General features: G+C 36.2%; 26 protein-coding genes and 1 non-coding gene across 37 annotated transcripts; 14 read left to right on the forward strand and 13 right to left on the reverse strand.

Moving 5' to 3' along the window:
• Positions 1 to 14,194: 14,194 nt before the first annotated feature.
• On the forward strand, positions 14,195 to 17,663 carry LOC140776125 (alanine--glyoxylate aminotransferase 2 homolog 3, mitochondrial-like). Its single transcript, XM_073119708.1, has 9 exons — positions 14,195 to 14,459; positions 14,972 to 15,202; positions 15,301 to 15,471; positions 15,764 to 15,907; positions 16,108 to 16,287; positions 16,440 to 16,665; positions 16,856 to 16,969; positions 17,152 to 17,238; positions 17,321 to 17,663. Exons 1-9 carry the CDS (start codon positions 14,265 to 14,267, stop codon positions 17,362 to 17,364), a joined length of 1,392 nt encoding a protein of 463 aa, XP_072975809.1. The 5' UTR covers positions 14,195 to 14,264; the 3' UTR covers positions 17,365 to 17,663.
• Positions 17,664 to 20,642: 2,979 nt separating this feature from the next.
• On the forward strand, positions 20,643 to 29,234 carry LOC140776755 (protein NRT1/ PTR FAMILY 2.3-like). Of its 2 annotated transcripts, XM_073120595.1 has the most exons (6): positions 20,643 to 20,831; positions 20,920 to 21,137; positions 23,008 to 23,231; positions 23,388 to 23,558; positions 27,832 to 28,087; positions 28,539 to 29,234. In XM_073120595.1, exons 1-6 carry the CDS (start codon positions 20,738 to 20,740, stop codon positions 29,118 to 29,120), a joined length of 1,545 nt encoding a protein of 514 aa, XP_072976696.1. In that variant the 5' UTR covers positions 20,643 to 20,737; the 3' UTR covers positions 29,121 to 29,234. The 2 variants fall into 2 exon arrangements, with proteins under 2 accessions (XP_072976696.1, XP_072976695.1); XM_073120594.1 differs by having other exon boundaries at positions 20,644 to 20,831; positions 23,008 to 23,558.
• A 7,978-nt stretch (positions 29,235 to 37,212) lies between these two features.
• Positions 37,213 to 77,891, forward strand: LOC140775324 (uncharacterized). 6 transcript variants are annotated; one of them, XR_012106733.1, is made up of 25 exons: positions 37,213 to 37,658; positions 38,065 to 38,136; positions 39,607 to 39,650; positions 39,737 to 39,848; positions 40,160 to 40,231; positions 43,494 to 43,556; positions 45,082 to 45,159; positions 45,257 to 45,349; positions 45,440 to 45,559; positions 49,693 to 49,776; positions 51,302 to 51,514; positions 51,643 to 51,690; positions 53,153 to 53,407; positions 54,468 to 54,571; positions 55,117 to 55,361; positions 55,957 to 56,025; positions 56,108 to 56,172; positions 62,936 to 63,105; positions 63,220 to 63,298; positions 64,625 to 64,880; positions 65,694 to 65,739; positions 76,554 to 76,662; positions 76,925 to 77,154; positions 77,428 to 77,490; positions 77,580 to 77,655. XR_012106733.1 is itself a non-coding variant. In XM_073118544.1 (24 exons), exons 1-24 carry the CDS (start codon positions 37,335 to 37,337, stop codon positions 77,655 to 77,657), a joined length of 2,862 nt encoding a protein of 953 aa, XP_072974645.1. In that variant the 5' UTR covers positions 37,213 to 37,334; the 3' UTR covers positions 77,658 to 77,891. The 6 variants fall into 6 exon arrangements, 5 of the variants coding, with proteins under 5 accessions (XP_072974645.1, XP_072974647.1, XP_072974650.1 ...); XM_073118544.1 differs by lacking the exon at positions 76,925 to 77,154 and having other exon boundaries at positions 77,580 to 77,891; XM_073118547.1 differs by lacking the exon at positions 76,925 to 77,154 and having other exon boundaries at positions 37,518 to 37,658; positions 39,775 to 39,848; positions 77,580 to 77,891.
• Positions 77,892 to 88,674: 10,783 nt separating this feature from the next.
• On the forward strand, positions 88,675 to 91,559 carry LOC140776285 (uncharacterized). The gene is made up of 2 exons (XM_073119944.1): positions 88,675 to 88,783; positions 89,826 to 91,559. Exon 2 carries the CDS (start codon positions 89,935 to 89,937, stop codon positions 91,342 to 91,344), a length of 1,410 nt encoding a protein of 469 aa, XP_072976045.1. The 5' UTR covers positions 88,675 to 88,783; positions 89,826 to 89,934; the 3' UTR covers positions 91,345 to 91,559.
• A 9,124-nt stretch (positions 91,560 to 100,683) lies between these two features.
• Positions 100,684 to 103,214, forward strand: LOC140776765 (uncharacterized). Of its 2 annotated transcripts, none has more exons than XM_073120613.1 (2): positions 100,684 to 100,842; positions 101,392 to 103,213. In XM_073120613.1, exon 2 carries the CDS (start codon positions 101,503 to 101,505, stop codon positions 102,913 to 102,915), a length of 1,413 nt encoding a protein of 470 aa, XP_072976714.1. In that variant the 5' UTR covers positions 100,684 to 100,842; positions 101,392 to 101,502; the 3' UTR covers positions 102,916 to 103,213. The 2 variants fall into 2 exon arrangements, with proteins under 2 accessions (XP_072976714.1, XP_072976715.1); XM_073120614.1 differs by having other exon boundaries at positions 100,686 to 100,842; positions 101,503 to 103,214.
• A 7,613-nt stretch (positions 103,215 to 110,827) lies between these two features.
• LOC140775654 (senescence associated gene 20) lies at positions 110,828 to 111,280 on the reverse strand. Its single transcript, XM_073119041.1, has one exon. The coding sequence runs from the start codon at positions 111,278 to 111,280 to the stop codon at positions 110,828 to 110,830; it is 453 nt and encodes a 150-aa protein (XP_072975142.1).
• Positions 111,281 to 113,913: 2,633 nt separating this feature from the next.
• Positions 113,914 to 119,136, forward strand: LOC140775330 (U2 small nuclear ribonucleoprotein B''). The gene is made up of 5 exons (XM_073118561.1): positions 113,914 to 114,072; positions 115,355 to 115,527; positions 115,833 to 115,926; positions 116,459 to 116,547; positions 118,624 to 119,136. The coding sequence occupies exons 1-5, from the start codon at positions 114,000 to 114,002 to the stop codon at positions 118,909 to 118,911; spliced, it is 717 nt and encodes a 238-aa protein (XP_072974662.1). The 5' UTR covers positions 113,914 to 113,999; the 3' UTR covers positions 118,912 to 119,136.
• A 974-nt stretch (positions 119,137 to 120,110) lies between these two features.
• Positions 120,111 to 127,293, forward strand: LOC140776185 (uncharacterized). The gene is made up of 9 exons (XM_073119804.1): positions 120,111 to 120,383; positions 121,334 to 121,494; positions 121,970 to 122,093; positions 122,166 to 122,295; positions 122,630 to 122,697; positions 122,800 to 126,364; positions 126,444 to 126,530; positions 126,616 to 126,723; positions 126,838 to 127,293. The coding sequence occupies exons 1-9, from the start codon at positions 120,229 to 120,231 to the stop codon at positions 126,883 to 126,885; spliced, it is 4,446 nt and encodes a 1,481-aa protein (XP_072975905.1). The 5' UTR covers positions 120,111 to 120,228; the 3' UTR covers positions 126,886 to 127,293.
• Positions 127,294 to 130,024: 2,731 nt separating this feature from the next.
• Positions 130,025 to 133,753, forward strand: LOC140775352 (uncharacterized). The gene is made up of 4 exons (XM_073118594.1): positions 130,025 to 130,325; positions 131,644 to 131,713; positions 131,903 to 131,991; positions 133,502 to 133,753. Exons 1-3 carry the CDS (start codon positions 130,170 to 130,172, stop codon positions 131,953 to 131,955), a joined length of 279 nt encoding a protein of 92 aa, XP_072974695.1. The 5' UTR covers positions 130,025 to 130,169; the 3' UTR covers positions 131,956 to 131,991; positions 133,502 to 133,753.
• A 7,608-nt stretch (positions 133,754 to 141,361) lies between these two features.
• Positions 141,362 to 143,703, forward strand: LOC140776248 (probable WRKY transcription factor 26). Its single transcript, XM_073119886.1, has 5 exons — positions 141,362 to 141,828; positions 141,939 to 142,103; positions 142,191 to 142,669; positions 142,771 to 142,935; positions 143,028 to 143,703. Exons 1-5 carry the CDS (start codon positions 141,544 to 141,546, stop codon positions 143,536 to 143,538), a joined length of 1,605 nt encoding a protein of 534 aa, XP_072975987.1. The 5' UTR covers positions 141,362 to 141,543; the 3' UTR covers positions 143,539 to 143,703.
• Positions 143,704 to 148,739: 5,036 nt separating this feature from the next.
• Positions 148,740 to 149,877, reverse strand: LOC140775339 (protein EARLY RESPONSIVE TO DEHYDRATION 15-like). The gene is made up of 2 exons (XM_073118571.1): positions 149,579 to 149,877; positions 148,740 to 149,110 (listed from the first exon to the last, which is right to left on the reverse strand). Exons 1-2 carry the CDS (start codon positions 149,817 to 149,819, stop codon positions 148,944 to 148,946), a joined length of 408 nt encoding a protein of 135 aa, XP_072974672.1. The 5' UTR covers positions 149,820 to 149,877; the 3' UTR covers positions 148,740 to 148,943.
• A 1,335-nt stretch (positions 149,878 to 151,212) lies between these two features.
• Positions 151,213 to 153,331, reverse strand: LOC140775338 (CASP-like protein 4B2). Its single transcript, XM_073118570.1, has 3 exons — positions 153,039 to 153,331; positions 152,825 to 152,960; positions 151,213 to 151,686 (listed from the first exon to the last, which is right to left on the reverse strand). Exons 1-3 carry the CDS (start codon positions 153,329 to 153,331, stop codon positions 151,495 to 151,497), a joined length of 621 nt encoding a protein of 206 aa, XP_072974671.1. The 3' UTR covers positions 151,213 to 151,494.
• An 891-nt stretch (positions 153,332 to 154,222) lies between these two features.
• Positions 154,223 to 155,834, forward strand: LOC140775337 (uncharacterized). Its single transcript, XM_073118569.1, has one exon. It carries the CDS (start codon positions 154,223 to 154,225, stop codon positions 155,699 to 155,701), a length of 1,479 nt encoding a protein of 492 aa, XP_072974670.1. The 3' UTR covers positions 155,702 to 155,834.
• Positions 155,835 to 155,902: 68 nt separating this feature from the next.
• LOC140775336 (laccase-3-like) lies at positions 155,903 to 158,824 on the reverse strand. The gene is made up of 5 exons (XM_073118568.1): positions 158,666 to 158,824; positions 158,196 to 158,347; positions 157,861 to 158,105; positions 157,609 to 157,737; positions 155,903 to 157,174 (listed from the first exon to the last, which is right to left on the reverse strand). The coding sequence occupies exons 1-5, from the start codon at positions 158,774 to 158,776 to the stop codon at positions 156,093 to 156,095; spliced, it is 1,719 nt and encodes a 572-aa protein (XP_072974669.1). The 5' UTR covers positions 158,777 to 158,824; the 3' UTR covers positions 155,903 to 156,092.
• Positions 158,825 to 159,733: 909 nt separating this feature from the next.
• LOC140776576 (dehydration-responsive element-binding protein 2B-like) lies at positions 159,734 to 162,963 on the reverse strand. The gene is made up of 2 exons (XM_073120317.1): positions 162,790 to 162,963; positions 159,734 to 160,943 (listed from the first exon to the last, which is right to left on the reverse strand). Exons 1-2 carry the CDS (start codon positions 162,840 to 162,842, stop codon positions 160,052 to 160,054), a joined length of 945 nt encoding a protein of 314 aa, XP_072976418.1. The 5' UTR covers positions 162,843 to 162,963; the 3' UTR covers positions 159,734 to 160,051.
• Positions 162,964 to 167,965: 5,002 nt separating this feature from the next.
• LOC140776558 (protein trichome birefringence-like 35) lies at positions 167,966 to 170,965 on the reverse strand. Of its 2 annotated transcripts, none has more exons than XM_073120297.1 (6): positions 170,702 to 170,965; positions 170,170 to 170,449; positions 169,426 to 169,525; positions 168,828 to 169,027; positions 168,585 to 168,734; positions 167,966 to 168,384 (listed from the first exon to the last, which is right to left on the reverse strand). In XM_073120297.1, the coding sequence occupies exons 1-6, from the start codon at positions 170,919 to 170,921 to the stop codon at positions 168,054 to 168,056; spliced, it is 1,281 nt and encodes a 426-aa protein (XP_072976398.1). In that variant the 5' UTR covers positions 170,922 to 170,965; the 3' UTR covers positions 167,966 to 168,053. The 2 variants fall into 2 exon arrangements, with proteins under 2 accessions (XP_072976398.1, XP_072976397.1); XM_073120296.1 differs by having other exon boundaries at positions 169,426 to 169,597.
• Positions 170,966 to 173,719: 2,754 nt separating this feature from the next.
• LOC140775966 (abscisic acid receptor PYL4-like) lies at positions 173,720 to 174,701 on the forward strand. Its single transcript, XM_073119476.1, has one exon. The coding sequence runs from the start codon at positions 173,828 to 173,830 to the stop codon at positions 174,437 to 174,439; it is 612 nt and encodes a 203-aa protein (XP_072975577.1). The 5' UTR covers positions 173,720 to 173,827; the 3' UTR covers positions 174,440 to 174,701.
• A 9,722-nt stretch (positions 174,702 to 184,423) lies between these two features.
• LOC140776811 (uncharacterized) lies at positions 184,424 to 189,578 on the forward strand. Its single transcript, XM_073120674.1, has 10 exons — positions 184,424 to 184,773; positions 186,065 to 186,150; positions 186,263 to 186,329; positions 186,778 to 186,920; positions 187,080 to 187,128; positions 187,219 to 187,356; positions 187,436 to 187,516; positions 188,698 to 188,874; positions 188,956 to 189,042; positions 189,202 to 189,578. The coding sequence occupies exons 1-10, from the start codon at positions 184,489 to 184,491 to the stop codon at positions 189,262 to 189,264; spliced, it is 1,176 nt and encodes a 391-aa protein (XP_072976775.1). The 5' UTR covers positions 184,424 to 184,488; the 3' UTR covers positions 189,265 to 189,578.
• Positions 189,579 to 189,966: 388 nt separating this feature from the next.
• LOC140775986 (small ribosomal subunit protein eS7-like) lies at positions 189,967 to 192,843 on the reverse strand. The gene is made up of 6 exons (XM_073119508.1): positions 192,703 to 192,843; positions 191,596 to 191,694; positions 191,450 to 191,523; positions 191,245 to 191,368; positions 190,516 to 190,698; positions 189,967 to 190,285 (listed from the first exon to the last, which is right to left on the reverse strand). Exons 2-6 carry the CDS (start codon positions 191,668 to 191,670, stop codon positions 190,163 to 190,165), a joined length of 579 nt encoding a protein of 192 aa, XP_072975609.1. The 5' UTR covers positions 191,671 to 191,694; positions 192,703 to 192,843; the 3' UTR covers positions 189,967 to 190,162.
• Positions 192,844 to 194,318: 1,475 nt separating this feature from the next.
• Positions 194,319 to 198,274, reverse strand: LOC140776078 (uncharacterized). 2 transcript variants are annotated; one of them, XM_073119637.1, is made up of 3 exons: positions 198,134 to 198,274; positions 194,625 to 194,781; positions 194,319 to 194,535 (listed from the first exon to the last, which is right to left on the reverse strand). In XM_073119637.1, the coding sequence occupies exons 2-3, from the start codon at positions 194,778 to 194,780 to the stop codon at positions 194,488 to 194,490; spliced, it is 204 nt and encodes a 67-aa protein (XP_072975738.1). In that variant the 5' UTR covers position 194,781; positions 198,134 to 198,274; the 3' UTR covers positions 194,319 to 194,487. The 2 variants fall into 2 exon arrangements, with proteins under 2 accessions (XP_072975738.1, XP_072975739.1); XM_073119638.1 differs by having other exon boundaries at positions 198,048 to 198,193.
• A 1,756-nt stretch (positions 198,275 to 200,030) lies between these two features.
• LOC140776028 (uncharacterized protein At5g01610-like) lies at positions 200,031 to 202,050 on the forward strand. Its single transcript, XM_073119569.1, has 3 exons — positions 200,031 to 200,299; positions 200,865 to 200,919; positions 201,418 to 202,050. The coding sequence occupies exons 1-3, from the start codon at positions 200,213 to 200,215 to the stop codon at positions 201,786 to 201,788; spliced, it is 513 nt and encodes a 170-aa protein (XP_072975670.1). The 5' UTR covers positions 200,031 to 200,212; the 3' UTR covers positions 201,789 to 202,050.
• Positions 202,051 to 203,059: 1,009 nt separating this feature from the next.
• LOC140776181 (uncharacterized) lies at positions 203,060 to 203,933 on the reverse strand. Its single transcript, XM_073119799.1, has 2 exons — positions 203,778 to 203,933; positions 203,060 to 203,688 (listed from the first exon to the last, which is right to left on the reverse strand). The coding sequence occupies exons 1-2, from the start codon at positions 203,806 to 203,808 to the stop codon at positions 203,237 to 203,239; spliced, it is 483 nt and encodes a 160-aa protein (XP_072975900.1). The 5' UTR covers positions 203,809 to 203,933; the 3' UTR covers positions 203,060 to 203,236.
• Positions 203,934 to 204,115: 182 nt separating this feature from the next.
• TRNAG-GCC (transfer RNA glycine (anticodon GCC)) lies at positions 204,116 to 204,186 on the reverse strand. Its single transcript has one exon. It is a non-coding gene; the product is annotated as a tRNA-Gly (tRNA).
• Positions 204,187 to 208,487: 4,301 nt separating this feature from the next.
• LOC140776717 (uncharacterized) lies at positions 208,488 to 212,330 on the reverse strand. The gene is made up of 2 exons (XM_073120534.1): positions 211,366 to 212,330; positions 208,488 to 209,005 (listed from the first exon to the last, which is right to left on the reverse strand). Exons 1-2 carry the CDS (start codon positions 212,131 to 212,133, stop codon positions 208,799 to 208,801), a joined length of 975 nt encoding a protein of 324 aa, XP_072976635.1. The 5' UTR covers positions 212,134 to 212,330; the 3' UTR covers positions 208,488 to 208,798.
• Positions 212,331 to 214,095: 1,765 nt separating this feature from the next.
• LOC140776174 (uncharacterized) lies at positions 214,096 to 220,955 on the reverse strand. 2 transcript variants are annotated; one of them, XM_073119786.1, is made up of 11 exons: positions 220,681 to 220,953; positions 219,896 to 219,938; positions 219,648 to 219,701; positions 218,289 to 218,352; positions 217,269 to 217,325; positions 216,348 to 216,454; positions 216,219 to 216,257; positions 215,351 to 215,439; positions 215,092 to 215,170; positions 214,776 to 214,823; positions 214,096 to 214,594 (listed from the first exon to the last, which is right to left on the reverse strand). In XM_073119786.1, exons 1-11 carry the CDS (start codon positions 220,866 to 220,868, stop codon positions 214,514 to 214,516), a joined length of 849 nt encoding a protein of 282 aa, XP_072975887.1. In that variant the 5' UTR covers positions 220,869 to 220,953; the 3' UTR covers positions 214,096 to 214,513. The 2 variants fall into 2 exon arrangements, with proteins under 2 accessions (XP_072975887.1, XP_072975888.1); XM_073119787.1 differs by lacking the exon at positions 219,648 to 219,701 and having other exon boundaries at positions 220,681 to 220,955.
• Positions 220,956 to 225,340: 4,385 nt separating this feature from the next.
• On the forward strand, positions 225,341 to 239,353 carry LOC140776549 (DEAD-box ATP-dependent RNA helicase 18). The gene is made up of 11 exons (XM_073120286.1): positions 225,341 to 225,688; positions 227,374 to 227,610; positions 233,913 to 234,170; positions 234,773 to 234,852; positions 234,971 to 235,076; positions 235,192 to 235,305; positions 236,351 to 236,449; positions 236,531 to 236,620; positions 237,882 to 237,988; positions 238,053 to 238,196; positions 238,385 to 239,353. Exons 1-11 carry the CDS (start codon positions 225,419 to 225,421, stop codon positions 238,824 to 238,826), a joined length of 1,947 nt encoding a protein of 648 aa, XP_072976387.1. The 5' UTR covers positions 225,341 to 225,418; the 3' UTR covers positions 238,827 to 239,353.
• A 2,122-nt stretch (positions 239,354 to 241,475) lies between these two features.
• On the reverse strand, positions 241,476 to 242,514 carry LOC140776501 (LOB domain-containing protein 12-like). The gene is made up of 2 exons (XM_073120230.1): positions 242,235 to 242,514; positions 241,476 to 242,012 (listed from the first exon to the last, which is right to left on the reverse strand). Exons 1-2 carry the CDS (start codon positions 242,388 to 242,390, stop codon positions 241,665 to 241,667), a joined length of 504 nt encoding a protein of 167 aa, XP_072976331.1. The 5' UTR covers positions 242,391 to 242,514; the 3' UTR covers positions 241,476 to 241,664.
• Between the last annotated feature and the right edge of the window lie 5,789 nt (positions 242,515 to 248,303).

Below are 248,303 nucleotides of genomic sequence, written 5' to 3' on the forward strand. Positions count from 1 at the left end.
GAAAGAATCTGCTCGTGAAGGGGCCAGAGGCAGCATAGAAAGCAGCGAAGGCGTCAAAAGGAGGGGTTGTTTGGGTGTTGGCTTATCATGCAGATAGTTGTGAATGCCACCAAATGCTCCTCACGGGATGAAGTCTTTTTCTTTCTTTCTTTCTTTCTTTCTTCTTTCTTTTTCCATTACCTGTCTAATATCCCATTGGCCTATACATGCATAGCATCCAAGAACACACGCGCCAACCAACACATGCATGCATGCATGGCTTAATATTAATTTCTTAAAAACAACTTACATACACTTCCACATTAATCATTTTGTCCTCAAAATATAATAAGTTTTTTATTTTTTTATTTTGCAGTATCCTTTTTTTTCTCTTTTTTACTTTGCAGAACAACTACTTGCTGACTTTCTATAGATGACGTAGATCGTATATTGTTAGAGAACAGTGGTTTCTATTGAGGTTAAATAAGAACTTGGCGATCCAACAAAATAGAAAAGCACTTTGAATTTTCCAAGACAATGACCCAAATGCTTTTCTTGTTTCAATATATATATTAAAGAATGCGTGCATTTAGAATACTTCTTTCTTATGAGGAGCCTATTGCAAGTATGGCAAGAGGAGAAGTATCAAAAACAAAACTAACATGCATGCCATGATCTGCAAGAGGAAAACTAAACATTTAAATGCCATGATCGCAGGTCACTGAAAAAGACCCAATAAAGAACGATGGTTTTATTCCTTTATGTTGTAACACAAATAAAGAGACCTAAACATTTAAATGTGCTAACTTACAATGTGCAGTGTACATAATCCAAAAGAAACAAGAATAAATTCGTAAATAAAATGAGAGTAAGAGAGAGAGAGAGAGAATGATACGCAGAGAAGCATATCAGAAAGGGGCCCATGATGAAGTACAGTTATAAGACGTTCAGGTTGGTGGCCAATAAAATATAAACGAGTGTCTAAAATTTTAGTATCGTCCACGAAGACTAGAATAAGCTCTTAGCTTCTCTCCTCTCTCTGCAATAATATTAATTAATTGCCATCTCGTGACCCAGACTTTGAACCCTAGCTGGCTCTCTCTATGCCTTGTACTATTACTACGTACTACTACTGCTACTACTCGTGATCGAGTTCCTCTTCCAGATGGGGTTTGGGCTTGGTGTTTGGATCAAACCAACCAATAGCTTCGTGCGACGTGGATTGTCTCTATTCCACGTAGACAAATCACGTATCACATGTATGGACAATTAATTGGCTAACACCTCCACTTCCAAATCTAGCTGATCACAACCCAACAATTGCATTTTTATTTTTACTTTTATTTTTTTCTAGAATAGTTTGCTCGTGTCTTGGCTTTGTCTCTTGTTACCTATGCCTTTCCTCTTTCCATTTGATTTGACTAGTTAAATTTCAAGCATCCTAGGATAAAATGGATGAAAACTAAAATAACTTCAGCGGATTGCAGTTTATTATTCTATATTTTAAATTTAAGCACTTAATCTATCGGTTATCATCGGTGAATTAACAATTATCTTGGTGTAGATCACTCACGGATTAACTGTTTTGTTTGAAGTGCATGAGAGTAAGTTAAAATCACGGCAAACAATATAGAGTAAACTATAATTTCAACTATTTTATTTTCCTTTCACTTTTCGAATCATTGAGTTTGTTTGCAGTCTATTCCCCTTGAGAAGGTAATTTATCGAGGATTGGGATGTTTTTCCACTTAATTATCTTCTATTATTTAGCCTTAAAATTAGTTATCTAACAGCTTTTCGAGCTGAATTTGTTCCTACCTCTTTACTTAGCTTATCGTATAGGAATACACTAGGTTTTCTCTCCAAAATATGAGGTAATATATTGTATTTTCTTATTCAAAAAGGAAAATTATTAGGATAAACTCTAAAGATGAAAAACAATACTACATTATATGTATATAATATATATGTACATGGTTGAGGTTAAAACTTATTATTTGATTAATTTAAAGTATGTTACTTTTAACTGACGTGGATGCCATGTCGGATTAGTTAATATAAACGTCTAATGGAGTTAGATATTTAAGCTAGCAAAAGTCACTAACATGATTAGTAATTTTGAGTATACTTAGAGAAATGTCACATATCTTCGATTATAAGTACCAAGAATCACTCACTCTACATGAATGGAAGTCGAGTAACAATATATATATATATATTTAAGTATTTAAGTATTTGGGATGCCACTTTGGCCCTACAAGAGTAACAATTGAGTTATCATGGACAATACATATAAAAGATAAAGTTTACAAAGACAACTATGTTACACAAATTTCCATGCAACTAAAAGGCAAAATCACACTTGCAACTCGTGATATTTGTCTTCCAACTGACATGAGTCATAATGTTACACATACTCAAACATATCCAAAAGATATCCACGAGGAAGAGAAAACTATTTGTTGTCTTATATTCTACTATCATAATTGCTACTGGAATTATTGAGCCAAATATAACCAAATTTAAATTAGTTGAACTTGCATTATGAAAAGATCATTTCAATGCTGTATAAATTGTTTAATAAATTATCAGATGTTATTCAATATCACAGTAAAAGAAAAAAAAAACCTATTGTTTCTGCAAGAAAAAATAGTGATAAATATAGTAGCAGTTTAAGGTTTGAAAAAGAAGAGTATTTTAATGATTTTTATGTGTTTATTAATTTTAACAACCATATATTAGGAATTTCTTTATAGATAATAATAATTATGATATTTTAAAGAATGTAGCACCAGTTATGATATTGTAAATGCTTTCAATGGTAAGTATGTAAGAACCCTATTTACATTTTTGGAATTATAAAAATATGGGATAATTATTTTATAAAATTGTGGGATAATTTTATCTATAGATTCTTGAACTGTTATTCCTTTCCACCTAGATTTACTTCATTATGTAAAACCTTCAAGATACCTCTTCCATTAGTTTGATAGATTTTTCTATTAAAAATTATTCCTAACATATTATTATTAAAACTAATAAACACATGTAACTGACTAAAATATCCCCTTTTTAAGTTTATAGTATAAAATATTTATCAACAATTTTTATACCACCTAAAATAAGATATATTTCATATATTGGATAGCTTTTAAACTATATATAATGGCCAAATAGTCTTTTTTTTAGATCTAAGTTATGTTTATATCATGATTAGTTAACTTAACTAATAGAACAATATTTTCAAAATAGCACAATAATTTTTGTGACAGTTATGATATTTTAAAAGTGTTTAGTTGGCACCTAAAAAAATATCATGTCATTGACGCCTACTTAGTTCTTTCCGATATCAATTTTACTCTTATTTTAGAAGAAAAAAAAAGAAAATAATAATAATTGAAGGTAAGATAGTCATTTGATATTGTTTACTTGCATGGTCAAAAAGACAGAGAAAAATAGTACGTAGTAAAGAAACAAACGTCGCAACAAATAAATAAATAAATAAAAATATCTATATATAAATATATATATATATTATATATATGATTCACGGGGGTCAGTTCTGGAGTAATTAACCCTAAAAAACGGTAGACAAGGAGAGGGTACAAGACCAAAAGAGATGACTCACGCGAGAATGTCTTTTTTAATGACACCCATCAAAACTTGACAGTTTATTTGGCTACTTCCCTCAGTGTTTTGCTCTTGGTCTCAGAAGCTAGACTACTCCTCACTTGCCTCCACCACATTCGACATGAATGACTACAGTCATCAGATTTGCTAGCTGTTGGATTCCAATTGTTATACGACAACTTGCCACTACTTCTTGTTGTCTTTCCATCAATCATCATCATCATCACAAGGGAAATTATCCTTCTTCTTTTTTTTCTTCTTTTTTTTTTCTTTTTTCTTCTTCAAAAAGAGATGCTAAATAGAAAGAATACCGCCAAATACATGAATAAAATCGTGGAAGCATGCGATTAACGTACTACCTGGCACTTAAATTGATCTGGATGATCAATTTGATTACACCTTTATATTGACAAGTATGCCTTGACTTCCAACAAAGACATCTAATGAGAAATATGGTGGTTCATTAGCATGCATAATTAGTTGCAAATATGTAGGAGCTCGAGAAGATTCTTTTGTGCCATGACTTGACTGATGGCCTTCCCTCACATGTTTTGAAGAATGATGAGAATTTAATTGCAGTGCAAAGTTGTGTAGTCTAATCCCTCCTTGCAACACAACACACACACACACACACACACACACACACATATATACATCATCTCATCTATCATTTCTATGACCTTTAGCTTTTAACCTTTTTGTCTTCAACATTCCTTACAGCCCCTATTATACTGGAAAAAACAATAAACCATTCTCTCTCTCTCTCTCTCTCTCTCTCTCTCTCTCTCTGAGAAGATAGAAATGTTACTGAGATGGTACTCATTTTTATCCTATTCTTTTTCTCGTAGCTTTAATAATCCTTTTATGATGCAATTTGAGGAGCCCCATATTTGGCTGCATGTATTTTGACAAACTTCTCGTGAACCCTCTCCTTGTTGTAAACTTTGTTCTTTTTAGAAGGCATCAGTACTCTTTCATATATAGGCCTGTACCCATATAATGAGTTGCCTTTGTCTCACGATTATGTTATTAAGTAACAGTAGTTAGTGCTATAATCCCCATTTTGTTATCTTCATTGTAGTTGTAAGACAAATCCCGATGAGATTAATTGCGTTAGTTATTTAAGCAGTGTTTAGGACCTTTTGGTACTCTTTTGACATAAGTAAAACCTCGTATAGCAAGTTGTTAGATTAGGAATATATAATATTGATCATTAGGGTTTAGGTTTATTTTAGTTATTGCAAGTAACTCACAATTGTTATAGATCTTCTTTCCATCAAGTTGCCATGTCACATGCATATAAATCATATATTATATATATATTAGAAAGATTTAAGCTGGTATCATATCAAAATTAATAAGCAATTATAATTAGGTAATATTTACCCTCCTGTGGTTCATTGATCGTATTATCTCCATCGTCCTCAAATTATATTTTACTTATACAGAATAATTAAGTCTTTTCACATCTATCGTTAACAACTAACAAACGACCACAACTTTGGCGTGTCCGCATAAGGATTAATCGCTAATTTGAAGTATATGAGACAAAATCAAACATCAAAAGAGGGTAAACTGTAATTTATCCCTAAATAATTAATAAGACTAACACTAATTAACTAACACCAACATTTGTTCTTTTGGAAGTAGAAGGATAATAATTTTCAAATATTTCACTAATCATTTTAAATTTTCTCTTGAGAGAAAAAAAAGAAGATTATCTATGTTTATGGCCAGAAATTTGAATATATTATGTGGATCCTTGTGAAATACTACCAAAGGTCACGTGAGGGGATCACTTTGGGAAGTACATTCACATGCAATCGTAACAATAAAAACAAAACCAGTCAAGGTATAAAGTGGCAAGATATATATATATATATATATATATATATATATATATATATATATATATATATATATAAGTTTGCAAAGTTGGACAGAGAAGAAGAGAGGGGTGAAAGGGGAAGGAAATATCCACAGTATATATAATAATAATAATAATAATAATAATAATAATAATAAACATCTTGAAAGAATGATCATCATCTACAGAGAAAGGACACGACATTTTGGTTGGGTATCTGCCTACATAAACCATGGAAGTACTGCATGCTTTGGCTTTTAGTAGAAAGAATTTAATGAATGGCATGCAAGAATTTTGCCTCTTAATTAATTAAACTAGTTGGAGGGGTCATGGCAAAATACCCAATCCAAGTTGTATTTAGAATTAAATAATCATATTAATTTCCCTTCCCTTTTATTCTAGGGAATTTTTTATTTTTTTAACTATGAATTGTTAGATCTATTTCATCTCGTTTTAAAAGGTTAGTTTTACTTAGATTCTCATGAACTATGTTATATTTATATACTTTCTAAACATTCTTTCACTGCATGCACTCACATAAACTAAATTTTTAATTTTTATTTAGAGGTTCATATGTTTACTTTTTTTTCTCTATTAAAAAAAATATATGTAGATATTTATTTTAGTTTGAAAAATATACGCGGGTACCAAAAAAACTCATAGAGTGAAAACCAATAATAATTCAAGAAGTCTAAGTATAATTATTTGTAAGTTATAGTAGAATGATAATAAATTTTGATAATAGCAGCAGATTGGTCAAAAACTTGCTCAAAGTGGATCTAACTTTTTTTTTAGCAAATTAGTATAAATTATAACAGAAAATTGGCATCTTCCAATTAAATTGGTTATGAAATTAGAATTATATTTTAATTTTAGAGGTTAAGTTTTAAAGAACTCCCATTTGAAACCCTATATAGAGTTAGGTTCCCATATGGGCCTAAACTTTTATTCATAAGGCCCCAGTTTCTACTAAGATTGGCCCAGTTCATCATACTCTTCTCCTCTCTCAGTGTCTCTTGCAGGGCAGGGACGAAAAGAAAAACGTCCTTTTCCCGCCAAAAGATCTCAAAGTTCTCCATTTCTTCCTCCTCTTCTCGCTCTTCCTCTGCGAAGGAGATGATGGTTGGGGGATGAGCGCGAGAGACTCGTCATGGCCGTCGATCGGTGAGTTATTCTTGAACTTTCTGGAAGAAAATTTGGGGATTTTAGATGGATTTCTCCAATTCCTGTAAGGGGTTTTTTTTTATTCTTTTCAATTTCGTGACATAAGGAATCCGTAGGTTCATCAATTGAAATTCATAGGGATAATTTGTTTTCCTGGGTAGAAGGAAATAATCTGTAACCTTTTTGAGTGTAATGAATGATAAAGCCAGATTGCACTATTTTGTAGGAAAGAGTAAGATGTTAGTTTTATTGAATACTATGTCTATTAGAAATTTAGTAGATTTGAAGCTAAGTAATTCTTTCAACGATCTTTTGTATTACTTGGGTGCCATTTACCTTGTTGGGTAAATATAACATGAAGTAGGATTCATCGAACCTAAGGATCTTCTTGGTGGTGTTGTTAAGAAATCAATGGGTAGGGAAGTGGAAGCAATCCCTAACCCAATACAAGAGCAAATAGAATAACATTGGATGGTATTAACCAAATATTAGCAAAGCTAATAGTAACACCAATTTAAGAAAACTCAATCATAATGTTAGAAGTAGAGATCAATAATCATACAAGACAATCACAAGCGTGAATCTCAAATATATGCAAACCACAAAGAAGAGAAAATAAAAGATAAGATTTACATGGTTTGGTAATGTGCCTACATCCACGAGCAATCCAAATCTTCAATCCACTAGTAGAGATGCAAAATACAATTATTTTCCAGCCTTCAATCTCTCCAAATACAATAGGTATGTTCTCTCTCAAAAGCTCCTTGGTTAGTTTGCCCTAAACCCATCTTAAAGTTATTTATAGGACTGACTTACGAAGGAAAAACTCTGTGGAGCATTTGAACAGCTGGCCGAGTGTGTTTGAACGCCCTTTTGCAAGTCTCGGTAAATGCGACCGCTTATTAGGCGTTTGAACGTCTTATTTGAACGCCATTCGAATGTCTTGTAGAAGTGAGCCAAAAACAACAATTCTCCACCTTGGCAAAAATTCCAAGACTTCAACCAAATTCCTCTCTACCAATGCAAAGTGACTACAAATCCTCAAATGCACCACCTACAAATTCGCATTGAATGATGCCAAATCCAAAACAATCAAATATTGCTAAATTTCAAAGAACTTCAGATGGTCTTTATCATTGCAAAGTGTGTATGCACCACCCTAAATATGAAGTAATCAACTATGGTGAGACTTCAAAGAGGCCAAACAAACTGTCTCTACCAATGCATTGAATGTTTATGCTAGACAATGCACCCCATTTGCTAAATTTTTTAGTTTTCAATTTACCACCCAGTGCCAAAGCTTCAGATAGAGAGTCTGCATGAATCTACTTATTCATCTTGCAATATTCATTATTTATTAAAGCATTTGCAATATCATCATAATAAATAGATTTTTTTTATATATATAGTAAGGTAGTAGTCAAATGATCATGTACATCGTGTAAATGATTCAATAACACCAAAGCTTTTTTTTTTCATCCAATATTTTCACATTCAAATTTTATAAATTCGTAAGTAACTTGTTGAAGGCATTCAAATGCTCAATCATAGGTGTCCCAATCTTATACTGAAATTGAAAGAACATTTTCAAAAGAGCCGATTCTCAATGCTCTCGGTCATGAACTTGTTCTCTAATTTCTTTCACAAGCTTCTACCAAGGTCTCCTTCATCACAAAATACTTTTGATCCTTCGCAAGACAAAGCCAAATTTTGTTATAAGTTTGCTGGTTCAGTTTCTCTCAATTCTTATTTGTGATTTCTTCAGGCTTATTTTCCAATATAATGTCTAAATTTTGTTGAAACAAGATATTCATTACTTTACATTGTTACATCCCAAAATAATTGGTGCCATCAAACTTCTCTATTTCAAATTCTATTTTTGAGACAATTTTCCTGATTTGGATAATCCCAACATATTTACAAATCAATATATCAAATCTAATGTTATCCCCAAATACGAAAGACCTAGGTTTGAACCTTCAGCTCTGATACTACTTGTTAAACTTCAATGAGTAGGGAAGTGGAAGTAATACCTAACCTAATATGAGAATAAATAGAATAGCAATGGATGGTATTAACAAAATATTAGCAAAACTGATTATAACACTAATTTAAAAAAAAAAATTCAATCATGATGTTAGAAGTAGAGAGCAATAATCATCCAAGACAATCACAAGCAAGAATTCCAAATATGTTCAAACCAACAAAAAAAGAAAATAAGATATAGGATTTACGTGGTTCGATGATGTGCCTACATCCATGGGCGATACGAGTCTTCAATCAATTAGTAGAGATTCAAAATATAATTGTTTTCAAGGCTCCAATCTCTCCAAATACAATAGGTATGTTCTATCTCAAAAGCCCATTGATTAGTTTACCCAAAACTCATCTTAATGGTATTTATAGGACTGACTTATGAAGTAAAACTTTGTGGGGGCATTCAAACAATTGCCTGAGTGTGTTCGAACACCCTTTTGCAAGTCTCGATAAATGCAAACACTCCTCAAGTGGTTCGAATGCCCCGTTCGAACGCACTTCGGATGTCCTTCAAATGCCTTGTAGAATTGGGCCAAAAACAACTATTGTCTGGTGTCTCATTTCTGCCAACATTGAGAAACTGAAACAAATTGGAAACGTGGAGCAGTAGGAGATGTGGAGCAGCAGGATTACGTGAGGGAGTTGGAGACCATCTTGAGTGCAAGAGATGAGTTGTTGTTACACACAAGTATGTGCTGGGGTTCCTAGTTGAAAGCAGACTCTGTTTTGGCATTCTGTTTTTCCTATAACTACTAAAAGAAATCCACGTTCTAGTGAGTAATAGAAAAAGCTTTCTAAAGTTGTAAGGTGCTTTGTTTTGAGTGACCCCAAGAGAAAACTTGAGAGCTGTAATCCTTATTGTTAATAGTAAATTTTTCTCTTCTCTCCTCATAGAGATAGGCAGTCGTCGAACCACGTCAATTTCCTTGTGTTCTTGAGATCTTTCTCTTTGTCTTTGGTTGATTGATCTAACTAGTTTGCTGTATAACGCTTGGAATTGTTTTTGTCATTATCTTATTTGGTGTACTCAGATTAACGTAATGTGGGCTAGCTAAATAACATATTTGGATGTCCCATGGCTTCAAACAAATAAGTTTTGCTTTATTAGATAACTAAGGATATACATGGCATCTCACAAAATCCATAAATTCTTGTTGATATTGGATGAGCTTGTCATGATTAATGCATGAAAGAAGTAGAAATTATATTTAAGTTTTTCGATGATGTGATTTGTGTATTTAAAGAATTGATGATTTTCCAGTTGCTTATGGCTTCCTTGTTGATAAATTTCTTTGTAAGATGTCAATCCTTTGGTGTCAACAATGCTGTCGTATTCACTTTTACATAGTTTGGATGCAGATAGAAAGGGGAATACTAGTTTGGAGGATTATATGTGTTTCCTTGTATTGATGGTCTGGAATGTGGGCATGGACTAACTGTGATAAAGACTAAGAATTTATAAACTACGAGATAATAATGGTGAGATTAGATTATCAAACACATCTATCACCTTAGAAGAGCCAATCACCATACCTGTTAGGATTTATAATTGCAAATTAGTAACTAAACAAAGTTAATCATAATATACTTATTCTAGTTTTTACTATATAAGTTATGGCATAATATCCTATGGAGTTTAAAAGATAAATGAAGCAGGTGCAGCAAATATTGAAGTCCGTTTGAAATTTGTTTGAAACTTATTTAAAACTTGTTCGGAAAGTTGCGCAGGAGCTCCAAAAGGTTTTACCCTTAGTTGATAAGAAATTTTTTCACACATTAAAGTTTGGAAACTTGCCCGAGAGCTCCAAAAGTCAAGACGGACAAGTTGAACTATAATTAACACAGGTCTTTTAAATCTGCCCTTTTTCTGCAAGATTGCTCCCTTTATTTACCTTTTCAATGCCAAATGAATAGAGTTCTAGAACCTGACCCTTACTTTAGCACTGATCTTCAAAGTACTTTAACCTTCATGCAGTAAAATTAATTGGCTCGAGAATCTTGTGATTTGTAGTTTTCAGGTAAACTCTCTGAAATGTTCTTATTGGTAGAAGGGATACAACAGTTGCCACAGTATATAGATTCTTTTATTACCTGTTATCAACGTCACAGAACAAACGATACACCGGATCATATTGAAACGATCTCATGATGGAGGGTTCTACTCGTGTCCTACTTCCAATGGTTACCTGTAAAGGGGTAGGACCGAAGTCCCCAGAGTCATCATAGACTTAATTTGCGACAAAGAATCTTGGCTTGACCTAAAAAATCCTGCCGGGGTGGGTTAAGATATTCTTAGTGTCATCCTACTCATCAGATAAGGGTTGCTCATATAGTGTGTTTAATTCTTGTCCAGTATGTACCTTTTTCATTATTTGTTTAGTTTCAAATGATCATTGAGTTAGAGCTTTATCGTTTTATAATGACATGCATAGCTGATTGAAATGTGATGTATTGAGGGTCCAAGTGAGAAAAAATAGCGGATGCCACGTCTTAGTTAGAGAGTAGCACTCATACATTACTTCTTTGATCAGTACAACTCTTGCGTGGCGTTTTGATATAAGAATAATTTAATTTGAGCACCAGATCAAACTGTCCACATCCAATGAACCTTGTGTCACTGCCCGCATTCAGTGGACCTCCCCTCTCTCTAAAGGAATCTCCATTTGGTTTTTGTACTGAAGGTCTCAAGCAGCACAAGTTAAATCTATGCCTTTCCTTCTTTGTCTCCATTGCTGAATCCTTTATGCATCAAAATGTACTGAATGCCTTATGTTCAACAGCTTTCTTGATTATTTCCCATGGTATTGCACTTTTGTTGGCAAAATAAGCAGGTCCAATGGTTGATCTATATATTGTTGTGTATTGGGTGTGGCAAGAAGGAAGGCAGTAGCCATCTTTTGCATGGTGTCAAAGGTTTGGAGGTGTCCTATATGTTAACTACTTCGGAAAATAAAAAAATCTGCCCATGTTAAAGTTTGAGAAATTGGCATTATCGCCTAGGGATAAAAGTACTATGTGGGCCATTGCAGATACTAATCATTCTTGTATAAAGTTGCAATGTTGCATGTTTAATTGGTATCTATCTAATGTGGCTTGATATGTTAATTGAAGTTTAAGGTCTTCTCTTTCCATGGGCTCTTCTGGTTCTAGTCTGCAATTAGATAAGATCAAGGGAGAAAAATAAATGAAAGTGTGATGTGGATCCAACTGGTCTTTGATTCCTGAACCAACAGTGTGTGATTCTCGAGCTAATGGACACTGGGATTTGAAAGGTGCTTGTTCTTTGATATGTTGTTTATGAATGGAGAATAAAGGAGAAGCATTTGGGTATATACATATAGAGGGATAAATTTCCTACTACTAATGTTGTGCTTAACAAAAATAGGACAGAGTCTTACTTAATGTCTCAAAGATGTTATCAAGTTTTTAAGGTTTGGGTTATGAAGAGTATACTCCTAGTTGCTCTCCCTGAATTATTAATTCCCACTTAGGTAAAAGTTTGTTCCTAGTTGCTGTCTCAGACACTAAATCCCACTCACAGATATGCTTTGGGTTTTTGTAGGGAAGTGCTGCTAGCTAAACTTAATGATAAGTGATTGCGTGATCGCATACATCATCTTTAAGGTGGACGAACGTAATAAATTAGCAAGTTAGGTAAATGAAAGACTACAACAAACGTTCTCCTTTTTTTTTTTTTCAAAATAATTGATGGTGATGTTCTGCAAAATAATGGCCACCAACTTGTTGATCACAATGTTTAGATCATCGCATTGCTCAGCATTACAACCTAGTTGTCTGCAAAGAGAAAATAGAACTAAAGCTTGTGATTCCGAAAACTATTTAGAAAATTACTATTGTTTTCTTTAGCTCAACTCTATGGCATTAAGCTTAATATGAAGGAACTGACAGGGGTATATGAAATGCTTTTGTGTGACAATGGCTTGCCATTTATTAAGTGTTAAGCGCAAGCTTAGTGTTAGAAATGCAGTTGTTCTGGTAAATGCCGGAAAGTTAGAGGGTAATACACAGAAGGGCATCAAGTTAGTGATGTGGAAGTATTACAACATTGCAGATATGTTTTATTATTGCTTGCACGTCACTTGACAACTTGGTAGTATAACATTATTTATTTGCACTAGAAGCATAGTGAACTGAAATACTATATCAATATAATCTTGCTCTTATATCGATGAATGCCTAGTGAATCTTGTTCTTATGTAAGAAGGAAAAAAATATTGATGTATTTAAACAAAGTTCCTGTAGATTTGCTTGCCATTTTCCTCTTGGCAAATGAAGGTTTATAGTTGTTATTAACCATCAATTATTTGAATGCTCAAAAATTACTTAGATTTTATTAACACTCGTGACTTGTGAGTGCAATTTGGGTGGCTCTAGCTGATCATGGAATGGTTGTTGGAATGTGCAATTGGAAATTTATTAGAAACACATAGCATGACCATGAATTGCTGTTCTCTTCTCTAGGTTGATGCGGATAACAGTAAAATCTCCTCTGCTTACCATAACACATTTGGGTATTGTGGAGTGGATCTTTGAAAGATATTAGGGATTTATCTGGGTAATTATCAATTAATATTAAAGATTAATTATTCTTAGTGTAAGATATTATAATATGATTTACGATCGAGGCATTATGTATAATTAAGACATTGCTGGAACATAACATTGTGCGAAGAAATCTAGCAAAAGTTTAAAGAAAAGCAAACTTAGCATGCAAGTATTAAAGCCCATTTCAAATGGAGCAAATGGCATTGGACATCAGCGTATGAAAGTTTAAGAAACGACATTTGAAAGGTGTCGGGATGATATGCACAGATTTGAGAATGAAAGTTCATATTCGATTTCAGATTTGGAATATCTATGATTCTTTTAGTAATATCGTAGATGTTCCTCACCTCTATTTAAAGGGGCTAGACACAAAACAAAAGTATCCATCCCATCTAAAGGAACCATAATCTGAAGGAACTTCCCTTTCTATCACGGAGTAAAATTTTTATCTATTGTGATGAGAGTTAGTATTATATGTTTTGAGTGCTTGTGCTACATCAGAGGATACTAAAGTACCTGATGGGTGTTCCGTAGTGACATACTGGGAATAAAACATAGAGGCAATCTAATCATAGAATAGAATAGTTAACTGGAAGGGATTTTAACTGTAGGGATCATTGGTATGTTTTGTTTATATCCTCACTACTCTAAACAGTCTAACTCGGCTATGTTCTGGGGAACATTCTTAGTGGATAAAAACTCTCTTATCGGTGGATAACAAAACTTTTATCCATACTTCCACTGCTTACTTAAAATAGTGTCACGCAATACCAGGGGCATCATCTATATAAAATTCCTTTTTACCGGCCATGTTCAACGTACTAGTGAGTTAACTTCGTAAATTAGGCAACACCCAAGGGCTAAACTTGTCATTTTAGTTCCCTAAACACCCCTTCTTCTCTTCCTATATATAAAACCTCTTCCCTCCCTCTCGCTTCCTCGTACGAGAGAGAGAGAGAGAGAGAGAGAGAAGTTTGGCTGTTTTTCCCACCAAGGGCTCGTCTTTTTCGTTCTTTGAACAATGAAGAGGCTTCTCGTGAGGAGGCTCTCCAAATTGGCCGACGCCATTCCACGAGAGAGAAACAATCCCCCCCTTCCCAGAATGCCCCCCTTCGATCACAAACCTCTTCCCTACGAGGGCCCCACGGCTGCTGAGATCTTAAAGAAGCGTGCCGAGTTCTTGAGCCCTTCTATGTTCTGCTTCTATAAGAAGCCCGTAAGTTGCTTCTAATTCTAACATTAATTATGCTTCCTAACTCTCGAAGTTTAAGGTGAATTTTTTTTTAGGAGTTTTCTCATTATATGATGGTTGTCGACTTTGGCACTTATCAGTTTCTCGATTGGTAGTTACTTCTTTATGTAATATCTCATAATGCAGCAAAAGTTGCCACGAACTTAATCACTTTATAGATATTGTGAGTTTGGTTGTCCTTTTCTTTTCTTTAATAATCAGAATCGGTTACCATTTCATTTCTTCAATTAATGTATGACACTCTTTGTTCTAAAGAAGAGAAAGAGATTAAGAGAAGTATGTATTCTCTGCTTCATCAAAAGAAAGGCTTTAATGAAATGGGCTCTAAAAATGATATGATCCTTATGCCTTGAAGTTATTGAAAACAAAGAGTCCAACGCTGCATACTCCGGATATGTTCATAGTGGTTAAGAGATTGAGATATCTATGATCGATGCGTAATTAGAAATTATATTGAAAATGTGTTTGTTCTACAGTTGAATATAGTTGAAGGGAAAATGCAGTACCTGTTTGATGAGGATGGGCGTAGGTACCTCGACGCTTTTGCCGGTATAGCCACTATATGTTGTGGCCATTGCCATCCTAAAGTTGTCAAAGCCATCACCAGCCAAACGAAATGTCTTCAGCATTCTACTATTGTATACCTGAATCATGCCATTACTGATTTTGCCGAGGCATTAGCTTCTAAGATGCCTGGTGATCTCAAGGTATCATGATTTACTTCTGTATCATTCATTCGTCATGCCTTTGTTGTTTTTCTCTCTCCCTCACTTCTCTTTTCTTATTCCCTTGCCATTCTTTATAGGTAGTTTTCTTCACAAATTCTGGTACAGAAGCAAATGAACTTGCCATCATGATGGCTCGCCTCTATACTGGTTGCCATGATATCATATCAGTTAGAAATGCATATCATGGCAATGCAGCTGGAACAATGGGTGCAACAGCTCAAAATAACTGGAAGTTCAATTTGATGCAGGTAACTTTAGCTCTAGATGATGTGATATTGTTTCTGTCATGTATGTTCTTTTTGCATGTTGGTTCTATAATTTGTTTTTAGTTTTTTTTATCATAATTAACATGTTAATTCAGTCAGAGAAGCTGTATATGTGTTTGGCTGTACAATTGTTGGGAAGATGTGGAGGTTGGATAATAAATATGGTAGTCCAAGGTTGAGAAAATGTTAAAATGTTAATCTTTCTTATGGTTGATTTATCAATCAACATATAGCTAATAGCTCCTAATTTCTGATTATGGTCTGCTGCTAGCAGAGTGGAGTGCACCATGCAGTGAATCCAGATCCATATAGAGGTCTTTTTGGTTCAGACGGAGAAAAATATGCTAGAGATGTGCAAGAAATCATCAACTTTGGAACTTCCGGTCAGATTGCAGGTTTCATATCTGAAGCCATACAGGTATGCAGTTTACATCAACCCCATCATTCTATTTCATCTTACTATTGCCAAAATAGTACAATACTTATCAGTTAAAGCTGCTCAACTCGAGAAGGCCCTTTGTGAGATTAACAATAAATACTCGGTTATAATTTCATATCTTCAGATTTGTTGAAACATTTTCTTTTCTTCAGTGAACGAATTGCTTGTCTTTCTAACAGGGAGTAGGTGGAATTATTGAATTAGCTCCAGGTTACTTGCCTGCAGTGTATAAAACCATTAAGAAGGCTGGAGGCCTTTGTATAGCAGATGAGGTTCAATCAGGATTTGCACGCCTTGGAAGCCACTTCTGGGGATTTGAGGCCCATGGTGTGGTACCTGACATAGTTACTATGGCAAAGGTGAATAGTTATTTTGCTTTCACATTACAGATATTGCTTGGCTCCTGTTTATATTCAACTCTCTCTTAGCAAATACTTTTTGAGTTACATGACTTATTGTCTTCAATTCGAGTGAACTTCTTCATCTGTAAGTGCTCCTTTCAATTTCCCAGGGTATTGGTAACGGAATCCCTCTTGGTGCAGTGGTGACAACTCCAGAGATTGCGCAAGTCCTGACTCGACGCAGTTATTTCAATACATTTGGCGGTAATCCTGTCTGTACTGCCGGAGGGCTTGCGGTTCTTAGAGTTCTCGAGGAAGAAAAGCTTCAAGAAAATGCATATATTGTTGGCTCTTACATGAAAGATCGCATCAGAACCCTTCAGGAAAAGCATAATAGTAAGCTTAGTTCCCTGCCATAAGTGTTTACTGTGTGCCTTGCTAATTAATCTTACTATCATGCTTTATATGGATCAGTATAAGTTTGCATGCAATGTAATGAAACTTGCTAGTTATACGGTATTGAGCTATTTGCACATCCAGGATGGAATCGTTCATTGACTAATTAAAATTTAACTGGTTTGCATAGTCATTGGTGATGTTAGGGGAAGAGGCTTGATGCTTGGAGTCGAATTAGTCACTGATCACCAACAGAAAATCCCAGCCAAAACAGAAATTTTGCATGTCATGGACCACATGAAAGGTTCTCTCTCTCTCTCTCTCAAAAACATCAGAACATCTTGTATGTTATTGGCGCGGAAAATGAATTATATCTTCTTAGGTTGCAAAATCTGGCACGTTTGATCTTTAACATCTGCAGCCTGATTAAGCACTAATTCTGATTGAGTTTATCACTTGCTAATTTCGATGTTATCACTTCCATAGAGATGGGCGTATTGGTTGGGAAAGGTGGCTTCCACGGGAATGTTTTCAGAATTACTCCTCCACTCTGCTTCACTAAGGAAGATGCTGGTATGCAGTTGTTTCATCTCCTCTTATTCATCTATATTGCAATTGCTTTACTGATTCCTCACCATGACTGTGCTTGTTTCAGACTTCTTTGTTGATGTCATGGACATTGCACTATCAAAGCTTTGAAGCTTCTCTCGCAGCTAGACAGACAAATAGAGAAAGGTGAGCCTGGATCACCTCTGTGCATCTCTGGTGTCAGTTTGAAGATTTGTAGCATTACAGAGCATGCATTTGCACAGAAGAAAGAATCCGAATTAGAACACAAGATAACCTCTCTTCCTGCCTTTCTTGTCTCATCCTGATTCCTGTGTATATATATATATACATTTCTTTTCTTCCAAAGACTTGCTGTACAATGAGATTAGTAATGGCAGCAGAAATGTTATCCAATGAAGTCATATATATGAATATAGTTTTTTTTATCACACCTTGCATTATGCCTCCTTTTACTTGTGGAATAAGAATAGCCTTATTCTAAAATAAGCCTCCTTACTTGGTACAGTAACTAAACAACATCTTATTTTATTCTGGTATAGTAATTTATTATTCTCTTTCATCTTATTTAATACATCTTTTAAAAAATTATTTAATAGTAATCTATAATTACTATAATACTCTAAATTAAACATCATTTAATTATACATCACTTTAGCTACAGTTGAGATTTTTTTTCTCTTCTTTTTGAAAAATAATCATGTCACTTAATTATTAGTACCATCACGTATTGTTACTGCATAGTCACGCATTGTTACGCACTGCAATATACTGTCATGCACTACAATATATTACCACAAACTGCAACACATTCCAAGTTTAATTAACAGATTTAACATTAGGGTATTTATGCACATGTTCACTAAATTATAGGGCCCAAGTTGCAAATTATGAAATATATGGTGTAAAATATAATTTCGCTAAAAGACAAAATGTTATATATAAATATTTCTAAAAAAATAATATTTACTACTGCTACTTTAATATATACTCAATAATATTTTCGTCATTTGGTTTAAAGCATTTCCCGATACAATTTTATTACTTTTTAATACTTTAATAGCAACTTTACATCAAATATAATTATTACTTCTTATATTAGTATTGAACTAAACAATAGAATATCTAATACTAGCCGCTCTCTTAATCTGATATTAAAAATTAGAATATACATATTCCACCCTTATTCCACGGCTATGTGTTTTTTCTTTATTTCATTTATAGTCTTAATGTTATTACTTTCATTCATAATTTACTTTTTATTAAAACTAATAACAGTTTTCCAGATAAAAGGGTATTTGCATCCTTACTCTTTAAATAAAATAAAATAAAATAAATCTAAAAGTTGCAATCTAGCATAGTGACAAAAGAAAAGGGTAAACTACAAACTACCCCTCTCTATATACTCATGCCTAAAATTAATTAAAATTTTCATTTATATTAATCTGCCTAATATAGTTTAGACTAATGTGAATATTAATTTTTCGAGCCTGAGAGTCGTTGGAAATGGTGACTTAGTCGGATGTAGTTAGATGTCATCTCGTGCTTTGCTTTCCAAAGATTAAGGATAAACAATCAATCATTTCCCAAATCTCCCAAGCCTGCAATTGTTCATGCTGTCACAAAAAATAGAGGAAAAAAAAAGAGAGAAAAAGACATAAATTAGAAAGTTATAGGCATGATGAGGACCTCACTCACATAACATCTCTAATAAAGATAATCCCACTTCTAGGTGTTGTGTTGGTGACAACAACATAAATTATAGGATAAGAAATATAAGCTCATGTTTGGTTTGAGGAGTTAGTCGCTAAACTTGGTTTAACCATGTTTATGTTTAGTATCAAAATATTATTAAGTTCACTAAAAACAAAGGAGAAAGAGAGTTAAAAATGAGTTTAAATCAAATCACATTACAAATTTAAACATAAAATCTCCTCATATTCAAGTCAAATATAAAAATATAATTTTGATTATGACCAAGATTTCGTCGGCAATTTATTGATTGTGACCAAAAAATTTAATTTCTTAATGTTAGAATATAAAATATACTAAATGGTTTAAGTTTTTGGATCAACTAGTTATTTGACATGATATTAGAGTAGGGGTCCTGAAATTGAATTCTCCCCGATTTATCTGTCATTTAAATATAAAATCTCCACATATTCAAATTAAAAATTTATTTCTTCGGTCTATCAAAATATCTAAATCCAGAAGTAAGAGAGAGTATTAGAAGTTATAATTATACAAAATTGATATTATCTAGTAGCTTAGGTCAACGAGTTATCTAATCTTTTTTTTTCTATTTTTCCCTTATTTATTTATTATTGTTATTAAATATATATATATATATAGACAAATGATTTTAGTAAGTATCCTAAGTAAAAAAACGGCAATAATTACTTACGCTGTCTAGTAAAACATCGGTTAATCTAAAAGATTAAAACTGTTTAATAATTAATTGATGCTATACATCATATTTTTAATATGGTTCTTAGATACTTCTCCAACCTTTCACATTCAACTAGTGGGTGGAAGCATTCAATATCCACTTCCTGTTAAGTAATTTTCTTGCCAAAGTAAGTATGAGTGCTCTGAGGTCAGGTGGGTGGTATAATGATGCAGAAATATATAAAAGTATAGTTATAGTTAGAACATAAAAGATAAAAATAAATTTTCTGTAATAATATATAAGTTTTTTTTTTGTTGAAATAGTTAGTGTGCTAATATGATATTTTAAAGTAGAAGTTCCAATCCTTGTCAAAGACCTGCTTGTGAGTTAAAATATCAAGTCTCCACCAAAGTCTATTGAGTTTTGCTCATCAATATCTCACTTCAGAAGGGAGGGGGGGATCACTGCTAGATTCTTTTTTTATGACACCTTAAACTTTCAGACAAGTTACTGAGTTATAATGGTAGATTTCTTTTTTCAAGAAATGCTTACATTTATAATAATAATAATAATAATAATAATCATTTTATCTCATTTAAATTAAAGGTTTGGGGAGCCATAGAGATACTCTTTTGTGTTTGATTGATGAGAAAACAAGAGACAAAAAATGATAGTTTTGTTTTGAAAGTTCACTACTTTTAATATTGTTTGAATTAAAGAAAGTGAAGAGTATTCACTTTCCTAAAGTCATCAATTTTTTCTATTTCACTTCCTCTTTTAAAGAGCTATAGAGTGACACTTTTCACTCTTTTTATATAATATAAAACATATTATAATTTACCCATCATCAAACACTATTATATATTGACCAATGACTAAAAGTAACTTCAACATAATTTGTATAGAAACTTAACTTCAACCTGTCTTCATCTCCACTCTCTTTTTATCATCCCCACTCTCATCTCTAAACAGGTGAGACGACTCTTGACAAGATAGCCACATGCATCAATGAACTAAGTGTCCACCAGCCCCATCTATAAGTCTCATGCCAAGTGCTCTTCCAGTCTGAGGAACACAACCCACATAGATAGACAGAGACAGAGAGAGTGAGTGATCATGGAAGACAAAAAAGCATCTCAAGAAGACAATGCTAATGAAGCCCAAATGGTTCACAAACAAGGAGGATGGATCACCTTCCCCTTCATCACAGGTCTCTCTCTCTCTCTCTGTGTGTGTGTGTGTGTGTGTGTGTAGAAATTTGAATGGAGATAATTAAAGCATATTAATGGTGGTCTCAGGGAGTATGTTGGGTTTGTCACTAGCCATAAGTGGAGTACTAAGCAACTTCATAGTGTACCTAATCGAGGAGTATAACGTGAAGAGCATCGACGCCGCACAAATCTCGAACATCATCGGCGGCTGCACGGGCCTTGCACCCGTCGTCGGAGCCGTCGCCGCCGATGCTTATTTTGGATGCTTCCCCGTTGTTGCCTTCTCCAGTGTTGTCTCTGTGCTGGTGAGATATAACTTATTTTTATTTATTCTTAATTAATATCCTCTGTGATCACTTAATATCTAAACGTTAAGTACATCTTATTACAAATAATGTCACTAATTTTGTTCACTATGGTTCTCAATTAACAATATAAAATTATTTAAGAAAAATTACAATTTTTATTAAAAAGTAGAGTTTTTGACTTATTTTAAGTTTGCCCTCTAATTAATTATTTTTACATATCTAATTTATTTTGAAAATTAAATAAGAGACTATCTAGGTTTGAAAATTACTAACCCAAGTAGCGATCTCAAGATATAAATCTCTGACTCAATTTGTGGTTTATATGAAAATTTTAATTCCTCTAAAAATAATTTGTTAAGTTGTAAGGAGAAAATTCTATATACCGATTCAATGAGTTTTAAATAAGTCGCTAACTGAATAAGTAACTTATATATTAAAAAAAAAATTAAAAGAATTTAAAATTTTTATATAAATTATTAATTAATTAGTTACTTATATTTGAAAAGTCGTGGAAAATTATATAAGTTATATCTTCAATTTTTAAACACATAAAGTCTTGTATTTAAGTTTTAAGAGTTAAATATATTTTATTATCCTATACTTATGGGCACTTTAACCATATGGAATTAAAAAAATTCCAAACCATGATTAAATGAGATCATTTATATTAACTGAAACGACGCTTAAATAATTAAAATACTCACACCGTGTTTGTTTAGACAAGACGCGCAAATTTTAAGATAATGCTGCTAAATGACTAAAAGAGCCATAATGCTCCGTTAAATTTGAAAGCGATAAAATAAGTAATTTTTATAAATGACACCCTATATTTTATCTCGTCTTTAAGATTTTGTAACCCTATTCCTCTTTTTCCCCTATAATTCTTATTTAACACCCTTGACATTATTTTGACTAATTAATATCGACCAAATTATTAAAATATTCCCATTATTCCCTCTCATTTTCTATATTTCTCCACCATCTTCCCCAAACCTCCACCACCGCATCACCGCCACTGCCTATTCATCTTCCCCTCTTCCCCGTCCTCTTTCTCCTTTTCTTCTTCTTCTTCTTTTTAGGGAGAGAAAAATATGATGAAAAAGATAAAGGATAATTTAGCTATTTATAAATTATTTTTATATTATAATAGAATATTTATTTTTTAGTACCATCTAAGTTAACACAGAGTGTTAAAGAAGAATTATAGGAGAGAAAGGCGTTACAAAATCCCCAAAGACGGCATGTGAATCACAAAATAGGTAAAATATAAGGTGTGATTTGTAAATATTTTTAAAATATATTTAATCCAAAGTTTTAAAAAGTTGTAGACGCGTAAAATAAATACTTAAATATAATAGTTTAGTTAAAAACTCCAAAAAGTAGAGCACTAAGTTGTTTTAGTTATCTTTTTTTTATCAATTGTCAGAGTAAACCTCGCTAGATATATTCGATATTTGTTATTAAGTAAAATTTTCGAATAACACTCTAAATTTACATCATTCTTTTAGCTAAAATCTTCTCTTTGAGAAGTTTGTAACTCAACCTCTCTTTACTATCATTATAACGAGTCTATAATTTATATAACTCTACTAATTAAATTATTAAAATACTTTTAAAAATTCTAGCATAGACCCACATTCCAAACAATTTTTTTCCCTCTAATAGCAAATTATGACTCCAACTCTTAGAGTAAACATAAGATATTTTGTGTACTAAGGAGAAATAGAATTATAAATACGTATATGATAGGGCATTAATGATAATAAATATAAAATAAAATTAGGTTGCTCCTTATATATTTTCCAATCTTTTATTTCTCACAATGCCTCCTAATAAAAACACAATGCACTGTAACTATATATTGCAGTCCTTAATCCTCTTTACCCTAAGCGCCACCATCCGATCGCTCCGGCCCGTCCCATGCACGTCAACCGTTGCCCTATGCAAGCCATCATCCACCGACAATTTTGCCATTCTCTATGCCGCTGTTGCCCTACTAGTCCTCGGCGTAGGCGGATCCCAGGTCAACATAGTAACAATGGGGGCTAACCAGTTTGACAAGGTCAAGGACCAAGACATCTTCTTCAATTGGTACTACATACTTCTCTACCTTGCAACCATCATAGGAGCAACTATTATTGTCTACATCCAAGATAATGTTAGCTGGGGTCTGGGCTTTGGTTTGTGCACTGCTTCTAATGCTGTGAGCTTGCTTGTTCTACTGCTTGGGGGTAAATATTATGCAAGGCCAGTTGCCCAAGGAAGCCCATTTTCCAGTTTAGCCCAAGTTGTTATGGCTGCAATAAGGAAAAGGAAGGTTGTGGAATTGTCAGGAGGAGAGGGAGTTGACCATTACCATGGGAGGAGTGGTGATGGGGCCAAATTATCATCTCATGTTGCTCCTTCTCAAAGTTTTAGGTACAAAACTTTTTACCAATTCTTCTCCTTCTTTTTTATTTTTTACCTTCTGTTTTGCTACTTCACAAACTTTTTTATTTTTTATTTTAAGAAGACTGAGATGAAGAGAGAATACTAAAAGAAAGAAATGAATAAAAATTAGACGAAAGGAAAACTATTACATGTGAACTTATTTGGTAATAAGATAGACTACCCTTTTATATATTGTTAAATATTAAGGTGGGGTGAGTTAAAATTAAATCTAGGTGTTATTCTCAAAAAAAAAATTAAAATCAAAGTGCCAAATAGATATATTTTTTTTCTAGAAAATAGAGACTCTTTTTAGAAAAGAATATGGATAATTTTTAATTTTACCTTCTTAAACTGTTACCGGTTTCTACCGTAACCTCTTAAAATATTAAAAATCTCACACCCTTGTAATGTTGTAAACGAGATCAAAAAAATAATCAAATTGCTCTTTCATTTTGATCAACATAAAATTTTCTTTTCAGTTGTATATAATTTGCATGTGCATATGAGGTTACATGACTATCGCATAATAACTTATGAATGAAAATAGTTAATATAAATTTTAAAAAGTAGTTTAAGATTCATTATGAAAAACGGTGATGATTTTTGGGTGAAAAATAAATTATTCTGAAAAGTAAATATCGAATTTCTTTTGTTTGTTTGCTAAAAGTGCTGTTGGTAATTTCATGTATTTGACATGAATTTTTTTATTAACTTTAAGCTAAGTTTTAAGTGGGGCCCACACATTATTGATGATAGTTTAACGGTGGAAGTAATTTAGCTCAAAGTGTACTTTATTGTCAAATATTCACTTAGTCAAATCCGTAAAGAGAAGTGAATAAAAATTGGCTCTAAAGTGGGTATCATGGCAATAGAAAATAAGGAAAAATGAGTTTAATACCATATTGGATATTCGAGAAATGTTAGTATGATATTTAAGTAACAAACTTCTTATGAGCTTTGGGCCCCAAAAGAGATACATATTTTGTGGGTAAAGGTTACTATGCAACTTAACTCACACACGCGCGCGTTGCTCCGCTCGGTTCGCACGCACGGGTCAAGTCCAATTTTAATTTTTTGCCTGATATTTGATTCGGGGTCGAAGTGGTGTTTCAATAAACAGTTAATCACTTAGTTCGTTAAACCCGACTCGAATGGTGCATCCATTCGGTGACCTTTTGCATCTTTTCGTCGAGCTTGTTTAATTCTATAAATAGGCTGTCAATCTACATAATTTAATATAGAAAAAACTTGGTTCATTCCTTTCTTTCTAGAGTCGAGTCTTTAAATTTGAGTCTGCATTTGAGAGAGAGTACAACACGGTTCAGATTCAATCAAGACATTAGAAAGCTGCTTCCTTTCCAGTGCAAGGCAGTCGTTGTATCCTAGGAGACCGACGTCCACTGTTCCAGAAGCAATCGGTAGAGGGCGAATTAGTCTTAAGGAGATAGTGTCCAACACTAGACTCGACTATTCAGTAATCTGTAAGTTTATTTAAATTATTTTGATCAAATTTTTTGTGACTCTTTAGAATCAGATTGTTACCGCCAACAAGTGCTTTCTTCATCTCTCCTCTTCTTTAAAGGTTTTTTATGTGTATACCCTTAAAGGTCCTATGCTTATCGCTCAGCTCGGTTTGGTTCACACGCACGGGTCAAGTCCAATTTTAATTTTTTACCTGCACGGGTTCAAATCTGATTTGATTCGGGGTCGAAGTGGTGTGTCCCTTCGATAAACAATTAATTAGTTAGTTCGTTAAACTTGACCCGAAATGGTGCATCCATTCGGTGACCTTTTGCATCTTTTCGTCGAGCTTGTTTAATTCTATAAATAGGTTGTCAATCTGCATAATTTAATATAGAAAAAACTTGGTTCATTCCTTTCCTTCTAGAGTCGAGTCTTTAAATTTGAGTCTGCATTTGAGAGAAAGTACAACACGGTTCAAGTTTAATCAAGGCATTAAAAAACTGCTTTCTTTTCAGTGCAAGATAGTCGTTGTATCCTGGGAGACCGACGTCCATTGTTCCAAAAGCAATTGGTAGAGGGCGAATTGGTCTTAAGGAGATAGTGTCCAACACTAGATTCAACTATTCAATAATCTGTAAGTTTATTTAAATTATATTGATCGAATTTTTTGTGACTCTTTGGAATCAGATTGTTACCGCCAACAAGTGCTTTCTTCATCTCTCCTCTTCTTTAAGGGTTTTTTATGTGTATACCCTTAAAGGTCCTGTGCTTATCGCTCAGCTCGGTTCGGTTTACACGCACGGGTCAAGTCCAATTTTAATTTTTTACCTGCACGGGTTCAAATCTGATTTGATTCGGGGTCGAAGTGGTGTGTCCCTTCGATAAACAATTAATTAGTTAGTTCGTTAAACTTGACCCGAAATGATGCATCCATTCGGTGACCTTTTGCATCTTTTCGTCGAGCCTGTTTAATTCTATAAATAGGTTGTCAATCTGCATAATTTAATTTAGAAAAAACTTGGTTCATTCCTTTCCTTCTAGAGTCGAGTCTTTAAATTTGAGTCTGCATTTGAGAGAGAGTACAACACGGTTCAAGTTTAATCAAGGCATTAAAAAACTGCTTCCTTTTCAGTGCAAGATAGTCGTTGTATCCTGGGAGACCGACGTCCATTGTTCCAAAAGCAATTGGTAGAGGGCAAATTGGTCTTAAGGAGATAGTGTCCAACACTAGATTCGACTATTCAATAATCTGTAAGTTTATTTAAATTATATTGATCGAATTTTTTGTGACTCTTTGGAATCAGATTGTTACCGCCAACAAGTGCTTTCTTCATCTCTCCTCTTCTTTAAGGGTCTTTTTATGTGTATACCCATAAAGGTCCCGTGCTTAATCATATGGCTATATAATTATATATATATATATATATATTATATTTGGGGGTCGGTCAGGGCTGAGTTGGCCTATCATGTTGGGTTCGGGCCAAGTCAATAGGGATGGCATTGTGTTTGCCAACCCGCTCACGCATGAGTCGAGTCAGGTCGGGTTTGGGCTGGGCTAGAATAGTCTATCAGTTTGTCGGCCTATGAGAGACCAGGTTGATCGAGCTTAAAGCTTAATTGGGCGGGTGGGTGAGATGCTAAATGAGTCATCCTCATTCCTCCATGGCTCCATCTTCGCCACTAAGAACAAGCATCAAAATGGGCTAGGCGATGATGGTGGTGGAGCCCATGTGGTCGCAACTAGCCGATGGTCGAACGTCACACCGGTGGTTTGGGGCGATTGTCATTGGTGGAGATAAGAAATTGGGAAGTAGTAGAGAGAGAGAGAATAGGGAAAGAGTAAGGAGCTGTGAGTAATCTCTAGAGCAACAGAGGTAGATGTGCTTTGTTGTCGCGGTGTTCACCCTCGTGTTTTGCTCACTTCTAGTCCCCATTGCTGGCTTCTCGTGATATGTGGCGGGACCTTGTAAAGATTTGAAGAGATCTATGAGGAATCATTGATGTTTTTGGGTTTTGGAGTTATTGTTTATGGAGATTTGTGAGCATGTCAGGTGAGAATAGAATTATTGTTAGTGATATTGGAGAATGATTTGGTCCGAAAGAAGAAGAGGAGGATTTTCTCTTCTATTTTTGTTTTTCTTTTCTATTTAAGCCCTTTGCATCAAAACTTATTCGAGCCGAATTGGGCAAGCAAAGACCCATGCCGAACATTGACAATTCAAGCTCGAGCAAGATTAAACATAGCTGAGTTGGGTCATATGATCACCTCTGTGCTATGCAAAGCTGGGAGATTTTTCCCAATAAATCAAACATGTAGCTACTGGGTGGTGGTCCAAAATTTATTGTAGACATTAGGCTTCCCTTGAAGGAATTCGGCGTCAATGCATTAAAATTCACCAACCCCATGGGTGTTTCACTTTGTTAGGTCTAATGTCTTTTCCAAAGCACTGTATCATTTAAATAACAGCATGTATTTTAATTAAAAAAATATATGTAAATCAGTGTTTGAGGTATCTAATTTAATTAAGTCTGTGTCAGTTATCTTATTATATATTAAAAAGAAGACACGAAAATTATTAGCATTTTTTAGATAAAATGTTAATAAATTTAGTATTTTACTAACAACTACAGTAAAACATACATCTTTTAGTATTAATTTTTAAAGTGCAATCTATTTTAATATATAAAATTTTGATGCTAATAGAGTAGTTGTATGCTTACTTTCTTCTTGATCAAATAAGAAGAGGGTATATTCTTGATTTGTTTTTAATATTTCTTATGCATTTTCCATTCGCAGGTTCTTGAACTGTGCTGCAGTGATCACCCCAGAAGACATTGATTCACATAATAATAGCAATAATAATCCATGGAAACTTTGCAGTGTTGAACAAGTAGAAGATCTTAAGAAACTAATTCGACTAATTCCACTCTGGACATCCACCATTTTTGTCAGCATCTCCGTTGGCATCCAGAGCAGCTTCACCGTCCTCCAAGCCCTCACGATGAACCGCTCGCTTGGCCCCCACTTCACTATCCCTGCGGGATCAATTGGGGTTGTTAATTCACCAATTTCTCTATAAGCTTTTTATTATCATTTTAATATTGATATTTATGTTTTGACTTAAAAATTTTATATTCCCAAAATATGTTTTATGTTTTAGAAAATGATTTATATGAAACCCTAAATTGAAAAGAATTTGCGGTTCGAACCCTAAGTTTTTACTTTGAAAATTGTTCTTATATTCCAATACAGTTTTTTTTAACATAATTACCACTAAAACCTTTTGGAATATTATAATTTCTATTATATTATGTTAATGATTATAATCTTCACTAAAATCTTTTACATATTTTTAGAATTGTTATCATGGTTAGCTTTCGACTGAATATTACTGACACTTATGATTTTGTAAAACTCACTTTAATATATCATTATTCATCGTCTTTTTCTAAAGTCAAAGCTTATAAAGAACAATTATTTTAATCTTTAATATTCTAATGCAGGTCTCTGTCCTTGCCACCGTCGTTGTAACCCTCACCATCCTCGACCGTCTTATCTTCCCCTTGTGCCACAACTTCACTCTCCGCACCCCGACAACTCTCCAACGCATTGGAGCAGGGTTTGCTTTCAACATTGTCGCCACTATGGCCTCTGCACTCGTCGAACGAACGCGCATAAATATCGTTTGGGAGCACCACAAGGAGAAATCACCTATGTGGATCGTGCCAATGTCTGCGATGTGGCTTCTGCTACCGTTGGCGGTGACCGGGTTTGCCGAGGCATTGCACTTCCCCGGTCAGGTGGCATTCTACTACCAAGAGTTCCCTAAGAAGCTCAAGAGCACTGCTACAGGGATGGTGGCATTGTTCATAGCTCTAGGGTTTTACCTCAGCACTGCAGTGGTTGACTTGGTCAGGAAGGCAACGGATTGGCTGCCTGATAACATTAATGGGTCAAAGTTGGAGAATGTCTACTGGATGTTGACTGTGGTGGGGGTGGTCAACTTTGGATATTACTTGATGTGTGCTAGACTTTATGTAAGTCAGAGTACTGTTGATGAGAAAGTTGAAGCTGGTGCAAGTTAGATTGGGCTCTTGGCTAGTTAAAGTGGGACTATTAATAAATATCTATGTACTGAAACTTATTTGGGAATAACCAATAAACCTAATAAATGAACTGCTGGAAGGGTTGGGTGATCACATGAGTTATTAGTATAAAATGCATGTGAAAAGTTATGCATTTAGAATTGGTAGATAATGTTGAAGGCATAATATATATATTATATATATTGTTAGTCTATTATAAGATAGTTTAATATGAGTTCGAACTTCAATAGCCTACTTCAATTATATTATTTATTATTTGTTTATATGCGTCATTAGGGACGTATGTAAGAGGATGCGTTAAAAATTTGCATATTATTAGTCAGAATAGATAATAATTTAAAAGTATAATTCTTTTTTCACTTCTTGAACTATCACGTATTTCCATAATGATTCTAGAATCTTTTTAGTACACACTGACCCCCCTAAAATATAAAAAATATCTCATTTGATCTTTTTCGTTAGGGTTTTGTTATTTATTTTTGTTCATAAATTGTCATATGAGAATCACACGATAATAATATGATCAAAATACCATTATATGCATGTGATAGTTTAAGATGGGTTTTTACGCTCGCTACTACGTCGTCTCTCCACCTCGATAATCCTTCTCAACTCCTCCGACTTTTTCATTTCCTAACCTCAACGACTAGGAGGACGGGTGAAGGCAAAATCGGCATAGACTTCGGGTAGAGTTAGCACACCATCTTCTTCTATCACTGACTTTCGGAGCCACTCCTCCAACTCTCCATATTTAAATTGGATGGTTCCACCTTCGGTGTGGACATGGGGGTGGAGGGAGTCACACATAGGTTGTTGTTGGCGACAATGACAAGAAGTTGATGGAGGAGATGGTGTTGGTGGTATGAGAGAGAGAAAGAGGAGAGAAAGAGAAGTGGAGGGACACTGGGGCAATGAAGTAATTTTATCAAAATTAAAATATTTAATACTAGCTAAGTCACTTAACTTTTATTAATGTGTACTAAAAAGAATTTCATAGGTTATTATAAACATGCGTGATAGTTTGAGAGTGAAAAGAGAATTATCTCTAATTAAAAAATTTTGGGGACAACTTGTTATAACAAATAAATACTCATCATATTGTAACTACCATATTGCTCAAAGGATTCCGGGTTGGTACATATTAGCATTATTTATTGTGTGTATTTGACAATTTCGATCTCATTAGTTATTTAATTATTCGGGTTAGTCTAGCCTTATCATCAAATGCACATTAGCAAGTCAGATTACAGAATAGCCCACATGATTAAGGAGAGTATAATTTGTAGGATAAAATGTAGATCAACATGTGTACAAAATCTAAAATACAGATTAAAATAAGAATCACACATGCATGATTTATCTTTCTGATCTTCAAATAAAATAGATGACTAGATAGGTCTTTCTCTCTTTCTCCTGTTCAACTGGTGGCTTTCATTGGCGCAAGCAAATTAAGGTTATATAATAGAGTGGGGACCTAATTATTATATATATAATAAACTAATGAGCTCACCAATTATGGGCTTGCATTAGATCCAATAAGATCTACACCGAGTTGCCCATCCACATTATAGAATAATAAGTGCACATAAACCCAATTAAAAATTACTTAATAATACGACTTAACCGTATGTCTCTAAAATCAATTTATCTTCAGCCCAATTTTTCAAACATATATTTAAATTAATTAAGGGAAACTCAAATTTTATGAAATTCTACCCTGATCACCTCAAACAGTATTATTCCCAGCTTATCTCAATCACCGTTTGGATAAAGCCTATCTACGAAACTAAAACCTCTGTTTGAAGCTTTCCACCACATGAATCGGCACAGTAGCATTACAGTAGATAGAACTTTGTAATCCATTTGTCCCTCTGTTTCAAACAAAGTTGATGTAATAAATAAAGGTGAAGCTATTTTGATAACAACTGGAACAAATTTTATTTCGTTTGGTACTTACAATATAATATAAAAGATTCATCTACATAAAGATAGTGGCAAGATAGCGAGTCCATTGTCCAAATATTGGATTGGAGTACAAATCTCAGAAGGACTTAACAATCGGCAGTACAATAGATCCAGGACCACTAGGCTCACAATAAATTTGTTTACTATTGCAATATAAATAAGAAGAAGAAAATAGAATGAAAAAGAAATATATCATTTAAAGAATAAGATAAATTACACATATTTTTTGCTATAAGTAAGTTTCTTAGTAACCAAACTATCTCTATTATTCTCAAATTACCGTTTTTAACGATTGAATCTTTTTTAAGTTTAGATTAACGGTTGACTAATAATTGTAACTTGGTATGGATCATAGATTAGAGGGTTAAATTGAAAGTAAACTTACAATGTTTAAGCTTTCCATGCCAATCGATTCCTATAAATTCAATTTGCTTCATGAACTTGCCATGATCTGTTGAATGACAACATAATGGAAGAAGGACACAATATGCTTGTAGTTTCTATAGTTCACGTGCATGATCAATTATAAGATAAGCTCATTCAAAGAACTAGAAAGAAAGAAGAGATAAGAAAACTATTTCTTCTACTAGAGTTTTAGATACCATGGCATGAGATGAGCCTCTCATAAGAGAAAGAGATCAAAGGCTTAGTGTTTTTTTTTTTTTTTTTGGTTTTCTTTTGAAGAACTCACCTGGAAGAAGAGAGAGCTTGATCGTCCATCCATGGTGGTGTTTCGCCATTAATTAGATAGGCTTGAGCTCGGTGGAGAAGATGGGCACATGAAGAACTATCCAACTCCTATATGCGAGGATGAAGATGACGCATATGAATTAGAAAGCAATGCACGTGCCCTGCTTCTCCACCCTGCACAACCCACCTCCTCCCCAAAAATAAATTAAGATGCCATCCACTCTCCCATTTATAAGCTCTCCTTGTGTCTCTCACACTTAAATCATTTTAACTTCCAAAAGGGCATCCAAGAAATGAAGAAAATACCTAAATACATACTTTTGTCGATTAACATGGTATTAGAGTTTAAAATACTTATTTTGCGCTCCATCTCAGAGCTCAGAATTGAGAATAATGTTAGAATATAAGATATAAAAATCATCGTTCTCTAATAGTTTACGCCTTTTTTTTTTAGATGATCGACGCATGTTATTGGATTCTTGCCGGCCCAATTTACAACAGCTTACATGAGGAGGCGTGTGGAATTAGAGTGATAAGATTCATGCACTCAAATTATATATATTTTTACCATAATCAACAACACTCTCAGATTACTCCTAACCTCTTTAGGAAGGTAGGGACAATTCCAACAAAGTGTGTTAAGGACCTCGGTGACAACTGTAGGGTTCTTAGCCACTCCAAAAATGAGAACAGATGCTATTTAATGATAACAGTCAAGAGGGTATGGGAGCTGTCGGTTTGTGAGGCACCAACTTTGCAAGGCATTGGTAGGTCCAAGATAGCAAATATGTGTACCATTCTCTCAATCCATTCAGGACCATCTTAGTCTTTTGTGGTCATCATCATCTTCTTCTTCTTCTTTGTTCTAGGTGGCATGCCCTAAAACTAATGAAGGGATGTGTTGGTGACTAAGCTTGCAGTTGCAGGAGAACTCTTGGTTCCTACTTTTCATATGATAACAAAAATATGTGGAAAAACTATATGGTGAGATGTAGAATCAGTGTGGACATTATTTTCCAAAGAGAACATCTTTTACTTTTACGTCAGCATCAAATGGAATTTAGTCTACCTTGCCATCTATTCTTCCTGCATCTTTCAACAAAGTGAGATGCTGATAAGAACAGGAGAGCCCTGGAAGATCAAGTGACTTTGCTTTCATTTCTGGGTGTGGATTAGGGGGTATGGTTAATGTTTGTTGCTTGACAAAAGGGAGTACGTCAGAGTCTAAAACTGGTGAAAAACAATAAGAGAAAAAGGTGGAGTGCACAGGAGATCTAGGAGTCATCAGTAGAGAGGAAATTAATAAGAAAGACAGGTTAGTGATCCAGCCAATTCTTTGGACCACACCAGCACAAGGTGGTCCTGAATTGCCTCTATCCTAAGGTGTACTTTTCCTGTTTTGAATGCTAGCTCAAGGGCTTCAATTCAATTCACATCACTGTAGTATATATTCTTGCAATTTAGTTGTGACTGTTGTGAAACATGAGGTATGGATAGTGACAAACACTGAGTGGGATTTGATGCTTGGCATGGATTGTGAAGTCTCTGGCCTTATTAGTTGAAATCCAATTATTGCAAGAAGATGAAGGTCCTTGAATCAATCATAAAAAGGCAGTCTGGACTACAGTAATTTGCTAAGACCACATTGTTAGCAGCCATGGATTGGCATTCTGAATATTTGAAACAAATTGGCAGCCTGTTTGCCGAGTACCTGAAATGTAGAAAATTCATGTATAATTAGGATCTTAAATATCCTAGAAAGATCATTGTTAAAGCCATGAGTTACAACATCAACTTCTTATCTAACAATTTAAGTTTTTGGATCAATTGGTTATTTAACATGGTATTAAAGCTAACTTTTTTAGAGATTGCGGACATATTCAAAGTTTTGATTCGATTTCAACTTCATTGAAAAAATGAAATTATTTTATTGATTTTGGTCTGTTTCAATTCTACTTTGATTACTTTAATGTAGGTTGATATTGGGTTAGGTATAAGTTGGATTCAAGTTATTCTAATTTAGAATCTAAAACATACTTATAAAGAGAATTAGAGAATCAAAAGATTCAATGTTTTACTTCTATTATTATTTACACCATACCTTATAGTTATTTATTATTTAACCACTATATTTGGGTTTAATGCCTCAAAGAATACTGCAAGTTATATTTAACCTAACAACAATAGATGGAATACAGAATATTCAGTTCTCTCTTTCCTCCTTCCCCACCCTCTTTAAATACATTTTTTCCCTCTCTCTTTATGCATCTCATCCATTCTTCCTCCCACCCATCTAAATTTTTGGGTATCAGAAGCCTTGCCGAAAAGAATTCTCTGGAGAGGTTACTCTTACTTATGAGTTGAGGTGAGCTAGGGAGAGATAAGGAATGGCTAAAAGGAAAAAAAAGAGAAGTTGTAAGGTAATAAATGAATGAGGGAAGAGATTAGGTAGTGTTAAAGGAAAAAGATATGTGAGGTGGCTTATGAGATATAATGCGACATGTGACTTAACTTATATTAATTGCTTAATTAGAGATATTAATATTATTTTATACGTATAGTTAAGTTAACTAGTGTATATAGTTACTTTCGGTTAAGAGAACTAACGTCAGGGTGTTTTTGAGGCATTAAACCCGAAGGGTTGAGATAATAATAAAAGTAAAATATTAGATTTTTTAATCAATTTCTCTCAAATAGGATGGATTTAAAACCTCATTAACCTATTTTTATTCTCTTGTTTTTAGTATTATTGTATAATTATCTATCAGATGTCTACATAATATTAGGGGCCTCATATATTGTTGATTCATTACATTAACAGTTTATGCTTTTAGCTCAATGGATATCTAATATACATATTAGGCAACAAAGAATAGTTGTTAGTGATTTGGGGATGAGTAGATCTCCAAGTGATAGATCCTCATCATTGCAAGAAGATTTCCATAATGGTGACATCCATGCAGTCTACTTGTTGACAGAAAGAATTCTCTGAACTAAATCCAAGATTAGGCAACAAAAAGCGGCATTGTTTCCAGTAAGTACAGGATAAAGTTAAATCTGAAATGGATTAACACTAGCAGGATGATGATTACTAACACTAGTGGTCTCCACAAGTTGAGATGGGTGGTGCTGGGAGCAAAACATTCAGACTTAAATTAAGGTGAACACTGATTGGATTCAGTATTTGAACTTAAAAGAAAAGTTATGACCATCTTGATTATTAAACAATTAGAGAGCAAGTAGCAAATGGAGTTAGTGTTAATCAACAGAATATACACTCAAAAGAGATGGATTAAGTGAAAGCAATCATTACACCAGAAAGATAAAGGAGGGCAGGCAGGCAGGCAGGCAGGCTGGTACCAAACCATGATGATGAACTTTTTTTTTTTTACCTTTTTTTTTTCTTTCTTTCTCTTTTTTTTTTTTCTTTCTTGTAATGGGTTTATGACAAATTCCAATATCTAGAAGATGTTTTCTTCTCAGTGGCTTATAGTCCACTCTGTTTTGTCTAAAGTGTTATCTTTTCTATTGAAGCATACAAAGAACTACTATTTGAAAATGCTGCATATAACTTTACAATCAGTATTTATTTGGCCGATGAGCTGAGCTTGAGCAAGCCAGGCTTTGCTTATTAACTTTGAATTAAGTCTAATTCAAGTTGATTATAATAGAGTTAAAATTCAAGCTTAATTCAAGCTCAAGTCTTAAACATGCCTATTCAAGCTGGTCGGATCAAAGCTTGATTTAAGCCTAGATTAAATTTCGAGTCGATCATGAGTTAAGTTTAAACAAGTCGAATTCGAGCTGCTTGATTATTTTGACATCCCTACCTATAAACATTTCTAGATCCATATGCTATGTTTTGACATACACTCAAATTAAGTAGGAGGATGTCAAGACACAATTTCTCAATCCTCTGCAGAGAGAATTGATGGATACTTGCTGCAATGCTGCAAACGTTGATTTCTGATAATGTAAGCTACTTCTTAGATGGCAGCATCTTGAGTGAACCAGAGGACTCTACAGATATGGTGTCTTAAATTAAATCCTGAACCATTACTAAGAGGGGAATCAAACTCCTAATTTTTTAACAAAAAATAAGATGTTTTAACCACTGAAATATCAGTCAGGAAAACAAACATCTTAAATGAATAATTAGAATCACTGATAACATATCGATAAGGAACATGGATAATGGTAAACATAAATCACCTTATACTGTAACCAAAGGAGGCTTTTCTACAAATTAGTACTGGTGAAATCCATGTAATTTTTCTCTCTCACAATAGGCTATGTTGTTGAACACCCTATTGCTGAGGCATTCTTCAGGCACAGCCCAACATAAGTTGGGCTTTTGGATTCATGCAATCTTTGGATTCTGAGCTTGGGTTGTTGTATGCCTTGTGCTCTTCTCCATCCCTACTCTATCATTATGCTTCCCTTCACTTATCTCACTTACAATGAAGATCACATTGTTTCTGGACATTTGTAGTTGAAGGTCTGGTTCAACACAGAAACAAGTTTGTTTTTTTTAAAGTAACATATAAAGGGTTAAATACACCTGAATCCTTCAACTATCTAATATCTCTTAATCCGTCGAAATTGATACCTAATAGCAAAACATATTTTAAAGATTTTGCGAAAATAAAAGGAGATTTATAAGAAAACAGGCAATAATTCAGGGCCTAAGTGCAAAACCTATAAATTATAATTGTAGATTCCAAAAGAAACTTATTTTAGTTTGAATATGTTGAACATATCCAGATATATTATAATATATGATCAAATTGGCTTTAGCTCGATTTAAAAATTAGCTGATTCAAAATAGATATGAAGAATAATTTTAATTTTAAGCTGAGCTGAATTATGAACCAGCTTAATTAAGCTCGACTCATTCATTTTCAAAAATTATAATATAATATTTAATATTATATAATATATATTATATAGAATTAATATCAAATTATTATTTTTAATATATTATATATATATTATATATATATATATATATATGTCAGCTTAAAATATACAGTTTTTGCATATATACTTATATAGATATAAAAGTATAAACCTGCGAGTTATATAGACTTAGGTTATTTAAATATATATTGTTCAAAATATACAATTTTTGCATGTATACTCTTATAATTCTTATTTTTTTTTTCCTTGGACTAAAACACCACTGAAATTTGTATAATTTAAATTTAAAAGATAAATATATCTTTAGTTTTCAAGAGTATGCTATTCAATATAATTTAAAGATATTCATTAATAAATAACAAGGGTCAAGGGGTGTGGTTTATAAATTAGTGAGAAAACAGCATTATAACAGAAAATCACTTAATGGAAGGTGTTATATGCAAATATCCCTCCTAGTATATTGCAGGAGAGGCAGTTGGAGCCAAGGAAACCGACAAGGCGACAATCCTGTCCACTTCCTCTCCGTTCTCCCTTTCTACAAAAAGAAATGCTCGAATCACACTCCACTCCAAAACCCCAGCCTTTCCGAGCAACCCTGCTCCTCCTCCTCCCCTTCCAATGGCTTCCATCTATCGATCTCCCGTCTCCGTCCTCGCCACAAACCCTAGTAGTCGCGACGAAGCTCCTCGGTTTACTCGGTCGCGAAATCTCGCGGCTTCGAAGCTACCGCGCGGTGATCGGCTCTTTGTGAAGCGGGGGGTCCCCGTCGGGGCTAGGATTAGAGCTCCTTGCGCGTCGGCGGAGGAGGTCGTGGTTGTGGAGAAGAGGACGGAAGTGGAGGGGGAAGCCAGGCGGTTAAAGGTTGGGTTGGTGTGCGGTGGGCCCTCGGCGGAGCGTGGAATTTCGTTGAACTCGGCAAGATCGGTTCTTGATCACATACAGGTGATTCCTTTCTTTCTTGGCGCTATTCGTGATATTAGAATTTTTCGAGATTTCACTGTTTTTTCTTCGGCATGTGATAAGTTTGGCCAGGGAAGGTATGGATTATAGTTTATTTATTCATGAAACCACCAAATTGACATTGATCATCTGGGGTTTGTATACTTCACCGGGTTCTAATGCATAAACGTATCTCGGCTTTTAAATTGAGGTTGTATGTTAAGTCTCGATTACTCAACCTATATGTTTATATATTGTTCTCTCTTGATATTTAACGAAAATGTAGTTATCATTTTCTCCTTTCCTAAATAAAGAATATGGTGTTTTGCATAACTACAGATATAAAATTACATATACCTGTATATATCTATTGTTGTTTTGATCACTTTGAATTATAATTATATTACAGGCAGAAGATTTGGCAGTCAGCTGCTACTATATTGACTGTGATCTAAATGCCTATGCAATATCATCTTCTCAGGTTGGTAAACATTGTCATCATCATGGCCTTCGTGTTGTGTAGGGGATTATTATGTTCCATTATCAGATTATTCTTAGTTTTATGTTATTGTAGAACCATATACCAGAAGGTCTTTAAGCCCCTATATTGTGTTGCATAATGGGTATGAATTTTTTGTTGTATACACACAAGACAGGGTAGTGCCCTGCTATTTGTCTAATTACATACACATAATTTATTGTTATATAGCACTGATGCATCCTAGACCTAGTGATAATGTTATTCACCACAAAGTTATCTAAGTTGCTAGAATTTGGTTCTAGGTGACCCCCTTGTTTCATTTCCTAGCTTAGATTTTGCTAGAATTCAACTCCAGGCAATGCTTGACTTCATCTGTTGGTTATTTTGATGAAAGAGTACTTATCTGAAGAGACTATCTTTGTACAATGAATTCCCGGCATCCTAAAGGCATTAGTAATTACTACTTAGAGGTGTAATGATGGGTATCTGCTATTACTATTGGTATATATGGAGAAAATACTTCTTGGAGACTATAAATTTTAGATTGCTCTTATTTTGTTTCAAGTTGTCTGATATCTACACCTGCTTTCATACCTTTTCAGCATGCCCATCTATAATGCTAGTAGAGATCTGTAAGGCTGTGAGCAGTCTAGACTCTATATATACGTAAAATGCAACCCTATTTAAAAAAGACAATGAACTAAGTAAGAATTATTGACTTAAGCTCTTGTCGTCCCTATCTTGTCCTTTTCATCTTAGGTGAAGGTTACAGCTCCTCCCTCCTCCTTCACCAAGTGATACCACCTCTTTTGATGGCAAGGTTTCGTCTAGCCTCTAATCTTTCTCATCCGTTGCACCACCCTTATCCCTAAGGGCCATATTTTCGCTTGAACGAAGAAGCCTCTGATTGATGCGACATAGGTTTTTGAAGTTGTCCATTTTTCATCGTGAGAAGGTGACATATGAGAAGTGCGGGTAGGTTGGCCTCCTCTTTCTCTCTTCTATTTCTCTTGCGTAACATAGAATTCATCTTGACCCTTGGCCATTGGTTGGTCTGTATCTCCAAATCTAATCGACCAAACCTTGAGATCTTGGATTCGTTGTTAGAACGACAACATATTTAAATTTAAGGAGGATTCAATGGTTAGATCGTCGGAATCACCTTCAAAACTTCCGTACTCAAATCTATCTAGAAACTGATTTGAATTGGATCAAGCTGGTCTGTATCATAGATTAGGGATAATTTGATATTTGATTATAAATCTAGGAAGTGTTTCTTAATTTGGAATAGGGAATTCCCTTACTTGGAACGAAACAAGGGCTTTATCAATGAAAGATCTACTTGACATTTTATGATGTTTTCTGTTGTGCCTCTCGCATAGCTAAATTCTTATATATTACTCTATTACCTTGTCCTTTATATGAGGTTTATGTGACATTTGTTTTTGTTTTATCTTACGTTTCCTACAGTTATACTCTAATACCCCTGCAGATTTCGATTTCAAACTTGAAAGGTCAGATTCTTGTCTTTTGCACTTTTCTCTATTTGAGCAGTTTATCATGCTTTAGACTGATCAAGTTTCTAGTTCATTTTCTGCAGCCTTGCCCAAGGATTTCACTCTTTGTCCGACTTTGCAGAACATCTTGCTGCCTCTGTTGACATAGTATTCCCTGTCATCCATGGTCGTTTTGGTGAAGATGGTGGCATTCAGGTTTGTTCATGAAGGGAAAATAATTTTAATGAACTTATATAGAATATCTACTTAACAGGAGTATGCAAATCTTGGAGATGGACATGTATTCTCATGCCTTTCATGTAATCTGCATGCATTTCACTGCTTATTGTAGCAGAACTCCTACCTTCCCTTATTGTGGATTTGTGAATTTAGGAAATATTGAAGTAATTTGTGCTGGAAATATGCAATTATATTCATATTCAATTATGTGCCTATATACATGCATATATGCACCACATATATGTATTCACATTAACATGTCTAACTATCCATGTTGGAATATCTAGGCTCTCTTGGAGAAAGCAAATGTTCCATTCGTTGGTACGCCCTCACAGGAATGCTTTAGAGCATTTGACAAAGTATGTCGTATAATTTCTTCTTTCATAATCACTTTCTTATGCAGCTATCTAGTTTACAATATTGATTATTTCGTTAAATTAATTTATACTTGCTTATCGGAGAATGCATGCTACATATTTGGTACCTACTTATGGTCTCTGTAACCTTTGCGACACTATCCATCTCTCTCTCTCTCTTCCATGCATGCATGATCATATAGTAGGCTTTGAATAATTCAATGCTGTAGGAATGAAAGCTTCTTTACTATCACGACCCAAAATTGAAATCATGATCAGCGATGTATTTCAGTGCACTTGAGATGTATAAAGCCTTAATTAATATTTTTTTCAATCTTAAAATAACAAGAATTTAATTATGAACAACTAACTCCAATAAAAATAATTCAATAATAAAGAAACACCAATATCGTCAATTATGTCACCAATCAAACTGCAATAATAGATGGTTTAGAATAAAATGTTTAATACAACCGATGGACAAAATAGTAAAATCCTAAATGGAGGTGGAATCTCAGTGCATCTTGCTTAGTTGCTATGTGGATCAGTATCTGAAATATTAGAAGAGGGAACCCATAAGCCAACAACTATAGCTCAGTGAGTAGAATCCACTCAAAAGCCAAATAAGTCCGAATCCATAATATAAATTTAAATAAATACTAGTATAATAATATAAAATGAGAATCTTACTAAGTTTGCTTATGATAACAACAACAATAATAGTACAAGTAATAACAGAGTAAATCATATCGCATAACATGATTTGTGTCGATATGCTGAATTTCTTTCAATATTAATAATAATGTCATATGTCTCAACCTGGGATTGTGCCTGAGGATATATATCAACTATAAGTCACCTCGATATGCACTTAAGTCTTTTCCTTATAGTTAATTCAGTTAGAATTATTCGGAAGTGTCACTATATGATAAACTCACCTTATCTTTTTCACTAACCATAGAGAAAGATTAGAGTCACATGAGGAAGATTTCTAATCTAGCTTAGGACTATTCTGTAAGCGCGTCAGAATTACCTAAACAGATCATATGCTAATCAAGTATAAGTTTGTTCCCTAGATTGATCTCTAATTGTACCAGGGTCACCTAAACGAATCATACGTTGATCAAGAATAGGTTTGTCCCTTGGACTTCAAGGTAGTTTTTGAGTTATCACAGGGAGATGTACGAAGAATATCTAGCCCGTGTTTGTTCTCAAACACATATTATTTACGTTTCCACTAATATTATCGATCATATAAATGACTATATGCACTAAGTATTGCAATGTAGTAGGTCTTATATTTTACACATAGAATATAATAATGCACAAAAATATAATAATATACTTGCACACTGAATTATACGTGATTTGATAAAAAGCAAAAAATACAAGACGAATAAATACAATAAATACATAAGTGGACCCACTCACCTGTGTCTAGGTGAAAGGATAAATCTCTAGTCCATAGTTAAGAAAAATTACTATATTTAATAATAAATAAATAACATATTTCAATTTAACTAATATCATAATTTTTAAAATTTAAAACTAATTAAATTATACAAATGGGCTTGTTTAAGCCTAAATTGTTGGGCTGGGCTGTGGCTGGGCTGTGGCTGGCCTGCATCCCACTAAAACCCACTAAATAGTTTGGGCTTAAGGCCCAAACGTATTATTATTCATGGACTGGGCTGTGGCTGGCCTGCAGCCCATAAAAACCCACTAAATAGTTTGGGCTTAAGGCCCAAACACATTATTATTAATGGGCTGGGCTGCGGTTGGCCCACAGGCCACCCAAAAAATTGATTTAAATGGTTTAGCCCAATCTCACTAAATTAAATGAGTCGGGTCAGATCCCTTGGTTCAAAATCCAACCCGACCTAAAAACCTTTACTTAAAAAAATGAAGATGAGACTCGGTTGCACGAGTCTGCCTCCTCATCTTGAAGGGATTGATGAGAGAGAGAGAAAGGAGGGAAAAAAGAGATGTCGTCGGCGACGGTGTTGCCAGAGGGCCAATCCGAAGGCATCCACGCCACCCTCGTGACCTTAAGGACTCCTACGGGATGTCCATGGTGGGTGGTCGGCACAAACAGGCATAGCTCCACGGCCGTCGCTCGCCTTTACCACTTTTGAGCCATGAGGACTTAAGGGCAACGTCGACAATTTTCAACTTGACTTTGTGGAATAGGGGGGAAGAAAGAACTCACCAACGAGTCGAGTTGCGATCTCTGATTGCTCCAGCGCGCCAATCTGAGGACGAGACTCTGATGAGAAATAGAAGAAGAAGAAGAGAGAAGGAGGAAGATGATTGGGGGGTTCGGCGTGTCCTTCCCAATTTAGGGTTAGGGTTTTATTTTATGGGGCAATCCCAATTTCAATTAGGATTCGACCGAAGATAGCACAGGTGAGAGAAGGAGAAAGGATTGCACGTGCAGTGCATGTGAGCCCCTTTCTTTTTTACTTTTTTTGGTTCTCACATTTACCATTATTTTCTAAATTACTGTTGACTATTTTCCTGACTAGCATGGCATGATCAGCATTTACAGGACTTAACCCTGCCAACCTAAAATGAGCATGCTGAAGCAGCATATGCCTGTTTTGATGACACAAGTATACAAGGACGCTATTCTTTAGTCGAAGGATTTTCAGGCCAGCTATTGTAATTGGCATGGGTGCCCCACATTTATTGTAGCCTTCACTACTTTGTTGTGTTCTTCCCCTAAGGAACACCTCTATCTGTTCTTATGCTGACTTATACCTTGTATTAGGTGCAGGTTTCGCTTAATTATCCTCTTGTACTTGTTTAACTGAAGCTTTAGGGCGTACTCTTTTAATATAGAATATTCAGATATCTAGTGTGGCATTCCCACATACTGGATAGTAGGCTTTTATCAAACAGTAAAATTCATACTTGTAGACTAATTACTAATAGTCATGCGACTCACATCTGGGAAGTTACTAGCTTCTTTTGTTCCTTCCTTTTTTCTGCACAAGAAATATTACTAATAGTCATGTGACTCACGTCTGGAAAGTTACTAGCTTCTTTTGTTCCTTCCTTTTTTCTGCACAAGAAATATTAGTTGATGGTAAATCATCAGGACGTTCTAGTTACATGCTAGACTTTTACACTAATTGTGTCGACAATGTAAATCTATAGCATCAGATATCTAAGGTTTTTTATGATTGCTTTGTCTGTATTAGTTTGAGACTCCTGCTTATGAAGTCCACTAATTTAAGTACCTGTACTTTGATTTGATTTATAGTACAATGCATCCATGGAGCTTAAGAATCAAGGATTTGTGACAATACCTAGTTTTCTGCTGCAGGTATGCTGCTACACTATTACTTAATTATAATGTCCTCACGTATTAGCTTTCTATGATCGAGATGCTTTAGTTGGAAGTATATGTTATTCTGCAAATTGTTGGTTAAAAAGATTTTTCTCTAGGTTTTCTATTTGTTCACAAAACAATTGTATGATATGTGTTATATTTCTCGCATGATATGGCAGAGTGAGCAAGAGAGGGAGAGAGCAGAGAGAGCCCAAAGTTGTGAAGTCTTAAGGGAACTTGAATAATGTGGTTTTGATGATTTTCGGTGATGTTGGAAACTGGAAGGATTAGGATGGCAAAAATTTTTAAAAAAAATTACTATACAACCATCGGAGCACTGAGCATGTATATCAGCAGTTGATACTTATAAAAATCACTCTGTTGATATTGTCTTAGTCAGCCTAGTGGATCTGTTGGTCAAAGATGAATCTTGTTTTTCAGAACTAGGAATGAAAGAATCTAATATGATGAAACCCAAAAAAGGCATAAGTATAGAAAATTTTATCACAAATAGATGGGTTTTATAACATTGATCATCTGGTCTCTCTGTTTCTCTGATACCATATATGGACTTAAAGGAGAAAAGACGTCCCACTGCATGAGGCTCCTGCTTATGTGATGTCTAAGGAGAGAGATGTACACAACCATATTTGAGAAGCTGTTTCTGAGATTTGAACCCTTGACATCTTGGATGTGAGGAGGCCATACTGTACATCCAGTCAGACCATCTGAAATCATATTTCATTTCATAAAAAGGCTGGAACAGGACATTGGAAACCATGGACCTTTAGAAGTTCAGATCAAACATATGAACAGGAACTCTTTTTAGAAAAATTATCTTATGCAATTTCTGAAGGTAGAACGTGGTAAAAGAACACTGACAACATGATAATATGTGGACAATTGATGTGAGAAAGAGGAAACAATGAAAGAGATGGATTACATGGTCTTCACTCTTTATAATTTGACCAAGATATCTATCTATGAGGATAGAGTTTTGTATTATGAATCTCTTTATTAACAGTACAGCTTATAATATATGCTGAATCTGCTGATCCTTGAACATTTTAGAGATAATTACCAAAGAGCAACATTGAGTTACCTGGTATCTGTGTTCTCTTCTTTATCCTTGCCATTTTGCATGTGGCATATGAATTGCTTGTAGCAGCTTCTTTTTGCATGAATAAGATGAACCAGTTGTTTTTTCTTATTTATTTTTGCTATGATTTTTGTATGTTTACATAATAAATATTATAATATTTGGCATCAGACAGCAAGAAGAGGTGAAGCATAATGTAGTTGTGTACTTCAGAATGCACTCTTATCTAACAGATGTGTAATCAAATTATCAAAGCCACAATATGAAGCTTTCAGTCTAACTTGCATATGTTTAAGCTATGTTGTTGATGGCATTAAAGTTGTGTTCTGCAAATATCCCTTGAAGTGGAAGCTTGCATCCTTCTATTTGTCACTCTGCTTCAGTGATTTGTGATCAATTATGGGACTTGTGAAAAAATAGGAAAATCAATTTGACAAGGCAGAGCTTGTAGAATGGTTTGAAAGCTATCATCTGAACAAAGAAAACGGCAAAGTTGTGGTGAGGCATAATCAGTTCATTGTTTGAAGCATTGATTATCTTGATGGATTATAATTTTATAAATATGTTATCATGCTTGATATGTTTGATTTCACAGGTCAAGCCAACAAGGGCGGGGTCAAGCATTGGTATTGCAGTTGCTCATGGTGTTGATGATGCCATTGTAAAAGCTTTTAGTATAATTGCTGAGGTAGGGCAATTCTAGTGTTGCTTTTCTGTATATTTGTGATCACAAAGAAGGGTCGAATGAATAACTAAAGTGCTTTTTTGTTCCTAGCAGGGCATTGATGACAAAGTTCTTATTGAAGTTTTCCTGGAAGGGGGTAGTGAATTTACTGCTATTGTCATTGATGTTGGGACAGCTACTGATTGCCAACCTGTTGTTCTACTTCCTACTGAAGTAGGTTTTAAAATTATCCTTTATATCTAAACTTTCTTGGTTATGATTCTCAACACACTTAGTTTGATAGAGGGTAGTGAATCTATACATCATCTGGTCACCTACTTATATGATTATATCATACATACAAGTTTCTAGATATGGTTATCTTTTGGTTAGAACCAAGTGCTACACTTTCCAAAAGTATTAGTGTTTATGTGAAGACAGGTTTTATGGTTCGAGTTTTAGCTAGTTAGGTCTAGGGTTTAAATTGGATCAGATAATATCCGATTCGATCCATTTCTGTCTACAAGCTTTTCTGAATTATAATATGGGTCTAGATCTTTATTTTTTTTATCGTCATATATGAACTTTTATTAATTTCCGGATAGACTATGTGGATATGGATATGGATTGAAGCAATGATGGCTATGCTAGTGAGGAAGCGACACCCGACACAAAGTATGCCATTGGCATAGCCCCATATCGATGCATTTGTCCTGTGCCGTTCGACACAAGGGTGTATTATGTGCCGCTCGAAACCCATTAAGGGCTAGTTAGGACAGCCACTTTATCAAATGGGAAAAAAAAACTGAAGTAATAAGGAGAAATAGGGGAGATTAAGGAGGAATTTAAGATGTCCTTTTCAAATCCTCTGAAAAGATAAAATTTTCTTCCATTCTCTTAAATATTTTATTTTTTCTGCACTTTAAAATAATAAAAATCATTTTGAGGTGTACAAATGTCATTTGTAATGGTCTTTCTACAAGGATTGTTGTGCATTTGATAGGTGTCGTGCCAATACCTGGTAGGCATGGCACGCATTGGTATGCCCCTAATATATTTTTTAGGGTCTTTCGTCTCTAAAGGAGCATTTTAAAATACATGTTTTTGGTTTATATGTATTAAAGTTTTTATTAGAGTTTTTCATTCTCATTTGGAAAGAGTTTATGTTCATACTGAATTTACTATATTATCCTTAATAAGACCAAACTGTAGGACCTGTCATTTTATATCTAGAAACTTGCTTTGCATACCTACAAATAGGCATTGCATACAACGTATCTAACAGTACATACATACATACATAAAAAACATCGCATACCTACAGATACGTATTGCATACTTACAAACATGCATTTCATACCTACAAGCAAGCATTGTGTACCTTCAAGCAAGCATTGTGTATCTATCACCAGATGTTGTTGACATATATGTAGGCATTCTTACCTGTAAGCAGGTATTGTGTATATAGAGGTAAACATTGCACACATAAGATCATAATTGGACACATTTTTTGGAAAAAACTGAATGATGTGAAGGGTAATTTTAATAATATTATTTCAATGTGCTCATCCATCCACTAGAAAGGGTATTTGTGTCAAAATTTTACATTAGATATCTTCAATTTCCACTTCTTGTTGTTTTCTAGGAACACTTTAATTTGAAAGGCATATTTTATCAAAATTGAGTTAGATCTATCATACACACCCCAAATTAGTCGAAGTGTTAAACAAAGAAAATATTTAAGAGAGTGAAAGGGAAAATCTACCTTTTGATGAGATTGAAGAAAAAATTTTGAATTCCCTTATTTCCTCTTGAGGCTTTTGCATTTTTATTGAATTTTGTTTTTCAATTTAGCATGTAAAACTGAGTGCATGTATGTTTTATTGTCGATGCACATTTTGTTATAATGGAATACACATAATTTATATATATTGTGCACACTTGGGTCCATTATTACAAATCAAAATATCAAATAGAATTAAATTGTAGACGCCCCTCTTCTCTTTGCCATTCTCTCATTTAACCCTTTTTTTAGTAAAGTGGCTGCCGAAGGCCCAAAGAGAACTAACTGTGTCCCTTTGACTAATGGGTTAGTGGGTTTCAAGCAACACCCGACCCGTGCCAAGTGGCACAAGTCGACACAAATCCGTGCCGATTTGTCATGAGGCTATGCCAATGGCACAGTCTGTGCCGGCTGCCAATTCTTCATCAACATAGGGTGTGGCAACTAGCACACCCATTTTTGTTTTCTATGTAGTCTAACATTTTGGTACTAGATTTATGAAAAATACTCTTCAAAATGTAGGATCAAACAAAATTTAATTTCTCTCAAAATTTGCCCTAAATTAGAAAAAAGATTCAAGAACTACAAAATCCAAATTTGTATGAAGAGTATGTGAGATATTACAATGATCGTTATTCATAGTGGATGAATTTTGAGGATTATCGATAATATTTATTATTTTTATACCGACAAATGAAGTTTTTGATCCTTTCCATCATTCTACATTCAACTAGGTTTTGGTTTTTAATTATTGAACTATTATCAATTAATAAATGTGTTTATCATATTATGTGTTGAATTGTGTTTCTATTTGATTATTACTATATCTTTAACAAAATAGGTCATTTACAATATTTTTTAAGACTAAAAGACTGTCATGCAAGCTTTAATACATCTTTTTAAACTAAAAGCATATATAAAAACCCTAAAAAGTAATTGAACCACTGGCTCATTGGGATGTGTTGACAGGGCATTGACACATCACGTGTTATTGATACTACAATCCTTGAATTGAAGAATAATATCTGAATCAGTTCTATATTTTCATATTTTTGAAATATTTATGAAAATAGTGTTATAAAAGACTCTCTTTTTACGTTAATCTCTAATCAACTATATATATATATATATATATATTTACAAATTGTAATATAGATTTCAGTAATATCACAAGTTTTTGTGGATTCGATAAACAAATACGGATATGCAATACTCAGTCCACTTTCTTGTTGGCACTTAGTGGATATGATAATTAAGTTCAAGATAAGCTTCAAATTAGCCCCCTGTGGTTATGCCTAAAATCAAGTTATCTCCCTGAACTTTTATTTCTATTACATTGCTTCCCTATGAATTCAACTAATGAAAACTAACTTTTAGATCCAAACTTAACAAAGAAAGTATAAATTACCATAATACCCTATGATATTAACAATGACATTGTTTTGAGGAAATATGAATCTTTTACTTATATTTTAAAGATGATTGGAATTTTTTTCATTCTGTAATCAAATATTCAAATGAAGGTACATTGTGATAGTTAAGTAAGAACTAAGACCGAAGGCTTGCAATCTTAGATAGGAGAAAATAAAAGAGGTTGAAAGTGCATTTGTTTTAAATTTGAAGAATAAGATACAATGAGCAAATTTAATGGAAGGAGAAGAACAATTCTCACATTTTAATATTTATTGTGGTGGGAAATTTTTTCTACTATTTTCTTTTGTGCCTTCTCTATTAACTTTGGATGGAAAAGTTAACATTTTTTACATTAATCTAAACCACAAAGAGGTAAAGTGATATAAATAGAAGTTTAGGGTGGTAGTTTGAGTTTAGGAAAAACCACATCGGGGCAATTTGTAATTTTTCCTTAAGTTTACTATCTGTGTCCACATCCATACCCTTATTTGGAAAAGAAATATAGATAAACATAGGATTTACTATTATGTGATTCTTATCTTCTCCATTTTCACCCCTACTTTGGTCTCATTTCAAGATTTCCTAAGTGTAGAAAATTTGTAACCACTTCTGGATGTATTCCTAACATGGATCTGCAGTTTTATATTAAAGATGAGGATTTAGGATCTGAGGTGGACTGAGATTTAGTATGTTACAATTGCATATTTGGATGAGTACTGAATAAAGTCATCATATACATAAGGATGCGAAAACAGATAAAATGAACTCTGTTCCTTAAGACCCACGAACCCTTATGCTAATATGAATGTGCAACTGACACTACACTTCATAAGTATCTGTGCAAGTGATTGTTGGTTGATACAGATTTAAATAGAGTAATTAAATGCTGAATTAGGAAGAAGAAATTATTCTAAAAGTTAATGGAGAATGATGGTTTTGTTCTTTTATACTCTAAACACTTCCTGTCTCTTCTGGAGTCAGTACATTTTAATAAGCCAAAAAGTAGATTTGGATTGAATGGGTTGAGTTTATATATATTAATGACAGATAGGCCTATCAGGATTCAAATTCAGGACGTCCTGAAAAGATACTATGTTTAAAAACTTAAGCTGAGTATTTTGCTCTTGAAGAAGTAACATTAGACTTCTGCACATTGCATACTTTTTTGCAGGTGGAACTTCAATTTTCTAGCAATAATGATGTTCTCGAGGATACAATATTTAATTACCGAAGGAAATATCTTCCAACACGACAGGTAGAGAGAAGACAAATTTCCAATTTCTTTCTTGTTATGGTAATATTTATTGCTTGAGGACCTCGATGCGTGATCTGCTCTTATTATATACTCAAGTGGATACTAATTATCCTGTCTCTGCATGACTGAGAAATGGATATACTTCATTAAAAGGTCATATTCTGGCTAAATTAGCTTATTCACCAGTAGAATTTGCTACAGAGAGTTAGTTTTTAAAGTATACATTTCTCTTCTCAAGATATCTGTAGCTTGAAGCAGTCAAGGTATAGAATATCACATGCCTGCTATACATATAGAAGAATGTATAAAATATTTGCTGAGCTAAGTTATGTACAACGGTAGAAGTAGCACTTATTTAAGATTTGAGAAAAGTGGCCAAGTTGGGAAAAGAGGAGGAGATAATGGCAGTTTCCATCAGTTCTCGTTGAATCAGAATGTAAGATATTTAGAGCTGTGTAGGTTGAGAAACAATTTTCCAGCCAGACCTTTAAACCTTATTTCTTGTCTATTCAAGTGTTTATGTATATAAAAGTTGCAAAGGAGGTTCTGGTTGAGCTGTCACATATCTTCTTGGAATGTTGCATTACTGAAGAACTTTCTGATAGTCCTGATGATTTTGGACTTACTATGGCGAATTTTGAATCTTGACGTTAAGAGCAAGAAGTAGAGAATGTACCACAAATAATCCATGTACAAATCACATTTTGCTGCATCAGTTAGTCTTCATGAACCTTGGCAAATTCCATAGAACCTTTCTATTACCTGCTTTGGCCAAAACCCAGGTATTGGAGTTCTCAACTGTAGTTTGGAATAGGCATAGACCAAAACAAAGTGTTCCCTTCTCGGTTTTTTGGTTTTGCTGAAAATTTCAAATTGTGGCTGCAGCCCTTTCTTCAGGCATTCTTATTTTGTAAACTGCACCTTTTTTTTCAGCTGTGCAATCATCTCCAAGCAATTGGAAGCTAAGGGCATATAATTGAAGGGCATAAATCTTGCAATTGAAGGTCAAATCGCATGTCAACTGGGACAAGGTTTTAGTTTTAAGTTCTACAGTTTCTGCTTGACTTTCCTCTGCCAATAATAAGATGACCTTGTCAGCAGATCCTACAAGCTACTAGTGTTGAAAGTTTTCTTGTGCCCTCCTTACAAGGGCTTTGCAGTTACTCTATTACAATCCAATAAATTTAGCTATTTACAACAAACCAGAAACCTGCAGAGAAAAAGTACGGAAAAAGAAAATTGAAAGACATTATTTCTCAGGTCTGGAAGTGTCATTTTTTCTGCTCCATGGATCTTTCTGTAGAGTGCATAACTATGTGATCCCCGTCTTCAGCTATAATGCAGTAATGCTTGAGCTACTGCTAGATTTAGTTTGTCTGCTTCAACTGTTATGCTAGTAAAGTGTTTAATGGGCAAGCTAATGAGAATGATTTCATTATATTTATGTGATAAGCAGAATTTTCTGGTTTGCACTGAAAAACATGATGGACCATGATTTTTATTCTGAACACCATCTTCCTTGCAGGTTGCTTATTACACCCCTCCACGCTTTCCAACTGATGTAATTGAATGTATAAGAAAAGGAGCATCTCTATTGTTTCAACGCCTTCATCTGCGTGACTTTGCTAGGATAGATGGGTGGTTTTTACCTCCTGTTAATGTGCTATCATTAGAAGAAAATGATAATAGATTTGGAACTACTAAATCGGGTACAGTCATTTTTACTGACATCAACATGGTAAGGAACTAGAGCAGCATTTGCAATGTAGTTCTTTTTATTCTTTTTCTTCTTTTGTGTGTGTGTTTGTCTCCCTTAAATTTCTATAATGATTTTCTTTTGCTGCATGATTTCTCTTTGAGATATAGATAAGTGGGATGGAGCAAACAAGTTTCCTATTCCAACAAGCCTCAAAGGTAACACTAGTTTTACTCTTGGATTTTTGCTACTGATATGAAACTTATTGTGAATGATGTACCTATAATCAAAATCCTTGAAGATTGGAATGTCTTATTTGTATATTGATTGGTTCTTTTTTGTGGTGGATTTATTGTTGGTTAATTTCCTAGTCCTGCATTTGCATCTTCATGACTGGTAGTGAAATACTTTATACTTTTACATGTATTTTGGAATTTGGATACTTATATTACTATCATTGGTGAACAATGAATATCTAATTAGGGTGGGTTTAATTGATAAGAAATGGATGGAAGAAAGTGGTGAAAACTAGTGAGTAATTATGACTTATTAGTTTTGCTAAAAATTAGAAGTGTTTGATAAAGTGGGTAATTACGACTAATGATGTACAATATATAAAAAAGTCAGAAGTTTCATTCTCTCCCTTTATAAGAGGAAGTGAAATGAGCCAAAATTAAGTTTGGTGGTATTAAGAAAGTGGAAAAGTTCACTTATCACTCCACTTTCTTCATCCAAACACCATAAAATGGACTTCAGAAAGTTGTCATTTTTTTTCTCTACTTTTCAGCAATTAAATACACTTTTATCACCCCTTCTCATTGAGTCTTTACATTTTTCCTTGACTATAGGTAACTAAATTAGACTATATTCATGAGTGAACAAGAACTATCACCCCTTCTCTCTTAACTGTACTATTTAAGGTCCTGAAACATCCTTGGAAGAGACAGACTACACACCAAGGATAGTTCTCATTTGGTGGTTAACAGATCTCCAAGTCAAAGATCCTCATCATTGCAATTCTCATAATGGTGACTTCTATATAGGCTATTTTTTGACAAACAAAGAACATCACATAAACCTTTTATATAGGACAAGGTAGAGTAACATATAATGTCTTGGCTCTGCAAGAGGTAAAACAGCAACATGATAAAATGCTAAAGAACTCACATATGTGCATTCTATTAAATCCATCATATGTGCATCTATCATTCGTTTAAGATTCCTAATTCTGTATTCATTATAGAGAATCTAAAGAACTCACATATTTAGCAAGAACTTCAATACCAAGTCAAAATGTGCTAAGAAAGCATTTAGAAGATGCATGAGTTGGAGATGTTATTTTCTGGAACCATTAATATTAATGCTCCTAGCAGTTGTTACAGACCTACTATGTGAGAAACACTTTTTCCCATATATTATATCATTAATTTTGTTCTGTTATACTTAATCAGTTTTCTCTACCATTGCCTGATATTCATGACCAGCTGTTTCCTCTCTTTATCCATTCATGTTTTAATTATGATGACAAGTATTTGGCTTTATCATGAGTTCTTTTGAGAAAAAAAAAACTATCTATGTTCTTTTCCTATCAAAAGTACCTATCTAATTTTTTACTATATTTTATCTTGGAGTTTACATGTTCAGAGTATTCTATAAGGAAAAAAGGAATCCCTTGTTCAGGTTGGATTGTCCCATTCTCACATCCTCCGGATGATACTTCAACATGCTTGCCTGCGGTTTCCTTCTCTTGGTCCACACAGTACTGCATGGAATGCCTTGCCCAGGAAATCACAATCATCCCAGCATGCCGAAATCATCCCCATGGATAGAAGAGCTCAAAAGGTTTTTGTTATCTTTGGTGGAGAAACTTCAGAACGCCAAGTGTCTCTCATGAGTGGAACAAATGTTTGGCTTAACTTGCAACATTTTAATGATGTAAGCCTTAAAAGTTACTGACAAGTTGACAAGCTAATGTCTTCAGCTGCTATTTCTTTTATTTTCTGTTTTTATCTTTTTTCTGATAAAAAGCATGTCTTCCTTTAGCTAGTTTTCATCAGTTCCAAGTTCAGTAAAGTGTACATGACCAAGATAGGTTCATTTTCACTTGGACTTTTCATCCGAGTGTAGAATTCTTAATTTCCATTGGTACATATGTAGACTTGTTTTGTAAATGCTCTGCGCCTTGTTTAAGCTCATTTCCCTATCCCAATATATTTGTCTACAATTTAAGTTCTTCCAGGGAAGATTCTAATCTTTCATAATTAGCACTTTTTCGTTCACAATGTCCCTGGAGCTTTTGTTTTGTTTTAAGCCAGAAAATATAATGATTCTGTACTTTACTCTGTAACAGACTCGGCAGTATCATGTAAATCATACCTAAGAAAATATATAACGTATCGCATAATCTGCACTTTTGTGTTCAAATTTTAAAGCATTATGTCTTGCATCAAAAACTCATACCAGTAATCATGCAAAAAGGAGGAGGATATTTGTTCTAGAATATCTATAAATAACTTTAATGTATTGTGAGAATGCAATCTCTATTTCTGAATTGGTGAACATGATAACCAGTATAGATGGAACTATTATCTCTCCCTTGTGCTTCTTTACTGCCTGACCTTTTTTGTCAAAAATAACTTGCCTATTATGCCTAATTACTTTGCCTTGCACCTTGCAGTATGTTATGCTGCTATCTTTTTCTCCTGTCATAGTTCTTTGACATTCATTTGTATGATAATTTAACATTGTAAGCTTATGTGTTTGCTTCTTTTTTTTAATTCGATTAGGAGTCACACACAAAGATCTAAGGCCATTTCTTCAATTTGCTACATCAAAAGAATTAAAGGAAGCTTTTTAGGAGTTCTTTATTATGCAACAGATTTTGATTTGATTTTGCCAATTGAAGGCAATCATGTCTAAAAGGATTAAGTGTACACTTCTATTTCTAGTACTTTGTTGCTGATATAACTTGGTTATGCTAATCTGGTGGCTTCAGCTTGATGTAGTTCCATGTTTGCTTGCACCTGCAAATGGATATTCTTCTATCCAACATCAGGATGTAGATGGACATGTGGATTCACAAACAGTTTGGACTTTACCGTAAGTATGTCTTGAACTCTTTGTATTCTCAGTGAAATAGTATTCGAAGTGCAGAGAACTCCGACCAATTCAGGGTCATGGAGAAAAACGATGTATATAGTTTGTCTTCCATTTCTAGGGAGAAAAATGATGTTCATAGTACCTCCAGGATACTTTGCATGGGGAAATCTTAAGTATCTCACAAAGTGACACCCTGATGCATTTCAGGGTGTGTATTTCTTTGTTAGTTGGTGTTGTTTTCACTTTTTTTTTCTTCAAACTCATTATAGTAAATTTTTTGACTGCACATTTGTCTTGAATCTTGCAAAAGCCTGCTAGTAAATGAAGATATTTTGCACATTATATATGATATATGTATAGTCTCTGCTATTTGATTGATGAATTATTCCCTTTATTCACAAATTTTGACATGACATGTGAACATTTTAAGTAAAGAGATTGCTTTGAAGAAAATATGTACGATGCTTGACTATTTAGTGTGAATTATTTTCATATTTCTATTAAGATCTTATAGATATTATCACTCAGTCCTATTTTTATGGCAGTTATTCTCTGGTTCTACGACACACAACAGAAGAGGTATATGCTGCATGCATTGAGGCTATAGAACCAGATAGGGCTGCATTAACATCTCATTTACGTGATCAAGTGATGGCTGAACTTGGAGAAGCTCTAAATAATCACAGTTGGTTTCCGGGATTTGACATTATTGATGAGCCACCTGTAAAATATTCACTACTTCAATGGATAAAGCATGCTAAGGAAGCTCAAGCTATAGTTTTCATTGCAGGTCGTTTCTGAACCATCTACTGAACTTGGGAAATTAAAGCTAGTATATATAGATTAGTAGAATAATCTGTCACATACGTCATGACTATCTTATGCATAAGAGTTATTTGAAAGATCTGTTTGTCCTTATGCCGGCCAGTATGTTTGTCCCACTTTACTACCTTTATATTGGTCATAGTGCTACTACTGGTGCTAGTATCTGTATTGACCTATTAAAGTTCAAGCGTAATCTGGTCACTGCATGGGGTGACCTAAATATGCAAAATTTGAAAATGAGACATGCGAATTATTAGAAACGAGAACTACATCATTTCATTAAAAAAGAGTGACATTTCATTTCAATTGCTTTGAAGAATCTTCATAGTTCTATTGTTGAAGCATAATCGGTTTTGTTTAGTTATTTTCCTTTACCCCACAAACATATCACCATATCAGTAACATGTGCATTGTTGAATAAATTTCCGTATATGAGTACTGTACATTTGGCTGTTTATCCATTTTTCTTATAAAAAGGCGGGCTTTGTTTCTTATAAATTTCTTTTTTTATTTCTAAGTGTTGTTTCTTTGAGTGAGCATTTTAAATCATATTCCTACAGTGCATGGTGGTATTGGCGAGGATGGCACTCTTCAATCTTTATTAGAAGCTGCAGCAGTTCCCTACACAGGTTCTAAATTTGCTGTTGTTCGCTTTATCTAACAAGATGATCCTCAATAAATTAAGTTGATACCATAACTGTTCTCATGCAGGCCCAGGTCCTATAGCTTCCAAGACTTGCATGGACAAAGTTTTAACTTCTCTTTCCCTTAGCCATGTATGATATTTCTTATACTTTGCAGTGTCAAGTTTTACTTTTGAATGTGTGAGGATGATATTGACATTTACAATGAGTTTCGATGGATCTTAAAAGATTTCAATTAATTGAAGAGTTCCTCAATTGGTATATGATTATAGTGACATAATGATGCAGGACAATAATATAAAGAAGAGTAAACCCGCAAAATCCGCCAAGGAGGTGTTAGGAATCCATCAACAAAAGAAAACCCACAGAATCCATTAACGGGATCTAGGAATCCACCAACGAAAAACAAAGTAGATGATTCAAAAGCTCGGAAGTATTTATTAACCTTAAATAAGATAATATGCCTTTATATAGGCAAAAACCTGAAAAGATAAAAAAGGAACTAAAATATCCTAGCATAGAAAGATTAAGCTGTCCTTAACATCAAAGTCTCTCTCTCTCTTAGTCAAGAGGGATTGCATGTGACTCCGATAGTGCTCTAATATGTCCAGATCAATCTACTGTAGTTTATCACGAGTTATCCACTTGTTATTTGAATCTGGACGGCCTTTCCCTTAGACTAAGAAACGGTGAACTCTTCCTTTAGTATTAGACGTTACTTACTCATCCAAATAGTGCCTTTTTTTCTTTCATATGTATGGAAAAGGGCTGGTAGGATCTAAGTAGATATATCATAAGGATCATCTAGGATGGTCAAAGGAGGTTTATAGGTAACTTGATCTTCAATATTGAAAGCTGAATTATGCGATAATAAAAGGGAATATCGACAATATAAACGTTTGGTCCTCCACATTTTAATATTTGGAAAGGTCCAACACTACGGGCTTACAACTTCCTTGTAATTCTAGATAAAAATCGGTCAGTTTTGATATGAATCATGATATAATCTCCAACATGAAATTCTTTGGTGTGTCTATATAGATCAACTTATAGTTTATATTGAAGATTATTAGTTTCGAGTTAATATCTTGATGTATTATATGAACATGATATACAAATGCTTCTCTTCTCAAATTCTTTAGGGGTGATGATGTGTAACCCCTTTCTGTGAGTCAAGTCTTATTATCCTTTTTAGTTAGTTTACGATGCAAAAGATTTATTTTGATTTTTGTGCCTTCAAAGACAGAAGACATGAGTTCGAGCATTCACGGATGGTCACATCTCGATCAAAGAGCCATGTGCAGCCTAATATAGCAAGGTTCCTAGTATCGAGATTGAGATCGAGATCGATAACGGCCATTTGGAAAAACGATATGTATCGGCTGTATTGACTGTTTGTATTGGATCAGACTATTTTTTAATTATATAAAATTTTAAATATTATTTAAAATTGCAGAAAATTTCTAAAAATTTAGAAAAAATGATAGGGAAATAAGAAACTAAAAATTACTCAAATATGAAGCCTAAAAATTTAAAAAATTATTAACCTACTTAAAATTTAAAACTTTGATAAATGTCGAGCTGGCTTATAAATTTTTATGGTCTTCATTCTCATAATCACAATAAGTTTATAAATAATGATGCCTAGGACCTGATGCTCCAAAAAGTGATTCCATCATACTAATTATATTGTATTAATCTTGTTGTGTGACTTGTGTCTGAGGAGAATAATAATTAGTATATGGATCTTATGTCTAAGAATACTAAGGATACTGATGATAATAATTAGCATATGATTTTTGTGATGGCTCCAAATAATAAATACTCAATACACCATAATCATAAGAAGTATAACGATGTCGTTGATATATATATGCATCTTCAGTTCTCTGTCTTTAATCCTTATGCCTCTTTTGACTTTCCTCAGCAAATGTATATAGGACGTTCTTATTACTAGGTGTATCATCAGGATTATGACTGGTACTGGTAGGTATACTATCTTTCGCTGCTAAATGATTTGTACCAACCTTTGCTCTTATTGTGGTCTCTCCTAGTATCTCATCTAATCATCGATTATCTTTGTCATTTAATAACTTGTTATTTATTTCTCTGAACCATGGAATTAAGGGGGGTCTTCTTCATCAAAAACATAATTTAAATCAATCAGTTATTTATTTTCTATTTTTCTTCTTAAATTTTTCTCTCTCAATTTTATATTATAATGAAAAAAAACTAACTTCGATAATATTTCTATTGTTGATCAGTTACGTTTTTGGTTTAAATTAAGGAGAAAGTAGTTCAATTTCTTTTACACTGTGATGAAGATAGTTTGACTTAAAATCTTCTTTGCTATTGATATTAAATTTGATGCCTCCTCCCATTCATAGATAGACTATCATTCAACTAGAGTATTATGAGATATAGTTGCAACAATTTAGCAATATTGAATTGCTTGGCTCTAAATCTATATCTTTCCATTTGAAATCAAAAATATATTGTTGCATGCTAATTATATTGAAAGTCAAAATTTAAAACATATAATAATAAAATTATTTAATTGAATCATAACACACTAATTAGTTGCAAATGATTTGTTTGTGAATATCAGGCTCAAGCCTGCTGATTACCTTCTTAACTCCCAACAAAACTTCACAATCATTGTTGATATTTATAGAGAATTGACATCTTGGATTAAAAAATACCCTGTAGAAATTTAAAACTTGTAAGCATTCAAAAATTTAAACATTCATAAAGAAAAGTAAATTAATAAATTAAAACTTAAAAATATGCTTACTAGCAGCGTGTATATCTCTATGTAGATGTCTATTAATCTAGAATCAATTATCTTCTATCACTTTCTATAACTTTAGCTCACAATTTCTTTTCGTTGATTTTTTTTGGTATACTCATTGCCTCATATAAGAAACTCATCTTAAACTTGTCATCACTATCTACAAGTTATAATATTTTGACAAGAAGATCAAATATTGCGGTGCTAATTTTAATATTATCCTAAAATACATTTTTAAGAGTCATGTTTTTTAAAGTTTCACATAAACTTTTATTTTTAGGTTTTTATATTCTTAATTTTTATAGACCACTCCTGTGATGTAAACATCCACATAATATCATCTTTATAGCGTATAATGTTCTCTAAGACTAAAAATGAGTGACAAATCTAGTTGTTAGTATTATTCAAATGGGTCAATGCACATTTGACTATTCCTATATGAAGGTCCTCGTAAGGACCATTTTTGCCACTATTATCCATGTCATCAGGGTCAAGTTCGTAGACTTGCTCGTCAATGTCGCCCTCCTCAATTGTGTTCTTTTATTCCCTAAGGTGTAAAAGGCCTCAGTAGGATAGCTCATTTGTAACATTGGCGGGAATTGTTGGATAGCATAATATCATTTAGCGGACCTTTGCCTTTATCTTGATTGGTGGGCAATGTATTTTTATTGTATTTGTTAAGTATCAATGTAGTTTGAGGTCTGGCTTTAGGTGTAGCAAATGAAAGGAGTTTGACCTGCAGGTTGTCTATTCAGTTGTTGTTTTATGACCAACTCATAATTCAGTGTAAAATGTATATCTGATCTGATGAAGTTATCTCGTGGCACACTAATCCTTGCCTAATATCATCATTAAGTCTAAAATGACTTAAAATCATTATCTTGTCTTTAATGATATTGTACCTCATTATGTATTCCTCAATTTGGGCGACGTAATAACTGGCAAACTTTAACTCTTTGTCTAAAGTTATTCCATTGACCCAATAGGTCACTATGATAGGACCGAGGAAGATATTTTATCTGTATGTTTACCCAATCATTTGTTGGAGGTTGATTCTTACTGCACAAAATTTGTTCAATGCTTTGCCAAAAGAGTTTGGCGCAATCGACTAGTTTTATCTACACAAACCTAATTTTCTAATAGTTAGATAAATTGTAGCACAGAAAAACATGATCTATTATCACGAATCCAGTCGGTGAATGTCATCGGATCCGACGAACCAATTAAAGTGGGAGCATCGACCTTAACATTTTTCATCATTTGATCTTCAGGGTTTATAAATTCTCTATATGCAGCGTTGTTTCTAAACCTTTCATTCATATCGATAATTATTATTTTATTGGAACATTTCTAGAATTCTCTCTTGGTGGTAGTTATTAGGTTATTGTCGAGAAGCGAGCACTGAAACCATCCAATTTGGTGGCATACTTATCAGAAACTCTTGACTGAATTTTTTTACATGTTATCCATAGCATTAGGTTCCATAACAGACTAGGATTGAGAGTTGGTTCTTACCATTGTGTAGGATCATACAAAAGAAATTCCACTAATAATTATGTAGTGGAAAATGCAACAACTAATGTGGGCGATGTAATGATGTGACGAGATATAACAACGAATCTCAACTAGTAATCAATTAAATAACCTAAGTCCGATATCAAAGAATTTCTAGCTGGAGAAAGGTCTCAATATTCAGCAGACAAATTGCAATCCAGTAGTACATGCCCTCGTGAGAAAAAAGGTGACTCAGATGTTAAGATTTTCCCCTTTAATATAGCTAATTATAGTGCTAATATTGAGTTTAGAGTTTAGCAAGAATATAAAGCAGAGTACTTAGGTTTGGCAATAATAGTGTTCAAGGTTCTAGCTAGTTGGTTCAAAGTAAAAAACACAAAATAAAGACAAAACTATTAAATATAATTAGGTAATACCATAATACTAATTAAGAAAAATGTTACTCGTTCTGGCAAATCCTCTATAGAGTATGTTATGGCATAGGTAAAAGACGGTGGCATGTGAAACGGTAGGATAGCCGCGAATCCGATGTTGGGCAATAGTAGAGGCAAGTGGAATAGCAGTAATAATAGTGGCAACAAAGAGGAAATAATCGGAATCTTCCTGGAAGGCGGTGATGGTGGTGATGAGGTGATGGTGAGTCCTTGGTGCAAGTGGGGACTGTCATGGAGGTAACCAATGATAAATGGTTGGAGGAGCAATGGTCGACTGAGTTGTGATTGGTGAGGCGGTGGGGCTATCCATTGCAGGGGAGGAAGACGATGCAAAATGAGCAGTAGTGGAGGAGGATGATAGTGGTGATGGCAGTGGAAGGCAAAGGTAGTTTGGGGACAGCAGCATAGAAGCGGAAGTCGTTTATGGTGGTTGAGGAGGGTCACGAAACTTGTGACCATTACTCTGGTGAAGATAGATTGTAGCTAAGGTTTAGAGATAGGTCGATCACGAAGAAGAGGAGATCGAGGCTTGCCACGTGAGGGTGAGGATAAAAGTAATGGATTAATGAGTTGGGTTGGGTGTTATTGGATATGGTTGAGTTGGCTTGGGTTTGTGTTTGCACTAACTGGCTTGCTTGATCCAGTTTGTTGAGCTAGGTGACGTGGAAAGGAAATGGGATAGGTAAAGGGATTTTGGTGGTTCTCGGTTAATGAGAGGATTAGGGAAAGGAATAGAGGAAAAAGATAGGATATTAGAATTTAAGATAGACAAAAAAGATAAGACATTAGAATTTCAAACTTTCAATTTTTTTTTTAGAAAACAGACATTTTGTATTTTTATTCTTTTCTTTTCCTTTTCTTTTACTTACCTATGGTGGAGAAAACAGTGAAGGGCATGGTAGCGGTGACAATGGAAGAACTAGAGAAGATAGCCGTCAAATCTCGCTTTGTGGTTCGGGGGTGATGATGAGGTCTTAATGTTCGACAACGACGATCTCTTCCTGCAGCTCGACGATTGCAATGATCAAAAGAGTAGTAGGATTTTTGGCTCTGATACCAAAATTGTTGCAGGATAATAAATAAAAAAGAACAAACCCGCGGAATCTGTCTACATTTGTGGAAGTCTTCATTGGGGTATTGAAATCTACCTACGAAAAACAAAGTAGAGCTCAAAATATCAAAAGTATTCATTAACCGCAAATAAAAAGATAACAAGTTTTTATATAGGCAAAAAAACCTAAAAGAGAAAGAAAAAGACTAAGATACCCTACCATCGAAAGACTAAACTGCCCATGTCTGATCACTGAATTGGGACCAGTGTCTGCACTAAACAGAATATATGCTAGACCTTTATAAACTTTTATTGTACTGCAATTATGTATTCTTAGACAAAAATGTTTGTGCCAGAGGTACGCACAGTGCTGAAACCCTGTCGGCATGCCGTACGTGCCAGTGGCATGTCTTTGGTATGCCTCTAGTATATTTTTTAGGTTCTTTATACATACTTTTGATTAGAATATATTTTAAAGTCTACATTAGGGTTTTTTATTCTTAGATAATGTTGTAAATGGCTTATTTTGTTAAAGGTATAGCAATAGTCTTTAGAAACATGATTCGAAATATAATATGATTGAATACATTAATTAATTGACAATAACTCAATAATTAAAACTAAAACCTAATTGAACGCAGTAAATTTACTATGTTTTAATATCAATTTTAACCCAATTTTAATGAATTTGACATATTAAATTTGGATTTTCGCAAATTGGAAAAGATTTTAGGGGAAATCTAATTTTTTTGAATGCCAATATTTTATTAGCACAGTAAGCGCCCACCAACACTACTGTCCTTGTTCTTAGGTTTCTGTGGTTACTTCCCCAAGTAATGAATAGAAGCTAGGAAATAGGAAATCTCTTATCACCTAGAACTGCCTGTTACCTAGGATGCACTAGTAATGTTCTTATTTATATCCTATTTTAATTATGTCAAGGACATTTTGTGTTTGCAATACTATGAAGCCCATAAAATATGGCTTTAGTTATTAGGTTATGTGAAGACCTTGCTTCTTACAGCCACCCCTCTAATTATTTTATGGTTTTCTTTGTCTGCCTGCAAGAATTTAGATAATTTTCTCTTTGTTCTTGTAATGCAGCTGTCGAGTTGTGGGGTACTTACAATACCTAAGGATGTAAGGAGTTCAGAGGAGCTGATAAAATCCTCAGTCATTGATATTTGGAATGAATTGAAAATAAAGCTGCAATCTGAAACGTTATGTGTGAAACCAGCTCGTGATGGATGCTCAACAGGAGTTGCTAGGTTATGGTATGTAAATATCCTGAAAATTGTGTCATTTTTAGGTGTTTTACTGAGTGGGATGACTACCGCATTTCTGGATCTATATTTCTTTCTTGATTCTGTAACTACACTGTTTTGCAGCTGTCCAAAAGATCTAGAAGTCTATGTAGATGCATTGCTGAATTTTCTCCCAAGGCTTCCCGCTAATTGTTTGTCAAGGGTATGAGAACCTAACTTTTGCAAAATAATTATGTCTGAAATTTGTCAACAAGAATAGCATTGTGGGCATTTCCTATCTATTTCTAAGTATGCTTGTCCATCATATATGGAAGAGAAATTTTCAATTGACGACCTGCTCTTTTTTCATTTATTTTGGTTTGAAATCTGCATTTTCACTCTTTTGAAATTGTCAAGGGAATAAAAACAGGCTAATGAGGCTTTGAACATATGACATCTAGAAAAACTCTCTAGTACCATATTCTAATCAGTTGACCCAAAAGTTTATACCGTAAGGTAATGGACCAACAATGTATATCATACCTCTACTTTGGGTTTAACTTTAAAGCCAACAGTAACCATTAAAAAGGTTTAATGTGAAACTTTCTGGCCATTTTAAATTTAAATGACTAAATTCTGCACCTGTTCCTTCTCTTCATTGATAATTTTAGACTGTCCTCTCTATTTAATCCTGAGACAAGACTTATTAGCCTTCACAACCGTTTGGCCGCTGCCAGCCTAAACATCTGGCCTCCCATCATCTTCAGTCCTAGACACCAACAGCTACTGGGCATCACCAATGGCAACACGGACCACTGTTACCATCTTCGAGGGGCAACCAATGCCAGCCACTAGGCCGCCACCAGCCCAACACATGCAACTCTGACAGCCCCAAATACCATTAAGATGAACAATTGGCATCATCATGGTCATAACTTTTATTGCCTCTTGACTTTAGGTCATTGTGGTGACTTTACATGTAGATAAGTTAACCAGGACCTAGCTTACAAACTGTTTATGGGGTTTTGTTTGAAATATTAGGGTTGATCTCAAAATAGTGATTCAGAAAAATGGTAGGATTTAAATCAGATTAACTGGAAAGGCAAGGTCTGAAAAGGAACTTTTATTGATTATTGTCTACATAATTCTAGTGTGAATGATGCTGCAGACCCCTTATTACAACTCCCACCACTAAAGGGGAAGAAAAGGTGATTTGGTTAGGATGGGAAGACCCCACCATGTTGATCTTCAATCACTTAGGGTGAAGGCTCCTGCCTGACCCTCTTATTAGCAACCTTCACTACAATTCTATGATTTAAAGTTCAAAGCATAAAGCTGGTCACTTGCAAGTCTTGACACCAAAGTTTTTAGCTGAATCATGGTACTCTCAAACTCTTGATATACAATACATGTGTTGCCCAATATTGCGACCTCCTATTAGGTTGCCCCTACTATTCAGTGGCTTAGGTACCCACATCAGGATTTTACGTAAAGCATCTTTCCAGCTCTTCACAATTTCTGTACACTGACATTCAACTTCATCTGTTAGGCACATGGGATGATTGAGATGCCTATCCCTCCTCCGCAGTCACTAATCTTCGAGCCCTTTATTGAGACCGATGAAATTATTTTTTCACCTAGATCAGGGAACAACAGTGCTCACCATCTTATATGGGAGGGGCAGAGTGAATGGGTTGAAGTCACTGTTGGTGTTGTGGGTAAACGAGGAGATATGCATTGCTTGAGTCCAAGTGTCACCGTGAAAGAAAGTGGTGATATTTTATCCCTTGAAGAGAAATTCCAAGGTAAGTTTGTATATGTAGCTTATATGGATTTGTCTTCTGTTTTTTCATTTGCTGGCGAGTGTTAATGACGGAAGAACTTATCAGATGCAAATTTTAGCATTATATATACTGAATGCTTATTGACTTCTTTGCTTGAAAGCAAGTAGAAACATGACATACGGCATCTACTTGTCTGGCATTATATGAATGTTTGACATATAGATTGAATTTGTGATGTCAAGATAATAAAGAAAAAAATACCTGTTTCAATCAAGTTTGTCATTTCTTTCATGTAATGCACTGAAAAATCATTAAGTATATGTTAGAGTGCTGTAGCTCGAGATGGCGATTATCATATTTCTTAATGCTTGGAAAGAAGGTTCTTTTTTAGTTGTTTTTCTTTTTTACTCCTCCCAATAAGTTGGTGAAAACAATTCCTATCTCGTTAAACGTGTTCTTCCATGAAGTAAAACTTTGAAGATGGTCATCTTTTCCCAAACCAGTCTAATTCCTTAAGTAGTCTACATACAGAGGACATGCATTTGAGTCACACATTTCCTTGTAATATACATCTCTCATTAGGCCTTAGATCCCCGCAAAGTAGCCTAACATGGTTCATGCCTTGTACTTGGCATCTTGATGTACGCCACCTGTATTGCCACAGTTCTTTCCTAATGTTTTTTGAATTAGTATTTGGGGTCCTTTTCCAGGTAATATGGAAACATTTCAATATAACTTATTACATGGCTATCTAGGCTGTGTCAAGCAGTTTGTCTGTAAAATCAACAAAATAATGTTATTTATAATTGCTACAAGTTAATCTTTTGTTTTCAGGTGGCACTGGCATCAACTTGACACCACCTCCAACAATAATCATCAGGTTTTCTTTCAACACATATATTTTGCTAATTTTGAACTGCTTCTCACTTCTGCTATAAAATAATTACTATATAATCCTTAGGCTGCTTAAAATATTTACTGAGACTAATTGCAACTCTGAAGGGATCTTGTTTCTCTTCAACTGATGACTTGGTATATAGGATAATGGGAACAACATTTGTGTGTGCCCCGTGCCGATAGGGTCTCAGAACACTTGACAAGAGGTATGCCAGTTGCACAGTCCTATGCTGGTCGACACGCACATTGTGTCAAGCCGTGTCGACTGGCAAAGGTGTGTGCTAAGCCGGCAAGACAAGTGCGTGTGATCGAACACAGATCAAGTGATGCTTTGGAGCCTCCAATATGCCAATAACTCATTAAGGATTAGTGGTGATGCTCCAAAGCCTCTAAGCTAATAAATCAATGACACATAAAGAGTTAGTTTTTCGTCTCATTCTTTGTCAAATGGCAGTCCACTTTACAAAATTTGGGATGAAAATGATAAAAGGTGAGAGAAATTGAAAGAGAGGAGAAAGAAGAAAGATGAAATTTAAGGAAGAAGTTAAGATATTTTCTTCAAATCCCATCAAAAGGTGATTTTTTAATCATTCTCTCAAGTTTTTCCTTACACTCTAAAAACTATTTTGGGGTAGATAAATGCTAGATCTAGCTCTATTTTACTAGATCCATCTTTTGTAAGAGCGTTTCTATATTAATGCTAGATCTATGATAAATACTTTATAAAATATATGAAATCAAAGGAGAAATTAGATTTTCCTCAAATTTTAAAGTCAAGCTCATCAAAACCAGACGCAGAGTAAGATCTCTAGAGGTCTAGCTGGTGGTGGTATTGGGTATTGGATGGGGTCGATGAGCTACTAGTCAAATTGGATTATCTTCACGACCGTTTAATAGTCGAGTTGGATCATTTTCACAACTAGTTATTAGTTGAATTGGATCAACTTTGCAACCAGTTGATTCCTTAGAAAGCTTAGATGTATTTGATGATGATGAGATTAGAAATATAATAGCGATAGACGGTGGTGGTGGTGGTGGTGGTGATAGGGATGACACATGCCTTTGCGTCAGTTTTCTCAGAGAGGCATTGGTTTTACAAAGGAAAAGTTTACATATGCCACCCAAGATCTAAGACGACGGGGCACGATGTAAAAAGAGAAATAAATCATTTCAGGCTCAACGTGATCTTAATCAATTGAAGGAAGGACTTGAGTGTATAGGTAGCAGGAGTGCAGAACATTAGGGAATGTCTTGCTATGTATAAATACGAGGTATAATTTATCAAAGACAGAGAAATAAAAGAAACTATCTCAGGTGTCAGATAAGGAAATGACTTAACTCTATAGGTAGTAGGACATTAGATAGCATGTGCTCACAAGATGATATGAGTTTATTATCATCATTTCATCATATTAGTCACTTATTAGAGCTAGAAAACCCTCATTATATTTCATATTAATAACTTGCTTGTGTTTATGGTCTACATGTGCTAGTGTCTATTATTTCTGTGCATATTCAATATGCATATCAAGTAATACCATAATTATACAATTCATATTTGTATGAAGATTATATAGGACGTTATAATGGACTACTATTTATAAATGACTTTTGAAGATTTTGTTTGGTGCTACATCAATGAAGCACGGACATGGACACGAGACACAGGACATGGGACATGATGCGATACGAACACGGCAATATGACAAATCTTGAAAAACAAGATATGGACACGACTAGGATAAGACAATAAATAAATTAATAAATAAAAAATATATATACACATGTAAAATTGTAGATTATCGATCTATAATTAAAAATACATAAAAATGCATACTTTATTCATGCAACAAACAATAAGTGCACAAAACAACAAAATATCATAACATCACAAAATATATAAGAGTTTATAACAACTAACAAATAAGTTAGTGAGAACATATTCAAGTTTCATATTTCCATCACAAAGTACAATCCAGAGTTTCATAGTTCATCTTTCATTTTTTTTGGTTGATGTCTCCTCGTTCTCATTCCTTTCGTTTGTAAATATTATAGTCTCCAAATCTGGCTCATTAAGAGAGAGATTGGCAACTTCTAATATTTCTACACTATCAGAATTATCAAAACCCTCTCCCCCTATGTTCCATATTTTTGTTTTGTGAGAAGAATTGGAGCACATACTTATTCATTCATTCAATAAAAAGAAACAAGATAACTCCACAACAAGCGCTATGATAAACTTTGAAGGATAAATAAACTGGCGCCATGGTTAACCCATTACATCTTTGGATCAAAAGAATTACTTTCTTTAATAGAATCAACAAATTCTTCAGCACATATAGAGAAATTAGTATAGGCCGCATATATAATTTTTTTCTTCTCTGCATTAGTAAACAATCTTCTCAAGCATTTGTTCCTCATGTGGGAAATTTTTTAGTCCATATGCAGTGCTACACAATTTGAATCCTCTCTATTGTGAGTTATAATACCTATCAAGATAATTGATGAAACATGATTGTCAAATTAGTAAAAAAATAGAAAGTCATATAAAAAAAAGATGATAAGACATTAAAAAAAGATGATAATCACCGTGGATTTAAAGAATGTGCTAAACATTTGAGTGGTGTATTATTTTTGTCCCACCTATCAACTAGGATCTTATACGCCATTGAATAAAAAGGGGACTCCTCGCTTTCCATCTTCCATTCATGCCTATAAATAATCGTGTTACCTTTTTATATCATTGTATCCCACATCTTATATATCAGATGCAAACAAGGTGTGTCAGTATCTACAAATCTCAACATATAAATAAACTCTGTGAAAGTAAGTATATAGTCAATTTTATTCTACCAAAGGTCATTAATAACTTTTTCTTTAACAAATTATGCGTTGCCCAAATCATCATCTCTATAAGAACTCTATCACTGATCACCATTGATTGAATGCTTTGTTTGATTGTTCTGAATCTCCTCAACATTATAATTATTGAGACAAAGCAAGTATCTACACTAAGAAGCATCTTCAAAGTTTATAAATTCATTTAAGATGGTCAACCTCATTGAATGTTGCATTATAAAATTCTTAATACACATTACATCTTCTGCTGCTACTGAAATCTAATTACACATCAAAACAATTTCATTCGTTTCAGTATTTTTTGCTGCACATATTTTTCAAAGCAAAGTTAAGAATATGAACTACACAGAGTTCAAAAAATATTTGAAAATTAACTCTCAAATATCATCCTTGCTGCCTTACAAACAAGAGTAGTTATCACTTGAATTACATTTTGAGGTCCCACTTTTTTAATGACTTTACTAATTAAAATAGAAATGAAAAAATTGTCCTTGTACTCTCTTTCATAATTAACAGCCTTTAAGAACATAGGACCACTCTCAGTTATAGTCATAAAGTTTATGAGAGGCCTCCTCTGTGCATCACTCCATCCATCACATACAATACTAAGCCCTTTTACTCCCCCATGTGCTCTTGATAGATTATAACAATTACGGAATATTTGATCTTTCTTGTTGAAGGAGAGTAGTTTTTGACATATTGTATCCATGAGGCAAATAGCCTGAAAGTGAATTGTTTGTTACAAATTGAAAGACTCTAACATAGTAAGGGTTCCTTGCTAAATGAAAAAGCAACCCTGCTGAGTAGAACATTCTTGCAATCTCAGTGCAATATTTTATGAGCATTGGAGTTAAATGTCTTTTCAATAGCTGTCATTGTTCTTCTTTTCTTTAGTTGTCCCTTTCTTGATGTTCCTGTCATATCAAATTCTGGATATGCAAAGAAACTACTAGATGGTGAAGTTTGGACATCTTTTGGTAAAGGAACTTGCTTAGGCATTGCATTTTTTATTTTTGACTCAGCCTTTTCCACAATTCTTTTCATTTCCATCACGTGTTGATCATTCACTTTCATGCAAGTCCAAATTCCATGTCCAGTTTGTCTCATCAAATGTGCTTATATTTGTAGTATGATCCCTTCTAAATTTGCTGACAAGAATTGCCTTGGAAATTTAAATTACTTTTGCCTTCTCTCAATTTTTGTAACTTAGTTATATACTACCACAATAGAGCACTATCATCTATATTATTGGAACTTCCATTAGCTTCACTAATGTCTAAACTTTGATTATTCATTTTTTTCCTTGTCATTGCAATTACTATAATATTAAAAATAAAATAATTAACAAAATAAGTGTAATTTATTTTTGATGAAGTGTCATTCACTAACTGCATTTACATTGTAAATAAAAATAAAATAAAATTAATGTCACCCATTGGATCATAGCAATACTATTTAAATAAATAAATTGGACAATTTAAATAACTAAATTGCATTAGATCATGCCAATTACTAACTCACAGTGTTTAAATAATTAAATAAAACCATTTATAATTTAAATTTTACTCAATGTTGTGCTGTATAAGAAAAGAAATCGCACCCACCCACTAATCAAAATAAAAACCCATCTAATCCCACTTACCCACTCCATTGACCCATTCCTCAACTCAGTTGGAGGGAGGGAGAGAGAGAGAGAGAGAGAGAGAGAGAGAGAGAGACCTCAGCGAGAGTGAAGTGTCAACATTGGTAGAGGAGCTTGTCGTTGAGAGAGGGAGAGCTTGTCGGGAGTGTCGTCGAGCGAGGAGATTTGAGGTAGGTTGCGATTTGTGTTTTTTTGGTTTGTAGGATTTGAGTTATAAGGTTTTTAGTTTTGTAGGTTTAGTTTAACAGGTTATTGGGTTTGGGGAAGGAAACAATTTGTAACCCCAAACCAGTTAACCCCTGATGTGTCTGTCAGCGTGTTTGTTTTTTTTTTCTTTTTAATTATTGGATACTCGGTAGTGTATTCGATACGTGTTGGTGGGGTGTCCGTGTCACCGACATGTCAGATAGGCCACAACATCCATTTTGCCATGTCCATGCTTTGGAGTGCAATATTCTCGTATTTTTCTTATTTCGGCAAATGAAGTCTTTGATCTTCTCCGTCACTCTATGTGCAACTAGGTATTGATTTTAATTATTAGACTATTATCAATTAATTAATTAATTCAATCCTATTATGTGTTAAATAAATATTCCTACTTGACTATTGCTATATTTTTAATAAAATGGGTCATTTACAATATCAAATTATAAGAGGCTTTAATGTGGGTTTTAATACATATATTCAAATAAAAGTATTTTTAAATACCTTAACAATTATGTTAGAGATATATTAAATGTATGGCAGTGGCACACATAGGTCTGCTGAGGCTTTGACACAACATTATTGAATAGGAATACCAGATTGTGCTTATATACCAATTTATTGAATAGGAATACCAGATTGTGCTTATATACCAATTTAGATCAGTATAACTATGTTGTCTTTGATTTTTAGAATAAAATGTGGTTTAAGTTACACAAAACTAATTGGAAAAAGATGATAAGAATATGGTACTTTATTTATTTATTTATTTTTGTCAATTTTGTTCTTGTTTTTGTTGTGGTCCGTCTTGGTGGTCGAAAATGGTGAGGATCTTTCCTATGGAGCTCGATGGGTATGGGGCTGTAGCTGCGGTGGTTTCGGCAAAAGTGATGGACTGGTCGAGGAAGGCGAAGTGGGTTTTGAGGGTGATGATGGCAATGGAGGACGTAGCAGTAACAAACAGAGAAGAGACGAGAAGGGAGGAGTGGCCGGGGTGCCGAGGTAGCGAGGTGTTTGGCACTCGAAGGGGAAAGAGGTTAGTGCTGAGGTAAGGGCAGCTGCTGCGGCTACAATGAAGGAGGGAGGTGTAGTATTGAGAGGGCGCTGAGGTGTGGAAAAAGAAAAAGCTAGAGGAGTGACCATAGCTTGTAGCCTTGATAAGAGAATTGTCGGCTGATGTGGTCTTCGGGGAATAAAGTGGGACAGAGTAGAAAGAGAGAACTACAGAAAACTAGAATTAGGGCAAATTCTTCCCCCACTTCTTAGGTGCTCACCACACCTTATATAGTTGCTACCCACGACTTAAGTGACTTATCCTCTAAGTAAAATTGAAATAGATTAGACCCAACCCAACTAGCACCAAATGGTGACATACATGACTCGACCCAACCAAATACCTCATGACTCAACCTAGCCCAATGCAGAAAATAACGATGCAAGAAATAAAATAAAAGGACTCGATCTAATTAACTAAAACCCTCCAAGTTAGGTTATAACAGTCCATCACGTTTTCGCCGGCTTAGCCTCAAGGTGTACAATGAGATACGCGGTCCGCGTGGTTGGACTCAAGTCCTTATCCCTCTTTATCAAGGGGTCTACCGTGCTACTCTCCATGTCGCCGAGCTGGGATATGTTCGGGTGCACGAGTAGTTGTGGCTGCAGAGGACACACCAACAGTGGAGGATGTAGCATTAGTGGTAGAGGAGGCAGCTCTAGTGGTAGTGATAAGGCAGCTGGTGGCAAAGGCGTCATTGGTGGCCAAGGGAGTAGCGCTGGTGGCGATGGAGGCAGCTTTGGTGCTTATGATGGTAGGGCTAGCAGCGGCAGTAGCTCGAGTGGCTGCTGCTACGATAGCAATGGTGCTAGCAGCAAAGGCGATAGTGCAAGCTCAGCTCAGGTTGGTCTGTGCTCTCCAGGCTCATGAAGCCCAAGCCGATGAGTGTGGGCCTTGGGCTCACAAAGCCCAAATATGGATGGACCCTGTGGACAAAGCTGCTGCTTCTGTTGGGGCTTGGCCGTGGCTGCGCTGCTTGTGTATGGTGACTGGCAATGTGGATAGAAGAGATAACATCGGTAGTAGAGGCGGCGCTGACGGTGGTGGAAGAATTTGATTGACTGCCGGTGAAGATGCTAATGGTGAAGGTGTGGGTGAGTTGAGGGTGTGTTGTGAAGGGTGAAGATGGTGTTGAAGGGGGAGGCTGCTTGACGAGTAGGTCAAGTAGGGTTTGGATTGAAGGCAGCTTGGCAACCGAAATCTCTTTCATGCCCATTCTTATAGCTGCTGCTGCTTTGGTTGCCTTCAGGGTGGTGAGGGGCTGCAGTAGCAGTGGTCACCATAGTCGACTATTGTCCCTATTGTTGTCGGTTTCAACGAGAAGCCCTTCTAGTTAAGTGGCGGCAGCTTGCCGACTCCTCAACTCGAGTCCCTATCCTCCCATGTTATTATCCAATCACGTGGGTTAGGTTAGTTGAGTCGAGTTGAGTCAACTTGAGTGAGTTTGTTTTATCTTATTGTTTGGAATTTCAAATAAATCGAATAATCTGTATGTGGATTTGATCCCGCTAGAGATTTTTACTCCTATAAATAGGAATTGACATGTATTAATAATAATCATTGAATGAATTTATGTTTAGCCACATTATTTTTTTCGTATTTATCTTTTACCATAGCCGTTAAATTATATTTATTTTTCTAGGAATAGATCATAGCCGTAGAAGCATTCCGATCTTTCAAACTTAGTCATTTTCCTCCATCAGCAGCTACCTACCTTATGGCCGTTAACCACCACCTTTCGACGACTGTCGCAACGTCGGTTATTTACTGTTCTGCCCTATTGGACCTTGTTTCACTATTTTATTAATATCTTTCAATCTAGACGATGGATTCTTATGAAACCAGAATTAGTGGAACCCTAACTCACTACCATCACATAAAATATCACAATTTTCGTACGTCTAGATCGGTCTAGATTTGGTGCATAACACCCTAGCCATGGGTAGTTAGACCGAATTGTTGTTGGCCCTTCGTGCTAGATGGATTAGGGAGAGGACTAGTGGGAGAGGCCATCCAGGCCATTGTCGGTGACAACAGTGTTCTGGCAGCCAGGGTGATTTCTACAGGTGGCCGCCAAGCACCTAGGACCTCAAATCCGCCCTCATCCCCTTCATCTCTTCTTGGGATCTTTCTTGTAGCTCGAGCAGCCCTTGGAGAAGAAGGACATGAGAGATTCCGGTGGTAAAGCTCCTCTCACCGGCGGTGTGCTCGATGTACTCGAGAAGGCCTTATCCTCTATTGGCACAGCCGTGATGGCGGTGGTTTGGGGCTCTTTCGCTGGTGTCTCAACAGTGGCCTGTTTACTCACCATCGTCTGCATGGTGTTCAATGGCTGAGGGAGTGGCTCTGATACCGCAGTCGTGGTCTATCTTGGTGGTTGAAAATGGTGATCTTTCCTATGGAGCTCGGTGGGTAAAAGGTTGCAGCTACGGTGGTTTCGGCGGAGGCGATGGACTCGTCGAGGAAGTAGAAGTGGGTTTCGAGGGTGATGGTGGCGATGGAGGATGGTAGTGGTAACAGGCAGATAAGAGACAAGGAGGGAGTGGTCTGGGCGCTGAGGTAGTTGGGGTGTCAGATGGTCAAAGGGGAAGGAGGCCAATGCCGAGGTAAGGGCAGCAACTGCAGCTAGAGTGAAGGAGGGAGATGTAGTACTGAGGGGGAGCTGAGGTGAGGAAGAAGAAGAAAGCTAGAGGGGAGGAGTGACTACAACTAGTGGCCTCGGTAAAGCCACTGGTAGCTTTGGAGGATAGAGTAAGGGGAGAGTGAAGGGAGAGTAGAGAGAATTAAGGAAAAGTAGAATTAGGGCAAATTCTTCTGCCCCTTCGTAGGTGTTCACCACACTTTATATAGTAGCTACCCACGACTTAAGTAACTTGTTCATCAATTTGACTCTCTTTTGATACATTATTAAGATGATTTTCAATACTACAACAATTTGATTCGGTATCTTACAACATTAGTCTTTAAAGAATGGAATGCGTGGTCTCGATTCAAGTTTTTTTTCTTTTTCTTTTCTTTCTTTTTATAGAAGTTCTAGATTTGAGTTACTTGGCGGGCAATAAATGGGAGTTTCTTTTGTTATTGCCAACAAATAGAAATGTGGTACAACACTCTATCATAGACATCACCTGGCTTCAAGGTTCCAAAAATTGGTACTGGGATAGTAATCAGCCTCCGAAAAAATGATAAGTATCGGTCGTATCGGCGGCTCATATCGGTTCGAAATATTTTTTAATTATGTAAAATTTTAAATATTATTTAAAAATGCAGAAAAATTTATAAAAATTTAGAAAAAATAACAAGAAAATAAGAAGATAAGAATTGTTCACATGAAGCCTAAAAACTAACAAAATGTATTAACTTACCAATAATTAGTATTTTTTCTAAATCTTTTTCATTTCTTCTTTCTCTTTCTTCCCTCTCTTATTGTTGAGATAAATCATTTTTTTCTTCTCTCTTTCTCTCTCTTACTGCCACAAGGCAACTGCTTATTTTTTTTTTCATCCCTCTCCCATTCTCTTTCCCCCTCTCTTCTTCCCTCTAACTCACTCTCTCTCGTCTCTCTATCTTACTCTATATTACTGCAGCAGATTTTTTTTAGCTGCAGTAACAGAGACGACGGAGAGGAAGAGAGCAAAGGAAAGGAGTGAGATAGAGAGAGGGAGAGGCTAGAGAGAGAGTAGAGAGAGGGCTCATCAGATTCGAAGAGAGAGTAGAGAGAGAAAGATGGGGGTCAGAGAGAGAAGAAAGGAAAACAAAAAAAATCAAAAAGAAAATACTAATCAGAGGTCAAGCTCGTCAGATCATCGTCAAAGGATGTTGTTGAACATCGTGGTTGCTTGTTGGGAGGGAGAGAAGTAGAGAGAGAGAGAAGAAAAAAGAAGAGAAAAGTGGAGAAAAATACCCATATTGAGTAAGATTGTCGGTACCAGTCTGAAACTAGTTGCTACCATGAATCAGGATCGACTATCCTGATCCATTTCGATCGATCCAACTCGAAATCAGCAGAAACTTGAATCCATGCCTGGCTTTTTTCTGACAGTATAAAGCTTTAATCATAGTTGGGAAGCCCATGGAAAGATTGAGCACATTTTTTAGACAAACATTCACCCTAGCAATTTGCATCAATTCCGTAGAAGTAGGTTCTCATTTCTTAGCCAAGAGAATGTCTTGCCTTGGAATTATGATTCAGTAAAAGAAAAAGGAGGCTAGTTACATTCATGTATATAATATTATAGATTCATGAAAGAAAAGGTTATCAAATTCCCTAATCTCCTGTTCTCGTGGAAAAATTCAGATGGAGAATGATCCCAAAATTTGTATTAATATCTGAGCCAGCAATGAGGCAAATAAAACAACATAAAAAGGACCCAAATAACATTCATCTTCAGTGTAGGTTAGTAGATATTAGGGTAAATTTCAAATTACCCCTTTGTAGTTATGCCTAAAACCAAACTATATTGGAACTCTCATTTGCATCACTTTGCCAGTTTAGACTAATGTGAAAATGAATTTTTTCAGTTAAACTAATGGAGAAAGTACAAGTTGCATTTGTAGTAATTATTGTTTGATGTTTGAAACATAGCTACATAAGATGTACATCAACGGTTTACTTTTGCTACGCAATTCCCCTTATGTTATTCAAAAAAGCTTCCTTCTTTTTAGAGTTAAATCTTTGGTAATTATGTATAGGGCCATTGAAATGGAGCATGAATATTTTACTGCATTTAAAAAAAAATTATTCCTTTAATGCTGCCTGAATTACATGTTTACACTGATCGCTGGAAAAAATAATATTGAAGGTTTCCAAGTGAGTTATTTTAGCAAGTCCTTCTAAATAATCTTTCTTGCTCTCTGGATCACTTTTTTAGAACTGTGGAATTGAGAAATTCATGTTTAAGGCAAGATTTGTGGAGTGGCATGTTCTTTTTTTTTTCTCCTTAATTTTTTACTTCCACTCATGTGGACATCTTATTGGTCTGAAAATTCTGTTTGGGTTCATATCGCTGTTGTTGTATATTTTGGCCCCTCTTTGTAGCAATGAGGCGCTGCAAAGATGTAAACAGAGGATAGAAGTAATAGCAAACGCTTTGGGGTTGGAAGGCTTTTCACGTATTGATGCATTTGTGAATGTGCACAGTGGAGAGGTAAGATGGCTGCCGTCATCTATTTAAATTATTCACCCACTTCCTAATTTTTGCACTTCAGATGTTTATTTTTCTGTTCAACTGTTGATGTATAGCGGTATAGGTGTTTAGTTCTTATAGTGCCTATTTAGTATAACAAACCTGATGCCTGCTCATTACAAGTTGCAGTCGTGCGTGTTTGCAAGTTTATTTGCTAATGACTGGCTTTTATATGTTTAATTGGTTACACCTGCTTATCACCAAGTTGTCATGATGGTTCCAGTTCAGGGGTGGAGCCATGCCCCTTTGATGCTCTGGGCTTGGTATTTCACTGCTAGTATGGAACAGTTGTGGGATATTCTGGGTTTGGAGTACATATGGGCGGTAGATGGGTGTGCCATTTGAACTAACTATTATCGAAGCAACAAAGTATCTGAACATCACAAAACCCTGCACTAAGTTGAAAAGTTGTGAATCATCTAGATTGCAGTTTTCTCACCTGATTATTTCTAGGTAACTTCTCTTTCCACCTATTCTAAACGGGGAACATGTGGTATTAAGTTGTATCTTTTTATCCATAGTCAGACGTCTAATTGTGGGCTAAAAGGTGCACGTTGGTAATAAAATGATTGTGATATGACAGAAGCCCGAAAAAGATCTTACACAGAGAAAAATTTTGAAACGTATCAAGTATTATGCAGAAAATTCTCTTTCGTTAATTCTTCTTTGTCAAAAGTCCATAACTGTGATAATAATTCGTCTTTTGCTTTAAATCGTTTCTCCAAGGTGTTGATCATAGAAGTTAACACTGTACCTGGGATGACTCCATCAACTGTCTTGATTCACCAGGTAATAAGAGAGGGAAGTACTTAATGTTGCAATTACAGCACTATATATAACGAAAATGAACCGTATATTATCTATTTATCCCATTTCAGGCACTTGCGGAGCAACCACCAATTTATCCTCAACAATTTTTCCGAAAGCTTCTCGACTTGGCCCTTGAAAGATCTTAAATTAGATGCTGCCATGCCATCTAGTGAGACAAGACACACCAAGAAGCACTGTAGAAATAACATTAGCAGCCCAACGTCAGGGTTGTCTGTTGGAACTAGCAGAATATTATACGTCACCTTCTGGGTTAGGTGGTGTTGGGAATTTATGTAGAAAGTTTGTTGATTAAGTTATCCAACTTGAATGCTGTATAACAGTAGTTTCGTTGAGTTTCTTTCTCTATATCTTTTTAGTTATATTATTTAATATATCCACCGATATTGATCAAACATCAGATATGTCCGTATTTGTTTTATGGATCAATGAGTCTTACTCGTCTATTTGGAAATACTAATAGGTTTATTCTAGAATAATTTTTTTTTATTCTATGAAGTAATTAAATTATTTAAATAATAACTTAATTTATTTTGATATAGTAATTTATTGTTCTATTTTTTTTTATACACTTTATATCACATTAAAAAATAATTATTAAATTTTTATTTAGAAGATAAGAAAATATAAGAATAGTTAATTCTTAGAAATAAGTTTTTTATTTTAACAACAAGAAATTAGCTTTTACTATTCCTATTTCTTACAATTCTAGATGTGAATAAGGGCCAAGTGATCTGGAGCTAAAGATTTATATGGAAGTACAAAGTAAGTCTTTTATAGTATTATTTTATAATATTTTAAATTATATGAGTATATTGAAGTTGGTTGGATATTATTCTTCTCGATTGCCTTCACTTTTGGAATAAAGGTGAAATAGGTAAAATTATTATAATTTTTAATACTAGAATAGGAGAATTAATACTAGTATAAGCTATTCTAATGCTAATTTAGTACTAGTTTAAGGAGTAATAGTTATATTTAAAAAGTATGCAAATTTAATATTTTTTTTCAATTTTTGCAGAATTACTAATTAGAATAATGATTGAATCTCAAATGTAGGTGAGATATTTAATATTTAAATGAAAAGATAGATGAAAGAGAAAAACTAAAATGTAACTACGATGACATATAATATGGCAAGAGATAGTGTTGAAAGAGAAAATATTTAGAGTAGCTGGGGTAAATATTATTTAATTTAATAGTAATTATGAGTTCTTATTAAATTATTTTATAAAAATTATATGGAGTAAGATTGGAGGGAATAATAGATTATTATATCAGAATAAGATAAGGTGAACAGAGGCTTAACTCGAATTCATATCCATATTAACTATCTCTATATGAATATAAATGTGAATATACCAAAACGATGTATCGAAAAATCTTAATCCATATGCGCTAAAACATTGATGCGGAAATCAACGAGGAGTTACTTAGAGTTGGTTTCTAGCCCTGAGCCGTGAGGAGACTTAATTTTTCATGTTTCTAGAAGATGATGGGAGTCAAAAGTCATGCATGATTCCCAGGTCATAACTGGAAGGAAGGGCAACGAATGGCATAAGAATTGAGTTTAATTATATACTTCGTAGTGAGGCAGAGTTGATCGATAAGTTTTCTCAAAGAAAAGAAAAAAAAGAGAAAAATTGATGGAGAAGTTTTCTGTGAGAGAGAGAGAGAGGAAAGGATCGAGCAGAACATGGATAACGCGCTATCCAAAAGTCGAAATCTTATGGGCCACGAACTTTGAGATCGAGGTTTCATAGAATCTTGGGTTAGTTTGTACATTGACCCTATTTTTGTTTGATATTGAAAATTGACATTAAGAATAACTATTCTTGTGTTTACTTTTATTGTTAAAAAAGTGTGTAATGATTATCTTTAATTTAATATAAAGTGAAGACAAAAAAGAAAATTACTAGAATATTCTTTGATTTAATATAAAGTAAACTAATGCGATTGATGTAAATTAAATAACTATAGTCTATGTATGCAATGCTAGAGTGGGAGACTGGGAGTTAGGTAGGCAATGCTAGGGTGAGGAACTAAGTATGTAGCCAAAGGATGGGTTCTAGGTATACAATGCTACTTCGCTACCTACGCAATGCTACAACATTACTTATGTAATGCTATTAGGTATGCAATACTAGAGTGCTTGGTATGCAAAGTTAAATCTCCATATTAATGTAGGTGGGCTATTTATCCAATGGGATGGTAGAGATCCATGGGTCACGTCACATGTTCGTGGTCTATTTTCCCCTATCACTGCTCCTCCAGTACCTACAGTTCATGGAGAAAAGCCTGAGAAATTCTGTGGTGCAAAATTTAAGAGATGGCAACAGAAAATGCTCTTTTATCTGACCACCTTGAATTTGGCTAAATTCTTACATGAAGATGTGCCTGAACTCCGAAAGGAGGAAACTGATAGGCAAGTAGTTGCTACAGTGGATGCGTGGAAGCATGCCGACTTCCTTTGCCGAAACTATATCCTCAATGGACTGGACAACTCGTTGTATAACGTGTATAGTTCAGTAAAAACGTTTAAGGAATTATGAGAATCTTTAGACAAGAAGTACAAGACAGAAGATGCCGGTGCAAAGAAATTTGTAGTCGGTAAATTTCTTGAGTACAAGATGGTTGACACTAAACCAGTGATTAACCAGGTGCAAGATCTTCAAGTGATAATTCATGAGATTCATGCCGAAGGAATGGTGATTAATGAATCATTCCAAGTGGCGGCTATTATAGAAAAATTGCCACCTTCTTGGAGGGATTTCAAAAATTACCTAAAACACAAGCGCAAGGAAATGACACTTGAAGAACTTATTGTCAGATTGAGGATTGAAGAAGACAATCGTATTGCTGAAAAGAAAATTGGAAGCCAGTACGTGTCAAAGGCAAATGTTGTGGAGTCCACAAAGGACAAGAAAAGGAAGCATACTGGTGAAGGCTCTAAAAGTGGCAATGTAAAGAAGTTCAAGGGCAAATGTTACGTCTGTGACAAACAAGGGATCGTGCTCAGGACTGCCGCTTAAGAAAAAAGGAGAACTCAAAGAAGGAGAACTCTGAAAAGAAGAAGCCACAAGCCAATGTAACTGAAGTAGAACACCTTCGTTCTGATGTCGATGATATGCACTTCTCCGCTATTGTCTCGGAAGTAAACCTAATTGGTGGTAATCCTAAAGAATGGTGGGTAGACACTGGAGCTACTCGACACATTTGTGCCAATAGGTGGATGTTTTCGTCTTATCAAACTGCAACAGATGAAAAACTTTATATGGGCAATTCAGCAACTTCCAAGGTAGAAGGAATAGGGAAGGTTGTGTTAAAATTGACTTCAGGAAAAGAACTTACTCTTAATGATGTAATGCATGTGCCCGACATTCGAAAGAATCTGGTTTCGGGATCATTATTGAGTAAGAAAGGTTTTAAGTTGGTGTTTAAGTCTGATAAGTTTGTACTTATCAAAAATGACATGTATGTTGGAAGGGGCTACTTGTCAAATGGCCTCTTTAAGATGAATGTAATGACTGTAACTCCAAAAATAAATAAAGGGGAATCTTCTTCTTACTTGCTTGAGTCTTATGAAATTTGGCATGGTAGATTAGGACATGTTAATTATAGTACATTGCGTAGATTAATTAATCTTAACATGTTGCCTAATTTTCAAATTGATTTAAATAAAAAATGTGAAATATGTGTTGAAGCCAAATTGGCTAAGACTTCGTTTCATTCCATCGAATGAAGTACAGAACCTCTAGAACTTATACATATTGATGTATGTGATTTGAAATTTGTTCAAACTAGAGGTGGAAAAAAGTATTTTATTCCTTTTATTGACGATTGCACAAGATACTGTTATGTGTATTTGCTAAGAAGCAAAGATGAGGCATTAGAAATGTTTATACATTTCAAAATAGAGGTTGAGAATCAACTTAGCAGAAAGATTAAAATGCAAAGAAGTGATAGAGGTGGTGAATATGAGTCACCATTTGCACAAATATGTGCAGAAAATGGAATTATTCATCAAACAACGGCTCCTTACGCTCCACAGCAAAATGGTATTGCTGAACGTAAGAATAGAACTCTGAAAGAGATGATGAATGCCATGTTAATAAGTTCTGGTTTATCCTAGAATTTGTGGGGGGAAGCTTTGCTTTCTGCAAATCACATTCTCAACCAGTTACCCCATAAGAAATTGTATAAAACATCTTATGAATTATGGAAAGGTCGAGAACCTAGCTATAAATTCTTAAGAGTGTGGGGGTGCCTAGCAAAGGTTGCAATTCCAGTTCCTAAAAGAACAAAAATTGGACCTAAAACTATTGATTGTATATTCTTTGGTTATGCTCATAACAGTAGTGCATATCGATTCCTGGTTTACAAATCAGATAATTCTGAGGTACATGAGAATACAATTATTGAGTCTAGGAATGCATCATTCTTTGAGAATATATTTCCATATAAATTTACATCTGAAATAAGTTCTCTCAAAAGAATTTATGAAAATAAGCAGGACCAAGAGTCCATGCAAGAAGGAAATGATAATGAACCTAGACGAAGTAAGAGGGCAAGGACTTCTACGTCTTTTGGTCCAGATTTTCTAACATATTTGTTAGAAAAAGAACCTCAGAGTTATAAGGAAGCAATGTCTACTCCTGAAGCTCCTTTATGGAAAGAAGCCATTGATAGTGAAATTGAATCCATTTTGCAAAATCATACTTGGGAATTGGTGGATCTTCCACCAGGGTATAAACCTTTGGGTTACAAATGGATATTCAAAAGAAAGATGAAAGCAGATGGTTTAATTGACAAATACAAGGCGAGACTTGTAGTCAAAGGATATAGACAGACAGAGGGAATAGATTACTTTGATACATATTCACCTGTAACAAGAATATCGTCTATCCGATTAATAATTGCTCTTGCGGCATTATATAATCTAGAAATACATTAGATGGATGTGAAAACTGCATTCTTGAATGGTGAATTAAATGAAGAAATCTATATGGAACAACCCGAAGGGTTTGTGGCTCTAGGACAAGAGAGAAAAGTGTGCAAATTAGTTAAGTCTCTTTATGGGCTTAAACAAGCACCTAAACAATGGCATGAAAAATTTGATTTAGTTATGATGTCAAATGGTTTTCACATTAATGAATGTGATAAATGTGTTTATGTGAAATGCATTTCAGATAATTATGTCATTGTATGTCTATATGTGGATGACATGATAATAACTGGTAGCAATATTAATATCATTAAAGCTACCAAAGAACATGTTGACTAACAAGTTCGATATGAAAGATATGGGAGTTGCAGATGTGATTCTTGGTATAAAGATCACTAAGGCAACCGAAGGGTATGTTATATCTCAATCACATTATATTGAGAAAATACTCGACAAATTTGATAAAGATAGTAGCAATATAGCCAGAACACCTATAGATGTGAATCTTCATCTCACAAAGAATACAGGTGTATGTATATCTCAGTTAGAATATTCTCGGATAATAGGCAGTTTGATGTACGTCATGAATTGCACTCGTCCGGATATTGCGTACTCCGTGAGTAAACTGAGTAGATATACAAGTAATCAAGGCAGTGATCACTGGAAGGCGATAGTTAGGGTACTCAGATATTTGAGATACACCACTAACTATGGATTGCACTATTCAAAATATCCAGCAGTACTTGAAGGGTACAGTGATGCAAACTGGATATCTGATACAAAAGATACCAAATCCATGAGCGGATATGTCTTTACACTTGGAGGTGCATCTATTTCATGGAAATCTTCTAAACAAACATGTATAGCTAGATCTACTATAGAATCTGAATTCATAGCATTAGATAAGGCTGGAGAAGAAGCAGAATGGCTTCGAAATTTTTTAGAAGATATTCCTATGTGGCCAAAACCTGTGTCCGCAATTTGCATACATTGCGATAGTCAATCAGCTATAGGAAGGGCACAGAGTCAAATGTATAACGGTAAGTCACGAAATATACGTCGTAGGCATAATACAGTGCGACAATTGATCTCAAATGGTATAATATCCATTGATTATGTAAAATCAAAGGATAACATCGTGGATCCATTAACTAAAGGTTTAACAAGAGATCAAGTATATTGTTCATCGAGGAGAATGGGTTTGAAGCCTACCACCTAGAGTAACGACACAACGGCAACCCAACCTAGTTGATTGGAGATCCCAAGATCTAGGTTCAAAGGGACAACCGAGTTGTGGGGGCGTTTTCTGAAATCACTAAGGAATTAAATTTCCTACACCTTTCCTATGATGACATAGTGATAAACCTGTATTAAGTGTTAAGGTAAGCAATGCTTTTAATGACTCTTATAATTTGGAAATCCAAGTGGAGTATGACAGGATACTCTTAATAAGAGGTCACCTATGTGAATGTAAAGTGGGCCGCTTCTATGAGATGACTAGGCTAAATCTCTAGAGCACTCAAAGAATTACCAGGCGCGTCCAGGGCCGAAATGGACACAACATATAGAACCGACTGTGTTGAAAAGAGCCGTGTGAGTATTATTGTCTTCGTTTATACAAAAGCTGAACAGTTCAAGACATCATGTTCGCTGGTTAGCGAATAATTCCGATAATACTTCACTATGGAAGGTTCAAAGCCAAAAGCTACCTTTTCTGATGCGGTAACTTTTCGTTGTACTCTCAATCAAGTCTGCATTTCATATGCATTTTCAGCCAATTTATTCATGTGGGGGATTGTTAGTAATTTTATGTTTTTGACATGAATTTTTATTAACTTTGAGCTAAGTTTTATGTGGGGCCCACACATTATTAATGATGGTTTAATGGTGGAATTAATTTAGCTCAAAGTGTACTTTATTGTCAAATATTCACTTAGTCAAATCCATGAAGAGAAGTGAATAAAAATTGGCTCTAAAGTGGGTATCATGGCAATGGAAAATAAAGAAAATGAAGTTTAGTACCATATTGGATATTTGAGAAATGTTAATATGGTATATAAGTAACAAACTTCTTATGGGCTTTAGGCCCCAAAAGGGGTACCTATTTTGTGGGTAAAGGTTACTATGCAACTTAACTCACACACGCGCGCCGCCCGGTTCGGTTCGCACGCACGGGTCAACTCCAATTTTAATTTTTTGGTTCGGGGTCGAAGTGGTGTGTCCCTTCGATAAACAGTTAATCAATTTAGTTAGTTGGTTGAACTCGACCCAAATGGTGCATCCCTTCACAATGTAACTATAAATTAGTTTCTGACCCGAATTGGTGCATCCATTCGGTGACATTTTGCATCTTTTCGTCAAGCCTGTTTACCTCTATAAATAGGCTGTCGGTCTGCATAATTTATATACAACATTAGAGAAGAAAACTTGGTTCATTCCTTCTAGAGTCGAGTCTGCATCCGAAAGAGAGTACAGCACAGTTCAGGTTCAATCAAGGCATTAGAAAGCTGCTTCCTTTCCAGTGCAAGACAGTCGTTGTATCCTGGGAGACCGACGTCCACTGTTCCAGAAGCAATCGGTGGAGGGCGAATTGGTCTTAAGGAGATAGTTTCCAACACTAGACTCGACTATTCAGAATTCTATATTCTGTAATCTGTAAGTTATTTATATTATTTTGATCGAATTTATTGTGACTCTTTGGAATCAGATTGTTACCGCCAACAACCTTCACATTTGGACTTAGTGATTTTATTCTAGCTAATCAGGTGCAAACCCTTATTAGAGTCTCCTTTTTCCCAAAAGAACTTGCGAGAGATTTTAGTAATATGATCGACAAACCGCCAATGGTGTCCAAGTGGACGCCAGAAGGTGAACAGGTATAGAATTGAAGACTGAGTTAATGAGAACAATTCTCCCCTCCTGAGTCAGGCTAACTCTTTTCCACCCAGAAAGTTTTGATTCAACTTGTGCAAGAAAATTTTCATGATCTTTAATTGTAAGACGTTTAGGCAAAAATTTTGAGCCCAGATACTTAAAAGGAAAGGCACCAGCTTGGATGTTCAAGATATGGGAAAAAGAAAGCTTATCTAAGTCATCAATCCTATCTTGGAAGAAGATCTCAAATTTCATTTTGTTGATTCGAAGGTTAGGAAATTTTTCGTAAGTATCAAAAATAGTCATAAACAATCTCTAAGAGCTCATACAAGCTTTAATGATCACTAGAAGGTCATTAGCATACATCATATGACTAATTTTAATGTCAGCATTAAGCTATAGGGGAACAAGTTCACCCATAGCAGTCGCATCATACATTAAGCAAGTGAAAATCTTAAAGACAATTATAAAAAGATAAGGTGAGAGAGGGGCATCCGACAGTCGGATGCCCCTCTCCCCTTTAAACCATCTGGATGGGTAACCATTAAATCAAGACAGTGAAAGAAGCATAGGAAATATAGGCTTTTATCCATTCTACATATTTATAAGGAAAATTCATTCTATTTAAAGCTATGGTAATAGTTTCTCAGTTTAACTAGTCATAAGCTTTCTCCAAATCAACTTTAATCATAATATATTTCTCTTTACAAATAGAGGAATTAATAAAATTTGCAATCTCATGACCACTCGCAATATTATCCTGAATATGCCTCGTTGCGATAAACACGGTCTGCTCAGAACTGATAATATCCGAGAGCAAAGGCTTGATCCTAGTTGCTAATAACTTAGCAAGTATCCTATCATTGACATTACACAGAGAGATACGCCTAAAATCTACAACCATAACTAGGTTCCCCACTTTCGGAATAAAAGCAAGAAAAGTTCGACCCTAAGAAGAAGGAAGTAAAGCAATATTTTGAAATGAATAAGCGAGTTAACCAAATCAGCACCCACATCATTCCAAATTTTTTTATAAAAATCCGAGTGAAAACCATAAGGACCAGGGGATTTCCTAGTCGACATAGATCTTAAGGCCTTTCTCACCTCAATCATGGAAAAAGGTCTAAGCAGTTCATCGTAGCATGAGTTATTTTAATAAGGGAGCTCTAATTAGTGATCCCAAGTCGTTTGCACTCGAGCCTCCTTACTTTAGAGCTCAGTGTAAAAATTAATGAAAGCATACGTAACATCATCGGAAGCAGTGACAACAGAACCATTAGCATCACAGATCTTAGATTTAAAAAAAATTTGCCGTCTCACCCTAGTAGAAATATGAAAGAACCTGGTATTCTCATTATCATCAAGTGTCCGTTAAATCTAAGCTTTACTTCTCCATTTCAAATTAATTTGGCTAAGCTGAGCAACAAATTTTTTATTCAACATAGATAGTCGAGTACTATCATCAATGGAAAGCGGCATACTACTTTCATACCTCTCTAGGTCAGTAATGGTTCTATTAACCTTGTCAAGCCAAACCTCAAGATGGCCTAAACAAGTTTTATCCCATCTTAAAAGTTTATCTTGGACAAGACCTAGCTTATTACTAAAAGAGATAAGAGGAGAGGCAAAAGAGGAGGCCTACCGGTTCCATAATTATGAGATTAAATCATTCACTTCCGGGTATTCAAACCAAAACAATTCAAATCTAAAAGGGAGTTTTCTAATTTGATTAAAGGATCCAATAGTTAGTATAATGGGAGCATGATCCGACACTATACGAGGTATGTGCTCAATTGTAAGGCACGTGAACAAGTCTATAAGAGCACAATTAATAAAATCCATATCAAGTCGGACCAAAACTCTAGCTCTCCTATGTCTATTGTTACACCAAGTATACGGAAGCCCCAAGAAGACGATATTGATAAGGCCAAAATGACAAGTAAAATCACGAAAGCTTAAAATCGAGGAAGAAAGCGAAAAAGGTTGACCTCCCATTTTAGCCTCAGGGTTTAGGATGCAATTAAAATCACCAAATAAAATCCACGGAGGTCTTTCAAAGACAAAACCCAGTTCATGCCAAAGCCAGTTCCTATTTAAGGCTTAAGTACTAGCATAAACCGCAGCGACAAGGCACAGTTTCTTACCTTACTTCGAGACTACCGCACGTAGAATTTGAGCCTCACAGTAGATCAGAGAAACCTTCAAAGACGAGGATAACCAACACAACATAATTCCACCCGCAACACCCGCTCTTGGCATAAAGATGTCGGAGTGGCCTTGTCTCCCTTAGCAGCAAGTTCGTTAACTCTAGCGGAGACTTTCTCCCCAAACAAATCATCAAGTTTAGCGGGCACCTTGAAGACAACAATAACTTCTCCAACCGCCTGATTAAGGCCAGGGGGATCCAAAGGAATGTCGATGGGAGGAGAGGGGGGATGTTTTGAAATCGCCACAGATGGACCACTCTTTTTTTTTTTTTTAGCTTACTGTCATTTTAGTAAAATCAGCGAAGTCCTGTACAAGGTTACTTATGCTTAAAATAGTTTTATTTTATTTTATTTTCTCATTATGTGGAAAAAAATTCAGATACAATTTGCTAACGTCAAATCTAGTTAAATAGATAAACGCTTAATTTTTTTTTTTCTTTTTATTTTGGGTTCTTTCCAAATGTACATTCTTTTAAACTCTAGAATTTGGATAGTGTTATTCCTTAAAAAAAATTATATTTACATACATACACTGGCCAGATGCCCACCCTATTTTTCTTTTTTCTTTTTATAGATATATAAAATTGAAATTTTAAAAGAAACAAAATATTGTTATCTTTTGTAATAAATACTTTATTAACGAAAGAAATTCAAGATACCTTGTCTTGTACCATTAAATGATCTATAGATGTCATAATAGTCTTAGGGATATTTATGCCAAAGACAAAGTTTTAAGGTGTGTGTGTGTGTGTATATATATATATATATACAAAATACAAATACAACAATGAGGTAGTTTAAAGGGGTGTATAACTAAAATTCTTTTCTTTTTCTTTTCTTGTAACCTCTGAACGTCATTGGAGTAATATTTCCGTGTGTTCAAACTTCAATCTAACCGCATTCTCTGACCACATCTGCATGAGTCCTTTGATCACTCATCATCACCACTTTCTAAATACGCGGTCTTGGAAAAAATTAAAAACAGAGCACTCTTTCTATCGAAGCAACGCGATTTGAAAAGTCTTAACGCGAATTTAAATACTAATAGTTATCCATTCCCTTGCTGTCTGTTTGGACGTCTCACGTTCGTATATAAATAAGGAGGGAAGTAGAGCACTTCGCGAAACTCCCAAGTGTGCATGTTGAAAGAATTTTGAAAGAGAAGAATAGGAGCATAGCAGCTCAAAAGTTCCATCCATCTTTCCCCTTTCTTTTCTCATAGCAACAGGTACTACTGGCTCTAAGAAGTCACTTCTCCTCCTCCTCCTCTGCTTCTTTTGGTTGGATTTTGTGTCAATGTAGATGAAGGCATGAGAGGTAATTCATTTAGATGATGAATTCCAAGTAGATCGTTTGTTTGTTTGTTTGTTTGTTTGTTTGTTTAGAAATTTAAATCGTAAAGGTGCAGGCAGGGAGATTACCCCTTCTAGTTTGTGAAGTTGATAGGTTTCTGGAGAATGGATACAATGTGGACAAGTGAGCAAAAACATTGTCAGCATTACAAGAAAAACAAAGCAATCTTAGCAATAGTGTAGGGGTAGTTCTACCAATCATTGTCCTTTATTTTAGTTCTGCCTAAAGACTCAATTGCCTTGTCCTTCTGATCTTTAATGTCAACATCCGCAAAATTGAATTTCAATGATCAAGAGTGATTGAGTAATTTCAAACTATTTCAATTGCGAAGGGAAGGATAAAGTGGAAACTCCACCTACTCCGACTAAAAAAATTATATTTTTTTATTATCGTGCCTCTATCGTAGGTATACAATAAATATATTTCGAAGCTCAAAATGAGTCTCTATTTTTAATGTTATAAAATTGGTAGCTACGAAAATAATTTATTAGACTATTAAATACTTATTATTTATATTATTAAATATTAATTTCTACTTATTTTGTGTAATGTAATTTTGATAATTTTATTAATAACATGTAATGCTTTTTTTTGATATTTATTACATATAATGTAATTTCAATGCGTTTAATTAAACAAATAGTAATTTAGAATTACTTCTGAAATTAAGATTTCGATGAGAGTTTTCTAACCATATATTTTTAATTAAAATATAATAACATTAAAAAAATCTATTAAATAATTTAAAATACAATTTTTTTAAAAAAAATTATATTAAACTCCAGTGCATTAGAGTGCACTGGACTTTTGCTTATATTTGGAGCCTTTGGGCTCCCTCTATATTATGAGCCTTTGGACTCCAAATATAAAACCGTCCATTGGAGATGCTGATATCTAGTTCTTTGCTTGTGATTCAGATTGTCATACCTCATCTTTGATTCCAAGTTAGAGCAAATCTATTGGGAGAATCTCAAGGAGCATCGAATCGAAATCTAGAATCACAAAGTATTCTCCATTTTAACAAAGATGGTTCCAACTCAGAATGACGATCACAGAGCTGAAATGCAAGAAGATTTAGAGATGCAGATAGTAAATATTACATCTGAGAGGATCACAAATGAGACTCCCATGTACACCGCGGCCGTCGAAAGCGAACAATCTCATGCATCTTGCCTTCGAAAAATCAGCCTGCGAGCGTCTTCTTTCAAGAAATGGATCAAGAATCCCTTAAACTTGGCTAACTTCATAGTTCTAGTCTTGGTGCTCATCAGCATGGTAATTTACCTCCTCGTCGCGCTCGGAGTTCTCAACGGCGTGCTAACGACCAGCACGCGAAGAGATGAATGGAACGAGGTCAACAACCAGATCATGAATGTAGTCTTCACCCTCACCTGCTTCTACTACCAGCCAATGTTGTTATACCACTTCATACAACTACTCAGATGGAGGCCAAGTGATAGAATTGAGCTAAGGCGAACATACTGCAAGGATACTGCACCTAAGCCTAATGAGAGGCTTCATATCATGGTGGTGCACATCCTCATTCACATCACATTCTTCCTCCAATACTTCTGCTGTGCACTCTACTGGGCTTACACAAGATCAAATAGACCCAATTGGGCTCTGTATCTCGCCTACGGTGTCGCAACCGTCTCACCGGTGATCGCAATTGTGTACTACATTTACAGCCCAATTGGCAAGAAGTGTGATCAAACTGAGGTCAGGACGCAAAATGGTAGGATAGCAGAGACCAGTGCTGCAGAGTGGCAAGGAGGACTATTCGATTGCTTTGAGGACTCAACTGTTTGTTGCCTGTCCTCCTCCTGCTTATTTTGCCTCCATGGATGGAACTTGGAAAGACTTGGTCTCGGTAACAAGTATGTTCACATCTCCACCTTCTTGCTTATGTGCTTTTCGCCATTTGTGATCTTCTACATCAGTGCGCTCCACGTTAGCGATACGTTAAAGACGATCATCGCAGTGTTTGGGGTCATAGTTGGATTGTTTGGATTGCTATATGGAGGATATTGGAGGATTGAGATGAGGAAAAGATTCAACCTTCCGTCGAACACCTACTTCTGCGGTAGCGCATCGGTAACGGATTGCGCGCAATGGTTCTTTTGCCCTACTTGTTCACTAGCTCAGGAGGTGCGGACTGGAAATTTTTATGATGTTGAGGAAGACCGTCTTGTTAGGAAGGTGTTCATGGATGAGCAGAGAGGCTCAAAACCTCGGGAAAGTGGCGAGGAGAAGGTGTTTACGCCGAGCTTCGAGTCTATGTATAGCTTCTCTTGCCCTTCTAAGATTGATGATGGAGAGATGGATGGTAGCCAGTGTGAGATGCCAATTTCTGTTCAGAGGTTATCTACATATGGGAGAGATCCTTCTATGCTGCCACCTCTTGCACCAATATTTCATGTGGAAGAAAGCAAGTGATCAAAGTATAGTGACATATACATACGTACGACTTGCATTTAGAGAATAACAAAAGATGAGCTGGATTGATGAAGTTGGTGAAGTGGAGATTTTATTAAACATTGTTGGATTTACTGTGCTTTTCATTTCTTTTTTGTAATAAAAGTTTGATATAATAATCTCAATAATATGATTATGTACTTTCTTTTTAAAAAGCTTGCTATATCTATGAGCAATGTCAATAGTTATGTTCTAATTCACATTAAATGTGTTTTCTTTAATAGACATGACTTATATAGAATTTTACATTATGTAATCTATAAGTTCATTTAATTTTCTTTCTTTTATTGATAGGATGTTATTATGGTTGTGTGAATCAGATTATTATTGCCAACAAACCCTTTTAAGATAAGGACTATAATGAGCTCAAATCATCCATATGTAGTGCTTCTATGAAAAATCCACCAATAATCTACTCTTATATGTCCATGAATGTAATTGAACTTATAGCCTCCATCATGAATTAGTAAGAGTAGGGGTGGCAAATATTGACCCGACCAAATAATTCGACTCGATAACCTAACTCGTAATCGTGTTTGAATTTAGTTTAATTTTGTTTGGGTTGTAAAGGAGTTAACCCATTTAACCCAATTAATAATTTGATCATGTTCGGGTTTATACCAATGACCCATTTTAACTCATATGACATGTTTAAGTATACGAATCGGGTCGAGTCAGATCAATTCGCCAACTAGTAACCTATTAATATATAAATAAATTAAACTTCTCACTAACCTATATTATCTCACTCTCAGTATCTCGCCTCGCAGCCTCCACCAAATCACAATCCTCTCTCCACCCTCGTCCTCTCCCTTACACTATCTCTCACTTTCCATAACTGGCAATCGCCATTCCTAATGCTACCTCTCACTCTCCTCTCCGATGGTTCATCAAAAGCAACCTCCTCTTCAACGACGTCCCCACCCTTCGCTCCTCCCTCCACTACCTTTCACCCTCCAACCACCTCTCTGATCACACCAATCGAGTCCTTCCTCTCCTCGTCTTTCTTAGTAGATCCAAAGATTTAGAGGATGCTAGAGAAACATCCTCCTCTCTAGCATCATCCCCGCCCTCCTCTCTCTGCTACCTTTCACTCTCCTCTAACCATCTTTTTGTCTCTAGCTGCATAGACCGCCTTTGTGACATCGTCTTCCTCAATAGATCCGAAGCTCGCTGCTACAACAGCCAACTTCTGGAGCCTCGCGACTGCTTAGCCAACTTCAACGATGCCTCCACCGTTGAAAGTCGAGCCAATTGAATTTTTTTTACTAAATATTGTTGTAATATTATAAATCAACTAGATTAGTGTAATTGTATGATATATTCTTTTGTTAGTTTGGTTAGGAACTTATGGATAAATTCTAAAAGTTTTGTTGTATCAAGTTTATAGTAATATTGTAAATAGGTGAATCGTGTTGTGTTAATCGGTTAATCGTGTCGTGTGTGTCGTATAAACGGGTTAAATGGGTCGTATAAAAAATAAAACGCGTTTATTAAATGGGGCCATCTTAGGTTAAATAGATCGTATAAAAATATAATTTCTTTATTAAATGAATTAAAAGAGTCATGTCATGTTACCCATTTAATAAACGCGTTTGAAAATTTTGACTTACGTTTGTGTTTGTACTATTTTGACCCAACTTGAATCCAAGTAATTCAACCAAATTGCCACTCGCAAATAAGACATATCTCTGAGCTATGATTGTGATCTTTTATATTGTATTTGATTGATAAGAAGTGAAAAGAAGAAAATGATAACCATCTCTAGCTGAAATCACTTGGAATGAGTAGTCATAGATTATCAGTGTTTGTTAAAAAAAAAATAGAAATATTTGGTAAAAGCAAATAATTGTAATAATTAGTGATGAAATATGGCATATAAAAAGCTGGAGCTTAAACTGTAGTAAAAATAAATAAAATAAATAAATAAATAAAAAGCTCACTTGGGTTCTCAACTTTCCTCGTTCAAACACCTGCGTGGATATCAAGAAAGTTGTCACCATGCGGGGGAGGTGTATCGGGATAACATTTTACTAGCTCAAAAAGATTACCCATTCTCTCGAGGTTAACAAAAAAGAGGGTCCTTATCTATAGGGGATAACATTTTATCAAGGATGTGAAAAAATGCTCTAATGGCAGAAGCTTGGGTCTTGAAGGAGGGATTGATGAAAGCAAAGGAGCAAAAATTGAAAAGATGGGTAGTTGAAGTGGACTCCCAGATTTTGAAACAGTGCTCGGAAAGTGGCTCACCACATTGAAATATCAGAAACATTATTAACGATTGTAAATATCTGTTAAATGAATTTTATAATATACATCTAAACCATATCTATAGGGAGGCAAATCAAGCTGCTAATTGGTTGGTTGGCCAAATTATGTAAGAATAAGTTTACCTTCTTTTTGTAGGACGGATCAGAAGGGATAGTCTTGGATTCCTTACTCGAGATATGTTAGGATGTAATTTTGTTAGCCTCTTTCGGCTGTTTTCTATTAAAGGTTTTATTTCGTACTTTCAATCAACCAAATCAAACCAAACCAATCCCTCTTATGGTAACTAATGGTCTCTGCTCAATCATTAAGAAGCAAACTCTAAGTATATGTTTTTTAGGTAAGCTCAGCCCGGCCTGGCCCAATAATTTGTTTTGGGCCTTTTCCTGAACCTTAATAAACTTTCCATCCAAAATAATTGCGAAGTACCAAAAAATAAAATAAAATTAAAATTAAAATTATTAAAGGGAATTTTGTCATTCTCCTTCTATTAAATTTACTCACTCTGTCTTGTTCTTCAAATATAAAACAAAGTGCACACCTCTTCTATTTTTTACTATCTAAGATTATGAGTCTTATCTTAGTTAATATCTAACTATTATAATTTATCTCTTTTAAATATATGATCACGGAAGAAAAAAAAAATTTAATCATTCTGAAATATGGGTAGAAGATTTATATTTACTAAAACAATGAGATTATTAATCCTATAGGAGTATTACGGTGATTTATACTTTCTCAATTAGTCTGGATAGAAAAGTAAACAGTTTCACTAATAGTCATTCAACTCTACAGCGATTTGGGCCGAGTTGGGTTGAAGCTGGGTTTTATTTTGGGGACCTGAGACTCAACCATCAGGTTAAGGAAACCTGAAACCCAAAGTCGATCGAAAATTAATGTGCTTCTAAGGTTTAAAGTTAAAAAAAAATGATCGTCATGATTCATGCATGAGAGTCGTCAGTGTATCTTGAAAAAATATTTGAAAGACAACAATTAATGGAGGATGGAAGGTAAAAAAAAAAAAGAGGAAGGTAAAAATAAAATATAGGGAAATATCAAACTCGTGTTGCCCAATCCAGTTACCAGCTCAACAGAGCGGTGATTTTAAGCAGGTCTCGATGACATTTATTTTAGAGTAATTATTCGACAATATATATGATTTAAAGTTTAAATTAATCAATTTATTATATTGGTAAAAATTTGATGAGCGTCTGACTCATGAATAATTAAAAAAAAAAAATACTGCAACATCCTATTAGGATGTCCGGCATAGCTACCCAACCACATCAGGGTTTATCTTGCAAAATATGCAGGAATATCTAGTGAAGACGGTCAGGATTTGAGTTGGCGTTCTCCAAACTTGGATGCCTTGATTCTTTGCTGTACACTGACACACAACAAATGGGGTGACTGAGATGCCTTTCCCACCTCCGCAGCCACTAATCTTCGAGCCCTCTAGATCAGGGAACAACAGTGATCACCATCTTATATGGGAGGGGTAGAGTGACTGGGTTAAAGTCACTGTTGGTGTTGTGACTTGTGAGGAGATATGCGTTGCTTCAGTCCAAGTGTCACCGTGAAAGAAACTGGTGATAATTTTTATTAACCCTTGAAGAGAAATTCCAAGGTAAGTTTGTATATGTAGCGCATATGGATTTCTCCTCTGTTTTCTCCTTCTTCTTCTTCTTCTTCTTCTTCTTCTTCTTCTTTTCTCATTTTGCTGGAGAGTGTTAATGACAGGGAAGAACTTATCAGATGCAAATTTTAGAAACATGACATCTATTTCTCTGGCATTATATGAATGTTTGACATATAGAATGAATTCGTGATGTCAAGATAAGTTGGCGAAAACAATTCCTATCTTTCATGCATTCACACGTCGTATGTTTTATGATTTGTGTTTATGACTTCAATACTGCTTTGACTCTCTCAATACTGCAACAATTTGATTCAGTATCTAACAATGAAGAATGGAATAAGTGTTCTAGATTTAAGTTTCTGGATTTGAGTTACTTGGTAGCTGGCAATAAATGGGAGCTTCTTTTTATTATTGCTAACAAATAAGAATGTGGTGCAGCTCTCACTCTATCATTGACATCACCTGGCATTTTTTGACAGTACGAAGCTTAAATCATAGTTGGAAATTAAAGTCCATGAAAAGATTTAGCACATTCTTTAGACAAACCATCACCCTAGCAATTCTCATCAATTCCTTGGAAGCATTTCCCAGCCAAGAGAATCTCTTGCCCTGGAATCATGGTTCAGTAAAAGAAAAAGGAGGCTAGTAACATTCACGTATATAATACTATAGGTTCATGAAAGAAAACGTTATCAAATTCTATAATCTCCTCTTCTCGTGGAAAAGTTTACAAGGAGAATGATCCCAAAAGTTGTATTAATATCTGAGCCAGGAATGAGGCAAATTAGACAACATAGAAAAGACCCAAATAACATTCATCTTGGATGTAGGTTAATAGATATTGGGGTAAATTTCAAATTACCTCTTTGTAGGTATGCCTAAAATTAAACTATATTGGAACTTTTATTTGCATAAATTACCTCTTTGTAGTTATGCCTAAAATTAAACTACATTGGAACTTTTATTTGCATCACTTTGTCATCTATGGTTTAGACTAACATGAAACTAAAATTTTCTATTTAAACTAACGGCATCAATCGTTTACTTTTGCTATGCAAGCTTCTTCTTTTTCAGAGTTAAATTTTCAGTAATTATGTATAGGATCACTCTGGAATTGAGAGATTCACCTTTAAGGCAAGATTCATGGAGTAGCAAGTTCTTTTTTTATTCTCCTTAATTCTTTTCTTTCTTTCTTTTTTACTTCCAATCATGAGGACATCTTATTGGTCTGGAAATTCTGTTTGGATTCATATCCCTGCTGTGGTATAGTTTGGCCCCTCTTTGTAGCAATGAGGCCCTGCAAAGATGCAAACAGAGGATAGAAGTAACAGCAAACTCTTTGGGGTTGGAAGGCTTTTCATGTCCTCAGAGGCACTTCAGATGTTTATTTTTCTGTTCAATTTGTGGATGTATAGCAGTATAGCAAACCTGATGCATAGTTAGGCGTGTAATTGAGGGCTAAAAGGTACAATAAAATGAGTGTTATCTGACAGTAGATGGGATCTTCACAGATGTTATGAGAGGAAAATTCAGAGATTTATCAAGTTTTCTTTTGATAATTCTTCTTTGTCAGAAGTCCAAGACACTGATAAAATTCACATGGAAATAGAAAAATTAGTGTTTTATATCACTATTATGGATATTTTTTTTAAACTCATATGGTATGAATATGAATCAGGATATCAAAGATGTATAGAAAAATCTTAATCCATATGCCCTAAAACTTAGATATGGAATTGATTTTACCTCTACCCTTCTTTGTGGGAGATGTGTTACTATCTGTTCAACTCCAAAATTTCTATCTAGAATGTCTCTTTTACTGGTTATATATATATATATAATATGTCAACAAGGAGTTAATTAGAGTTAGTTATTGGCCGTGAGCCCTTGTAGACACAATTGATCATAGTTTCTAGAAGAGAAAAGTAGTCAAAAGTCATGCAGGGACTCCCTGGTCATAATTGGAAGGGCATCCATTTTCAAAAGTTTTTCTTAACCAACGGTTTACATCACAAACTTAATATGAAAAGGATCGATACTTAATACCAAAATCGCTATAAATAAAATATTAAACTGTTAAATATTTAACTCGGCAAAAACTAAAATTTTAATATATTGAAAAAAAAAATTAAACAATTCATCGATATACTAAAAAAAGATGACATTAAATGTTGAAAAGCAACATACTTGGTTATCCATTTCAGTTATAAAATATATCGCTGTGAAGATATAAAAGAGAACTATAAATTAGAATTATGTAATCATTCCTCGAACCCTATTACGCTCAGAAACGCTAAATAAACTTTGAAATTATTTCAAGATTTTTTTTTTAATAAAGCGCTCAACTATTCAACGTTTTATGTAAATCTAGAGTGTTAAGTACACATTTTAATATTAACTCTGAGGTGCAATCTATTTAGATAAATAATATATAACACTACAAATGATAGGAGAGAAAATGAGTAGTTGTATTCTCTACTTTGTCAAGCACTCCAAACGTAAGCGCAGTCAAAGTCGATCGAGAAGAACGCTAACAAGTCTTTTAAGTCTCCTCCCGCTGGAATATTATCCAATGTGAACGTGGGTATCAAGCGTCTGAGTCTCCCACTATCCAAAAGTAGAGTTATAGACATGCAAGTGGATTTCGTATCTTATGGGTTGAGAATTGAGATCCAGCTTTTATTTTTATTCTTTAATACGAACCTGGCTTAATTTCGCATCTAACACCCTATGTTTGTTCGATATCGTTGACTGGTATTAAGAATTAGTTTCAGTTTTTAAGAGATTTTAGTAATGGCAAAATTGGGCCCCTCAAATTGAATGTAGAAAATACATTAAAAACTAAAGAAAATTTTCTTTACACAAAAGCCCCCCACTTTCACCACCTTCTTCTTTTTCATGAACTATTTTAAGAATAGTCAGACCAGTTAACACGTTTGACTAAGGATGGGATAAGTGGATTCTTCTCTTGTTGAAGACTTTATGGGGCTTTGAAAGGTTGCTGGTGATGCGATTTTTTAATATAAAATATTAAAAAAATTTAAAGTCTTTCCTTCTTCTTTTTTTCGATTCTGAGAATGAACTTGATTCCAGTTTATAAATCTTTTACATATCTTCATAATTATATATATTTTATAATTAAAATGGATAGCCGAATATAAAGTTACGACGTTATAAATATTTCTTTATAATTTTATATATATCTTTATTATTTAGTATTTTTAATAATAAAATATTTAATTTTTCGTTATATGTATATCATTTTTTTTGTTGAATCACTAAATTGTCCAACATTTTTTTAAATAAAAACATGACCAGCGTTTTACTTTAAAAAATGCTGATCTGATTAGTATTTTACTTGATAATATTAATCTGATTGGCGTTTTACTTTTGACTAGGCTTAACGATTTAGTGATTTATTTATAACTATAGTAAAATAGACACTTTTTTTATATTATGCGTTAAGTGTGACCCATTTTGATAAATAAATTTAAAATCAGATCTAGTTTGGTCAAAAAATCCCTAATATTTATATAAGATTTGGATCGAGAAGAAAAGAAAAAGAGAGTCTTAGGATGGAAGAAAGAAAATACTAAGATTTTGGGTCAATGGCATGGCATGGAAGAGGAGGGCTTAAATATGTGCTAATAACGACTAAGATGGTAGTGAAGTGTTTATATTTAGGGTTTGAATTTGGGAGATAAAAAAAATAGGGCAATAAATTGAAGAATAATTTGTTTTATATAAGCGGGTGATAAATGTGTGATAAATCCTGTTAAAACCCCTAACTCTTATTCAATTATTTTTAATTAACCCAATAAAAAGTGGTTGTAATTAGAGTTAATTAGATATTCAATATGTAAAACGTTTTTATTTTTTGAGGGGTATAATATGCAAGGGTGAATATCTAATTAGCCATTGTAATTATTGAGTAAACAAAAAAAAAGTAATCAGCTCTCATGCCTTGAAATAAGGATACATCATGATTAGCTTTTACCAGTTTCTTTATATATCTTGACTTGCTTTGTTAACACAATAATTACTTTGTTAATCCTCTTTGATTGTTTACTAAGCAATGGTATGATAATTAACTTTGATGTGATATAAAATACAAAAAATAAAAAATCTATTTTATTTTCTATGAAATTACTATGAATACCTTTTAATTTGATATAAAATAGGTTGATGGGATAAATATAAAGGTAAATCGGTAATTGAGTTACAGTGGGATAATAAGATGTTATTTTAGTGAATAACGTTTATATTCTAAAATAGAGTTATTATAATGTTTAGCTGGAGTTATATCCCAGAATAAGAAAAAAGAGTTATTCCAGGGTTATTGCTTAGCAAGATGATTAATTTCGTGAGGAGGGCCGGGAGGTAATTTTGCTAGCTAATTGTAAAAGAAGATTCCAACGCGTCCATTGAAGATTGAAGTCCAACCGAGACGGCAGCAGACGACTTCCGACCGGGTCGGACGGATGGACCGACGAGCCAAATGACCTTTTTGACCTTCGCGCTCTTTTTCCAGTGAGATTTACGACATTCCACCATATTTTTTCATATAAGACCTTATGTTTATGCGATTTTGTTACTTCACTAACAGAATGGTGGGTGTATTCTCAAATAGATTTGAAGTGCTAATTTAATTAAATAAATATAGGGTGTGATATGTAAATGTCCACACTCTTTATTTCTGGGTTCTCTTGTACGTGTATGCTCCTAACTCTAAAATCTCTTTAGCGTCTCTGTTTTCCCTAAGAATTTCATATTTACATGTATACCCTTTAGTCCAGAGTCTGGCATGTATCCAATAACCTACCCAAACTAATTTGGCAAACGGCCAAATGCCCACCATTTTTTGTATGGATATTTATATTTAATATTGAAATATATATTTAAAAGAAACACAATATTTATTGTCTTTTGTAATGAATACTTGTCAACAAAAAAATTTAAGATACGTCGTCTTCTACTAAATGATTGACGTAAACTTATAGATGTCATAATATTCTTAGGGATATTTATGGCAAAGACAAAGTTTCAAGGCGTGTATGTATACAAAATACAAATACTACAGTAAGATACTTTACAGGGGTATAAAAGTAAAATTCTCTCCTTTTTTTTAACCTTTAAACGTCGTTGGAATACCATTTCCTTGACCGCCATCCTTGACCACAGATCCATAGTTCCCTTTATCATTCACTTTGATGGTCAACTCTTTCTGGAGACGTTGGATTGGAAGCAATTAAACAAAGCATATCATTCTTTCAAAGCAGCTCTATTTGAAAAGTCTTCATGAGTATTAAGTACTACTAATCATGACCCATTCCCATTCATTTTATATTGCCGTCTATTTGGAACTCACCTTCGGATATGTATATATATTATATATAGACAGGGAGGGAGGTAGTACTTCCCAAAACTCCCCAAGTGTATTTGGAACTCACCTTCTTCTACTCTTCTAGCATCAAAGGAATTTTAAAGGAGAGGAATAGGAGGATAGCAGCTCACAAGTTTCATCTTTCGGCTTTCTTTTCCCATAGCAACAGGTACTGGCTCTAAGAAGTCTCATCTCCTCCTCTACTTCTTTTTATCAGTGTCGATGAAGGCATGAGAAGTAATTAGTTTAGATGATGAGTTCCAAGTAGATCATTGATTTGTTTGTTTTGAAATTTCAATACATTGTGAGCATTAAAAAAGAAAAAGAAAAAAAACAAAGCAATCTCCCCAACAATGCAGGGTTAGTTCCACAAATCATTTTCCTTTATTTATTTTCTATTTGCCTAGAGCCTCAATAGCCTTGTCCTTCTCATCTTTAATGTCAACATCCACAAATTGCTTTAAATTTCAAACTTGTTTAAATTTCAAGGCATGAACGATTTCGATTGAAAGGGAAAGAGAAGGTGGAAGCTGTGCCTTCTTTGACTAAATTACAGTTGAGAATTTAATGTATATCTTACTTTGATGACTTCAAAGGAAGACTAGTTCACACTCTGAAGATTTCTGATGTTTATGATTTGGTAATCTTTCATTGTGCAATTACAGTCCGTTTATATATGTCTTGGATTGTAATATCTAGTTCTTTGCTTGTGACTCAGATTTCTTATGGCTCATCTTTGATTCCAAGTTATAGCAAATCTATTGGGATAATCTCAAAGGAGCATCAAAACAAAATCTAGAATCACAAAGTGCTCTCCATTTTGATACAGATGGTTCCGACTCAGAACGGTGATCACATAGCCGAAATCCAAGAAGATCTAGAGATGCATGCAGTCAATATTACGTCAGAGAGGATCACGGATGAGACTCCCATGTACACCGCGACCGTCGAAAGCGAACAATCTCATGCATCTTGCCTCCGGAAAATTAGCCCGCGAGCCATGGCGTCTTCTTTCAAGAAATGGATCAAGAATCCCTTAAACATTGCTATCTTCATATGGTTAGTCTTGGTCCTCATCTGCATAGTCATTTACCTCCTCATCACGCTTGGAGCTCTCGACGACGTGCTAACGACCAGCACGCGAAGAGATGAATGGAATGAAGTCAACAACCAGATCATGAATGTCCTCTTCACTCTCATCTGCCTCTACTACCAGCCAATGTTTTTATACCACTTCATACAATTACTCAGATGGAGGCCAAGTGATAGAGTTGAGCTAAGGCGAACATATTGCAGGGATACTGCACCTAAGCCTAATGAGAGGTTTCATATCATGTTGGTGCACATCCTCATTCACATCACGTTCTTCCTCCAGTACTTCTGTTGTGCACTCTATTGGGCTTACACAAGATCAAATAGACCCAATTGGGCTCTGTATCTCGCCTACGGTGTCGCAACCGTCTCACCGGTGATTGCAATTGTGTACTATATTTACAGCCCAATTGGCAAGAAGTGTGATCAAACTGAGGTCAGGATGCAAAATGGAAGGATAGCAGAGACCAGTGCTGCAGAGTGGCAAGGAGGACTATTCGATTGCTTTGAGGACTCAACTGTTTGTTGCCTGTCCTCCTCCTTCTTATTTTGCCTCCATGGATGGAACTTAGAAAGGCTTGGTCTTGGTAACAAGTATGTTCACATCTCCACCTTCCTGCTTCTATGCTTTTCGCCATTTGTGGTCTTCTACATCTCTGCGCTCCACGTTAGCGATACGTTAGTGACGATCATCGCAGTGTTTGGGGTCGTAGTCGGATTGTTTGGATTGCTATATGGAGGATATTGGAGGATTGAGATGAGGAAAAGATTCAACCTTCCGTCAAACACCTACTTCTGCGGTAGCGCATCGGTAACGGATTGTGTGCAATGGTTCTTTTGTCCTACTTGTTCACTAGCTCAGGAGGTGAGGACTGGAAATTTTTATGATGTTGAGGAGAACCGTCTTGTTAGGAAGGCATTCATGGATGAGCAGAGAGGCTCAAAACCTTGTGAAAATGGTGAGGAGAAGTTGTCTACGCCGAGCATCGATTCTGTGCGTAGCTTCTCTTGCCCCTCTAAGATAGATGATGGAGAGACGGATGGTAGCCAGTGTGAGATGCCAATTTCTTTTCAGAGATCATCTACATATGGGAGAGTTCATCCTATGAAGCCACCTCTTGCACCGATATTTCAAGTGGAAGAAAAGTAGGTGATTCAAAGTTTAGTAACATATACATACACATACATACATACGTATGTACGTACGTACGTACGTGCATTTGGAGAAGAACAAAGATGCGCTGCATTGATGAAGTTGGTGAAATGAAGATTTTCTTAAACATTGTTGGATTTGCTAGGTTTCTTTTCTTTTTGTGTGAGAAAAATTTGATGTAACAAATTTAAAAAAGATTGGTGTAACAATCAATCTCTGTAATATGATTATGTCCTGTCTTCCTTTTACAAAGCTTGCTATATCTACAGCAATGTCACTAGTTACGTTCTAATTCACATTTAGAGTGTTCTTTTTTAACTAATTATGAGCCTGAAGGCTATAAGTTAGATGAAGGGATTAACCCACCACGGTCTCCTTAGGTACATATAATGCTTCTACGAAGAATTCATTATAAATCTCTCTTCTGTTCATAAGTGAAATTAAATTTATGACCTCCATCATAAATTAGTAGGACTTAACTAGTGAGCTATACTGAGTCATAATTTTTTTAAAGTATCCTTAATTGATAAGAAGTGAAAAAAAGAAAACGATAACAGTTTCAGTTTGAAATCACTTTGAATGAGTAATTAAAAAATCATTAGTGTTTGTTAAAAATATAAAAATATTTGATAAAAGTAAATAATTATAATAATAAATGATGAAATATCATTCGGACAATTTCACTCTCTCTCTCTCTTTAAAGAGAGGAGTTAAATGAATCAAAATTATAAAACTTATGTGGATATCATGAAAGTTGTCACTTTTTTTTCGTACTTCCCATCAATCAAATTAAACAGTCTCTTAGAGTAACTAAAGGTCTCTGCTCAATCATTAAGAAGCAAACTCTAACAGAAACTATAGGTTTTTTCTCTTTCAACGATAGGTAAGCTCGGCCCGGCCTGGCCCAATAATTTGTTTTGGGCCTTTTTCGTGAACCTTAATAAATTCTACATTCGTCCCTATGCCGTTCAAAACCGGTGGTTCTTGTGTCCATACACTTCATGTATTTTTGGGCAACTACAATTTGGAAGGACAAATTACAAATTGTACCTTTTTAAGTAATGCCTAAATTTAATCTACTATGAAACTTTTATTTGTATTACTTTGCATCCATGTGGTTTAGTTTAATGTAAAAAATTCTTAGTTTTTCCATCCGAAACAACAGTGAAAGTACCAAATTTTCTTTAAAATTATTAAAAGGAATTCGTTTTAATCTTTTAATCTTAGCCGTCAATTCCTTTAGGAGTATATCTAATTAGAAAACTCTAATTCCACCTTCAAACCCTAGCCACCATCACTCTCCACGAGCCACCTACACCTACGGCTGTCCACCACCACCTTGAGGCCGATTACCACCCTCTAACGATCGTCGCAACATCGGATATTTTTATTTCTATCCCATTTTGACTTATCTCTACAATTTCAGTCTTATCTTTTAACCTTGATCTCAGAATCACATCAAATCAGAGCTAAAGATCCCTAACTCATGAGGTTACCATATATAAAAACCTTTGAATTTTATTACAAACATATCGATTCATATCTGATTCGTAACAGTGGTATTAATGCCAACGTTCCTTACATGATGGTGAAAACGCAATCCAACCCTAACCCAAGTGAGATCGTGGCCATAAAAAACCAAGATCTAGTCTCCACCCCTATGGAGGTTTTCGTGGCGCCACCAGCACTATCATTGAGGAACCACCCATGTGCGACGATGATACTCAAATTCATGGAGGAATCCGCTAGATCTGCCGCGCAGAGCACTAATAGGATCAAAAAGACTATCCGAGTCTTGACGGCAACTATCATGAACCAGCACCACTACCCAGCACTGCCAGCATTGTCGACCATGGCGGAACTAGCTCTCCCAAGCCATCATCTTCAAATGGTGAGGGAGGTAGAGAGGAGACACAACCCATGGCCAAAACCTCTCCTCCAGCCACGATGGAGCACCCTCCACACTTGTATACTAAAAGCGCCGCTGCATCAACGCCAGAGCTCCTACAATGGTGGTTCCTGAGTCATTTTCCCCACATGCTGTGGAAGCTAGGGCCTAAAACCTAGCATTCCATCGGCGACGATCCAGCCCCTCCAGGCCTAAACTATCATGTCCAGTTCCTTCCACGGGACCCTCGCAAACTAGCCAGCTGGCAGGAGATGGTTAGGAGTTCCAACGGCCTTAGGGCCGACGTTCCAGCGACCACCGACAGCCACAGTTGGCTTCCTCTAGTCGACTACAAACCTGTGGTAGACTTCACAGTTGACAAGCATCGAATGGCCGGGTGAAATGCCTTTCTTCATTGTAGCCTTCATCAAGCCTTATCTTGCCGGAGCATCATCTACCATCCGTCCCACCACTACAGGCTCCACTATAGTTGGGCAGAGGTACCAGCCGCAGCCACCAAGGATTATCGGGATTTTTGGAGGCGCAACGTGATCACCCGTGGAGAATAATCTCCTTCCACTACTGCATTCCAGCAACCCATGACCAAACTCAATTGTCGTTGCCACCCATGCAACCTATCGTAGCGTCCCTAGCCCAAAATACAATTTTGAGCCTAGGGTTAGGGTATTTGCATGGAGAAGATAAAATGCACAAATCTCGAGGTAGGTTGAATTTTTGCGAGCGGGTTTGACCACCTCATATGAATTAGTTTTGGACCCATGAGCATGATCTTGGGCCAGAGTAAGAGCCTAAAATGACTAGTGGAATGACCTAGTGGGCCCACGTCAGCCAACTTAGTCGAACCTGTATGCAGCTTGGGCACGACTTGAGCTGGACCCGTGAGCTTATGACCCATGTAACCAACATCAACTACAAGGTCACTTAGTCAGCGATGATAGGTTATATTTTGGGATCCAAACTTAGACCATCAAGCTTGATATTGTGAACTAGCCCAGAGCTAGTTGGTCTAGTCAAGTCATAGTTGGTATAGTTGGCTCATAAACCCGCTTGGTGGGTTACTCTAGTCTAGGGTTGCTTAGAGAGCAAGTCACCTAAAATAGGATAGCCACTATAAATGAGGTAAGCTCCCCAAAGCATCAAGAAAAACTACCATAATTTTCTTACTCTCTCTCCCTCTCTCTATCTCTCTCACTCACTCTCCCCCAAGTTCACCTTACAGTTGGTGATGCACCCTTCAAGGTCTCCCTTAGTTGCTATCCTTACCTTATCTCTCTCTCTTTCCTCCTCACCTCATCTCAACCACTCCCCCTCACCATCCCTATCGAGTTAGCACCATAGTCATCGCAACCCATCTCTCTCCAAATCTCCCCCACCACTCTCCAATCAAAATCATTCAACCTCAAGCCCCACTAGCAGTCATCTTCCTCACCTCAATCCTCACCATAATCCACCTCAACTCGGTCTCATTAAGAGTAGAGCTCACCTCACCAGTTAGCAACCGCGTCGATCACTTCACTTAATTTTCCAAAAATTTCTAGAGGAGACCTGCTAGACTAGACTTACCTAGCGGAGCAATTTTCTAGGTACCATGGCATGCCCGACAACCAGAAGGCCTAGCTCGCACAATTTCACTTAGAGGGCGTGGCAATCAAGTGGTAGTAGTCGGCAAAGCAGCCTTAACCATTTGAGTCTTGGCAGGCTTTTGCTAATGCAAGCTGTGTAGGGGTGTAAATGAGTCGAGCCTGAGCGAGCTGGCTTTGGCTCATGCTCGACTCCAATTTAATTTCGAGCCTTAGAATTGGGCTCAAGCTCGGCTAAGCTCAACTCAAGCCGAGCCCGAGCCGGGCTAGACCGAGCTTGAGCCCAAAATGAGCCTATCATCAAGCCGAGTCGGATTGAGCCGGACCAAGCCAAATCGAGCCCAAGCCGAGCCAAATAAGAAGAAGAAGAAGGAGGAGGCGGGGCACCGCGGCTGCTTGCCGTTGCTGAAGGAGGAGGAGGCAGCACCGCAATGGCTTGCCGCTGCCGAAGGAGGTGGAGGAAGAGGCGACGAAGCCTCTCGAGCCGAGCCTAAGCGAGCCTGCTCTAGCTTAGGCTCCAGCTTAGGCTCGGCTCGATATTAATTTTGAGTTGGTTTTAGCGGCTTGGGCTCAGCTTAGCTCTAACCGAGCCAAGCCAAACTCAAGTTTTGGTTGAGCCAAGCCCGAGCCAAGCCCCAAGTCACTCATCGAGCTTGACAACCCTAGATCAGTGCTCGGTTCGGTCCGACTTAGTACAAGGACTTCTAGGCTATGTTAACTAAGTTGACTCAGTCAATTACAATTTGAGTTTATTAGAAGGAGTTCGAACAAATCTTCAACCTGATCACCAACTAGTCAAACTCGGCTTTAGAGAGCATCTTAATTACTAGGCTCAGGCCTGACATTTAGGCTGAGGTCAAATGCCCACTACTTTTGAGGAGGCCTTCTCATTAGCAGTTTTAATAGAGTCCAAATTGCATAAGCTGAACTAGAATCGCAAGAAGGAGAGAAGGAAGATGGCCCAAGCTCATGGGCCATTAAATACTACACTTACCTCAGCCTAGCAGGACTAATAGGAAATCACGTGTCGATTTGTGCCAAATAAATTGAAAAACTGCAGGACAAAGGGCTTTGCTTCTACTGTGATGATTGTTTTACCTCTGGTCACAAGTGAAAGTGTCAGCCAACTCACCTCATATTCTTAGACAGGCCTGAAGAAGAACAACCGTAGACCTCCAACTATCACGACAAGATATGAGAATACAAGGACGTGAAGAACTAGTCATTTTGAGGACAATGTGTCAGAAGTTTGATGGATTGTTATGATCTGACCATATGAGTTAATCAATCGAATCTAGTTAGTCTAATTTGCTTACTAGTTTTATTTTTGAATTAAAACGTATAATTTGCATGTAGATTCGATCTGCTATGACTTTACTCTTATAAATAAAAGTGGTCATAGTTCACTTGAGATTATTGGATGTTGAGAGAATTATTAAGTTAGCTATTTACATTATCGTTATTTCTTTTTAATCTTAACTATCCATTTCCTTAGGAGTAGATCTAATTAGAAAACCTTACTTCCACCTTCTATTGTGGCTGCCACTTGAGATACTGATTCCCTTAATCACCACGAGTTCTTTGTCCCTAAGACCAAGCCCGTCCTTGCTCAATACTTCTGCTACATCAACAACAACACCCTCTGCCGCGTCATGACCCTCTTCATCCATCTCACCCTCGACTGGCCCCTCTACCACAAGGGCTCGTTTTAAGTTTTAGGTTCAGCTTAAATTAAATAGAGTCCGAGCAAAAGTCGGCTTGCTTAAGCTAATTTTGTTTATTCCCCTATACACATATTAACTAGGCCCACTTATTTATTGCTTGGATCTAATGGTCTGCCTAGATATAGTTCACTAAAACATAAAGAGCTAAATAGTTTTCTTTCTTTCGTCGTTTCAACAACCCTAGAGGTAAATTGCATTGTATGTTGCTTTCTTTGCTCCTTGCTTCTTACTATGTTATCACTTACCAGACATCATCCACCTTTCATACTTATAAAATGCTCATAATTTAATGGATGAGACACTTACATGGAATATTTTTCCTCCACTACGTTATATAGAAGACCAATGTGGGATCTTTCCACTTTTATCATCTCAGCGAGTCGACATTCCACTTTCTCTTATATGGAAAATATGCTAGCAATAGTTTGATATTTGATAGTCGATAGTGATATATTGCAAATAATTCAGTACCCCTATTTTAATTCCTAATATTTTTAATTATACAGACAATATAATCGGTTTCTCTCTCTTTTTAATATTAGATACCAATTTCCCAGTGCCCTTTTTATTATGGATTTAAGAATTAAAAAATTATTGAGAAATAATTACATATACATTGTCTCTTCTTTCTAAGGATAAAATACTTTACATCCAAAAACTCTTTGTGCGTGTATATATATATATCTAAGGATTAATGAACTAGATGTCACAAGATATAGAAGTATATTTATTTATAAAAATAGAAATGTTCAAAGTAATATGAGAAGGTTCGAGATTGTGGAAGTAAACAAATATGGTATATGCTTGCACAAACAAAAGGTTATGGCCTAATTAGAGGAGTAATTAATGTAGGTAGTTGGCTTGGCCGGTGAAATATTCGGTGCATATCTCATCACACGTAGGCCATTATCTTCTAAATTTTACCTAATTACTAACAAAGTTGATTGTTTTACTTTTATATAAATATTGAGACATTAAAAGCGAAAATTATATGATAGGGTGTGAAAAATAAAATAATAAAAACATATACATCTTTATTCTATTAGTTTTGTAGTTTGTATTAAGATTTTGCGTTCAAAGTAGCAAGTCCATCAAAGAAACCCTATATAAAGAGATCCCACTCCTCCCCTTTTATCTCTCTCTCTCTCTCTCTCTCCTAAGCCATCTAATATAACCTCTAATTCCTCATTTTGTTCCTCTTTTATCTATAGAGAGGAGGAGAGCTTACAGTGGAGCTGGCTAACCAAGAACCCGAACCGCCGCGTGCCACCGCCTCAGAGGAGGAGCGGAACAAGCAACTGGTACGAGACCTGTATGAGGCCTTGAACGACCACCGCGTGGAGGTGGTCCACCGGCTACTGCAACCGGACGTCGACTGGTGGTTCCACGGGCCCCGCACCGGCCAGCACCTGATGCGCCACCTGACTGGCCAGTCGGGCGCCGCTTTCGAGTTCGTCCTCGAGAACGTGGAAGCCTTCGGGTCCACGGTGCTCGGGGAGGGAACCGGCCCAGCCGGCGACGGGTACTGGGTGCACGCGTGGACCGTGGGCCCCGACGGGGTAATAGACCGGGTGAGGGAGTACTTCAATACGACTCTCACCGTCACCAAAGTCGGCGACGGCTCGGCGTCCAACAAGGAGGCGTCGCCGGCTTCTGTTACGCATTGTGTGCCCCTGTGGCAGAGCAAGCCTCTGTTAGATAAACCCCGGAAATCGCTTCCTGGGCTTATTCTCACCATATAACAAAAGTAATTAACTATCCGAGTCCAGCATAGGGTGGATAATTATTGGTATTAATTGGAGAATAACACAAGGTTGAAGCTCGATGGGCTAAAGCTTTGTGTGTGTGATTAGACTTGAGTTGGGATTTGGTGTTTCTATGGTTTCTTAATTTCAATATATAAGGTAGACAACTGAGTCAATCCTAAAAAATAAAAGACCATAATAAACTCAAACCATACCGATATATAAAGCTTAGATAAAAAAACCATTACATATCAATCTTAATGTCTCAAACATCTACAGAGAAAATTGAATTTAATAATATTTATGATGGATTTGATCAAATTAGGTGTTCTCACAACTCTATATACCCAAATGATTCACCTCCCAAATTTATATCACTTAAAAATAGTGGGTCAAAAACTATAACTTTTTAAAGCGTATTGTATTGTAGTAATTTAGCTAATACAGTTATATAAAACATAAATTATGATTAATTGTAATTAATTAAATTAACAATAATGTGCTACATAAAAATTAGCATAAGAAGTAAAATGTCTGATTATAAAATTCTCAAAAACTGAGTGCTAATCAGAAAATAATGAAAATGTTGGGCGTTAATTGAAAATTTTTCCTTAATAATTTGGATCAACCTAGATGGTAAATTTGTACTGGACCTTTTTTTTTTGGTGTCATTATCCATAGAAAAATCTAAAATTACCAGACTTTTTAAACAAAAACATTAGCTTTTGCTAATTTTGGCAAATGATTTGTCTTAATTATACTGCTTATCTCAGCCAACGTCCATAAAAAATAACCTAGTTCTGCCATATGCCAATTAATTCTACAAAGCTTCTAAAAGCTAATCAGAAACTCACATCACATAAATACCAAAATAATACATAAAACTTCACTGAATTTAAGAGCTTTATACAACAACCAAACCAAGCACATTAGCACAACAATCCCCAGTGATCAAATGGCTAGGACAAGCCCTGGCATGGCACGGCCCATAGACCCACCGGCCTGGCTATGCCATATCTCATGGGCTGCATCCCTTCCCCTGTCGGCGACACCCGTTCCGGTGGCCCGGCCCACTTGTCGGACGGTCACCGACGTGTTAAAATATTCCCGAAAATGAGTTATGACACCGTCATCGATTGCCCATGCATGGACCCAATAGGCTTGGTCACCCTCCCACCCCTCCGCCACCACCCACCTCCCCTCTCCCACCTCCACCACCCTTCGGGGCACAAATAGGAAGTCCACCGGCCCGACTTCGCCGGTTAAAAGGCGTTGCATGTATTGGCACCGCCGCGGACCGTGGAACCACCAGTCGACGTCGTTCGCCAGCAATGCTGTTGTCACCTCAATGTCCCCTCTAGCTAAGGAGTAGTACAATGACTCCACTAGCTTTTTGTTTGCCATGGACACTCAAACTAATGTAACAGTAAAAGATAGCTCTGGACTCTTTGAGAGTGAGTAGTGCATGAACAAGGGATTTTATAGGCAATGGGACGAGGGTACTCTTTGCTGGGTTTTGGTTAATTATCCTTAATTATATATTAAACAAGGTTAATTTAGCCATCCACTACAAAGTCATTGGAGAAAGAGTAATTAGGGGAGCATATTTATTCCTTTTGTCTATAATAGGAATAAATATGCCCATGCAATCCGACAACTATGTCTTGCTACATTTATTAAGGTTGTTCATAGGAATTTATTATGGTCTTTGCCTGTTTTGCCATTGTCTGTTGTTTCTTTTTTTTTTTTTTTCATATATATACCTTTCAAAAAAAAAATTATTTATATGTATGTATATCTTTTTAATGTTGATATTTATATGTACACCTCTTAAAGCATAGTTTAATTCCTAAATCACATTAGCTATTCTCATTCAATAAGGTTGCTTAAACCAATTTAGTGATAATTATACTTGATGTGGATATTTTATATTAGATAATTAAAATACCCTTTGTTGTTGACAGATGAGGGGAGGAAGATTGATTAAAATATTAGTTAATTAAAATAATATATTTTTGAATACAAAATGGTAATTAGATATCGTTGATGAATATAAATAATTGGATGAAAGAGGAGAGGAGAAAGAAATTTAGATAAGTTTAAGTAGGTTGTCATAACTCATAAACCTATTCTATCCGGGTATTTGAATACTAAACTAGTTTAGTGCTTATTAAACTAGTCAAAAAAAATAAATCCTAACCTCATCCAAACACAGCCACAATCTTTGCATGTATATTACTTTAAAAATAATTCTCTGAATACCTACTAACCATTAAAATTTAAATAGTTTAGATGTAAAAAGATAATAATATCTTTATTATAGTTTTCATATATTTCTCTTATTTAATGTATGGATAACCACTAACATATGTTTTAAGAGGTATTCATATAAATATTAATTTTAGAGAAGTACACATAGGTATACACCAAAATTAGCATTGCAATTGAGTAAATTACAAGAGATACTATATAAGAGAGATTATGATGTTGTAATATGATAACTTAGAGAGAGATACAAATGTCAACAGAGTATTGTGTATGAGTGTATCAGAGTTTGAAGCAATGCTGGTAGCATAGCATACAAATCTTCTCCTCACATCAGTAAAATATAATCCAAAGTCTGGAATCTGAGACAAGTAGACAGATGAGCAACAAAAATATAAGGTGGATCTCCTCTGTCCCATGCTTCAGTTATTGCATGCTGAGAAACCCTTGGAAAGAATTTGCTCCCTGAGAGGAGCTCACCCTCATTAATATCCAAACAAAACCTGTCACAGTTCCAGGAATGCCAATGGGTTTGGAAATTGTGGACATGATCTAAGGCTAGCTGGTTTTGTTGGTCAGAAGTTGCACAGGATCTCTTGAGCAGAGAGTTGCTTTTGCTTCCTAAATCTAAGAGTTAGATATATATATATGTAGGGATGATGCTGATGAGGAGAAAGAGAGAATCTAAGAATTATTCCAGAGACAACAAAATCACTTATTAGAAATTTTCTTTTTAGGGAATTGTCGTAAATTTTGGCAAAATGTTGTTTGAGATGACTCAGCTTGTTTATATTCAGACCTAACTATTGATAATTAATTACTTGTCAATAAATATTATAATTAATAGATTGAGATTTAATAGTTAAATTTTTAATTCCATAGGATTTATTAGTTTAACCCTAACTAGTTTAGCTGACTTTTTAATGAGCTCGACTTAGCTCGCCAAGTGAAACAAGTCCAACACAAGTTAGCCCGACTTCTTTTCGAGTCGAATATGAGCTAGAAATTTTAGCTCACTTTATTAGTTTGCTCGTGTTATGAGTTTGACAAATTTAATTCTGAAGTGAACAGGAGCAAGACCCAGATATTTAACTTGAAATTAAATTTATTAAACTCGAACACAAAGCAAGCTGAAAAAATGAGTTAAAATCCTAGCTCCTATTTAGCTCACTTGATATGATTAAACTAACAAACTTATGGAACTAAAGATTTAATCATTAAATCTCAATTTAATGACTAAGTACTTATTAACTAGTAAACAATTATCAACCTTTACATTAAGTTAAACATGACTAACATAAGCCTTTGCTCCGGTTCAAATCATAGATACTTCGTGTCCAAATCTAAACTCGTGTTCTACTTATTTATATAACTAAGTGATCGATATCAAATAAGATTTTGAATCGAACATAAATTGTTCATAAGCAATAAGCTAGTTTGACGGTCTTACAACTATTATGATCATATTAGATATATATAAGTATTTGCACTAAAATTCTCTTAAGTTTTTAAAATAGCATGACTAAGTTTTTGTATGCATTTTTCGTATAAACTTTATATATATATATATAATAAATGTGGCCTTACTAAAATCTAAGAATTCTTTGTGCAAAGGGATATAAGTGGATCTTGAATGATTTAGTTTCTCTTTAAAAAAGAAAAAGAAAAAAGAAGAACTAGCAAATCTGGGCCGTCCGTTTTCATGTGCGGCCGTACACGGAGTGATAGGTGTACATGACTCGCACCATACTCTCAACTTTAGCTCCGCTGAAGCGAGCAAGAGTGAGGGCTCTCTTTCTCTAAACCCGCCCGTCTCTGTCTCTCTGTCTCTCTCTCTCTCTCGCGCGCGGCGGTGGCGATGCTTTCCGGCGATATTCCTCCGAATCAGACGATTTATATAAAGAATATCAATGAAAAGGTCAAGAAGGAAGGTAATGTTTGCTCTCTCCTTTTTCTTTTGATCTTAGCAAAAGAAAGTTGTAGCTTTCTACCGAGAACTAGGGTTTCTGTTCCATTATTTATTTGCTTCAGTTGTTTGCGAGTAATTTTGAGCTCTTCTCTTTGTATCGAGTGGATTATGCGTATGGATGCTACCAGTGCTCATGCTCGCCATCTCTTACTCCTCTCAGTTTAGGGGTTGCAAGTACTTTTTGTTGCTTATCTTCTTGTTGAGTGGATTATGCAGATGGGCGTGTTTCCTTTTCGTATCCTACTTCTTGCTTAGGGTTTCTTAGTCCTTGCTTATAGTATGAAATGGCGTAATAAGAATGAAGATAGCAATATGAAAAAAGAAGACTAGGATTCGTGTTTGTGAAGAGAGAGAAACATTGGAGATTCTTGTGGTATGACTGTTGAGCTGATAAGAAGCTGGTGACCATTGTGCTGTATCCAATATTTTCTTCCTGTGTGTGTGTGGAATGAATTATAGAACCTTGGCACCTCCTAGTTGAACTGGTATTTGATTGAATAGTTTGTGAGCATCTTCCATGCTAAACAAATTGGGGCATATTTGAAACCTCTGAACCTTTGTCTTGAATGTCCCAACCTGAATTACATGTAGGATCTGAATGTATTTACATTGAATATTAGACCCGCTGCTGAATATGACATGTCAGCAAGGAACTTCAGTGTGGCTTTCTAAGTAAGTAGGAGTAGGGGAGACTATTTAGCTGATGCTTTTTCAACAAAATTGAATATAATCCTATTAGGATAAGGAAATTCCTTCTTTATTTTATCTTCTTGGCAAAGTTATGCATTTTCTGTTGTGCCGCTGGACCTCGTCAGGTAAATAACCTTTGATGTCTGAGACTCTGACATACATATCGTACAACCAACTTACGGTAATTTTGTGCATCCAATGTCATAAGAATATATTGTATAGGACCTAAAATTAGTGTAACCAATGGGAAGTTAAAAAAAAAAAAAAAAACAGTTCAGAGGAGCAACATAATATTCAGTTTCTTATTGTTAAATACTGTTAGTTGATATATTCTAGTTGCAGTTTCCTTGTGTTGTTCTGTTTTTATTTAGTTCTGGATCATTGTATCGCATTAGTCAGAACTATACCTTGTACATTTTGTATTGCTTGCATATAGCATGCAAAATTCTATTGCACTTTCTCTTGATATTTAATTTTTTGAGATACATCCTGAAGTTTTGATAGGACGGTACTGAGAGCACTTTGGTTAACATTATTCTCTAAATTTTCTGCAGAATTGAAACGTTCTCTTTATGCTTTGTTCTCTCAATATGGAAGGATATTGGATGTGGTGGCCCTAAAAACAACCAAACTTCGAGGTCAGGCTTGGATAGTATTTAGTGAGATTACAGCTGCAAGTAATGCAGTTCGCCAAATGCAGAACTTCCCATTTTATGATAAGCCGATGGTAAGTCATTGCAATTTAAGAGAATGCATATTGATATTTTTGTTTCAAGTTAAGCTCATACCCTTCAGCCATGTAGAGAAAAGCTATTTTATAGTTTACTCATCTCCTTCTTTGGTGTTAATTTCGAGATTAGATTATGGCCCTACAATAAATATGCTAGTAGTACTGAGTCTTTCATTTATGTAGTAATTATGTCCATCACTTTTATGCATAAAATGTTGTAATGAGGTAATTACTTAATAGTGGACTTGGTGCCTTTTGTTATTTACCTGGTTGCTTCTTTTTGAACTACTTATTTGGTGCAGAGAATACAATATGCCAAAACAAAGTCAGATTGTGTTGCAAAGGCTGATGGAACATATGCCCCAGAAGAAAAGAAGAAGAAGAAAGAAGAAAAAGGTGACTTATGTATATCTTATCTGCTTTAATTGCATTCTTGGACTATGCTAAGATGGTTTCTGGGTGCAGTACATGGGTCAGATATTGCCTAGCTTTTTTCATGGAATTTAGAGGCTGGAAGGATTGTTGTTTGTCATGCTTGCTCAAATATGCTAGTATAAAACTCTATTGGGTATTTTTAAGCCAGATACTGAGATAATAACAAGAAGAAATATTGTTCGATTGGGAATAGGGGTTGCTAAGATTTTGATATAAAGGTCAGAATATTGGACAATAGTGGGATCCGAAACAATTACTGAAATAAAAAAATCTTGCATGTGTTAGCATTGATCAATGAATTTCAGCCTTAGTTTTCAATTAGTTTCAGTCTTATCTATCACATTATCATGAAAGGGACTCCAAATATTTGATTTTTTTTTTAAAACTTGTTTCTAGATATTACTGAGAAAAGGACAACCTATTCGTAATTCTTTTTTAAAATGACTTCCATTGACTTGTTTCTTTTCCTCCTATTTTCGTATCTTGATTGTAGCTGCTGAGAGGAAAAAACGAGCTGAAGAGGCACAGCAAGCTGGTTCTGCTTCGAATGGCCCAAGTGCTCAGAATAATGGAGGCTTTTCTGTAAGTTACTGTTACATCTCTCTTTAAGCTAGCCTTTCCTTTTACTTATCTGCAACCTTAATAAGGTCTGCTTGCATCTCAACTCTTTTTCTATGAGATTAGGGGAATATGGTACACTGGTAAGTAAATTCTTTTTTATTTCCAGCATTTGTCTTTATCAGTGACATAGGAAGTTCAGTGGCCATATTTAACACACATGCCATACTCGGTTGGAAGGAAATTCTTCCAATGAATGGTTGTGTGTTCTGTGGCTAAGATGGAAAGGATATCTTCTTCTTTTTTTTTCCTTTCTTTGCACACACACTTGCATCAAGATAGATTTGTTAAAGTAGTGCTCAATTATACAAAAGTATTTGGAGATGCTTGATATGTTAATATGTGCATGACATTTTCACTTCGATGTGCAGATCTGGTTTATTTTGCTATGACAACATCTAGAGTGTTAGCTGTTTTGTTGATTAATAGGCCATGACAAGTAGATGATAGTTTTATGTACTTATGCTTTGAAAATTCACTTAAGATATAAGAACAGCAAAATTAGAATATAGAAGAGTCTTTTTAGCTTATACCAATAGTTGAATTTAATAGGTCAAAGAAGACATTTGAATAGCTCAAGACATTTTAATATGTACTTATGCTTTGAAAATTTACGTAAGATATAAGAACAGAAAAATTAGGATATTGAAGAGTCTTTTTAGCTTATACCAATAGTTGATTAATCAAAGAAATATCATATGAATGGGGCTGTGGTGTACTGTGAGATGCTTCACAGACCTACATTTTCTGTAAAATGCCTTGATTTGCACCTTTAGGCATGTCCACAATTGTGCAAACTTCTTGTTTTATTGAGTTGTAATCCGTTGTTTTATACAAATTTCTCCTTGTTACTGAGCTACAACTCTTCTTTCACCTCTGGTTGCCACTGCTTCTGCCCATAACCCTTCTTGCTGGCGAGTCATTTTCACTTGGCTCCTTTTGCCACTTTGAGCCTGTTAACTCACTACTTACTCTAAATAATTAAGCTAAAAACTTAAGCTGTTGGATAAGCATAGTCTTCATCTTTTATATTCTAAAACTCCCCATTGTTTATGGGCTCAAGACATTTTAATAGGTCAAAGAAGTTGATTTGAATTTAATGGGTGGATGCTTTATATTTTATTTTCATTTGACAGATGTATTCTGTCTCTAGACGTGTTGCAACTGGCTGTTCTGCCATGTCTTAATCTTGGCATGTCGTTCTCTGCATCACCAACTGGGCAAAATTAAGATTCCTTTGGCTAATGCCAAACAAAGTGGGTTTTAGCAATTCACTCATGCCACCTGGACCTGGCCTGTCATGAAAATACTACGTCTACATTATATTATAAATCTAAAGCTTGAAACTTTGAAACCCAAAATCATAAATTATTAGATGAGACTTATGCTGGCTCCTACAATTAGGTGAAGAAAAGAAAGAAAAAGCTATAAGGAGATTCGTTTCAAATTCTCCTTGCAAGTTGCAAACTGCAATGATCTATACACCAATTGAGGCTCTCTTTCTTGGATTCATTGGTCCTTAATTTAGTCCGCTGACCAAAATTTATATAAAACAAATTGCTCTTCTTTCCCTTCTTTATAGAAACTTTATTATAGATGTGGTGGTTCCTGTTACCTTCTTTTACATAATTACATTATATGATTATATCTGATGAAACATCAACAAGAAATATGATCAATTCCCAACTAGATATTAAGGTTGCTCAAAATTTTCATCAGCTATTAAGATTTAAAAGATTCCTGCTTAAATTGGTTCAAATGAAAGAGTAGAATCTTTGAGTTGATGTTGGGAGATGCTAACGATGCTCCCTGAGTTTGTCAAATTCCTATTTAATTAGCGCTTGAAAGTCAGTTACTGGTGTTGGTGCAACTTATTGGTTGCAGTTTGCTCTCGATTTGTTGTTCGTACAAGAAATATAGTCCTTTGGGAACCAGCTTAGATTTGAGATCTTCAGTTTTATATCTTGATAGTTTAATGTACACTTTTCTCATGTGCTGGCAAGTTGAAGTTTATTTGTATTTACTATTTATCTTTTATAGGCTTCTCAAGCCTCTCGCCAAGGAAAGACAAGTTCACAGGAGCCTGCTGCTGCTCCAAACAACATTCTTTTTATCCAAAACTTGCCTCATGAGACGACAAGTATGATGCTACAGATCCTTTTCCAACAGTACCCTGGTTTCAGAGAAGTTCGGATGATTGAAGCAAAACCAGGAATTGCATTTGTGGAGTTTGGAGACGACATGCAGGCCTCTGTTGCCATGCAGGCTCTTCAGGCCTTCAAGATCACCCCGCAGAACCCAATGGCTATAACCTACGCAAAGAAGTGATGATCTCCTTCTTGTTGAGACTATCTTACTGGTCGAAATGCAAAACCATGTGTTGGACCGAGAAATTGATGTACGGAAGCAGTCAGATTTTGTACCAGTACTCTCTTAACAGTGTACCTTCTTTCTATCTCATACTTGGATACTTAGCCTTGATTAAAATGTTTTATTGCTTCTAAAATGCCCTTCTATTGAACTAAATGAATATTCCAATGCCCTTTTCTCTTTTGTCTTAGCATTCTTCTTTCTTTTAACAGACTAGAAATAGTGGGGTTATTGCCTGCTTTTTTCCTTACTGATGGATAGGATAATAAGAACACATTGTAACTCTAGCTTGAAGGCAAAGAGATATAATGCTTTCCTCCCCACTAAGGGAGAAATAATAATAATAATAATAATAAAAATAAGAGGAACAAGGCCTAAGTAGTGGCTACCATGATTGCTAGAGTTTGGTATCTTGGTCTTGTTTGGTGAGTATTTTAGTAGTTTTAAAGGGTCCCTTGACCTTGGGTGGTGGAACAGCAGGTTCTTCTTTATTCTTTTTTGTGGATTAGAAGCAACTATTTGTAATATGAAATGCGCATGATGAGACCCTTGATTGGATGAACAAATCTCATGTGTAATTCTTAAGGGCAGAGAACATGATTGGCATGATTTGGCATGTAGTGGTTTGTTTCTAACCAAAGATTTCAACTTCTGGGTTGGTAGCTTTTTAGCCAAATGTTAGTTACTACCAAGTATTATACTGAAGGTGTTCCTAAGGAGTTTTATGCATGGAATAATTCTCATTGATCTCTTAAAGAGCTTCCAATTAATTATTTTACTTTTGAACAAGCATCTGTGGCAGAAGCAAAAATTCATCATACTAGCTTGAATAGACGAATCAAGTTCATGTCCACTCTTCCGTAAAATCTTATGCAGCAGAACAAGAATTTAAGGTTAAAACTCTTAATACGATGGAAAAATTTCCCTCCTTCAGAACTTCTATAACATCTGCCATTGTCAAGCAAAGCTGGGTTTTGGCAGTTATTATAACTGCTACAACGGTTCACAAGATTATAAGATGATCGTAATGAGTCATTAGCAACTTAATATGCACACCTTTTAAACTTAATTTAATCGATTAACGAGTGGGACCCACTTCCAAAGACTAGAATTCCCAGAACGCACGTAGAAGAATTACGAGAGAAGACAGAAAGGAGGCACCTTTTCTTTCTCCTTGCAGTGCTCTAATGGCGGAAATGTAGCAGAAACCAAGTAGAAGGATCAGGCTGCCATTTTTATCAAGTTGGTTTGCTTTGGTTTCGAGAATTTTAAGAGATGCCCATGATTAGATACAAGATAAAGAACGAGTACGAATTGGGGAAGCCGGAGCTAAGCGAAGCTGGAGACCAAGATGACCCAGAAGCTATTCTCGAAGGAGTCGCCATGGCCGGGCTCGTGGGGCTTCTCAGGCAGCTTGGAGATCTCGCAGAGTATGTCGTCTTCGCCTTCTTTTCTCTCCTTTGCTCTATTTTTCGACTTGGATTTTGTTATTTTGTTCTGTATCCCTGTTTTCCTCTTAAAAGTTGGATTCTTTGTTGGAATTTTGGTGGGTACTCTCTTTATTTGGAATGCATTGAGTTAATGGTTTCTTAGATGGATGACAAAATTTTTTGGCCAAAATTTTCATGCATCTATGTCGTTAGATTACCAATGAACACGAGATGTTGGTTTTGGATTGAGATGATTCGATGGATTGGTTGTTCAATTCGGACAGCTTATTAATATGAGAAAAATATAATCCATCTAGTTCATTGTATGGTCGATGACTTCAGTACTCTGGAGGAGAAAAGGTGCATATAGATTGTGATATCTTTATGCTAAAATGCACTTTTGATGCATCATAGGCATTACATCTTAGAAAATTTAAAGGCACTGCTAGATTTTTAGATTATGTAAAGATCACTATTAGATTCCTAAGATGATCCCCAATGCTTTAGAAACAGGAAAACTCTTAAATTCTTGTCGTGATGGCTTGACAATTTGGTTACTTTCTATGCGGTAGTGACGGATGGAAATCGAGACTATCCTTCAGTTTAGATAAATAAGACTGTATCTGAGATCCAACTTCTAGGCAGATCTGTAATGCTAAAGAATATTCATTCCTTTGTGGTGCTCTAGAAGGTACGGAAGGCCTATTTGGTAAATTGGAAACTCAAATATTTAGGTTTCATCATACAATTTTCCTTCTACCCAGAAGATCTCGTTTTAACAAGACTTGCCATTTCATTCTATCCACCAATTCCTCTTTTCATCATATTGTTTTCCTTTTAAAAAGTTTGTGGATAAAGTGTTTGGTATGTGTGTATTCTGTAGTTGAATCTAAACGCAGCATGGTGCTTATAAGGCATTGAAATTTTGGCACATTTATTTGACTCTATAGGTTTGCTGCGGAGATATTTCATGGTTTGCATGAAGAAGTAATTGGTGCTGCTGCAAGGGGACATGGGCTAATTGTCCGCGTCCAACAACTAGAGGCAGAGTTTCCATCACTTGATAAGGGATTCCTTCAGAAAAAATATTCAAAGCTTTCTTGTAACATGGGTAAGTCGTGTCTGAAAGATTCTCTCTTCAAAAATGTTAAGCTTCTCTATACTAATATAAGAGCTCTGCTCTCGAGAGAGTGACACTAGGAAGGTGGCCATAAATGTCAATTTCAGATGCTTTTGATACAGTAGTTCTCTATAAATAGATGTAACGGAGCACTCAATAGCATTACGAGAAATGGCTAATGATGAACAGTATGTTCTGAACAGCTTAGCATGAGCATATCATCTATACAAAGTAACCGAGATGTTAGTTATGCTTCTATATCCACTCCATAGCACATAATATCTAGTTTCCTTGGATTCAATTACATTGTAGCATGTTATCTTCTAGGAATCATCTCCAGTATGTCACATGTTGGAGCAACATAAATGGAACTTTTCCATATTCTTGTGGAGGCAAAAAGAATTCTCCTGATTCATCCTTAAGGGACCCTAGTTTTCTGATTGTAATGTTATTTTGTAATTTGCAGGTATCGACTGGCATCCTAATCTCAAATTGGACCAGAATCTGATAACTAGAGGAGACATGCCTCGATTTATTATGGAATCTTATAAAGAATGTCATGAGCCTCCACAATTATTTATGCTAGACAAGTATGAAATAGTTTTCCTTTTCAAATTTCAAGAGAGTATATTACATCAGTAAATCTTCCTTTATTCCTTTAGGTTTGATATAGCTGGTGCTGGAGCATGTTTGAAAAGATTCTCTGATCCATCTTTCTTCAAGACGAACTTAGCCTCCTCAGGCATGTTGCAAGAAGACACTCACAGAGAAAGGAGAGTGCGCAGAGTTATGGTAAACACGATGTTTACTTTTGACATAAAGTTCACACTCTGTGATGTTGCACTGAAATAATGCTGCTTCATGTTGCTATTCTCTTTTTGCAATATTGAGTATATATCTTTAGATGGTTTCGTAGCTATTAATATGATTTTAGATGACAGATAATTTCATCACAAAAAGTTTAAACTATCCTATATCACCATCTGTTCTTTTTCCATGATTGAAACATTTAGTTACCTGTAAGAATTGATTTAAAAAGCTTAAGATACTAGAGAATTTTAGAAACTAGAAACCAACTGAATTTGTTTTTGCGTATTGAGTATATCGTTCCTTTCCTATCTATCAGAATACGGGACCAAATTCAATCAATGCTGAGATCTCCAAGTCTCTGACGCTGTCTAACTTCATCCCCAAGTAATTATTCTTTTCTTAATTTGGTTTCAGAGATTATGTTTCCTTGTCCTTTCTTTTTTCTTTTTTCTTTTCTCAGACCAACTTTATGGTTTCTACAAACAGATTGCAGAATGAGTTTTCTGATCAATTTTCAGAAGAGATTTCTGTAAGGCGTGCAAAATTGAAACACAGAAAGGTGAATCAATTAGAAACAGAGAGTTTCAGGAAATGTATGGAGCATCTTCTTGAGATGGATTCTCTAGAGCATAGAGATCTATCAACAAACCACTCCAATGTCACAATGGAATCTGCCGATTCCCATGAATCTGATACTAATATTAGAGATCTTGTAGTTGATGCTGCACTAAACATGAACCACAAGCCAATCCAAGTTTCTGTCAAGAATAATACAGCATGTTCACCGACTAATGAAGTGGTGAAGCTGAAAGAAAAGAGTAAAGACTTCTCAGCCATACTTTCCGGTACTTCTGTTGAAGTACCAAGCTATTCAACTTTGTCCATGATAGATCACAATAGTATCTTTTCCGAGGATGAAGACAAAACTGAAGACAGTTCAGCTGACTCTCCTTCTAGTGAAGTACTGTCCACTCCTTCAACCTCTAGGGTGTATCAAATGGACCATTTGCCTGATTGTGGAAGTGGAACAGTAGGCAGTACCAGTGGCTATATATCTGATGATCCTCCTACTGAACCGGACAACTATGTAGATGCTCTCACCACTATGGAGTCAGAAGTAGAAACAGATACTCTCATTAATTTAAGATCTAATGGGAGTGTCGGTAGAGCTCAGGAATCTATAGATTTAGACAATGTATCAGATTCTCCGGTTAAAATTCTCCACAAAAATGAGAGCTGTGTGGATAATGAGTCAATATGCAAGTCCAAGAACTCAGTTATTCCTTCTGAAGGAAATGGTAACAAAGTGTCTCAAGAACTTACCAAATCCTCTGATTCCTTATCTGGTTCATTACAACATATGGCGAAAATGCTTCTACAGATGAAACATGATGATCAGCACTCTCAAGTTGTTGAACAAGGTATAGAATATGTAGGAGACAGCCTTCAAATACCTGAAGTTTGTGCTAATTATGTGAGAGAGGGAAAAAAGAATCCTACTGAGCAGGAGATGGAAGCTGGTTTTATTGTTCAGCCTGAAAGGGTAACTGGACAGATTGATAATAGTGTTGCACCACTTGATAATTTAGCAACTCTTAAATCAGAAGTGGGCATTAAAATTGGTTACAAATTTTCTGAAAGCAAATCTAATGACCTGGAACATAAAGTGGAGTTTCAACCTTCTAAATCCAATAACCAACAACAAGAGCTGACAAAGGGGTCCATGCACGCCAGCAATGGCTATGCAAATATATCCAACATTCTGGAAGATGATCTGCAGATTGGGAACAATGATTATGCAAGTATATCCAACATTCTAGAGGATGATCTACAGATTGGGACTCCTTTTGACAGTACAGTAACTGTGGGTGTTATTAGTGAAGCTGTAGAAAATAATGATTCTCATACAATCTGTTCTCCATATGCATCTATCTTAAATGTTCAATTGCAAAAACAAAGTGCTTGTCATGGAGCAACAGATTTTCTGCACACTGTTGAATGTAACCCAAAGAGTACTACTTTATTGAATGAGAGAAATACTAAATACATGTCGAGTCCAGAAAAGGTGCAAGAGGTTTCAGCTGTTGCACTTTCAAATTCTGAGCCAGGCACTCTAAGTTCATCTAAGCCTTCTGAAACTCAATCACTTGATGACACTTCTCACATAATTGCACTTCAGCTGGAAGAAGCAGATGGTCATCCCAACATTGGCAGAAGCATCCCTGTGGATACATCATACATTGAAAATAATGATGGCAACAAATCTTTTCTAAATTCTTCTCATCAGAGTTCACAAGAGATCACACCTCCAACTATATTTTTTCCTATAAAGGATTCAGATCCCTTTGGAGATTCTATAGAAGTGCAAGGAGGAGATGCTGCTAATGTATTATATTTTCAGAAAACTGGTCAGCATGTTAACCATTCTTTCCAGTTTAGCAAAGCTCCTTCTTCTGAACAGAAAAGTGGTCTTCATAACTATGATGACCCTGTTGGCGAGCAGTTTCCATTAGATATATTGCAAAGTCATAATTCTTTTGATTCAAAATCTTCCCTGCAGACTCCTGGCAAGATTGCCATGGAAGATAGTAAGCATCTTGAACCTTCTGACTGGCAAGTTGAAAATGTTTCATCTTGTGAAAATATGCATATTCATTGTAACCCTGGGGACATTGTAAGCAAAGAATTAGAAAAAGAACCAGGAAGAGATTTGCATTTCGTCGTCAACAATAGTGGAAATAAGGAGTTGAGAGTACCTTCATTGGACAAAGCCGTGCATGAGCAGCTGGTGCAAATTGGATATAATTCAGCGGAAAGTTATGCCGCACTTTGTGCAGGACCAGACTCGCATGCTACTGTCAGCAATAGGGAAATCGACCATGTAGTTGTACCTCCATCAAATGAAACTAAATTTGAGCAGGATCGCCAAAACGAATCTTCTGTGCCACCTAAATATTGTGGTGAAATTTTTAACAGTAGATTGGCTTCCAAGTCTAGAAAAATGCCAATACCGTTCTTTTCAAGGCCTGCTGGAATCATCTTTGAGAATAGTCAGCAGTCATTTGGACCATTTTCTAGTGAACCAAACTTCAACGCTCAATCTCAAGGTATTACTGCTGTGTCTGAAGATACTGAAGTAATACCACCACTCCCCCCACTTCCTCCAGCTGAGTGGAGACTTCTAAAGCTTCAGGTAGGACCTTTTTCTTCTGGAAAAACTGCTCGACCCCTGGGCCTTGCTCCACCAAATCCATTTACAGCATTTGCCACTATTGAGAAGAATCCCTTACAAGATTTACAGGTACAGGAGATTGAGTCAGAAAAACAGTATGCACTTTCAGTACAAGCTGAAAGCAAGATGCCTGGTTATGTAAGCTCAAGTTTGGAGAAAGAAATGACCCACAACTTGAACGGACAAGCACATATCTATGATGAAAGTCATTATCATGATATCTTACAAATGGAAGCAACAATTATGAACCCATTTCTAGTATCATCCACAGATGATAGCAACAGTTTATATGGGTATGAAGCATATGGGGATGTAAGCATGCAGCCACCAAATCCTTTTTCAGAAGTAGGACACCAAAGCACTTCAAACCTTGAACTATCATATGATGAAAGTTGGAGAGCTTTAAATTCTTCACATCTTACACTAGGTTTTGAGGAAGCTATTTCCAAACTTAACCAGATACAACCAAGTTTGGAGAAAGAGCAATCTCTTGATGATTTTCTAACTGGGAATAAACAGATCAGGCCGTCTGCAACTCCAGTCCAGATATCAACTTTGGAAGGTGAAAAGCATAAATTCAGCGCTGATGGTCCTAGTGTTGGGGGTGTACAACTCCCAAAATTGTCGATGACATTACCTAGCAAAGAACATAAAAGTTCTAAGCATGATTCTATATCCTCACGAAAAGAGTCTTCATCCACTCTAGAAGATAACAGTGCACCAATGTTGGAAACAGAGAAACCGATAAATAAGATTCCTCCGATTCCAAAACCTCCTAAATACCCCCTGTTTGAAGTTATATCTCGTGATAGAAGCATGGTACGCACATTCCACATTTTACATCAGCCATTGTAAGAGCTGCATCATGTCTAACGTAAAACTTCTGGATGATTTGCAGTTGAGAAAGGTATCAAAGATGGTTCAGCCTTCGAACAAGTCAATGGCTGATAACAGGAATTCAATGTTAGAACAAATAAGGAACAAGGTCAGCTTTTCTTTTCCAAAATATAAGTAAATTGTTGGATGGTGCATATTAAATCTGACCTATGAATTACTATTTACTGTGTCAGTCCTTTAACCTGAAGCCAGTTCTTGTAAGGAGACCAAACGTCATGGGTCGTCCTTCGACAAACTTAAAGGTGGTAGCCATCTTGGAGAGAGCTAATGCGATCCGTCAGGTGTGCTGCTTGTTAAATTGAGAAACAACTCCTGAGTCCTTTTTGTCCCTTTTTTTTACTCTCTTTTCTGCTCCTGGTATTTTTCCTGCTTACTGTATCTATATTTTCTAACAGGCTGTCGCAAGTGATGATGATGATGAAGATAGTTGGAGTGATTCCTGAGAATCATTAGTAACCTTTAATAATTGGAGTCTGCTATGGCCTAGAATGCTTTATTCTGAATCATGCGAAGTTCAAAGGAGTCTTTCATTTCATGATCATCAGTGCCCCTTCAAGAAGAAAAGAAAAATAGAAGGATGTGGAATGGGTGGATAGTAAACTGATGCCAACTGAAGAAATCTTCTTTTCACATGAATTTGAAGGAAGCAGTTAAATCACCAATAATTATAGAAGTATATAAAAATGTTTTACATCATTACATGCAATAATTTTTCTGTACATTAAAGTGTATCATGCAGTCAGCCTTGGTGATCTACCCAAGCTATAGATGGAGATTAAATTGTATATGCCCATAGTAGCAACAAATGTGGTTGTTGAATAGAGATCAACAATTTTGTGTGCATAAGGAAAAGATTTCTGGACCTTGATTTGGAGTTGCTTTAAATTTGATAAAGTTGGCTTTGAATAGAAATAGAGATATGAGAAAAGTTGCACTCCCTGCTCACTTTTCATTGAACTTTACATCTTAGGTAGTGGGGATTTTGCCATTAATGTATGAGGACCACATTCTCATCTAACTTTTACAACCACAATAAGTAAAGAAAAAGAAAATAATATAAATTTCTATGTAGATGCATTACTTTGCAATTTAAAAGTTTATTTCTTGGGCATATATACCCCTCCAAAGTTTCTCATTTTAATGTATATTTCTCTAAATGTTACCAACCATATTTGGGCATATATCCAGCTTTTAAATGGTTTAGATTTAGACTAATTAATTTTGGGTCATAAACATATCAATTCATCTAACTCAATTATTAATTGGGTCATATTCTAATTAATTTTGGGTCATAAACATATCAATTCATCTAACTCAATTATTAATTGGGTCATATTCGTATTTATTACCTAAACTCGATTAACTCATTTATGACACAATAACTTATTTACAATCCGATTAACCTCTTTATGTGTTGACTAACTTGTTTATAAAATAAAAAATCGTTTATAATTCACAATAAAAAAAACTCATTTACAAAACAAACCCAAATAATTTATATTTTTTAATAATGCATCATTTGATAACCTATTTATGATCATATAATCCGTTTAGTATACATGGTCGTGTTCATGTTTAAAAATTCCAACCAATTTATAAAAAGATCATATTCGTGTTTGTATTACAGTGATCCGATTCGAACCGGGTTAATCCGACCTAATTATCACCCTTACCTATAAGGGTCCAACAAAGATACAATCTACACATTGGAAGATACATATAAATAGAAATTTCTCTATATTATCACAGTGAATTTATTCTCTTTTTCTTGTAAAAACAAAGCTAAAATTATGGCTCTGTTTTATTTGTAAACAAAACAATTGCATCTACTTGTACAAACATCTGTATAAGTATACCACCACTCAAAAAGAACAGTAAATAGACTATAATCCAAGGAATTTTTAGAAATGATCTCAGTCAGAGAATTAATTTCATTAATAGTTGCAAATGAACATTGCAACTCTTTAATTTTGCACGCACACTTCCAATTAACCAAATAATACCCTTTTATCAATTCTTTTCATTGTTTAAAATTTACAACCTGCTTTCAGTTCTGTCATGTTGAAATTATTTAATGTTGCAATTGTCATCATACTTTATACAGATTATTATGGATTTTTTTTTTAATTTTATACCAACTGAGGAGGAACAAACCAGTTACAGCTACACAATATTCCTCTCTTTTTACTTTAAAAAAAAGAAAAAATTTAAAATTAAGTCCACGAACTGCGAACAAAATATTTCTTTTTAAAAGATAAAGAAAAGAACAATCAGAACATTTTATCATATTCTTTCTAGAATTTGAACATAGAAAAGTTCAATAAATATACCTCCGGTGTCTGTATCCGTTCTTCCCAGCAAACTTTTCTTATTTACCAAATTGCCTCTCAGCGTAAACTTATTAATCAAAAATAGTCTATGTTACGAACCGGTTGATCCGTAATAATTCTGGAAGCGATGAAACTTATAACTTTCGAAGGGATCTGCGAACAATTTAACCAACGGATCCTCCGGAATTTTGGATATGATGTTACTCTTTGAGAGAGCTTTCCAACGAATCTAAGATAATAAGATTTGAACGGTTAGATCTCAAGATATCATCCAAATAGTAGCTAAAGGTCAATTAGATCCTAACTTGATAGCCCTCTAATGGCTAGATAGATGCTAGGTTTACTCCTTAGTGTAAAGAGAAATTATCGTAGAAGAGGGGGTTAGAAGCTGAAAAAGGCCGATCAAAGATTTATGTGTTAAGAGCTAGAGACAAGCTAAGAAGGAGATAAAAGGCCAAAGCAAATTCAATTATTCAAGATCATACTCCAATTAGGATATCCTCCATATATTTATAGAAGCTCATCCTAGGGATTTATCAACTAAGTTAAACAACTCTAATAAATCCTAACAAACCCATAGCTTTCGTCGCTGTGCGTTCGAACGTGCCCAATCGCGTTCTTTATAGTTGCAAACGAGTGCAGACGTTCAAACAGTCACGTTTGAACGCAGGTACATGGCATTCAAACGCCCTCTAACAAAAGACCTTATTTTCTCAAGTAAAAACAAACTAAATAAATAGGCTCATTCCAATAAACCCAATAACGCGAGTGGATCCAATCCGACCGAGTCGTATCGGTCTACTCCTTAAATTTAAAATTAAATATATTTATCTTAGACTTGTTAATCTGTTAATTTTATTAATATTTTTAGCACCGAAAGAGTCCAATATAAAAACTTCAATTTTTATTATAAATACATTGAGGATGAGAAAATTATTTTCTAATTTCTATTATTTGGATAAATTAGAGAGACTTATAATGTTATAATTATGTTACAAGCTAATAAACTAGGGAATAAATATTAGATTCATATTTGAGTGAGATTAAGATTAAATCCAAAATTTTCATTATCCTCACTTTTCTGACATATTTTTATATTTGTCAATAAGGAGGATTATTTGAATAAATAAGTTTGTGAGGAGGTTAATTTGGTCAAATGCTATAAAAAGTGGGCCCACTGCCGTGCTCCGCCCGTCTCTAATTTCTATAAGCTATTCTCACTACTCTCACCGCCCCGTCTCTTTTACTCTATATTCTTCCACATCAGCCCCCGGATAAAAGATATTTGCATAAAGATCCTCCCTTGTTCACCAAATCGTATCTAACTGGTAAATATTTTGCATAAAGCTCCTTTCTTGTTCGCTGAGTTGCATCCAACTCCTTCCCCACTTCGCCGCATGGAGCGTGTTCCTTTGTCGGAGGTGGTGTCGGATTGCGTGCGGCGGTGGTTTCAGGATTCGCTCAAGGAGGCGAAGGCAGGGGACGTGGCGATGCAGGTGTTGGTGGGCCAGATGTACCACAGTGGCTATGGCGTCGCGAGGAGCGAGCAAAAGGTGAGATCTTTGTGGTGAGTTTTTGGTGTTTCGATCGGTTTTTTGGAGTTGGGTTGATGGGATTTTGGTTGCTAGGGTTTTTTCTTTTCGAGTTTTGCTTGCCAACATCTTCTTCTTTTCCTGGAAAGTTTTGGGATTTACCTTGATGCCTTATGGGTTTATTAGAATAAAAAAAAGGATGCGTTTTTCTGGAGTTTTCCGAGCATTGAATTATTAGAAGCTTAGTTGGTGCTCTACTTTACTAGTTCGATTGGTTTACCACTGCTATTGATTTTTAAGGAAGTGTGTGGAGATCTATTAGGCATGCCTTGTTTGTCGGAATCGGTATCATGTTGTTCTGCGGCATTTTCGTTCTTAGTAGTTCCTGATCAGAAGTTTCAAAAATCAAAAGTGAGCATAGATTCTTGATTAAATTCTTCGAATGCTAAAGCTAAGTTATGCTTCCATATATTGAATAGGTGAAGGTAATTGCTTTCTTTTCTTAGTGCTGCAGATGTTCCACATGGGATACCTGAAAAGAAAAATGTCTTTTCCTTTGTATTTTCATTGTTTAATTTGCACATAAAAGAATAGTACTGTTTCAGTTCTGGGAGCAATTTCCCTGATATTAGTACTGTCCTTGTCAAACCAAAGCTATGATTTATCTGGAAATGACTACAATAGAGGAGGTTCATAGTTTTTGAAGAGAATGGATTATGTTAAAAAATGTACATTATATCTTTAAACAACCCAAATCTGAGAAAGCTTTGTAGTCCATAAACTTTATTTCTGGTTTTTATTTAGTCCTTAAGGATAGTCCAAAGTTTCAGTTTCGGTTTTAGTTTCAGCTTGGTTAAAAAGATGAAATGTTTCGATCAGTTTTATTTCTAGTTTTGTTACATCGGGTTCTTACTTCTTTTGATAAATAGTCTTCTTTATCTTCACATAAAATTTAATAGCATTTAAACAATGAGATTGATATTGATTAGGTACAAGTTGGTTTCAAGTCAAATCTAGCTTAGAATTTAAAACATACATTAGAAAAATTGTTATTAGGGTTGTTTTAGTTGGATGCTAGTTTCTGGGGCAGTTTCGGGTCGAATAAGACTGAAAGGCAAAATGTCTTGGTTTTGGATGAAACTTCAAACCATGGCCTTAAGTGTAAGGCATTTGAAAACTTTTACTATGAATGTGAACACCATATCGGCAGTGTAGTTACTTTTTCTTAAATTGATATGCCAAGACTCAAGCATTTTCATTCTCTTCTATGGAACATTCAATACTTTCCTGTTCTTGAATCCTCTGGGTACGATGAGTTTGCGATGATGTTTGTTTTCAGGGTAGAGCATGGTTTGAGAAAGCATCAAGGTATCGATCTTCAGTTTGGAAGGTCAGCAATAAACGTCCAGGTTAGATGTTTCTCTTGGCATTTTCATTGAAGGACATGGTTAGTATTTTCATCAGATGAGCGAAAGAGAATAAAGTTGCACAGTTCTTTCTATCTTTCTACTTGTCTTCTCTAAGGGTTATTGTTTTTGTCAATATTTGATTTGTTAGGTGTAGTAATTGCTGGTAATCTCTATATTAAACTTTTGCAGGATTGAATGCAAGTGACTCAGATTCTGATGAAGTGAAGGAAAACATTAAGTGATGATTAGATGGTCCTGACTTCACAACGAATTAAAAAGTGAGTCTCTATTATGATATTATCTATTGAAGTTTTCATTTACTTTCTCTGCTAAAGTCTTTTTTAATAGCTCTCATGTCTTCAATCAACATGGGCAGGTGGTTGGAATTTTGTTGCTTATATTATTTTAGTGATTGTGATGATCTATTTACATGTTATGGCTTTGTAAAGTGTTATTCAGTATAAATTTCTTGCTTCTTGTGATTATTTACCACTGCATCCAAGCATACATGCAGCTGACTTTTCTAACTCTGTTGTAGTAATTGATTTGTTATATTCAAGAACCAATTTATGCAACTTGTAGAAGAAATGATACTAATCTTCAAGGTGTGGTTTGTTAGCAGGTATTACTTGCAGAAAATTATAGCAAGATATTGTCTTTTGGAATTATGTATGAGTTATTAAAACTTAGCTAATTATAAGAGAAAAATTATAACAGAAATAAATGTCCTTCAGTAATATAACTTTTGTGATTATATACGAGTTATTGAAACTTTGCCACTTGTTGGATGGTTTCAATCTGTGGTAATAATAGCATTTTGTGTTCCGTTGCATCTGTTGATTTGATCTTCTCTAGTTCAGGGGGAGTGTGTTTTAGGCCCATCTGAATAATCTAGAACCGTGCATTCCCATTCTCAGTAAGTGATGCTTGTACTGCGTTAGGTGATTTCCATTAACAATTTCATGTCTAGCCCTGGACTTTCTGATGAGAGGGATTACTCTGTATAAAATTGAGATCTTGGAGTGGGCTGCCTCTCAAAGGAATTCTTGTTTTTAATGGAGAGTTAGATGCATAATCTTGTCTTTCTACCAATTTTGTGGTGCATATACCATGAGATCATCGTGTTCTTACAAACTATATAACTGAAGTCCATATATAATAAGATTTTGTCAGGTGAATCCTTCAAATTGCCAACATTGTAACTTACCGCTTTTTAACCTAAACAAATTCTACCTGTGAATCTTAGTCATACATTTTGTCACAAAAGAATTTGTTAGATTGCTTTGTACAGAATGAACTATAGATTGGGATTCTTTTTAGATATATTCTGAAAGCACAACTTATCCACCGGAACCTTGCTTGGGATGCTTGTGGTCTTGTTGGTAGTCCCCTTTTGTCCTTGGACAAGGGACTGCCAATTTGTAGTGTACGGGAACTGCACACAATCGTGAATGGCACGAAGTATACCGATCTTTTTTATCCAATTTATTCTAATTCTCTTAATCTTGTGTACTTCACAGATCTTAGACAATTGTATGGATACTCATTTGGTCTTAGTTATCATTATTCTGGTATTGCATGTATGCATTTTCATGGTAAGATGTTTCTTACCTAGCAGTGAGCTCAAGGAAGACTTTTACTGTAACATTCTTCCTACATAGTAATTTAATAAATTACTTCTGTCTATTTCCCTTTTCCATTTTGATTTAATTTGCTATACTAATACCTGATTAAGATTTACAGTATTCAATGCCGCTGACTGCTGTTGTTGTTGTATTGTGTTTGCAGAGACTCCTTTGAATGGCGGCTAATCAATACCTATATTGATCTTAAAACCGATTGTTATCTATCGTCAAGAGTACTCCTAAATTAATTGGAACTTTGTACAATTCTATAATTGGCATCTGCTCACTATCAAGCCTTCTTTGTTTCTGGTGAGCATCAACCCCTTATTCTATCATGTACGGAATTCGTATGCCCTAAATTCTTGAAATTTGTTTCTTCGAATGTGTTAAATTCTTGGAAGAACGTCTTTAGCAACCACACGACTTTTAATTAGGTTAACGCTATAATCTTTTTTTGCTTTTCATTCTTCTTGTTGAATGAACTAGATTATCTTCTCATCTTTTAAGTTATTTTCCATACTATCTAAACTTTTCTGAACCAGAAGAATGGGATCCTGCTCCTTAGCAAGAAAGCCAAATGCATGGAACTGCAGTCCTTTTCATATGATCAAATAAAGACAAAGAGCTTAAAGCATGGCATCTTTTACTTAGGACAAATGACCTTCCTATCAATTTGATATGGCAATACTTATCCAGAATCTATAACTTGTCACATAGATTTATTCTTCTCCTCAATCCTAGTAACCACTTGTCCATCTCATCCTTTGGAGCAGCACAGAATGAAAATATGCATATATATAATCTTCCAACTTTTGCTTAGCTATTCAAGTGGAGTTATGGAATCATAGTTGTTGACATGTTTTACAAATTAATTGGATTTCTCATGCAAACGGTGAATATCAACTTTTGTCATTTTCAAACATATTGGACATGGACTGGAGCATCTTAGACTTTGGGATCTCCATTCTAGTCTTCTGCCCCTCTAACACTCTTTAGCAAAACACTCATCTGCCTACTGATTAGATATTTTTAAGATCAGGGAAAATTTAACGCTATCTCAGTTAAATCGATGTTGTCGGGATTCAAATATAGAACAATGATAAATTGGTTGTGCTCTTCCTAAAAGGATGAGATCGGACAATTCGGATTAACCAATCGGTGGGACAAAATGATTCAGATTAAATGATTATTGGGACTCAATAATCAAATTAACAGATGAATTACAAAGAATTATCTTTTCATGGAAAACACTCAAAACCTTCTGAATGTCCGGGTTTGATCGCATCCTGGAGATAAATTTTGTTATAAGATACACGCTAATTTGTCCAAATTTATTGAGAACAAATATTGGGGTCATCCCCTTCTTTTAATGAAAAGAAAATTATTGTCTGCTTTAGAAAATCAATACATCTATAGGAGGAATCGATTTTATAATTTCTATCATGAGCTAATTGGAGTGATAGAACTCAATTATTGGGCTAGTGATTCTAATATGGCATAGTCAAAGATTTTGGTAGCAAGTCCTTGTAATAATTAATAAATTCTTGGCATACATATCCAATAGTAGGGTGAGACTTTGGCCACATAAATGCTATCCATCTATCTATCTATCTATCTATCTATCTATCTACCATCAACAGTGGTCAAGCAAAAGTCGTCGTGTACTTGCAATCTTAAATCCAATATTTTTCAAGTTGGGTTAAATATAAAATATTCAAACTCAAAACTCAAACTCAATCCTCGTATCAGTATAGCTTCATCTATTATTATGTACATGTGTGTTTATTGTATTAGCTAGCGTCAAAAAAATAGTTAATTAAACTTTGTAGTTACTCCAATGATCCACTAGTTGATCTTAATTAAATCATCTTTTGCCTTATCTTGATGCCGGACAATTCTAGAAAGTAGTACTACTTATTCTTTATAACTTTCTCAGTGATATATAACACGAACCAATGACCAAAAGTGAAGCTATCTCATATCTAGACCGAAAGGGGTGCACACCTAGGCTCGACGCCCGGCTGGTGTGGACGGTTAGGATTTGCACATGGGGGTGGATGGGAGTGGTGTGCACAAGGGAAGGTGGCTAGGGTTGTGAAATTGGTGTCCCTTTGCCTAAGATAGGGGTGGCAAAAATTAACCCGACCTGATACCCTGACATGATAATTAGGCTCATAATTGGATTTGAGTTTAGTCTAATCGGGTTCAGATCATAAATGGGTCAACCTACCTAATAATCGGGTCGTGTTCGAGTTTATACTATTGATTTGTGTTGACTCATTTGACCCATTAAGTATACTGATCGAATGGGTAAACCCATCAACCCGTAAACCCGCCAACCCTATATGTATATATAAAATCTAAGCCTAAGTCTAACTCACTCACACCTCACTCTCTCCAAATGCCTATTCTCCCTCCTCGATTTCGTCTTCTACCTCTCCGGCTCTTCCTCGTGGTCATGACTTGCAACGCCGACCTCAAACAATCGAGCTCCGTTTATCCCTTCTTCTCGACTCCTCGTCTAATTTCCCACTCCCTCCCTTAGTCTCCTAGGGTTTTGATAAGCTCCTCTTCTCGTCAAACTCCATCCATCTTCCCCTCTCTTAGCCAAAGAGATGGGTTCCCTCTTGTCCTCTTGACCTCCCTATATTGGAGGATTTCGGGCAGACGATCAACCTCATGAGGTGGATTCGTGACTCACGAGCAGAGGGTCAATTCCTTGATCTCACTAAATCTCTAGTGGCAGGGCTTTGCTCCCCTCGCTTATAATGACGTAGTCACCATCGAGGCGCTAGTGATGGATTCATTGCTGGATCTAGTGTTGATGGTGGGTAGTGAATAGGGGAGATCGTCAAAACTCCAAGGCATGAGAATCTATGATGGTGAATGGCGCTAGTGGTGCTGGTGATAAATTGGGAGATGGTGAGTAGCGGTGATCTTGTTTTTAAATTTATTTTATTATTTGGTATTAAGAATTATTTTCTTGTGAGTTCATCATATATTATTTTGTATGCCTATGTTTTTTTTTGAAACAAGAATGATGATACATGTCACAATATTTGTTATATAAATTATTAATAGGGTTAATCGTGTAGTGTTATTTTATTATGGTGTCAGGTTAAGGTGTTGTGTTAACACGACTCATTTATTAAATATGTTAACATGAGTCGTGCCGTGCTACCCATTTAATAAATGGCTACCAAATGTAACCCATTTAATAATTGAGTTGTGTTGGTATTAAGATAAAATTGACCTAACCTAAACCTACTTAACACAACCCAATTGTCACCCCTAGCCTAAGACTGCTCTTGGCCGAAGTAATGAGGTGATAAGAGTGGTGTTCTCTGGCGGATCTAGCGTGGCATGCACAGATAGGAAGTCAAGAAAGGGAGGTAAAGAAGGGAGGAGAGTCAATGGTGGTGGGGCTCTAGGTTGGATGATGACCATCATGCAAGGTGGTTGGCATTATGGGTAAATGGCTGATTGGTATGATAGACTTTAGATGATAGAGATAGGAAGAAAATTAATTTAACTGAAATTATCATTAATGCATACTTAAGATATAAATAATAATGTCTTATTTATAGAGAAATAAAGTAAGAGTTTTAAGATAAATAAAATAAACTAAGAATTAATCATATATATCTAGCTTCGTCTCCCTTAGATTTGATCGCAATTTTGCCCTAGATAGAGTCTGAATAGATGTCGTCGATCTAATATATTTCATTTCATATTTTCCAAAATATTGTATAAATATCTTATGATTATTCTCTTCAAACTTGCATAATGTAAAACTCTATAACTCCAGCTTAGACTCATTTAGACTAAGACCATATCAATATATTATCAAGTCAAATGATTCACTACTTACCTCTTATTTTCTTTCATTTAATTCGACAGCTAAAACTATAGGTCATTCTATCAAATGGATCAAAATTACCAATTAGTATGACACAAAATATTATACTACTTCTAATGGTAACATAATCTCTTTGTTTTCTTTGTAGTCCAGGAAGCAAAATAGATTTTCCATTTCATTGAGCCAACCTTTTATCTTTTCCACAAAATCTATGATTTTTAAATGATATCAAATGAAATCGCCGTCTAAGTTTGATTTCATATTTAATCATAACTACAGAATGTGCTTGATCAACATATGTAAACTGACCTAGATTGATTAACCCACACTAAATATGCTCTCTTCTATTCATCATCAATATCATTAGCAGTGGGTTTACTAAGGGCTTTCTCTTCTTCTTCCGAGTGAGAGATCTCCCTACATGTCACAATTATCTCCTCCTCTCCTTTTCCATCTCTAACTACTTGACTAGGAGGTTGGCTGTTCTATTGAACCTTTTGCCCATTAAGCTTAACATTGGATGTTCTATTGAACCTTAATACTTGTGTTAACACATCAACTAGTATAATAACACTTCTGTCTAGTTTAAGGAGTGTCTGATTATTAGAAAGTGAGATTAAATAATTGTCACTTCTATAAATTTTTCTACTTTTGATATTTGAAGTGACTACGTTACCTACTCAACGCAGCTCCACTTTTGCATTTTTGACTTTCTTTCTTTAAAGAATAGTCACTTTATTATAATAAAGACAGCAAAATAACACATTTACTGTTAGACCTTTCATCTAATATATTACTATTAAAATAAAATATAACATGCTATAATATCCATAATCTAATACGATTCGAACTCAGCTATTCAGCTTTGCTACTAGGTTAACTCACTAATTATTCTATCTCTGTATCTTATTCTCTATAGTTGTCTCCTAGAATTGTTCAAGCAAGCCTGGTACACCTTTATTGTATTATCTATTGGAGATAAATTCGAAGCTTTCTCTCAATTTGTCTGTATCGGACCTTATACCTCTCTACTTTCAAGATGCCTTAACGGTGAAACGATAGACACGTGAGGCTCAAAACTAGACACGTGAGACTCAAAACTCTCCTGATATGAATTATCGCCTAAAAAAAAACTAAAAGTGTTAATTAAATATATATATATATATATATATTCTAAGTGAATTTAGTATAACTACATAGATAGAGATAAGGATGCGAGCAAGTTGCGAAGAAAACCAGCAGCGCTCCTCAGCTCACGCGTGTCGCGAGGAACACCGCTTCCAGACGGAAAGAGGACTTGAGGTCTAATGGGAAATGACGCCATTGCCCTCGGAAGCTTCTATTAGAAAACCTTTTATTGTGGCATTGTTGCCCAGCTCAGCAATAGCCATACTCGCACGTGCATGATGAATGTTTTCTATGTATCGTGAGGCAGCTTTCTAACGTATTTAATTTGGTCCATTAAATATTAATAAGTTATTAAGGTTTTGGTTTTCGATTGATTGTGTAATATTATAAGGTTTTTGTTTTGCTAAGAGTTTAGGTTTCTTATCTCGCCTTTTATTCTCTATTTTTTTAAGTACTTATTTTCTAACGGAGGAGATGCATATTTTTTATTATTATTTATTATTATTATTATTATTATTATTATTATTATTATTATTATATTTTAGCTAGTATCTACAATAGTATCTTGTCACAGAGTTAATCTTTTTTAATCAGTTTGCCAATCTGCACGACAATCTATCTTTTTCTCAAAATGAAATAAGTTTCTAGGTAAAGATAGCATAGAAGTTAAAAAAGAAAAACTTTAATAATTTAAAGAAGATAAGCTTTTTTTTTAAGTTCTCACTTATATTTCAATTCACTAACTAGCTATTAAGATTTTTAAATATATTCTCTAAGATATTTAGAATGCTCTAGATAATAATAAGCCTCTAAATTTCTTCTTTAGATATTTAGAAGACTAGATATAAGACCAAAAGTGACTATCTCTTATTTTTACCGATTCAGCAGCAGATAAGTATCAGTCTTGCATATTTATGGTAGTGTCTCTCGAGTCTTAACTTTGCTACGCCGTCGCTTTGGTCGATGGGACGTCACAACCTACTAATCATTTAATTCCAACACAAAAGTGGTTTATAGTTTTCGTCATCTTTTTAGCAGTTAAGTATAACTTCTTGGAGCTCATAAAAAATAATTTGTAAGGTAATTGGAGAAGAGAGAAATGGAAATTCATAGAGACGATGGAGATCATTATCTAGTGTTTAGATAATTTTTTTAAAGAATTTTATAAATCATACATTTTATTTTATTTATTTTATATTTTATATTTCATCTTTGAGGATTTTATTACCTAACCGATTTTTTTCCCATAATTTTTATTTAACATCCTAACATTACGTTAACTAACTAAAATTAATTAAATTACTAAAATATCCCAATCGCCCCTTTGCTCTACTCTTCCACCATCTTTTTTTCATCTTCTCCTAACTATCTCCTCCTATCGCCACCACCACCACCATCTCACTCATGTCTTCTACACCTCTTCCTCCTTTACTTTTTCTTGAAATGTCTTATTTGATTTTTTTACACTGTTGAAATATCTTTTACTTTTATTTAAATTGTTTTAAACATCATAATTTTCATAAATTATCATTGCATCGGAGAGAATATATTTTAAAGCAGTTGAGAAGCCGCCTAACTTCCATAAGCTTTATGAAAGCTGATATGAAAGTTATTAGAGAAATTATATTTTATTTCTGTGATTAGACCTAAATTTAATTATCCTTTATAGTTTCATTTTTATTATTTTATCCTCTTATGATTATATTCAAATTGAAATCGTCAATTTTACCTTATATTTGACTAAACCAAAGGTCGAATTTGAAAATACTCATTAGAGAATAAGATATAAATGATTGAATAAATTTTTCAATGCATCAAAAAAATATTAATCGGATTTCAAACGGTAAAAACATAATGATTACACTTTAGTTTAGACTATAAGAGGGTGAAGTGATATAAATAAAATTATAAAAAAATAAAATAAATTTAGACCTACGAGGTAGGGACAAAGTTCTTTTATCAAATGGTGGCTCAAAGTGAATACTGATGGATCCTTCATCAGCAAGGAGGATATTAGAAGGGCCGCCTTTGTGGTCCGATAACCTATTTGTGCTCCTATATATGCAGGTTCAAGATGCGATCTCTTTATTTCAGTACTAGCAGCGGAAGCAATGTTTATGTGATAGGCACTTACCTTCCTCCAGAATAAGAACATTCCCAATATTATCGATGAATTAGATTCGCTAATGTTGATCAACTGCTTAGCAGTAGGGTTAAAGGCTTTTTTGACCGTTAAGATTCTTATTAACGATATAAAAATTCTAATTAGTAATTTTCAAAATTATAAAGTTATTGATGTTCTTAAAGAGGCCAATCGTGCTGCTGATTGACTTATTAACTGAGGTGAAACTATAGGTATTAACTGAGGTAGAACCATAGGTATTAACTGAGGTAGAACCATAGGTATTAACTGAGGTAGAACCATAGGTTATGGTTGTACCTAAACTGTGTCTTTTTCTTCGGATCTTCTATAGTTTTGGCTTAAATGAGATTCTAGAAAGTTAATAAATATATCTCCTTTTTCTTTAAGAAAAATCTTTCGATTTATCCTCCAAATTTTAGAGTCATAGTCTCTTAAATAAATACCTTTTCAAAACATTTGGTTTTCTCATAGATACCAATAAAATTAATTAATATATCTAATAGTAAAAGTATAAAAATATTATTATTTATTTTTAAGATACATAGCTCTCAAATAAGAATATTTTTATTATTTTATCTATTAAAATATTTTGAATTTGAACATATAATTATCAGAGAGTAATTAGGAGGAGATTCATGCAAAAAGACAATAGGTTATAAAAGATATTTAAAAAAGAAAGTAAATCTACCAAGGGTTATATCAGTCATTTCGCTAACGAAAAAAGACAATTAACGTAGGGGAGACGTGGAGTTCCTGTCAACTGTCATCGCCCCTCGGCCCTGCCCTCCTCTACTACGGACCTCAGCCGCCTTACCGGCCCCACGAGGTCACCAACCCTCCTCTTTGACCAACTATTTTGGTCAGACCTCCTCTCTCTTCTTCCTCTCTCCTTCCTAGAAGTCCCTCCTCCTCGTCTTCCATCCGAATCTCTCACTCTCTCTCTCTCTAAATCTTTACCAAGTTAATCCATGCATCGATTTCGTATCACCTAACAAAAGACTCACCTCCCCTACCTCCTCTTATACTCTTCAAAACCACCTCCTCTCTCTACCCTCCTAACTTTTGACCTCCTACCATGGCTTCTTCCACAGGGAGCTTAGAGCCCTCAGCTAAGTCTCCCTTCTCCTTCTCCTCACCCTTATCAACCTCCTCCTTCACCGAGCTCCTCGCAGGAGTTGGAGATGGAGGAGATAAGACCACCATGAGCAGACGAGAAGGCAAGCCCAAGTTCAAGTCCATCCCTCCTCCTTCACTCCCCATCTCCCCTCCTCCCTTCTCTCCTTCCTCTTATTTCTCCATTCCTGCTGGACTAAGCCCTGCTGAGCTCTTAGACTCTCCAGTTCTCCTCTCATCCAATAATGTAAGTAGATTCATGAAAGCCCAAGTCTTTGTTTTTAATTGAGTGGAATCTTTAGTTTTTATATATCATTAATTGGGTGTCTTATTAATTTGGCTGGTGTTCATGAACAGCTCTTGCCTTCTCCAACAACTGGTACGTTTCCTATTAATGCTTTCAATTTGAGGACCAACTCTGGCAATCCTCAACAGGAGGTCAAGGAGAAGAACAGAGCTTACTCTGACTTCTCCTTTCATACCAACACAAATCCACAGAGCTATGAACCTGCAGCTCCTAAGGTAGTAGTTCTAGTATGCTCATGCTGTTGATCAATTCTAAATCAACTCCTATTTTACCTTGTGTCTAAATCGTAACCCTATACACAGGAAGAAGCAGAAGAAGCTGCTCCAAACCAAAAAAATCCTTCCGAGATCCCAACTCTCCAGTTCTGCTCACAAGTTAGAGAACAGAGTAAATCTGATGATGGCTACAACTGGAGGAAATATGGGCAGAAGCAAGTGAAAGGTAGCGAAAACCCGAGGAGCTACTACAAGTGCACGTATCCGAATTGCCCGATGACGAAGAAGGTGGAGAGATCCTTAGAAGGACATGTAACTTCAATTGTGTACAAAAGTGTTCATAACCACCCAAAGCCTCAGATCACAAGAAGGAACTCATCTTCAACTCAAACAGTACTCCAGTCTTCCATACCTTCAGAACCATCAGATCATTCTTTCCTCGCGACGACGCCGGATAATTCATCCGTCTCTTTGGGGGATGACAACAACAACTCTGAGATGGGGTTTCAGAGGAGCAATAACGGCGGAGATGAACTCGACGAGGACGAGCCCGATGCGAAAAGATGGTTAGCTTATAGTGCGAAGACGTTGTTAAACATGGTCTTTTTGTGAATTTAAAACAAGAATAATAAGATGAAAACATTCTTCTTCTTCTTCTTCTTTGTAGGAAGAAGGAAGGTGAGAGTGAGGGGATGTCAGCTGTCTCAGGAAACGGGGCTGTGAGGGAGCCTAGAGTTGTGATCCAGACGACGAGCGATATCGATATCCTTGATGATGGGTATAGATGGAGGAAATATGGGCAAAAGGTTGTGAAGGGGAATCCAAATCCAAGGTAATATATTTGAATGAATCTAGTACTACTACTAGATATATTATGTACATGCATATTCTTATATAACTCTTATCAATTGATTGGATCGATAGGAGCTACTACAAATGCACAAGCAACGGTTGCCCTGTAAGGAAGCATGTCGAAAGAGCTTCGCAGGATTCGCGAGCGGTGATCACGACGTACGAAGGCAAGCACAACCACCACGTCCCTGCGGCGAGAGGAAGCGGAGCACTGGCAGCTACTAGGACTGCAACGGAGAACAACATCATCAACAACAACAACAACTACAACTACTACAACAATAGTAGTAGTAGCAGTAGTATCATGGCAATAATAAGGCATTCCTCAGCTATGCCTAGTGCTAATTCTAATCATCTTCTTGGAGGGAGACTGAATGCATCTGGTGATCAACCTCCCATCACACCTGAGATGCTGCAAAACCCGAGCAGCTACGGATTCCCCGGGTTCGAGAATTCGACGAATTCTTGCATGAATCAGCAGCAACATTCGCAAAAGCAACAGCAGATGAACATAGACAGTCTGTTCTCTAAACCAAAGGAAGAACAAAGTGATAACTCCTTTTTTGAGTCATTGCTGTATTGAAAGTTTGATGCAGAATTCTGATGTACATATTGTAGTGTCCCAAAGTACATTCAAAGTGATATAGAAGATTAAAATTTGTTCTTTTTTTTAAAAAAAAATGTATTATCATGTAGAACAGTGTCCCAATCTTTGATAATAAATTCGAATAATGAGAAATTATCTTTCGATTCCCATCCGATATATGACGAAAAAATAACTTCAAAAGGAAGCCCAGTTTAGGCATGGTAATCTTATTAGTGTTATTTTATTTTTCTTCAAAGTGATAAAATAAATCAAATAAGAGAGACTTGACCTAATAATTTAGCTTATCTTATCATCATTAAGGCTCCCACTTCCTACTTCCCACGCTAATTATAAAAGTAATGGATGTGATAAGGTCTACCCATAAAGAAGTAATTACTTAGCAAAGTATGATAAACAGCTGTTTACCTACCTCTAATTTATAATAATACGAAATCCTGACTGCATTAAAGATTGATTAATTTGGAGCGAAGGGTAGAAGTAGTAGTAGTCCATGGAGCATAGTAGAAGCTTCTCCTCTCTCCTATCGTTACTAAGATGCTCCCCGTCCAGTAGACAAAAAGATATCCGCGTTTTCTAGAATCCGGCACTTTTTATTTACCGGTTGGTGGATAAACTCGTCAACACGGCAACACGGCAACACCTCTTTGTGTGAACCACGTGATGGTAGATCCAAACTAATAGAGTTAAATACGCATTTAGACCCCTGTGCTTCCACCAAAATTACTTTTACCGTCCTAGATTTTATTTTAGAGATAGTTTGATGAGATTTTATTATCGTTTACATCCTGACTTATTAGTATTTATTAGTTCACCCCTGTATTTTAGATTTAACTATCAAAGATACAGCAGCATTAGTTTTTCTTTAAACAAATTTAATTATATACATTAATTAGCCTAACTATAGGTTTTAAATGACTACAGTTCCCTCGCTATGAAGTTAAGGGGTAATTCGTATTTAATTTTTTTTGAAATTATTTGAATATTTTTTGTTTCCTCGTGCTACTAGGTTAAATTTAACTTACAATATTTTTAAGGTTTAACTCTCTAAGAATACATATTTATTTAAGAGATAATTTTATTTAGATCACCTAAATTATTATTGTTTTTCACTTACACTTTTTAAACCTTTTTTTTTTAATCACATACAACATTTCAACCATTTTTTAATATAAATTTAGGAGTTGTACAGTTATTATTTTTTCTTAATTCAAGAGAGTATATGTTGATATTTTTCTTAGCTGTGAAGGGGTATATGCGAGTAATAATTTTGTTTTAAAGACTGTATGTAAAAATCGGTGATAATTCAAAAAGTCTAAATAGAATTATACATTTATTTAATAAAAATAGAGTTATCTAAGACTCTTATGTCCCGGTTAATGTTAGTTTAGTTAGTATTACCACTCGACAACATTAGTTAATTTGAGTCAAGTCGAATCAAGTTAAGTTAGTAGTTAGTTTTATCTTATTATTTTAAATTTTAAATAAATTAGATAATCTGCATGTAGATCCAATCTACTAAGATTCTACTCCTATAAATAGGAGTAGTCATGTGTTGATTCGAGTCATAGCCTTACTTAACCTCTTGATCTCCTCCAGCAAAGTTCTCGCGGCAACCTCGATCCTCCTTAACGCATTTGTCGCTGCCCTTCGCCTCCCACCCCTGTCGATCACCGCCCAACACGCTGCAACGGCTCTCTACAACCTCCTCTCTCTTCACTTCTACCACCTCGATGACATGATGGCGACCTTGCGGATGGATTTCCACACTAGGGTTCCGCTTGGGGATGGATTTCCACACTAGGGTTTCGGAGCCTCGGAGGTCTGCTTGTCGGTGCAGAGGTAGGTAACACCAAACTCGCAGTTGAGGAGGTACTTGTCGGAGAGGCGGATGCGGCGATGGACGGCATCCTTGAGAGTTGAGAACAATAAGAGGAGGTGAGGAGTTTGACAGGAAGAGGTTGGCTAATTCAGCTTAAATAAATTTTGGCTTATCTCAGGCTTAATCTAGCTCGGCTTGATAATAAGCTTAATTTAGGCTCGAACTTGGCTCGGGCTCAATCTGCTCGGCTTGAATTGAGCTAAGTCGAGCCTAAGCCTAAAATTGAGGCTCAAAATTCATTTTGAGCCGAGCTCAAGCTGGAACCGACTCGGCTAATTTACACCCCTAACTACTGTTGAAATGAAGATTTCAATAATAACTAGGTTCGACGTAGCGAATTCAATGTCCTTACGAGGTAAACCACATCTAAATCATTTTGTCATCCTCCCTGGTAGTGTCTATATTTATATTTTAGTTTAAAATATAAAGAGACACGGTGACACAAAACAAAATTTAAATGAAAACTAATTTTATTCTAAAGAACCAGAGGCATCTAAACCTTTTTTTTTTAATCACATACAACATTTCAACCATTTTTTAATATAAATTTAGGAGTTGTACAGTTATTATTTTTTCTTAATTCAAGAGAGTATATGTTGATATTTTTCTTAGCTGTGAAGGGGTATATGCGAGTAATAATTTTGTTTTAAAGACTGTATGTAAAAATCGGTGATAATTCAAAAAGTCTAAATAGAATTATACATTTATTTAATAGAAATAGAGTTATCTAAGACTCTTATGTCCTGGTTAATGTTAGTTTAGTTATTGTTACCACCCGACAACATTAGTTAATTTGAGTCAAGTCGAATCAAGTTAAGTTAGTAGTTAGTTTTATCTTATTATTTTAAAATTTAAATAAATTGGATAATCTGCATGTAGATCCAATCTGCTAGGATTCTATTCCTATAAATAGGAGTAGTCATGTGTTGATTAGGGAAATCTACTAATGAAGATTAAGTTAAGCTCATTTTTATCTTTTACCGTAGCCATTAAATTGTTTTTATCTTTTTAGGAGTAGATAATAGCCGTAGAAGCATATCGATCCTCCAAAACCTAACCATCTTTCTCCACCAGTAGCCACCCTACTTTTCGGCCATCCACCACTACTCTTGGCCCTCCGCCACCCTTTGATGACAACCCGCAACATCGTTTAATTACCGTTATGTTCTAGTTGACCTTGCTTTACTATTTTATTAATATCTTTTCATCAAATGTCGGATTCTTATGAAAGAGAGAGAGAGAGAGAGAGAGAGAGAGAGGACAACAACCTTGGAGAGGGCATCGTCCTAGATCGAGAGATCGAGAGAGATGAAGATCGATACAGAGTAAAGTAGGGGGCTATGGGGGGAAGAGCTAGAAAAATTCCTAAGTGTCGGGTATTCGAGTAGCCTTGTAGGGTATTTGCATGCCAAAACTCAAAAGTACTTATTCTTTGATGGGACTTTGGTGTTTAAATGCTAGGAAGAGATTCGATTGCCACGACCTGAAACTACCACTACGGTTGTCAAAATAAACAAACGACTCAGGCTCGACTTAGCTGAAGCTCGAGTTCGGCTCAAATCGATTAGAGATGAATCGAGTCTGAGTCGTCAAAGCTGGCTCAAAATTAATATTAAGCTAAGCCTGAGCTAGAGTCGGCTCACTCAGGCTCGGTATAAAGGGGTGAGAAAACCCTAATTCCCAAACTTATGCAGCACGGCCAATCCCGCATCCGCCAAGGCAACATTCCTCGCCATGGCGGTAATAAGTGCGATCCCGTGCTCCACCGTCGTGGCGTGACGATCCGGCCGAAACCTAAGTAGAGCCTGAGCCACAGCCTTAACCTCTCGATCTCCTCCAACAAATCTCTCACGGCAAACTCGATCCTCCTTAACGCGTTTGTCGCTGCCCTTCGCCTCCTACCCCTGTCGATCACCGCCCAACACTCTGCAACAGCTCTCTACAACCTCCTCTCTCTTCACTTCTACCGCCTCGACGACATGATGGTGACCTTGCGGCAGACATCGTCAACATCAATGGTTGTTTGGAGCTTCTGCTTGGGGATGGATTTCCACACTAGGGTTTCGGAGCCTCGGAAGTCTGCTTGTCGATGCAGAGGTGGGTAACACCAAACTCGCAGTTGAGGAGGTACTTGTCGGAGAGGCGGATGCGGCGGTGGACGGCATCCTTGAGAGTTGAGAACAATGAGAGGAAGTGAGGAGTTTGACGGGAAGAGGTTGGCTAATTCAGCTTAAATACTTTTTGGCTTATCTCGGGCTCAATCCAGCTCGGCTTGATAATAGGCTTAATTTAGGCTCAAATTTGACTCAGGCTCGATTTGCTCGGCTCGAATTGAGCTAAGTCGAGCATGAGCCTAAAATTAAGGCTCAAAATTAATTTTGAGTTGAGCTTGAGCTGAAGCCAGCATAACTCATTTACACTTCTAACTATTGTTGAAATGAAGATTTCGATAGTAACTAGGTTCGACCTAGCGAATTCAATGTCCTTACGAGGTAAACCACATCTAAATCATTTTTTCATCCTCCCTGATAGTGTCTATATTTATATTTTAGTTTAAAATATAAAGAGACACGAGTGATACAAAACAAAATTTAAATGGACAAACTACTTTTATTCTAAAGAACCAGAGGCAAAATATATTTAACCATAGTTAGAACAAAGTTTGGTGTTTCCCAAACTTTATTCCTCATCTTTCTTCCATCAACTCTCTCTCCTCTTGCCGTGTTCTTCTAATAATTATATGAGAAAACATATTTTACCTTTCTATAGTTAACCTAAATCTTAAAGTGTCATATCAAGCTAAGAGCAAAGAATGAAATGCAGGAGAAAACTCTCACTGATCGCTCTTTTAAGAATTACAGAGAAGAAGCTACAAATAGGTAACTAATTATTTTAGCCACAATGCCACGCAACACAATTAGACTAATGACAGCTTATTAACAACTAAGTAAAGTAAACAATAATCTATATATGTACATGATCTAATATGTGTCACCTATTTTTTTTTCTCATAGATAGATAACTGATATGAATATGATTTCATCAATATTGGATTCATATCAATATGTAATTACTCATACATATTGGACAATTCTTATCATATTTAAAAATAAAAATAGAAGAAGAACCTTAGAATTAGAACAGACAACATATGATAATCTTGATCATCCTCACTCTAACAAAAATCCCAAAATAATCTCAAAACATAACAATAAAGAGAGTAACGAGGTAATTTTAGAATTTTCTTTTCATCTTTTAATCTTATTTACTTCCACCACAATTATCTTATCCGCAAGCATAAAGAAAAGGGATTTAACCCCCTCCTAGACGTAGTCTCTTATTATTTATGAGTTAGAAACTATACAAACCCAACTTTCTTACGATTAAAAAGAAAAGGAAAAATAAAATTACATCAGCAATTGACCAGAAAACACAAGCAAATTACAAGAGAAGCCACGTCTTCCTGACTCGGGGGCCCGGGCACGACTCGGGTCAACTCACCTCACCGCGGTTGTTGAATCGTCCTCGGACTCACCCTCGAGTTCACGATTTTTGGCGCCTTCTCCGCGTACTTGGGCCCATTAATAACACTTCGTGGGCCTCTCCACTTTGCCACGGCCCAACTCACGATGTCCCTTGGACTCTTATCATCCTCCTCCTCTCCGTCCTCTGTGAACAAAGAATACGACCTCTTAGGACCGCACGATTAAGATACAACGGTGATCCAGAATACACATGTTACTCTGTCTTTTTCGTGATATTTACAAATTGCACCCTATCTTTTACATAATATTTGGGAGAACATTTAGGACAAGAAAAGTAGGATTTAAGAAGGGTTGGGGAAAACAATGAGTTAAAATGCAGGAGGCGATATGTAAAACACCCAAATATAATTATATAACGAACGAAAAATGATTGTCTTTTTAATGGGGGCTCAAGAAAAGTAGTGACTTTTTTTTTTGCAAGTCACCACCTACTTCTTTTAGTTTTATGCTGACATTTCTTTTCCTTTGGTGGCGTTTCCCTTCGCAAAAGAATAAAGGAAAAAATGGAGGTCCTGGTTCGCAAATACAGGATATCTAGGAGGCTCTTTGCAAAATAAAGAGAGAAAAAAGGGGGAAATTAAGGGATACGTACGTGAGGACGGGTAGAAGAGGGCGTCGACGTCGTCGGGGAGCACAGGGTCTGATTCGTAAATATTGCTGATTTGGGGGTCCAAAAAGCACTCGCGAAGCCAGTAGTCGCGGAACCAGGCGGTGTTCTCCACCAAATCCCACCACTCCGGCGAGTAGTCCTCCACCGCCTGGTAAGCCACCGGCACGAACGGCGCGGCGTCCGGATTCAAACTCGACACGCATCTCCCTCTAATTACATCCATACCCACTCCCTTCTTCTCTCCTCTATATTCTCTCAAGTAAGTACCAATACCAATGTGGACAACAAAAGGTCTGCAAATGTAATTATATAAAGGGGTGACATCTTAATGCCCGAAAAGATCAACATAACTACGAAAAAGTCCTGGTTCTTTGCGTTATTTTATCATAAAGGTAAGGGTAGTTACGAGGAAATATCAAATAGACCTTTCTATCCACCGATCTTATCCAGTCGGGGATACCCACGGTATTGTCTATTGTCTTGGCCTGTTTTAATGGACAGGTGGGCGGCGTGATTGGGATCAGAAGGTGGAGAAGGAAGTTGGATGGGAATCAAATCAGTGTACCACCAAACCGCGGGTTGGTGTTATCGGGACACGTCACCATTCATATCCGTTTGTGGTGGAAAAGGGGAAAGTGCATGTGAACGTGACGAAGAATTATTATTGGGTTGTCGGGTTGTGCGGTTGGGTGTATCTTATGCCCGTTTGGATCCTAATGGAAGAAAAATAATACGAAACGCCATAAATCTTTTTTACATTTTTATTAAAATGTTGTTGTTGTCTTGTTGAGAATTACAAGAGAAAAAAAGGGTATTTATCTTGTTTTTAGTCACTATAAGTCTTATTATTAAATATTATTAATGGACTTGAGTCTTAGAGCAGCCGCTAATCACTCTTTTCGTAATAAATGGGTCTTTATCACTAGCTTATAAAAATGGAACTATAGTGGCATTGACATTGACAAGGATATCTTAAATAATTAATAGTTTGGTGTCCTTTTCTCATTTTTCGTGTCATTTTCTATTTTCTTTATTTGCCCAAAATATCTGCAATCTTTGTCATAAAATATCACCAAGGATCATATGGCATACTGCCACGTAGCTACACTGGTCATAAAATATCACCAAGGATCATTAGCTAAATTTCCCTTTTCCCTTTGATGATAGGTATATTAGCGATAAAAGTGTGATAAAAAAAACAAAGATGATGTTACTGTTTGTAGAGAATCGTTGCTCTTTCATAAACACAAATGAAAGTTATAGATGAGGTAAAAAAATAAATTAACAAGTAGAGGTCCAATCACTGTCAAGTTTCAACAACCTAAAATTTTAATCAGGAAATTTGATTTGCCTTCAAGATCATATTCAATTCATTAATAGGTAAATCTCATATAAGAAATGACCTTCCTGCTCGTCAACATATTAAACAAAACCAAGCAATATGATCTGAAGATTACCTGCACATAAAGATTCCAGTTCTGATTTGTGAACCACAAGAGGAGAAAATAACAGCTTTTAATCGATGTGTGTAGAAGTTGGAAAGCGTTAAGAAACTGTGGACATCATCTCAGGCCTCAGTTTAAGATTCGCACCTTGTACAAACACTATCATTCAGACGTATGGTAGAGCATTACAATGAATACGGCCACAAAATATCTATCAATTATGTAATTGTTCTTGACAACATAAGAACACGATTAACAACAAGTTGTTCTTAATTGTACGCGGTTGACAGACTCGAAGATAATTACACAAAAAGAGGCTTTACAAATTAGAATATGTATGTACTGAATGAATGACAAGACTTGGGGTCTAAGGGACGGCAAAAGAATTGCAAAACAAAAGGCTTTTACACGACAATTTTGGTATGTAGGGTATTACACACAAGGCTTTTACATTCATACATAAGTTTGCTTGGATAGTTTGAATCCAGATATAAGAGCAGAGAAAGCAAAGGCCAAAAATGCAAAGAAAGCCATGCTAATGGATGCTGCAGATGCATCAGTGAATATATTATCTGCTCCTTCTCGCATTTGATTGGTACGAGGGATAGCAGCAGACAATGCAGAGATCAATAGATATGCAATCACCTGAAAAATGCGTTCTTCACTTTCAGCCAAAAATACCAAAGAAGAAAAAGCATATATGAAGACACTCCTTTTTCTTCGAGATGCAGAATGGAATTATCATTGGGCTTTGTAAAGAGACATCATTTTCATGCCAGTTGAGAAGAATCATCATCTGAAACATTGTTCTTAAATACACATTCATTGAGCAAGATTAAAACTTATCTACCACTGATCCTGGGAAATAGCAGAACAATGGCATCTTCACAATAACTTAGTTACATCTCTACCTTCTTCTCATATTATAGCTGGAAGTTCTATTTTTGCATTTATATACCATCAAATCTTGCCTGAAGGACTAAAAAGAGAGAAAACATCTCTATGATGTAAAATGCTAGGCTGCTAGCTTGTTTATTTTACAAAATTTCAATATGAAATCTACAAAGATCAGCTGAAAGGTCATACAAATCAAATATCTTTCTTACTATGCTAGTTTATCCATATATCAAGCAAGAAGCTTCAAATACTAAACTGACCAAAATATACACATAATCAACACTCCTAACATATAAACTTCATAAATTTGAGTACTAATGCCTAAATCTGTTTATTTATTGCTCTCGTGGATATACTTGCTGCGAGATGTTTAATAGGGCAATATTATTTCATCAATATACAAAAAGTACTGTCTGAATAAAGATAATTATCATGCACCATTTCCTAACTTAAGCATTTACTGTAAATCATCATTTAGCTTCATCTAAGATAACGAAATCCCAGGTTTTAAGTTACAACAATCTCATCATGTAATTCTGAAGTCCTCTCATAATTCAATTTCATGGCCTTCTTACTTGATCTTTCTAAGTCTTGAGCATACAAACAAGTCAAGGAAGGAGTTTAATGAGTATATAATATAGTTGACCTATCACTACATTACCTGATACTGATGCATATATTTCCAATTAAACATTATGGTGGTCCCTCTCATACAGCCAAAGCTACATTTAATGCGACAGCAAATCGATCAAGGAGCATGGTTCAAAGTATATAAAATAATCCGTCCTTCAAACATATTTCTCCAAGAGAATTAACACAAACGTCAAAGAGTAATAAAATATGCAATCACCAAGAAATGAAACCAAACAGAGATAGGATTATTCACCTGATCTCCCACGAAATCCACGAATCTCGAAGCGGTTCCCGGCACCGGATCCGTCCCGCCATTAAGCAAATGGACCTGCCTCGCCACCTGTCCCAGCGAATACAAGAAACCAAGCACCGAAATCGCCACTATATACCTAAATCAGATCAACGCCTCCAATTATCCCAAAAGATCCAGTCTAGTAGATCTATCCTCGGAATTGGATCATTCTTACCTGTACTCCTCGTAGTGATCGAAATTCTTCCAGTCCCCGTGCTTATTCGAGGCCATGAGGGTGAAGGAGACGAGTGAGAAGAGGCACGCCACCCCATGGAGGAGGAGAGCGCTCTTCACGAGGAGATCCTCCCGCCTCCATCGGCGCACGACCGACGTCACCACCGCGCTTCCTCCGTCGCCCGCGGTTGCGCCGGAGCCAGCGGCAGGCGAGGCCTTCTCGAGATCCGGCGGGGCGGTGGGTTCCGGAAGCTCCTCGGGGTACGGATTCGAGCTATCGGAGATGGCTGCCATTTTTTTTATAAAAAAAAATTGGGTACGAGAATAGAAGGGAAGGAAGAGGAGTAATAATAGGAGGGATTGGAATATTAAACAACAAATAAAAGGGCGAGTAGATGAGAGAGAAAAGGAGGAGGAGTAGTAAGTTGGTGTAAAAGACAACGAAGCACGTTACACGTAACTAACATTTGGACGATTGCCAAGCTGGACACTTGAAGGTTCATCTAATAAAGGGATCCTTTACAGTGCAGGTTCTAAAACTTTTCCCGCAACTCACTTACGTGGCGTGTGGGCACGGTGTATACTGGTCGATAGATATGATCCTGAATCACCAGTCGATTAAGTAATTCACATGCACCGCCTCAATCTCAGCCGTCCACTTCTCGCTTCGACGGTTCACATTCTCCGAGTCAGAGACTCCGATTGCCACGATAATATTGCCAATACTACACCTGTGACTCCATTCTCTCTGCATCCTTTCGAGCAGGCCCCTATTTTTCTCTTAATTTACATAAACTTGCCACCGGTTCCACCCGTGAAACCTAGTTGCAGCTTTTCGTATCTGTCTCAACGGATTGTTAGGTTTCTCGTGAATCTAACCCTCAGCATACAGCCATCGCGAGAAAGGTCACAAAAATGAACAGTCCAGTTTCACGTGAAAGGGTATTTCCGGCAATTTACCGAAACACGGCAAGGAATAAGACCGGAGGCGAAGAAGATAAAAGCCCGACAGAGATCGTATACTACCTGGTCTCATGGACTCCAATTGTGCCCCTATCAAATCCTTCTATTTCAAAGCCCTCGTCGGCGCCAACCACACCTCCGCCGCTCGGTTCTGCTCTCGTTTGTCCACCTCGCCGTAATTGTTACCGTTAGGCTTTCGAAGCTTCTCCTTCTTCCCCGGACATGGATCCGAAGCCGAGCTCGGCGCGCAACCTCCTCGTCCGTGTCCTACTCCTTGGCGTCTTCGCCCTCGTTCTCCGATTCGTCTACGTCGTCACCGTCCACGGCGGTTCCTGCGGCGGCGCCGGTGACTTCTGTCTCCTCTCCTCGCCGGCCTCCGCCGCCGGAACCGCCGCCTTCGTCCGCGTGGAGGAAGGTGGTGGCGCCGCCACCCCTGCGCTATGGACCAGTCGTGAGTGGAGGAAAACAGTGGAGTACTACTCCGCCGTGTTCCAGGACCTCATCGCCGAGGGATTCCTCTCCTCGTCCTCCAAGTCGCTCTGCGTCGACACCCCCGCCGGCCACGAAGTCCTCGCTCTGCGAGAAATCGGCGTCCCCAACTCCCTCGGCGTCGCGAGGAAGAAATGCTCGCCGCTAGTCGTCGGGGCCGGCGGCCTTCTCCGCCTCCCGTTCCCCTCCAACTTCGACTTCGTCTTCGCCGACCGCGCCCTCGACCGATCCAAGCGTCCGGCGGATCTCGCCTCGGAGATCGCCCGAGTCTTAAAGCCGGATGGCTTCCTCGTCCTCCACACCGCCTCCGCCGGGGACGCCTACAGCCTCCAATCCCTCCGCGCTCTCCTCCCCACCTTCCGATTCCTCCGCTCGCGCGAGATCGACGGCCCAGAATCGCCCTCTCCCCTGCGCCAGATCATCTTCCAGAAGAATCCCAATAATCCTCTATCCAACCCCAATCCCGCGAATAAGTGCTCCATTCGAGATCGCAACCTCCAAATCCTCCAATCCTTAGAGCCCCTTATCCAAGAAGAGCCCTTGAAGCCATGGATAACTCTCAAAAGGAACATCAACAGCATCAAGTACCTCCCTTCCATGGTCGACATAAGCTTCAAGAACAGATACATCTATATCGACGTCGGCGCCCGGAGCTATGGCTCGAGCATCGGGAGCTGGTTCAAGAAGCAGTACCCGAAGCAAAACCGCACCTTCGAGATCTTCGCCGTCGAAGCGGACCCCGCATTCCACGCCCAATACGCCCACAAGCACAAGGTAAACTTGCTACCCTTCGCAGCCTGGCTCCGAAACGAGACCCTCACCTTCGAAATCGATCGAGGAAACCAAAGCGGCGGCGGCGGCGGCATGGGTCGAATCCGCCCGGCCGCCGCCTCTTCCGTCCGGAGCGGCGAGGTGCGAGAGATTCTTGGGTTTGATTTCGCGGAGTGGCTGAAGGCGGCGGCGGTGGCGGAGAAGGATTACGTGGTGGTGAAGATGGACGTGGAGGGGAGCGAGTTCGATCTGATTCCAAGATTACTCGAGACAGGGGCTATTTGCTTGGTTGACGAGTTGTTCCTGGAGTGCCATTACAACAGGTGGCAGAAGTGTTGCCCAGGAGAGAGGTCGCCAAAGTATAACCACACTTACAGGGAGTGCTTAGATTTGTTCACTTCTCTTAGGGAGAGGGGTGTTCTTGTTCACCAATGGTGGTGATAGGTACTCATTTAGGTAGTACACTGACTCCCATTTCTTCAATTCTGTAGCTTTTCTTTTTCTTTTTTAACTTGAATTCATTGATTTCCATTTAAATGAAATTCCTTAGTAATTCAAATAGGTTGGACTTTATTTGGAGACACTGTAATTGTTAAGAGGATATTCTTCAAGCTCTCTGTAGTCAATAGCAGTTTCAAGTAATTTTTAAATAGTTCCAATCATGAACTCTGGGAACAATTACATAGTACTCCGTTTAGGCTTTCGTGAACACTAAATACACTCAACAATGCTTGATATCGATTCATACAACAACAGGACCAAGTGGATGCACGAAAAATTAAAAACAACAACAATAGCAGCAGCAGAAGCAAACACCAACATCTTAACCCATTTAGCAAACTGGCAAGTCCCTAGGAGGAGGCTGTGTGGACTCCAACGCCCCAACTCCGTTCTCCACCAAGAAGGCCATGGCCAAGCCCCAAGTGATGTGCACGTCGAGATGGCAATGCACAAGCCAAACCCCGGGGTTATCCGCCCGGAACCGGATGACCGCCCACCCGTTCACCGGCACGCCGACCGTGTTCCTCAGCGGCGGGTCGATTAGGTTAAACTTCGCGTTGTCTCTTGCCGGATTATAGTTTCCGAACCCGGTAGCCAGCACGTAGAAGTGGTAGCCATGTATGTGCATGGGATGCTCCTCCCCTGCGAAGATATTCGTGCCTTGCAGCACGAGTTGCACCACCGATCCATACTTGAGCCTAAACAATTTTGTCCCGCGTACGGGTTGTTGCAATGCACGGCTGATGTTGTTGGCGGTGTAGTCGAATTGGACCGGCGGGAAAGCCGGGAAGTCGGCGGTGAACACCCCGGGCACGCCGAGGTAGTGGGCCTGGAGGAGGGACAGGGTCTTCGGGAGAGTGAAGGAGACGTTGTTCATGCTCGCGCCGAACCGGGTGCCGTTCGGGCCGCCGCACCGCCGCCTCGGCGGGCAGTTGAAGAGGCCGAGCCCGACGGTGAAGAATATGTGCTCGTCGACCGGCCCAGGGAGCTTTACGAGCCCGGGGCTTTTGATCCCGGCGGCGAAGGCGGTGGCGGTATTCGTGTCGTTGAATGCAGGGAGCAGAGGGAGCATCGGAGGGGGGAGCATTTTGGTGGTGGTTTGGGGGCAGTTGTTGTATTCGAGGACGGCGGTGGTGGTGGTGTTGTCGAAGGGGACGCCACGAGCGCTGGCATAGGCGTGGGCGGCGATATAGTACCGGCCGGCGGGCTGGTTGGCAGTGAGGAGGACGTCGGTGGTCTGGCCCGGGCCGAGCATGAGGACGGAGGTAGTGAACGGCTTGGTGTAGGCCGCGTCAGCTGAGACCACGGTCATCGAGTGGCCGGCGATGGCGATGAACAGCTCATTGTTCATCGCCGCATTAATGAACCGGAGGAGATTCGTCTCGCCGGCGGCGACAGGGATGACAGTAGTCTCTGCAGTGTGACATATGTGAGTCGAAAATACTATTCCAAATATCATAACTATCACTACATACTTTAAAATTTTATAGTCCTCATCAAAATTAATGAGCTCTATTTTATCCTTGTATAAATTATTTAAAATCATTCAGAAAAACTATCCAATATTTTTTATATAAGAAAAACAAATCAGTAATCCATATTTAATTCTCCAAACTTAAAGAAAATAAATAAAATAACAAGTATTTTGCTCATCTAGATGTATTTATATTAATAATCCTTAAAAATAACAAATTTGAACGACTAATGATTTCAGTAGCAAAAGAAAATATAACATACAATTTAGTCGCCATTTTTTAAAAATTGTGGATCCGCTGACTACTCCCCACCTTTTATTTCCTAGTAGATTTTAAGAAAATTATGTGAAATAAAGAAGGTAGATGGTTCACCTTTGCTTGAGCAGCTGTAGAGATCTCCTGGCTGGCCATTGATGGTGAAGGCATCTGATACATTTGGAGCAGCACCAGTCCTCATGGACTGCCTCAAAACATCAATTGGGTTCCTATTCCACCACTCACCTATTCATGATCACCAAATTAAGTATTAGTCTCTCTATAATCAAGGGCAAGTACACTTTGTTCTAAGAAGAAACTATTTTAGGATCTTGTGGTGATTAAGTTAATTAGCTAGTTAGTTAGTACCAAGTATGACTGGGAATTCTCTTTTGGGCTTGATAAAAGGATAGGTGGTGCCTTCTTTTGGGTAGATGATGAGAGCTCCATGAACAGTTGCTCTCAGCCATGAGCTATGTGCATGCCACCACAAAGTCCCTTCTTGGCCTTGGATTGTGAACTTGTAAGTGTAGCTTCCCCCAGGCCTAATTGGGCACTGGGTCACCATCTCTGGCCCATCTGCCCAACCATTCCCTAGCTGCCTAACCCCATGCCTAATCACATCATAAACATCACAAAGAACAATAATATCACATAATAGATCTATACAACAATATATGAGTGTGCATGCAATAAAGTTATACCAGTGGAGAGTCATGTTGTATTTAGCTAAGTTGATAGCTTTGATCACTAGTGTGTCTCCATTGTTGACCTCCAGCGTTGGTCCTGGATACTGCCCATTTACTGTAATTATCTTGCGAGTTCTGCACAGCCTCTTCACTGGCGTAGCTTGCATCTATTGGCATCCAATTTAATCCATAAAATTAGATCATATATTTATAAGAAGAACACATTTAACAATGTATGTCATATTTTTAACACACCCTCTCGCACCTGAATAATAATAATATGTACTGCTTAGCTAATAGCAATACTAGAGAAAAGAGAACTAAGGGTGTTGATCAGGTCTGAACTCATTACCTCAAGAAAAATTAATTCTGATATCATATTAGATAATCAGTTAGACACAAAAACTTAAACATTAAGTATCGACAATATTTGTCTGTCATACTATTAGGAAGAGCAAATAATTGGTAGGGGTAGAGAGACTTACAACAAACTCATGGTAGTGGACTTTTGCAGTGGTGTAAGTGAACAGAAGTGAAAGCCACAGAAGCACAAAGAAGAGCTTGCATGACATTGCTGCATTTGTTTGGGCCTCCATCTCTGCTCTGGATTCTAGTTGTTTGGAAGACTTCAGGTGTGTTGTGATGCAACTTGGGAGGATGTGCTATTTATAGAGTCATACACTTGAAAGTAATGGAGTTGTTTGTGTTTGGAAGATTAGGTTTCAATTTGTGGAGATGGTTTTGAGTTATTAATTTTGAGTTGGCCGAGCTTCTTGGCAAAACCATTCGGTTAAAATTCTATGGGAGTTGTTATACCCACTGGTCCTTTGGTTGGTGAGTGTTTCACCAGGGGATCTCCAGGTTCATAGCTTCTGTTTTGGATTTGATTTGCTTACCGATGTGAGAGATGCCCATTTGGTCATTGAGTCTGAGATGCCATGCAGGGAGTTAGTAAGGGCTTTTGACAAACTTAACTAGCCCACTAATTAAAAAAGCTCTCTTTTGTACTTCAAATCAAAGAATTAGGTGCCCCAATAGAAGACATTTTTGCAAAGGTTTGGTTAGGGTCGTTAGAGAAGGTAACTAATTTTATCTTATTTTTCTCCACGAGATAATTCCCTTTGACCTTAACATAGCAAAACAGAAAGAGGTAAAGGTTCCTTTTGCATTTGTTTATTTGGAACAAAGAAGCAGGACACCCGATTCCCACTTAATCCATGACTAATTCATTAAACTAACACCTAACACCATTTATTCTATCAACTGATGCATTAATTATTTGCCCTCATTCAAATCACAGAGAACATGTGTGTTCATCAGATAATAAGCATATGAACTTGTAGATGCAAGATCTTCAAACACCCAAGCAAAGCTGTTGGAATCTTGCAGAACTTTTGCAATATCAAAAGAGAAGCATTGCAGTACCTAAGAATTCATCCATGATCCCTTCTCCAGATTGAAGAAAATGTTTGTTCGAGAAATTATAACAGCACTGGTGGTCCTTCAGAAAAGATTACACAACGAAAACCACCAAAGTACAAGGCACCAAAAAGTAGTATATGATCCCTTCATCAGCAAAATTCTTATTCACTTCTGCATGGTTTTATTTTCAGTACAGCATATTGACGTAGAAGAAGGAACGAAAGGAAAAAGAGAGCTAGCTCAGATACTGTACAGTGTCAACCTACTGCCCTACAGACCTTAAAAGGACTAACAAAGGAATAAAATGTAAAATGGCAAAACACATTCTGTGTTACAACAAGCATGGCTTCCTCAACCTAAAAAACACTCAAGGAGAACCAGCGACAAGCTGAATCAAAGAACACGTTGATGCAGCTATCCACGGAAGGATAATAACCTATGAGATCCTACTAGAACATCAGATCAAACGTGAAGTCGTCGATCGGGCTGTCTTGCAGCCCGTTCAGCTCTCGCTCAATCTGGCTTGTCATAACCGAACCACCGGCATCTGTGAACTCCAACGGATTTGAGAAAGGGTTGTACTCACCACCTCCACCAACACCATTCTCTCCAACTTGCCCCGTGCTGCCTTCCAGATCTGCATCTAACATCCTCAAAAACTCATCTATATCAAATACATCATAGTTGATACCATCATCCTCCCGAACGAGTTCTGCTATTGGTTCCAGAGGAGCAAACACCTCTTCATTTGTTTCATCCTTCACCTTATCCGCAACTTCTCCAACGAACGGAGAGCTACTCTTGAATTCCTCACCCTGCTCTACCTTCGGCATTCTTAGCTCATTTCTACTGGGATCCGAAAGGTCAGACACCTCTCGGTGATGTGAACTAGTTATAGAGCCATATAATGTTGTCGTTGTGGACTCACATGACTCTGAGCACGTTGGAGTATCACTAACTTTGGCAACAGCATTTTTATCTGGAAAATTGAGGCGGGCTAGCGTACCATACATGGCCCTTGCAGCTTCATCATAAGCAAGAGCAGCTTGCAAGGCATCAGGAAAAGTTCCAAGCCATAAACGATTACCCCTATTGGGTTCACGGATTTCAGCAACCCACTTCCCCCAAGTCCGCTGCCTCACGCCACGATAATTGCACCGGGTGTTATCTGGACCTCCTTTTCCCCGCATGCAGCCTTTCTTTGAACCCTTCGCAGGTGCCCTTCGAATACGTTTATCAACATTTACAGTGTAATCTAGTTGACGACTGCGCTCTTTCCACTGTCTAATGGTTTCTGCAACAGAGTTTGGTCCATCCCTTGCCCTACGTGGTCTCTTCTTCCTGGAAGAAGAAAAAAAACAATAGGTCAGCAATGCAGTTGAGCAATGCAGCTATAAAAGACTACACTTGCGAAAAGAAGATAACATAACCAAGTCAATATCTTCAGACAGGGACAACAGAGGGGATCAAAGAGAAAAGCACTTGTGATCATATAATAGAATAGGACATCAATCATCAGCAACTAATAATTTCGACTTGTGAAAATTATTAATTTCTGTTCCCCGATCTATGTGCTTAGATTAGATCAGATGCTACTCACAGGCCATACAGTAAATGCACAATGCAAAAGCCACAAGACTACTGAAAAACTACATTACAAATCTCCTGACACAAAATTTAGGACTCTAAACCCATCAACCATCAAAACTTCACTTCCTAGGACCTCCCGATTTTTGTATCTTACAAAATCATCTTGTCAATAATTTCTGTCAATTCTGACTCGACATCCACCCTCTTTGCCTCAACTTTCTATGTGCCAAAAGAGAAAACAGACGCTCTTCCTCGAGATCCAGAACCCTGTAATTATACCAAGCATTGAACTACAGATTTTCCATGATTACCACACAAACCCACATCCGTTAAGGATTGTAATTATCTTATCAATAAACTAGCCATCGGTGGCTATATAATCGTTTATAAACTGTACCAACCATTGAACTACAGGTCTTCCATGATTACCACACCACATCCCCTTAAGAATTGTAATATAGTTGTCTATAAATATGAGCCCTTTACCCGCTGTACCAAGCATTGAACTACAGGTCTTCCATGATTACTATACAAAACCATAATTCCTTAAGAATTGTAATTATCTCATCAACGGACTAGCCATGTGTGGTCACACGTTGTTTATAAGTATTAGTGTTGCCCCCAATACATCATCAGAAAAAACAACCGATTTCAGCATAGCATATTTTCCCCTATAATCGCTTCTTTAAACTACAAGCAGACCTTTCCTTGTGATTGAGATACAAGAGTTATCAATCGAGAGTTCCTCCTGTTAAAAATAACATAAGAGATTCAATTTACACTAATAATACATTATTTTGCATGGAAAAAATCAGATTGTTTGTATCCGCACCTAGAAATTTGATGAAATCAATTACGTCAACTATCTCTGGCCTGCCTTCTCTGCATGTTCTAATTTCACTAGAAACAAACCAATAGATGTTATATGACCAGCGAAGAATGTGAACAATTATAGGCACGAAAAAGCACATTCGTAGGCAAGATTAACACAAATAAACAGAAATTAAAAAGTAGAAGACCAAAAACCGAAAAAGAGAAAAGTGACACTCCAGGTTTTCCATTCTCTTACTGTAAATAACCCAAACACTACAATGGAAAATTGATCATCCGCACACAAGCAACTACAGACTCACACATCCCATTACAAATCAAACTCATCAGACCCTTCAAGGCATCGGTCAGTTTTCCCTTCTCAGAGTAATTAAGACAAACATTATAAACGCAAAACTCATCATTCTCCCTATAACTCACAACCTCACATGCTCCATTACACATAAAATTATCGAGGTCTTCACTACACATGCTCCATCTATAACCTCACATACCTCACAAATTTATTTTATTCAAGTCCCCTCTCAACAACAAAATATCCAGCATACATCGTAAGATCACTAGAAAGATGAGATCTTTCGCAGTAAACACACCTAAGGTTTTTCTACTTTAAAATGGAACCCTAACCCCTAACAATAAACTCTAACAATTAAAACCCTAACCTACAAACGAGCAATCCGCACACAGACTTGAACGAAAAAGATGAGAAGATTAAATAAAGCCCGATCATAACGAAATAAACAAAAAATGGGTAAAAAATTTTCACCTCTCAAGTTGGTACATATCTGTTCTTCTATCTTGGTGCTCCACCACTGCCATATTTTTGATCTCTTCAACGATTTCTTTCTGATCTCAAAGTTGGTGATTTTCTTTTTCTCTCTTTTCCTCCTCTTTTTTCGATCTCTATCTCAGTTCTCTTTTTTTTTGGGTGGTTTAGAGTTCTTGGCGACGAAGTAAAGCTTCGACCTTGGAGGAGGCCACATCTATTTATAGGCGGAGCGGTCTCCAGATATTTCCAGAACTAGAAAAGATCTCACCGGTGACGTGGTTCCCCACGCGTCGAACACTCGCCACGTTTCGATTGAAGGTTCCGGAAGCTCGGCGAGCTGCTGCGTTGCGAATCCTTGGCCGCTAAGTCACCTCGGGCATTTCCCTCCCTTAGATTTTGCCACGTGTCCCTAGCGGTCCCTTCAGCGCGTAGCGTGTGTTGTAAGATTCGTGTTAAGATGATTATGAACTGGTCAACGATCATTTGACCGAGTAAGAGAGGATAATGATGTTCAAATTGATTCCATTTGACGAGAAGGATTACGATGCAGCGCTTTTTTGAATCATATTTGGATGTATCCCCCTAGAGTTCGGAATTTCCATTTCGTTTTGAAGTTATATTTAAAATTGATTTTTTTAAGAGATGTTTTAAAATATTATTTTTCAGAGCTTTACTTAATGTTGATAGGATGTACCACTTTTCCGAATCATAATCAATGTGTCATCTCGTTCAAGTCAAAATAAATAAATAAATAATTTGGAATTAAATTTAATTTTCAGAGTTTATATAAAATTGGTAGTATTTAGATAACATATAACTATGTACTAGATCCTTGTGTTATAGATATACTATTCTTATTTCATAAAATTTTCTTTTCAAATATTATGAGATATTTGAGATGAGATGCATTGGCACAAAGAGATTCTAGTTTTGATGACTCGTAGCCGTTTTAAGAGAATCTTTTGATATCTCTCTTCCTACTTTATCTGAGTGATTTTTTCAATTTACATGTATGAGTTTTAATTCTAAAAAAAATAGAGTTAATTACGTGGATATCCTGTGAACTATACCCATTTTATGGGAACCTCTAAATTTTTAGGTTACAATATCTCTCTAAACTTTAGTCAAAGTTTAGGAGCAAAGTGACGCAAAATACGTATAATGACTAACTATATCCTTAACAAGTCAATGAAATCATCAATTTAATCAGCAAAAGATATTAATTTATGAAAGTACCTAAATGTCATAATCAATTCTACTCGTCACCCATGCTTTAAGTCCAACGTTATGCCTAACATCATTGCGAGGTGCCTGCATCGGCGACGAGTTAGCATAATATTCTTTTCTACAAGCTTGGGGATTCTGATGCAAGAGTAGAGGAAGAAGAAAAGGAGAAGCCGCTCTAGAAGAAAAGGAGGAAGAGGAGGAGAAAAGAGGTAGAAGAGGATAAATGCTATATTTCGAGAGCTAGGGATTGGTTTGGACTATGGAGTAGGGGAGGTAAGAGAGTTAGGTTGATGAATGCATTTGAGTTCTTTATATATATTAAGCACATAAGAGAGGGAGAGAGAATAGTGAATTATGTGAGGAGAATTTTAAATGGGAAATGAATTATTTGGGGAATAAATATACAGCACATCCCTTCCCCATCGCAAGTTCTAGGGTATGTGTGATCGGTGCAACAGTTGCAACCCCCCACCGACCATCGCATCCTCGCCTCCTTGCCACCAAGTGCCACAATTGTCACAGCATCCTAGCGGTTGACGATGGTGAAGAAGGGAATCGGTGATGGTGAAGGGGAGGAAGATGATTGAGGGTATTTTTATATTAATATTATAAGGAAAATTAAATTAAATTAATATATATCTTTTTATCTTAATTTAATTAAAGAATCATATAAAGGTCACAAGGGCATCTAGGTCATTTTGGTTTAATTTTGCCTAATATAACTGTCATTTAAGCTGACTCCCCCAAGAAGGGTGACATTTATAACCTAAAAAAGTTTAGGGGTCCTTTTTATTTCTTATTTCAATGCAAAAGGGTGAAGAAGATCGAAAACATCCTAATTTATAACTTCTGTATTCAAGGTTTTTTCATATTCTCTATGGTAGAATGAAGAATCATTCCAAGAAGGATAAGAAAGGCTAATTTAATTAAGTCATATTTATCTCTAAGTCTAGTTAAGTCATGTAAGCCACTAAGACAAGTTTAATTAAGTTATGTAAGTCTCTAAGATAAGTCCTAGTTCGAGTCGTATAAGCCTTTAGGGCTAGTTCGAGTAGGCCTCATTATACCCAACCTCTATATATATTAAGGGCTGGGCTTCTTGATTCAGGAGGAAATTGAATAGAAGGAATATTGAGTTGAGTTCAGTTATCTTGCATTACTTATCGTCCTTATCTTTTACTATAGTAGCCATTAAATCGTTATCTTTCTAGGTGTAGATCTAAGTAAATTCTAATTCTACCTCCAACTCATAGCCACCGTTACCTCCAGCAGCCACCCTATCCGATGATCGCCGCAATATCGAATATTTACTATTCTATCCTATTCTGACCTTGATCCACTATTTTAATTATATCTTACATCCAAACATCTGATTGATATGAAACTAAAAACATTAGAACCCTATTTCTCGATTCTATTACTACCTAAAGTTTCAAAATTATCCTACAAACTAATCGTTCCAGATTTGGTCCGTAACACCTTGATACTTATGATGAATGAAAGTATATGGTAGTACACAATGAAACTCTATCTATTATGGGGGAGCACTTTCCCTCCTTTTTTCCCCTCCTCTTCGTTGTGCTTTCCATCCCCCTCAAAGCCACCGTTCATCATTTGCCTAGCAACTCCACTATTGCTGACACCTCCGCTATCTATCTTATCATTGTACTCTCCTCGGATTTTCACAACTCCATCGTTTGCGCCGAGAGCCAAGGGTCATGGATCTCGCCCCAGTCTGCACCTCGACCCTCCACATCGTCAGCTGCCCAATTCTATACTGCTCTATCCGTGCCGATTTCCATGGATTTTGCCTTCCATGTTCTCGGGCCTCAGCAACAATCGCTCTTGCCTTATCGCCTTCGCCTCACCTCGCTTTGTTCTCTATCGTTGTCATCCTGATCTATAGATTTCATCTATGCTTTGAAAAATTAGTTTCTCAATTTTGTGGATGTATTTGACAGAGCTATCACTCTCACCCCCACTCAATGTTTATTTCTTTTACTGTTTCTTCTTGGTGTTGTTATTGGTTTCATAGTTTATTCAAACAGACTCTTAAGGTGATTTCCTTATGATCGTCGGATTTCATCTCTAGTGAGCCAGGATTTCTATTTGAGCGTGCTTCTTTATTAAGTGCTCAGACTTTTAAGACTCATGCTATTGTATTTGTAGTATAGTCATAGTTAGCCAAGCAAGAGACTTATTTCTAAAGCATTGCTCTATCTCTTTTCCTATTGTGCTTAAGTGCTTGGTCTTGATATTGGATACTTCGTTTTTGTTGTATTTATAATCTGGTTTGTAATACAACCAAGTGAGAGGCTTATTCTTAAGGTTCTTACCCAATTTCCTTGTTTTCTTCAATGGTATCGAGTTGTAATCGCTTGATTGAAACTAATAATATAAATCAATTTACAGAGAAGATGACTCAAGCATCTATCCCTAAACTACTAGATTTTCGAAAAACCTTTGAGAATGTGGTGCATCTCAGATGGGTATTAGTGTCGTACTTACAGCTAAGATGGACATCTAATTGCCTATGCGAGAAGAAAATATTATGCTTACGACTTGGAGTTCTATGCCTTAATGCAAAGGCTCAAGCATTGGTGTCATTACTTTATTCATTGAGAATTCATCCTTTACTATGACCATGACTCGCTAAAATAATTGAATCCTCAAACAAAGAGCTTAATTTGTCAACATTCAAGGTGGTTTGTTACATATTTCAAGTGCTTTTCGTCCATAAAATGATGGGCAAATAGACAATATTGTCAACCGAAGCCTTGGTGATCTATTATGATGCTTACTTTCAGACTGTACTACTACTTGGAATATTTTAATATCAAATGCATAATTTGCTTACAATAATTCTGTCAATAGAAGTACTAGGGGTGCAACCACGAGTGTCATTTGATTTAATATCATTACCTTTATCTTCAAGAGCAAGTGAAGGAGCTAAAGATTTTGTTCCACATATGCAAACAATTCATGATGGAATTCACAGTAAGATTGCTTCAAGTTGGGGATTATTTCAAGCCTAAAATTATATTTAGGCTCGGATCTCAAGATTAATTTTGAGCTCGAGCCAAGATCGAAAAAGATAGTGGGAGGTATTTTGCATTGTAAACTCGAAAGAGAAGCCTAAACTAGTTGTGTAGAACTAGCTTCCCACCACTATATATGGAGAGAGAGAGAGAGGTTGCATTGATTATACTAATTTTTTAGGTATTCATTATACTTCCCCTATCTTTTAACATTTTATTAGTTCCCTAATGTTAGCTTTCCCACCTATCTTTAAACTCCCAATTCCCACTTACCATAATTACCTAAATAGAAAGAGATAAAAATTATATTGACTAAAATTTTGAGCCTATTTTGAGATGAGTTGGCTTATATTCGAGCTTGACTTGAAATGAATTTCGAGCCTAAAATTTTATTCAAACTCATTTTAATTCAAACCAAGCGTGAGAAGGCCCTTATAATATGTGAATTGGGAGATGCATATCCTTATGAAGTACTTAAATGACTTAGTCCTAATGCTTATTAACTTGTGTTACATCAGATAGTAACATTAGTCATGTACTTAATGTAATGGATATGATTCCTTATTATGGAGATATCCCTACTTCACTAACACAAGTTATTTCTAGTCCAAATATTCTTACTGTGATCAGTCGAGAAGGATATCAAAGGTCTCAAGTAAAGTTGAAAGGATACCAAGATTTGTATCAAGGAACACTAGCCTATAAATTAGCTTAATTATGGGCTCAGAATATGTCAAAAGAAAATTAATGAGTATGAAATAAAAAGAAGAAAGATACTCATCATCTTCCATCAGATGATAAATGCACCAGCTTCTCAAGTGCTATGCTAATTGGAAAGATAACTTGAATATCTTCATTTATCCATTGAAAATAGCATCAGTTGGTTCCCTTATATGAGAAGCTACTGCTGTATACTCTCTCATCAATGTAGGAACCAATATACTCTCATGTAATTTTTCAGAGATAAAACTGCACATAATTTATTTACCTTCACAACTACAAAAAGTTGAACAGTAGCTCATTCCAGACATCAGGAACACCAGGCAAACACCAGTGTATGCAGTCAGCATAGCTCACTGGATTTGCCAGTTGCTGTTGTGATAGAGTCTCCCAGAACTTCCTGTAGATAGACGGATGACCATCTTTTCGATACTCGGAGAGCTGCGTGATGTTGAGGACTGTAACAATTGGTCCCAATCTGGCCATTATCTCATCCACCATCTGCATGGCATTGAGGTCAGACCCATTTCCCCAGTGGCCTTCCATTTCAATGGGAGCTTTCTCCTGGAAGCAGTTTCCATCACTGCCTGGATTCCATTCCTGGCTCCTGAAAACATGAAATTTAATTGACTCTGATCAAATATTTAAGCAATGGAACAGTGTACACTAGAATGAGAGTGGAAACCATTCATATAGTTGTATACATAATTCATGAAGCATGCAGAAGATTTGTATATGCAATAAAAATTTGTCTACCATGAGTAAACTTGAAAATTTTATTCAAGCAAAGTAGTCGAATATGCTCACCAGAGATGAGTGGGTGACATTGTAACGAAGAAGACCCGGTGCTTTAAGGGATTTACGCTGGATTCGATCCAATCAGCCCAGGTCTCCAAGGCCAACTTCATTGCTTCTTTTCCATCAGCTTCTTCACAAACTCCTCCTTTGTAACTCCATCTGTGCTTTTGAGTATATAACAGCAATAAATGCTAGTTCAAGGTTTATCACATGCATCCTCCTAATAGAAAAAAAGGTTAGAACCACACTCACAGTAGCTTTATCTTAGGCCCATTCCTCCACCACAAGTATGAATTGAAGACAAGTATGTCTGCTTTTGCCCATTCAGATGCATGCCTAAGAAGTGAATCTGGTCGGATGATCCTGTCGCTTAGTCTGTGATTTATCGGGTCGTCTGAATTTGACTCTACTATCAATGGAGCCCAGTAAAACTCAATAGAAGCGTTATATTCCTGTATAACCAGTACTCTCAACTGAATCATGTGTACCAGCATTACATTTCAGAACAATGAATGACAAAGAGAAGAAAAAGTATAACAAGCATATTTGTTATTACTACAGAAGTTCAGACTATAGATTAACTGAAAGATGCCATGGAATTCTTCTGAAAATGCGAGAAGAAGAAGATTGCTTCATCAAGTTGTAATGTTGTGTAATACTATTATACATTTGACTTTTATTGCTCTGAAAAATGCTTACTAGTTCTGTCTCAAGTACACTAAAAGTTGCGTTGCATGAATCATCATAAATCAGAGAGGCGAAATATGAACTTATGTTGTTCTTTTGAATTCCATAATCCAGGATGCTTCAAATTGGTAAATTAATAGAAAAGGAGTGCAATTGAACTTACCTCGGCTATAAATTTAGTTAGAGCAGAATTAGGTGTCATCAACTTCTTGCCAGAAGGGATCACAGATTGTACGAGGCACACCATGGATATCCACTGCCCTCTGTTTAGTGAATCACCCACAAACATTAACCTCTTACCTCTCAGCTTCTCTAGCATTTCTATTGCATTCCACCTTCACAAATCACAAAAAAAACAGAGAAAAACACTCAGTCACTAATTCTGCTCATTTCTTGTTATATGGTATCGAAAAAGTGGAGATTTGAAGATTCTGGAGTGTAGAATTTTTGTCCACATGTTATAAACATCGATGCCGAAAACCATAACACAAGCAGCAAAATGTTAAATATGGAATGAAGTGTGCCACCATCATTAGAGAGATTGATCTAGTGGCACCTTCAGTTGTTAGTATGTTTATCTCTGAGAAAAGAAAAACAGAAAACACAAATGATGCGAAAAGTGTAATCCGACGTGGTTGAATTTATCGGTGTCTACAACTTTAGAGGAAAACCCAATAGAGAAAATGAGAATTTCAATCACAATATCTTATTGATTAGTTAAGCATTCAGCTCATGGAAGAGCTTAGGAGCATACTGCCAATGACGCAATGAGTGCATAATGTAGTATAACTTCTGGAAATACATACTTGATATCTATAAATGCCGAAGAACACTTCTACTATGATTGAATCCGAATTCCTCCGATAGACATATCCAAAAGAGAAGGAAAGTTCTTTCAAATAATTACCTCTTTAAGTCGCAACCGCGAGGCTGCCATCGCCACTTCTGGTAATCTCTATCCGGCCGGCCATGCTTCCGACATGCTAATTGATCGGACATATAAGGGCAACCAGTCTCATCATAGAGAGGATACGAATAATTATCATAAACCCATCTCCCGGAGAACGCATTGCATTCATTCGACCGGCTCTCCTTCCCCCAATGGTATTTCACTCTCGAGCTTGGCCTGCCATTGTAGCTCTGGGCGTGAGCACAGGCCTTTGTAGCTTTCGACCAATCTGAAGCACCTAAATCCAGAAAAACTTCAACAAGATTAGACCCATTAATCCATACATCTAGGGGTAAAATCCAATTACCATTTCCTCAATTCGACCCAAAAAAACGCAAGGAAAAATGATAGAGCAATCTAAACCCATCACGCATTATATGCGCCACACCATACACTTCAAACCCAAATCAAAATTTTGTCATTTTAACACCAACCAATCTTTAAACCAACGCAATGGAGAAGAAGAGCAAGCAGAGACTCAGCCAATAACCTGACGGCAACTCGCCCACGACCCACTTCTTGGTCTTACGGGTAGAGGCGTTTGTAGTGGTAAAAGTGGGAAACGAAGGCTTTAAGATCAAACGGCGTCCTCCATCGTCTCCTGGCTTTGTTGAAGCGTCATCATGGATAAGAATGAAGGAGAGCACGAAGAAGGCGAAGAAGACCGATAAAAGATAGAGTTGGGTCTTCTTCCTGCTACACTTATGCATTGTTCTAGATGGAGATGGGCTTTGCTTGATCTATGGAAGGTTTAATGGAGGTTTTGGTTGGTTTGGAACGCGAAGGATCATATCAATCTCTAGTGCAGGCGGGCTCTTTTTTTTTTCTACTGTGAGACAAATATTTGCATTTATTACGGAAAAGTCCTCAATCTTCATCAATGTCGTGACTGGCTGACAGCATTAGAAGAATATTTCGGCGTCGCACAAAAGGAAACTCTTCTTGGCGGATAACCGCTTACCTTCTATATCTAGGGACATTTATCAAAAGCTCCCTGTATTTTATCTTTATTATCATTCACAACTCATCATTAAATAGAGAAGAACTATATTTTAAATTCAAATGATGTGTATGTTTTATTTTTAAAAGTAATTAAAAATTTTCTACTAAGTATCCGTGTGTATCATATGATGTGAATAATAATAAAAATAAAAGATATGATCTATTTGATAAATTTTCCCTATATTTATTATAAAATAAGTCTACATTTGAATATTCTCAGGATAGTTTAGATTTGTTTGATACCCTTCAGCTCAGTTGATGCTCTTGAAAGGTGAGAAAATTGAGAAACAAGAGGAGTGTTTTAGTAAAAACGACAGAAATTATTTAAAAAATGCCCTATATTTTTCTTTATTATTATTAGAACCCTATACTCATATTGTTAGAGACTTCTTTTTCACACTCCTCAAAGCATCTAACTTTATTTCTCTTAAGTCTAAACTATATATATATATATATATATATATACATATAGTAAGGTTTTGAGGCAAATATATCTTCAATCCCAATGTAATCAAATTAAAATTAAACATAAAATCTAAAGTAGTTGGGAAGTGGAGATATATTCTTAGTCACGCTCCTTGAGTGATATTGGTCATGAATTTTGTGTTTGTTGGAGATTTGATCTTAACCCGATTCTAATCGCAGCCAAATTAAAAGCAGATTAGGTTCAATCCAATCGCCAGAATGGTTAATTTTGATTTGATTCACATTGTTTTCCTATTATGTTATATTGCCTTCAAGGTTACCTAAACTATAAACTTAACATTAAAATTAAGAGTTATAGTAAGACTTATATAACTAAAAATATTACTCATATATTCAAGTTAGAGCTTGAATTGTAAATATAGAGAAGTTGGGCCTAATTGTAATCTTACCTTGGGCCTGCATATTATTAGATTGTGGAGCCTAATTTTTGAATCATTAATTTTTGATTAAATAGTTTTAGTTAGGTCAATTACACCTAACTATTACCCTTTTTTTTTAATCTAATAAAACTTATTATTTATCTTTTGTAACACTTTAACATCTCTCACATTATTGTGTTTATATAAAGCTAAGCTCGATCAACATAGTATTTTGATAGAAGTAGTCATTTTTTGGTGCTAATCATAGACTAGATAAGAAGATTAGCTCTCTCTGATAAATAAATTGGATGTCTGAATGAATCATTCTAATAAATAAAACTCGACTACTAGATTACGACGATGACTTCTAATGCAATGTAAAATAGTGGCTTTCCATGTAACTACGTTGCAACGAAATTATATTGCCCACTTGCTGATAATAAAGTTAATATAATCATAAAAGCAAGCTTTGAAATGAGGATCGCCGTACGTGGAAAATTATGATTGGGAAACAAGTGGTACAGAATTCTTGCGATCTGGGCTGCAGGCAATCAACAGTGAGTAGTTGGCCGATAGTATTTGCACAAAAGCCCCCCTACTTATTTTTAATTCCCCCACCTTCCGCCGGTGGTAATGCTTATCTTATCCACCGTCTTAAGGAACCATGCAAGTGGGCTACCCATTTGTTTGTTTCTTTTTTATAGCAATAATTTTTTTTTACAGAAAGGCCCACTTGTGAAAATTTACATGAGCACAGTTTACAAATACAACCCCGGTTTTACATCTCATCTCATCTGTGCTAATTCTGGATCTTCCCCTCCGGATCTCTCTCTCTTTCCGAGATTTGGAAGCAGTGGAGTGGAGACTTTCCTTCTAGAAGCTTCACTAGGCTTTGATGATTTCTGAAGTCTTGTCTGTTTAATAGATGAATCTTATATTTACTTATAATTATAATAAATATTATAATTTTGGAAATTAGAAGTTAAGAGTATTGTTATCATCTGGGTCCACGGGTTACAGACTAAGGTATTCACATTTTGGCCCCTCGTTTTATAATTAAAAATGTTATCACAAAAGTGTACAAATTTAAGAAAAGTTGGTAAAGAAAAGAGACAAGAAATAGGGCAATAAAGTAATATTAAAGCTGCATCGAGGGCACAAAGGACAGTTTAGTAACATCATCTCCACCAACTTGTCTCCTATTTTATTACCCACAACATCACCCACCTTTAATTTTAATTTAACCACTTCATTGTCCCACTCAACCCCCCACCCCCCCCCCCCTCACCTTCCATACCCTCTCCACTTTCCCCCACTGGAGGAGGATTTCAACCTTCACCAAAATATAATTCAATTTGCCCGATTTGGTAAACACTCCTTCACGTTATCCCGAACCAATTTGCTAATATTTATTAATTCTTATTTATGTTTGAAAAATAGACATAGACGGTGAAATTTAATTACAAGGATGATAATTATACGTTACTATTATCTTATTATCCCTCTTTTGAATCGTTCCGTAAAAAGAAGGCCCAATTGCCTCAAATTGCATAATGGTTCCAAAATATCCGTACCAAATTGCCCCTCACCGAAGAAGAGACCCCCCATCAAAGCTCACCTCTTTATTTCCCCAAAATTCGTCACTATATAACCCCTCCAGGCCTCCTCCATTCACCCTCCCCCACTGCCCCCCCTGATACCCAAATCTCCCAAATCTCTCCTTCGCCTTCTAAAAAGAGGAAAAAATCAAAAGAGGGAGGGAGAGAGAGATGCCTTGCGTTCCACTTTCCAAGCCTTCGATCCAACCACAGAGGGTGGTCGTCACCTCCACCACCACCACCACCACCACTGCATCGGATGGGTGCGCGGATCACGAGGTCCCTGATGAGGTGGCACGCCACCACGAGCACTCGCCGGCGGCGAACCAGTGCTGCTCCGCGGTGGTCCAGCACGTGTCCGCCCCCGTCCCGGCGGTGTGGTCGGTGCTCCGCCGATTCGACAAGCCCCAGGCCTACAAGCACTTCGTCAAGAGCTGCGCCGTCCTCGCGGGCGACGGCCACGTCGGGACCCTCCGCGAGGTCCGCGTCATCTCCGGCCTCCCCGCCGCCTCCAGCCGCGAGCTCCTCGAGATCCTCGACGACGAGCGCCACGTCATCTCCTTCCGCGTCGTCGGCGGCGAGCACCGCCTCCGCAACTACCGCTCCGTCACCACCCTCCACCCCTCCCCCTCCGGCGGCACCATCGTCGTCGAGTCCTACGTCGTCGACGTCCCCCCCGGCAACACCCCCGACGACACCAAGCTCTTCGTCGACACCATCGTCCGGTGCAACCTCCAATCCCTCGCCCGCACCGCCGAGAAGCTCTGGAGGACAAACCAGTAATTTCCCCTCCCTCCCCTGGTGGGTGGGGTTTTGAGTCGTACCCGCTTCCCATCCATCCATCCATCCATTCCTTCCACTTGCGAAAGAGCCAGCGATCGCGACTTCCCTCTCTCTCTCTCTCTCTCTCTCTCTCTCCTGCTGTTATTTTTCAATTCCTCCCCTCCTTTTCTTTTTATTTAATGTTTCAGATACGGAGAGCCAAAAACGAAAAAAAAGAATAGATCAAAGATGATGTGAATAATAAATATTATCCTTAGTTGTATCCAGCTGTGTTTATGATCACATTTAATTCCTAGAGCGTGCCCTGCTCTGCTCCACAACGTACATCCCCAACGCTGGTTTCTGTGTGCATAGCCATCTCGTTACGTTCGTAACATCGCTAATAAAATGTGCATTTTTGAGACTCTTTTTAGTTGTAGGTTTTTTCCTTTCTTCTGGACAATCTAACGACGCCGTTGCACGCCGCATTAAGATACTAATATCTACTGGAATCAGTGAGCTGCCCAGATTCAACTTGGCACTAAAACTAAATCAAACTGCAAGTTGGAGAAATTTTTTCTTTATTCCAGTTTTCAATGCTTTTGCCATCCCCCTCCCCTCCCCCTCTTTTTCTTTCTTCCATCCAAATTCTCTCCTCCAATATAAGAATGAGATTGATGGGGGTGTGCAAGTTGGGGTCGCAAGTTGGGGGTTGCAATTTGCTTGATTATAATTTGGACGTATCACGCTACCCATGACCCTTCCCTTTCCCCCTCTCCAAAGGTCACATCCCAACTCTTCGCCATGGCATTGACCAGAATGCCCCGCACCGGGATTCACCGCCACCAGCTGTGTCGCGGGCAGTATCGTCATTGTCCGCTTTCTTTTTCTTTATATAGCCTGGGGTTGAGGACTAGTTGGGCCACATAGGAGAAGTTTACGAGTAGTTGGATGACGGCATCAGTTGAACATTTTGGAATGGGGGAATACGAGAGATTCTTAATTTGATTCTTGGGTTTGTTTTTTTCCTACATGCATACCCTTAAGAAGATCTTTTATTCGTGTGTTCACATATACCCTCCTGATTAGTTTTTTAAACGTAATAGATTAAGTCTCAATAATTTAATTAAAAAATAATAATATTACCGTTAAGTAAGAGAAATGTTTGAAAACTAGAATAACTTAATTATATTAGTAATATTTCTGGAAAAACTAGAGTGATATCCCTAAACTTTATATTGAGATATAATTGTTAGATATTTTTTGTGTCCAAATTTAGTGGAGCTCTTGTTCTTTTATCCTAAAAAGTATTATGAATTCGAATAAACCTAATTGACTCATCAACATTTCTTTTATTTAACTAAGCCATAGTGAACTTCCTAATCCATATGTTTTTAGTAGACGTGAGATTATTTAAATTATTCAGCTAAGCCATGGTTGCAGCTTAATAAAAAGTTTAAAGTTGCGCAACGATACAAATAGAACGTTACAATGTATAAAATTATAATTATATAATTATTTAAGTTTTTAAAGTAATTGACGAGTTAATATAATATCACTTTAGTTCGAACCCCATCACCGGCTTGACCAATCGGCTATTTAAAAATATAAAATACTCATCCCATTTAAGACAAGTTTATATTCGAGTCTATTAAAATGTCCGAAACTATAGAATATTAAATATAAAAAGAAATTATTTGTTAATGCTTTAAGCTTTTAAGTAGAGTTTCTGAGTTAAGAAAAGGGTGGTAAAATATATTTAACACAAACATACTAATCAATCTTAGGAGAGCAAAGCTATGAAATCACTTGTTATTTGATAATAAAGCTAAACAGAGGCCATGGCAATCAAGGAAAGGTGAGGCATCTTGCTCAGTAGAATTAGCATCGCAAGCTTATATATAGACGGGAAGAATATGGAATGTACGGAAAAAGCATGGGAATGTAGTCACTCTTTTCCCAAAGTTATGCTTTCCATTCTTTCTTTATTTTAAGTTTTAATAATGCCCACCGTTTGCATATGCAAGTTGCATACATTGCTAACAAGTGGTTCACATCAAACTTTTATCTCATTCTACCTATTAAACTTTGTCTAGTCTATGACTGCTTAATCTGGGAGGTTGTTGTTGGTACCCTAGTCCACATGGGGTTTCATAGGATGGTGTTAATTAAGATAAAGGTGGATTATCTCCTCTTCCCGGTTTGCCATCCTTGTCAATGGTTCCACCTCTGAGTGGATTGCTCCCTATTTGCAAGCTTCGATAAAGAGATCCGTAGTCACCCTATTTATTCATCCTTGTCTCTTAGCTCCTCTCTAGCATTCTTAACTCTCGGGTGGGCAGTGGCCTTTGTATGAGTTTAGGGTTGGGGATGTTCATCTCACCCATCTCTTATATGCAGATGATCTCCAATTGATTGTCCAAGCCTCTCAGTTAAATATAATATGCATCTGCAATTGTCTAGACCTATGCTCATAATTATCCAACTAGAAAGTTAATTTTAACAAATCTAATTTGTTTCTCTCATAATGGCTTAGCCCTGACCTTGCTGGTTCCTTGTGTGATGTAGTCAGAATTTGAGTAGCCAAGATGCATTTCCTTCGTCTATCTGGGTGTCCTTATCTTAAGCTACCAGGTCTATATTTGTGGCTAGATGGCTCTCTTGGATCGGGTTGCTAAGAAGTTAGCTAGGTGGAAAAATAACCTCATATCAATTACAGGTAATCTCACTCTAACTAATTCTACTTTTTGCGGGACAAGGGACAAGACAAAGGGCTCAATGTGATATACTGAGATATTGTGTTTAGCCCAAGTCTAAACGGGGCCTCACTATCACACAACTCAAGGCTGCTAGGTCTACTCTCCTTAGCAAGCTTGTTTTCAGGGTTATTAACTCTACATATACTCTATGAGTTCAGATCATGAAGGCCAAATACACGGAGCTCAATCCTTTTGCCTTATCAAGTGTTTTTTAGATCTTAGGAGGGACTCTATCAGATTTCTACCATCGTGAAGACAAGCTCCCATAAATGGATCAGTAATGACTTGACTACATAGGTTGCCGGTGAGCCTTGGGTCACTATTATACCTTTGAACATGCAATCCCGGGTTATGCATCCATCCCTCTCGGATGACAACCTATTGGTAACTGATCTAGAGGACAACAAAACTTGGAATGTTGGTCATATCATCATTGAGGGCGGATTGAATCTGGCCTTCAGCCTCTCTTCTCTTGCCTTGGGAGTCGCACCAATTTGGACGAGTGGATTTGGTGGTTACACCCAAAGGAAGAGGTGAAAGCATGCTTGATCTACTCTCATCTTATCCCCATAGCCTCAAACAACTAGGAAGACTAAAAACTCCTTTAGGACCTTTCCATAACCCTTAGAGTCCTACATCTTTTGCTGAAAATTACTATGGAACTGTCTTCCTATTAAGCCTAACATTGGACAAGATGATAATTAGAGCCTTTGTAAGTTGCATTGGAAAACTAGTGACCCTTTCTGCACCTATCAATTTGGGTTGGAGGCATGGACCCTTCTTAATACTAAGCTTGCTAAAGGGGTTGATTTGTCCTCTTGGACCAACCCTAACTAGATTATGAAGAACTGGGCTATGGATGTGGGTCCCAACTTGTGAATAAAGACGCTGATTGTCTCCACCATTTGGGTTTTGTGAAAGCAAAGGAATCAAGTGGTGCTCGACGGTATTGTAAATCACCCTAGGGTAGTGACTCGCTGGGCCACCTTTTTGGCTAATTGCTATGCTAAGAGCACCAATCCTACCCAGACCATTTCATTGCGGCCTCATCTCAAGTGGCTGCCATCATATCTAGGTTGGGTGAAACTAAACACATACTGTTCATTTGTGGGCTAGGGCTAATAAGGTTGTTTGAGGGTTATTCTTAGGGACATAGCGGGAGCCACGTGAATGATCGTCGGCGGACCTACTCCCAGCAAGTCAACCTTACTATCAATCGCCTAGGCTCATAGACTAGGCCTTAGAAATACCTTGCCATCTCTCAAGATGATTGTTGATTCAGACTCCTTGGAGCTGGTGAAGATAATGTGTAAGTAGATTTCTTGCCCTTGACATATTCGAAGATTAGTGAGAATATTTTTCTTTTATATATAAATTTGAAATTATATTTTATCTATGTCTTAGGGATGGCGACTAGGTAACCAAACGGGTGAATAATCAGGAAAAAGTTGCCTTTGAGGATTTTATTTGGAGACATAAGGACTATCCTCTTTTGACTTTTTAAACTTTTAGCCCTCGTTTACTTATGAAATAAAAATAGCCTTCTTCTGGAATAAGTTTTCTTATTCTTGTATAGTAACTAAATAACTTAACTTCTTCTGATATACTAATTTATTATTCTCTCCCCGCTTATTTTATACAACTTTTAAAAATTAATTTAATAATAATCTAAAATTACTATTTTTCTCCTAGATTAGCAACACCTAATTACTACAACTAATTTACATTCAATTAAGTGTATTTTTAATATCACCAATTTCCAATATAAATTCACTATTCTTAATTACTTTAATATCAATTTTATGACATATCAAATATAATTATTACTTATCATACTAATATTCAACTAAATAATAAAATAACTTATATTAATATGAGTAGAGGTGGCAATCGGGTCGGGTTAAGCGAGTTCGGGTCGGGTCAACTTTATCCTAACACGAACACGACCCGATTATTAAACGGGTAACACGACACGACCTGTCTAACTCATTTAATAAACGGGTCGTGTTAACACGACACGGTAACACAACCCGTCTAACCAGTTTAATAAACGGGTCGTGTTAACACGACACGATAACATAACCCGTCTAACCCGATTACCCTATATAAAATTTAAATTTTATTCTATAAAAATAATGCGTTTAATAAACAAATTAACCTACTTTCATCATCAAACTCATTCAACCATAAAAATTACAGTTCTATTAATTTTAGCTAGATCCCGAGCACAAAGAAGAGCAGCCGCCGCTTCGGGAGGAGTTGCTAGATTTGAAGTCGATGGGGAGAATGGAACAGAGCTCCCAGGCTCCCAGCTATGCGATTAACAAGGTGGAGGCGGTAGACCAGGGTGGAGGCGGCAGATGGAGGCAGAGGCGAAGGCAGAGGCAGCAAGCGGAGGCGGTAGACGGAGGCGAAGGCGGAGGCGGCAGAGACTGTGGCGAAGGCGGAGGCAGCAGAGACGGGGGTGAAGGCAAAGGCTGTAGAGACGGGGGCAAAGGCGGAGGCGATAGAGACGGGGGCGAAGGCAGAGACAGTAGACAGATGCTAAAGTGGAGGCGGGTGAATTTTTTTCCTCCCTTTTCGTTGAGGCGGCTGGAGAAGAGTGAAAAGTAGAGAGGTGGTGTTAGGGTAGATGTAATTAGATCTAGGGTTTTAGTTTATATATATATTAAATGGGTTAAACGGGTTAGCGGGTTGACCCGACCTGATCCAATCCGACCCGTATGTTTAAACGGGTCAAACAGGTTAGTAGTATAAACCCGAACTTGATTCGATTATTAAACGGGTTAGACAGGTTGACTCGTTTACGACCCAAACCTGATTAAGAGCCAAGTTATCGGGTCGGGTCAAATTTTGCTACCCCTAAATATGAGCTCTCCTTTTCTGATATAAAAAGTTAGGATATTTTTTTTAATTAGTCTTATTCCACACATGAACAGTTCTTATTCTTTGACACTCAACTGCCTCCTTTAGGCAGCAAATAGGGTCCTAATTTGAGGTGATATCAAGTCCTTCAGTCAAAAGAAAAAAAAAAAAGAAAAAAAGAAGAAGAAGAAGCTTTATCTTAGTCAATTCCAAGACAAAAAAAAGAGCTCCATTTGATAACATTTACTAAAATAATCTTGTTCTTATCCAGTTCAAGCAATTGATATTTAGATTCTACAGTGAATTCCCACTGCCATGAAATATTTTAATAGTTTACTTCCATATCTATTTAATGTCAGTCAAAATCTAGCAACTGCTATGGCCACTTCTCTTTAGCTAGGCATATAAATAGTAATTATTGTATGCAGTTATCCTCTTGATTAAGGAAATAATTAATTTTGAGATCAATTCATTTACGTTTACGTTACTGCAACTAATTTAAAGATAATGTGGCAGTATTGTGTAGGTAATTAATGGCACATCTTGTTTCAACAACTATTAGTTAACATTTATAACTTACCAACTACTCTAAAAATTTAAACGATTAGAAAGCAATAGTTTAAGTTAAGCTTAAAACTGTTTTAAGATCCTGAATTTAAAAAAAAAAAGTAAGTAGATTCAAACTTAAAACCCTGTTTTAATACCATGATAATTCACCAATCACTCTTAAGTATTTAGAGGACAGTAGTCATTATATTTTAATTCCAATAAACAGCATCTAAATGTGGTATAGAAAATTCTAAATTATTGTAGATTTTTCTTTGTGAAATAAATATTGAGCATAAAAGGATGTATCCAAATAGAAAATCTTAAATTATGGTTACTCTAGGGCAATTTTAATCATGCAAGTCATTAGACTCAAATAAGGCTTTCTTGGCAGCATTATTTATTTATTTTTTATTATAAAGTAAATCACTAAATCAATGTTTCATCTCTATCTATCCAATATAGAGCTGGACAATCTTTTAACTTCAAACATTTGGTCACATTTTTCTGATATAGAAGCTTGTTTGGTTAAGAAGTTATTTTTAAGGGATTTTTATAAATCATACATTATATTGTACTAATTTTATAACTTAAATTTCTTCTTTGAGAAATTTATAACATGTTTTATAATTCTCATTATAAAACATGTATGCTAAGTTATTTTAAAGTATCTACCGTTGTTTTACATAAAATACGTAGAGGTTTGTCACGTGTGCAAAATGTTGTTTTATGGTTGCCCTTCGCTCATATCTTGATTTAGTGGTAGCGTGCACGAAGATCTAGCTTATCACGATGGCACTAATAAGCTCGTCCAAAGCTCCTTAATAATGGAAATCGGATATCAATCCTTGACTGTAATTACGTTCAAGGCTCGGTAATCTATTCCAATCATATTATTATGTATATAATTAATGTGGACTTTCTCTTTCAATGTTCCACTTTCATTCTTACCTAATATTTTAATATTATTACTATAATAATATTAACTACTATGAGTTTTATAACTTACCGACTACTCTAAAAATTTAAAAGATCATTAGCTAGTTCAATTTTGTTATTAGTCTGGATATGTCGACCTATTAAAAATTGACTAATTCGATGGTTGAATTACTGAACCGTGCAATCGAACTATTTTTAGCAAACTAGTCTAGTCAAATATTTTTACAAAATTACCCACTTATCCTTAATATTTAATTATTTTGTTACATATCCTAATTGTATTTTAGTCCTAAATTTTAAAAATATTTAATTTAAAAAATATTTATATTTAAAAATAAATAAAAATATCTTTATTTTTAGTTTTTAAGTATTTATCTTAATTAATTATTTTTTATTAAATTACTTAATTTAAAAATTAATCATGAGAGTATATATAAAAATAACATATATTTTAAAGAATATACATACATGTAGATATTTTTTACTTTTAGAATTATCTATATAGTGTGTAAACATTTTTAAAACTAGTGATTCGAATAAGTGAACCATCGGTTGAACCAATAACCAGTGTTCTTTGATCGAATTAATATTCAGTTTGGTTCCAACAATTATGCGGTGTATATATATATATATAAAGAAAACGAAAAAAATGTACTTGTGAGGAAAAAAAACCTAATTTCTACTCCAAACATAATAGCATGACAGTTCTATAAGGAAAACAAAATTTAAATCAATTTTATATTTCAGATAACTTAAATATCTTTTTTATCTGTAGTGCTGTCATGTTATGCAATAATCAACTTACTCAACAATATAAGCATACATTAAGGAACAAATCTTTAAGCATCAGCAACTAATAAAAATAGCCAGAGGTCCATAATTAACAAATCCTGGGTCATGCTTTTAGCCCTTGATGTCTCTAATCCTTTACCTTCTATGTTTTTATAATTTATTTTATTCAAGTAGCCATCAAATTGCCACTTCTTCTATAACCCTGTGACTATGGGGGAGTTTATCTGTTATGAAAAACAACTAGGAGTAGCACTTACTATACTTAATATATATCCACACCTTTACTTGGTGTCATAATCCATCAAACAACTCTATTTTAATCCTAATTTGAATTGAAAGATAAAAGTCTTTATCTACTCTTACCTTTGTAGGATGATTAAATCAATCCATTAGTTGTGATTACTTTAAACTTGGTTACATGAGTATTTATTTATACTTCCCTCCTGTAATCCTAGAAAGGAAGTTGTGGTAAGGAAAAGAGGTTTAGCCTTTTATGAGCCTCTCAGTGAGCAAAGAGTTGCAGGGGTCCCAGTTTGCAGTTGTCCCAATGCAAGATGTTCCTTATAGTACTGCAGTATTACCTAGAGTGGGCTCCAAAATTGACCAAATGAGTGGAACAAACTCACAAAGAATCCAAGAGGCCCAGGGGGGGGACTATAAAACCTAGTGATGTTTCATCTTTCCAAGGTATGAAGAGAGAAAAGGATGAGAGTAACTGGGCCTACTCTTGTCCATTAGAATTTTCTTTGTCTATCCCTACAGAGAAGAATAAAAAGTATGATAGATAATTTACTTTTTATATTGTTCTCCCCTAATTAAAAGGCCATGACAATTTGGCTTTCTCATGTGATGATGGCTGTTTCCTTTCCTTTCCTTGTCAGTCACTGTGGCTAGTTGAATTTAGACTTAAGAATTAAATATATTTTATCCTTCTATACTTATCTATACTTATGCTCAATATCACTTTACTTCATGTACTTTAAAAAGTCTCAAACTAGTATCTGTTCTTACGACTAAGATAATATAGTGGACTGAATTCACTCCATTTTTAATTTTTATGAATAAAATTATTATTTTCCTCTTTAAAGAAAACTCATATATTTTTTTTTCTCTAACTTTTTTAGATTATGCCGATTATATAGTAAATTTTATTAAATCTAGATTTTTATAAAGTTTCATACTTAGACCACATCTAGAATAAAATAAATTAAAAATAAATTAAAAAATTAAAAACCAATATATTCTGCTTAATATATACGCCCTCTATTAGCTTTGATAGAAAAACTGATGATTTTACTCTAGTCGTAAGTATAGAAATTAATTTAAAATTTATTGAAATACACAGAGTTAAAATACATTTAATCCTATATTTAATCTAAAACAATTCATGCTATCATTGATATAATATACTTTATAACACTCACTATTTTCTCTTTCTATATAAATATATTGAATCAAAAGATGTCCACAATGCAATAATGCCAGAAGGGCTTGCAACTTTTCCTAACAAGCCCCTCCAATCTCTTATACTCTCTATCCTGATAACAGCTACTATATTTTTATATATTGCACCTTTTCTCCTTCACGTAGAATATTCTAGTTATCAATAGAATTATAAAAGATATTCGGTATATATGCGGATTAGGTTCGTCAAATCTGCAATAGTGTGTAGATCTCAAACGTCCAATGATCACTATCACACCATCTCTAACACATTCATGTTATGTCTAATTCTCTAATAGTGATGGTCGGCGCTGTGCGATTGGTGCGTACAGGTGCATATCTAATAGTCTGGTAGAAGTGCACATCTAATAGTTTGGCAGAAGCCAGACAACCTTTCAGTACGGACTTTTACAAATTTATTATTATTTTTATTTTTTATAAAATAATAGATAAGTAAGAGAGAGAAATAAAATATAACTAATTTACTCTTATAATTTAAAAGAGTGATCGGTAATTTTAAATATGAGAGATAAATTAATAGTTCTTATTGAAGCCCTATAGTTATAGGCCCATTCCATTTTGGGGTGCCGTTTGCTAGAAAGGCCCAATCCATTAAATTGAACAAGAGAAATGGATTTGGGCCTTCTTCCTCAACCTCTCCGCCTTCTTCTTCGTGAACTCCGCCTTGCTCTCTCTCTCTCTCTCTCTCTCTCTCTCTTAATCTCCATGCAAGCGAACCCCCTCCTCTGTCACGCTTCCTTCTCCTTCCCTCCTCGCACTTCGATCTCTCTCGCTTCGATGGCGTCGTCCGCTTCGTTCGCCCTCCTCCCTTCCACCACACCCCTTCGGGCCTCTCGCCATGGGAGCGGAGCTCGGGTCTCGCCGTCCCCGAGGAGCCTATGGAGATCTAGGATTTCGATGAGCGTTTCCGTCGGATCGCAGGTGTCTGTCGCGAACGATGCGCTCTTTAAGGACTACATGCCCACCTGCGCCTTCCTCTTCCCCGGTCAGGTACTTCTTGATCCACTCGAGTCTCGTCGGGTCTTGGTTTGATTTGTGAAATGGGATTAGTTTTTTGGGAAGTTGAATTTTCTTTCTCCTTGTTTGCTGTGAAAGAATTTAGAGTAAGTGACGAAATTGGCTTGCCATTAAATTTAGCTGGATTTGGAGCTCCAGGGCTATGATTCAAATTTCTGGCATTCGAGTAGCAAGTAGTAATTAGCTTAATGTAAGACTTCATTTTGTAGAATGGATGCATTAGTTCCTCGTGTTTTCCTACTCTTTTATATATTTCTCCTTCATTTAATCATGGATCGCTAGTCGGGAAGTGTCCACATATCATGATTTGAAGAAATTATGAGGTGATGGTGTGATTATAAATTGTTTTGGTACTCGTAAGTAAAACCTAATTATGGCAAATGTTTTCAAATGATGTGAGACAAATCTGAAGACAAAATTATTAGTGTGGTACTCAACCCTCAGGGTTACTAAGTATTAACCAAGTGGCAAGTAGCAATTTAGTTATCCAGTGTTACTCTAGGTACTAAGCGACCGGGCAAGTGTAACAAATGCATTAGCTGTAACTATGAAACAACTGAACTTTCTCGACAAGTTAATATGCCTGTCGCATGTGTAAACAATCAAGTACTTTATAGTATTACAAAATGTTTCTTTGCTATTATTTAGGACTTTCCTGATTTTATGATTTAGATTTTGTTGTATTTGCTGATGCCAGCTTGATTTCTACTCTATTTAGCACTATCTAGAAGCTGCTAAACTGCTTGGTAGGTAAATTTCTTGATTTTCACTCCTGATGACTGCTTTAGTGAGGTGGCTTGAGGTCATTTCCTCAAAGCACATTCTGATCCTGTTAGGAACAAGATGATACAAGGAAACCAAAGGCTAGTTTGTTAAATCAGTTGACAAATAGTCAGATGATGAGCCCTATGCAGTTATATATATACAGGCACAAACTCATACACTCAATCTAATATGGTGCATTAGAATGTTGAATGCATAAGATATATTAGAAGATATAAACACACAATTGCTAGCCATCAGAAAACATGATAATCCACACAGACTCTGATTAATGAATAATGACTGCTGCTCAACAAGATGTAGCATGTTTTTTTATTTTTGGGTCCACAACTATCTAGCGGTTCTTTGTAATTTGAGTCATTTTGATGCTTTAGTAATGCATTTCAGCTTTCCAGATTTATTTTTTATGTTGTTTACGATACTAATCAAAGCATTCCAAGGATGTGCATCTCATCTTTCCAGAATTCTTTGATCATCCCAGGGTGCCCAAACAGTGGGAATGGGTGCAGAAGCTCAGAGCGTGCAAGCAGCTGCTGACCTATTTAAAAAAGCCAATGACATTCTTGGGTAAGCCAATTAATCTACTTAGGGTCTTTTTTCAATTATTTAAGAGCCTGAACAAGAGGAGTTGGTTAGCTTGCTCAAAATAAATGATTTAGTCTTTCTTTCCTTTGTTTAGTTTTGACCTGATAGATGTTTGCACCAATGGACCAAAAGAAAAACTTGATTCAACAGTTATAAGCCAGGTAAGTTGATGTTGCATAGTTTTTCCCACTACATCTGTAGGTCATTGTTCTTGCCATTAATTATTATTCTAAAGAGAGCATTCTAAACTACATAGCCACATAAACAAGCTCTCTCTATCTCTCTCACTCTCTCTCTCTTTGTGGTTTAGAAAGCAGCATCTTTTCTGTTGATCCAAGCAATTCTTTGAATACAAAGTTCATTTCTGAGATTAGCTCTCAGCTGTAACTGCTGCTAGGGTGTGCTGCTAAATTCTCAGTTTAGTATATGATTTGTCAAAACAAAATGCTATGACTATATTCATATGTCAAGGAACTACTATTTACAGGTTTCGGTTATAAACTTAATTACCCCGAAACCATCTTTCAAGTTGTCAGGCTGTAAGCCTGTAACCATTATATCATCAGAACTAATATGGTTTATTTAACAAAAATACAAAATTATATGCAGCCAGCTATATATGTCACCAGCCTTGCTGCAGTGGAGGTCCTCCGAGCACGTGATGGAGGTCAAGATATAATTGATTCTGTTGATGTCACTTGTGGTCTAAGCTTGGGAGAATATACAGCACTTGCATTTGCTGGTGCTTTTAGGTAATTCCATAGAATCACATCTAGATTAGTTGGATATATCTTCTAAATATAGTGCATCAGACCTAGTTTTCGTCATACATATGTTTCTAGTTGTATATATGCAAATCTGCAATAAAGACTACGATTTATTGTGTACTAATCTAACTTTTGGAATTGAAGCTTTGAGGATGGTCTCAAGCTTGTCAAGTTAAGAGGAGAAGCCATGCAGGTTAGCATCCAAAGTACTGCGGCAAAGTACATTTTGACATGAGTCATCTGTCCTTACTTAGGGTGATTAAGCTGTTGTAGCTCTTCTCAGGATGCTGCAGATGCTGCCAGTAGTGCTATGGTTAGTGTGATTGGACTGGATTCAGAAAAAGTTCAATTGCTATGTGATGCTGCTAATGAGGAAGTAGATGAGGAAAATAAAGTTCAGATAGCCAACTTCTTATGTCCTGTAAGATTTCTCGATCTGATTATGTTACTTTTCCTAGTGAGTATTGCTATTTGTGATTTGATGAATCCTTTATCTGTAGGGTAACTATGCTGTTTCTGGTGGTGTAAAAGGAGTAGAAGCAGTCGAAGCTAAGGCAAAGTCCTTCAAGGCTCGAATGACGGTTAGTGTTCTTCAGATTTTCTTTTTCCCATGTTGCATTTGTCTTCTAAATCAGAAGTTCAAACGACATAATCACTTTTAAGAGTAATGGCATAAGTTGTGCTATCATCATTATGTCTATAGGTATGATTGGTAGGTAAAGTAAGAGATCACCTCACTAGCTTCATCTGACTCAATGTCTCAAACTCAAGATATTGATCTAATATCCAGAATCTTTCGATCTCAAATTCTTGCCATGAAGGAACTTTGCTGTGTTTTTGTTGAGTAGCGGAATTATACTACCTGATATCTTGCTACATGAGTAGCTAACTGCTGTTATTGATAGATAGCACCAGTTAGGTACTCATCACTAGTGCTCCTGTAAACAATTTTGTGATGTGATAATTTCAAATGTCAACATAAAAAAACGGACAGTGTGTCTTTCATAGAAAAGAGACTCAATTAAATTTCAGTTGATGCCTCAAGTTTGGAAAAGGCTATTGGGTTTTGGTTGCAACACTTTGTTTTTTTTATATTCTTTTCCAAGTTAGACTCTTTTGTCCAATAGTTTAGACAGGAAACTTTAAGAGACTCCCTAGAGAGTAGAGAGTATCTCTGGTGACTGAAGTTTGGATTTTGGTTGCAACATTTTGTTTTCTTTTTATAAGACTCTTCCATCCGATAGTATGGGCAGAAAACTTGAAGAGGCTGTATGAGACTCTCTGCCACTTTAAGACCATCTTGGTTCGCGAAAAAGTGAGACATACATATAAAAGAGAATCAATAATGAGGGAGAAATGGAAAGAAGATAAAAGAAAATAAAAGAAAATGAACTGTTTTCTAGTTTCTTGTGGATCTTGGGAATGTGAGCAATTAATTGTACGAGGTCTTTAAGCATAGTAGCCTGCCTCTTCTGTAAGAAATTCATTGGATATTTTTTGTTTCTTTTTTTCATTTTCTTTCCTCTGAATACCTTATATTAATATGAGAAATATGAAACAGTAACTAATGCACTTCTCCATTAGATTACTTGTATATTGAACATGTGCATTCTGATATTCCATTATATCTTTACACATGTAGATCGAGAAACTAGACACTCAAAGCATCAGTCACCATATGATGATATCATAAGTTCATAATATGTATATCTCAATTTGTTGTTGCGCTCTAACAGGACTAGGCTCTATTCTTTGTCATCAGGTACGCCTGGCAGTTGCAGGTGCTTTTCACACGAGCTTCATGGAACCGGCTGTCTCAAGATTGGAAGCTGCATTGGCAGCAACAGAGATTAGAACTCCAAGGATACCAGTTATTTCTAATGTCGATGCACAACCACACTCAGATCCCAATACAATAAAGAAAATTTTGGCGAGCCAGGTATCATGCTATAAATATGGTGCACTTGTTCATAATTTATCATCGAGGGCTTTTTAACATTGTTGCCTCTTTGAACTACAGGTGACTTCACCCGTACAGTGGGAGTTGACAGTGAAAACTCTCTTAAGCAAAGGGCTAAAGAAAAGCTACGAATTGGGACCTGGAAAGGTATATATTACCTCAATAAAGTTCCTACAGAACAATTATTTTCTTAGACATACATACCTACCAAGTACATTGAGCATCAGATTAGTACAGAGTATGAAGTGATTTTTTTCCAATTTGAATGCAATTGGATCACGGAATGCCAATTTCTTGCCATGTCAGGTTATAGCAGGGATACTGAAGAGAGTAGATAAGGCTGCTGCTATTGAAAACATTGGTGCTTGAGAGCTCATAGTTGATGCCTTATGACAACTTGTTGCTTTGGTTAAACGATTAATTGCTATCGAGATTGCTGCACCAAGCTTAATGGCGTTTAAGAGCTTCAAAGCAAAGGGCTTTTCAGTATTCCTGAGTTAGTTTTGATTAGTATCGTGATAGATAGGTTCAACTGTGGAATAAGTCGAGTTTCGCTCTTCTATTTATCATGTATTTGCCCCATTTTGACGATAAGTTTAGTGTTATCATCTAGAATTTTCATGTCAATTAATCTGGTAACTATACTCTAAATCTCTACAGTAATTTTATATGACATTTGGCAATTATGGTTCCCATGGGGTAATATTATTCTGATATAGTACTTTTTGCCCTGTAGATTTGAACAAAAATCAGTATAACACCTTTGAATATCTTTCTATCTCCCGACTCATTTTTTCTTTATTTAAATTATACCTATCGGGTCGAATATACTAAAATTTGATTATTTGTTTAATCTAAGATTTAATTCAAGCTTGATTTTAAATAGGAAACTGTTTACCAGGTGGTTCAAAATATCAACAATTCAAGCTAGGTTTGGCTAGAAACTAATTTGAATCTAAAGCTTGAACAGAACTCTGCTACCTTTACCCCTGCTTGAAGTTAAGCATATAGGTAAATTTTTTTAAAAAAATCACCCAAGAATCAAAATTCACGCCTAATGGAACTGCCCAATAATTAAACTCAGAATGATGATTGCCTTTTCGGCAGCATCTCGAAGCAAAAGGTTAACTAATAATAACTGAATATTCAAACATCGAAGAAACTTTCAATTCTTACTCTAAAATTAACAAAATCAAAGACCTCTTCATCAAAAGATCAATATTCGAAGATTTTAAGAACTCCCAATTAGGTTAAGCAGGAACAATCTTCAAGCACTCTCAGTGACAGGGAACTCAAACACCACATCCTTCCCACATAGTTTTCGGTAGACTCCGCTAAAAGTCTCCAGTTTGAACTCGGTGTTGTTGCGTTCCTTTGGGTCCAAAAAGATCTGTAACAAAAAAATCATGTAACGAATTCATCTCAGGCAAAATAAAATGTGGTCATTAGAAAAAAAAAAAACTCAAGACTAAGAAACTAGTTTCATCTTTATTCAATAATACTACATACAAGAGGATGTTGCTGAAGATGAGCACCAAACACAATATTTGTTAATGTCTATGTAGTACTATAATAACCCAAGTGAAAACTAAGAAAATATCATACAAGTACAGAAGTTACCTTGATGATCTTTGATCCATCCAAATGATATCTAATGCGCTTTCCAACAATCTCTGCAGGGTAAACAACATCCTCCAAGATGCCATCATGAACTGCCGTAAGAGTGCGGCTGCGAGGTCGCACAACAGCTGACCCCTTCTTCGGTGGCCTCAATATTCTTCTTGTTGCAATAATAACTACATCCTATGAGAGAGCAAACAGACAGAAAAAAGAAATTCAGCCATCTATACCCAAAGAAACTCATAGACATTGCTTATACTAACGTCAGACCTCAGCTTCTGCTACTTTCAAAAGATAATCCAAATTTGGACCAACCATATTCGACAAACTTCTGGTATATAAATGAAGAAGAGGTATCTCCAATCAAGAAACAACGATTGTGGAAAAACAACAAAGAAATTCTGCTATTTTCCACTTTCACATATTTTTCTAATGCTTTCAACAATTATGCATGACCTATTGACAATTACACATGAATTATAAAATCAAAAATATCAGCTCAGTCAAAGTTAAATGTAAATTAAGCAGAATAATATTGCGGAAACACAATGATACTTGTACGAAGGGCATGAATGATATATCTCAAATGAAATCACAATTCTTGGATGGAAGCAAAGCACATTTGAAAAAAAAACATGCAATTCATTAATCCCATTTGTCTTAAATTTTGTCAAAATAATAACAACTCAGTTCAGCCCAAATGAAGAAAAGAACAAGTGCTAGCCTCACCTTCCCACTAAACTTCTTCTCCAATTCCCTCACAAGCCTTACATGAATCTTCCTAAAACCCTTCCGGAGCCTGTAGGGAACATGAACAACAACAGCCTTCCGATTGCTAGCAACATCCATTTGACTGCATTCAACCAAAGGAAACAATGTATGGGTTCCCAAATTGCAAACTAGAAGAAACTACACATGTGAGAGCATCACTTACACTGCTGAGTTGATGTAAAGGTCCTTCAATTCACTCTTCAGCTCCTGGTTTCCATTCTCCAAATCAAAGAATGCCTGTCAAACAATTTGTTAAGACTCTTGCAGCAAATTCTGGAGGAACATACAAACCAAATGCAAGTAACATACCTGAGCAACAGTCTCCTCAAATTCAGTTGGCTCAAGGCCCTTTTCCTTCTGAATTTTCTTCCTTGCAGTGAACATTCTGATTTATCTTACCAGTTAGTTCTGCAAGTTCAAATAGCAAAAAACCGCTTATGCACGTTTCTCAAATCAATGCAGAGAAGAAAAATATATGCAACCAATGAAATTGCTAAGCATCCAATAGCTCGGAGCTGGGTAAATGCATCATCTTAATGCTGAGAAGAAAAACATATGCAACTGATGAAATTGCTAAGCATCCAATGGCTCAGAGCTGAGTAAGTGCATCATCTTAATGCAGAGAAGAAAAATGTATGCAACCCATGAAATTGCTAAGCATCCAATAGCTCAGAGCTGGATAAATGCATTATCTTAATGCAGAGAAGTAAAATATATGCAACCAATGAAATTGCTAAGCATCCAATAGCTCAAAGCTGGGTAAATGCATCATCTTATTGTGGGTCTATTAACATAGAAAATAAAACCAATAACAGTATTCTCTTAAAAGTATATAGTGAGACAACAAGAAATTTATTATCTTAACTTGTTAAGATATTGCCAGCCTCAGCACAACCAAGTTGCCACATTCAAGAAAGAGATCAATTTATTATCTCAACTTGTCAAGATACTGCCAGCCTCAGCAGGTCAGTGCCAGGCTCTAAGTTCAAATGACTAAAGATCTACATAGGATATAAACATTTTGATTCACGTAAGGTAGAGAGCGAATAAAGATTCTAATTCAGACAAGATGCATGGTATAAATAGATCAATAAAAGAAACGTTATCTTCAATCCGAATCAAAGTTTCCACCCCCACCAATCAAACAAATACTAACAAACAAGAGTACCATATACCGAGTCAATAATATGAATAGCAGATCAGATTCAAAATTTACAAAGGAACAACATAGTTTCCGACTTTCAATCCGAGCAAATAATCCATAGAACACGCAAGAGTTCAAACACATCAATCACAGAGTACCGAGAACGCCAATATAAACTCGCGAGATTCAAGTAATGTAGATCGAAGCAAACCTCAAGAGCGCTACAAACCCAAAACCCTAAACCTAGAATAGGATAGGATAAGAAGGGATACCTGCAACGAGAGAGGAGAGTCGCCGCCGAGAGCTACGTAAAGGAGAGTAGCGGCGCCTAGGGTTTTCTCTTCGATCCAAACCCTTCGATTAATATTTGTCGTCCTAACCCTGTATGTTTAATTACAATTTTACCCTTGAATAGATTACGGACCTACCGCCTACGGCTTCTTTTTACCGGGGACAAATCCCAGCGGTTTAAATAGATCTTATGTTGGTCCAATTCAATTGCACGGCTGAGATGTGAGCATATATTTTGATGGCAAATCGCAGTATTTAATGAGATAGAATAATAAGAGATTATGTAACGTTAATATGGATTAATAATAGGACGATCATTAGTATTTATTATTTGTTTAGTTGTTCAATTTATATATAAATAAATACTTTAATACATCTTATTAATTATTAGATTCCTAATTTAAGGTAAGGAAGCTTTTTTTTAATATATATAAAACATCCGGTCAGAACCGATCTAAGACCCTTTTATACACTACTAAAGGACTTGTTAGTAATTATACGAATTATGTTTAAGAGTTTTTATTTTCTATTTTTGGTAAAGGTGCTGATCCCCAAGAGTTTTTTGATCAATCTTTTAAATTTATAATTAAAAAAAAGTTTATTTTAATTAGCTCTATAAAAAATACTGAACTAATAAGCGTTTTAACTCTAAAGTGAAAATACTACTTAGATAAATATTTTGATATAAAAGTAAAATTTAACTTAAGTTTTTGAAACACTAACTAAAACGGATTTTTACAAATAAAACACTGAAATATTTAGTATTTTAGTATCAAATAAAAATGTCGAACTGATCAGCAGTTACGTAGAACACTTATAAATTCAATGATTTACAATTCTAAACGAGTTTCAAGATCTAAGGAAGAGCAACTCATGTAATCTCCTTGAGTTAATGTGTTAAAGAGCAGACTTAGCAATTGCTAACCTACCCGAGGCTGCCGGTATCTGAACAAGTTCACCGTTGCGAGCTACCGCGGCGGAACCTGCACAGATCTTGGGAATAGCTGGACTGAGGCAATAGTAGCCGTAAAGATTCAATTGACACAAGAGTAGTTCCAGTCCGAACCTAGAGATCACTCATCCTATTGGTAACCAGGTTGGAGGAGAATCTCAGCAAGATTGAAGAGAGGCAGGCAGTCAAGGACCATCATGGATTCCCTCCAGGCTCCAGCAGACATTCTTCTTTTAAGATCATCTTTCATTTGAACAATTGAATACCAAATCCAAGAGGCTCTTTGCTTGGGTTGAGCTTTCCAAGAGGCTAGCACTTGTTCAGTGTAGAAGCCCAGTGTTGTCTGGATTCATATATAGGCCACCCCAGCAAGTTTTTAAACAAGAGAATTATTTACCAGATTTTATCAGAACAAGTTGGCCTACATGAGAGAGCAATTTGTTTTTCACCTTGTCCAGTATGAACTTTAATGCCTCTGCTTCAGATTTAGGGAAAACACAAACTATGATTTATTCTGCTTTAATATATTTTTTTCCTTTGGGTAGAGTTAGAAACTCTTCTGTATCATTTACCAGCAAACATTACTTCCATAGCAGCTAACTAAAGCAAAGCATTACAAAAGAAAATGGATTGGAATTCTTCTGGTGACAAAACAAAGATTAGGTGCAAGCTTCCTTGCAAGTAAAATGGGGAATACAGGCAAATACCGTCAAGAACAAGATTGAATAGAAAACATGGAATTAAAAGTATTCACTGTTTGGGTGGGTTAAGAACCAAAACCCATGGATTTATTGAACTAGCAAAGGTTTTCTTTTCATTCCTTCTTGCCGATTCCATGAGACATGTTATAGATTCCCCGAGCCTGCGAACCAGATGAAAACAGAGCCTTAACAATCTTAAGAACAACAATTGAATTATGGGAAGAAAGGAGTTTGAGAAAGAGCTACTTACGATAAGGGCTCCAGCAGAGACTGCCAATGCAAGAGGTATAGCAACTGAGGTAATCATGTCAAGACGGCCTTTCAAGTAAGTGTGTTTCTGAAGAGTCTGAAAATGTTGCTGATGTTTCAAAAGCCTTTCTCTCGGAAGAAAGGGTGCCTCTGTCATCCTGCGTGAGACACAAAGACAAGAAAGATATTACCATATTAAGGATTTATATATATAGAATGCATAAGAGTCAATTAGACCCTTTTCATCTAGGAAAAATGGAATAAATTATAGTGGTCAACTGGTCGTCATCAAATGCTTTTGTCGTGAATAAAACTGGTACTTTTTCTATGTTTTTCTTGCTTTGGGTCATAGAACTTTTAAGATTTGCCTCTGCTGCAAGTTTGATTTATGTCAAAGGATACAACTAAACAGAGACTTCCCCAGACAAAATGGCGGTATAATTCACTTTGTACTTTTGGTTCATTCAAAGGATGCAATGTCCCAAAATTAGGAAATAATCAAGTAAATGCACATGAAAAATCTAAATAATTCAGATTGCCTACATCCTCCATAAGATTACCTTGGATTTTCACTTCAGAACCCAAACTAAATCTGGGTAAGCTCAAACATTTTAAGCTTTAAGAATACAAATGAAAGCTCATGATCTTAGCTCACCCTAATTGCTTGAACAATGACATCAATCCATGATGAATTGTAAAAGGAAATGATTCCCTAGGGAAAATAAAACAATGTGATAATAAAATCTTCCTTCATGCTCCTCCACTTCATCACTTCCATGTGAAAGCATAGATTCTTGGTTCTCCATAGTAAATTTCATATTTTCATTTGTTTCCACGAAATAGCAAATTAACGAAAAGAAACTCTTTGGGGGAATGGTGTGACAAGGAAGGTTCCATAATAATTTGTAGTATTACAATCATATTTTGTTAATCAAAAGTAGGGTTTTCTTTTTCTTGTCAATTAATTATCCAACTTTGCAAGAAAAAAGAATGACAAATAGCATTTACTAGATCAAAAATCACACTATAATCATTAAAATTTGACAAGGTTGAACAAAAATAAAATATATTCAAGGAATATTGATGACACCCTAAAAAATCTATGAATGAGAAGGGGGAAAGTTAAAACATAAAAATAAATTACGAATTTAACTGAGGGGATTACAAAAAAGATACTTCGATATAAAATCAAACCCTCATCCTATAAAGAAAAAGAAAAGAAAAGGATGTTTGCTCAAGACGATGTAGGATTCATTTACAGTCTCAACAACTTTACTACTTTAATGGTGTGACACGGAGGCAACAAAGCCGATAAATTTGATCATATAATTTAAAAATTGTATCACATAATAAAAGTACAATGTATGGTGTCTGTGATAAATTTCCGTAAATTTTATAGTCGAACTCATCGGCTTTGGTATCTCACTAACTCACGTCATAGAAGTAGTAAAGTCGTCAAGAGTGTGTAAACAAACCTTACAAGGTTGATTAAAAATACTTTTCTTTCATTCTTCTTCATAGGACAAGGGTTTGATTTCATGTCAAAATATCTCTTCCGTAATCCACTCAATTAGATCCATAACTTTTCCTTGTATAGGTTTTGACTTCCCACCTCTCATTTAGAAATCTTTTAGGACGCAATCAATATTCCTTAGATATGTTCCATTTTTATCTATCCCTTATTAAATTTTAATGATTCTGTGATTTTGTACTAGTAAATATTATTCGTAGTAGTTTCTTTTCTTGCAAAGTTGAATAATTGAAGATAGGAAAAAGGAAAAAAAAACACTACTTTTGAATACTCTAAACAAGATATGATTGTAATATTGCAAATTACGTTGATAAATTGTATAGAACCATCCTTATCAACCATAAAGCAACCCAAAAGAGTTTTTTTTTTATTTGCTATCTCGTGGACACAAATAAAATTCATAGTATAGAACCAAAAATCTATGCTTTCACATGAAGATGAAGTAGAGGAGCATGAAGGAAGATTAATATTAAATTTTGAGGAGTAACTCCCAAACACTTGTTTTTTTATTTAATGGTCAACTACTTGGCACTCAAGATACAATTTTAGTTTTAGGTTGCTTCGAGAGCTTCGATATGTCATTATCTTGGCACCCAAGGAACATTTTAGTTTTAGGTCACATGAGGAGCTTAGCTACGTCACTATCTTGACCTAGTATTAGATTTTTCATTTGCATGTAGAAAGTGGCACATTGAGAAGGCCACTTTGTTAATTATACTAATTTCTTATCTTTCTTTTTTTTTTTGTTTATTGGCACTCAGAATATTCAAAGATTCACCTATTTAGAGTTTAACCTTTAACTATAATCTTTTGATCCTTGCAACCTCTTTATCATCTTTCAATGTGGTAAGATTTAGGCTATTGAAAGGACGAAATTCTAGATATTCGCATAACTATATGAACTTATTATTTACTTTTGTAGCCCATACAAAATACATGTTCCCTTGGAACAATATGTCATCTTTTCCATTTTATTTGCTTTCTTGGGAACCATTACTATCTACACTCTAGGATAAGATTTATTTCCTCTACGTTGGCCTTCAATTATCACATTGTTTTATTTTCTTTAAGGAAATCACATCCTTTTACAACACACCATGGATATATTTCATTGTTCAAGCAATTAAGGTGAGCTTTCATTTGTATTATTAAAGCTCTAAAATGTTTGAACTTATCCATTTTTTTAGTTTAGGTTCTGAAGTGAAAATCCAAGGAGTTACGATCTTACGGAGAATGTTGGCAATCTGAATTATTTAGGGTGTTCATGTGCATTTACTTGATTATGTTCCTAAAGGAAAAGGCAAATCCAAAATACTGTATATGGTCGAGGTCTGGTCGCGTGACAGTAAGGTAGATGAGGCCTCCAACGAGTCTCTGATAAAATGTGGGATCCCTTTTTAGCATGTGAAGAATACTGTACTATGAGCTCTAAGGAGTGTGCACAAACAAGTAGTCGCATTCAAGAAAGAGATAATTTATCATCTTAACTTGTTAAGATACTGCCAACCTCAGCAGTTACAGAACAAATAATTACAATGTGTAAGTGCCAGGCTCTCAGATCAAATGACTACAAATCTACATAGGAAGTAAATATTTTAATTCACATAAGGTATAGAGTAAATAAAGCTTCTAATTCAGACAAGATGCACAATATTAAAAAAAAAAAGGGAAAAAAAAACGTTCCCTTCGATCCGAATCAAAGTTTCCACCCCACCCAGTCAAACAAATACTAACATACAAGAACACCTTATACCGAGTCAATAATATGAATAACAGATCAGAATTAAAATTTACAAATGAACAACATCATTTCCGACTTCCAATCCGAGCAACTAATCCATAGAACACAAGGAGTTCAATCACAGAGCATCGAGAAAGACAATAGAAACTCACGAGATTCAAGTAATGCAGATCGAAGTAAACGTCAAGAGCACTACGAACCCAGAACCCTAATCCTAGAACCAGGCAAGAAGGGATACCTGCAAGGAGAGGGGAGAGTGGTTGCCGAGAGCTACGCACGGGGATAGCAGCAGCGCCTTAGGGTTCGCCCTTCGATCCAAACCCGAAGAATAATAATTGTCGTCCCAATCCTATTTCTTAATTACAGTTCTACCCTTGACTGCCGCTTGTTTTAGTGGACAAATCCCAGCGGTTTAAAATTAAACGAGATCCAAGTACAAAATAAATTATTTAATTGTTGGAAAAATTAAATTATTTATTCACCAAACCTTTCCATAGAATTCTAATTTTATTTCTTATAGATATATTCAAATTAGACCCGTCAATTTTTTTTATTATATTTCAATATTTTATTATATGAATAAAAATTTAAATATCAAGAAAAATATAAAATCTCAATCATATTCAACCTCGAATATGAATTTGAATGGGCTCGGATTATGCTTTATCTGACCCGATTTTACCTCTACACTTAGTGTATAATTTATATTTATAAATGAGCCTTCTTAGCAGATCCTTTCTAAGCAAATAGTTAGGGTTCGCTTTCTCTATCGCAATATTTCATAGCTAGTGCTCTTCTTGCGTGCTCTCACACATTTTTGGAGATTGTGGTTACATAGGTTGAAGAAGTTTTGGCATGGTAATATCTGTGGAGGTGTTAGATATTCATATTTCTTAGTGCGACTTGAATAAAAACTATTTGCAAAGTCATATTTCTCCCTTATTACCTAGAAGCTCTCGTTGGTGAGGCACTTGCACTGCTAGCTGAGCTTAAAGCCCTTTCTCTGTGTTGTCAATGCCAACGATGGCCGTGCCACAGGCACAGATCGTGTCGACCACTGGTCGGCACGGCACATGTCGCACCACTTGCCAGTCGTGTCGTAAAAGAAGGGAAAATAAATAAATACTCACCTTTGTCATCGCCGATCGCCGTTGTCGCTTGCCGCTCTCTGATCACCGCTGCCGTCGCCGTCGTTGTCAAGTGCCTTAGCCCGAGGGAGAAGAAGAGACCAAGAGAGAGTGAGAGAGAGAGATCGGTTAAAACTTAAGTTACGGATCCGAATCCGGATGACGACAGTGATTGGCAACAGGTAGCTTAACAACGAGGTCGACAGTGAACGGCGAAACTATTAGATGGCACCCCTCGTGCTATGTGTCAGTATGCCACCAGCACGGTAAATGCCGACCGGCACGTGGCACGGCCATCCATGGTCAATGCTCTACTAATACATGTTGGCTATTTAGTGACTATCTTTCTATGACAAAGTTAATTAACAAGCTAGATAATGCGATGGATTGACATATCACTCTTATTATTTTAGAATATAACTAAGTAGATTTCTATGTTTTATAGCATTAGAATTTTCTTTACGAGCAGGATCAATAATACCACTGCTCTAGACCTGACTAGTTTTGCATTTCAAGAATGTACTTATAAAGAATGGAATGATCCATCTTGGATCCTTAGTAGTGTAACTCCCGTTATACGAATAAAAGCTTAGTCAATGACTTTCCAACATATATATCTATAATATTACATGCAAATCGTGCAAACGTGGCACCAAACCAAATGCCACGCAGCGAAGATGACTAATGTCGTAATCTCTCCCAAGCCCCACTATTGTATTCATATAAAAGACATGTCACATAATTCATCTAGCATAGAGCCCCGTCTATGCCGCCATCGATCGTACCTAGCTAGCGAGTGAGCTTCCAGGTTGTTCCGCCGGACTCGCGTAACATACTCTAATCAGAGCGATTAAGGGACAGCCATTTGTTGTCCGGTCCTTGCAGTTCGCTCTGACTGTGATAATATTTACCGCCACCTGGCAGTCACCGAAGACATTTGTCCACGTCGGTCCGCGCTTTAGCTACGGAATTTGATACCCTCCAGGATGGTCCATATCTCACCGTAGAGAGCGTTTCGGCGGTACGGGAGATTTCGTGCTAAGAACTTTCTTAGCTTTTGCTTTGATCGGGTCGTCGCGAAGACGTCCACCACCTCCTCCCGCCTCTAAAGTCTAAAAGTTTCCTTGGAAGAAGAAAAGGAGGAGGAGAAGAAGAGCTCGGAATCGATCGAGTCGAGCGAGAAAGAAGAGATGGATGATATACTAAACAAGGTCGGAACGTATTGGCTCGGCCAGAAAGCAAACAAGGAGATCTCCTCCGCCGGTGACGATATAAACGTACGATAGGAGAGTAATTCTAGGGTTTAACCCTCTCTTTTTTTTAATAATTCTTCAAGACCTTGCTATGTTGAATTCGTATAATTGTCCTTGCAACTTTGTTGAAATTTGGTGGTATTTTGAATTTTGTTTTTAATTTGGATCAGTCGAGTAATTGCTGTGGTTTCTGAAATTGAAATTGTAACGAAATTTATGAGGATGAGCATAGAGGATGCTTGCTAACTATTTAATTAGATCTTCTAAAATCTCCCTTTATCTATTTTTTATTATCAATTTTTGGTTGCTTTCTTTGTTAAACATTATTACGTCTTGAAGTTTATTGCAATTAGTTCAGCCTTAAAGGAAAATGTTGTTTCTTTTTTCCAGTTCCAACTAAGGATGCAATTATTGTTGCTACTTAATTTCCATCCATGAAGTTAAGAGTTTTGGATTAGGCAAATGTTTTGGAAATGTAAAATTCTTAAGGATATTAAGTCTTATTGAATCTTCTATATCACATGAATAAATGAAATAACAAGAATTCCTTTTTCTCGTACTAATTTGTGCTTGTGCATTGTGAATGCAGTCAATCTCTGACAGCATTAGTGGAGGAGCAAAATGGTTGGTGAACAAATTTAAAGGTACAGAACATGATACTATGGCTTTCTATGTTCTTAGTAAGTTAGTCATCATTAGAACTCTTGTGTTCAAAAAATTATCATAGATATAGCGGCAGATTGATGTACCAATCTGAGATGCTCTCTTTGAGATATATATATCTCTGTTGCTTTGTCTAATGTCTATCCTTCAATATTCATTCTACTTGTTTTTGCCTGATGAAGTGTTTATTCTTCGCATTCTCATGGAACATTCTTGTAGGAAGTAATAGCTAACTCCATGAAAACTTTCAATGTCATAACTTCTGGTCTCAGACCCATCTTCAGTGATAAGAATTGTGTTTATTACCTACATGTTTGCTTTAACTTCTCATGCTTACTGTTGCGCCTATCTGATTCAACTACTAATATTTTGCTAGTTGCTAAGTCTTAATATTGTGAAGGGGTTGTAACCCTCATGACATCTGGGTAGTGTGACTGACTGTAGTTATACTCTTTTTATTGGAATACTTAAAATTCCAGGGACTTTGCAGAAACCATTACCTGAGCTGCTGCGGGAGTATGACCTGCCGACCGGTCTCTTCCCGCGAGATGCTACCAACTATGAATTCAACGAACAGACAGGGAGGCTCACTGTATTCATACCCTCTATTTGTGAGGTTTGTTACAGGGATTCCTCCATCGTGCGGTTCTTCACCACTGTGTCTGGGAATCTCCAGAAGGGTAAGCTCAGCAATATTGAGGGGATGAAGACCAAGGTGTTGGTCTGGACAAAAGTTACTTGTGTCAAAACAGAGGGACCGAAGGTCAATTTTACGGCTCGAGTAACTAAAACCAGGAACAGAGGTGTATATGAGGTTCTGAAGAATGGCATCAGCGTTGAGAAGTTCTAGAGATGGCTTTTTTGAGAGGTCTTGTGGATTATCTAGACTAGTAGTGTGAGCTTTTATTATGGTTTAGTTTGTGGATATTGGAGACTTACACAATTGAAGCTTACTTGACTACTACACTTGGCGTAATTTATTAAATATTTCAGTTGTTATAATCCTGGGAATGGTGTATGCAGCTTGTGTTTGAAGTTCCAGAAATTTGTATTCAACATTTTTACATGTATTTTCAGTTTATACCCTATATTTTTAATATCCGTAAGTCGCATCATACATTTTTATCAAATATATGCAGAAAACACTCTTAATTAGCTTAGCACTAATGATGACATAAAAATGAAATATTCCATCTAGTTTAAACTATTTATCTACTATTTGTCTAAAATGATGTTTTTTTTTCTCGGGCATGATTGGTGATACTTCTCTGTTTGGCCAAAATCTTAGAGCTAGAAGAGGAAGGAAATTAGGGAAGCTCTCAACCCTTTCTTCTTTCTCCATTGTTTATTAGGAAGCAAGATAAATCCCATTCAAGATTCTTAGGTCTTTAAGATGAACTAATTGGATATAACTCAAATGTGTCAACTCCTAGGTATTGGCTTCCATCTGTTTGCATTTTGTTATTGTGTTTTTGAATGTAGAGCAGACAAGTTTCCTGGTGTGAAATTGAGTTTAAGTTGCATAAGAGTACTCTTGGTGATGTCCTTAGTATAATTAAGTTAATTTAAAAGTATGATTAAGTTTAGTTAATGAATCTATAGGCATGGTTTGTTCAGTAAAAGGTAGGCTATTTATATGAAGGATTACAAATCTCCAGTAATGTTTTTAGAGTTTGATTACCACATTTTGGGTGTTTTTTTGGTAGGTGATAGAGTTTACAGTAGAGCTCGATGTGCCCACCGTAGCAGACCCTTTGCTAGTGCTCCCCATTTTTCTCCCTTTCCATGAGAGAGGGTTCTCTCCACCTCACCACCGGCCTCCTTCTTCCTTAATCCTAGCAGAAGTGGCTAAAAGGATGAGAGAGGTCTCCCTCCTCCTCAGCGAGGTTTCTCCTTTCTCTGATCTCTCCTTGGTCCTCTTTTATGTTCTTTCTCTGTTCTTTTTGCTTTTGTTCTGTTCGGTGTTCAACGATGGCCTTGTGCAGGACAAATCTCATCTTATTTGTAAGCAGAATTCTGGATTGTTTTTTTTTGGCTATTGTCGAATTCCATTCAACAGTTTTAATTAAAATAATGATTTGGGATGAGCCCCAGAAGTAGCGATAAGGATGCAAAGCAATTAAGAGTACAAAAACAAATTTCACATCTCCAATACAACTCATTTCATCAGAAAATACGCATCACAGTTCAATTCCAGTTTGAAATCTATAGGGTTTTAGAGAAATCACACAAATCCGGCACGCATATAAGATGAGATCGTAGAAGAAGGGGGAAAAGGGATCAAAGATGAAATCTTTCTTAGTTCGGGGAGCTAGATTCACCTCGCAATCTCCTCAGCTGATCCACCCATTGTTCCTCCGCCACCTGATCCGCCCAATCCGGCGGAACCCCTCTGAACTCCACCCCTCTCATCGCGTCCACGATTCTCGAGGCCGCCTCCGTCGTGAGTGGCGACCTCCTCCTGCTCTCGTCCTCCATGAACGCCCTCGAGATCGACGCCTCCATCTCCCTCACCTTATCCTCCTCCACCTCATTCTGCTCTTCCTCTTCTCCTTCGTCTTCCTCTTCATCGTTCAGATCCAAACCCGAGATCCCATTCCCATTCTCCAAATGAAGGTGGAAGAAACCATTAGGGTTTGGGTGATCGGAGTTACCTTCATCATCGGAGGTGGAGATCGGGCGGTAGTATTCGTCATTGCCAGCGTTTTCTTGCTCGACGTCGGAACCGGAGTCGGTGGCGGCGCCGTCATCTATTGGGATGTGGAACGAATTTTAGTAGGAGAAATCTGGGAATAGAGACGAGGATAGAAAGGGTATAAGAAAGAAAAACATAGTTTACCTTGGAGGTGACCGTTGGTAGATATTGACATGGCGATTGCTGCGCCTTCTAGGAGGGAGGAGGGAGGAGGGAGGGAGGAGAAAGGTGAGAGGAAAGAAGAGGTTATTAATCAGAGTTCATAGCCTCCTCCTGCTTCTAGCCTTCTAGAGGGGTAGGAGAGCGGGGGCAGTTTTGTCTTTTTGGGTCTTAATGCGAAGGCGTACTAATGTTAAAAGAGTGAAGACGGCAACATTTCTCCTGCTTGGAGAAAGACGGCATCGACTACTTAAATACAAAAGAATCAAAGATCCTAATCTGGTTTGTGTGATGAAAAATAAATATATTAAAATAAAAACAACTGCACCAGCCGGGAATCGAACCCGGGTCTGTACCGTGGCAGGGTACTATTCTACCACTAGACCACTGGTGCTTTTGCTGTTTTTGACTTTCATAAAGAAGTCTCTATTTGTTGAGTTTGTCTAATTACACTACCCCTATACTTAATTAGCTAGACTCATTTTTTAGTCTTAAATGATTTTAGTACCTTAAACTAGGTAAGAAAATAGTGTTTTAATGTGAGCTAAGCTAAAATATAATTATTACTTTTGATATGATGTGAAAACGTAAAAAAAATATATTAGTTTTGGAGTAAAATAAATGATATATAAAATTAATGGACTAAAAACCCTTTATTTTAATGATAAAAGTGATAGATTTAAATAATGTGAAGGGTAAATTTTGAATTATTTAAATATATATTAGAAATTTTATTTTATTTATTGGGGAGTGAATTTAGTTAGAAATTAAATAAAATAAAAAGATATTTAGTTATTGAACTTGGCTAGGATCTCTTACCAAGTTCAAGAACCCCTCTAAACTCAAAGCAAACAATGGCTTCAGGCATGCAAAGATATTTTCTCGAATTTTCTAGTTAGCCCTTATTTAGATTCTGCCTCTTGACCACTTTGTTAATGAAAAGTCATGCAACCTATTACATATAAGGAAGGGCTTTAGGCAAGGAGATTCTCTCATCTTATTTTCATCCTTGTGGCTTATTTTTTTTCTAGAACTATTTTTATGATGCAAATCGAGTCAAATTAGTTCATATCATAAGGGCATTGAGCTCGATGAATTGAGTCTAGTTATTTTAATTATTCTACTTATATGGTTTAGTTAGAGTCTTAGTATGTTAAAATTTATTTAATTAGCTAAATTCAGTTCAAATTTATTTAGAAGATATTCGTACAATGCTTGAATGTTATGATACAACTTGGATTGATAATATCTTGATGTACAACTTTTGTATTTAAAGTTTTTTCAACTTTAGACTGTATCTACACAAAACGAAGAAATATTTTGATAAGGATAAAAAAGACTGATTTAGTTAAGTCATGTTTATCTTTAATTATATTTATCCTTAATGTAAGTCTTTAAAGCAAATCATAGTATGAGTCGATCTAGGATTAGCATATATATATATATATAATGTAGAGTGCAGCCCTTCTTTAGGGAATGAATTAAGAACTATTGGCTTAAGCCATTATTATCTATCTCCTCCCTCTCATCTTAGTCGACGAGTACAACTTCTCCTACCTCTTTCATTCTCCTACCTCTTTCATTGACAAGGTCTCGTCCAGCTCCTAATCTCCCTCATCCGCCGTATCATCCTTATCCCTAAGTGCTGGCCTTCTTTTTCTCTCAGGTAGTAGAATTTATCGTAACCTTTGGCCACTATTTGGTAGATAACTAAAAAAATAATTGATGAACCTCTATGATCTTAGATCCGTTGAAAAGCTCAAAAGTTCCATAGCAACAATATATTCAAATTTCAAGAGGATCCATCGGTTTTCTAATCCATCATAACCCTCAAAAGTTTCGTTCTTAAATCTATCCAAAACCATATACTTTTTTTCGGAGCGTTCAAAGGATTCCTTCTACAACTAAACCTTGCTCTTTTTTTAAAACTTATTTCAAAGTCTTGTATCATTAGTCTCAACCAAAATTTAGCTTGGGTTGTTGGATGAAGTTTGAACATTTGCCTGGGTGCTTCAAAGAACCAAGTTGATGGTGATTGGTTGACAAACAAATAGCATGAAGCGGCAAGTTGTGACATGAATATAAATGATGCTATTGCTTCCACATTATGGATAGTGTAGAAGCAACGCAATTTGATGGCTTTTGAAACTCAAAGATGGTGCTTCGCAAGACGTTGCAATTAGCTAAGGATTATGTTGAAGTTCTTAATAAAAGGTCTGCGATTGCCACAAGGAAAAATGCTAGATAGACAGTGTCGAGGATGGGATGGCTAAAACTTGACGCTGATGGTAATTATGCATTTCATGATTACCAAGGTGGAGCAAGGATGATGCTATGAAATGAGAATGGTGGATTAGTGATGATAGCATGGGAATCTTGTCCCAAGGTGTCCCCTTCTAAATGCGAAAATTTGGGCTATGTGTATGAGCTTAAATATATAGCCATGAAACACTGCAAATAAATTTTAAAGATAGACTTAGTAGAGGTGGCTCAATTGCTATGTCAGGAAGTTAGAAGCATATGGCAAATTAAGAATATTATAGATGATTGTTTTAGACCGTTGAGCTCCTTTAAGGAGGTTTGTATAACTCATGTGGTCAGAGAGCAAATTGGGTTGCAGATTGGACTATAAACTCCTTTCTCTTGGACTTATGTAACCTCATTATTGTGGATTCTTCTACTCTGATGTCTGAGTAGACCATAAGCTGAATATAGTTCCTCTATTTCAAAAAAAAAAAAAAAACTCAACTGTCAAAACAATCTATGTCTATAGGCTTATAGGCTGGGGTGCGCGGTGTTGGCCTTTTCTCTCTTACCTATCTAGATCTACCTCTCAAGACCAGACCCATAAATTCTTCTAACTAGAATTGAATTGTAAACAAATTTAAAAGAAAAGTTGTCATGATAGTCTTCCACACCTTGTCTGTAATAATTTAGGATAGGAAAAAAAAACATGTATTTTTAGGCACAACACATCCGACCACAACGTGATCGGCCTCATGCCCAACCTGCATGAGCAAGTTTGCGTGAGAGTTTAAATAACCTCTTGAACATGACCACATGATTAAATATCTTTGTGCAGAAGATTGTCTCTCGTAAGTAAGCATCTAATCAATGGATCAAACATCAAAAGCATGTGTGTCCGTGATGGTGGATATCGACAAATATTTAAGCTCTTTCAATGTATATAGATCATCATGAGTGATGCTGCAAACAATCAGACATGTGATGTAGCTCTTCTCACATTAGATAAGTATATAACTCTGTGAGGGAACTAAAAATCTCTTTTAAAAATGAAATTAGAAATTCTTAAAATTCTCTCTTGTATGGATCACTCGGATGCCTCACCCTCTAGTTTTAAGTCTCTTAAATATAAGTGAGGACCATCAGTGATTCGTACTATAATAAACTTCAAAACGAATCTCCAAAATTGTTCCTAATTTTGACTTGTTCTGTTGTTGTCCTGTGCACTCTGTTCGGACACCACTTAAGTTTCCTTAAGTAATTATGTTTCAGCATACTAAATGCCCGTAGTCTTATCTAAACGAGGTTCTAAATTTCTATGCTAAAATCTATTTTTATCTCGTTTCCTCTTGATTTCTTCGCATGATCTAATCTTTCATAAGCTATGTAACTTGACTATATAATTTAATCTAATTTGTACAAATCGATTATGATTTGGTCCACAAATTTACCATAATAAAAATATCACAATTATAGTATAACCAAATCCCCTTGCAATGGCTCTTAAGACTTCTTCTTGTTTTGACCAACGGTATGGTCGTCCTACATTCTTCATACCCTTCCCTCAAGCTTTCTTTCTGCTATCAAAAAGATGCCCTTTGCTCTGTTGCTCAACTCAGACGGTGGAGATGAGTGACCTCCTCTTGCTAAGTGGAAGTCAATGCTATTAAGAAGATTGTCCATTTTCTTCCTCGTTCCTCTTCAATTGGCTCTATGAGCCGGAGATTTTCTGTTAATGGCATTTATAACTCTAAAAATCTATTTATTCAATTTGGTTCCCCCTTTGAAGGTGAAGACCTTCCTTTGGCTAGCTTCCAACAATAAATTAGTATACCAAGGATTCTCTTAGTGGACTGGGAATGAACCTTGACATCCTTCGCTGTTTTTATGATAATAATGAAGAATCAATCAGTGCCTCATCTCTTCTCCATCTGCTCCATCTCCTCTTCAAATTTCTCCTCCTCCCTCAATCAAAGATTACTGGGACCGTTGGAGGAGAATTCTTATCAAGGCTAACTCTAAGGAGAGTTTTTGACTTCCTATTTGCAATTATCTAGTGGTCAATTTGGAAGAAACGAAATAAGAGAAATCTCAAATGTGAAGCAAAAAACATCTGATGGTCTAATCTTAGATAACAAAAAATTAAAATAAAAAAAAAACCTGCCTCAGCTGGAGATCTTTCTTCCCGGCTAAATCTAGTTCAGATTTCTCTTCTTGTGCTTCTCTATATAACCTCTAATCTTTTCTTTCCAATATATTCTAATTGAGGACAGTCCTCCTTTTCTCTCAGAAGAAAAAAAAAAACAGACCCAACCAGTTTCTCACATGCAATTAATGGAACTGTTAAGAAAACATAAGAGCACATATTAACTAACGTCAAACATTAATTTTATCCAAAAAACAAATTACTCGTGCGAACATCCAACTTTCAGGACATTCTGCACCCCTGGATGATCCAACACTCAGTATCAGTAGAAAGATAACTACATCTAATGATGTTTTAGTCAGCTAACACCTTATTTATCATTATTAGAATTGATTATCTGGCCAACAACAAGAAACAGAAAAAAAAAAAATAACTTCAATTACATATAGAATATCTCCTTAAATACATGTGGACAGCATGTGCATTAGAGATTTTGGGCAGCGAGGGCTGCTTCTTCTTTTAATCGGCCGAGGAAGCGTGGTGGTTGTATAAGATTCAGAAAGAAGTATAACTTAGGGAGAGAACAACAAAAAGAATACAGGTTCTGCACTGAGCCTCATATTATTGTCTTCCTTTGATTGAGCCTATGGAAAAAAGACTTTGAAGCTTCATATGTGGACCAGCAAATGGCAGCAGCTGGCGCATGGAACAGCATCCTAGGCTTCCATCCCCTAATGAGCCCAGCAAATCCATCACGCTTTATGATTGCTCGTATAACCTCTCCTGTGGAACTGCTGGAGAATCTCTCACAACCGCATACACCCTGCCCGGCAGATATAGAGCATTACAATAAGGGACTATCACCGAATATATGAGTTGAAGCACAATACTAAGGATACACCATAATCAGAGACGTTCAACTCACACTTATTATTTACAATAAGTTCAGAAATTAATTATCAAATATTCCACATAAGCAGGAGCAGAAAACTACCAAGTCCAGTGTCAACTTGAGCTATAGTACCAAACTACATTGAGTTATAGAACTACATCATATCCAATACAGATGTACACCATACTGATTGGTGTAGACAACTTGACATTATGCACGGAATCAACTGATGATATTAGATGCTTGTTTTGCATGCAAAAAGGAGAAGCACAGTATAGCTAAATGAGTTGGAGCTCTTATTTTATAGGAACCTAGTTCTGCTTGATCCCAAAATCTTTCTCGCAAATATAGGATAGATTAGGATGTACAAGTTCTTCTGTTATTCAATTAATCAGTTCAAGCAAGCTCTATATGATTACTTACAACTAATTTATGTAAGAAGCTTTTTTGTTTGGAAATACTAACATGGAAGCTCAAACAGGTTCTATGGGACTTATAGTGCTTGTCCTAGCCTTCTAGGTGGTGCAGCCAAGGAAGCACAACCACTTGTAGAACCACATGCAGGTGCGTAGCCTGCTTCTCATATATATATACGAGAGGGAAACCCCACTAGTATCATGTATATATTTTGTTAAAATATGGTACAAGAATTATACCAACACCAAAAGATGTCACAATAAATACAGCCATTCTTCACCTTCAAGTTTGAGACTAATGCTTAATCAACATGTGTCTTGATGGGTAAAGAGTTAATCTAAAAAATAGAGGACAAAGGTCAAGGTCGCAGTCTTTGTAATGGCTAAAAGTAATCAGAAACAATTAAAAATAATAACAGACCTGTAGAAAATTAGAAATTTTAGTGGGATAAATAATATCTAAAGAAAAAAAAGTTCCCCACCTGAAGATTGAATTTTTTACTCCCATTTTTTCTACAATAAAAAAATTTCACAAGTTACAAGCTGGAAAATGAAATTGCGATTCGATTCCATGCTGCATTATCTCATATAAGGGAGCATTCAAATACCCATCTTCACTAATACTCATTTTTCCCTGAAAGTAGGCTAGGTTCTAACACTGAAATAAAGTTTATAAATGTAGCCAGAGGTTCAGATTCCTTACAGCTAACAATGAAATCATTATAAATGCTTGCTGGATCCAATGGCATGGCAGTCGATGCCAGCCTATGAAATACCTAAGAAGATGACTTCATCATTTCCTACGCAAATCCAAAGAGGAATTACGTATGGCTACCTGATCAAATAAAGTAAAAAAAGGAAGGACTAGAAACATGGAAACCATTCAACTAATAGTATGTACCTATTTTCTTGGCCATTCAACCTTGTTCCCATAACTCAATTTTTGTAAAGAAAAACAATTTTTGACTGTACATGTGGCTCCATAATCTGTTTAGCACAAGAGCTTTCTCCAGCTTTGTCAAATCATTAACTAATAGCACATAGCCACATATCCTCTTTATCCTCCTCTTGTTCCTATTTTTTCCTCCAATAACATCTAAGCCCAACTTGCAACAGATAGCTTGGACACATAGTTGTTCATGTCATACTTGTGATGTACTAAAGATAGTTCTTGGATATTATTTCTACTTTAAAAAGGAAACAGGTCTCTATAAAATTTTCTTGTTAGTGCTCAAAATTTTTGAGACGAAAGACTAGCAGCAGCAAATTATTCAACAAGTACAAAATAAAAATTGTTGTTGAAGCAAAGAAACATCTTCTGTTCAGGTAACTTATCAACTTTGATTAAAGTAAATAACTTCTAGTGACTCAGATCAAATTTGCATCATGCAATCAACAGGCGGAGAGTCTTCTTGTCTAAGTTACGAAGTCTTCTATAGGTACAGTAGAGTTGTTTAAAACTTCTAAGGATTTGAAAAAGGTTGCAAAAGAGACACCATAGCAAACAAAGTTCTGTGATACAACTGTGTTTCTGATACAGAGCATAGAATTTTCACAAAACTTGCAAAATTTAAAATTCCTTCAGGAAGAACTGCCTTGTAAAGTTTGTCCTGCCAATGGCGTTAGATACTTAGATGATGTAATGGATCGCTATCGTGGAACCTTTTTAACTTTCCTAGAGTCTAGAGACAAGAAAGAACTATAACCTAGTACCTTAAAAGGTCAAACCACCTTATGTATTGAACCATACAAAACAACAGAATTCAAACATCATTTTAAAAACTAATCTTAAAATCATAAATGAAAGCAGTAAGCACACACACAAAAGGAAGATTTTTAGATCAGCAAATCAACAGAACTGCTCAAAATCTATACCTGACACTGCAACTGAGTCTTAACAACATCAAGAGGCGTGGTCACCGCAGCTGCCAGTGCACCTGCAGCAGCCCCCGCCGTTGCATGCACCGCCAACCTCTCATCATCCGCACTATCCGGGGATACCTCAATCAGGCCCCTCTTGACCGCCTCATACGTCGCAAAGTGCACAGCCGTGAACGGAGCATTCATCAATACCGTGGTCCTATAAGATGCATAAAACGCCCTAAATCCCTCCTCCCTAAGCACCCTCCCTATACAATCCATCACACCCTTGTAAGGACTACTCTTAAGCTGTAGCCTCTGCTTCACCGTATCCATCGGCGTGAACACGGCGTCGCTGGACACCGTGGCAAGCACCCCAGAAGCGGCGTGGGCGGCCGGGTTGTTAGGGTTATCCCGGGAGAGGTAATCTTTCGAGAATTCGTACACGGAGAAGTAGACGGCGTGGGCAGGGCCGGCGCCGAGGCCCATGGCACCGATGCCACGGTAGAGGCCGAGGGGACCCTCCGCGACGAGGACGGAACGGAGAGCGTGGCGAAGGCCGAGAGGCGGGTGGCAAGGCGGGGATCTGGCCTGCATACGGGTTTTCAGAGTGTCGACAGGGAACATGGCGGTATGCTCGACGACGCCGGCGACGGAGCCGGCGATCATGTACTGCCAGAAGAGCAATCCGTCGTAGGGAACGGCGGCGACGCTAATCTCGCCCCCGGCGGCTGTCGGAGGGAGGATATCCGGCGGATGGAATTTGGTAGTCGCATCCGCCATGGAGGAAGAAAAGGAGGAGCAGGAGAGAGCTAAGATTCCAGTTCTCGTTAGGGTTAGGACTTGAGGAGGAGGAGGAGGAGCAGGAGGAGATAAAAGGCGGAGGGAGAAGGGTTGCCGCCATAAAAATGAATCAAAGAAGGGGGTTATTTGGAAAAGTCACATCGGAGAAGAGCTTCCTTGTTTCGGTTATAGAGACCGGATCCAGAGTCAAAGTTGGAAAATAATACATATAGTTGGAGGAAAGTAGGATCGGGGAGGAGGGGCAATATCGCCATTTTGGACCACATTTTTTTTTCTAGTCAATAACACACCTATATTTTATGATTTACACCTAATACTTTTAATATTCATAAACCAAACACCAACCACACAATTTATTTCTCTCACATCTTACTTGCTTGATCACTAAACAATATCTATTTCTGGGTCACATCCGTATTTTGGTTAAAATACAGGGTGTAGAATATAAAAAAACTCCCGGAAGAATGAGACTTGAATACGAATTCTAATTTTCTAACTCTACTTCCCAAGTAAATTGGGGAAAAGACTTGGGTTTGTTACAGATGGCATTTAACTATCAAGAAGATATTTTAGTGTAAGAAAACCAAGTTGATTGGCTACAAAAAAATATTAATAAATGAAGGTTGACCTAAAACCATTTGAAAATTATATAGTTCTATTTCTAATTTTTTAATTAATTAATGTCTTATTTCTAGGAAGAAGCCTTGTATTTTCTTCAATTTTGTTATTCCTATATGCCCATATAATAAAGAGGTCATTTCACCTAATAAGTGGTCATATTCTCCATGATAACACCATTATATTTTGGAGAGAGAGAGATGGGAATATATGCCTCTATATAATATCATCCATGGGAATTAAGCTTGTCATGTAATTATATTTAATACTATAGCTGGCCTCTGTCACTTCTCTAAAGTAAATACATAAAAATCTATCTATGACTCATGCAAGGTTATAGCATCTATGCTAATGAAGCATAATTCTTTAAAGGGATTTCACATAAGTGCCACTAAAAACATTCAAAATATTATAATTACTGCTACATTATTTAATATTATTTAAAATTATCATTATGATTAATTTTTAACCAGATATTCCTAACAGATTATAATCCCCCTCCTGCTAAGTTGTGCTTCCCTCCTCATTAATTAGATTTAACAAACAGAATAATATTTTTGAAAAAATATAGTAATTTCGGTGGCAATTATAATATTTTAAAGAATACAGTGGCAATTATAATATTTGAAAAAATTTCGGTGGCAATTATGTAAAAATCCCTCCTCTAAATAAAACACAACATCGCCGTCGCCATCGCCATCACCTTCGTCATGCATAGGATACATTTTCTGCTAAATTTTAGTGGAAGAACCAATCCAGGGGGCATATATTCTGAAATGGACAAATGCATCTAAAGATGATGCATGATGCAGAGATCAATCTCAATCAAGAAAACTACTCAAACTTTTGCTAGAAACAACACATAGCAGCTTGGCCTCACAATATGGCAACACTTTACAGTCTCCATCGCCTATCTCACTATCTTGTTCTATTTCTCAGATTATATGCATTGAAATATAGAGGTTGCAGGATAAAATCTGGCTGAAAGTTGTGGCCATAAGCCTAACTACCTGTGCCTTCCACACGATCTCCATTTCTCGCTTCTTCTATGATCAGGACACTGGCATTGGATTGTGATCTCTCAGTAGGAGCAGCTCCTCAGGACTCCTATCTTCTGCTCATAAATGTCAACATTATCTCCACTATGAATGTCTTCTTCTGCATGCTTTTCTTTTTGACAATGAACGGTTCGAGCAGTTGCATTCTTATGTCATAATAAAAGGATATCACAAAAATGGAGGTTTATAGGTAACAAATTTGTTAACTTAATCGGGATGTAACAAAGTATTGCAGTTATCCTTATAATCCTAATGTTCAGCAATCAAAGAGAACTTGCAATCGCCAACGGGTATCCTTAAATAGTGAAACAAATCAGGGAGGGAAAGGAAAAGACCCCATTTATCAAACTGAATCATTTCATGTGGAGAAAAAAAATAGTAAATGTTAATCTGCTAAAATGGGAATCAGTGACAAGTAGCAAGGCAAAAATGAAAAAATGATATCCAGCTAATAATATAAACAGAATCACCTATAACTCTGACAGACTAATGAAACCTTGCATCAGAAAATAAAGACTGGAGACTGGAGAATGGAAACATGAGTCACCTATGATTCCTTGCAAGAGCTAGCAAACCCACGCTAGTAAACCCCAAATCATGTGCTTCCTTTCAACCAAACAAATTTTCCAGTTGTGAGAATAACTACCAAGACAACTCCAATAAAAGGTGGCGTAATGTGCATCTCAATAATTCATAGGAGAATATGAGGCTCGACTGCTTCCGGTGCGTGCTCTCAACCTTCTAGCTAAAGAACCAAGTATAATCTGGAGGACAAAAAAAAATCATAAGGTTCTCGATCTCTCCATATAGAAATTGCAAGACTTGAAAGACTTGAAGACAAGTGGCAAACTGACAACTAATACAACTTTTCAGTCAAACATATCTGCTCTAGGCCCAGTTACATTTTATTCATGGGAAGACAGCTCATATGATATTAAAGCTTACCCTTGCTTTTTGTGGTAAACTGATCCAAAATTCCAAGTTTGGAATAGCCTGAAATTTTGAGACAAGTCAGTGAAATCTATCATGAGTTACTTTGATAATAATAGATTTACAATGCGTTGAGCACCATGCACCTAAAGATATATATCAGACAAGTAGACAACATAACAGACAAGTGAAAAAGTAAATGACAACAGATTTTACACATGGACCACATGATCTAACTCTAACATAAGATTACTGATTACATACGAGATAAATGAAGTGAAGTAGAAGAAACCAACTAATAGAGACATCTAAGAAACAGAAGAGTCTATACCTCTATACCATGAATTCCAAGGAAAAAGAATCTGTAAATCGTGCCAACCAACATATATGCTCCAAAAAGGCATAAAATTCTGCACAAAGAATGAAAATCAACCAATCAAGTGCAAAGCAATGACCTGAAAAGGGATAAACTGATAATCTATGTAATCATTGGCTAAAAGAAAAAAATGCAACTAAAACTACTGCCCATAATATAATATTATAATGAACTTCACAATTAGCATATGATGACAACACATAGAAGTCCGTACATCATGACCAGAGTCCCAAACCAACCCCATCCTTTTCCACTGACAGATGTAGCCTTTGGGCAACCAGATGGATGCCGAAGTACCGTAGCCTGCAGAGAGAATAGCAATTAATATTTGGACCAACTAAGATGAGATGAATAAGGAGTATTCAACAGGAACTTGACCATAAAATTTCCATATGGATTTATATCAATAATATATTAAGGTATATGAGAATAATTAAGGCCCAAGAATTCTAAAAATATAGCAGAACTCTGGAAGAAAAAAAAAACATATTTTAGATTAACATGTACTTGCCAACAAAGAAAAGCTAACTAAAAACCAGCAATAAGAAAAAGACCAAAGCCCCAACAAGTTGGGTTCATCTTGAAAACACTATTGCACAGTTCAGGTCTAGCCCAGGCAAAATACTCCACCAATATCAGCGATACATGTTACTAAGTAACAGACAGTATTATGTTACACTTTCAAATTGAATGAGAGAAAATGTAAAATTGATCTAACAAAAGCTGAGTGAACACTGGTTAACTCAACATTCTTTTTGGCCCTAACTGACCCTTATGTAGAACTGTGACTAGGAGATTTTAGACAGTTGATCAACCTTTCTGTTTAATTTGTTATCTTACATTAGGATGGACCTAATGTGCCCAGAGAATTTCAAATAAAGCAAGGCGAATATTCACTAAGTTGTCTTTCCATCAGGACAGACATATATCAGTTCTAATCACCGATCATGTGAATTTTTTTTTCCAATAACCATGTAATCCAATTTATCATGCACCATTCCAGACATGAAGTACAAGGATAGTAACAATTGTATTTGCATTAAATTTAGCTCAAGCTAGAAATAAGTTTATTGCGTACTCACATAATCACATGATCCTGACAGGTTAAATGAACCTGGAACCTGCAAGGATACAAATTTGGAAGATACAAGATAGACAATGTGAGAGCTCGATAAATGAATGTGCAGCCTGATAAGAGCAAATATACTTACTTGGACCATGGTTGAGTCACAGAAGACAGAAACAGCGAGTGAGCAATTATTCCTGGGGCCTATAGATACCATCTTGACAATAACACCTTTTTGAGGATTGTTCTTATCTGTTAATTTAATTCAATAAAGCAAATACTTTCAGACGTAAAGGAACAGATGAAGTCCTAAGACAAAAGCAACACATTTAGTATGAACTAGAAAGATGATTTCTAAACTGGAGTTGATTTGAGAGGCAAGATAACTAAACTTATCATACCAACTTAATTGAGTGAAAAACAAAGATTGAGATGATGTTTTGGAACTTACAGAACTTCAAATACAGAGAATTATTTGTTTCTTTTTTCAAATGCTTTAGATGTAATATATGGTTCTCACGTCTCAGGTGCTTTAAATATGCAAGACATGCCTCTTTCAAGCATTCACACTAAACAACTTCATAATATATGGGGCTATAAGTACAATAACCAAGCCTTTTTAAAAAAAACTTGGGCTTGGCTAATTTAATCCATCTTTGTTGTGCATGAACTCAAAAGACTTGATTTGCTAATCAAATTCTATGGAAACAGTACGTACCTTTATAAGAACCCAATAATGTCTCGGTAAAATATTTTTCTTTGCCTGCCAAGTGGCAGCTTTTTCCGTACTAGCAAGATCCACCAAGTCTAAACAACTTTGGTACATAATTAAGATACTTAATTGAAGATAAGTACTAAAAGAAGATAATAGATGAAGAATAGTCATTGGAAGTAGCACTGCAAAACTATACGTCAGACCACTTTCCAGGACTTGCATAATAAAACATATTAAGTATACAACAAAAGCAGCAGCACAAGTAGATTTTAACTCACAGAATATTAACGTGATAGGATGGGCATCTAAATGATCATTGAAACTAAAAAAAAAAAAAAAGTCTATTATTACCAATGAGTGAAATATGAAGATTCGAGGCCCTCCCAATACTTGTACAAACATCATACCCTGCATATTACATCAATACCATTTAGTAAAAGTTGAAGCAGACATAAGACGGTGTATATACCGTGAATACTATTATAACAACATCGGAGATTAACAGAACTTAGGAAAATCAACTATTGTCTATACAGAGAGCAACTATACAGACAAGCACAGTCACGGGTTCCCTTATATAGAGTGAGAAAATATAAGACTACACATATAAACCAGCACACTAACATGGTTTATCATGATTGCTCAGGGAAGATATGATGGGTGACACATAATAAATGATGGTGACACAACTATACAGACAAGCACAGTCACAGGTTCCCTTATATAGAGTGAGAAAATATAAGACTATACTGAAAGTAAATAAACCAGCACAGTAACATGGTTTATCATGATTCCCCAAGGAAGAGATGATGGGTGACACAACAAAATGAAATTCCATATAGAGTAGAGGAGAGCAATAAAAAAGCTGGAGGAAATCTAAAGATTAACTATAAAGAAAAATTAAATAAATTTATATTAACATGTAGAAGATACAGAAACATAGGAGGAATTCATCATTTAGTTGGGAAATTATAGCAGTCAATCAATCCCAAGTCCCAACCAGAAACAAAACTAAATTTTCAGTGGAGCTGTTGTTTCTGAGAGAATTCACATGTAATTTGAGAAGTTAGGCAAAGAGAACAAATTCCAAAGAAAGACAAACTGTCTTAGTATATGTACAGACATGATCTCAAAACGACAGGCCAGCTGCATTTCTTTCCTTTAAGAGCAAAAATTCTGATTAACAAAGAAAAGCAAATAAAAACAACCAAACTGGAAAAAAAGAACAACAATCTCTCCATAGACTCATCCATATATAATATGTTTTTTTGTCTGTGTGCATGCCTACAGACTCTCATTATAAATGTTTAAAGACAAAATAGAAACATATAGGCTATAGCAACTATAGTGTAACGAAGATAAATGACCTACCTCCTTCATTGTTTGACACAAGTGCGCTGCATTGCATGCCACAGCGTGATGGACCTCCACAGTCCTTTTACAGTAAAAAATAAATAAACAAGCAAATTATCTAGTAAGAAAGAGCTGTAAGATGCATACAATATAGAATGTAATTGACGCTTTTAAAAAAAGCATCAAATAGATATGAATGATGTATGCAAATCTAGCAAAAAGTGTCTTAGATCATTATCAGTACAATCGTTTTTCATTTTCAGTATTGAGAATTTCATGATTTGTTTTTGAATTGTTACTTGAGCAGAAAAACAAACATGAACGACTTACTAGTTACTACTATATCAATAATAGTATAATACCAACAAAATATTAGGAACTAATGACAGAAAGCTCTTTTTCTATATCCTCCCTACCTACTTATCGACTAACATGAAAAGACATATAAATGTTGATGCACTCAAGGCCTCAAGGGTATATAAGAAAATTTGTAGTCTACTTATAGGATTGGTCCAACCAGTGATTGCATGTAAACTTTCTTCTTTTTTCTTCCAATTACACACTGCAGTCAAAGTTATTTCAGAGCATGTCCTTACTGCCCAGTTCAATTCACTCAATTATTGAACTTAGGAGGATCTACAGTTATAGAAACATAGAAGCAATCCCTTTGTATCCATGTGTTGCACACAAAACACAAGAGTAAACTAAGAGAGCGAGAGAGAGAGAGAACTGAATGTGATACCATTATATCAAAAGTAGTTGCAGGAATTATGTGATCAGCTCTAATAATCAGAAATTTACATTTTTTTTCACCCTAGAAGGTGACATAGTATCAAACAGGATCATTTTATCCATGTCTAGTCTACCCAATGTTGAAAATTGTAAAAAACTCGGATGCATGCCTCAACTGAAGGAAATAATAGTTCAGAACGGATGCATGATTTACGAGCTTCTTGCTGCACTTACACTTGAGATACTGTTGTTATGCCTCTCTCGGTTCTAGTTGATGACTTGATGGTGTAATTTCATTCCCAGCTTTTTAAAAACCTTATCTTTTCACAAAGTTGAGTACAAATTATCTTTTGCATTAAGAATCATAAAAATCCCAATAATAATTATAAGCCTCTGCTGGCAAACTCACTAGAATGTCAGCACTCCACAGTGAAAAATATATCTAATAAACCTGCTTAGACCATTGCAGACAGCTAACAAATCACCCAAAAGAAGAGAAGGAAAAAAGAGAAAAATCTTATTCATAGATTACCAACTGAAAGTTCTAATATAGCCAGCTAAATTGATGCATTAGTTCATTGCAAGTACTAAGTTAAGAAAATAGTTATAAAACATTAGGATATAATATCCCCCAAAAGCATATACCTGGCAATCAAAGCACAACGGTGGGTCATGGTTAAATATCATTTGATCGCATAACTGTTCGCAAAACACAAAAGAGGAAACAAAATGACAAGCTGAATATCAGTGACATGAGTAACATAAATCTAAATAGTTCAAATTGAGGAAACAATATTTCATTTAACATGGATTTACTTATCACATAGAATACTCTCTTCTAAAAATCTCCATTTTATGGTTTCACAAAGAAAAGGTAACCTGACAAAGCCAACCTGAAACCACAGCAATGTATCATTTACTGATACCTTGTAAAACCTGCAAAACACAATTTTCCATGTCATTGACACATACAATATTGTTCATAGAATAAAATGCACTCTCTGCATATTCAACAGATTTGGAGATAAACCACTCTTCAAGTACCAATTTTAAATCTTACAAGGTAGAATTTGCTCAATGGTTTAACTTAAATTCTGACAATATCTGAGAAAATGATAAAGTAATCACATCGGCTCAACAGATAAGACAGAATTGTACAGTGCATCCCTTGATAATTGCGGAAGGAAGGCATTTCCTTATGCCTTTCTAAGTACACATCACCTTGTAGTGCTCTCATTCAATTCATAAAGGTAATTGACTAAGCCTGTATGTCAAAGTATTAGGTAACAATACATCCACCACTCTCCTGTAACTTAAAAGCCTTCGAAATGAGAATGATTATTGGACATTTTGTGCCTATGATGGAGATACACCTACTCCACAAAGAATAAGGCAATACAAGATGGCCACCTACATATATTACTCGCAAATAAGTCGAAATCCAATCACTAGCTCCTTGGGTCCACCTCGAGACAAACAAATACAGCTTTCCTTCATTCAATATTATACCCAAAAAAAAAGGAATCAAGTGGATAGAGTCACCAGAAATTTCACGACAGACCCAAATGATTACCATATAAGCTGAAAAAAGCCTCCCGATCCCAAAGCAAACAAATAAACTAAGAAATATCAAATACCCAGATGACAAAATCGAATCTTTAGGGAGAAGGTGAAGTACCCATCTTCGCTAAGAACGCCATGAGGGTGCTTCGGGGTGGGAGACGCCAAGCTGTAGTAATAAAGAGTGTGGCGGTGGACGACGCCGAGCTCGCACGCACCTCCACCGCTGGATGATAGAACGGGTGCGAACCCAAGAAGTGAAACGGCAACGAGGGCCCACGAGACGACGAGATCTCGCGTCGCCATTCCGGGGAAGGAGAGGTCGCGGAGGTCTCGCAAGAAGCATCCCAGAGAAGCTCGGTGAGAAGGGTAAGAGAAGAAGGACGGGAGAGGTCGGGGGGAGTCGTGTTCACACCTATCAGACTTTTTTAACCGTTGGATGCTATTGGGCTAAGAAAAGCATATGGCCCACTCTAAATTTATAATTTTAAATTGGTTATAATAGCCAATTTTTATATCCCATATTTTTTCTATACGATTCCAAAATCACAAAAACAGCATATTAGTAAAAAAAAATTAAATTAAATTAAATTATCGATTAAGATTTATCTCTTACATATAATTATACCTTAATTATAGACAAAATCATTTAATACTAAGCAATTTAAATTTAATTCTCTAATAGAGATAGACTTCAATTTAAATATAATTATCTATCTCAATCTATCTATTATTAAATTTTAGTTTTAATTAATATTAAACTAAAGAGAGATATATGTAAATAATTAAAAAAATAATCAAATAAATTAAGATAATATATTTTAATAATAAATAATTACCTATTGAATTCATAATATTTTTTAATTTTTTTGTATTCATATATTTATCCTTGAGTATCTTAATAGTTAGATCTTCATCAAGTCTATTAATAAATAATTACCTCTATAGTACGAAAGAAGAAGTGCTCTTAACAAGAATGTAGAAAGAAAAGAGGTCTTATTTTTTTTTTATTCTCTCCTTACTTTTAAGAAAGTTTGAAGGATGTTTATTTCACTTTAATAAAAATATTAGAAATAGCGCGAATGAGTGGTAAAATATTTTGTAGAAACTTTATCAAAATCAAAGACTTTGATGTTGAGATTGTAGATATGATGTTAATCCATGCTTAATTTTAAGACAGAAATGGTTCGCCTTAATGTGCTTTAGATATTTATATATTTTATTATTACCGAGTAAAAGCACAACTACTAAATTATTACATGTCCTAGGAATATATTATATGAAGCCCTTTTAAAATTAATAAAATATTAAATAATATTTAAGATATAAAGAACTTATCTAAATATTTTTCTTGCTTTGTGAAATATTATGAAAATGAGATCGTCCTAAGCAACATTGATGGTTGCCCTAATTATGCAAGGATGGTGGTTGAGATTGCGAGCGTCGATTAGATTTAGAGGCAATAGCATCAATTAGATGGCAAGCCATGGTTGAACAATAAGTGTCGACTAAGTTAAATGGCACAATATTGATTTGATGATGGGCGATGATTGGGTCACGATTATCGATTGGATAGAAGGGGTCGGTGTTAGGCAACCAACTGAGTTAATTAGTGGTTTGATGTCGATTGGATAGCGATGTCATTGAGTTCGGGTTGTAACCTTATTGGTGATGGTTGAGTCACACTAGGTGGTGTTAGCGAGAGATAAAAATTGATCATGTTTTTAACTTAGGAAAGTTGAGAGATACAGAGAAAGATTTTTATTATTATTATTATATTACAATAACTCAAGTAATTTATGATAGTCCCAAAAATATAGTTAATTAATAGGTTGAATATGCAATTAATTCATGTTGATAGAGGAAATCACAACGAATTGTGTTGCATGCATTAGTTTGCTAATAGATTTAATTTTCTTAAGCCTTATAAATTTAAGGAATAATTTCATTTCACCCCCTAAACTATCACCCATTTTTATAATGGTCTCCTTAACTTTTTTTTGGTACACACTGACTCCTTGAACTATTAAAAATATTTCACCCCCTTAATATCGTTGACGGAATTAGTGAATTGACCAAATTGTCTCTCCACTTATAATGACAGAATAGTTAAGTGGTTTAGCTAATATTAAATATTTTTTTAATTCTTTCATTGCCCTCTATCCTAATCCCATTTCTCCCAAAATTCTTTTATTCATCTCCCCTCTTTCTCACGCGACATCTCCTCCGAGCACATCCCACCCTAGCCCAACCTGAGCACCTCATTTTCTCTCTTCCTCTCTTTCTCTTCTCTCTTTGTGGTTATGCTTCAGAATCTTTGCAACAATCCCATAAAAAACAAAACAACTAACGAGAAGGGCGTAGACCCACATCCCCTTCTCCATGCCTATCTCTCCAAGACCCCAATCTCTAAAAGCAAAGAGACACAAAATTATTGAAAAATCTGATAAAAAGAGGCTAATAATGGCAACTTTTTAGCCTTTTGTACTAGAAGGAAGAAAATTTTTGGTGAGTGGTTGAGAGAGAGTTCCTCCCTCCTAACAATCTTCCTTTCTTTGTTTGCCTTGCTCTTGGCGCACTTAGCTTCAAATTGCTCAGACAATATTTTTTTTCTCTTAGCTTCTCAACTTTGGATTTGTGAATGGTCTCCATCAGCACTCTCCTTTTCTTAAAGACATTACCTTTTATCTCTTGTGTCTCTATGCTTACAATAACTAGAATGTTGCCCATTCCTCTTGGCCTCCAAGGCTTGCTTTGCACGAGATCGCGAGTGAATTTTCATCAATTTCTTGATGATGAATCCATCCTTCACAAGCTTCCAGATATTCCAGCATTAGTTGGCCATGAAGATCTTGTTGACCTTATTAGGATCAAGCCAGACCTTGCAGCTGCCACAAACGAGAATGCTCGTGGTGAGCTGCTTCTCTAACTTGAGCAACACCATCGCCTCTCCTCAATCTTGATGTCAATCGTTTGATTTAATAGAGAAGGAGAAGAACGAGGTCAACCTCAAGATTGGAAAAATTGAGAAAGAGGTGGGATGCAATAGAGATGGGGAGAGGAAAAGGTATTTTGGTCGTCATAAAAGTTTATTTTAAGTTATCACTACATATAAGGGTATTTTGGCTATTTAGTTGTCACGTGACTATCACATGACAACATATGGATGGAAATAGGTAACAGAACCCTAACGGAAGTGGTCAAGTTAGATATTTCTAATAGTTTAAAGGGTCAATGTGTACCAAAAAAAAGTTAAAAGGGTCATTGTGAAAATAGGTGATAGTTCAGGAGGTGAAAAGAGAATTATTCCTAAATTTAACTTAAGACTTAAAAAAGTTATGCCTTTCAATCTATGGTTATAATTTATTAACCATGTCAAAGAACCTACCTAAGTGGGCACTTAAGTTGAGCGAACCCTAAGTTTGGAGATGAAGTAAATCACTTAAAATTCTATGATAAAATTCTTTAATATCATGAGATATATGTTGTCTATTCATAGCAAATGGAGGAGCCAAATTTTTTATTATGAAAAACTTTTATTATCGTATTATCGCATATATGCAAAAATTCTTAAAGGAATAGAAAAAAAAATTTAAATAGACTAGGAAATTATAATTGACTTAGTTTTATTGGGTTCAATGGATGTAAAATAATTGGTGATTTAAAGGGAACATTTGATTGTTAGTGTGAGATCTACCGTAACAAATGATATTTCTTTGACTAGAAAAATGATTTTCTAAAAAAAATCTAAATAAATCACATATTCAAATGTTCCTATTTTTGGGTTAAAATTCACATCTAACGAGTTGAATATGCAGTTCAAATCTTACTTATTTTGCTCGAGTTGAATAGATGTATTTTTGCTTAATATAATGAGAAGAGCTAGAGGATCTTGTTTCTAATATTTGATTTTATATTTTCTTTGTTAAGTAGGTATCAAAGGAAAGGATGCTAAGAGAAAAAAATAAACTAAAGCCTTTTCTATAGGGAGGAAAAAAAAAACTTTTTAATTTTGATATAGCTTGTATATGACTTTGTGGGTTATCTAAATAGCCATACTTGTAATATTGTGTAGGTGACAAACTATAATACATAAATACTTTAAAGGGGTTATTATTAGCTAGCAATAACTTTTATTATTAGTTTTGTAATAAAGCTGAGCCTTTTAAGCTTTCGCCAAAAGAAATAAGAGAGTTGTAATAATAAAATACCCCCCCGTTATAACTTGTTCGTATCGAGAATCGAACTTTTAAATAATCAGCAATTTGGGATAAGAGTAAAAAAACGTATCGTTGTTATTTTAGATAGTTGGATGGAAAAATTATACAACTCTATCCATTATGAGTCTAACTTATAAGGGGGAGATAGTCGAGAGGGAGTTGTGGGCGGAGTAGATCATGCCAGTTTGCAATTGTATCTGTACAAAAAATAGATTTTTAAGAATCTCAAACTCTGTTTGGTTGAGTGGAATATATTTTTATTTCGGAGGAATAAACCTATTTTATTTTTGAATAAGTGTGCCAAACAGTGGATATAGTTTTTGGAATAGAAAAATAAAATAAATCTATATTATGGAATATTTCTATTCTATATTTTCACTGGAATAAAAATTTTAGAATAACTCACCCACTTATTATTCTAAATTTTCTTTATTCTGCAGCCAAATTACTCTAAAGATTAAAAAAAAACCATGTTTATAGTCAGATCGAGTCTTTAATTAAACAACAGCATCAATTCCCACGAGCAAAAGAAAAACTTAAACCAAAGTCGTCGCCGATCTCCATCACAACGCCGGACTCTTCAAAACCCTGTTTAAAACCCTAGGCCGCTACACCGCTAAGCTTCAGGGGAAAGCCATGGACGCGGAATCGGATCCTTCGAACCGAGCCCTAACGTCGACCCTGTTCTCCGAACTCGCTCCTCCTCTCTCGGAGCCCGTCCTCGAAACCCTAGCCCTAGGTGGATTCCGGCACTGCACTCCTGTCCAGGCCGCAACCATCCCTTTACTCCTTAGCCACAAGGATGTCGCCGTCGACGCCGCCACTGGATCGGGTAAAACCTTAGCTTTTGTCGTGCCCTTCGTCGAGATTCTTCGTCGGTGCACCTCTCCGCCCAAACCCTACGAGGTTTGATCTCCTCTCTCTCTCTCTCTCGATTTTTTTTTGGATATTTCTAGATGATTTGAATTAGAAGCTTAGTTGAAGTAGTTCGAAGTTTGGAGGGGTAATTGTTCACTACAAGGTCAATTTTAAGTGTCGTTAATGTTGGGAATATGTGAAATAGAGAGGAATCCAAACTTTGGGTTGGAAGAGCAAGGTGCTTGTTGCTTCCTTTAAGATAATAATTTCCCCACTAATAGTGCAGATGGGCTCTTGGAAATTCTTATCTCCAAGACACAATGCCTTCACTATCAATTACCAACTCTAAAGATCAAGAACAAAGATTGAAAGCAATAATCCATTTGATGAAAGATAGATTGTTATATGTTCCACGGTGCTCTCTTCCTCTCTATTTAAATAGGTTTAGAAAATGCATCCGGTAAGAATAAACATCATTTCATATTGGGACACATCCCGTAGTAAATAGCACCTTTGGTCCAATTAGATTATTTGGTTTAATGGATTAAAACCGTTTTTATGACATCCGTTCAAAAACCCCCCTTGAGGCAGTTCAAATATTATTTGATCACTTGTCAAACGGTGCTTTCAGTTTGGCACCCATTCATTCGTGAACGCTGTCACCTTTCTAACGCTAGTATAATGCTAGTTCATTTTCTCTCTTCTTATAATTCTTATCTTTCTATATATATATATAACTTTGCTTTATTCATGGAGCTCCTCCTAATGGAGGCTCTCCAAACACCAACAAGTTTTGGTAAGGAGTAGCAAGAGCACATCTCTTTATATAAGAGATGCAATCCTACAACTCTTTATTCCCAAGCTATGTGGGGCTAAACCAAAAAATTCATGATTTCCCTCCAAGAGGGCTTACTAAATTTCTAGAGGGAAACTTGAATTTCATGAATTGCCATATGTTCGTTATTCATGCTTTTGTTTCAAATTATTTGAGAAAATACTCTATAGCCAATGCCCAAACTTCTTGAAAGTTTGGAACTTCTTTAACAAAATCGAAGGAGATGTTAAATTGTGAGACAAGAAGGGATCTTCTACTGAATTATGTTGGTGTCCTATGGAGAATATTACTTTCTCTTCCCTTCCTTTATATTTATTAGTTATAAGGTGAAAGAGTGAATTGCAAGAAATGGTTCGTTGGCTCATTTAATCTTTTATAATTTACCTTCAATTTAGCCAAATTTTAGTACATTAACTGATTCTTATATTTATTTGAAATAAAGAATTCCTATATGAAGGTGGTAAAAAGAAGAGTGTACTCATTTTAGTTCTTAAATCATTGCCGAAATTCTGGAAAATTAAGTAAACAAAGAGTCAGGAATTGGAACTTTAGATTGAGGATAAGTATTGTGACTGGTGGGCTTATGTTTTATGAGAACATTCACAAGAGTGTTTGAGAGCTTCTATGCAGCATCTGAAATAGAAAAAGAGAGTTTTCAAGAGTTCACAAAGCTTAGTTGGAACCCTTTGTCTAATTTATATGTTTGATGCATTTTATTATCTTCTTGAGGAATATTGTTGCGCCTTTTATCTTTTGATGATGACTGAACAGTGAGGTGTTCAGACTTGATGTAAGAAAACCAAGTGTTACTCATTTTTCTGCTTCCTTTTAGTTCTGGTAACTTCAATAATATCTTTCTTTTGAGGCTGTACTTATATGAACCTCTTTTATGTACCAGATTATGGGAATTATCATATCTCCAACGAGAGAATTATCGGCACAAATTTATCATGTTGCTGAACCTTTCTTCTCAACAATGCCAAGTGTAAAGTCTATGCTTCTTGTTGGAGGGTTAGATGTTAAATCAGACCTCAGGAAAATAGAGGGCGAAGGTGTGAATGTTTTGGTGGGCACTCCTGGGAGGTTACATGACATAATGGAGCGTCTAGACATTCTAGACTTTCGGAGTTTTGAGGTACCTCCTCTGCACATTAAAAAGAAAAATGGATAAATTCTGCAGCAAATATATGTATTGCTCATCAAATTGGTGTCAACTACAGTCTAGTTTGAAGTTGAATCTCTATTTTGTGTTCCTCATCTCACCCTTTTCAAGCCTAAAAAGACAAAACAAAGTTGGAATCTACCAGCAAGAAACAAACCCACAGAAACCACTAATGTAACAAAGTGGACGATCTCAAATTTCAAAACATTTATTAACCACAAATAATAAGATCAAAAACTTTTATATAGGCAAACCCTAAAAAGACAAAAGATTATAATACCCTAACATAGAAAGACTAAACTGTCCTCAACATCAAATTTTCTTGATCAATGATCTAGGTCTGATGTCCGCACCAACATTCTCGGGTTGGAAGTAACTCGAGTCAGTCGAGTGGGCTTATAGGCAACTTTGATAGTGCTTCAATATGCCCAAGCAATTTGCTGTAGTTCATTGTGAGTAATCCACATGCTATCTGAATCTGGACGGCCTTTCCATTGGACTAATAAACAGTGAACTCCTCAGTATTAATTGCTACTTGTTTATCTAAAATAGCATTTATTTTTTTCTTTCGTGTGGATGAAAAATGGCAAATGGTAGGATCAAAAGCAGGCATATATGGAGGTGTACAAGTTTAATGGTCATCAAGGATAGTCAAATGAGGTTTATAAGCAACTAAATCTTCAATACTAATGTGAAATTAATGTCATAGTGAGAGAGAATATCAACAATATAAATTTTAGGTCCTACACATTTCAATATTATATATAAAAACTGTTCAGATCTAACATGAATGATGACATAATCTGCAACATGAAACTCATAGCGTATATATATATTGGCCTGTAGTTTATATTGAAGATTACTAGTTTCGATTCAATTTGGTGATCTTTTAACATAATGAATGAAAAATGATATGCAAATGCTTCTATAGACGTAGCGACCCTAGCATGTGGTGACATAAGAATTAAGTCTAAAGGCAATGGACTCTTGGTTTGCTTCTTTTTGAAATTCATTTGGAGTGATGATATGTAACCCCTTCTTGTGTATCACATCTTTCTTATTATCTTTGTTAGTTAGTTTAGAATGCAAAAGATTAATTTTGATTTTTGTGCCTCCAAAGTTGAAAGAACATGAAGATAGGAAACAAACACCTTTTGTTGATGGTATTGTGAACTTGGTAAATTTTTAAAAAACTTAGAGGGAAATGTATTTATTTTGGAACGAAATTATAGATAAAGAGAAGATTTGAAATTGTGGTGTAAATATTACTTTGATGTAACATAAAAAAGTAAAAACATTTATTTTTTAAGGAAAACTAAGTATGTGCCATGCAAATAGTATTAAATATTATTATTACATTTATAAAATATAATTTCAACTTAGCCATTTAAAACTAACATTAAACATATCAGTAAATTAAATTAAATAAACACTTTTTTTACCTGTGTGTACGAATACTTTTTTGTCAGTGTTATTTTTTTGCGAGCCATGGTAAAAGAAGAGCTCTTTTCTTAAAAAAAATTATTTATTTTTTGGAAGAGGAGAGAGGAGATATGGGGAGAGAGATGGAAGTGAGAAGAGGGAGAAGATTAAAGACTTAAAATTAATAGATTTAAGTCATGTCGAAGATAAAATTAGAATCAATTTGAAAGAGTATTAGCTTCAAACCAAACAAGCCCCTAAAGCCCTAGTTGTTTCCTTCCCACCCACCCCGCTTCTCATCTTGCCCAACTCTCCCTACTCCATGGCTTCATTTATGCCCTAAAGCTTCTCAACTCCCCTTCCTCTTCCAACAATCGTGATGCTGCCTCCCTGAAGATCCTCCTTTGCACCGACTCCTCCATTGTTCACTGCTGCATCGATTCCCCCTCCGTCGTTTGCTGCTGCATCAATTCCCCCTCTATCGTTCGCTGTCGCATCGAATTCCCCGCCATATTTGGCATGTCGCCTCATCCTTGAGCTCGTGGACAATGGATCCATCGACTCCCTCTGTCGTCGAAGTTGCTTGAGTGAAGACAAATAACTTAGCCCCGTTTACTTCAGGAATACATTTTTTTATTTCAAAATATAACTCTTTATTTCAAAACAATAGTTGAACACCATGATAATCCCATTCTAGAATACAAACACTGTACATCAAAATTATATCTTATATCGCACACTAACTCAATTACTAATTTTCCCTTGATATTTATCCTGTCAACCTATTTTATATCATAGATCTCAGTTTCGACCAATCCTGAGTGGGATCGGCCATAGTCGATCCTGATCCGAGTCGAAGCAACCGGTTGGCTGGTTTTGGCGCTACAACAGCTGCTGCAAATAGAGAGAGAGATAGATACAACAGACTAACAGTTAAAGGGATAGGGAGAAAGAGAGATTTTTAGGCCTTATATATGAGTAATTATTATTTTCTTATTTTTTGTAATTTTTAGAAATTTCTCAATATTTTTAAGTAATATTTAGAATTTTATTTAATTAAAATAGATCGATCCGATACAGGCGGCTGATATGGCCGATCTCAATCCCGATACCGATTTTCGGAACTTTGCTTTTTATCAAATCAAAAGATATTTATGGTAATTTCATAAAGAATAGAACACTTTTTTCTTATCTTTTCTATCATTTTTATATCACATTAAAGGTAATTATTACACTTTTATTCTAGAATATAAGTAAACACAAGAATATTTTCCTAGAATAAAGACCTCATTTTGGGAATAATAAAGAGGAATATCTATTCTAGAATTGACTTTATTCCTAAAATAAATAAAGCCTTAGGTTTTAATTTGTTATCCTCTAATTTTTTTCTTGAGTTTTGGTGGATCTTTGCTCCCGGTGCTAAAGCCATTGCATGTTGCCCAACTATTGCTTATTGCAGCCACCTCCAATGTGAGACAACTGAGCAGTCATCTCCTTTTTTATGTAGATGTCCTTGATCACATCTATCTATTTTCTAACACTTATTTTTTAATGCTAATATGTATTATTTGGTCAAACCTGATGTTTTTTTAACAACCTTTTTGGTTTTTCGACATTAATCAACAAATCCATAGATGACTATGAGATTAATCTGACCAAATTTGGATATTGACTATGAAATTAATATGACCAATCAACTCCCACCGCATCGTCCATGACTCTATGGCGATATCAAGCTCTTCAACCTTCTTATCAACACTGCCGGCAAGGTCACCAACTTAGATGTTGACAAGATCTTCATCAAGCTAACGAGCCGAGCTTGAGCTTGATCGAGCTTGAGTCGAGCCAGCCTTTTCTAGCTCGTATCAAGCTCGAGCTGAGCTCAAGTTGAGAAAATATTAGTATCGAGTACAGTCGAGCTTGCTGCAGCTCACTCAAGCTTGTTCATTTACACCTCTAAGTGGAGCTAGTGATGATGATGATGACATGGAGGAAGCAGTGGTGGTAGTGACCAAAACCAATGTTTTAAAAAGCGGCCGCAGGTGGCGGGCGACCACCCCACGGCCTAGCGCCTAGGCGGAAGGCGGGCGACAAGGCGGATGACAAGGCGGTCTAGTATTTTTAATATAAATAATAAATATAGTATATACAGAAATTTTAATAGTGCACTAAACCAAAACACTAAATAACATTATCACATTGGCTAATTGTTTATTAGTGATAACTAAATAACTGAGATATCTGTTTACTAACTCTAGTTTATTCACATGAATCACATTTCAAAATCCTCTAATAAAAAATTATATACTTAAATAGCAGGCAATTAGTAATTCCCCCAATTAATAATGCATGATACTGAAAAAAAATTCGTTCTATGTAATCTTAATTCAATAATTCATAAAGCAATTATCAATTAACTCCCCTAAATTTCTAATTAATTCCTATAACTAGATATTATAGCAGATTAAGAGTAATTGAAAAAATAAGCTAGGAAAAATTGGGAACATTTAAGCTCGGGAAAAGAAAACAGTAAACCCATTGATTCATAATGGGAGAGAGTGGGAGAGAGTGAGAGCAACTGAGAGAGACTGAGAGAGTGAGTAAGAGAGGGAGAGAGAGGAGAGATGAGTACCCTTGTGGGAGAGACTAACTAAGAGAGTGGGAGAGAGAGCATCGCACGTTGTCGCCCGATGCCGTCAACCGCTTGCTTCGCTGTGGTCGCCGCCTTTCGCTACTGTCGGCTAGGGAAGAGCTAGTTCTAGGGTTTGTCGGTGAGAGATGTGTAGAGAGAGAGAGAGAGAGAGAGAGAGAGAGAATGAAAGATTAACATAGTGTTTGGTTTTTTTTTATATTGGTCAGTTTTATTAAACCCGGTCCGCTATAAAATCCGACCCGCTCACTAATAACCTCATCTCGACTTGGCGGGCCAAAGCGCTAGCCCGCTAAGTCGGGCCAGGCGGCCCGCCTAGCGCTATTTAGTGCCTAGGCAGCCTACCAAGGCGCTTGGCCGCCTTTTGCCAACGCCTTTCTACATGGCGGGGCGGCCGGTGCACCACCCCGCCATGGTGGCCACCATGGCGGCCGCCTTTTCCGCTTTTCAAAACAGTGACCAAAACAAAGTGATGGTGGCAATGGGACGAGGTGGCAAAGGTAGAAACAGTGAAGGGGAGGCTGCAACAATGGTGAGCGTGACGGTGGTGGGGTAGAGGAAACAGATGTTGCCGTAGCTAGTGAAGTGGTAGTCAGCAAGTGGTGACCGACAGAGAAATGGCGAGGTGTGATGTGGCTGTGGCAAGTGGCACTGTCGACGGAAGGGGAGGTGGCTGGTGAGATGAGCGTGACATCAATGTAGTGGCGCCTCGAGATCGGAGTTGTAGCATTGAGGTAGTGGCGACATTGAAGTGGGTGGGCTCTAACGGTGAAAGTATGATGCGGCGTCAGAGAGGATCTCGATGGTGTGCTTTTGTTTTTGTATTGTTTGGTCATTGTAGCTTGGAGCCTTGGAAGAAGATGATTTTGATTTGAGTTTTGGGGTTGATGGTCACCTGAGAGGGGGGGAATTTTGTTGCTGAGGTTGACTTAGTGGTGGGTTTAGGCAGGCCACGTGGGAATTAATTGGGAGAGGAAGGAATTTTAGGTAGATTTGGGGGAAAGGAAAATTCAAAATTTGGATGGATTTGGGTACTTTTGGTAAGGTAGGATATAATGAAGGATTAAGCCCTAAATTTGAATTTCAAAATTCAAAATTTTGAGATATAAGGAAACAATAAGAATTCAAATTTTGAATTTTCAAAATTTCTTACCAGAGAAGTTCTTTGTTTCTTGTTTTTTTTTTTTTGCTCTCTTTGTTTTTTTCTTTAATATAGACTTTTTTTTTACTTACCTATGGTGGAGAAGATGATAAAAGATTTGACAGTGGTAACAACGGAAGAATTGAAGAAGATGGCCGCCAAATCTTGCTTTGTGGTTTGGCAGTGACAGGTCTTCTTGTTGTTTGATGACGAGCGGCTCAATGATTGCAATGATAAAAAAAAAGAATAGTAGAATTTTCAGCACTGATATTAAAATTGATGTAGGATGATGATATAAGAAGAACAAAGTAGTAAACCCACGGAATCCACCGACGGAGTGTTGGAAGGTACCAATAGAGTGTTGGAATTCACTATCGTAACAAAGTAGGCGATATCAAATTTCAAAACAATTGTTAACCTCAAATAACAATTTATATAAGCAAACCCTAAAAGGACAAGACAAATACCTAACATAGAAAGACTAAACTAACCTCAAGATCAAAGTCTCTCTCTCTTATGATGTCTGATCAATGGTCTGTGTTTGGTGTCCACACCAGATCAGTTCAAGGATAATCAAGAGGTTGTGTATGATAAGTATGGTAATGACAGATTCATACCATGAGGTTGTGGAAAAATGACCTTTTTTTAGTTCTTTATATGAGAAGAAATGGAGGAACCAAGTGTATAATACATGTAACATTTTATAAATCTCTAACTTATTTCCATCCAAGCTTGTCAATGAATGGGATCCACATCAGCCTGGTGGTTAAAGATGAAAATAAACTCTTTTCACCCTATAATCTATGAAGCAGTATATAGTGATTACCTAGATAAAATAAATTTTCTCCTATGTTGCAGTAGAACTTTTATGGCAAAGGCCGAAATTTACAGATATGATAGAGCAACCACCTAATATCATGCTTAATATGACTCATGCTTGACATCAACAACCCTGAATACATGTACTATCTCCCACATGTATTTGTTCTCCCTAACTCTTTAGAATTTGTTCATCTCCATTTTATTTTGATATCTTCTATTGATTACTCTTTGTTGAAACAGATCCTTATTCTAGATGAGGCTGATAGACTACTGGATATGGGATTTCAAAAGCAAATTAGCTCTATCATTTCTCGTTTACCAAAGCTCCGTAGAACTGGCCTTTTCTCAGCTACTCAGACAGAGGCAATTGAAGAGCTTTCTAGAGCAGGATTGCGAAATCCTGTTAGGGTTGAAGTTCGAACAGAAACAAAGCCACAAGATAATATGCATCTCTCACAAGAACTAGCTTCCAGAACGCCATTGGGTCTCCACATCGAGGTATGCTGATAGAGTTAGGCAATTGTGATTCGGAATGCTTAGCAACTTAGCTGCTCTGCCAGTCATGAACATCTGTTTTACTCTTCTTGGGGCCTTACTAGATTTCAGCTGTTCTCTATCTGACTATGTTTGTTGAGGCACAATTCAGATTTCTAGATGATAATAATGATCAACTGGTAGTTAGCAAGCCAAATTAAATATGCCTAATTTCTAATATGCAATGAATAACCTAAATAAGAAGGCCAGACCAATAAATTTAAAGCTTCTTGTTGAACCTGTTGGCACTTGTCAGTAGCACGTGTCTGTAACATTACCATGTCCAACCTTAATGTTCAGTAAGAAGGATGCGTGCTTTGGAAAAAGAATGAATTTTCTAGTTGCATATTTCTATGGGATATTTCCTTCATAAGTAGGATGCAGAGTGGCCATATGTTTGTTAGTTATACTTTATAGGTTGATCTTTATCATCTATTTATACTTATCTATGGAGATATATATGCTATCATGATGTAAATTCCTGCAATTAGTTGGGTTAATTTCATTGCTTTTATACCATTCATCTTTACACCTGAATTGACTGAATCCTTCTTCCTGTTGTGCAGTACATGCTGTGTGAAGCACAGAAAAAGTCATCACAGCTTGTTGACTTCCTATTGAAGAACATGTCAAAAAAAATTATAATGTCCGTGCATACATCACCAGCCAAACTTATGTGCTATCTTTGTATATCCGTTTGAGATGAACTTGATGCACAGGGTCTTGTATGCTATTGTAACTTTTCTCTGTTTTACTTATTACAGCTACTTCATGACATGTGCTTGTGTTGATTACTGGGGTGTTGTTCTTCCACAAGTTAACATACTTAAAGGGTGTCCTCTGATTCCTCTTCATGGAAAGATGAAGCAGGTAAGACAAGTAATTTAGCTGGAGAAATTGGGTTTCTATGTACCTATTAAATGTGTCATTCAATCTATTCATTGATGCACCTTATATTAATTTTAGATGCTGGACTTTTCTGTAGACTGCTAGAGAGAAAGCATTGGCATCTTTTTCAGCTCTTTCAAGTGGTACCTTGCTATGCACAGATGTTGCAGCAAGAGGTCTCGACATTCCAGGTGTTGATTGGATTGTGCAGGTAGATTTTTATCTACTTAACCAGTCCCTTAATATGTAAACTATGAGCAGCTTTCTGCATTCATTTATAGCTTATAAAGAATCAGAAACATTTTATTTCAGAATAGTTGGCTCAATCAGTTTCCCATTTCTATGTTCTGAAGCAGTAGAAGATGTATATATTATATTGGATATGAGTTGATTTATTTGATATACATTGTGATTAATGTGTTTGCCTGATATTGTGACTAGTAATCTCTGGTTAATAATCATATATTCCAGTGGTACATGTAAGCCATACTGCGCATATAAAAATGTTCCTGATCTTGCTCGGTTCAGAAAAGCTCCATAAATTACTGGACAGAAATATCTTGAAAAACAACCCTAACATGTTGTTGAACAATTCTTCATAATATGTAGCTTTCTCCTCCTAGGTCAAATGTTTACCAACAAACACTTTGTAGAATTTTCATTCACCTGCTTTTGTAGGGAAACTTAGCTTATGGAACTTAGATACCATCAACATCTACGTTACAGAAATAGGTGTACAAAACACTTGAAATTCAAATTGCTTAGATCTCTGTTGTGCATGCTGATAATGATGAAATTAAATGGACAATTTCTTGTGGACATAGTTAAAGCTCAAAAGAGTAGAACATGTAGCTGACCTGTTGAAATGATTGTTAGAAAACCTGTACAGTGTCAGTTTCTATCTACACATCTAGTATTGTACTGCTTTTATTATTTCAAAGATTAAATAGTCCCTGATGCGCTAATGACGGATAATCATAGCAGGTAGAAGTTAAGCAAATGTTGTGTTACATCATATATTTACGTTGACCTTTAAAAGGTCAAGCTTTATCAAACTAACACCATTAGAAATAATAGTACATTGATCTACTTTCTTTCTTGAATATGCCTGACAATATGGATTTATGTTACTATGCTAGCACTAGAATTTTTCATTTGGTTTCATTCTGAACTGTGAAACATAATCAATATGATACTAGAAAGATTGTTTTGTTAATTATGAAACTTATTAATTACACTAGTATGTTTTTTGACAGTATGATCCACCTCAAGATCCAAATGTTTTCGTTCATAGAGTTGGCCGAACTGCACGGATTGGTCGGCAAGGAAGTGCTCTTATATTTCTCTTACCAAAGGTTTGCCCTAACATCACTGTGAAGTGTGGACAATAAATTCTATGTTGCTTGTTGTAGTATCAAAAAATTTCTGATACACAGGAGGATGCATATGTGGAGTTCCTGAAGCTTAGAAGAGTACCCCTTGAAGAGAGAGAATGTTTTACTGATGTAGCAGATGTGATTCCCCAGGCAAGTACTTAGGTTCAGTTGTTTTCTCATCTGATGCTCCAGATATACTGGACTTTGCCTTATGGCGAAGTTCTTATTGTTAGAGGAACTGTAGATAATAACAACTATTCTAAGAACTGCTTTTCATTTGATATTTTTTTTTTCTTTCTGAAAAATTCCTCTGTTTTGCAAACATCATATATGTACTTTCTGGTGATGTTCACTTGCCCATAATAAAGGTGTGCATTTGTGCACCACTTATGCTTTTCTTTTTTCGGTTGTGACACTTGCGTGCACTTTTCAATATAAACCATCATTGGTTTAATGCTACATTAGCTGTCAGAATTTAACCTTCAAATGAAGAAACTATGAAGGTGTAGAAGAATGCGGTGATGGTTTCTGCAGTTATAACACACTGGTCATTTTTCTCTTGTTTCTCTGGTCACTGCTGACAGACTCTCCATCCTGAAAGTCTCTTCCCATCTCCTCTTTCTTCTTCTTTTGTGCCCTTCTCTTCAATTCTGTCGTCGTCTTTTTTCCGCTTTTGTTTTTTACCTTCTGCGTACTTCCCTACCTTTTCTTTTAATTTCTGATACTTCCACATGCCCCTGTTCTACTGTGCCCTGCCTTTCTACTGATTTTTTCTTCTCTTTGCTGTCGGCAGTGCTTCCTCTGTTTCTGTTCAAGTTTCTTGTGATATTTTGCTGGCAATTTCGGTTGCTGCTATCATTTTGCTCTTTCTGTTGTCTACGTATTGTAGCTATAGTTGCTTCTGTCCTGTTAATTTGTTAACTACATTTTTTACTTTGTTTCAAGAGGTGCATCCTTATTTATCTTCACCACATGCCTCACATTATCTTCACACACTCCAATAGACCTTGCTCATTGGTTATCCTGGTGCCTCTAAGAGGTTTTGTTTCTTCATATCTGTAGCCTATCTCAATGGGACTCGACAAACTTAGGGATGAATGATCTCATTTCTATCAATTCCCATCCTTTGATACCTTCGTAATCATGCTTATACATATCGAATGATTCCTATGGCATGAACAAAGAGATAGAGTAGTTTTCTTTTTGTTCTTTTTAACATGGTTTGTGGAAGTAATTTGCTATAGAGTGTAGATTCCACTTATTATAACTTCTAGGAAATTGCATTAGCTTTGTATGCATTAGGCTCTGCCTTTCCTGGTCTACATCCAAAGAAGGATTTCAGACATTTTCTTGTTGGAAACTATTTTCTACTTAAAGATTACATGAAAAAGTTGAATGTTTGATGTTACAGCTGAGGTCTGCTGCAAAAGAAGATCGTGCTGTCATGGAGAAAGGTCTTAAAGCATTTGTGTCATACATTCGTGCATATAAAGAGCACCACTGCTCTTACCTCTTCAGGTTGGCCAACTCCATGACCCTTATCTTCAGATGCCTTTCTGTTTCCTAATAGCAGCATTGTCAGGTGGAAAGAATTGGAAATTGGAAAACTGGCCATGGGATACGGATTACTCCAGATTCCTTTAATGCCTGAGGTGAAGCATCACTCTCTCTCAGTTGATGGATTTTCTGCTGTAGATGATATTGATTTAGTGCAGATCAAGTACAAGTAAGTATATTCAGCTATATGCATTGTAATATTTTAATGACTTGTCATTTCCCATAGTTATATCTATTCTTTTTTTCTTTTTCTTTTTTTTGTTTTGACAAGCTTAAACAAGTTTGTGGGTTTCTCAAGGTCTGAAAATTTTATTTTTTTTCCCCTGGTGTCCCTTTTAATTATCTGTATGTACTCAGAGATAAATCTAGGGAGAAACAAAGACAGAAGAATTTGCAAATGAAGGAAGCAGTAGCAGCTCGTGGTGAAAAACCAGAAAGAATGAAGAAGGTTGTAGATCAAGCTCCTCATATTACAAGGAAAAAAACAGGAAGACAACGTCATGCAACTCAGACAAAAGAAGACTATGATGAGCTGGAGCAGGAATATCGCCTCCTCAAAAAGCTAAAGCGTGGAGTGATTGATGAAGCTGAATATGAAAAACTTACAGGCTTTGCTAATTCTGACGATGAAGGCTCTTTGGATAGCAACTTTAAGAACTTTGGTGAGAAAACCCTCAAAGGAAACAAAAGCAAGCAATCGAAGAATAAGCAAAGAGGTAAGGCAAAAGGATCTGGAAGGAATCATCGGAACTCTAAGCACTTGAAGATGAATTTGAAATCCAAGACCAGTAAATCATGAGAATGAAATTATATGACACATTGAACAGTGGTGGCTCCTGTGAGAATTCAGCTCATCTGAAGGGATATTCAAGATGGCACTTATTAGTCGGATTTAAGTGACAGCTTGCTGGAGGAATAGATCAACTTCACTCCACTGCCCAGTGTTGAATATTGAGCTGCTCTTGTTCAGGGAGTAACAAGTTTCTTCTCTGGCAAATTTTGCTCTGAAGACTACCAGCTACCACATTTGACGGAGAATCTTATATATTGCCTTTTGGGGGTTGTCACAAAGGTAACCCAGCCTGCAAATCAAAATAACTTTTCAGGCTTCAATTTAGTCCTGTGTCGATCTTTACAGGCTTTGATTTCTACAATAATACTCCCGTCCAACACAACTATGGATCTGTATGCAGAATACCTTCCCAATTATGTATTGAGTGAACCACAAGCTCGATAGGATAGAATGTTATTTTATTTGCGTATAATTTGTAATATCCCTATGTACTTATTCTGGTAAAAATTAAATTATCTATTATCTTGGGTCCTCATGTGTGCCATTTTTCAAATTTCTTATGAAACGCCAGTTACTACTACAAGGAATGGTAGCATTTTACAAAGCATCTTTCACAGGACTACTTTCTTTAAGATGCCTATGCATGTAAGCGATCGGGTGATTGATACAACCATTGTGGAATAGAAAGTATTTGGGATACACACAACATTATGATGAACTGGAATATGCACATTTTTACCTTGGTGAGAAAATATCCTCTCTTCACGTAGTATGCCGGCCAGAATATTTAGTTGAGATAATGTTATCTTTCCTGGATCGTGTCATCATGATGAACTGGGATGATGATAGCGTGTTACACGTGAATAAACAATCATGCAAGTCTTCCACCACACATGCATATATCTGGAAGTTTACCAGCCTTGAAATTTGATGTACGACCCTGATACTAGAAAATTTCACTAACAAACACTTAACGCCAAATAAATCTCACTATTTAATCACTTCGATTCAAACCACAAATAGAGAAATGGCAAGAGAAGCAGACAAAGAACTACCAATAAATTCTTTGTCCTGGATTCATTTGGTTTATAAAGCAAACAAGTATTAAAGCGTTGACAAGATCTGCTGGCTAATTGTACGAATTTTAATTGTATCAATTAAATTGTTTCAGCTTTCATGTGAGATAAGAATCCACTGAAACAGATCCAAACCCCATTTTTTTTTCCCCTTATTTTATTTTGTCACACCTTTTTCCTGGTTTTTATTTTTTATTTTTGTCATGTAAACCATACATATAAACAATATTGAATGAAGTACAACATAACCAAGAAGTCTGTTTACTAATCTAATCTAAAATATTGGGGTAATTAGCAGTAGCAATTTTGTTTACTAAAGTAAAAAAAAAAAAAAAAAGAAGGATCTCAGTTTCTTCTATAGATTGCATCAAAAAGATTGTTTTTCTTCTGTGTTTTGATCCCAAGGGAATGGACATGACATGGAATCATGTCAGGTGTTGCATTACTTTAAGGTAATTCATTATTAATTCTCTTAAATTCATTAGGGATGTCAAAAATAAAAGTCTCTCATAAACGTGCGGTGCTGGTCAGTGGTACCCTTGGGAAAGATTGGAGGATTGGAAGTCGGCTCCCACTACCTCAAAAGTTTGTGTCCTATTGAGACTTCTTTCAAAATTAGATTTGTTTTTCAAGTATATTGGAGTGATATGCATATTTGAGAAAATTATTCAATAAATAGTTAACTTAGAAGTTTAAGTTATTAGGTAATAAATCAACAATGCGTATCATATTATTTTTACTGTTTTAATAAAAGTTATGGTGATTTTATAGATCATCTATTGGGACAAACTACACACAGGAGTATTGATCAACAAAGATTTTCGGTGCTCGAAAGCTTACACCTATGCAAAGACGGTGTGAAAAATGTGAACTATATCTTCTTTTAGTTCGTCTTCGCCAAATCTATCATTTGTTCGATCCTCCCTCGCTTTCGGATCCTTCTTCGGCTTAGCTCATGAATGAATTTCTGGACTAGCTAAATTATTTCCGAAATCCCTAATACTTGTGACCCCAGGTATCCATACTTCTTGCAAATTACTGGTGGGAATTGTGGCAAGAAAAGAATAAGAGAATTTTTCACAAATGTGCTCTCATATGCTTAGGTTTTCTATGAGGTATCCATTCCCATTTCTCTCAAAATATAACGCATATTAAATTTTTTAAGATACCTCTTGTGTTCGGCTCGACGTAACACACATATATAAACAAAATTTAATTATATGTTAGATAATCAATTGACTCAAAATTTTAAATAATAAAATAATTGATCAACAATGCATATCATATACCTCTACGAGTTACAGGTGTTGGTTAATTTATTTGGCACCTGAAAACTCTATTATCATTAGCCGTTCTCTTTGGTTAGGCATAAGATAGAATGAAATCTATTCCTCCAAATAATCCAAAAGCTATCCTATTCCTTCAATTCCTCTAAAACCATCTTCACTTTTGAAGGCACATTTGAAGTTTTAGTATTACAAGGCATATATGCATTTCTATCTCTCAGGAGCAACACATAATATATATATATATATATATATATATATATACCCTTGATAACTCCATGCCTCACCTAGTGATGATCACATAAAAATTCTAACCCTTAAGCCAAATTATAGCTCAACAAAACTCTCTTCTCTCTCTTTCTCAAACAACTAACCTAAGTTCATGAGCAAAGTAGACAAGAAAGAGAACATTCAATTCTTCCACTACCAAACACAAAAAGGTTACCAAAAAAAAAAAAAAAAGGAGAAGAAGAAAGCCTTCCTTATGTCCAAAGAGACTCTCTCTTGAGAGGCTCCTGAGCTACATTACTAGGAGATGCAAAGTTCATGAACTGGGGCATCCCACTGAACTCATTCTGCACAATATACGACTTGTCGCCGGCCGCCGCCGCCGCCGCGACCATCTGCTGATCGACTACTGGCATCTCCTGCTGCGTCTGGATGCAGATGATCTCCGCCTGAGCAACCGCAAGCTGCATCTGCAGCTGAGACACTTGGTTCTGCAAGAACGAGATCGCTCCGACGCAGCCGTACACCGGATCCCTCATCCTCGCATTCGCCTCGTAGACCAAGCTGCTCACCGCGTCCGCCCTCTGATGAACCGGAAGTTCCTGCTATCCATATCATACCTTTAACCGCAATACTAAGAGTTTCGACACCACCTTAATTAGATAAAAGTTGACCCAAAAGATTTAACCCTCAAGTAATGAACTAAGAGAATATATATATCATACTACTGTTAACAAAGAAGATTGTATTAAAGACTTCTTTTCTCTTATTTAGCTAGGAAGAATTTGAAACAGAGGAACGCTATAAGTTAAGAGATGATGAACCTTGAGCATCTTGCTGACGTTGCTTGCGCCGAAGACTTTGTGGACGATGGCGAACTTGTGGGGGTCGTCGGAGGGGAAGAACGGGGCGAAGATGCAGTCCTCGGTGCATCGCCGGCGAAGCAGCTTGCAGGACGCGCATGGCGTGTTACCACCCATGTTTGTAAGTATAGTTGGCCTAATCTTGATGAGGAAGAGGAAGAGGAAAGAGGAGGAGGAGAAGTGAAAGAGAGGTGAAAGATGGAGGTTGGTTTTGTAAAAGAGCTTCACAAGGGGGGAGAGAGATGAAGAGGTGTCTCTCTATTTATACTGACGACTAGTGCTACTAGTTGGATATATATATACACACACATTATGTCTTTATGATGAAATAAGACTACATTAAGAAATAAAATGGATGTTAATCTTCGCTTAAATCTGGATAATATTCTACTGCCAAGCTAAACATCCCTCATGTTTGCTTTTCTAGCTCCTTCAAAGTATGTTCATCATTTGTTAATTATAATTTTTTTTATTCAATACTCTAGTTAATTTTCAGCTAGCGAGGACTAATGTATTAGAAAATATTTTAGTCCTTTTGAAAATAAAAAAACTAAATTACACATAAAACACCCCTAATTTGATCTTAAAACTTGGTTTATTTTTGACTCTTAATACCCAAGAGTATTAAAATTCTTTTATATCTATAGTTAAATTTAACTCGTCTATATGACAATTATATGTTAAAAAATTAAGCAGTTGAGTGTTTTTGAGGCTTTAAAAGCAAAATGCCAATAGTGTGTTTCTTTACCGACAAGAACATAAAAGTGAATATAATGAATCTTAATTCAAACTCAACCAATGAATGAATGAGAAATTAATAAAGTAAAGTTTTGGGAATATGCTACAGTATATGCACGTTTTTTCAAGCACGTGTCCATGTGATGAAGCACACTGTGTAGTCAAAATTAACCCTTGCAAACCCTAGAATTCTATTCACACTTGCATTTGAGTTTAATTAGACTTTGAACATAGGAGTAGATTAGACTTCACTCTAATCATATGCCCCCAAAACAATTATTATTATTATTGTTGTTGTTGTTGTTGTTGTTATAGCAATTTATTTGCAGTCCTTTAGAATTCCCATTTCCCTAGGTCCTTTTTCTTTTCAATTATTAGGTTTAATTTATTCTAAGTAAAACTTGTTGTCTTTGTTCTTCTGGGAGTTGAAAAATTAAGTTAGCAATCATAGATATATTATGTGAAGTCCCTTTCCCAGGTTGTAGAAAGAGCTTACAGTGTATATATATATATATATATATATATATATATATATATATATATATAGATAGATGTATGTAAATATTGTTTTTGTTCATTAATTAGGTTTAACTTTCTATTATTATGAAGGAAACAGATTTGGATTTCTTCTTCTTCTTCTTCTTCTTCTTCTTCTTTGTCGACAGAAGTACACAGTGGTACTGATCCCGAATTAATTAGCCATTAATAGTGCAGCAATTCCTAACAACGACACAACTAGATTCTTCGTCTCTATTTTTCATTTACTATAACCACCATGTGCACTGCACGAGATTAAGTAGAGATGAAGTAATAAAAGGAATCGAAGAGTAGTAGACAGTGTACTACTTTTAATATCCTACAAGTTTGCAGTTGCTGGAAGGAGTTAATTATTAATTCCCAACTTATATTTATAATATATTCTAAGTGTCCTGAGTGGTGTTGACCAGAGCTACAAGTGACTCTCTCTCTCTCTCTCTCTCTCTCTCTCTCTCTCTGCCTCATCTCTTGGATTGGATTGGTTTGGCTCTCATGTTGCCGTCCATCTTGACTAAGTCTTTACAATGATTCCCTTATCTCCTCTCACGTATAAAGAGATAGAGAGAGAGAGAGAGAGAGAGAGAGGTTAATTAAATAGGTTGTGTAAAAGTGACACAAAATTCTAACCATAAACCCTAGGGGGAGGGAGAGAGAGAGAGAGATGAGAGAGAAGGGCTCGACGTGAATGTTTGTTGGCAGACATTCACGTGGGCACGTCTATTTTCTTGTTCTCCATTTCGAATGGTAAGTCTAGGGCTTCTTCTTCTTCTTCTTCTTCTTAGCTCCAGACCCAAGACAAACGATTCTCCATTGTTTAGCATTTCTCCCCCCACCCAAAGAAATAATAATAATAATAATAATAATAATAATAATAAGGATTCCATAGTGTAATCCATGTATAAATAATGCTAACATGACAAGCTATTTAGAAATAGAATGACAGTATATATCATCAGTAATGAGCTCAAGTTATAGTAAAAGATGCCAATAACATGACTCAATCTTGAAACTTCTTTTTTATCGTTTGTGTAGCACTTTACGATATATATATATATATATATATATATATAGGCTTAAACTATGGTAAATTCAGTAAATATCAATCTAGTATTTACGAAGTAAATCGAAGCCATGATCTTTATTATTATAGACTTATAACCACATTATAAAGAAGAAAGAAAGAAGAAAAAAGAAAAAGATTAGACAAGTTGCAAGCTGTGCCAACCTATGATTGCATTAACAATTCACCCAACAGAATCAAATGTAAGAGGGTCTTAATGAGCCCTGACATGGCATACATAGAGATTATAAAAAATAAAACAAAAGCAAAAGCCCATCTACAGTTGAAACCCACAAGTTTCCACTACCCAAGTCCTATGCCCACAACCCATGCATTAAATGCTCTCACATGCATGACAGCCTTCAACACCACTCTTCTTCATCATCTTCTCCTCCTCCTCTCTTTCTCTCTCTCTCCCATTCCAAGAGAGACTAATTGCACCTCTCATCTGGTGCTAGCTTGTCATGCCCTGGTGCTCTTTCTTCCTGCAGTCTTACCTATTAAAAAAAAGAAAAATAATTTAAGAAAACAAGAAGGTTTTGTGGGGGGCATTGGAAACTCTTCATCTTATAATGTTTGCTTCCAAAGCGAGATACCTCTCCTTCAATTGTTAGCTCTAAGCACAAGGAAGAGAGAAACAGACATCTTTTTGGTTGCTTGGGGAGAGAGAAAACATGGCGACCTCCGATGCAGCAATAAATGCATCGTTGTGAGGAGATTCGTTTTGGATTAGCCAACCATTTTTATTTTAAAAGCTTTAGATGGATGAGTTGGCTTTTGTCTGCTTCATCGTCACAGAGGTGGGGAAATGGTAAGAGAGAAATGGGTGGATGTTACGTGAAAAAGATACAATGTATCTGAGACGTCCATGTGCATCGTGATTGTAGCACCCTCGCATGATGAGCTCAATCAGTTGAATACTCAAAAGGGGCTCCATTTTATTATGGAATAATATAAGCTTATTCTAGCATACTAACCAAACAACAACAGTTTATCTCAATACTAATTTATTATTATATTTTTCTCTCCGCTCTAATTTTTCACGATTTTGCTTTCGAAAAGATACCACAATCAACTATCATTTCAACAATTATCTTTTCTCTCTTCTCTCCTCTTCTTGCTCCCTCTAGCGATCATTAGGCAGGCCTCGAGCCTCAAGCTCCACACCCCCCACCTCCACCTCGCACTCTCCAAGCAAGGAGCTCCCTCGATCCCACTCATGAGGCTAGAGCTTTGACTCCTTCTCCGACCTCATGTCCTAGGCCTAACTCTTCAAAAATGACTCTGATTATCGATGCCTAGCTATCAAGGGTGCATCACCCTTGTCGGGCTCCCTCCTGTAGAAGGTTAAGGGGAGTGCGGCTAGGTCGATAAGACAAATGGCGCTTCAGTCTTATTGGTAAGTTCATAGGTCGCCCCCTCCATTGTTATACTTAACCAAGCATCGATAGGCTCCTTGTAAGACATAGATATGGCTGTAGGTTTCTTCACTTTTAAGTTCTCTAATAAGGATGATATAGTTCGTGTCTTAATTGGTGGCCTCTAAATATCCTCATAGAAGTCGCCTCTAACTTCAGGAATCGATAAAGGTAGATTCTTATACCCATTACAGGGTCCATGGTAGATCTTTTAGGGTCTGCATCAAGGTTGGCTTATCTCAACCTTTGAAGCAAGGCATTGATCAAGGGCCCCCGAGCTAACAATTCTTCAAACATGTTGCCTATGAGAATGATGTTACCCTGCCTCATCCAAGCTATGGTAAGGACATTGGGCATGCACCCAACTTAGGGTTAGTAGAGAACTTTCCTCTCTTCCAGCTTCTAATGAAGCCACATGTTCTTAATTGAGCATCCTAATATCTTCAACTGTTAGCAAAATCACCACAGACAGCCCTAACCATACTTAGTTGCTCGCTCCTTCACATCTCATAAATGTTGGTCAGACTGCCTCGTGCTTAGTCCTTAATGATGCACGATTGTTTCCCAAGGGATCATAATCCCTTCTATTGTCCCTATGGAGATAAATGCATGCTAGGTGGCCATGCCTTGTTTAAACTCGTCGGATACTAGCGCAGATTTCTGCCGCATGCCCTTTTTGGATTCTATTCCTCTCATCCCTAACTCTAACTCTCATCCTGTCAATCCCTCACCTTCCCCAGTTCATTCCCCATCTTTCTCCTCTCTCCCCTCTAAATCCTCTATGATATCTCCCACTGCCAACCCTTTCACTTCATATCCTGGATGAGCCGACGGACCTAATTTCATGCCCATTTGATATCCTGGATGAGTCGACAAACTCCAATCTCATGCCCTCCATTCGATGGACATCTCTCAAGCAACACCTTGCCTCCCCCACTGACTGTCAACTTTAATGTTGAAACCTAAGACCAATTCGAGTAAAAGTTCAAAGGTCACAAGCTCCAAGTTGCTAAAGAACCCCTTGGTTCTCACGTTGTCCCCCCGTCAATTACTGCCTCTGACCACATGGTTTCCTAATGAAGCTCATCTCTTGGAATTATCGCAGCATTACCAAGAGAGAGGGTCGCTTATCTTTCTTAAATTTGTTGTCTATGCACTCATCTGATTTTTTTTTTCGTTTTTTTTTAGACTCATCTCATTGACCGCGAGTCTTGATTCTTTTTTCGTAGGCTCTGGCCACTATGGCTTAGAACTTTTATCCTGGGAACTGGACTACGAGCGGCATCATAATCGGTTGAAAGGAGACTTCCGCTCAAGTTTTTGAAGTCCTTCCTTTGATCGAGCCATTCATATTATTGTCACAGCTCTAGGTAAATCTCCTTTTATGCTTTCGGCTATGTATGTTAGTACTACTCCTTTGATTGGCTTTGGCATAAGCTTAGCTTGCTTAATGTTTTTAACCTTAAATTATGATAGGGGATTTTAATTGTATGAAAATTTGAATAGGATACTCTTTATTTTTAATGAAAGTATGGTTTATACCCTATATTTTTACTATTTGCAAATCAAGTCCTATGATTTAGCGAATATGTACAGAAAATACCCTGCCATTAGATCAATTAGTTTTAACCAAATCTTTAAGCTAAGTTAACTATACTAAGAAAATTACAAAAATACTATCAACCAAGTCATATTAAGAGCATTTTAGTCATTTTAAAAATAATGACATTTTAGTCATTTGAGAAATAAAATCTCTACTTACGAAATATTCTCACGATGTTAATTCAATTCTAACCTAATGTATTTTCTGCATACAAATAGTGAAAATATAGGTATAAACTATAATTATGTTATATAGCATGGTGTTATTTTCTCTTAATTGTATTATAAGTGTTGAGGACAAGGTGGGGTGGGGAGGAGGGGATGACGGTTGTTCTATTCCACTTTCTTGTTAATGCTTTTAGATCCATGATTTCTAAAAAATAACAATATTAACGTGGGTTTCTCTGGATCCTCTTATACTTAATCGTCATAGGGACCAAAAAATTTTGAGTAGACTAGATAGAGTTTTTTTTAATCCGACTTTTCTTGACATTTCCTTGACCTACTATGTTGTGCATCTTCCTCGGATTGATTTGGATCATTGTCCGATTATTGTTTCCCTTGATGTTTTTGATAAATCCAAAAGTGGCCCTTTCAACTCAAATAGTTTTGGTTTAATTATTCGGAGTCTTGCGGACCTCATTAGGTTCCTTAATTAGTGTGGGTTGTCGGCAT

The sequence above is a fragment of the Typha angustifolia genome, chromosome 14 (genome assembly GCF_048772165.1).
Source record: "Typha angustifolia cultivar Huaian chromosome 14, ASM4877216v1, whole genome shotgun sequence".
Lineage (NCBI taxonomy): Eukaryota > Viridiplantae > Streptophyta > Magnoliopsida > Poales > Typhaceae > Typha > Typha angustifolia.

Excerpts from the sequence above, each read along its gene's own strand:
- LOC140776811 (XM_073120674.1), top strand. The coding sequence starts at position 184,489 with ATGCAAGCGAACCCCCTCCTCTGTCACGCTTCCTTCTCCTTCCCTCCT. Across the intron at positions 186,921-187,079 it reads GCATTTGCTGGTGCTTTTAG|CTTTGAGGATGGTCTCAAGC; the intron begins GTAATTCCATAG and ends TTGGAATTGAAG. Across the intron at positions 187,517-188,697 it reads CCTTCAAGGCTCGAATGACG|GTACGCCTGGCAGTTGCAGG; the intron begins GTTAGTGTTCTT and ends CTTTGTCATCAG.
- LOC140775352 (XM_073118594.1), top strand. The coding sequence starts at position 130,170 with ATGGAGCGTGTTCCTTTGTCGGAGGTGGTGTCGGATTGCGTGCGGCGG. Across the intron at positions 130,326-131,643 it reads TCGCGAGGAGCGAGCAAAAG|GGTAGAGCATGGTTTGAGAA; the intron begins GTGAGATCTTTG and ends GTTTGTTTTCAG. Across the intron at positions 131,714-131,902 it reads GGTCAGCAATAAACGTCCAG|GATTGAATGCAAGTGACTCA; the intron begins GTTAGATGTTTC and ends AAACTTTTGCAG.
- LOC140775986 (XM_073119508.1), bottom strand. The coding sequence starts at position 191,670 with ATGTTCACTGCAAGGAAGAAAATTCAGAAGGAAAAGGGCCTTGAGCCA. Across the intron at positions 191,524-191,595 it reads TTGAGGAGACTGTTGCTCAG|GCATTCTTTGATTTGGAGAA; the intron begins GTATGTTACTTG and ends ATTGTTTGACAG. Across the intron at positions 190,286-190,515 it reads ATGGATCAAAGATCATCAAG|ATCTTTTTGGACCCAAAGGA; the intron begins GTAACTTCTGTA and ends TTTTTGTTACAG.
- LOC140775339 (XM_073118571.1), bottom strand. The coding sequence starts at position 149,819 with ATGGATGTAATTAGAGGGAGATGCGTGTCGAGTTTGAATCCGGACGCC. Across the intron at positions 149,111-149,578 it reads CCTCTTCTACCCGTCCTCAC|AGGACGGAGAGGAGGAGGAT; the intron begins GTACGTATCCCT and ends CTTTGTTCACAG.
- LOC140776576 (XM_073120317.1), bottom strand. The coding sequence starts at position 162,842 with ATGGCAGTGGTGGAGCACCAAGATAGAAGAACAGATATGTACCAACTT. Across the intron at positions 160,944-162,789 it reads GATATGTACCAACTTGAGAG|GAAGAAGAGACCACGTAGGG; the intron begins GTGAAAATTTTT and ends TTCTTCTTCCAG.
- LOC140776125 (XM_073119708.1), top strand. The coding sequence starts at position 14,265 with ATGAAGAGGCTTCTCGTGAGGAGGCTCTCCAAATTGGCCGACGCCATT. Across the intron at positions 15,203-15,300 it reads AGATGCCTGGTGATCTCAAG|GTAGTTTTCTTCACAAATTC; the intron begins GTATCATGATTT and ends CATTCTTTATAG. Across the intron at positions 17,239-17,320 it reads CTTCACTAAGGAAGATGCTG|ACTTCTTTGTTGATGTCATG; the intron begins GTATGCAGTTGT and ends TGCTTGTTTCAG.
- LOC140776028 (XM_073119569.1), top strand. The coding sequence starts at position 200,213 with ATGGATGATATACTAAACAAGGTCGGAACGTATTGGCTCGGCCAGAAA. Across the intron at positions 200,300-200,864 it reads CCGCCGGTGACGATATAAAC|TCAATCTCTGACAGCATTAG; the intron begins GTACGATAGGAG and ends TTGTGAATGCAG. Across the intron at positions 200,920-201,417 it reads GTTGGTGAACAAATTTAAAG|GGACTTTGCAGAAACCATTA; the intron begins GTACAGAACATG and ends TTAAAATTCCAG.
- LOC140776501 (XM_073120230.1), bottom strand. The coding sequence starts at position 242,390 with ATGGGTGGTAACACGCCATGCGCGTCCTGCAAGCTGCTTCGCCGGCGA. Across the intron at positions 242,013-242,234 it reads ACGTCAGCAAGATGCTCAAG|GAACTTCCGGTTCATCAGAG; the intron begins GTTCATCATCTC and ends TATGGATAGCAG.
- LOC140776755 (XM_073120594.1), top strand. The coding sequence starts at position 20,738 with ATGGAAGACAAAAAAGCATCTCAAGAAGACAATGCTAATGAAGCCCAA. Across the intron at positions 20,832-20,919 it reads CACCTTCCCCTTCATCACAG|GGAGTATGTTGGGTTTGTCA; the intron begins GTCTCTCTCTCT and ends TGGTGGTCTCAG. Across the intron at positions 21,138-23,007 it reads CCAGTGTTGTCTCTGTGCTG|TCCTTAATCCTCTTTACCCT; the intron begins GTGAGATATAAC and ends TATATATTGCAG.
- LOC140776549 (XM_073120286.1), top strand. The coding sequence starts at position 225,419 with ATGGACGCGGAATCGGATCCTTCGAACCGAGCCCTAACGTCGACCCTG. Across the intron at positions 236,621-237,881 it reads TAGCAGATGTGATTCCCCAG|CTGAGGTCTGCTGCAAAAGA; the intron begins GCAAGTACTTAG and ends TTGATGTTACAG. Across the intron at positions 237,989-238,052 it reads CACTGCTCTTACCTCTTCAG|GTGGAAAGAATTGGAAATTG; the intron begins GTTGGCCAACTC and ends CAGCATTGTCAG.
- LOC140776765 (XM_073120613.1), top strand. The coding sequence starts at position 101,503 with ATGGTTCCGACTCAGAACGGTGATCACATAGCCGAAATCCAAGAAGAT.
- LOC140776078 (XM_073119637.1), bottom strand. The coding sequence starts at position 194,780 with ATGACAGAGGCACCCTTTCTTCCGAGAGAAAGGCTTTTGAAACATCAG. Across the intron at positions 194,536-194,624 it reads TCTCTGCTGGAGCCCTTATC|GCTCGGGGAATCTATAACAT; the intron begins GTAAGTAGCTCT and ends TCTGGTTCGCAG.
- LOC140775338 (XM_073118570.1), bottom strand. The coding sequence starts at position 153,331 with ATGGCAGCCATCTCCGATAGCTCGAATCCGTACCCCGAGGAGCTTCCG. Across the intron at positions 152,961-153,038 it reads GATCACTACGAGGAGTACAG|GTATATAGTGGCGATTTCGG; the intron begins GTAAGAATGATC and ends GATCTGATTTAG. Across the intron at positions 151,687-152,824 it reads TGGATTTCGTGGGAGATCAG|GTGATTGCATATCTATTGAT; the intron begins GTGAATAATCCT and ends CGCATTTTTCAG.
- LOC140775337 (XM_073118569.1), top strand. The coding sequence starts at position 154,223 with ATGGATCCGAAGCCGAGCTCGGCGCGCAACCTCCTCGTCCGTGTCCTA.
- LOC140775654 (XM_073119041.1), bottom strand. The coding sequence starts at position 111,280 with ATGGCAAACAAAAAGCTAGTGGAGTCATTGTACTACTCCTTAGCTAGA.
- LOC140776185 (XM_073119804.1), top strand. The coding sequence starts at position 120,229 with ATGCCCATGATTAGATACAAGATAAAGAACGAGTACGAATTGGGGAAG. Across the intron at positions 126,365-126,443 it reads TATCTCGTGATAGAAGCATG|TTGAGAAAGGTATCAAAGAT; the intron begins GTACGCACATTC and ends GATGATTTGCAG. Across the intron at positions 126,724-126,837 it reads GAGCTAATGCGATCCGTCAG|GCTGTCGCAAGTGATGATGA; the intron begins GTGTGCTGCTTG and ends ATTTTCTAACAG.
- LOC140775336 (XM_073118568.1), bottom strand. The coding sequence starts at position 158,776 with ATGGAGGCCCAAACAAATGCAGCAATGTCATGCAAGCTCTTCTTTGTG. Across the intron at positions 158,106-158,195 it reads TACAACATGACTCTCCACTG|GCATGGGGTTAGGCAGCTAG; the intron begins GTATAACTTTAT and ends TGATGTGATTAG. Across the intron at positions 157,738-157,860 it reads AGAATTCCCAGTCATACTTG|GTGAGTGGTGGAATAGGAAC; the intron begins GTACTAACTAAC and ends GATCATGAATAG.
- LOC140776248 (XM_073119886.1), top strand. The coding sequence starts at position 141,544 with ATGGCTTCTTCCACAGGGAGCTTAGAGCCCTCAGCTAAGTCTCCCTTC. Across the intron at positions 141,829-141,938 it reads TTCTCCTCTCATCCAATAAT|CTCTTGCCTTCTCCAACAAC; the intron begins GTAAGTAGATTC and ends GTTCATGAACAG. Across the intron at positions 142,104-142,190 it reads ATGAACCTGCAGCTCCTAAG|GAAGAAGCAGAAGAAGCTGC; the intron begins GTAGTAGTTCTA and ends CCCTATACACAG.
- LOC140776174 (XM_073119786.1), bottom strand. The coding sequence starts at position 220,868 with ATGGCGACGCGAGATCTCGTCGTCTCGTGGGCCCTCGTTGCCGTTTCA. Across the intron at positions 219,939-220,680 it reads GGCGTTCTTAGCGAAGATGG|GTTTTACAAGGTATCAGTAA; the intron begins GTACTTCACCTT and ends TGTGTTTTGCAG. Across the intron at positions 214,595-214,775 it reads GTTTACCACAAAAAGCAAGG|ATTATACTTGGTTCTTTAGC; the intron begins GTAAGCTTTAAT and ends TTTGTCCTCCAG.
- LOC140776181 (XM_073119799.1), bottom strand. The coding sequence starts at position 203,808 with ATGTCAATATCTACCAACGGTCACCTCCAAG. Across the intron at positions 203,689-203,777 it reads TACCAACGGTCACCTCCAAG|ATGACGGCGCCGCCACCGAC; the intron begins GTAAACTATGTT and ends ACATCCCAATAG.
- LOC140776558 (XM_073120296.1), bottom strand. The coding sequence starts at position 170,921 with ATGCATAAGTGTAGCAGGAAGAAGACCCAACTCTATCTTTTATCGGTC. Across the intron at positions 168,735-168,827 it reads GGGCCTAAGATAAAGCTACT|ATGGAGTTACAAAGGAGGAG; the intron begins GTGAGTGTGGTT and ends TCAAAAGCACAG. Across the intron at positions 168,385-168,584 it reads ATGTCACCCACTCATCTCTG|GAGCCAGGAATGGAATCCAG; the intron begins GTGAGCATATTC and ends TCATGTTTTCAG.
- LOC140776285 (XM_073119944.1), top strand. The coding sequence starts at position 89,935 with ATGGTTCCAACTCAGAATGACGATCACAGAGCTGAAATGCAAGAAGAT.
- LOC140775330 (XM_073118561.1), top strand. The coding sequence starts at position 114,000 with ATGCTTTCCGGCGATATTCCTCCGAATCAGACGATTTATATAAAGAAT. Across the intron at positions 115,528-115,832 it reads CATTTTATGATAAGCCGATG|AGAATACAATATGCCAAAAC; the intron begins GTAAGTCATTGC and ends TATTTGGTGCAG. Across the intron at positions 115,927-116,458 it reads GAAGAAGAAAGAAGAAAAAG|CTGCTGAGAGGAAAAAACGA; the intron begins GTGACTTATGTA and ends TCTTGATTGTAG.
- LOC140775966 (XM_073119476.1), top strand. The coding sequence starts at position 173,828 with ATGCCTTGCGTTCCACTTTCCAAGCCTTCGATCCAACCACAGAGGGTG.
- LOC140776717 (XM_073120534.1), bottom strand. The coding sequence starts at position 212,133 with ATGGCGGATGCGACTACCAAATTCCATCCGCCGGATATCCTCCCTCCG. Across the intron at positions 209,006-211,365 it reads AGACTCAGTTGCAGTGTCAG|GGTGTATGCGGTTGTGAGAG; the intron begins GTATAGATTTTG and ends TCTGCCGGGCAG.
- LOC140775324 (XM_073118544.1), top strand. The coding sequence starts at position 37,335 with ATGGCTTCCATCTATCGATCTCCCGTCTCCGTCCTCGCCACAAACCCT. Across the intron at positions 54,572-55,116 it reads CAAACAGTTTGGACTTTACC|TTATTCTCTGGTTCTACGAC; the intron begins GTAAGTATGTCT and ends TTTTTATGGCAG. Across the intron at positions 64,881-65,693 it reads CCTTGAAGAGAAATTCCAAG|GTGGCACTGGCATCAACTTG; the intron begins GTAAGTTTGTAT and ends TTTTGTTTTCAG.